Source organism: Cuculus canorus, chromosome 11 (genome assembly GCF_017976375.1).
Source record: "Cuculus canorus isolate bCucCan1 chromosome 11, bCucCan1.pri, whole genome shotgun sequence".
Lineage (NCBI taxonomy): Eukaryota > Metazoa > Chordata > Aves > Cuculiformes > Cuculidae > Cuculus > Cuculus canorus.
The window spans coordinates 12,396,537-12,623,793 of record NC_071411.1 but is presented as its reverse complement, the minus strand read 5'-3'; the positions used below and the strand labels follow the sequence as shown (position 1 = coordinate 12,623,793).

At 37.8% G+C, this 227,257-nt stretch overlaps 1 protein-coding gene and 1 long non-coding RNA gene across 2 annotated transcripts; one reads left to right on the top strand and one right to left on the bottom strand.

Moving 5' to 3' along the window:
• The first annotated feature begins 29,418 nt into the window (after positions 1 to 29,418).
• LOC104063580 (contactin-6) lies at positions 29,419 to 117,307 on the top strand. The gene is given in 22 exon segments (XM_009565802.2): positions 29,419 to 29,545; positions 36,227 to 36,402; positions 51,812 to 51,907; positions 61,190 to 61,393; positions 62,862 to 62,964; positions 70,999 to 71,183; positions 73,260 to 73,396; positions 76,854 to 76,983; positions 78,054 to 78,204; positions 92,120 to 92,247; positions 100,294 to 100,469; positions 100,810 to 100,927; positions 101,802 to 101,960; positions 102,070 to 102,219; positions 105,527 to 105,597; positions 108,289 to 108,523; positions 109,060 to 109,175; positions 110,822 to 111,008; positions 114,236 to 114,348; positions 115,904 to 116,072; positions 116,770 to 116,855; positions 116,857 to 117,307. Coding segments are annotated over 22 exon segments (2,979 nt in total). The 5' UTR covers positions 29,419 to 29,477; the 3' UTR covers positions 116,878 to 117,307.
• Positions 117,308 to 129,238: 11,931 nt separating this feature from the next.
• On the bottom strand, positions 129,239 to 138,545 carry LOC128853300 (uncharacterized). The gene is made up of 3 exons (XR_008451747.1): positions 138,331 to 138,545; positions 136,410 to 136,626; positions 129,239 to 129,870 (listed from the first exon to the last, which is right to left on the bottom strand). It is a non-coding gene; the product is annotated as an uncharacterized LOC128853300 (long non-coding RNA).
• Positions 138,546 to 227,257: the final 88,712 nt, after the last annotated feature.

The following is a 227,257-nucleotide window of genomic DNA, read 5'->3' as shown; positions in this document are numbered from 1 at the left end:
ACTTCTGCGCACTTTGTTTCCAACAATATTACCTAGACTATTAGAAATGAGAAGCAGATTCACTTCCAGGCAGCAGCTTAGCACTCTGCTGCATGCAGAGCCATAGCAGACCAGTGTATTTTCTCCAGACTTAGTTCAACCACTTTTTTTCCACCACAGTACTTCTATCTATGCATGGAATTATAAAAGCATAGAATGGTTTGGGTTGGAAGGGACCTTAAAGACCTTCCATTAGACCAGGTTGCTCAAAGGCTTATCTGACATGACCTTGAACACCTCCATGGATGAGGCATCTACAACTTCCCTGGACAACGCGTCCCAGTGTCTCACCACCCTCACAGTAAAAAATTTCTTTCTAATAGCTAAATCCACTCTCTTTCATCTTAAAACCATTACCCCTCATCCTATTGTTACACTCCCTGATCAGGAGCCACTCCCCAGCTTTCCCAGAGCCTTCTGTAAGTACTGGAAGGCTGCTATTAGGTCTTCCCAGAGCCTTCTTTTCCTTCTGCAGGCTGAACAACCTCAAATCTCTCAGCCTGTCATCATATGGGAATCTTTGTGGCCCTCCGGAAAAACTCCTTACTTTTTATTCCCCTCTCACCAAGTTACAGATGAGTCTTTTGAAGCCAAGAAGTGAGTACTTGTGCTGCTGCTGCCAACATCCAGAATATACACTCAAAACTCTCTGTATTCATATAAGGTATAGATCAGTCCTGAGAACTGTAATTCTCCTGCTTCTAAGATTGCAAGTTATGAGGCATTATTGTAAATATATATAGATACACACATTTCCTTTAAGTAACCCAACGTCCTTGCTTCACTCTGACAAACACAAGGGCCTAACTGGCAAGCAGGCACTTAATAATTTTTACAACGTCTTTCCTACAGCAGCTTCCATGGGATTATTTACTGTCAAACTAAATCAAGAATAAATGAAAAAACTGAAATATTTATAGCATAAGAAAAATCTGGTTCAGACTAGAAATCCCAAACAGGCATTAAATCAAGAAATGTAACAAGATAAATTGTGCCATCATACTCTTTGTTTTCTGGATGTAACGCTATCACTTATTCTAATTGTTATGCCACAGTTTGAACAGTCGTTCTAGATAGATAGATGGAAAACAAAGTATGTTAAATACAATCATGGGGGAAACATTGCATTTTCCCCTAAAAATACTTATTGCGTGTTCATTTGTCAACAGTATGTAATTTATACAAATGTGTTTGTTACAGAAGTAGTCAGCATAATTTTTTGTTGTTTTCCCACTAGAGAAAACAAGTCCATAGGAAAGGACTCAATCCTCAGATATTTTTTAGCCATTTTTCTTATTATGTGTGGGGGAAGGAAAGCTACCTATTCCTGAGATATCCAAAGGTGATGTGTGGGACATACAGGGGTAAATACAAGATGTCCTGAAGAGAAGGATTTGGGGTGTTGGTGGATTAGATACTCAACATGAGCTGGCAGTGCATGCTCGCAGCCCAGAACGCCAAGTGTGTCCACGTCAAAGAAGGTGATTTTTCCCCTCTTCCCCTCTTGCGAGACCTCACCTAGAGCCCTACACTCAATTCTGGCATCCTCAAGCAGTAACTTCAGCAAAAGACGACAACCCATAGACAAATACTGGTTGTTATCTGCTGATACTAACAGAGAACACTTGCATCCAACAAGATGCTTTGTCAGTAATGGGCAAACTGAGCCTCCTCACGCAGTTGTGTTGCTGGATGCACAGGTCAGGGTTGTTTGGGGAATCTTCCTGCAGGCAACAGATCCCTCCTGCTAAACTATAGTTAGAAAAGAGGGTAAAACTGAGACACAGGGGAAGGCGTGGATTCAAAGCCACAAACTTAATATAGGAGGAATTAACATGAAATCTTACTAAATAACTAAATTTCTAGCTTTTTGATCTGCATGGATCTGTTTAGGAAGGACAAGGAAGAAAGGTAAAGTTTTATTTTTGTCTTAAATATCACAGATGTGTACAATAGCTTTAAGACAAACATTGACAAACAAGAGAAAGGGTGTGAAATAAATATGCTGCAATTCAATAAGGAAAGGTACAAAGTTTCACTCAAGTAGAAATAATTAAGGCATACGTTCAGTATAGCATGGCAGTTTAAAGAAGGGGTGAGAGTAGAACCGAACTGACTGCAAATATATATTTTTATATATATATATATATAAAAATATATATAGCCACTCTCTTTTGGGAACATGTAAATAGAAAATGGCCATTTGTCATTGCTCTGCCTAAGCTGAAGGGCTGTGCCCAGCTTTGGTTTGCAGAATGGCAGCTATGCTAAAATAATCCAGAAGAGACAAAAATGAGAAGAAATAAAATTACTTAGGAAAACCAGAATGGGAAATCTGTAATATAAAATATAATAATATTCTTCAAACATGCAAGACTTACAAAGAGAAACATCCTTGTCCATTGATAGTAGACAAATAAAGGCATTTAGAGCTAATGTTAGGAATAACTTTTAAACCAACAACATTATCGATGTTTCCTGAGGAAATTATGGAAAGACTTATATCACCACAGGTCTTTGATGTATGATACTCAAATATTTATTTAGGATATTTTAGGTGCAGTTACTGTCTCTTGGGACAGGATTGATGTATAAATTTAACATCAGGCTCCTTTTTCTATTTTGACAGAATTATCCAAACTTCAATTTTCTTTTTTAAAGAGCTAAAGCCATTTATGCTTTTAAATGATGCTGAAGTGCTTCAGTAGGCCCCAGATGTGTGTGAAGTAGGACCTCACAAAAGATTAAAAGAAACTCTGCTTTTTTCATCCTTTTTTCCTTCAAAAACTTAGAGGCTTGTCAAGGTTTGATCATTTGTCACCTGAAATGGCAACTAGCAATGGTGCACAAGGTTTCTATGTGTCTCCCCTGAGACCACCTAGGTGAAGGTAGTAAAAATCTCCAAACAAAATTAGGTCCCTCGAATGACTTCCAAAAGCATCAAATTTCTTAATTTTCTAAAAAAAAAAAACCATTTCTTTTACTTGTAACAGTAATAAGTTTCAAAGCACCATGTATTATCAGAAGTCTTTTCACACTGGTATGAAAAATAAGGAAAGTGAAAAAAAGACTACAGATCTGTAAATGTGGATCATATGTGTAATTTCTCAAAAAAATTTTCAGTACTTAAAAGGTTTAAAAGGATTTTATGATTTTGTAAACCCATTTTATTAAGTGGTTTCAGCTCTTTTATGAACTGATTCTCAACAGTAAATTTTTAGTTTGCCCTTTGGGAGTATAGATCAAACAGGTACATTTTCCTGGTTTAATTCATCATATGTTGACTGAAATGTCAAAGGAAATTAAAGCAATTGTTACATAAAATCTTAGAGGTGAATTTTTCATTGCTGAAGAATAAGCCTTGAATAAAAATCTTTGTTCGTTTGTTTCACTCGGTGTATGTTTGACATTGTATTGTCCTCTCCTCCCATATGAGATCTACCACTTTACACCAATAACTGCTTATGTCACAATACATTCACACATTATTCACAATACATTCTAATCCCTTGTGGGATCCCTTCTGGGATCAGAAGCCAGACTGCTATAGGGCAAGAAACATCATAAAGTGGATCATCATTTAGCAGTCAAGAAGAGTACATTTTTTAAACCCTCTCTCTTCCAACCCAGCAATGATAGGCAAATGGACCACAGGCAGATTTTGCCTCTAACTTGGAGAAACTCACTCCTGTGCCACATGGAGTGGATGGACAGATGAATCTCAAACATTATGTAAGCTTTCCATTGATCATGTTACCAGATCTATGTCACTTAGGAATCAATTTTATGCTGGGATGATCCTATCTAGACCATTTATTGCAGTTTTAGTGTCTGAGTCTTCAAATGGCGCAGTAGAATATGATTTTGTACAGGGAAAATTGGGTATTTATTTCAAATCTGTACTTTAATTACCCAATATCTCTTCCTGTTTTTACAGAATATCAAGGTAGTCACAGGAAGACACGCTTTACTTTCCACTGATTGGATGGGAGGAATTTTTGACCTTGGAAAGTGGAGATGGTGTTGCTATGGAAACTAATAAGTCTGCTGCCATTCATGAGCTGCAGCACAGGTAAAACATTCTGCTATTAGTGTTTGTGATTGATAAATCTATATCAGTATCATAATTCTTCTAGAAAGGAGAAGCAATTACCAAAACTAACAATACTTATTCACTTGAACAAGTGACTAAGAAGTTTTTCATTAGGACATGCTTTAATTTTAAGCAACACAATGTGCTGCCTTTGAACCAGGAAAACACGTTTCAAGATCATAAGAAAGCTGTACTCCAGGTAATAACCTTAAAAATGTTCTAAACTGTAACACTGAGAAAATAGTACAATCGTTACTTGGCTAACAGCATGCACATGCAAGATGGTTCTTAACCACAGCACATCTAACTCCAAAGCCACCAAATGGAGCTGGATTGAAAACCAGAACAGTTTGTTGAGGTGTCTCGGAGTGTTGCATGCATGGTTTAGACTCCACACATACTTTCATACCTTTCAAATATCCACGCACTTGTAAAGTGTCTTTAAATCACATTCAACTCAAAGACAAATAAAAGCAGTTATTTATGAAGTCCAAAATAAATAAGAATCATAAGAACTACCAAAATATAAATACCAAAAATGAAAGAAAAACATGTTTAATGTCCAAAGCAAATGCAAATGTTCCTTCTTTGCTTTCAGTTGGCATGATGATAGACCTCCATGCAACCCACCCTGTCACTGCACCGAGTGCTAGGCATCCTGTGAGTCCTCAGGTTCTATTCGGAGGACAAAGTGTGGTTGGAAGAAGCAGGACTACCTACCCCCATTCTCCTTCTTGAGTATCATAGTATGATGGTACATTTAAGGTTGGAAGGGACCTTAAAAGTCATCTAGTTCCAACCCCCCTGCCATGGGCAGGGACACCTCCCACTAGATCAGGCTTCCCAAGGCCCCATCCAACCTGGTCTTGAACACCTCCAGGGATGGGACAGCCAAAATTTCCCTGAGCAACCTGTGCCAGTGCCTCACCACTCTCTTAGTGAAGAAATTCTTCCTAATGTCCAGTCTATCCTTTGTGCATATTTGAGATATCAACAGGTTGTTATCATATTCCAAAGTTAAATATTCTTTTCTGCCTGGCTGGGCATGGTTTGTGATGAGGGTTTGGTATTTTAGTTCATTCTGGTTTTTGAACTTTTCTTCTAATTCAAAGCATATAAATTGACAATCCTGCTTCATAAAACAATACAGATGAGATTAATTAATGTGACTTATTAAAGACTTGTCTAAAACTAGACTCAAAATGGTAACTGAACTTTTTAAGGTTATAAAAAATTTAGGGATGAACTGACTCTTCACATTTGTCTGTGATAAAACCCACGACAACTGACTTTTGTCTACAATTAATGTATTGAACTCTAAATAGCTGGGATGTTACTCATGCACATACAAGGAAATCACATTAAAGTAACCTCAAATGATACTTAAATTAATCATGTAGTGCATGAGTCAGCAGCTGTCTGAAATGAAGAAACAGCATCAGAGTACTGTAGTAGTAGTAGTTTAAAATATGATTTAAATTACAATAACTAATATTTTATCTAATAAATTCCAAGTAATGTAAATCTCAGGATCAGAGCTTCTGTTAAATCAATACTAATTGCCTATTTCAGTAACAAATAGCCAACATGTTAAGGGCTTCATATTAAAACTTTGTAGAGATTTCAAGCAAGCAGTTATTTGTTTAGACTCGGATATGCTGAACTAAATACAATCACAACCTCTTTCGGACCCAGGTCTTGCCTTTCATTAACCATTACATTGTCACAGCATCTACCAACCCTCTTGGGTACTTCTCATGGATCATTTCCATCTCTACCAGTTTAAGTAAAGGACATGTGCCAATCTTTTAGAATATAGTATTTTCCTATAATGTCTTGATTGCTTTTAGGAGTTGTGAAATGGATGGTGATTCTGGAATATTAATCACTCGAGGAGCCGTACCTCTTGGTGATGGACAAGATATTTTTACAACCATGTTTTATGTTTTCAAATATATATAAACTTTTCCTTCACTTACTTCATTTCTCAAGCTTTCAATTTTGAAACTTTTTTGTCATCTTCATCTTTTTTGCTCAAGGATCATCTTTTAATGAGACCAGTGTCCTGGGCTAACTGAGTTACAAGATATTAGGAGCTCACTTTAACAAAATCAGGTTTTTGAAGACTTAAGAAAACATAAAAATTTAAATGTTCCATATTCCCAAGCAGCAAGAGTAGATCACAACATCACCTTTGTCCTGGTCCTGCCGTCAATTAAAGGAACAGCAAAAGCTCCCACTGACTTCACTGAGATAAGCTAATTTATACCTAGGTATAAATTAACTTCATTGATTTCAGTGGAACCATGCTGATTTTCACTACATGGTATTCTTAATATGCTTGACGGTAATAGTCAAACCTGCAGTTATGAGCAAAACTTCTTTGATTTATTATGTAGATGGTTTGCAACAATTTAGCAGTAATAGAACTGAGTGGGAAAATGAGGAAGCAGTCACGATGCCGAGCAGAGCAGTCTTGTGAGCTGGGGCTTAAAAGGTATTTCAGGTTGTTAAACGACATTGGTCTTTCTTCCTTGTTTCTACCTCAGTTCTACTAGATGTGTAGAAGGAAAATGATATTGACCTACAAATGAATTTTAAATCTAAGGATTAAATGGCCTGTACAGCAGAGGTAGACATTATTAGCCCCCCCTTCCCAAAATGGTAATTCAATTATTTGAAAATCAAACTACCTTCTATATTCTGTCTATATGGAAAGATCATGGAAAGACTAATATTCCCTCCAAGTCCTGTTTTCCAACAGAGCTTTTTTATGTGACTCAGAATGGTCTTTGGGGTTTTCTTGCAAGTGCCTTAGGGGATAAAATAAAATAAAGTAATGTATGCATGCACAGTGACACAGAGAGGGAACAGATTAGATTTTTTTCATAACCCATTGCTATTTAAATGAGATAATCTGATCTAAGCAGAGCACCAGAGGCAAGAAGGGTGTTGAAGATAAACTCAGAGATCATTACATTAAATTCTCTGTACTTGTTATAAGGATGCATGACAACCATCTCCTTACACTATTGTTGAAATTTAAACATTGCTTGATATTAGTATGCCAGAAAAGAACATTAATTTCTGGATTAAAGGTCTAGACAAAATTTTGAGAAGCTGATCTGAACAGTAAAGTGTCCAAAATATTCAAGAAAGAAAATAATTGTTTCTTCATACTGAAACTGTCTCAAGTTTTCTTCCTATTGCTGCTCCTACCTCAAACTCCTTCCTCTGGAGCTATTGTGTGACTGGTTGCCAACGATATCATACTGATAGAGGAAGCTGTCTGAAACATCCATCAGATGCACTTCAGACTGCTATTTGGAAACGGGTGCCAGGTCTCCTTCCGCAGCAGGCTGCCCCTGCAACAACAGGCGCCCCATCTATCTCTCCGTCTGGTCCCTCCATTCTCTTCACTGTCAATATGGATTTATGGATTCTGTCCAATGCTGTAATGAATAATTTGATCATACATACATTACAAAATCCCTTCTCCCACCCTTTTCTGTTACCTAATTATGGAATACAGGATGAATACATGTTGCAGATCTTAGACAGGAAGAGAAACGTGCAGATTGATTTTTCCAATGTCTGACCTAAATACGTGATACTGGGGGAACAAACAAGTCTGTTGGTAGTTCCCTACCCAGTAGCTTATGTACAGTCCCACTTTGTCACCAGTTTTGCTGCAAATATCTGAGCTCCTCTGCTTCCTTCTTTCAACTCTCCAAGGCTATTTACATTTCAGGAAGAGGAGGAGAGTTATCTTATTATTTCTGCATTTTCTGTCTTCCTCCTGGACAGCTTATCCAAATTTTCAGTGCCCCTCTCGTTCCGAAAGGCTGACATGACATGTCTGATTACGAGTGGCTACTGACCTTCAAGTAAATAGATAAAGTCTTCCACTTAAAGATGGGCTTTGCAACTGTCCTATGCTCCACTGATGGTTTTGACTCCACCAAGGAAGCAAATGGATTTTCCAGGGTTGAAGATATGGATAAAGGAAGATGTCAGTAAAACCTATCAGGCACTTAACATTAGCTATAGACAATATAAATATTAAAAGCCAAACCAGCAAGTCTGATCCTTCATTTCGGAAATGAGATGTAACTCTATTTGTACACAGTCTTTTGCCTTGTTGGCTTAAATTCAATCGAAGATGCAACTGCAACCTCCTGGGCTGTATCTTGGCCCATCATTTTGAAACTGCTAAATTAGAGAGAGAAATTTCATGATGTAAAGTGTCCTGATACTCCTTTGGGTCACAGCATGATGAATATTGAATACATCACATCCCACAATCTGCCTGCAGACTCTTGCAGATTTATTGTTAGCATAACAACACCTTTAGGAATGGAACAGCAGACCATATATTTTAAGACAAGTGACATCTTTGCTATTTCTAACAGCTAACTGCGGAGATTAACTAGTCCAGCCTGGAAATATTAAGGCTTCTCTGAACAACCAGAGGCATTTGGAGACCAACAGATGAATCAGAGAATGATAATAATTAGGTCTCCCTTGGATGACATGGAAGTTTTCATGACTTTGGGAAAAAGTTACCCTGAAAGCTGTATTTCTGTAAATGACTTCTAAGCATCCAGCAGGAGAGGCTGGCTGGTAACAAAATGACCTTCTTAGGAGAGTGAAGAGTGACATTTAAAGAAAAATTTTTGTTTCCATTTTATGGAGTGCCATGCGGTTCAGCTCCTTCCCCAACATCAGTAAACTACCATCTCACTCCGGTATAACAAAGCCGTTTGAAGAGACCACCTAATGCCCCAAAGATGTAGCGCTGGGTTGGGTGAAAAAGTGGTGACAAGCCACAGAAAGGAGTGCAGCCCTTCCCCTGCCATTTCAGAGATGACAAATTCTTTAGCTAGTGGCAAGACACAGGAAGAGGGACTGCGACTATATTTAGAGAGGATGGGCTATGAAATTGTTTAGTTAATTTGATTTGTGTTAACAGGCTTTACTTCCTTTCTGTTTTTAGAAAGCCTTCATAAAGATCTTACTAATTGCACCACACCTTCGCTCTCCTTCATAGCCAGTTGAGGTGCTCTAGTGGATGCTGCTTTGACTGCCTCTGATTCTGAAAGAAGACACTGTCTGTGGGAGGTACTTTCCTTCTGGTACAAGCTGCTTCTCCAGCACCTAGAGGCCCTGGCACCAGTGTTGTGAGCAGTGAGAGATGAGGGAGGTCTCTCAGGTGTGAACTTCATTCTCATGTTCCTCTGGTACCGCATTTGCTTTTACCTTAAATGCAATGGACCGATTGTCCGGGTCTGACACGAGCCAGCAACACCCCAGCTAAAAGCTAGTACTCCAAGGACTGCCCCACGTATGTTTAAATACAAAACCAGGACCTAATACTTTTTGTATTAGCAGCAAAAATACTACTGTCAAAAAAGACATGAGAAATGTGCGAGATGAAAAGACATCATAGACAGGAAGGGAAAATATTTTTTTCTAATCCATCATCCAGTTTTGCAGACATCACACCTGGAAAACATTAACCCAAATATTGGGTGAGTCACAGAGAGTGAGCTGTTTGCCCTAGTTCTTTTCTGGAAGGGCTTATACAGAATTCATCTCTCTATATTTAATTTTAAGAATGAGAATGAGCAATTTCACTATTTCCATTTCCCATCTCTTATCAGAACCACAAACTGTTTCTAACTCAAGGCAAAAACCAGACAGAATAAACCAGTGTGTCAAAATTATGAATGTCTGTCCACAGTGCAAGGCAACATAAAGGGCGAATGCTCTTGGGATAAAGAGGAGCGGTGCTCAGGAAGCCTGTGAGCAATTTCTGCCTGTACCACTTGCTGGCTGCTTGAACAGGAGGATGTTACAAAGCACCATGGAGTTTAAGATAACTATTTCCTTTACTGCTCAGTTCAAAGAGGGATATATTCACACCAGTTTGTGGCTTTTGCTGGTAGGATAATGAAGCACATGTAGAAAGAAATGGCAATGCAGTAATGATAATAACTTCAATAAAGAAGCGACAACCTACATTAGTAGCAATTAGCTGATATGACAGTAAGAAGGACTCAACATTGCAATGTGAGTTTTATCACTTGCTTTGGAAAAGGAAGAATTAGGGCAAGGCTTAGATTTCTGAAAGCCTCACCTATTATATTTAGTGAATGTAAGGGATTTTGCAGCTTTACACTAAACAGACACATACCCATCTCAAAGCAGTTGTTATTCTGAGTGGGCAATGGAGTGTATCACTGTGATATTTCCAAAGTATATCACACAACATCAAACTGATCTGCTGGATACAGGGAATGACAATCATTTAATATTATATAACATAAGCTAGGCTCATATTATAGGCAACTCTTACTTGTTATAGTTAATTTCCAAGAAAAATATAATTTTTTAATTCTCTTGGGTGCATACACATATGGTGAAAAAGAGGTTAGAGCTCAGATGCTTCTCTGAGGGTGCACTTTCAAATTTTAGGTTGCATTGGTTTAACTGTCAAAAAGTTGTTATTTACAGTTCCTGAAGTTAAGTGGAGCGTGCTAGAATTCATGGAAGTCATTACTAGAGTTTTATGTTTCTTATATGGCTCCAGTGTACAAGTCTCTTCTACAGTCTGAAAGACCTAACCCATTTTTATAGCGGCTTAAATAATTATCATTTCCTAATCTTTTCAATTAGTTACTTTTTTTAAAAAGTGGTTTTTTTAATATACTGTGATTTTCACGTGGTTTCTTTCTGTTTCATATCAAGTCATTTCATCTCTCTGTATGAAAGGCTTATTAACTTTGTAAAATAACATCCTGGTAATTTTTTTTTTTCCATTTTTGGTTTGCAACAGCTTCAAAGAAAATTCAATTGCACTTTATTACCACTGCCAAGAAGCTGAAATCAGCAGATGATTAAACACTTAAAATATTTAGAGCATTTTCTGTTGGTAGCAACAGAAAAATTAAGTATAAAAAAATTAAACTTCTGATGCCACAATAATAGATCACTGAAATAGGTTACTGAAGGACACTGGTTTTAAGTGGAATGTAATTGAATACAAGTCTTTCATTTAATATAAACCTTGGGTGGAGACCCTACTTCCAATACTCCAGATCAGTTACATATGAGCATTAAGCAAGCTGAAACTGTCCATCTGCTGTGGCCTCCCACATTCAGTGAGATGTTCCCCTGGCTCTAGTGTCACTCATTGATTTCATTCACAGCTAGATACCTTCAGAAAGAAGCCCACAGCTTACGTTTGATCTCTCATTTCTGTAACAAGCTCATCTTTATGTTAACTTTTGAACTACATTGTTTTGCAGATGTCGCTATTACAGCAGGGTACTTTGTTTATGGATGTTAGACTAAAACCACTGGTATGGATTTTGGAATCCCCCATTTCAGAGCTGAGGCTGCTGCATCTTAGTCCGGCATTTTGTTAAAGTAATCAAATAGTTACCAACATGGATTCTATTTGAGTTTAACGGCCCAATCCATTCTCTTTTTATCTTCACAACCAATGCCTCAATTAAAGTATTGACATGTGAAATCTTACATTTTGTTTTGGTGAGAATGATGGACATGTCCTATGTGACATGGAGAGAAACTCAGCTGTAGTCTTTAACATTCCACTAAAAAAAAAAAGTGATGTAAGTAGACAGTAAAGAATGAGGAGGATCGAATTTGCTATCAGAAAACAGACCTTGGAAATGTAAAAAACTCTTAAGTCTGCTTTACTTATAAGCAGAGAGCCAGATCAAATTTCCAGGCAGTTTAATATTCCCATCCAGCAGACCTGCACACGCTGACATGGATGAAGACCTTGCCCACTAACTTTTAAGAGCTGAAACAATATCTGCTACTTCCACGTAATCACAGACTGATCATCCTTTCCATTGTTTGCAGAAGCTTGAAAACAAAATGTCTCTAGCTATCGATTTGCCACTTCTTTTTCATTTAGTGACTATTGATTGCTGTTTGTGTGTGCGCGTTTCTTGTTGAACAGAAATTAACATTGAAAACTTCTTGGAATTCACTGCATTCATACCTACTTGACATTCCTAGGAGAAGCTCGCTACTAGAATCACTGTAACTAGGGTTTTCAAAAATCCGTTTCGTTTTCTCCTCCAATCTCTTGGCATCAGAAAAAGATTCATATAGAAAATCTTTTTATTATTATCATCTTTGTTGGCGCTTGCTTGGGACAGAAAATGTCATTGTCTCAGAGTCTGAGCTCACAGAGTCATTTCAAACCACACCGTATTATTTAGGATGTGATTATTGTGCCTAGATTACAAAAATAAACCTCTCAGGAATGTGAGGCACTTTTTTCCTGAGTATCTCGAAGAGAAACTCTTGTGATTACCACTAAAATTGTTTGTTGATGTGTGCATGGGAAGCCAGCTCTGAGACACATGCTGATTCATAATTGGAGAAAAAATACGGATGGATTACTCTGGTGGGGACATGTGTGGGGGATGGATGAATGAAAATAAATGAGATAAAGATGAACCATTGTTTAATCAAAACTACTATATCTGTACCATCTGTAAAATAGTCCTCTCATTGGTCTTATCCTATTTAGATTCTATAGTTTTCCCAGTTTGTGTTTGTCACCTCCAATACAGTCAAAATCACAGGCCTAGTACACATTTTCCATCATACTAGATTGTACTCCTGAATCATCGAATAATAATGCAAATAGATTATTTTTATTTACCTTGTATTTGTTTTCCATCCTCCAGAACTCCTCTTTTCTGTATCCTTTCACTAAACTCCAGAGTTAGACTCTAACAAAAAAAAAAAAAAAATCAAAATTTAAAGCAATGTTTAATTCTCATGGAATTACACAGTTCCAGGAACCAGATAAAATACTCACACCTACCAATGTATGATAGTAACCACTCGAGCTGATGGCATAGTTATCACAATTAACATACACACAGAGATAAGGCTCTCCTAAGGTTTCTTCTGTAGGAATTAAGAGGGGAGCAAATAGAAGGGCAAATTTTGCACGTGGAGGTGACTTTGGACACACAAGAGCTCTGCAGCCCCCACTTCTCTGGGTTCCTCTGCTTCCCTCTTTCTGTGCAAGGTCCATCTGGATGCGACAATCCTTGTCCTAGTAGGGTTGCTTAAGAAAGCTGTCTAAAGTCCTATCAGCTTTGCAGTCAAAGATAAATTTATAGACTTTAATCCTGATCTTTATGCCTTTACTTTTATATCTTTGAGTTTTAGACCTTTTTAGAATTTTGGCAATAGGACTTTTTTCTCTCCTCTATGGCATAGTACCATGGTATTTTATCCTTTGTTCAATATTAATATATGCTTTATTGTTCTATTCTAATTACAATCTCATTATTAAAAGGGCACTATGTTTTCCTCTGACAGATATTGCACCTAATTGTTAGTGGATCTTGGTTATTCTGTGCTTATTGTTATTAATAATTTGTAGCAATTGAATTGGTATTAGAATATTACTCTGCTAAATCACTTTTGCTGCTAATTAAGGCAATATCCGTGACATTGTTTAGCTTCAAACATCGTGCTCCTGCTTTTCAACCTAGTATAATTACCTGTAAGTCATTCATTTCTACTTCTGTAAGTCAGGTCTTTCAATCAAGACTCCTGTGAGCTTTGCCACGGCGTAAGCTGCTATTGGTGAGAATTAAAAGTCTCATGGACAAAGATATTATTGTAACAACAAATACACCTTTCACTGGAGCCCTGGAAGTCCTTAAAAATAGAATAATTATACTTGATGGTTCCAAAAGAAGAAGGAGGGTTTTGAGGAAAAAGTGAAAGATTACTGAAGTAATCCAACTATTCATCAGCAAGAAAAGTCATCATAGCTTTAAAATGTTTTCCTCACAAAATACTGTTTGTAAGATCAGGTCTATCATACTAGTTCTTGGAATAATATTTTCTCTGAATAAGCAACATCACCTCATTATTTGCCTGGGAATACTACTCACTTTTGCTCTCAAAAAACCAGAAGACACAAAATGTTCATTCTTGAGTCATTAGTGAAAACTCCTGCTAATGGCTAGGGGGCTTATTGATCTGTGCTTCACACAGGTTCCAATTCTCTTTTAGCAATAGGATATCTGATGTATGTGGTATATTGTAAACATTTTACACAGATGCAATAAAATCAGAAACTGTTTATTTCTGTGCAATTCATCCCACAGACATTTTACTGGATTGTAAAAAGGTATTAAAAAGTAGTAGATATTTGCACTGAAATTGTCGTGCTGGAGCTGTTCTGCACATACACACGCGCACACAAATTACACGTGCACATCAGTCCCACAGTTACATAAAACTTGATTTCTATATCTTCATTAATTTATTTGCATTTCTAATTTAAGCAGACAAAACCAAGAAAGCTGCAGTCATCAATGGTGTTACAAGCATACTTGAACTGAAGTCCCATCTCATCTGCTGGAAATGACACCCCGAGTCCCTTGTTTTACAGTCAGTACTGCCCACCAAGAGGGATGCTCACGGTAGGGTAGGAGCAGAGGAAGGAAAGGAGGATTCAAAATCAAAGAATGGTGCTCTCTGTTGCCATTTTCACCTTTCTTTTATCTAAAAAACGTAGAAGATGCTCCCCTCTCCCCTCCCCTCCCAGTTTTATCAGCGATCTTATGGAGGAAGGCCTCTGAGACAGCCGGGGCCTCGGGCACTTCAGCATCGACTCAAAGCTTTGTTGCACAGTGGTTAGTTTTATGCCTAAAACTGGTGTATGTGTTTATTGTTTGCTGCTGGATTTCCTTAAACGCAGATGCAAAGCTCATTATCATTTGGAAGAATTATCCCAGGTAGTAGAGCCATGTTCTAAAATCACAGAACAAACACTGTCCCCTTCAGGACTTCCTTCCCTCTGAATTGCTGTGCGCTCTTGGACAGATTTTTGTTGATATTGTTTCACTGGCGCAGAAGACATCCGGGCTGCCATTCCTGCCAAACCACAGTGTATTCTCCAGCTCATACACCGTGCCCTGAACTCACCTTGGAAAAGGGTTTCGTAGTTCAGAGTAAAATCTATCCAAACTTTGACTCATGTGCTTAGATGGCCTTTCTACCAACAGGAAAGAGATTTATGGAATGCAATTTCTTCATCCTCTAATATTGTCTCACTTCATACGCTTATGCCAAATAGTTTGTTATGATTGATTACTTTTCCTACAGCTTATAAAAAAAATTGTACCAGTACAGAGAATGTGAAAAAAACTGCAGAGGTTAACCTCTAGTAACGTCCTGTTGAACATTAATCAGATTCACATTTGAGTCATCTTTATCTAAAGCTACTGAAATCACTGACGATATAACACAATTTAAATCAGAATATAATATTACACTTCCAACTACTCTTTCTAATTAGATTTGTTCTGCTTTACACTGAATGTAGTAGAAATAAAAAGAGTTTTCTATGCTCCTTTCTCATAAAAAATTGTAAAGTTTGCAAAACAGAAATAGTTTTTTCTAGGCCAGAGAATACGCAGTCATTTATGCAATAGATATTTAATTCATATTTGTCTGACAAGTGACCTTATCAGCTATAACTTGTTATCTTCTAATTAATCTACTTTTTTTTCACTAAACTAACCCCCAGCCTCTCCTGAAGATAAGTTGTCAGTGTACAAAACTGTGTGTGGTATTGTAATTAAAACTGGTGCACGTGTACTCCACAAATTTTCCTTCAAGACAGGTGTATTTCTTTAATGTCAAATCAATCTAATTGAAGTAGTTTTTATTCCCAATGATGCCACTCTTTTGCAAGGCTTACTGACTGGTAACAATGCCTTCTCTTTAGAGAGTCTAAGAAAAATCACATAACACTAAAAGTGCGCAGTGAGATCCAGGGACCACGAGTAACTCCATATTATTAAAACACATTTCAAAGTACAGAGAGCAAACAACAAACCCAGTTTTATTATTGTGTTTGGAAGTTTCCTTTTATAACAAATCATAAATAAGCTACCCTTATAAAATCTGAAGCCACTTAAAGTTTATCTGGATTCCAGGCTCATTTTTGTTTCCATATCTATTTTCAAGAGTTTCTATGATATAACGCTTAAATTGATAATATCTGGAGATGTACAGAAATACAAGGTTAGAAGCTCGGTAAGCTTTCATATAAATGACCTGTATGTCTATAGTTTTTTAACACCTCCAGGGGCTGAGAGCTGCAGATCAAAAGCTCTGAGGATTTGGATTTAATTCCTTCACAAGTTAAAGGCTCAGGCCCTTACATTCTTTAAAATGTTACTGTACTTTACAGATCAAGACTGACCCGAAAGGTAAGCAACTAACACTTGTATTGACAGAGTCCCATGAATAGAATCCAGCCTAATTTGCATTTTATGCCTTAAAATAACTTGGTTGCAGTTTTGGATAAATACTTAAGCCACGCGATTTGAAAAATCAACTGAAATTCATATATATTTTAGGGAAACCTTACCTGATTCAAGATTTTATGTCACAATCTTATGCATGTAAAGTACTGCAAGGTGCACATACATAACTAATTTATGGGGAGAAGTTGAAAAAACAGCACTTCTGTCAGCCCCAAAAGCTGGATGTTTGTTGTAAGCCAAAATAATAAAACAACAGCATGTTACATTGCCCTGACGCGTTACTAAAATGTCCATGTACTTTTCAAAGTGACAGAGATGTAAAAATACTAGCATGCAGAAAATAAATGCATTAAAAGAAGATGTATTGTGGATACAATTATTGAAGAGGGAAAACATGTACTTTCCTTTAAAATTCTGTGCTCTAAACCTACCCAAATTAGAGCAGCATCTATCATTGATTATGTCATTCCACAGAAATATGGTCTTCAGATGGTTTGTCGTAACCATACTGGTAATACTACACAGCACACACACTGAGTATCAGTCAAGATAATATCTTTTTCCACCTACTACAAGTCAAGGAGATATTTTCTCAGCCTTCTTGGGAAAACCTTTCCTGTAGATGGATGACACAAGACTGTGATGCATGGACAGAAACAAAGCAGTTAATCAAGGCTTTTATTATGTCTTTACCCCGGTTTTGATCAAGGACCTAGCACCTATGGGAAGAACAGGTACTTAAATACCTAAAGTCCATTGAAAATAGAGGACCAAGATCCTGAATTCAAGTAACCAGACTTCTGTCTTTATAGTCAAAAATTCTCCATCACCTCTGTCTCTCTTGATTTTCTTTTTAATATTATCAGCTTTACATTATTGAATATTTTCAGGGATTTGCCTTTGCATTTTATTTTATTTTGTCTTTGCATTTGTTACATTTTACTTATGTTATCCCAATAGCTGAAATACTCCCTGCCCCTTCTCAAGCCATCTATGATAAGAAGTATCTCCCACACTGAGTGCACTTTTTTCTTTGGCATATCACAGCACCAAATCTCTCTCTTGTCTTTAAAATCTGCCTCCAATTTCCCTCTATGCAGAGAGTTCTCTTGTAGATCTTTCTGCACTTTTTCCGTGAATAGTCATCATTTAATGCTCTGTTATCTTAGATGGCACTCATTTAGTGGTTTATTAAGCAGTAATCTAGCAGCCTACTAACAGTTCCTACAGTAGCTAGGAAAAATATGCAATCCAAGTATGCCAGATTTCTGAAAAATTGCAGCATTTTTGTGATTTTTGGATTAGCGAAAAATTACAGAAAAGTAATACATATGAAAAGTTTTACCTGCATTTCATTATTGTCCTGGTGTTAAAACTCCCATCAAAGTATTCAGAATACAGATTTTTTGTTCTTTCTATCCCAAACAGTGAAATTGTACAAAATTGCAGACAACTCGATGGACTGAGAGAAGCGTAAAGAGGTCCTAAGCCTGGACTCAGTTCTCCTCCCTGCACTCACAGTGTCTTTTCTGTAAGGTTTCCAGGAGGCAAGAAGGCAGAAGTCTTAGATTAGTTTCTGTGAGCTTCTTCAAAAATAGTGAGTTTAAATGAAATAATGGGTAAGGGTGGAAACCAAGTTGTGCCCTATACATTAAATACACTAGCACAGAGGCATCGGTGTAAATCCCAGCTGGAAAAATTGTTTCACAAAACAATTTTGATTAATACAAAAGCAAAGACTTGAATTGAAATTACACCTTTTAAGATCTGAGCGAAAATATTTTTTTTTAAACAAATAATTCCCATTTGTTAAAGTTGCCAGATTACAACAAATAACAAAGGGGAAAAAAAGAAGCAGCTAAGAGGGTAAAATAAGATGCTAGCCAACTAAACTGGCAATGGCAACTGAGCAGGTACCACAGATGCAGGATTTTTCATATTTGCCTATGAAAAGCATTTCTGTTTCTGGTTTCTCTTCAGAAATGTATGTAACAAGAGACGTAAGAGGACAAGTTGTACAAAATCTCCCCAAGTGGTACATCATCCCACACTCTACAGACTCTTCTCTGGAATAAGTGTCTCAAGAACAATTAAGAGGGATACCTAAAAAAACCCTGTAGTTTGGACTACTGCCATTTATATCAGTATAGCATTTAAATTATGTTAAATATCAACATTAGAAGGCAAAAAAATGACTGTCTTAAAGCCACCTTTCCAATATTCCCCAGTTTTTTCAGCCTACTAACACGGCCAGCAATGTTTCCACTTCACAAACACTTGGCTGCAAGCCCTGCTGCGCTCAGGTTAACCCTCCCTGCTGAACCCTTCCTATTCCATCTCTGCTCTGAAGTAGAATTTCAGTGAAGCCCTATCAGGTTTTTTTTTTATTATTATTATTCTTTGAGTTTGGTTTTGTTTCGCTATTTATGCTGTCATTTTTTTGAGAAGAGATCAGATAAAGGTCATTTTTTACTTGAATGGAAAAGAACAGTAATTTGACAGTGAGATATTCCCAGCTTGCCATACATCATAAATGTTGATATTAGCTCCTTCAAAACAGAGACTAGAAGCAAAAATTGCCTGAGCAACTCAATTGCTAGCAGTTATTTTCTGAAAAGGGAGCATTTAGAAAATTACGTTTGTGGCTTTTGCTAAATTTTAGGATGCCATGACTGAAGAGACTTACTTCATTTGTGTTTGCTCAGAAAAAGATCATTGTGAAGATATTAAATCGTTACAAAGGAAGATGGCTTCAAATAGTGTCTTTTGGCTGATCTATAATCATTTGCTTTGGCAATTTTATTCAAGAACATTAGCACTGATCACTTATGCTGTGTTCCTAATTATTTCTGAAACATTGTGCTGTTGCTCATGCTGAAATGCATAACGAGCAAAGCGGCAGGATAGTTTGAAATGCAATGTTCTAACTGGTTTTTAATCAATGAGTGATAATGATAGCTTGTGTTTTGACTTTCACTGTTTAATTGCCAGTAATAAAGCAGATCTTAGCTGATGATATTTAACAGAGCTCAGTTTCATTTGTCTCTGTTTATTCTATTTATTTTAGAAGTGCCTGGGAGCTTTCACTGCTTGACACAATAACAAAATATACAATGCTAATTATATTTTGGTTCCCTAATATTTTCCACCACAGAATATTATGATGCCCTTTCTTGGTGAGCTATTTCACCTCACTGTTTTCAGCAGGTTTTTGCAATGCAGCACGTGTCTAATTGTAAAGCCACGTTTCGTGACATCCCAACCAGATTTTTCTGAGATACAGACTGTTCAAATCACTATTCCTTTCTGCTCTTTATGATAGTCATAATATTTTTTGCCAGGATGCCAAAATAATAATTAAACATAAATGTTGTAAAGGTGAGACAGATCTGCAGGTGATGTTATACAAGGAAGCACATCTCATCAAAACAGCCATACTTGCTTAAAATAAAGGCGCATCCAACTGATTACATGACAGTCAGACAAAAGCAGACTAGAAGAGCATATATCTTGAATACTATACTGCATATTCCTCTGCTTTAGACTACGTGCAATGCCCAAAGCAAAGATGAACTGCGATGATTTTTCTGCTGAGGATAACAGACACAATTAAGCAAAATCCCCTGGGAGCAAAGAGGTGTGCCATACACCAGGCTGCAGATCTCTGTTTGCACAGCAATAGAATGAAAATGGAGGAACCTTTCTGCTTGACCCTTGAGTTTCTTCATTGGCTGATAGACAGCTTTGCAATGGACTGCACCTGATTTTTGGTCAAGAAAGACCATTTTATTCATTTAAGTTCCAAAATTAGTTTTCAGTCTACTAAACTGACATCAATACTCTGATGATAAGCATATGTAAATCAGTCACTCAATACAATAAATATCTCAAGAATATACTACCTGATTAATTTAATTTCAGTCAAGATCTGTCTTCAGTTTAAGATGTTATAAACATCTATTGCATTCCTCTTCAATTATATGTAAGAAAATAAAGACCTTTCTGATCTTGCCTGGTTTGATATTACCTTAATTGCTTAAGATGATTTATTTTCCAAGATTTTATTCCCAAGTTACCAATCATCTGAAAGCTAGAATAAGTGGCAGCCAGAAATTTCTATACGAGATCTTCCTGTGCCCTGAGGGATTTTGCACTGGTAGTAACGTGGACTACAAAAAAAAAATTCTCTCCATATGTTTTTCTTTTATCTTCATGATCTCTATTATTTCTAAGCAATATTCCAGAATACAAACCTTTCTAACTACATACCATTTCTGATGTCAAGTCCATATAGCTAGTTCCTGACTAAATTAATTCATGCCTGTTACTTAAGCCCTAGTGGGAAAAGCAAGCTTCTATGAAGCAGCCATTTCATTCCAGTTATTCAAAGTAAATAAGCAAAATTTAAATAGCACGTACACAGAGTTAAAACATCCACCTGTAATTTAATTCCCCCTGATAATGGTGATTTTATCTAGCTTTCTACAGTCTGGGACACATAACACTGCAAAACCCAAAATACTATTTCACATTACAACATGTTTCCCATTGAACACAAATGGGATTTACACAGTGTGCTGTCTGGAAAGAAAGAAGGAATCATTGTTTGCTTTATTATATTCAAATTATATTGCAAACTAGCCTTTTTAATCATTTCTTTTTCATACCAATGTGGCTGAATTTTTCCTGCTAAATGTCCATCAGAAAATAACGCAGCTGTCAAATATCCAGTAGCTGTTGTACAGTGAATTGGTACAGTTTTCAAATGCCAAAGTGTTTAGTAAACCAATTATCATTTATTGGATATTATGGAGTCAATGTAAATAGAAGAGTAAAGAGACATTTTTAGATCCTTTCTCTCTTTCGCTACAGTGTATGCAATAGCTTGAAAGGATGTGTATTCACTATACATTTATATACACACAAGTATAGGATAAACACGTTACATGTTTAACGTTTCACAAACAGAGAAGACTGCAGAAAAATGCAGTATCAGTTGCTTATACTTTATTCAGTAGAGACTGAGCCAATACTCATTGGAGTTTACAAAAGGCTTGCACTGAACTGAAAGCTCTTTGGGTTATACTGTCTACATAAAAAAAAAAGAAAATAAATGACAAAGGATGAAAAAAAAAAAAGGAAAAAAGAGAGACCTAGTAAATACAGTTGTATTTGATCGGTATTTTTCCAACAGAGTCTCCAATCCTTTCCAGCATGGGGCGGGAAAAAAGGTACCATGAAAGATGGTAAAGATTTTTGTAAATAAACTTGGAGATTAAAAGGCTTGATTGTTCCAGATATCTCAGGCTGGCCAAGAACAGCGGACAGGGGAAAAAGACATTTCAGTCTAACTCCTTGAAACCACTCAGGTGGTTTATCTTAACATAGAAAAAGAGAGAAAAGAGAGACAGAGCTATCCATTCCCTAGGCTTGCTCAGGCTCTAGAGAAAGAAAGCAATGGAGCAAGAGTCACCGTATGGGAGCGTAGGAATGTAAAGCAAGATACTTCATGTAAAAACACTGAAATTGGTCTGATATGGAGCTTAAAGCTTTTTTTTTTCCCCCCCCTCTGTTTTGCACACAAAAAGAACTGTAACTTGCCAAGTTGTTAAATACTTACTCAAGTTAACATTTCACACTTTCCCCTTTTCTGTAGAGCATCAATAATTGCAAGGGAGTTTTGGAGTCATTGCACTAAAATAGGTCTGAAGGCTGGCAGTAGCAAAAAGTAATCTGAGCTTAATAAATTATCATCCTCCTAAGACAGTAAAGCACAGTTATATTTTGCACCAAAATAAGTTACTGAGGAACAAACTGCTGGATTTATTTAACTGGCAGGATATTAAATGATATAGCTATTATCTTTTCCTGTAAGGTAAATTATTGAATTAGGCCTTCAGTCAGTTTGGCAACAGTACCAAATGAATATTATAACAGTACAATGCAACAAAGAATATCTGTCATGAAATCTAGGTTCGCATATAACTGAAATTACAATGAACAAAATGCTTGTGCAGTAGATTGGAAAAGGTTCGTTATTATTTATTCATCTTGCCTAGTAACACAAAAACTAATGAAATTTCATTGAGAAGAGTGCACGTCAGGATTACCATACATCATAAAGACACATCCCTCTAACTTCATTGTAGATATTTGTCTCCGTAATTAGATGCCTGTTCCACAATAATTCTGTATCTGAAGGACACGACCAAGTTCATGACATAAAACAAATCACTTGCACAAATTAAAGACTTCCTTTATCTTGTCTACATCTTGCACAAAAGTCTTAGAAAAAAATCTTTCAATAATGTCAAGGAAATCCTGCACAGTTCGTAATTCTAACATTATTACTCTTTTTTTAAAAAAATAAGAGATTATTAATGTAGTTCACACATTGGTGTATTTACAGCCCCTACACCTCCTCAGGCTACTGTACCTTTACACATCTCCACAATGCTTTGTTCACAAATCTGTGTTCACGTGTAGTCAAAAGTGTAAATTAGTGAAGCTCCACTGAATGCTATCCAGAATACATCAGTCTTGGGCAATTTCCCCTCACTGTGGCTTGAACTTCTGGATTGGAATCTTTCAGGAATACTTTGGGTTTGTATTGAATGCAGTTAGTGTCATGAAAACCTGAAGCAAGAGTTTGATTGCCATACATAGTATGATATTATGAGAAACATCATATTTTGACTTTTAGAGATCTATCATTAATTATTTTGGAATTAGAATGCATGTGTGTATCTGACCAAAACACAGATGAGCCATAAATTCACTGATGCCCAATTATATTCACAGAAGTTTAACTCAATTTGTTGAAGCAATACCAGTTATTAGAACAAAACTGTTAAAAAGAAAAAACGTTTGAAGGATCAGATTTTTACAAAGTCTTTTGCCGATACACATCTTTACTTGAAAAAACTTCAAGAATATGATGTTTTGCCTGATATTGTCTCAATTGTTACCTGTGATATATTACACTAACTTTATATGCTACATTCTGGCAATCCAGACAGTTGATTGTAGCAGTAATTAAAGTCACACTTTATACTTTTATTTTGTTATCACACCCAAGTACTTCAGGAAAATCTGCAATTCGTATATAACCTGAGGGAGTTGCTTACCACATTAGCCTCTGATCACCCTACATACACTGCCATGCGAGTTGCGTTTAAATATCAGGAAAAATATTGGAATATTTTAATAACATTTTTTGAGGAATAAAATTTAGGAGCTACAGAATTATTAGCACTGAATATATTTAAAATTTCAGTGCCATTTGCCAGGTTTGAAGGAGTCCTAACTTAAATCTTGTCCTTGGTTCTCTGGGTGAGTTGCAGGTGACCTCCGTGCATCACACAAAGAAAGTGGGGACAAAGTAAGGCAGGTGCTTGGGGTGACGCTCCACTCCTGCTGCTGGAAAATGGCAGGCTCACAGCTATATCTCCTCTCACCTGCTTACACTCACTGTTTTTCAGATCTGCAAGGAAGGGGGATCACTAGCTTACCGTTTCCTAGATGAAAGGGATGCGTTGCACTGTTGACTGTCATTTTATAGACAGCTTTGTATATAAAATCTGGGCTTGAGCACCAAGCTCCAATTCGCTACTGAGGGTTTCTCTGACTTCAGTAGGGCCAGGACTTCACCCTGCATGCTTCCTTGACGCATACCTTTCTCCCCACATCAGAGGGAGTGTCTTTCTAAGTGTCTTTCTGGTTTTGGTGTCTGATAACAGAGACAATGTGGAATTGCATCACTGCTCCCACTTTGACTTTTTTCAATAGAAGATGAAACTTGAAAGGAGACCCATTCTCTGGAGCTCTGTATCAGTGTCTGAAGGGAGAAAACTCATGCAAGTTGAAGGCCCTTAGGGAAAATGCTACAGGTTTTAGGTTGCTTCTGCCTGTTCAAACCTATGGCATTTTTTCTAATCTCCTTTTCTTTGCGCATAGGCCTTTTTCTTCACACTCTGATTGAGAGCTGAAGATCATTGAGAAGGAGAGAAGGGAAGCCTGTAGTACTGACAAGTTATTTTTCTTTTCCAGAATGCTTTCATGGCCCTTTTCTGCTGCCTCTTTTGTCATTTTCTCTTTCAGTATTAATATCTCATTCTTTGAACTGATGTGTGATACACTTTCCTGTTAGCAAACAGTGTCTTATCCATTACCTCTCATTTTGCATCTGTCACGCTCATTAGAGTCCTTGAGCTACCTGGTCCAAGCTTTTGATGAGGAAAATAATCATTCCATTCTTCTGACAAGATTCAATCAAAAATCCCAATGTTATTTGCAGGGAAAAGCTCAATCCCATTTAAAAACCCGTGGGCTGTACAAATTCCCCCTCTTCCAATTAAAACTTACTAATGTCTTCAGCTGTGAGGAAAATTAAACAGATTTTGAAGCCATTTGGATTTTTCATGTTTTTTCTACCCATGGTGTCATTACAGGGAAGAAATCCCTAAGTCACCTCCTCTATCCTTTTTGCTAGAACTGACAGGTGTTTTACTATGAAGCTGATTTAAAAGAGGCGTCTTAATCAGGTGTCAGCTTTGGCCCATAAAGTCATATTAATGTTTTGGATCAGATATGAAGCTCTATCTAAGGCACATTAAGAAAGATTCATTAGGAACTCACTACCCCTGGAATTTACAGCCTTCCTGGAACTTAATAGCCTGGATAAATTCCTCCTTATCTGGTTTGCTTATGTGAATTATAGCAGGTTTGTATTTAGAAGCTTCTCAGAGTACAGGTTTTACCATTATTCTGGCCTCTCTATTCTTACGATCTTCAGCAGGGATACACTAATATGCTACATATATACCTGATAGGCAGCAGCACAGCCCACCGCAGGAGTCCAAGCGAGGACAGAACAGCCCATCACTTCGTTGGGATTCCTCAGTGCAAGCCAAAACTTCAGCTGTGGTTCTTCAACTCACAGTACAAAGAACTCCTAATTTCTATGCACCTCCACAAAACATCATGGCAACAGAAATAATCACAAGAGCTGTGAATATTTTACCTTTCTGGTCCTTGAGCAAGGAATCCTCTTGAATTTGTCTACTTGGAGCAGATTCACACAGGCAAATTAAAAGCCTTCTGTGGTGTTTCTCTGCAAATGGAAATGTTTTCCAGGACATTTCCAGTTTCAAAAAACAGAATTTATGTGATATTACTGATCAGGTTGGGGTAAGAGTAATTAGAACTCCACTTTGGAATAAAAATCATAACAGAAATTGAGTATGGAAAGGAATGTAAACGAAAAACCACTGTTTTGCAGTGTTTGTCTACTCATCTATACACATGTTACAAACTGGATTTTGGCCAGCCTAAGTTGTTCTCAGGCTGCATTTCCCAGCATTTGTAGTTGAGCAGATACCTCAAAGAGTTAAACACAAAGCCAGGCAGAGTCAGATGACAGGAAAGAACAGGGAGCAGGATTTGGCTGGAAATTCATTTGATTAAGTGTGGGCTCCAGATTTGTATGTCATTCTTCTTGTCTGGATGAGACAGCGTGTAAACATTTAAATATTTATTGTGACTAACCAAAACCTCTTTTACTACATCTGACATGACTATCAGTCCAATATAACTAACTGTTGCCCACAACAATTAGAGGAAAGCACTGCGATATCCTCTGCTGATGCATAATTATGAAAAAAATAGGGTACCTCCTCTTCCACTGGCACTGTGTTAACCTCTGTATTGGCTGAACACAATATCATATAATGAATAAAGGAATGTCGATTCATTTCCATACTTTAGATTTGAATTCAGACTAACATAATTATGGTCTTTATGGAGATCAAAATGATTTGGTATCATAAAAAAAGTACATCTTAACATCTTGTAAAATGTTTCATAACACGAGTTTATATTTGCTTTCAAGCACCATGCTGAGGATTCGCACAAAAGTTATGTATAAAAATGATACATTTAATCAAATATTCATATTGCAATAGATTAGAAAATTATGAATTATTTAAATCTTAACAAAAGTAAACTATCCTACAAAGATTCATTTGTCATAAGTATCTCTGGAGAAATCATGGTGACTGCTATTGAATCTGGACAAGAAGGGAGAAACATACAGCAAATCTCTATACGAAACACAAAAGGATTTATCAGGAAATTAGAAATGACCAGCCTGACCTTTTCTATAAAGAAGAGATGGACTCATAGTTCACCACTGGTTCTGAAACTGCACATAATTTCTCACAAATTTGGTGTTCTCTGTTTCAGATCAGGCAGCAAGAAAAGGATATTAAAGAGAAAATAAAATGATAGCATGAAGCCACTTTTACTAAAATTCATGGACAATATATTTGTGATAGAGATCGACAGGCCTACTATAAAGGAGATGTGGGAGTCCTAATTCTACACTGCTGTATTAAGGTCACTGAAAGGGGATACGGACCCAAGATATTCAGAAGTTTGCAAACTACAAATTTGTCTAAGTTCCAGTAGAACTCATCAAGGGAATTTAATTCCAAATTTACCAAAATACCTACATCTTTATCAGCTAAACCAAGGAATTTTATGTACATCAGGTAGCTCACCACTTAACTTCAGTGATTTTGAAAATGGAATGACAATTCTCCAGGTCATTTTGATGCTTTAGGTAAGATTTTCACTGGTAGTACTGGGAAAATAATGAGAATGACTAACAGGGCAAGTATAATAGTTCCCTTCTGGGCTAATAAACTTTCCCATCAAAGAAAAGACAAGTCAAAAGATCAGTTGTAGAAACTGTAAAAAGAAAAAAAGTCTTAAGGTTTAGCAAGAGATTAAAAAGAAGAGCAACAGGAAAAGAAAAAGATATATAAGCCACCACCTCTGAAAGCCTCTCTGCCTTTTGCTGCATGGTTTGCTGAACAAATTGTCTTCTCCCCAACTACCCACAACAAGAAAGACTACCATGAGAAACAGAAATAGATCTGGTGTACTTTATAATCATTTGATTCTGAAAGTATGAAATAAAGGAAAAATTTGGGGTCTTAGGTCAAAATTGGGACACGTATAACCCTTCCAATCAGAAAGCTGGCACTAACATACAAGTTATTTTTCCTACAGCATCTTGCTCTATGAGTAAAGACCTCTGGGAGAAGCACAATATAAGAAGTAATAAAAGAAAAAACATTGATTTAAGCTCTGGACAGAGGTAAAGGCTGAAACACGTCCTTATTTTTAGGTATTTTCTTTTACTGGGCCTGTTAATATTTTCTGAGATTTTCACCTGTGTCCACTAGTTATGAATAGGTCATGAAATATTTGGAGTCTAAGTTCAGATAGTCTGCAAAGTTTAGGAGAATGAAGTTATTAAAACTCATACTTTGTGATTTATTACATTTTACGGTCTGTTATGTCACTTATAATATCACATATAATGTTCCGCCAAGTTTAATATTTTATCTTCAAACCACAAGTACATCTCAGCTTTTTACTGACCTGACTTACTTTATATCCTAAACTGAGAGGATATATTTTTCTAGTATACCTAAGCTATCTCCATTATAACATGAGATATTCTTAAAACAACTTGTGTCTACTCAAACAGTTGTTGTGGTATAAGACAAATCAATCTTTTTTGACTGCTACTTAGAGTTTCACTCCAATTCTTTTGAAGGCTATTTCTCACAGGTGTTGTTGATGAAAACAGGCTGGGCAGAATTTCCAAGTTCAGTGCATAGAGTACAAATCAGACTAACAGATGCATAGGAGTGGACATCTTGACTAAGATATAGAAAAAATGTTGAGGTTATCAGATGCCACCCTTAAAAAGGCTTCTGGTCATAAAAGATTAAGTATAAAATATCTCCTTTGTTCATTACTTTCTACAGTTTTCCAGATGTTCTTCGCTTTAGATCCAGTGAAATAGAAAAGTCTGACCACATTAATCAGTATAAAAAAATTATGGTTAGGAAGATGACATGGATAACTTTTCTGGTTTAGTTAAAAATATTTCAGATATTAAATAAATAGTAAAAATAAGCTATATTGTAAAAAATTGAGTATTACATTCACATTATGTCAAATAAGTAATTATTCATACAATTCCAGGATTACAGCTTAGAAAAACAGAAAGTGTAACAGATGAAACATGACAACCATGCTGATCTGGCTTTTTTTTTTTAAATTTAGAGGAAATATAATATACTGAAATGGTTGAAAAGGAAGGGAGATGAATATGTATACAGCTGATAGAGGACTTGCGTTTTGACACGTCCTCTGTACAGCTGCCTATGGCTCTGCAGAAGGCGCTCAGGTTGACGGGATGCCAGCGGTCAGAGCTGACCTGGCTGGAGTGATGAAGCTTGGGGAACTGCCTGGAGGTGAACACTGAATTAATGCATTGGGACAACTGATCATCTTTGGGGATGGAGGAGGAGGCTCTACTGGTGTCAACAGACCTCCTGCTACAGAGTTCATTTGCTGGTTTGCTAGTGGGCCTTGCTCTCCCTCTCCCATGCTATATGTGGTCATGGACAATATGGAAATACCTGTGTTGCTAGAGTTTGGCTGTAGTCAGCGAGCTGCCTGTGTTTCAAAAGAGTGACATGAAGCTGACACTTCCACTTCACAAGGTGAGCAGGGAAGCAGAAGCACCTTTCCTGCTTTTAGGCACCATCTAAAGCACAAGCACGAGGCGCATGGGGAAGATTTAACAGATGGACATATAGCTTCCATAGGAAATAAGCTAAGAAGGTAGTCTTCACTCTCACTAGCAAAATAAATCACCAGCACCTAGGATATGTGATTTTATTATCAATCAGACTTGAAATATTTCCTCCTTAGTAACCAAGTGTCTGGAGCTGGATGCTCTGCTGAATATAACAACACACCTTAACATCTGCCCAAAAGCAAAGAACAACAAAGGATGTTTTCACATGTAGGGACACACTAAAGTTGACTAATATTATCCTTTTTCTTTCACAGGGGAAGAAACCCTTCATGGTCCTATTTTAATCCAAGAGCCATATGATATCACTTATTCCATGAGCTCAGCAAATCCAGAAATCCTACTGAACTGTACAGCTAAAGGATACCCACTCCCATACTACAGGTGAAGTCAACTTCAGAAAAAATATTTTCTCATTGTAAATCGTTTGTGTTTTAATAAATAGTGCAGTCATACATATCTCAAAACATAGTGAGCACTCACAACAAGACTGGCCACAGCCAGAAAATGTGCCCCCACAGCCAGGCTCTGTTCCTTGCTTTTCTGTGTTTGGGAGTACAGCCTATGAAAAGACCCCAACTTTCTTTACTACCACGAGAGAGAGGATTTTTGGTTGGTGCATTTGATGCTTGTGCAGCACAAGGAAGGTCCTGGGGCTAAGGCTGCTTCAAGAACTACTTGTTTACACAATCACTGATTTTATTTAAAGAAAAAAGGGATATATTAATGTTTAAAGTATTTAATTTACATAGTAATGGTGTCACATGATTAGCAGCCTCCTTGTCAGAAGTCTGAGGGGAAAAAGGATGAATATAGTGGAGCGTTTAAAGTTGTGCAGGCACAGTAAATTTGAGGAATGAAGAAAAAATATTTTTGCTAGTCTGCTGTTAAGTAAAATTAACAAATGAAAATAAAGCACATTATTGAAAATTGTCCCCAAAGTATTTTAAAACATACAAAATTACTGCCGAATCCGCAGAACAGCTGTGAAAACTGAAAAAATGGAGATGCTGTGCACCTGTATTTGATATAACTTTCAACTTCATAAATGCTTGGAAGGCAAAAAAAAAAGTCACCAACATCCTTTCCAATTTCTAATTCTAACATTTCATGTATATATTTTTAGCATTTATGTAGAGAAAGAGACAGTCACAGCTCTGATATCCACCTTACAATACTCTGTACATTCAATAATACTTTGGTACATAGGATTCTTTATTCAGTAACTACGGACACATTTACACCAGCTTGTTGCACTAAGGACCTGGAAACATAAGTGCAATAAAAGGAAAAGCAGGAAATCTGGAAAAAAATGACTGTTTTCTTCAGAATAGAACTGGGAAAATAATGGTCTTAGAAAAGGAAAATTTTTTTTAGAAAAAATTATTCGTGCAAGATATGAAAGAAAATTGTGTCCTACTGAATACTCAGACAGAAATTGTTCAATAACTTTTAAATGCTCACAAGTTTCCTCTGTAAAGTACCACTACTAGTTGTCAACTTGACTTCTGTATTCCAGGTATTAATTTGTTTCCAGATATTTTGCTAGCAAGTGAATACTCATCTCCTTTTCATAGTGTAACTTCTCTTCCTATGAGTAGAATTCCTCACCCATTTCCCATCCCATTTGTTCTTCCTGGTTTTAAAATGAACGTCTAGTGGTTCATGTCATGAATTTCCAGTCTTTCCAGTTCACCCATCCATTTCCTTCCTATTCATTTATACAGGCAGCTTCCTTAGAGACTTATAAAACTTGACTCATATTCCAACCATGGAGTCCTCACACGCAGAAACAGTAGAGAGAGCAGGTTTAACTAGCCAGGATATCTATGAAGTCTCCTACTGTCCTATAACTGATATTCATATTTTCTCTTTCACTTTTTCCCTACCTATCAATTAATTAGATTATTTTCTTTGTACTATAAGGACGTTTTGCAAAGCCTCAGTTACTCTAGGTAAGACGTTTTGGGAGTGAACCATCTAGGTCAATTAGAAGTTATCAGACTATCACTGCGGCTGTCACAGTCTGGGAGCTTTTCACTGTGACCTGAAAGGAATGGGAAGCCTTCAGCTCTTTTCTTTGATTTTTGCTAGAGCTAATGCCAGTTTTATCAGATAAGGATCGAGCCCATATATTTAAAGTTCTAACAACTTTAGATAATTAAAGCACAGTATGAAATTGAAATCATATCCTTTGCTGGTGATGGAAAAGAACTGCAAGGACCACTGCAAGGTATTGCTTTGATTCAGAAATACAGAACTGCAAGAGGAATATAGCTATAGCCACACTAACTTGCCGTTTAGCACATTTTACATAACTAGTTATGCTGATTAATGCCTTTTAAGGAAAGAAGGCTTAGCATTTCCTAATTATCTTCTTTTATTATGTATTGTATTAGTCTTATAAGTCCAGTGAATATAGTAACTTTCTTGCAACTTCATATCAAAATCCTGTGTCTAACAACCATAATGCAAAAATTGCACAGAACTGAAGTAGGCATAAGAGCTAAGTAATATATATAAGACACTAAGTTCCTGTTGGACACTGTTGAAAGTAAGAGATCTAGTTACAATGGAAACTAAAATATGAATGGAAATATCACTAAATCAGCACACATATTAGGAAAACTATATAGATGTCCTGATAAATACCATTTTGCCTATTATACACACTTCTAGACAGTCAAATTTGTTTATAATACCGGGCATATTTCAGCTGTTTCCCTGTCTGATGTTGATGGTAAATAAAGAAACATTCAAATTTGATTTATAGTTTTCCGCACTTCAACTTTTCTGTTATAGTTGATTGAGGGATTATCAGCAATGATTTTTACTACTTTTTCTGCTTACAGCCTATCTTCTAACATATCAGTTCCACAGCTTTCTTCCATTAAGTCATTCAGTTCGGTACAACTAGCTTTCCTCCACACTGCGAAAAAAAAACCCCAAAAGTAGTCACCTAGAACCTCCTAACAAGTGTTTTCTGCAGTATTTTGAGTTTTCCCCTTTGGTCTCAGGTGCCTGATTCTAACTCTTTTTCTGAGCTTACATTCAATACCCAGAGGATTCACATAAACTAGCATTTCCATAAAAGTTTGAAACGGAGAGGGTTTTTTTCCTCAATAATTTTCACAGAAAGCAGTCAATAGACCAAATAAATCCATAACCACCATAAGCATTATCCACTGCAATATTTTAATATGTCAGCATAACTTAAAATGATGCAGTAAAATAAGATAAAGAGATTCAAATTTGATCCAAATCAAAGTACCACAGAGAATAACTAGCAGACAAGTAGAAGTGAGGGGAACAGAAGCATGAAAACTACAATAATTATAACCATATTTTATGTGATTTGCAATTATTGCAATAAATTTTAGAACCATTCCTAGTAACCTCCAAAACATGTTTATCTTATTTATAGCCCTGACAAATGAATTACAGCCCTACTGTAATGCACTTGTTCACTAAACTGTCCCTTGACTCACTGAAGCTACTACTTCAAAGGCAGAGAAAAATTAGAAATGCCTTCAAACTCTTCTCTCCTGTTCACAGACAGTAGTTTTTAAACTTTCTATTTTCTTCCTCTATGGAAATATTGTATACTAGGGGGTTTTGTAAGGTTTTTTCGCAGTTACAAGCGTCAGGTGACTTAGCAGGACATTTCCCTTTGAATGTAATTAGTCTAAGGAACACAGAACGCAGTGAAGACTTAAAAAAATACCTATTTTCATTGTAACAGTGCAACAAAAAGATAATCCATTAAATTATGTATACGTATATCTACACAGAAAGTAGTTCAAATTAAGGGCGGGGGTCCAGGCAGGCTCATCAGCGCTGCTGGATTTACTTGAACATGGGTCAGGCCGTAGGGAGGGGTGCTGGGATCATAGCATCAATAGATACATCACCCAGAAGAAACTCTAATCAGAGAGGATAAGGGAAGTCTAAACACCAGAGGAACCTGTGGGTATGCAGCTTAACAGTTAACCTGTGTATAATGAAACATTGACAATTCTCAAAGAAGCCCTAAGAATAATTGTAGTCTGCAAAGATCTCTAATGCCTCAACATATTTTTAAGTTTTATGTGCTGCTGTAGTCTTTGAAGATTTTTAGCTAGATCAATATTTTTTCAGTGTGAAAAGATGATAGAAATTCATTATATTATTTTCCACAATTCTTTTGTAAGTTATTACCCTAAGGACAGGTTGTATAATTTGCAGTTGCATTGTAAATACACATTACTCACACATTCATGTTCATTAATAAATTCTACTCCTCCTCATTTTTATTTGATTTGAGATAGAAACTATTTGAATAGCAAATCACAAGTATTGATCAAGTACTATAAATTTGAGCAAGTCATCATATACTACAAGTTTATCCTTGTATAGATGGAACTGAAATTATTCTTCAGTAGTGTACCTTAGAAGGAAGTTCACAATAAGTCCAGCATTAAAGATTTAACAAAACCACTGGCTTGGAAGAATACAGATATATTGTTATATTCAAATGTTATCATAAATCGTTAACAACTGAAGAAAAAAAGAAAAAGAGATAATAGAAAACCTTTCACTTGAGATCTTCAAATCAAGATGGGAATTGGGTAAGGTGCTACTTATTTACGTTCCCAAAGCCTTTAACTCAATGAAGAATTTATTTGGAACATTTCATAACTGGCGTTCTATAAAAGGTTAAATTATGAAGCAAATGGAATGTGATCATTTGTTCTATGAATTCATAACACATACAATAGGTTGGGTTTTTTAAGTTTACACATATCAATATGATTTGAAATGTCTTACATTCCAACGGAACTATTGAATTCAATATCAGAATATAAAACCCCTTGTAAAAGTTTAGGTTCTGAAAAAAATGGTCCAGGATGCATTTCCTATAATGGCTAAAAGTATTTTTTCAATGGTTGCATGAGGAAGTCTATGAAAATATGTAAGTAATCGCTGCCTCAACAAGCTTATATTAAAATTTTCCTAGTATGTCTTCAAATATTTCTGAATATAAGACAGGATACTGGAGAAAACACAAAGTCATTAAATCATCATCTAACACATGAATTCATTAATTTACTTGCTTGAGTGATGTAAGCATATTAATTAGGAAAAAGCCCACACCAGGAGATGAACCTCTGATCTATATGCAAAGTTTAATAATCATTGTACCACAGTGATTAGAATGATTACGGGGATACTGTGAAGAATTCATTTGCAGCAACTAAGCCAACAACTTTGGATTTGTTTTGAAAAACAATTACAGAGCTTAATTGGGAGCCATGTAATGATGACAGCAGTTATTTCAGTGATTGATTCTGAAATTAAAGAGAACTGGCAAACAAAATACCAGAATACCCTACATTAGAAAATGGAAGGATTTAGACAGCATATACCATATGTAAATCTTGAAATATGGCAAAATCCTAGCACTGCTACAGACTAATGCCCAAAAATAACAGGCTCATGGGTGGGCACCAGCTAAGATTTTCCTCATCTTGGGGCAGTCCAAACTCCCCCAAAACAGCGGCTAAAACCTAGATCAACTACAGCAAAACATAAAAAAGGGATAGAGTGGAGGTACAGAAGGGTCAAGAATCAGCTGTAACTTGAAGGAAGAAGTATTGAAGTGCACTGTCATGTCTAAATTTCTTAATGTTGATGTGTTTCTGAAAGAGAAGGCAGTGATTGTCAGACCTAGATAAATGTAATACTACTCAAATTTGTTCATAGAATTAAATCTATTTCATGTTTTAATCGGTCATTATTAATTTTTAAAATCAAGTGCTCACTTAAAAGGATCCTCACTTCTTCCATACATATTTGTCTAGATTTCCCTTGGAACACAGAATTAGATTCCACAGTGTAATTCAAAAATCTCTGCAAAAAAAACAACTACCTATCCAGTCTGATTATGTAGAGAAAGTTTGATGGGTGATGGAAGTAAAGTATTGCACTGTATATCCAGGTCAGATCTTCCAGTAAAATAGCTACAGCACAAGTGTGCTTCAGTTTAACAGTGAAAACTACCATCACTGTCACTAAGTCCATCTCTGCAAATAACAAGTAGCAGAAATGTTTTACGCTGTAATCCTTCAAATAGGGACAACGCTGCCCTTGTTTCAGGGACTGCCATAAAACCTTCTGCAAACCCAAAGTTTTCCATCAGTAACTCTCGTGTGGTCTTTGCATGCTATGGAGATATAGGCATCACACCCACACAAGTCAACAGAAGAGATACAAGCTGAAGAGACTGCTGTGGTGTAAAATTAGGAAAAACACAAATATGTGGTTATGTAGCTTTTAGAATTGCTCACAACGTAAAGTGTGGCATTAGAAGCCCAAGGTTTGCAAACATTAGTAACTGAGGTACTTTATTTTTCCTTTGGACCTCATGTGGATCAACCCTTATGCGGCTAATGGTAATACCACTAAAATTCCCTTCTTAAAACATAAAATATGTATTTTTGTCATTTGTAAATAGCTGCATAATGATTGCAGACAATCAATTTTCTATTTAGTGAACTAACAGAGACAAGCTATGTCTTAAAATAACAACTTTCTCATTAAATTATGTCTCAAACTTGCTTTATAAAATCTTCTCTCAGCTTTTGTCTGTCCTCTGAAATGCAATTCTTCCCAATCCATATCTCTAAATCATTTCTGTAGCCAAATTTATGGCATCATTTGCAAGGACTGCGAAGCACATTTAGGTGCCTTTTATATTGTACAAAGTAAGGTAGTAGTCATCGAGGTATGTACTATACTCCTGATTGGATGGATAACTTAGTTTGGACAAATAAGTTGTAATTACTTTTTGTAGACATTTGGATGAACACTGGTGACTAGCATAAAAACAGTAAAGATTTTTCAAGGAACATAATTATTGACATCATTAAGATTGATATAAGCAGCAGTCTGGTGTAAAAAATGATATAATGTTCTGATATTTAACTACATTTTTATCATTACAGGTGTGCTACAGCACACAATTTAAGATAAATATGAATAGGCTCTGTAAATTATAAGCATAATTTGATTTTTTTCCCCTCAAAGGTGGAAGCAAAATGGCACAGATATTGATCTTACCATGAGTTATCACTACAGGTTGGTTGGAGGCAGCCTGGCAATCAATAACCCTCATGAAAAACAGGATATTGGAACATACCAGTGTTTGGCCACAAATTCATTTGGAACAATTCTGAGCAGGAAGGCAAAGCTTCAATTTGCATGTAAGTTGGGAAGATCGTATTTATTAGAGCATTATTTTCTAATTAATGCTGTACATGAACTGTAATTTATTGGATAATTAAAGTATCAGTGATTCTTTTCAAAAGGTTTGGCTTACTTCAGCAGTGCTTATTCTTAAAAGTCATTCTTTCTAAATATTAATAACAAAATCAGACATATGATGGCTGCTAGCCCTCAGGAACAAGAATAACTTTCAGAGACTTGAAAGGTCAAGGAATACAAGTGCAATTATTTTCACTTAATAAAGGTGTTTCCACTTTAAGATGGGGCTTTCATTGCTGTATTACAGGTCATTACAATTAGAGGGGAGATGCTGCAGAAAGTTATGTTTTCCCACTTTTTGTTGCATAATGAGTTCTGAGTCATAAAAACACTGTACCCCTAATTGACACACAGATATTTTGTTACATTAACAGGATAAACATTCTTTCCTTACACAGTGTGGAAAGTGGTGAGCTGTTTCATATTTTATCTGAATTGGGTAAAACACATATGCTGTCTTTAAACAATTTAAAATTTATTTTAGGCTTTTTGCCCATTTCACTTCACAACCTCACAATCTTTTTCACATTTATATGTGGTGATCGACTTCTGTTAATACCCTGGGCAGGTGAGGAAACAGCAGCAACAACACGACACCACCACCCCCGCCCCCAGATATTAGCACCATTCTTCTTTCTTCAATATAAAGGTCTGAGCTGTCTGTTGCTGAGAAAAAGCAATTGTTTTCAAACTTCATTAATAAAACATGTGCCTAAAGCCAACCTTATGTCGCTATTTCAGACACCAGCAAACATATTAATTATTAATCTTGTTCCATTTCTCATAGCAAATCTCATGTCGCAGGGGTTATACAAAGGAGACAGAGGTCAGGATGATTCACAGACCCTTCTTAGTAGGGCTGATCAAATGGTACATCACTGGTATCTCATTCAATAATGTTTTACCCTGAATTTTTCCAAGAGCTTTTGATTCCAAGAGCTGGTCAAACAGAACTAAAATTTTTGATTCATTATTTTCCCACTTTTTCTGAAATATCTTAGCAAGCCACTCTTCCTGCATAGGAAATTATTTTAAGTTCCCAGATAAAAATTGTTTCGCAACAAAACAAATTCCATTTTAGAAAGAATCAAGAGTAGATGACCACCCCAAAGCCATCTTTGGAATCAGTAATCCCCAAGGAACCAGAATAGGCCAGGAATGGAGCTGGGGAAAGATCTAAAGAAAAGGAAAGCTTTCAAATGAAGGCATAAAGGAGGTATAAAAAAAAAAGGAGGGGAGGCAAAAGAAAAACAGGCAGCTCTGAAGAGCCTTCTGGCAATTGTCCTTTCCCAGGTACATCTGCAGGCCATGGGTCTGCACTCAGACATGCAAACTCGAAAAAAATCCTGTATGATTTCTGGTCCGAGGTAAAGCACATCTCATGTGCATCTCAGCCAATGCTACTTTGCAGCTAGAGGACCTGTTTGCCAGAAAACAGACTGTCATAGCATGAAGTATTTTCAGCCATTAAACACCAATTCTTTAATGCTCCATGCTGAGGAAGCATTCCCTCTGAAGCACTTCACTTATTAATAGTTTGAAGTTTCATGCCAATATAAGACAATCAAAATCAGCCAGATAAAGCATTTCCTCTCCATAGGCTCCATATTCCCATAAAGACACCTCTCAAAGTTACTGTGGGGAGAACAAAATTGGGTCTCCTTTATCCACAGCAGACAAACTCACAGCTACCATCCTGCTTTAAGCCACCAGTTCTTAACAGCATCCATATAATAAATACATTGCATATTCAAGCAGCCCATTACTTTTTCATTAGTTGTGACAGACATTTAAATCTTTTCCCATATGAAAGAGAGGGCAGACAAATTGAAGGTTGTCATTTAAATAGGCAAACACAAACATACAGGAAAATGGTTTAATTTAGCAGCATCACTGTGAAATGAAACTGTGAGTTTTAACTTGTCTTTCAACTGAAAAACACACAGTACATGGAAAAATGTTATAATGTCCTGAAGAGAATAGTGGAACAAATTGCCTTGAAACAGTTATTTCACAGTTAACATTTTCTTATTTCTTATTTTCATGTTGCCATCCAATTTACTTCTTTGTTTCAACCAATACATCAGGCTATATCATAAAGCCCAGGCAGGCATGCATGTTGATATTATGACACTTTCATTCAATACTTAAAAAACTGGGACTCTTCCCTAAATCAGGCTCCTTGGCATGTTATTGCAATCACTATGATAAATACTCATAGTTGAATCAAGCCTATTATCCAAGTGACAATTTATGCATATTTGCCTTTTTACTACAAGGTAACTAAGTTTGAATTAACAAAGCTTCTGGAAACCTATTGTACATCTCAACTTAAAATATGAAAAATTCTTTTTTTTCCCTCTGTTCAAGATAGTGAGCTCTAAGGGTAGGAAAATAAATGCAGTAAGAGATAAGAAATATGTCTTCAGCTTCAGCTGGAGTTTCATGCTTATCCTCTATTAAAAACAGAGCTGTCAAATGAAAGCTGCAGGAGGAATATTGTACAGAAGGAAGTGGCATAGATTATTAAAGTTACAAGCTAAAAATGAGAGACAGCACCAGTGAGAGTGAACAGAGCAAGAGCACATAAATGTGTTAGCAGGATGCATAGGGTGGCAGTCCTGTGTTATTTGTACTTCCTAGTGAAGGTTTGGTTTGCCATAAATAAAATTGAAGGCTCCCTGTAAATCCTGTGTGTCTCTTGCTACCCAGAAAGCAGTACATTTTGAAAAGCTAATGTGTGCTTCACAAGAGCTGAAGATCTGGATCTTCGATCTGGTTTAAAAGCATTGGTGTCAGATCCCAGCGTGCGTAGCCATAGCCTGCAACAGACACCAGGGTCCTCATACTGACTGGAGTTTTGAGGTTTGCTCCCAAGTCACAACCTGCCACCCACATGGTGTTTTCCTCCCTTCAAGCTCAGTGTTGACATCCAACACAGGGTCACCAGTAATGCTTCAGCTCTACATGAGGAGAAGTTCAAAGACTACTCTGTGGGTAGTTCATCTTTGTGAACTATGCAAGAAAGCCAGCTTGAAGGAAGAGATGGGGACGTGGAATATTTTTCTTCCGATTCTACACAACCTAGTCTCCAAACCAAAATGAAGATGCTGGTGCACAAGCTTCCCAAGTCACAGGCTTTGCTTCTCCTGCATGAGCATTGGAGCGGACACCTCTGATGAAGCAGCTGCCCTGAGCCTCACCACCCACAAAACCACCTCCCAAAGACACCACAGAACCTGACCAGACACAAACACAGCCATCACTTCTGAGCCTGAGATAATGCATCACAATCACAATCAAACTCAAAAAAGAGAAAAAAGCATCTTGGTTGAAAGTAATATTTTGATCAGTAAAATCAGAGTTTTCTATTGTGTGGTGACAAGAGACATTCACATGAGTATTAATGACGTGCTTTGCAAAACTTTTCATCAATGAAGAGCATCTAACTTGCATTTCATGCCCTAAAAAAGGCAAACAAAAAAACCTGTTGTAGAGAGCTGTTTAAATATGGCTTCAATGAGACTTCTATCCCATGTACGCAGGGGATTTGTTTTAATTATTTCATCAGTTTTAAGTAAAAGTAACTGTGTGTAAACAACTGATCTTGAGGGAAATCCCTATAAGTAGCTGCAGTAAAGCAGTCTGTCCAGGCTTATTACTAGCTCGTTTGGTTCTCATAGATGTTTATAACAGAGACATTAACAGATATGTAGGAGAAAGAAGAAGTGCAATTAAACAAACTAGGAAAAAAGTACTCTACCATGAAAAAGAATCATGCGTGAACGTAATTTATAACTATTCAGAACATAAATCCAGAAAATTTAGTATTAATTGAAAATATTAGTCACCTAGGGATCTTAAATGATCTTCTCAATCAAATTTTTCTACCATCAAAGATAGACAGTCACGAGGATTGCTACTTTCTCAGACCTCTGGCCCCCGTTATTAACCATGAATTCTGGGAAACAATGACAACAATTTAATTTTGCCAATAGGATTAGTCATTTTGTCCTGAACCACATGGAAGGGCACACAGTGGAGAGAGATATTAGATCATATATTTAAAAGCTCCACCAGTGGTACAGACTAACCATAAGGAAGGATTTGTCCATGGCATTTTGGGGCTGCAGCCACATCCCTGTCTTTTTCAAAGGGACAGTCAGGGTTTTTTTTTTCTTAGTGCTTATTCTCAATAGCATTTTTCTAAATATAAACATCCTCCCTCCTCTTGGCCAGTGCTGAGGTGCTCATAGCAGCGTGGATGAGTGCGGTAGTGCTGGAGCATCTCGGAAGCAATTCAGAGCCCCCAACTACTCTCACATACTTTGTCAGATAAACATAAAATGACAGTTTTCTCAAATAACAAAGATGCAATGATTCTTCCAGGACAGAGTTTCTCCATTCTGAAACATAAAATAAGTCTAGCATTATCATTTAACTGTTTCAGGGGAAATATATTATAAGCAATCAAGTCCTTTTAGTCTTTGCTAGATCATGACAGTCGGAGCATTTCCAAAGCCCTGTTAGAGTGACTGTCTGTGAGATGCTCAGCTAGCATGAAAACCCACTTTTCATCTGATTAATTCATCATGTTATTTACCTTTGACTGCACACAAATTACACAAACATCACAAAGCAATACAGCATGCCTCAAAGTGTCATAACCCTTTTTGCTTGTAGTATATGCTTTGAAATGGAAAAATCAATACATTTAGATCAGATTGTCTGAATTTGCAAAGTCTGAACGTGCATGAATTTTAGTTTAAACAGCAAAAACTTCTAGACCAGTTGTTTGTGTCCAGAAATCCCTCTGTAACAAATACATTTGATTAAAAGGTGTGCTAGATGTTGTACCTACCACCTTGCATAGAGGGCTCTGGGTCTTTAAGTTGATTGTTAATTCACCACTGCATGCAAGGGCTGGCATACTGATCAGGCTATCTAGCAGCTTATATTGAAAGAATGAATGCTGCAATTTCTTTTTCAAAAGGAGGTATATGCTTCTCAATTTAGCATTCGGTAGGCACTCAGGAATGGCCAACTAGTAACTGAAGAGTAAGAAGGAGGTGAAAAGACCTCAGCTTTCTAGTGGCAGAAGTATGTCACCATCAAAGATACATCTCCTGAAATTTACTTCATTTACTGCATTCCCTTCTCCTCTATAGGGACACCTCAGGTGAAGTCAGAGGCTTGCCTCCATTCACATCACTTTATAACCTACAAATGCAAAGTAATACATTAAGCCTACCTCCCAGTTTTTTCCAAAAGTGCTTCCTCATATATAATGCAGAAACATATCTCAACTTGCAAATACGTGGAGAATCGGACATAAAACCCTGTCCTTTCAGCCCTCCTGATGATTCTGGCAACACCTCAAAATCTGGATCTTCGCATGAGCAGGTGAGAAAAGATTGCAAGCTGCAGTAGCAATGCTCCCTGCAGATCGATCCTGTCTCGAGGATGGAAATACTACTGTCATCTCTCCTTATGTCACTGAATAGGCTTAGAGCTCAAGATTACCTTTTAGACTTTTAACCACAGCTAAAGAATCTAATATAACTACAGCAGCAGTATGTACATCTCCCTGTGTACGGGTAGGTGAAGTGCAGGCTTCTGAATAGAATGAGCTACAGTAAAATACACCAACACCACAGACTGTTGTTTGGAAATAAAGCCCATATTTTGTCAAAACTCTGCCTGAAGTAAAAAGAAACTGAACTCTCATTTATCAGATCTTATTGCTACGGACACTTTGTACCAGAGCTCGAACACTCTGCAGCAGTTCCCATGGTGGGAGTCAACATCAAGGTCTTTACTTAATGGATGCTCTCCATGGAGCAGACAGCAGCCTCAGGCATATTTTCTTTTTTCCCCTTCTCTTCTTCAAAATGTTTCCCCACAAAATTAAGAAAAACATTGTAAGAACCTGATATGCATTGCTATGAGGGGTCTGTACACTGCTCCAGCCACTCTGAAATGAGGCACTGCGTTTCCTTCAAGGCTACTTTAAGCAGAACATTTGCAGAGAGCAGACTATAAGCGATGCAGCTTATTCACTCAGAGACCAAAAACGCTGCAAGACGTCACTACATTCAGTTTGACTATGTATCTTGTTGAGCTTTCAAGTATTTATCTCTTTGCAGAAGTCTGCACACACAGAAGCTCTTACAGGCTTAAGGAAAAGCAGGAGCCATCAACAACCATTCAACAGTGATGAAACGGGATGCCTGGTAGGGTTCCACCTGCTTGCTGACAGGACAAGGCAGGGTGATAATAGCATTTCTATTTTAAAGCTCAGATGCTACAATAATAGGATTATGCAAATATTCAGGCATTCCCGAAGACAGAAAGAACAGCCTGGAATCTTAAAACCAAAATATAAGGATAATTCTGCATAATCAAGGTGTTTTACTTCCTCCACTGTTCCCTAGAGGTTTGAGTCTGCCCTGTGCCCTCAAAGCCCATCTAATATTTGGTGTCAATGGATGCAGTCATCGCCTCCTCTCTCTTGTTAACCATACCAGCTGAAGGTAACCACATTTCCCTTTAATATCATAGCAGACCAAGAGCAACAGAAACCCAACCCGCATTTTTTTTTTTCTCTCTCTCAAATAGTTTTAAACATCTCAGAGTACGTTCAAGGCTGTGCTGTATCAAAACACTGTTAAAGTCATTTTGTTCCTTTAGGCTAGTTGCTTAAACTTTCTTTTTTTAAAAAAGGAGTCTCTTACCCCTCTTATGTAGGGATTCTTTATCTATGAAATGAAGACATACATTACAGAGATGTAAGGAGTGTTACAGGCAGGGAGCTAGTCAGATAAAGTAGTAATAGTGAATGTGTAAGTATTTGAAGATTATCTTTTAGTTATATATTACTTACTATTCTGTAGTTCCTATGAAAGTGTTTATCCTAAATCTGCCCATTGCAAGTCGTATTGGAAAAGCACTATATGTGATTGAGATATGGTAGGTAAGAAAGCATCGACAGGTCCCAGAGCTGCTAGATTTCAATTGATAAATTTAATATTTCTGAAGGATAAGACCAGTCTATAGATGCAGTTTGGGTGATTTTCTTTTTATCCACTCTACTTTCATTACAGACAATATGAATTAGATTCCAATAAGTTGAGTGAAATATCCATAATATCCACATAAGCTTCTTCATTCTTTGGTATGACAAAAAGTAAAGTTACAGGTACAGTCTTGCAAGGGAAAAAAAATTAATTAAATTCTTTGGAATAAATGACTGTCTTTTTTGAACAAAACCAGCACAATTACTCAACTAGTTGTTTTTGCAGTGATGTTTAATCTCAATAAAAAGGTTTTAAGGTACAAGATAAACTTCTCTGTTCTGTAGCTTATGTTGAGAAAAAGAGAAACAGAGTATGTCTTTAATACTTCCCATGGTGCAAAGGACTAAGCCACAGGCATAGCTTTTCCCAACAGGTAAACCATATCTGGTACAGAGAATGCACTAAGCTACAAATACTCTTTTCTAAATGCTGCTGAAGGAGGAACAAATAGTGTCTAGTACACCTGAAATCCCACCTGAAGATTCACATTAAAAATTCCTTTACATCAGTCACTCAGGTAAATCTTGACATTTCCATTGGAACAAATCTTGCCTCCTCCCTGGAAATGTTCCAGGCCAGGCTGGATGGGGCTTTGAGCAGCCTGGTCTGGTAGGAGGTGTCCCTGCCCATGGCAGGGGGTTGGAACGGGATAATCTTTAATGTTCCTTCCAACCCAAACAATTCTATAATTCTGTGATCCTGTGAAGGAAGTCTTTGACAGCTTCGCAGCTGGAGTGAGCAAGGTGAAGTGGTGGTGTCTAGGGATTACCCAAAGTAATTCTGCAAGAAGTAATTCTGTGCTGGAGGAAGATATCCAAAGGGCTGGGCAGGTGTTTGGGAAGGGATAAGGTACACATGGACATCCTTGTTAAAGACTTTCAGCAGTACATGAGAGCCTTCTCTTCCTTGCCTTTTTTTTTTTGATTACTTGTTATGAGCATAGATTGTCTTATTGATAAAAGCATTATAAAAAGAAAATAATAGCCTGAAGTGGGGCTGTAGTTTGTTTAATAGGAGGAACCCAGAAGGACCCTGGACACGAAGGTAAAAAGAGCTCTTCGCATGACCAAGGGTATGGCTGTTCACTGCCAACAAGGAGGTCAAGGTCCAAGGGAAGGGATGAGTTCATGAACCATCTCCACACACTCTGGGAAACCAAATCTCTGCAGGAGCATGAGCAAATATAAAAGAAGTCAGTTTTGGGTAAGAGTTAACATCCCTGCCAAGAGGTGGTTTAACACATAGGGCCAGGGCAATCTTTGGTGTAAGTTAGTCAAACCACCACAGTTCTGGCAGGGATAAATCTCGCTCAAAAGATTTAGACTAGGGAGAGAAATCTGTTTTTAAGAGCACTCCAATCTGGAGAACACTCATGCAGATGGCAAAGTGACTCTGATGACATGTGACAAATGAACTCTGCTGTGACAGGTGAGAAAACTGTTCAGGAATATAAAATATTAAAAATACATTTCTTGTGTCGCCCTCCCTTTGAGAGGGTCAGATCCTTGAACATGCCTCTGGCCTACAGATGGGGTTTAGAGTAACAGCCCTAAGGCTGCATCAACACTACTTGGTGCAAGTCTCATGTTTGGTTCAGAAGACAGCTTTAATATTTTATGCCACTACTCTGTAAAAGTGGAAAAAATAACAAAAAACAGATGTAGACCAATGCTACAGTTTCACTGCATATGTTTCTTTGCATTTGGTTTCCTCAGTGTACGAATAAAAAAAGAAAAACAAGAGCAAGGCAGCTAAGGATTTCCCCCACACACTCTCTCCCTGTTTAATTTAATTGTGACCTTCCATTTTTTCCTCTAGAGAAGCTTGATATTACTTTGTAAAGGGCATTTTCACTCTTTAATTGAAAAAGACAATCAGGCTGTGGTAAAAATTATTGTTCCCCACCTTGAAAATTAGTGCCTGGATTGGCTATTCATACCATTTAAGCTGAATTGAAGACCTGGGGCCTCTGTGCATCCTAATGTTTAAATTACAGTTCCTTTCCCCTTACAAGCTCCAAAGCAATTTAACTAAATAAAGGAGCACTGATCAAGGTCCTTGTTTGATGATAAGGCTTTGGAGAAGAACAAGACCCAGCAATTGTGCTTTCCCCCTCCTTGGTTTTGCAGACTGCACCGTAGGGGCAGAGAGGAACATGGCAGGAAAAGGAGGCAACTTTGTCTTTTAACCAGAGTGGGATGCAGTGCTCACCTCAGATGGAAAACGAGAACAAAAAGTGAGAACTGCAGTTGATTTTTAGCCTGTCCTTGTGAAAAAGGACACTCAGGTGTTGCCCAGGCTTGTCCTGGTTGGATAAGCTTCAAGTCCTTTAGACCCCATGATCTTACAACACTGACAAAGTGGAGGCTCAAGCGTACTTCAGACAAAGGAAGAGGAGAACTCAGTAGGTATGTTTAGTGGAAAATGAAAGTATTTTAAAAAAATCAGGAAATGGGAAATGCTAAGCAGCTTTAAGACACCTTAATTAGAGATAACACCACTCAATCTCAGAATTGAATTCATAGAAAATCAATCAGAACATTTAAAAAAATTGAGATTAAATGGAAAAGATTAATGTATTGACATTATTATCAAGACAAAGAAACTGTGGGAGGGTTTAACAAGTTTACTACAGTTCTGACAGCTTAAAGAAGTTTACTTTCCAGTGCAAGTTGTAGGAAATGAGATTAGCCGTTCCTTTGGGAGATGTTTAGAGAATGAACGATATATGCATAACACACCCTATTGGTAACCAAGCTGCAAGAAACTGGTAATGCTGTCCTACAAGGTCCTTCGGTACAACAATACTAAGGAGAAGCAAGAGACTGCTAGATGCACAAGAGGTCTTCTGGAGTGGTCTAAACAGATAATCACAACCTTCCAGCAATAGGCACAGTCCACACCTACACTTGTTTTAGCCCAATGAAAGTTTGAGGCTCTTTCTATGTGAAAGGGGGGAAAAACAAACCCCAAATCTGGCTGAGTATGGGACTTCCCAGATTGAGATAATTTGAAAGATCCAATAAGTTCTAGTTTTCCTATTTGCAGCTATAACAGACCCAATTCTTCTGGATTAGGCATTGAGTCCAAATCCACACTTACCAATCCTCTAATTAGTTACAGTCAAGTGAAGGCAACTAATTGTCAACTCATAACACAGGTGTTAGAAATTTATTGCAAATCATAACCATGAGCTTCTTTTAAAAACTGCTGAGGCTGTAATTTTATCCCATTTTGCTGCAAGAGAATTTCTATTGTAATACATCACATCCAGTAACACCAATGGTATTGCAATATATCATAGCCAATAAGAAAAACACAAAAAGCTGGAACATGTGATCTATCACTGTTTGACACAGCCACATGGAAATGTGAAAAAAAATTGATTTGTCCTCAGAAGCATAGCTAATTTGTAAAGTGCTCTTACTAGTAATGCCTTAACATTCATTGCACATTTCAATAACAAGTAATTACAACTATAATATTTGTGATTATGTAATGACAAAACATTTATGGAAAAAATCAAAAGTTCAAGAAAGCATGAAATTACGCTAATTCAGATGAACTGTTAGTAATTATGCAAGGTGATAAATTGGACTTTCTCTAATTGCCTGTAACAATTTCATATATTAAAACACCCCAGTTTCCTTGTTTGCTACTGGGTAATACAGAGTTGCCCTATGCATATTCTTAAAATCAGCTGGTTCGGAAGTGCTGTGCCCATCCTTGAGCAGTTTCAGGAATTTCAAACACATGATTGGGAGGTTGAAACAAATGAGTTGCTACTTGCGATTAGGTTTTTTGTTCCTATCAGACATTTATGAAGCAGTTGCCTAATGTCCAAAAGGCTGACCCATGTCTTGACACATTCTATTGTGCAAGTTAAACCTACAACTCTAACACTTGCAAGGTTTTTTAATATTAAAAAAAACTCCACCCAGACGTATGGGCAAATTAGAAGAGCTATATTCATGATACAATTGGCAGTTATATTAATGCTTAGCCTTAAAATGCTAAAGAAATAATACTGCATGCCTGAACTTATTAACACAAGTACCTTAGCATGAAGTATTCGGGTATATCAGTTCTAATTAGTTTCTATCTGCATAGATCATCACTTCAGGCAAACACATCACTCACTCATCATTGTGGATTTACTCTCCTTGACTGAATGGCTGACTTACACCAGCTGAAAAAAAGCTCTGGCCTATTCCTTCTCCACATTCCTCCATTCAAACCTGGTAAGGAGCTGAAAGCCTCCTTCACCTCAAGTGCTCCCACTCACATCAGAGAAAGCCCCGTCATTCTCCAATTCAGTTTCCACAAAACACCATATGTTTTGCTTGTTCTGAGCACATAACTATCTTGCTTAGGTCTGCAAACGTTCCCAGCTGAAAATGATGACTTCTTGCCACACACAGCTGAGTCCAAGTATTTCCACTCTTCACTGTGAAGAATCACTTCACCTGAGCATTTTGCTTAGCCTACACGACCTCATTATCACATCCAACTGATTAATTGTGCTATACCAGTAGTAATCTGCCAACATACACAGTGCTGGAAAATAGCTGTTTTTTGATAAAAAAATCACAGCTGAGAGAGCAATGCAGTGTAAGGAAACTCTTTGTTCATAAAGTGAAATAAAACAGACAGAGAATGGCAGGAATTATGTAGGAACTAGGTGATAATTTATTTATAGGTCTCTGCAGAAACACTGAAGTTTGCAAATATACCATCTGTTAAATAGTCATACCATTCTTAAGTGCATATTAGCAATCTAAATGTGTACTTAACACCTGATCTGAGCAATCTTATTCGATACACTTTTTGACAAACAACATTACATTTTATCAGATTATGTCATGTTATCTTATAAAGCTGTGCTAGGTAACAGTAACTTGGAGAACAGTATTCAGTTGGTGTAAATACCTACTGAAAGCAAAGATGAGTGGTTTTGAGAAGTGGCCAGATCTTCTGAATAACAAAAGAGAATAGCTACATTTATATTCATATTCAGGGTTGTATTTTTTCTTTATATTTAACACATTTCAGGTTGCAAGTAATCATTGAAAATACATACAAAAATACATACAAAAATTTTTCACCCTAGAGGGGGTGAAAAAGTATGCAAAAACCTTTTGGGCAAAAATAATGCATCCAGTATGAAGAAACATTACTCGTGCTGTCCCACCTCATTCCTCCGTTTATCATCCTGGGCCACTTAAAGAGAATTTTATAACTCGCTTTTGAATCCCATCTGAATGAGGTGTCATAATATTTCAGAAGGAGACGGTGCCTGCCTTGAAAGAGGGTCCAATAGAGATGACAATAAAAGTAAGACTGACTCCCCTAATGTGTTTTTACTCATTTTGCTCTGTTTTGCTCTTTCAGAGTTTCTTTTCCTTAATATGCAATGATTCTTTATTACAGAAAGAAACACTGAAGAAATTCATTGTCTATAACTATCTATCATAATCAACTTTTGACCATTCCTGTTCAGGCCTATTAAATTTTGAGGGCTGGGGTTGCTAAGAGATACAGCATGATGAAGACTTCAGAGCCAAGCATTCGGATGGATTGTGTAGAGAAGGCTTGTGTCCCTAGAGATCTTTACAAATAGGTTAGAAAGAACATAGCGTATTTGTACCCGTCACAGGCCAGAAGAATAGATTAAATGACAATTTATGTGCCTCTATACCTACTTTTTCATACCTATGATCCACTAGAAAGCATGATGGGATGAAAGTCCCTTCAGCACTGGGAAAGGCTGAGCTGCTTTGTATAATAAACGTGCTATGCAAGAGTTAAGACTCTTGCATACAGATTTTGATACTCAGTTTAGGGTTGAAAAACATAGAATGAAAAGGCAAATTCAACTTTTACACCACATAATGAAAAGCATTCCTGCTAATTATAAAATAGTGGATCCCATAAAAGGTACTACTGGTTTTTTTGGTATTTTGGCTGGGGATACTTGTCATGGTTTTAGTGGAGAAACACAGGAAGGTAATACGGTTTCTAAAATTAGAGTAAAAAATTATACCTTTACATATGTCATTAAACTAAGACTTTCTACCAGCAATTTATTACTTAACAAAATCTGTTTCAATTTCAGAATAAAGTATTACATACTTAATTTTCAATTGCCATGAAAAGCTTTTTTCAAGTGCACTACACTTGCCCTTTTTTTTTCCTCCTTTCTTGGGTGTCTCATAACAAGGGAAATGTTGCCAGCAAAAAAATATTCCTGATTTACCATCTTATTTTTTTAGTTCCATCTTTAAGTAGAAACTGGACAGTATTCATTGTATTAACAGCTCAAGGAAAGTGACAGGAAAGGGAAATGCGACCATTTTTGTTGCTAGTGCCTGAGCCATAAGAGACCTGAATGTTTTATACCTTTCAAATCTATTTTTTTTTATTTGACATAATAAACAGGAGTATTCTAGGGTCTTTCTCCTCCACAGCCCCACACCTTCCCCCCCCAAGCTGGCCTCTTCTCCTGAGCCACAAAGCCTCAGGGGAGCCAACCCAAGCAAATCCCCATGTGATGTCTCAAGAGCTGGCCCAAAGGCCAGTTTCCCCACAGAAATATATTGTGCTGGCCTTTTCCTTCTCGGAAAGCTCTTAACCAGCAGGGAAAAAAAAAAAAAAAAGGAAAAATAGAAAGCTGATTAATTTTCTCAGGCTGAGTTTTCAGAAAAGGTAAATAAATAAATCCCCACATTCAGAGATTTGACCAGTAAGGATCATCTTTATGAATTCAATCTCTGGTTAGCCATATTACATCCATCCGCTGTTTTCCTCTCCAGTAAGCATTACACAATGGAATAAAACTAAATAAACAAACTTTCTTTTTGGCTTTTCTTGCCTTTTTTTTGTCCCCCTGGACTAACCAGGCTGCAAGGCAGAGATCTAGCCAGCAGGCAATTAAAAGAACATCAGAGTTTAAAAGGCTTTCGCAGTGTATTGACAGGTACCATCTATTGTGGCTATGACAGCACAAGGAGGTGCTACAGCTGACTAATTCAATTCAGTCACCTCTGAGCAGACAATGTCTTCATAGGATACCAATATAGAGGAGATGAAGAGGAGGAAAAGAAAAATTAACTGTGTAAAGTTCAACTAAGGGGGAGAAAATTGATATATTGACATAAATAGCTGAGCCTGTACAGGTAGTAATCGTTATTGCTTTGACCAACAAGAACTGTTTCTCTCTATCGAGCTCTGGAACAATTATTTGAAGCAACATTCTGTAGCAAGGTAAATAAAACAAGCTTAAAGCAAGCAGTATATGACACTATGGTATAAAGAGTTTTAAGTGGAAGCTCATATTATATTTTTTATTATATATTAAACATATTTAGAGGGTATTTCAAGCAATCATTTCCCAAAGTACTCTGACAAAAGCAGTAAACCTTCTCAATAGAATGAGAGCTGGATAAAAAAGTAAATAACCAGTTTAAAGTACATCTCGTGTGATGTTTTATAATTGAATTATTCAAAAAGAATGAAATTGGTAATTGGTATTTCCACATCTCAGCAAAATGTGAGAAGACAGTGAAGATTACTTACAACATTATTCAGTAAAAAAAAAATAAAATAGCCATGTATGGGAGATAGGCATAGACATATTTATACAAGAGGTTTCCCCAAACCTCCACACGATTCCCTACTCAAAGCATTCTCTTTCCCTTCCCCCCTCCCCTTACAACTAATGATAAATTTTGTTCCAGTCAATTAAAACTTGTCCACTTAATGCAGCCAGCTTTAGGACAGAGTAGACTCATTAAGGATATAACATACTTTGTCATCATTTAAACACACACTCTGTGGGAGACCTGATGATGTTTAATTATCACTTGTATATATATAGAACAGCACACCTGCATTTTATTTCTATAAAAAAGGGAAGCAATGCAAAATAGCACTTTTTTTCCTACTTAAGTAGATAAAAAGTCTCCAAAAAGAAATTATGCTAAAAATGTCATGAAATAATTACAGTAGCTTTGCAATTCAGAACCACGAATGCAAACTCACGGGTTTAGGGTGTAAGTGCTTTATGAACAGGTATTTCATGACTGCCAAGGGACTAGATACTAAGTTGGATGAGATTTTCACATACAATGTGGCAATTCACATAGAGATTGTATTACGCTATTGAACATGTGAATATGTTCCTGAGTTATACAAGCATTGCATAACTTGGGGTACAGTTTGGAATAAAACTGACAGATAATAACTGGGTCTTGTTTTCTCATTCTCTCTCAAGACCTTGAAAATTTTGAAATGAAAACAAGAAGCACAGTGTCAGTCAGAGAAGGACAAGGAGTGGTTCTGCTCTGTGGTCCTCCACCACATTTCGGAGGTATGATGAGTATGGTATGTTTTGTACAGCCTGAACATCAACAGGCTGTGCTTCAGAGAGTTGGTCTATGCAGTACCCTGCCTGTTTAGCACTAGACTTAATTTGTGTATGAGTCTACACTAAATTTTTATTCCATTTCTTTAAATGAAGTTTGTATTTCTTAAGGGGCCCTTTTTTATTATTCTATGGTTGCTTGGGGGATTGGAATGTCATCACTCATCAGGTGTTACACAAGCAAAGAAAGCATAAAGTTCTAAAAGACTCTCATGACATAATTGGTTATCTCAGCTCTTTCACACATATGGAATGGCAGAAGGGCAAACAGCAGCAATTCTTTCTACATTAAAACTGCTTCAGTTCTGAATAGAAAGATTATTTTGCATTTTGGTGCTTGCTACTTCAATACCATAATTTGAAGACTACATTTTACACATTAGATTTGTCACAAAAATTGGCATATGTTTTTGAATACCTGCTTCTCTCCTTTCCTGATAATCATAGAAAGATTTAGATTGGAAGGGACTTCTGAAGAGGTAAACTCTCTGATCAAAGGAATTACCATTAAATCAAGTTGCTTGATAAATTTCAATAACTCGGGTAAAAAACAAAAAAGGGTTTTTTTTTCACTGAGAATTAATCTGGGGATACCTTACATCTGTTACCATTGCCTACTACTGCTGATTCTTAACAATAAGGCTCTTTTTAAGGTCTTCCTTTCTGTGCGAAGTAAAGTCCAGGTGACACACAGGTGAACCAGTAATACATTTATCTTTATGTTTCAGACTTTCATCTGGACACCTCTCCCCCCCAAGTGTGAGGCATACTTTTCCTTTTATCCCCTCCAACATTAGCATGTACAGAGAAATACAAAGGCTTGGACATGTATGTACACTGGTGACTTTTTGTATCCAACAGAACTGAGGAGCTCTTGAGCAGTCTTTTGATATTTACTCCCCCTCCGCATAGTTTCTGACAAGTTTTGGGCTATATGCACTCACAAACCTCCTCCAGAGGTGCTAGAATCCAGATTAAAAACTGTTTTCGGATCTTCTGAAGTCTCGAGTAAGAACTATGGTTTCCTAACACATAGCAGAAGACGGTTGGAAGTTTTACTTGGGAAAAGAAAACACATATTTAAAAAAGAAAAAAGGGGGAGCATGAATAACAGTTACCAAATTGTCTTGTTCTGGACTAAAAGAATCAGCAGTTTTTAGATGACTCATGTCCTGCTTTCAGCAGGAGTGACCACACATCCACAGGAGCTGCAGTTACACTTGTGCTAGTGCCAAATTCCTGCTCTCAGCAATGTTTCCTCGATTTTTCTTAAAGAAACAGAGTTATAGCACAAATTCCCATAAGAATGTGAATAGTGATGTATACAGGGGATGCTGTATATCAGAGATGTAGAGAAACCCATCGATCAATTTAAAACCCGCAAGTCTTGAACAGAGAGGAAATGTCAGTTCACTTAGTGTTTACAGCCATATAAAAGTAGTATATATTCAAGGATATGAAGTGAAATCTGGTCCTTAAGGGCAGAAAAAGCTTGAAAGAGTTCCTGAAATGTATCAGTGGGACAGACAGAAAGACAACACATCCATCCTTGAGTCAGTAAGCTATGTATTTTCCTCTTGCTGTAGGGTAAAATTATGATTTGACAAATAGGAGTGAGTAGAATATTCAGAACAAATACATAGTTAACAAGTGAATTCACCCCAGATTAATTGAACTGACAAAATGGTATCAATGAATAAAGCTTTTGTCACACTGTTTCTTAAGCTTGAGATATATGCTGTTGACCAATAGCACTGGAAAATACATTATCTGAAATAATAAATCTCTACATAACAGAAAGTGAGTTCTTTTGTCATCTATAAACACTATTTGGGATCCAAAATTGTATGTCATGGGGATGAACTACATGGCGTTAACTATGATAAGTTGTATACTATCTCAGGATGCTTAGGAAATTGTTTCTTTTGAAAAAGATTGTATATTTAGTTCTTAAATTGAAACCCTTGCCTCTGACTCGCAATACCTACAGGAGAATGGATTACTAGCCTCGCATACAACTTCCATTACAAGTGTTACATACAGCATTTAAATGTAAGAAGAATTAGCTAGATGTCAAGGAATTTGGAAGATATACCATACCAGCAGAGAAGAGTTGCCTTTCCTGTAATGTTAGCACGAGTAAGACAGTACAAGCTGTATAGTATATCCTATACACCAAGAAACATTACTCTTAGAATTTCCCATCCAACTTACTAGATACAGCCTATAACCAACGCAGACCTTTTGATAGTACGAGCGTTTACACGGAGACTGAGGTTAAGAGTTTGGGGAGAAAACACCGACTGTGCACTCGGAAAGAGGTTACAAATGTCAATAATGAGACCCAAGGGAGCCAGAGCAGATGAATACAGCTCTTCAGGCACTCCTTCCTATAGGCCAACTACTTCTACCGTCAGGATGGGCCCGGACCTGGCCCAGCCATATGTTGCATTGAGGGAAGAGAAGCATGGTTCTGGCAGTTCTTAGCCTTGTTTTCTTTTAACTTAAAGGGAAATAGAGAACTCCCGTACAGCAGATATTTGAAACAACTACAATTAATATAGTTATTTCATAATAAAAGTATTTATATAGTCCATTCTATCTTCCTTCTAACCTGGAAGGTCTCCTTCTTCCTGCAACAGGAGTAACAGAAGGGCAAGAACTGCAAGGAGCTTTTATTAACTGAAGTTCCTTCTCATATAACTTTGAGAAATAGGAATATATAGATAGAATGAAAGCTCAAGAAATATTTCTACCATCTATGGTATCTAGAGAAATATTTCTACCTCTCACAGAAACAAACATTATCAAGCTCATCTAGCCCTATACCACAAACAGGCTTAAGTTAAGCTCTCTGTCAGGTTCACAGGAAAGAAAGCACTGCAAATATCATGAGACCATTTGAGTGTTCATCACATGCTATAAACACATTTCCACATTAAAAATACTTAAAACAAATTATGAGTTTAAAAGTGTTTAGTTTTCAGATATGGTTAATAAGAACAGCTGTACTACTGCTTTTTATACATATACTTCTTAAATGAGATTGTGCCAATCACATTTTTTTATTAAAGAGAAATAATTTATTTCACCCCAACAGTAGACATATTAAGTAGTTAAGCAATACGAAACAAGAAAAAAAAACCTCAGATTTCTCCAACAACTTTCACATAAGCTTGAAAACTTAACTAGTGCCAAGAGAACAGAAATCTTGCAATTACTGTTAGAATTATACTAAAATCTTTAACACCAGAAGAAAGCCTACTGTATGCTACCATAGATATCAGTACTTTCATACAAAAAACAAACATAAAGAAAAGAAGACCTACCTTTTAAAGCTAGAGTTAACATTTCAGACCAAACAAAACATTAAAAACTTACTATAATTAATGAACAAAAAAAACCCCACAGCCTGTAATTAACAAAAACCAACCAAAAAACCACCAGTAAACAAAAAAAACCCCACAGCAACAAACATTCCAATCTTACCTGACCCAACTGGAATCCTTCATTCCCTCCTTCTTGCTATTTATGTAGCAGCAGCTCTGGAGCCTTGGCTGTTGTTATTTATGAGGCTCATTAACACACCTGATAGAGTTCAGGTTTGTGAATTGCCTCTCGCTTGTTAGTGAGGCTCTGGAGCACAGGTGTGGGAAGACAAGTTGTATTTCTTTCTCTGGGAAGTGTCTCTTCTTTATCTTAAGTTCATTAGGTCAGCTGTTTTTTTCCCTATGTAATCAGCATGTAGTATTATTTTATTATTAAAAGTAGTGCTCTATATGGAGCTAGAAAGTAAAGAAAGGCACGTAGGGAGGGGGAAGTGTGTCTGAAGAGCCTTTCATTTTTGCAGTTATCTATAAGCTTGACCTGACTATGATTAAGAAGTTGGTGCCTAAACGGTAATACTTGACACAAGACTATGGGGTGGACTGTTATTCTTTTATTTTCTTAGAAGTGAAGTCTGATATAAGGCCTGTTTCTTCAAGCTGGTTCCCTGCAGAGCTTTAAGGAAGTTGCTAATCTTGTTAGGAGCAGCAGGATAACTCATGTATTTGCATTTACTTGTGCATAAGAGCTGCCAGGGTTGGAAGCTGGGATGCTGAGTCTGTAAGCTTTTCTCTATACTGACATTACTGTATGAAGGCTATATTTAAACAAACAAACAAACCCCAGACCACTCATAAGGAAGTAGGAGCCCTGTGAAGCTGCTTATTGGGGTAATATGCCAGATTCTCAGCCAGCAGAAGGGTGGGGAAGAAGGTGTATGTGGAAGCAGGCAATAGGAAACTGCATATGTGGAGAGGGTTGGATGAGATGAGCAATGCTTCCTTATGTAAAAGGGTCCTTAACTTCCGCTTCATGTTGGTTTTGCATTTTATATTAAACAATCTACTTGATAAAATGCATACCCTTAAACTGAAGCTTTGAAGTGTTTCTCCGCTTATAAAGTGAAGTGCCTGAGTCACAGCTTTGCAGCCCCTTTCTCTCTGCTCCTATTTCTCAATGCTCCTCTGAATCTTTAATCCTTTCCTGCCAGCTCTGACGGGGGAGAGTCTCTTCCCCGAGACCAGCCTGTAGCTGTTCTCCTGCAGAACAAGCAATATTGATTTGAATTTGCTTGGGCTGAGGAAAGAACTGAAATGTTATGTTCCCTAGTCTAGTGTATCAGGAGTGATTATCAGCTGCTCTTCTTTCCCAGCTGTGCTCTGAAAGAAAGTGTTCACCGCTGACAGTGGCCCAGGCAATGCTCTCCCCCTGCTTGGCCACGCTCAGGACTTGCCTGGGAAGCAGTCCTTGGCTGGGAGGTGAGCTGGAGTTAGCCTACTTTGAGGAACGTCTTGGATAAGAAAGGAGATTGATGCTACGTAGTCACCTGCTTTAAAAAAAAAAAAGCCCAAATGCCTTAGGACTGCAGCACTAATCAAACTGGCACACGCATAATGAAGTCTACATTGCTGTAATTATCCCTCCTCTGACAAGTGGCCCTTTTGAAGTAAAGGCAGTCCTATGCTCTCCGAGATGTCTTCTCACAGACTCAATAACAGCATTGGGATCAGTGTCTTTAGAGAGCAAATATCGTTTACCAGTGCTCAGTGCTCAAATATGTTAATTTGAACAGAGACCATTCAGCTGTACCTGTAAAAAGGAGCTATGCTGTGATATTTATGCCATAGCTAGATAGATTTAAAAAAAATTAATTACCTGAAAGTGATTAATGGTTTTGAAGCTTGTCTTGGAAAACACCTTGACACATATGTGTTAAATTAAAATCCAAGTGTATAAATTATATGAATAATATTTTATTATTAGCTTTTGTGAACTAAATGTTGAAATGCTCCTAGTGCCCTGAGTTTTATATTATCATTATTTGTAGGTCCAGATATCAGATGGATTCTTTTTTGCTATAAAGCTCTTTAAGGCTAACAGAATATTTTTCTAACCTAAATAGTTTCTCACTCTCTGTCTTTGGAACAAGCTCAACTTTTCCTGTAAGCAATTTTCTTCAAAGGTTTATGGAAAAAAAAAAGCCCCAAGCAATCTGGAAAAAAATTCTGCTTGTTTGGTCCTTGTCTAAAGCATCACTGAGCAAGGGCTCACTCAAAATTGCCCCAATTTTCTTCTCATCACACATGGTGGAACCCTATGATCAGTGAATGTGTCTGCAAGGGCTCCCTTCCACAGCTGCTTCTCTCCCTTATGCCACAATATGTACTTTTACCCCAAGTGTTTATTCCTCTGAAACATCACACATTAACTACAGTGAAAAGACCAATAAGAAAATTGGACTATTTCATCTGGTGTAGAAAAACCTCTATTCCTTTATTTCAGGTATGTTGATTCATCTTCAATATCATATGGAAAGTGATTACTCCAGAAGGAAAGTTATGGCAAAATAGGTCTATACACAAAAGAAAAAAATGAAATAGAGAAAAAGCCCACAAAAATCTTCAGTGCTTAAAATAGATAAGGCTTTTGTAAGACCTTTTACGCTGAATCTCTTTCATAGTGATCTCTGAAATTCAATAATTCTGAGACTGTCACGGGTATGTTGAAGTGAGATCCCAACTGCTCTGTTTCAGAAACCCTCTGCTTGAATGGACACCTCCCACCCCAAAATAAATAGTTGCAGCTTTATTTGTTCTTCCATAAAATAGCTGGCATCAGCAACTTTAAAGCCCATTTTAGCTAGTTCATTAGCAGGTTACTATCTCCTTATAATTTCCTTTCTATGCCTCTACTACCTTCCATTCAAGCATTACTTTTACCAGACTCTTCCCAGCTGCTGATTTGCTCATGCAAATGAATGTAACCCTAAAAGTGATGGCATGGGCCTTTTACCACTTTCCTTTGTTCCTTTCCTGGGTTTGCTAGCATCTGATTTATTCAGAGCAGCTCAAACAGGAAATGTTTAAGTAATAACAGCTTCTTTTATAATGCAGCATTAGGTTTTCTAGCGAACTATGTCTGTTGATTTTGTCACTTAAATTTCTGAGAAAAGATAAGGCAGTAGACTGCTGGTATTAAGCCTTAGAAGAGAAAGGAGTTTGATCTCCAAAGTTTGGCTCCTTTCTCTTGAGATTTCTTCCAGCTCCCATTGAAGTCAATTAAAATTAGGGTTTCTACAGAGTTTAGTGAAGCTGAACTGGGCTCTAGGCAAGTATGGCCTGCGGACTGGTGGTGATGAACCCGCAGTTAGGAGACAGCTAGTATTTATAATCCTCTAAAGGCGACAAGGGAGGGGGATTTAAATATGAAAAGGAGGAGCCTGTACTTGTTCACGGTTAGTGGGAAAATGTATCAATAGGCTCCAAGGCAATGGAGGAGTACAGGCAAGGAGAGAGTAACAGAACCTTCTAAGATAGTCAACTGGAACCTCCTGAGAACTGAAATCAGGACAGAGAAGGCCTGGCTCTCTTTTACTGATTAATTAATCCACAGATTGACCTCATGAAGAACATCTATGTAGCATAAAGTTGTTCTTAAGACTTTTATTAGGTTTTGCATACTTTATCTTACACAGAATTTAGCTGTATCACCAGTTCCTGCAGCAGCATTCTGGTTTTTGATTGCACGCTAGAAGATGATTTGAAGGCCCTTCAGGGGCACCTATTTAGAGTCTTAGCAGGAACGATGGTGTCCTTTTAGACTGGGTCAGTGCTTTCTTTAACCTTGTAATTGCTAGCTCCAGAATCAGACTATGGAAAGGAAGCCTAAAAATTATTTTTTTCTATTTATCTCATGTTTTCAACTCCGCCCATTTATAATTAGATACACTAATTTTTCATGAAAGTCTATATACCCAACTATGAGTGGTTTGACCCCAGAGCAATTTTATTGCACATGAGCCTATACGTGCCTTTGTGTAGGTATGTGTCAGGAGGAAGGCAGGAGTTCCAGTAGTCACAAGAGGAACATCAAGGCACCAGCCCTCAGGTGTTCTTGTGAAATCTGAGATTTCAGATGAAAGGCATTTCTTCCACAGAAATTTAAATTTATGGCATACTATTTAATTCTCATTGAACATAGATTAAAGTATCTACCCTGCAAATCTTCAGCATTTTCTTTACAGCCCCTGGCTTGCAGATGAGGGAACTCAAAAAAAAAGAAAAAAAAACTAAACAAAAAAAACCAACCAAACAAAACCCCACAGTTTTGCTCATACCAGTCACTTGGATCTGTTTCTCCAGCCACATTACAAGCATCAAACTTTGCTCCTGGGACATGAACATAGCTTGTATATAATATGCCTCTGGAAGTCATATTGGGTCATGGCTACATCAGTTATATTTATAGCCATAGGCTGAATTCTCCCTGTGCAAAACTCCACGCTCCACCAGATTGTCTTCTGTAAAATACATGTTTTAACTAGGTACCTAAAACTACGTGGGCATACAGATGTAAAAGCATGGTGCTTTTATCTTGTATGTAGGCACAAGTAGATGTACACACATGTGTTGTATTGCACTTAGGAATTGTTGCATCTTCTGGGTTTACTCTGCAGAAGAAAAGAAGTTTAGCATTAAGCTGTAATAAAACAGAGCCTATTGTAGGATTTAGCCAAGTATAGAAAGTGTCATTGATTGCTCCCTGGAGACGCATCATTTCTAATGAGAGTCCTAAAATATTAGAAGATGATAACATAAAACTCCACAAAACTACCGGAGTTTGCAGACTTATTACCATTCTGTAGCCATGTTGTAAGTGAGAGGAGGAAAGAAACGTAAATAATCTTTTTCAAATGGGAATGTTGATGGGGAAAGTGTGTAAAAATGAAGCTGTTGGCAGAACACTGTTAGCTTATGAATTATACATTTAATTAAGGAAAGCTAAACTGGTAGATTTGGAAACTTCTGATTTACTATGCCTTATTAAAGACAGAATTTCAGTCCTGCTCCCACAGTTGAGTGTCAGCAGCGATGAAGAGCAGCCACAAAGTGGGGCTGGCAGGACACCTCGGGTGAACTCGTGCTGCAGCACACTGAACCTGCTGGCTTCTGTACTGAGGGCAGAGTAATGAAACTTGGCCAGAAATACCTTCCAAAAAGCAGGGTCCTTGGATAGTACGCTCACATGGAGATCTGCCCTTCCAGGGTGGGCTAGTCAAATAAATGAGTTTTAAGTCACCTAGACTATAGACATACATTATTAAGGTATGCGTTATGAAACACAGTATGGAAAAAAGATGGTAGAAAAGGGTTAGGAAGTCAGACTAGGACAAGAAGCAGATGTAAGTATAGAAGATAAGGAGAAAGGTCAAATATGCAATAGGATCAAATATTAAATAATCTTGAAAATATTTGTGCACAGCTGACCTCCCCTTTCATGAGAAACTTCTGATAAAGCTTCATGCTACCAGTTTCTTTTTTCTGTATTCAGAATGAAGAAATAAACAATTTGTTCTCTGGATGTTCAGAAGGAAAGTATTATAAATAGAAATTACTTACTAAACCAGCTTTCTCGTGGCACTGTACCCCTGCCATTCCTACTGAAAATAGGCTGAGCAGGAAAATGAAAAGTAGCAGCAGACAAAAATTTTTGTGACCTTCTGAAGTGGTTTGAAATGAATTTAAAACTAAAGCAATTCTTACCTTATCTTTGCTAATTTGTGCATCCCCAGTCGCTTGCTCTTGTTTGACTTGTTCTTTCAACTGGCAGTATTGCACTTAAGCACTAAGAGAAGAAGATTATACTGGAAAGGATGCATGATATGTATCTGGTGTTTTCTAGGCTTGTCCTACACATGGATTTTCAACAATAACACCTTATATGTTCAGGAAGATAGTCGCCGCTTTGTTTCACAAGAAACGGGTAATCTGTACATTGCCAAAGTAGAACCAACAGATGTGGGCAATTACACCTGTGTTGTAACTAACTCTAAAGCAGAGCAAAGTGTGCAGGGACCACCCACTCCTCTCACTCTCCGCAGTGATGGTAAGTTATCTGGGCAAGCCTGAGAAATTGGTACTGCTATGCATCCTCATGGGGGTAAAATAACTCCTAGTAAAAAGTTGTGCAGTGGGACATGATCACAGTTTCTGCTGGATTGAAATTAGATTTGAACTGTCAGGACAGGGACTGTTAGACAAATATACGTAAAGAAAGCAGTGCTCGATATAATTGAAAAATAGCAAGAGAATGTCAGATGGTATGCTAATATTTCTCTTCTTAGGGATGCCTGCGTTGAGGTTTAAATCCAACGAAGCTTTCAAAATTTATAATCTAGGTATAGCTTGAATATCAAATCTAGTAAGCTGTTTCAAAGTGAGTTATTGAGGTGAGAAACTCACCCACACATATACAAATACCTTTCTGGCAATGCTTCTAATTAAATGTTCACAGAGAGAAATATATACCTGGCAAACCTTTACACAAAGTTGGCTTTGTAAGTTTGCTCACTTAAATTTCAATATACTTGTAGTGTTTGCAAAGCATTGGCAGCAATCAGTAGCAAAAGTCTGTATAGAGTTATGTTTCTAGGATAAATTAAACTCAACTGTGCATTATAGAAAAATACTTCCACTATGAGACTATGCTGCTTTATAGCATATTCAGTAGATCACCCAAAACACAGCTTAAAAATTAACAATGTGGTACGAAATGTTAGTGTAAATGCTTAAGATAATTTCTGATTATTTTTTTTCCTTTTCATGACTCTATTCCTTTTCTCAGACTTGTTCTGTCAGTCTCTCTTTATCTTCTCCCATTGACTTTGGTGGCTTCTGGCTTGGATCCTAAACAGGCAGCCTTCCAGACAACAGTGCAAACTGTATGTGTAATATTAGCCAGATCCCTGTTAAATATAAAGTAAGAATCAGTTCATTTTCGGTGTGGGATCTGCCCTAAACTGGTAATGGATTGTCTGTGGTTTATCAGATGTCCAGACAGATTTTCAAATGTGATCATTACATCTAATTACATCAGCCTTTCTCAAGCCTGTAGCTCATGTTAAGATATCTCAAAGAAGTTCTAAGTGTTTTACAAATATTTTGGAAACAGAATTCCATAATTCTTTCTTGAACCCAGAATCTATCCAGCATCCTAAGAAGTGACCAGTGCTAAAGGCATTGCTTGTTAACACCTGTTAAGAAGATGTGTAAACCCTAAATTAGGTCTAAAACCTTAACACACAGGTATAATATACTCGTGCAGGTAGAATGTGTATAAAATCATGCTCTTCAACTCTCAAATGCACAGAACTTACACATTTCCCATAAGCTTTCAGGGTAGGGTTGGATCTCCCCCAGCAGGCTGAGCCTGCTCCATAGACATCACATTTGATTGCCATGGATGGAACATAGGGCTCTAACATCAATGCCATCCTTTCTTTTACACCAAAATTCTGTTGTACTAGACAGGTCTGAGGCTCAACTGGAGTGCTAGCTGTTTTGATGTTCAACAGGTGTGATGGGGGAGTACGAACCAAAGATTGAAGTACGTTTTCCAGAAACAACATATGCAGCGAAGGGCTCATCTGTTACACTGGAATGCTTTGCTCTTGGAAAGTAAGATCTTTTATTTTTATTACAATAAGGGTTCTAACAGTGTTTTACAGTGAGAAACAATGGTTCTCTATAAATTGCACAGCAACTTTTTTTTTGTTCAGAATATGAATTTGTCTTGTCTTGGTTTGATTGTTTCTGCACAATGTTTCCAAGGAAACGAGAACGAAAACTATACCATAACTGAAGCTCAGTAAGTTGCCATTTGAAGCTGGGGAGGAAAGGGAAACCCACAGCAAAGACTATATTCCTTGACAGGAATTTTAACTTTAGAATGAGACCTAACTTCAGGTTGCAGCATTCAGTCTAGGTGTACATTCACATCTGATCTGCATCAAAACAGGAAAGTTTTCCTCTGTGGCGTCATTGTTAAGAATGCAACTTGGCCAAGCCAGCTGTGTTTCAAGAGCATTTAGACTGTCTAGAATGGATCTAACAGATTCACACGGCTCTTAGCATCATCTCCAAAGCAATTCTCAGGAGTCCTGAGAAGCCCCTAGCAGTAACCTTTCTTGCTGAAACAGATCTGTTAGTCGTGTGATAACCTGTGCTTTTCTTGGGTTGCTTACACTGTTGTATTCATTTACAGTAGCGGTGCATTTAAACAGCAAGGCATGCTCTGTATTCAAAGAACAGATGGTTAACTAAGTGTAACCAGACTACAAAAACTAGTCTTTCCAATGAGCATCCGTTTCCCTGGAAAAGCTACAATAACCTTAGACTGTTGACCTCTATTTAGTTTAAGTTCGCTTTGACAATCTGTTTTAAGGCTGCAAGCTTTTAAAGTGTTTCGAGCTTTCCCAGAGGTTAAAAGCCTGACTTACAGACAGAACAAATTAATCAAATGTTCCTCTGGAATCTACGCTGAGAAGTAGAAAAATAAAGCAAATAAAAAGTTAATAAGACGGGAAATGGCCTTCCCTTTCAAATGAGATTTTTATATAAACTAATCTTAGGGCTAATTTTTATTTAAGGATTAAGAATATTTCTACATAGCCATGTTCAAAGGCATGTGCATTTTTTTTGGCCCAAAATAATTACCAGACTGGAACGCTCCTACTAAAGCTGATTTTCCTTTCCAAATTCTGTCAAGCTACTTCTCTTTAAATACCTCCTTAATTGTGTGTGAGTCAGTAAAGGCTTTACATTTCAAGTTGTCATTTCATATTTCCATCTGTTGCATGGAAAGCACTTAACAATGATACATTTACTGCAGAAAAGCATTTAAAAAACAGAGTAAATGATATGTACAAAATGGTGCTATCTTACTGAAGAGGTGAGGATGGGTCATGACAGTGTAGCACACAGTTTTTACCATTTTAAGGAGAAAATCATAAAGGTGGACCAAAAGGATGTAACCGATAATGAAATCTCCCAGTGAGCCTGCCTAGAAAATAGAATGGCTGAAAGGGTTAATGCAGTTTTAATATACATCATCTCCTCCATATATAGGACTACAGCTAAAACCATCCCTGCTATGCTTTCCTGGAGTCACACTGAGTAAATACCAGGGACCCATGGGCACAAATCCTTCTTCACAACTCTTTTTTATCATATGGCTAATATGCATGTGTTCGAGAGATGCGATTTGATTAAAAGCTCTTTAGCGTTATTGTTGGAGAATTCTTGTCTCTCGATTTATTTTTTTTTTTTGATGGATTAGATGTTTCATGCTGAACAGTACTGTCTTTGGTCTGCTTTTTTTCACTCTGAACAGAGCTTTAAATCACATTTTCACTAACGTATCAGTCAGTGATAAAGCTTTATTTCAGAGCTGGCATTAATGAGTGAATAAAGCAAGAAAAACAGATTGCAGGTGAAATACTCTTAACTTGCTAGATAAGGCCAGATTTCTAAAGGTATGTAGGTGATTAGTAGCATTGTTAAAAGCTTGAAGTTTCCTACCTCCAGCTGTTTACAATTGTAGTTGGGCACATATAAATGCAGCAGTGTGACTATCTGCACCTTTAGATGCCAGAATTCCATTAAAACTCTAGTTTCTACTATTGTCTGTTTACGTTAAAATCAATTCAGCTCAACATTTGTTGAACTATACCTCTGATCTGCCACAAGCACTAACAGTTATTATCTCTCTTGGATTCCAGAACTGCTTTCCCATTATCCATAATTTTCTATATTCATACTGTTAGTCCACTGGTTCAGACAATGCTGTCAGCTGCTACTACCTCTGTGTTATGAATAAGAGAAATCTTTCACATCTAAGGCAGATTATAGGCAACCTGCTGTGGTTTTGGTCTCTAAAAGTCTTAAATGAAACTACTTTTGTGGTATTTAGAGAAATAGCATCTCTCTTCTGTATGGAACAGCAAATCATACCCATTGGACCTTGCTCAAAAAGCAATTACACATTTAAAATGCAAGCACAAGAGGCCAGACTTATGGCTGAGTTTTAAAGCGCCTTTTTACCTGGGGGGATCTTGAAGCTACTTAACTGAGAAGTATTCCTTCAGCCAGGCTATGGGCCATCCAAAGGTCCGTCCACATACCTTTGTTTCAAAGATTTCTTTTTGCATTCCACATGAAAATGTCATGACTAGCTTTCACAAATTGTCTTCTAGCCCAGTCATAAAACTTTGTTTAGAAGAAAAATAGAAGGGAGGCAAAGGGTCAGTATTAGTTACTGAGAGGAGGGTTTGGAAAGAAAAAAGTCCTTGGGCCAGCTCTCCACTCTGAATCCTGTTTTGCAGAAGAGAGACCATGAATACTAAGATATTATTGAAAAGTAAATTGGTCCTCCCTGTGGTGGAAATGCAGTGGGGCAAAAAGAACCATAAGTAGCTTACAACTGTCTGATGTCTGGGATGAGGAATCTAAACCAGCAACAAATGTACCTCAGACTTAGTTCTTTACTAGGGAAAACTGAAATATGAAATAGTAGCTGGAGTATTTCAAATGCTGCAGGCTGTGGCAATTTAATAGAAGAGATGAGACTTTGTGTTCTGCACTAATATCCATTATGGTGACAGTGTTTAATACTATACCGGTATTAAAAGTAGTGTTTTGGATCAAGCTATATTAATCATGCTACATATCTAAATTATTGTTCACTACATCTTTGAGCTGATTGAGTACTATGGAAAGAGTTATGTTCAGTTGGAGTTACTTTGTTTTTTTTCTCTAGGAATCTTCCAAAAATACTTTTTTTTCTGGAATGAAAATAAGCAAAATAGTTTCTATGTCTGGTACATGCATTTATTAAACTCTGTGGTTTATATTTTTCTTCATTCTATCTATAAGATAGTGAAATAATTTCTTCAGAATCCCTGCAGATGGGCCATTGCTGATTGAGGTTGTAAAAAAGTGTATGTGAATAATATAAACCAGGATTTCTTTCAACGGGGAGTATTCATTTTTCATGGAAGACCCCACATATTCTTGTAAATATATTGATGGAAGGGTTTTTCTAGAGGTTGTTGGTATAAGTAGATAATCTCACAGGTACAAGTGGGTTTGAAATAACCTTCTTTACTAAACTTACATAAAAATACCAGGCTTCATTTCCTCATTAGATGCCTGTTTTAGTCTATTCTCAAGGAGTTTATGTTGGAGGTTATAAAAAGATCAACTACAGGATTCTAAAATCATTTATATAAATCAGTTCTGCCACCACAAGTGAAGTTTGCTATTTTCAACCCATGTTCCTGATAGAGCCACTTAAGATTCATACCTTAAGGGGTGACTAAGCAGCTCTGGAAGACCCTCTCTCACATTAGTTAAGGTGAGTGGTTTGTGATCACAGGAGAATGAAACACAATATCAGGTCTCAGAAAACTTTGCTTCTTTGCTGTTTCCCAAGTAATACATCAGAATGATTAGAAGCCTGAGTGTTTTAATTACTTTACCACCTGGATCTTAATTCTTCCTCGTGTCAGCAGTTGATGCAGACGTGATAGCAGCTTTCAAACCTCAGCTTTGTCTCATTTGTTTAACTAGACATAGTCTTCATTATTGAAGACTGTAGATTTAATTTTATTATGAAGTGGCCTCAGATGCATGGGACGAAAGATGAGGCATAGATGCAATGTATCATCTGTCTGCTGAGTCTTTGCCTCAAAAAGGTGGAACCTTCATCTTTGTGGGGGCTGTAATGCTGCAGACAAATTAATTTCATGTTCAGTGCGACAAAACTTGTCACCAACCAAAAAATACTTTCCATCACCTTTTCTTTCTGAGTTAGTAACTTATGGTTTTGTGATTCTGCTGCCTGTATGGTACAATATAAATTAAATTATACTCCTAGATGCCATGAAGGTTTCAAATAAACTGCAGATTTATGTACAAAGACTCTCATATTCGTGCACTGTTTTCTTATTTACTCAGGTGAACGCAAGACTTTGTCTATGAAATGTAATAAATTTGAAAATTGTTCTCATCTTATTTTTTTATATATCCCAAAACTTTTTAGGCCCAAGCAGTTGTGTATTTTAATCTGGTTATTGGTAGTGACTAAATGCAAAAGATGACCCATCAGTTGCAGGATGACCCCAAACCTTCACAGGAAGATCCTAGTCCATGTAACATTGTCAGATGCTGGCCTTCAATAGAATGAAATTATACAACATAATCCTACAAAAATTTGCAAGGCTGTATTTATTAAACCAGGTTTTGTATACATTTACCTCTAACTAAGGACAGCTTTCTTAAAGCATCCACTTGCAAAATAAATAACTTGCTGCAAAAAGAAATTTCATTAAAGTAAATTTTAAAATGAAATTCAGGGTCTTTTTTACCTTGAAGAGTTTCATATGGCCTTTATTAGTTATTGCTGTTGAGATTTGGTTATAAAAATGTAAACTAACTTCAAAAGAAGGTGAAACCGTCAGACAAACTTTCCTTCTGCAAAATACAGTGCCTGAAGATGCTGGAAAGTCTATGACAATGAGGTGTCAGCAAAAACGATGAAGAAATGCACATCTTCTCAAGCTGCTGTGATAACGAAGGTCCTTTCTATGGATGATGGCACACAGCTGAGCTATGGATTCTCCCGCAGTCTGCTCATTTAACCTATAGCTCAGGCTGAGGAGGAACTGCTGTCCTGACAAATGACTGCTCTCCGCTGATAAAACTAGGGCACTTGTCACAGGATTCCCTGACAGGAGAACAAAATACGGTTAACTATTTGTAGCAATTACCTGTTTAAACACAGCAGAGGCGATGAACCAAACTCTGAGATTTTTATATCACTCTGCTATGGCTATCACTAAAGGGAGCGCATATTAAACACCCTTTTGTTTGGCCAAAACTGAGGAGAGTTTGCCTTGAAACATCCCCAAGGATGTCATTAGTATGTTGTGTGTATAACGAAAACAGGACAGCGTCTTCAGCTCAAACCTTAGTAAACTTGACTTGACAAGTTGACAGAAGGGGCCTTTTTCCATAGAGCCTCTGGCCTTGGTGTCAGTGTAGGCTTTCCTTATTCATGAATGATTGGTACTAAAAGAAAACATTGCTAATAGAATAGGAAATATTTAGTTGAAGCACTTTCACATAGCGGAGCATGAATGAATGCATCTAATTCTTGGTTTTCTTCTCCCATATGGCTGTTAGTTTCCTTTAACCTCTGTTGCAAAAACAAAAACAAAAAAAAAACCAAAAAAAAAAACCAAAAAACAATCCAGAACTGATGCCTTTAAAGTAAGTAGTTAAATTCTTCTGGTATTCAGTGCACTGCATGCTTCTGATCTACAGAAGCTATTCACCCACTGTTTAATATGCAATAGTATTTTAAAAGCCAGGCATGCTCTCCTTCATGTCGTCAACAGTCTGTATCAATCTACTGCAAGACTGCAAAACAACTCTGGCTGTTTTCCTGACTAGAGCATCGCAATTGTGGGACAGACTTATTCCACACAAGAGCTTTATTTCTTTTAAATGACTAAAAAGTAGCTTGGTGTACAGAAATTCTGCATGAATAATGTCATGCAAGGTTTGTGAAGAAGGAAGCACCTTTTAACAGACCAAACAGTGCCTTTGAGAAAGATAAACAAGTCCTTTGAAAGTTCCTAGTAAGGAATAATATTAAACAAATTTGCATCTGAAATAGGTTTTGGGCTTGTAGTGAAGAGCAATTAATAAATGTGATGATGACATCTGCTCCTGTCCAAAAAGATCTGCATTTTAAACAACTATATAGATCTTGAACCAAAATGAGAAATATAAGAATAAAATCTCAGTTGTTCTTTACAGCATTTTCACCGGTTGATGACATCTGACACATCCCATTGACTGTCATTCATAGTAAGTTGTTTAGCTATATTGGAGGGATCACGTGAGATGCAAAACTTGTGTGTGTGTGTAAATTGTGTGAATATTTATGTATGAGTTATTCATACATATACATCTCAGTGCAGAGCTACCTCTAAAATCTGAAGCAAATTGCATACGGTTCCAAACCATTTTCACAGGCAGTTCAGTTATGATTGATAATGTAAGCTAGTTAGAAAAATTATTATGCTGCGTAGATAGCTTTTAGAGATCCCTCAGTTAAATTTGTAATCTTGGGACTGTGATTTTTTCTGTTTTACGGAGCAGGAAGAAGGGCAGCTTGGAAGCTCCATTGCCCAGCTGAACGCCCACCACCATGAGGAAAACTTTTACAGACTTCCAGTGGACTCATTCTATCTCTCAGGCTTAAATGCAGAACTAAGCAAATGTATGGGGTTGCTACTCATTTTATGGTAGAGTGATCTAGAAGTAGATTGTCCTGTACATGGTCCATTTCTGTTGATTTTATGTTTGCAGTTACTCTTTTAACACCGGCCCAGCGGTTCAATCCATGTAGCGTGCCAAGTACTCACACTTATCCCAGATCCTGGTTCTTCTGGCTCTGGGAGAACCTGCGAAAATCATAGTCACACAAACTCAAAATGCAGATACTAGTCCTAAAAGTACTTGCCCTTTCTGTATTGGTGACCTGTTCTGTATTTCTGACCTGATTTCTTTAGTCAATACACAAAGATTTAAACCAGAAACCTAAATAATTCAAGTTGTGAGCAGCTATATCCTCTTGTAAATAGGAATAAATACTTTGTAAGTCAGCACTGGAGGCCAGAGACCTTGGGAGCTGACAGACAAGAGCAATGTGCACTTATAATTTCCATGAATGTTGCATTTTCAGCTTGGTACTGTTTGTTGTTGGTGTTAGTTCCAAAGGAAAAGAAGTCAGTGCTTAGCCAAGGCCTCTGTAAAAAGCTGCTCAAAATGCTACTGTTAGTCTGCTTAGAAAAAGCAGCTTACTTTAGTTTGCAGAAACAGAGAGCAACTGTGAAATCCAAGACTATTAATATTTCAAAGTGTTTCACTGACATAATACATCATAAAAGTGAGGTTTGCATGGTTTGTGACATTACCAGAAATCCAAGAAGTATATAGGCCACCTTCACACTTAACTGTTTTTTATTCTATGGAATATATTGATCCAAATATAAATTAAAATTATAGAAAGCTACAAAAACATGAAACAAGAAATATTCTCCTTCGTCTTTTTCTCCTCAGTGTCTCTTGCTTTCCACGTCCTCACTCAGCTGTCTTTCTGCCATCCTCTACCCTGTCTTCCATCCTTTATATCTCGGTGTATTGGTATTTTTAGGTCCTCTGAGTTCATGTCTAATATTTCCTATTTTTAGGTGTGAAAATACCTCTAAAGCTACAGGGAATTTGTTTACTCTGAAAACAGTCAATAATTCATGCTTCTATGGTATTTATTGGGACATCTAAAGGCATTTATTCAGTGTCATATTGTCTAAAGGCAGGATTAGGCCCTAATTAGAGTTACTGTGAGGAAAATTCAAATTGGCCTATGAAGCAATTGTAGACTTGATTGAGGGCTTCATCCCACTCTTGGACTAAGTAAGTTAGGTTATAAAATCTCAGTTTTATGAACTCTGTATATTTGGCTTAGAAAAAGAGGTGATGGCTTTTTCAAAATATTAATAATCCTTTGAAAGGTTTTCACATTATCTTTTTTCTGCTGTAATAAATGCATTCTATTTTTTCTAATGAAATATAATTATTTAGTCCTGTCCCTAGTATTAGCTGGAGGAGGTCTGATGGAAACTCATTGACAAAGAAAACTGAACACAACAAAATCAAAGGAATTCTTGAAATCCTAAATGTTCAACAAGAAGATGAAGGCTCTTATGAGTGTATTGCAGGAAATATTCGAGGAAGAAACATTGCAAGAGGTCAATTATTTGTCTATGGTAAGCAAATTGATTAATATCTTCATTTATGGGGCTTTATTTAGCAGACCATGGTGACGTTCAAATATATTTTGTAGATGAAGTCTATTAGCCCTTTACTGGAGGAACAAAATGTAGTTCAGGTTAGGCTGATTAAAAAATGATTGGAGGTTTGCAGTGACCTTCACTGAATTACATCCTCAGCAAATAAAGATATTTTGCATTAAAATAAGATTGAAAATGTGGGTTGTGCCATGATGAAGTTGTAAAGGTTAATACGAGGCAGAAAGAAATCCCTGGTACATTTACATAAAACATTAAGGGCAGGCACAAAGATTTACCCTCAATAGCTCACAGCAGCATAAAGCTGTGCTGCCCTAGATGCAGATCAGGGAAGGATTCATGAGGTTTTGGTTCACGTAAGTAAAAGTTTATTTTACTTCCTATCCTAGCTGAACTGTATTGCTCTATAAACAGACGAGGGCAAACCAGCAGAGACTTCTTCCACTGCCTCCCTCTTCTTCCTCCTTGTCTAAAAGTGGGGAATGATATCTCTGTGAAAGTGTTCACCCTTTCATCTTCCCTTCCCACATGTATTACTTTCCCGAGATCCAAGTCGCGCTTGATGGGCCCTCATAGCCAAGGTGAATTATATGCTTTTTAGTCCCATTGTTAATACTCCAGGGAAAAGCAACATTGACATGAATAAGAAGAGAGACATTTTCTTTAACACATAAATCTTTCAAAACAAAAGGAAAAAAATAAAATGTACATGTGAGAAAAAAATTACAGAAAGCTAGATTGAGCCCACAATTAACATCTGTTGAGAAGACCGTAGCAAGCATTTTTATTTACTTTTATTTTAAGTAAATCTCTTCTAATGAAAAGATGCAGACTTTGCTGATAAGCCACCAGTTTCCTGCAGGCATGGCTAGTATCAAGATTTATACCAGGAACAGAGCAGTGTGCTGCTGTTTTGAATATTTAATTATTTCCTTGCTTTCAGGAGGGTGTTTTTGTTCTCATTGCTCACTAATTTTTGCAGAACATCAATCAAGCAGTTCCATTGAAATTAAGTTCAGTAGATTACCTGGACATGATTGATAACAGCATAGGCAATTACAAAATTAGGATCAGTTAATACAATCTAAAACAATGTGCTTATTAAATGTGCCTTGTAAATTAATTAATAGCTGTTCATAGTGAAATATATAAACAGCATTTGTGAAGCTTTTGCACAAGTTGTTTTTTTTATCATATTAGCAGTGGGCTGGTATGTTATTTACCTAATTGACTTCCTCTTGCTTAATTTCTGTGCTGTTGTGTTTTTACTCTGTAGGCAGCTTGTTTGTAGGAAGTAGGACTTCTTTCCTGGACACTGTCTACTGCTGTGTGTATGACACCTACATCCCATTCCTTAGGCTCTGAGAACAATAAAAATGACATATAATTAGATTAGTCCTTGAGTACTTAGTTGGATGTTTATAGATCTCATATGTTATCCTTGCCAGTTCTGCTTTTATGCAGCAACGAATTCCATGTGCCAGAAGTATTCAGAAGGTCTTATTCTGATCTGAGTAGCCGCAATCTCTTTGAGCAGTATTTGTGTTGTAAATTACAACCAAAGAACCCATAGTATGAACCCACGGTCTCAGGCGTGTGAGTAAGACAGAGGAGTAGTAGTTACAATCCTTTATTTTTATTAGCTACTGACTAATGTTTGTGATATTTCTGGTTTCTGTACACAGATCCACGTACCTTGAGAGAAGGATTATTTTTCAGAAAGTAGAGGTCCAGTACTTTCAGAGAGCATGTCCAGAATTTCAAGCATCTAAAATCACTGCTGCTGCAAATTTTGGTGATAAACATCAATAATATCTAAACTGAAGCTCCTGTCTGCTAACCACTTGATCTCTAATATTTTCCCAAGTTAGTCCTGAACTTTAATGCGAGGGAATTTTGTGCACAACTCACTTGCAATATGATAAGAATGTGTTGGACAAATTAGTATTAACCTTGCTCAGTTAATTAATTGACACCATACCTCCAATGAAATATTTTTTCTCCTACTTAAAATGGTTTGCATATTCTTTTCAGCACTCCCTGAATGGGACAAAAAAATCCAAAATGCCTTTCTGTCTCTCTATGACAGTTTATTTTGGGAATGCAAGGCAAAAGGAAAACCAAGCCCTTCCTACAGTTGGTTAAAAAATGGCCAGCCACTCATATCAGAGGTAAGGTTCCTGGTGACTGGTTTGCTTTCTTGCTCTTTTTTTGTTGTTTTTGCATGATTTAGTCATGGTATTCATTTTACAGTGCATTACCCTTTGTTCCAGAAATATTATTAAAGATTAGTATATTGAAATAAGCATAAGAGTATTAGCACAAACTCTTTGCAACAAAACCCCTCATTTCTTGGTTTGTATCTTTACATAAAATGTGTGGTATTGCCAGTTTATATATATATATGTATGTATGCATATGTACACACATACATCTTGATTTCTTTATGTGATTTATCTTACAGAGCATCTAATTCCCTACAAGATATGGCAGTAGGTACGGACAGATTTAAAATAACAATTATATTTAGGGAAAGAAGGGCCTGTCCAGAAACACTAAAGCATTTATAGACATAATCTCTAATATGGGGAACTTGTTAGATGCAAATTGAGTGTTTGTGGAAGAATGTTTCAGAGCTGACATTTCAAACTGATCAGCCTGTTAACTTGCACTTCTGTTTCTGTTCTTAATCTGTAGGCTGGATGGATCTTCAGTCTCACGCAGTATGGCCATTCTTGTGCTATGTTAATCTTTTTACTGAATTAATCAGTCAGCTATAAAATTCAGCTAGTCTTGAGGTTAATACTTTTCTGGCACTAAGTAGAGGAATAATAGACTAAAAAATAATATGAAGTTATAAGGAAAAGGTGAAGAAGTGAAAAAACTCTTAAGGTAAAGGACCAAGTAGAAAGGAAAGTAGTGAAGTGGGAAGACTGCAGGAGGAGACACGAAATCAGTTGGAGCTCAAACATTTAAGAAACCTGATCAGATACTTATGTAGACAGGTCTTTGAGAGTCCAGCTTTGTTTCTTTCTAGCCAGTATAATTATACTTCTGTGGTGGTCAAGGTTTGGCACATCTGTCTTCCAGTCTCCAGTGCTTGGCAACCTCACTGAGAATGACTTCTGTGGCAAGAGACTGTTGCATTTGCATTCTGCCAAGGCCAAGTTTTCCCTTATTATTAAGCATCTATTCAGCATCTCTCAGGCATAAAATGGCATGGCTCATCTGTAATGCATTTTTACTTGGAAAAAAATAATACTGTGATTAATTTCAGTCTAGCAAGAACAATACAGAATAATTTCCAAAACATATGGGGCAAATTAGCACCTACTGGGTTGCAGAACCAGAACTTGCTTGACTTATTGTACTTACTTGTTTGTATTTATTTGAAGCAATCGGCAGGGGGGTGGAGTGTTGTCCAATCTTCCATATGAGTTTCTTAGTCCTAAAGAGAGCCCCAGTAGAATCTGAGAAGGCTAGCCAGAATTTACTTGTCTGAACCTGATCATTCCACTCATTGTCACCTCTTCCTAAGTGAGATTATGTATTTTCCCTGTCTTTTAAGACAGCAATATTTAGAATCTGTCACTTTTCAATTGCTTCGTTTCAAAAAAGAATAAAACACTCTACAGACAGATTTTCAACCAACATTTTCACAGTACTTATAGTGTACTGTAAATGGAATACTTCAGGCAACAAAATGCTGAATTTTATTGCTCAATGGACAAAATGGATAGTTTGGATGCGAAAGTACAAGAGAGGTGTAATAAAATATTCAGTCTGTCACAGCACCCTGCTTGTTGGAATTATTACAGGAAGAATACCTTCCAGACACTTTCCACCTTGGGTCTGATTCTAAGGATATTGTCTGCTCTCTGTCAAATCTTTCTCCCTGACCACCTAGTTGGTCATCCCTGCATTATTTCTGCTTGTGTACATGGTGTGCTTTATTCTTTCCTTTGTCTGAATAGCTCAAAAGAGCCAGCAGAGAATGGTGGTGAATTCAGTGTGTGTATGAAACACAAGTGTAACTACAGAAAGGGCTTTTATATTCAAAGGATATTTGTAAATATAGAATGCATCAAGAGGATAGCAAAGAGCCTGAAGGTAAAACTAAGTATGCAAAAAAGATATCGGTAGCAAAAGCCTCAAAAAGTCCCAGAACAGTGGATAAGTAATGTAATGTTGTTAATTAGTTTGCAGTATACCAGCCATACAACCGTAGGCTGTGCTCTCAACAAATTTCTGAGCTAAACAAGATTGGGCTGGGTCACTTCTTGGTTGGGAGACCTCCAAGGAAGAGCCAGAGTAGCGGAAAATAGATCTCCATGCCTCAATAGGTGGCACTCTCCTCTCTGCAAGCACCTCAAGAGAGGTCTCCCCAACAGGCAGTGCAACTGGCTTACCTGTGGCAACTCAGCAGGTTAGGTTATGTATGTTCTGCAGCTCACAGATATATTTCAGGTCCTTCTAGCTGTTTAGCAAAGACTGTACTGTATAGTCTGACAATCTATGCTTCCATTACTCCTTCAGAGGCATCAGAGCCAGACTAAAGGAGCAGCATAATAATAACAGCAGTACCTGATGTTTCAGTGTTACACTTGGTGATGGAATTCCTATTCCTCATTGTGGGTTTCTTCCACACTGACCTGTTTTGAGGAACGTATTCTCTCTTACTCAACGTTATGCTTCGTAGTGGAGCTATTATTGTCTCTGCAGGCTAGTAAAGGTAAAACCACAAAATATTTAGCTTTAATTTATGCTTGTAGCATGAAACAGGCTTTTTTACTTGCCAAAATAGAGCAAATAAGGTTCCTTTTAATACTTAAAAAAACAAACTCTGGTCCAAATTTACCTACTGTGCGGTTTCCTGTATTTTAGCAGAATTGCACTGAAGAAACTTAGCATGTATAGAAATTCAAGCCATGAGAAGCACGCTCTCCCTCTGATCTGAACACCTGCCTGGGGGTTTCTGATAGGAACTTAAAAGTGTTGGCTTTTCAGTAGAGTTTGTTTCAGCGGATCATTTTTATGTGACTTGTGATCTGATGACATTTGAAATTTTTCCATTATTTGACTACCTCTTCCTCCTGCGGAGCTTTTCTAATCACCTTAGATTATCATCATCAGATTCATCTAGTTATATGAGAGGAGCAGACCATGATTCACTGTGGCCCCAGACAGGGCTGCAGGTGCAGCTTCTCAGGAGCCATAGAGAAGATGCTCCAGGCTCCCGGTGTGGAGCAGCCATACCTGCCCTATGGTAGCTGCTTCTGCATCTGCTTCATGGTGAAGCAAATCTATAGATTCACAGTTCAGCAATGCAGAGAAACACATGCCACAGCTGGAACATCTGTGCTGGAACAAACCTGCCCAAGGCAATGATTCTGCTACACATGCCTGGATTTCTTGAAAAGTTTGAAGACCTGAGGTCTGAAAACATAACCACCATCACATGGCTGAGATGTATGTCATATTTCTGATGTAGTCACTCACATTTCTTCCAAGAAAATAATATTTCTGCTTCTAAATTATGAGCAGATGCATCAATGTGATAGTAAAAATCTTCGGGATCATACACTTATTGGCTCTGTCAATGTTTTTTGCTTGATTTTCTTTAATCAGGAAAGAATTCAAATAGAAAATGGAACTCTTATCATACCTATGCTGAATATGTCAGACTCTGGCATCTATCAATGTGTGGCAGAAAACAAATATGATACTATTTACGCCAATGCTGAGTTGCGGGTTATAGGTGAGTAAATGCCACTAAAATGAGCAGGTACTGAGTATAACAGGACATTCACTGAAAAATAAAAGAAATTAAATTGCTACATTAAATTCCACCTAGCAGTTCAAGCCTGTTGATATTTCTTTGCTGCTTGCTCTTCAACATCTTTGTGTGATTTTTTTTTATTATTATTTCATAGCTGGTTTGGAGGAAAATTATAATCCCATATGTGGTGGTTTTATCACATGCACACAATTTTAATGGATACTGTTTCTACTTTAGTGTTATGAGTTAATAATAGCTATTCTGCAATTTTAAAAGGTTAATTTCAGAAAGTGGGAAAAATAGTTATAACTATAAACAAAGAGCATATGGCAAATATATATATATATATATATATAAACAACATACAGCAAGTAATCTTATTAACAATTACCAGAGATGCACATTAAATGGAATTTGTTCATATATTATTAAAAGAATTCTGGTATAGATATCCAAATACAAAGTTTGTTCAACAGCCAAATACTGGTGAAACCAGAAAAACACAGACTTTATGAGCTCTTAACAGTTGTACAGGACTTGAGTTTTCTCCATCTCCGAGAATAGATTTTCACATAAATTACTGGAGAAATAAACACATTTTTGGAAAAGAGTCCTGGCTTATGAACAGAAAGCCACTGAAAAACTGTATTTGTAATTGAATACTGTAAGCTCTGCAGACAAATACAGGTTGCTGGGATCAGGAGTCTGACGTTCATCCTGCTGACATCACTCTGCTTAGGAACCTCGTTCTTCATTCCAGATAAATCCATTCTCCCAGCCTGCAGATAACCCTAAGGAAAGATTGTCAGAGCAGACAGTTTCTAGGTAGACAGTTTAGAAACAGCCTAAATAAGACACAATGGAATCCATTCTTTAGTACTTAAATAAATTTTTTATGTTTGATAGATCTACTTCTGCAGAAAACTCAAAAGCAAAGCAATTATTGGATTCATCTGCTATGTAACTTGAAGAGAAGAATTTAGCAAGTCCATTTAGTTACTTCTCAGCTGTCTACTATTCTGCTGTTCTTTCTTCTTCTCTATTTTTAGCTGCAGCACCTGAGTTTTCAAAAAATCCTGTGAAAAAAACATCTGTTGTTCAAGTTGGAGGTGAAGTTACAATTGGTTGTAAACCGAGTGCTTCTCCCAGAGCAGCTATTAACTGGAAAAAGGGCTCTGAGGTTCTGCGCCAGAACAAAAGGTACCGTCATAATCCAGTTTCTGGATTATTTGGTGTTCTCTGTTTTAATGTCATTTAAATATCACTGAAACACAGCTGACTTAGTATTACTTTTGACAGCTCAAAAACTTTGATGCCAGAGGCCCATTTGTCTTTAGCGGTGGCCATACATTTCTCCAGATATAAAGCTGATTGAGAACAAAGCCAAACCAAACACACACGGGTAATTGTACAATACGTACGTTTATGTTCATCGGCAGTTAATTCACTGCAATGCTGTCAGAGCTGACTGTTTACTGCACACAAAGCCGAAGTGAATCAGCTTCATGTAGGAGACATCAGTGGAGGCTTCAAGGAAGCGGAATATACCCCCAGGCTGCAGCATAATTGCTTAGCAGCTGTACAGGTTGTACAATAACCCACAGTTAAATCAGCCTCCATGTTCTGTCTCTTCTGTTTAGGCAGGATTTAGCCACTGAACCGGCATAGTGGTACCCTCCCTTGCCAACCGGTACGGAGCTGCATGGTCTTCGGCAGGGCTTTACTGATGTTTGGTCTGTTTTGGCTGATAACTTATTTGTGAGTTGTCACGAACTGTCTACATTATTACAAGCTAAAGTCAGTTAAATGGTAAAGCATTAAAATCAAAAGCAACTTATTGACTTGAGTAGGTTGTGACTAGGATACACAATATACAACTGTGATGATATTCCTATATATAAATACACAGAGATGGATTGAATGGGTGGCAGTGCCTAAGAATTGTCACCTTTCTCAGCATCTCATATAACAGCAACACTGTTTTATCACATTACTGTTTTCAAAGACTGAAAATCAAAACTGTGATTCATAAAGCTCTGGAAATTGAGCACCAGACTTTGTGCACAGGACCAGTTGCTCAAGAAGGTTAGTTTGGGTCACATAGGAATTAAAATAATTACAGTTCCATAAAGAAACATTATCCCAAACTGTGACACACAGAAATATTTTCCTGTCTCATACTGCAGTAATGTACAATGCAGATAAAAGTAAATCAGAGAAGTATTTGTGAAAGAAAGTGTGAATCTGAGTTCACACAGGTATTCAAAAAGAATTAGAAAAATTTGGGAAGCAATCCATGCTTCCCAAATGTAGGATGTAGAGAACTTTCCAATGATTTTTCCCTCCTTTCAGTAATGGCAATTTGATTTTCTGTTTAACCGCTCAGTGATTAATGAAAAATAATTTTCTAACTAGCGTTCTGTCAAATCTTTTCTGCATTTTGATTGTATAGTCTATTTAACAAAAATGCCTGTTTATTCCTGTTAGATGCAGCCTATCCCTAAAATATGTATAAAACATTCTCAGGTTACAGCTTGCCACTGGTAATCTCTGAATTTTCTGACATTGATTTGAACAGGAGCAAGGAGAGCACTGTTTAAAATTTACAATTTAAACTGTTGAATTAAGCCTAGATCTTGAGGTTCTAGTACCATGATATTCCTCATCTGACTTGGGGAAAAAAAATATTTACATACTGCACACAGTATTTACTTGTGCTTCTGTATTAATTTACTAACAATAATTATAAGCACGTTGTAATTTTTTAGCATCCCAGAAGGCCTTCTGTTGCTTAGCGGGAGTAAACAGAAGGAGCAGGATTTACACCGAGGTGCAGAGAGAGACTGTTTAAACTCTCCAAGTGCAAAACATTTATTACCAGTTTCCACTGTTGCAATGTAGAGTTTATTAGTCTTTTTGATGATTAAATGACAAAATAGCTAGTATCATTGTTTTAAAGAAGAGAAAGTAACTCATCTATACAGCATTTTTCCAAGGATCTTAGTGACAGAAAATAGAAAATTAAGTAAGGATTTGAATGGCTGCAATTAAAGTGCACAGCTAATTAAATTACTAATATTACATGTATCTTTTCTCATAAAAAACAGAAGGAATCTGCTCTACTTTTCTCTATATATATGATTAAACCCTGACATGTCACATACAGATTAGCTACTTTAGTTAAAGCTTTTCTTAAGTCTGCCCCCATATTATTGTGCAGTATTTATAATCTCTATGGACTCCTTTACTAGCTTGCTTTAAAAAAAAAAGTCTTGTTCTGTTCTAAATGCTGAAAAGAAGGGAAATACCAACTCCTTATGGTTCTGACAGCAAAACTGTAGTGGACATATTGCTAAATAAGTCAGATCACGTAGCTTCTTCGGAATGATTTAGACAAATTCAATCTTTTGTTACAGAAATAGCGCAATGAGACCTATTGCACCCTAAGGGGAAAAAAGATATGCTTTTTTTTTTCACCTTCTTTCTTTCAGTCATGATAGTAGTTTATTCCTGGTAATCATGCATGGTCATTGCTCTCTGATTATCTGAGCTCTTAATAAGACAAGATAGCACTGCATTGTATTAATGTTAGTTTGTAAGTATGTAAAGAGAAGCGTGCAAACTAGGAAGAGCTAATTAATACACTATTCATATTAGTAAAAGCACCACGAAATATTTTTTGTTTTATTTGCTCTGTGGGTTTTTTATCAAGCCTTTTCAAGTTTACAAAGCTGAAGTATTTGGGTCCCTGATATTTGAAAAATAACTTTTCCTGAGTCTGAAATGTAATCTTTTGAATCTCTTGCCACTGCCCTGCAGGAAAGGTTCTCAGCCCTCAGTCCTCTTTTCAGGGTACAGACAGTGTCCTCCAGCCCTGCTTGTCTCTCCCATCTTCCCTGTAAGTCAAACATATAGTTTCCGCATCTTCAACTCTTTGTATGCTCTGATTTATTTAGAATATTTATTGCATTCAAAGCAATATACATTTGGATATTGTACCCCCATTCATAAAACTCACCCTCTGAGTAGTGGACTTTATCTTTCGTTTATGCAGCTGGCCACCTTAGCGTATTCAGCGTTATCAGCTGTAGGAATCAAAGAGAAATTCCACAGTTGGCTGATCCTAGCTGTTTATACCTGCTTGCTCTTCAAGTGAACACCCAGTCACCTTCTCTGGATCATCTAGCAGTACAGCTTCAGTTTTTAATTTGGGCAATTAACTGTCCACTTAGCATCAAAGTCTTGAGAAATGGGCTTTCGGGAGCAATTCCTTTGTCCAATGGGTGATTGTTTGAAAAGATTTTGTTTGCCCTTTGCCAAATGCACAACTTTTTCCTGGCATGTGCAGTGGATTTTAGATCGATGTAGAAATGAAATGTAACAAAGAAAAAGAGCAAGCTTAATGTTCTGAACTCCCACCCTATGGAGCCTGACACAGATATGGGCTATTTTCATGTATGTCCTATATTCTTAGTAAGTGCAATGGGTGTTTTCCTCACCTCACTTCTATAATTCTGTGTGTCCACTGAATTATAGTGGACACACAGAATATAGAATATAGTGAATATAGAAAGGAACAATTTGTATATTAAATAAAGAAAATTTGCAAGTCTTGACACTGATCTCATCTCAAATGTGATCTGTCTTGTTATTGCCTTCACTGGATTCAGGATCAGGACCCTTATGGAAGATTTATTTCATAAAAATTCTTTTTGATTGAAGCATTTTAATAAATGGGAATTGGAACCCCCTTTGCTTTACCAGTGAGAGGTGCTATTCCCTCACCATGAGTTGAGGATCCACAAACACTGTAGTGAATGCATATAAACATATGTGATTCACTCCACTCGGGATTCAAATGAGGATAGCTAAGGTAAAACTGAGAAATGAGGTAGGCTGAAAGAATGCATTAGTCATATAGAGTACTTTCCATGCATTAATAATCAGTAATAAGCAAATATTCATAACTTAAATAGTTTTCTGGGGAATGGACAAGATGTATGTTTAGGGGTCAATAAAATATATTTAATATTTGTTGGCTCATAGACTTGCTTGTAGGACACAGTTCAGTCCCATCTCTGTGAAGGATGGTAATTGATTCTCTGCCAGAAACAAAGCTGCTGTATGTCGTAAATTCTCTCTCCCATACTGCATTTGGTTTTGGTGTTTTGCGCTCAAGTTATTGCTGTTTCTCAAAGGAAACATGGGAGAATGAGCACTGAAATGAAAAGCTGTCTTTCATCATCCTTACGCGAAGAAAACTGTGCAGATGTTGTGACTGGAAACTTCTAACACGATGGGTGAGGGGTATTATCTGGTGATTGCTGAGGTCTTACAGCTGCCCCTGGGAACCTCAATCTCGAGAAGATTCTCCTGCTCCCGTGTGAAACACAAGGACCCAGTGGATTTCATTAACTAAAGGGTTGGCTCCACTCGCAGCCACGTGCTGCATCTCAATTGCTCCACCAGTCTCCTGGGCAGGACCATTCTCCAACATCCTTTTGAGCACTCACAGCCACCATCTGCTTCTGCCTTTCTTCTGCTGCTCTACTGTTCAGAGTCAGATTCCAAACCCACAAACACTTCAACACATTTTAGAATTTTTGTTATTTGGGAAAAGAATTCTGTCTTCTGACTGCTGTTGGAATTAGAGAAATAGGGACTTAAACAAATAGACGCAATTAATTGGTAAACAGGAGAAGTCCTCAATCCACTGATCAAATACAACATACAAAACACATTGCACTTTGAAACAGCATTTCAGCTTGAACCAATTTTAGAAGGAATGTGTCAGGGCAGTTCAACAAACTTCAACGAAACATTTCAATTACCAGAATGTCAGCACTGTTTGTTTAGCTTTTACTGAAACCTTCAAAATATCCATTATCCTTTTTTTTTTCTTTTTTCTTTTTTTTCTTTTTTATTGTTTTAAATCTGCTTGGGGAGGAATCAAGACAAAATGGATTGAAAATTCCAAAATTTGCACTACTCTGCTAACAAAGGAGGAAATTGATGTCACTTAACTTTTATTTAGCTGAAGTCAATATGCAGTCTAAGCTAGTTATTTACTTTCTCTTGGCAGGCACTTCCATCTCAAATGAGTTGCCTAACTTTTAGATGAGCAAAGCTAGGGGAATGAAACCTCTCCACAGTGTCTGGACACCCTCCGCCCCACCATGCTGATGTCAGACCAGACGAGTAGCACAGGCAAATAGATGCTCTGCTTCTCTGTTGCTTAGTGACACAAACCACCCTGCTTTAAGCACCTGCTGTTTGCAGATGAAGGTAGTATAGACATTTGTATGCTGGTAGAAAGTTTCATATAAAACATTTTCTTATTCTATTCCAGCACTTACCATTCTATTCCCAGCTTTCCACAGCAATGTAGCTAGGTGGATAGCAATGAGATATTAATATTACTATTATTTTATTTTTAAGTCTGGTTTTTGAAGCCTGGATTAAGTGTATCTCCGTTTTTATCCTTCTTGCTTTTCTACCACGAGAAGCTTTGCATAGCTTTGATGATATGTATTAACCCTTCTATCTTATCAGTGTCTGAGTGCTTATAAAGAAGTTCATTTCCTATTTTAGTTTTTAAATAGAGCACTTGAAGTGTGGGCACCAGCAATCAGAGCAATTCCAGATATCTTAGACACCATCGTTTTAAGTCAACATGAATACAAATTAAACTTAGCTTTTGATGAAATTCTAATTTTGCTTAGGGAACCAATGGAATTGATTCGACATCTCCTAAATTTGATTAATCACTTCATTTCCATTCCTTGCTAACAACCTTTCCAACCTGGTGATTCTTGCTTCCTTCTGAATAATGTCATGAAATACAGGAGAAACATAAATCATTGCAATACTCACTGCAGAGTGAGTACACGCGAGCAGAAATATTTGGTGATCCAGGAAAATTAACGGTATTGGCACAAGAAAAGTTTTACACCAAAGAGATGGCAGAAAATGCCTCAGACTTACCTGAAATACCTTAAGACTTTCTTTGTGTTCTCCGTGTTTCCAGCTATTTCTGTCTTCTCCCCAAAGCTGAGGGTGAATGCAGGGGAGTGGAAAGCACATGAGTGAAAGAGAAGGAAGGGAAATACAAGGAGAAGGAAGAATGAGCACAGATGAGGGGAAGAAGCAGACAGTGTTTTATTTTTCTTCTTAATCTTATTTTGCTTTGTATTTTCCCTTTATTCTTCCCCTGTTATCTTTCCATTTGAAGTCAAACCACTGCAGAGTAATGAGAAGGCAGAAGGGGACCCCCATTGCTACTTGACCCAAAGAAACACTGACAAGCAGGAAACAGAGAATATTAGTGCAGCGGAAGACATGAGAAAAGGGCTTTTCCTTTCTTTTCTATCTCCTTAGAGAGTTTTATAACGGAACAAGCCAATAAAACTAATTTCATCATGTATTTCTGACTACTTAATGTGATAGTATTTAGCACATCAGATAGCATAAGCATCAAGTAAGCAAATGAGCCATATGTTCTCACGTATAAGAAAGAATGACAACCTCCGTGATGCTGTATTTATTACAATTTCCCTTCTGTATGACACCTCTCTAATACAATTTTAAATTGTTCCTACTCAGCTCCTGGGAGCCTTGTTACAGTGAGCCTTTCTGAGTGACTGTCCTACATACTGAGTTGTCCCAAGCAATCTGTCACTCTTCCATGTCATATGGAGTTGCAATAAACTAAACCCCACTGAATGTCAGTGTTGTACACTCTCTCCTTTTCAATTCGTGTTCTATCCCTGCTTCATGCACATATTCTTATTGATGTTCAGGATTTGATCCAAAGCCAGCTAATCTCATTGGAGTTTTTCCATTGACTTAAGCAGGCTTTGAATCAAGGTTCCTAATTAGGAGTTTGCACAAAATATAATGAGAGAATGCAACCTTCTGTGCTTCTCTTCTGGTCCAAGTTGTACTGCCATGTGCATCATTGCCATTGCACTCTGGTGTGTATTGCCATAGCATACAAAACTACTAGTATTGGATGAAAACCTTGGTATGAAAACACCAAATAAAAGAAAGCTCCTGATCCCAAAAGTTTTCAACCTGAGAAACATTAGAGATAACAGAAAGGTCAAGATATGTTGGGGAGGTTATGTAAAAAGAAGCAGTAAGACATTGATCAACATGACAGGCAAACGGACGGTTACCAGTCGTACTGTAGGCACAATGAACAGTCTTCTAGAGAGGAGTTTCTGTGGTCATTTTGAGTGTGAAGGGCTATGTGGGCAAAGGCACAGAAAAGTGTCTTTAGAATGTGGCTAGTGCTTGGCCAGCATGAAGAATTTGCAGGAGAATACTAATACCTCTAGTTTAGCCGTAAGTTTTAATTACAAAGAAATACTGCTATTTCATTGCTTCTTTTCTATGAGAACGGAATTTTTTTTTCAGTGAAAGGAAGATTCTGCTTAAGGGACACACACAAATAGTAGAGTATTACTCACACATTAAAAGGATGTAAAATGTATATACTATGTTTTCTTTTGGGTGAGGATGTAGGTCTAAGGCTTCAGTGAACCACTTGCAGTCCCTACCACTATCACACAAACTACGCTTAAATTCTATAGCCCTGTGAGGGTTGCTTCAGGGTTTCCTTCAAGCCAGCAAGAAAACAAAGAAGCTCCTCAGTGGAAGAAAATAATGATTTTTGTCCTTAATTTTTTACTGTCCCAGAAATTAGGACACCTGTCCTAGAAATTAGAAACCTGAGTTAGGAATTTTTAACTATTCATTCCAAAGGTCCTTCCCTGATTTGACTGTTAAAAGTTAATCAGTCCAATATCAGAACAAACCTACTGCGAGAGCATCTCCAATGCTGTGTATTTATTACGTGAGTGTGTGTAGACATGAATATGCTGTCCAGAGTTTCTGAAAGCAAGTCAGTACCATGCTGTGTACCTGGCGTTGGTTACTTGTTTTATATACAAAATAATTTAGAGTAAACAGCAGGGTTTATTGTGCTTTTATTTTTGAAATATGTTCTGGTAAGTAGATAGGGAAGAAGATTCTTGTAAGGGAATTCAACTCCCGTGCAGAGGGTAATTCAGGGCCTGCGTATTGTCTAAATTCTACTTAAGTCCCATATTAAGGGTTTTGTTTTGCAGATGGAGTGAATTTGGTTGTATGAACGGCTGTGTCTGAACTCCTAATAATACCTGAATCATAAAAATAATAATTTGATTGAATAGTAGTAGTGTAAGCATACCATCCTGTGCTGAAGGAACTTTTGTCTGAGGTACCAAAGTTATAGGGGTTTCGTAAAAACAGCAGAATTTGTTGGCAAATTAAAAAAAAATGGGAACCTTTTTCTTTGGCAATTTGGTTCATTTCGTACCTGGATTCTCACCACAGATTTTTGCAAAGTCTGCTAGCTAATCCTTTCCTTCTCATTGCTATTCTTTATCACTATGTTTTTTCTTTATAACTATATATGTTCACATTAATCAATGTATGGAAATAAAAGAACAGTGTTATAGTGTCGTCTTATATAATTGGTAATAGTATTCTTTTCTAAAGTATTTTAGTAAGACTATTCAGCTAGATTTTATACTTTTGTTTTGATCCAAACAGCTAACTAAGATTTTGAGTGTTTATTTTTTTTCCACTTAATTGTCAGTCAACTCTGCAGCTCATTTATATCAGCATAGAGATAAGGAAAATCTTCTTTTAAGCATAGTTTATTAAATGGCAATACCATTAGCATACAAATTACATTCAGAATAAGATAAACAGGTACAAAGATCATTAACATATAACACAGACAGTCAGATCTCAGATGGGACTCAGTGGGACCTTTTACAAAATACCAGAAATGTCATTAGCAGGTACAATTCATTCACTCGGTCAAACTTCACTCACATTTACATCTGCATAAATCAGTAGTAAATCTGGGTCACTTGAGAGCTGTGCTCATGTTTCTGACCCTCACTTACTGCCCCTTGCACGTTTTAATTCAGCCTCTCTCATGCTTCTCAGGCTTTGTAAAATTAGAAGTGTCAGTTATTGTCTCAATGTCTGCTACCATATCTGAAGACATTTATAAACAATATATCTTTTCATAGCCTATGAAAGCAAGAGTGCTTTTGCTCTTGAGCAGTAAAGTGAGACTGAGAAGCATGGTTTCAAATAGGATTTCTCAGATAATAAAAAATTACTTTGCCTCTGATTTCATCAGATCCAGCATACTCCCTTTTTATCTGCACAGTGCTGTGATGATGACTTCAATAACATTGTGAGGTGTCAGACACTTGATATTAGAGGCAGACAAGAGAAAAGAAGAAAGAATCTTTACATTAAGTATCAGAGTTACTTTATTTTGAAAGGCATTATTTTATGCCCTTGAAGAGATAGCTACCCTACTGGCAGTGCTGAAATCTGCAGAAGTAGGCTTGATTCACTCCCAGACTTACACTGTTGCAGCTCGACGAATTTTGATGGGGATTTCAAAGACATGTGCTGTATTGAATTAATGCAGTTCACATCCATGAATTAAAATCACACCTCTCTCTAAAACAGATTGGCTGAGCAGTACGACAGTACACAAAAACTACCTCTGCTGCACTTTAAAATCTAATGAGTTGACACCTCTTTCCTTTCTCTTATTTTATTTTTCTATCAGCCTTGTTAAATGCATATTATTCTTTCATGGTCTTAAGATCAAAGCAAATAGCCATCAACAATCTTTTGTTCACATGAGACAACACTTTCAGAGATGGTTTGTTTGGCCTGGTTAATTAAAAACTGTATCTATCATCCCTGCTTGATTTCTCAAGTTCTTTACTTAAAAAGTATGTGTGACAATTTTAATGAGCTCTTATTTCTTCCCAGTCTCATGTCTTCTGCAGAACTCTTCTTTTTGAACATTACATAGATTTGACTCCAGCAGATCTTCGTTAGGCTGTTTGTTTTCCCCTTCTGTGTGTAATTCTTATCTTGTATACTAATGGAGCCACTCAGAGAGGACAAGGACGTGGATCAATCAAATTGAATAAGTAGATTAGAAACAAACAAAAGGACATCACTTGTACTATGCTTAAGTAAACTGGGGGAAAAAAAATCACAAACTTTTGTGGGGCTAAAGATTTGCAGAGGCCCAAAGGGCTTTGTTCATGCAGATAGATTTTTATTCTATTTAGGAAAGCATTCTCTGTAGATCAGGGTCCTGGGTTACAGGACACTCGATGCTGGGAAGGGACTGTCGTACCTGCTGCTGCATGCTTACTCTGCCCTTGCCCTCTACCACGGGCATCCTGCAGGCAGAGAATTGGTTAGACATCTTCCTGAACTGGGTTTTAAGTCTTGTGGTCCCATAATCCACACAAAATGAACTCCATCCAAATTATTCATCTTTTTGCAGGGTAAGTTTCCAGGTTTCTTACTTATGGAATGATATTTCTGGCTATTTCTAATTAGCCCTTGTGTGCAGTAACTTTGTATGAGTTTATATAACTAGATTTTCATCTCTTCTGTTCCTCATGGCAACTTTGTTTAATTTACACAGAAGTAGCACCTATGCAATTCAGACAGGAACATGGGTGTTAGCATTATTCTGATAAGAATTTAAGCATTTTGTAAGTCAGAGATCTGAGTTTAGAGTTAGGCTTATGCTTAAGCAATCCCTTGCAGCAATACAGCTTTAAAACAGCTGTATCCCAAATAGCAAATTTCAATCTTCCTTCCCTGTTTTCCTGGCAGGCAAAATATTCCACTTGCATTATATTCGACAAGTTGAACTTTTGTCTTGTTGCAGTACTTGGAATTACCTAGTCTTCTGAGGCAAAAGCTAAGAATTATTATCTGTAGCCTTCATTCAGTCTAAAATGTTGTGAACGGTAAAGGTTTTCAGCAGGCCTTTCAGCAGGTGAGACAGATTCTCTTTAAATCATGTTAGAACTTGATCCAAAGCACATTAAAGGAAATATTCCCATTGCCTTCAGAATCACAGTTGCATTATTTGAAAGACAAATGGAAGAGGATAAAGTGCAGCCCCTGTGAACACACCCACCATGTAAAGTGGCTCTGAGGTAGTTTATGGCAAGTTTTTTGTTCGTGGCTGCTGGGTTGGTACTTTGCATTACTTTTTTTTCTTGCATTTCAAATGCATCACCTTGATTTTCTGCTGTGCTCTGCTTTCTCATTGGTCTCCTGACACGGGCCTTGGTACAATCAGAAACTGCTCACTTTTTTTTTTCTTTAATTCTTTAATTCCTTTCCCTGATAACTAATTGCTCTGAAGTCTGTTGTACTTCCAGATAAATTCTGTTGGAGTATTTTATTTACTGATAGCTCCCTAATTGTCTTTAGGTAGCATGACCTGTGTTTCAAACAACTCTGAAGTTTTTATTATCTCACAGCTTCTCTTTGGTAAGCTCCGTTTTGATCTATTCAAAGAGCCATTTCATCCTCAGCCTGCCCAGTTGCTGAAATGTTCTTTCAGAACAGCTTTTTCTTCAGAACAAATTTTACCTTGTCAGCTCTTGAGCGGGTGCAAACCGCTCTTAGTGGAGGAACCAGGAATCTGGGAATTATTCAGGTCTTAAAAAAGAACACAGGGAAAAAAAATTGAGGTAGACATTACCAAACTTGAGAGAAAAAGCCCTAGCAAGATATCCATAGAAAGCTTGTGTATTCAAGGATTCTCCATTTATTATTCTCTATTTTTACAAACCATTTTTCTTGTGTATCTACCTACATTAGAAGCATCTGGGGACTGGGATTGTCCTTTTTTGGCTCATGCCATCTACTCCAATTTGTACCTAGACCTTTTAGGTACAACTGCAGTAAAAATAACAGGGCATTAATATCTGACGGTGACACTACAATAACTTATTATAACTTATTATTCAGGTATCCAATTTATGAACATTTGCTGATTCACACTTGAATCTCTTTTGATACTGTTTGATGAAGCCACCATATGTTAGCTAAGCAGTCAATTGAATCAACTGTTTTATTATAAGCAGTTTCTAATGAGGGTGTTTTCGTGTGGCTGTTGAAAACTGATCCGCAGATATGCATCATTAATGGATGGAAAACTGCAGAGGCAGAAGTGAAATATTTGAAAATGTTTCTTATTTAAACCTGCCTATGTAATCAGGTGCGTCCCCATACTGAGAAGAAAAGGCACTTATGGTCTCATTTTGATGCACAATGTTGTTAAGCCAGCAGAAAGGCTCAGTTCTTTCATGCTTCTTCATCCTTCCTTATCTGAAAAATGTCATTTGGTTGATACATCTTTACATTGAAGAGTATAGTTTGTTGCTTCATAGTTTACTCCTCTCCAATTTAATATGGATAAATGATGGATTATTAAGCCCAAACTTATATTCTGATTGTACTATAAATTTCATGCAAATAACTGCTGCAGTACCTGGCGATTATTGCCAAGGTAACAAAGATTTTTTTCATTCAAGTCTAAATCCCCTCCACTGTCAGCTCCACATCCCGATGAGAGAGTGCAGGGACACCACCGCTTTTCTCAGCTGCTCAAGGGCAAATCTTTTGGCAGGGTAAGGTCAGATGAGAAGACACGAAACTGGGGGTATGTAAGTGAAAAAAAGCACCAGAAATCCAAGTCTAGTGCTTCTCTCCATCAACTGAGGATCTGGGAACGTGTAACAGGAAGCAGAACAAGGTCTAACATGTGTTACAGATATAGCTACAAGGTATGAATACCAGAGTGGAATGCAGCAAGACACTATGAAGTTTTTGTGTGTTTAATGGCTATGATATTGCTGCCAGCTTCAACTTCAGCTCTTGTTATTGTTCGTTTCCTTTAATAATTCATTACATCATCCAATCTTATGTTGTTAGTAATAAATATTAAATACCCAAGCTGTGATGCATGAATTAGATATTTTCTTTTTATGAAAGGATTCTTCTACGAGATTTAAATGTCAATTAAAAGAGGAATATGAAAGAATAATGCAGTGCTTCTGTGAGTGTTGGAATGAATGAAGCCTGGTTTCTTGTGGATTTGTGACACACAGCTGGATCTTGTCAGATGTAGGAAAGTGTGGTGTTTGAGTGCAGTTCTTCCCTGGTTAGGTACAGATTCTCTGATGCCTACTAAGGACTGTGCCCATACAGTGACTGCAGCAGCAACAAGAGTTGTACATAGAGACCCTGAGCCCATTTTCATGAAATTTTCAGGAACGTCACTGTCTTCCAAACTTGGGAAAGAAATGGTCAAGAGCTTTAACAACCAGATGGAAGAACAGGTCCAAAATTAACAAAAAAATACAAGATAATATTATTTGCTGTCCCAAAATTCATTACTTACTTTGAAATTATCTATGACAGATACATACTCTACATACTTCTGAAGAAAATCCCAAAATTCTGACGTGCTGTCCTTGTCTGTAAAAGCAAAAAGAAGGCAGTCATGCAGTGAAAGCCTACCTGAGGAAAACATATGTCGAACTCTGCACTGACTTACATCCTAAAGTATCTCATTGACATGATGAAGCATATGAACAAGCTTAGAAATTAATTTTGTCCGTAAAACCCAGGAGTGGTCCTGAAATTACTATTAAATGCAATTTACCCAACACTCTACAAACTGGTGTAAACAACATAGTGAATAATAAAGTGATTTGAGGGCCCTATGAGACAGCGATGTATTTCATTTGGCTCCTTGGTTTGTGAGATGGCATTTCAGCATCTCAGCTAGTCTGCTAATATCTTTTAATAATCCTGACAAAATTGCACAGGCAGCTGGGCTCAGGCACAGCATTAGTATGGCATAGAGACCTAGGATCAAAGAAAAAAAAGAGCTCCTTGTGGTTAAATATAGCACAATTACGTAACATGTTGGATCTTCCTTCTTTCTCTTGAGACTTCAAATTTTACAGCAAGAAAGTCAGCTAGTTAAGCTAATGGTCAACTCTAATGTGTCAATATAACATTCTGAATATAGAAATCAATAACAGAGGCAGAAATTTGTTGATATCTATTCAGCTTGCTGTAGAAGACAAAAAGTATAATGGAGGCATTTAAATAAGAAAAGTAGCACTGCTTTTCTATTACAGCTACAATAACATAAATCTTTTTGTTTTCATCTTCTTTGTTTGTTAATTTTTTCCCCCAGGGTCATCTTACAAGAGGATGGCAGTCTTAGGCTCTATAACATCACCAGATCAGATGCCGGGGTTTACACTTGCATAGCAACAAATCAGTTTGGAGTTGCCAGAAGTTCAGGGAACCTGATTGTAAAAGGTACTTTAGTATATTCTTTTGTGCTTTGTGAATAATAGAAAGTGCATGTTTTTTTCATTGGGAAGCCCAAGACTGTGCCAATCAGTGATAGTATTGTCAGGTTTTTACTTGCAGTTTAAAGTTAAAACTGAGCTCTCCACTGCCTGCAGCAAAGAAAACCTCATGACCGCACCACTCCAATGATCAATTTGTTTATCGGGGTGATCTCCCAAGATATCCACAGAAACAGGGAGTAACATTAATAACGATATTTGCACTGCAGTACTATTTATATATCACGGGTATGGGCTGCAGTGCTGCAGGCATTGGACAGCCAGAGCTGGAAACGCCACCGTGGCAGCGAGGAGGTGCGGTGTATCAACTCCGCAGTGTGCTTGGGTGAGTTTATTCAACTCCTTTACAATTTACATCTCATGTGAAACAGCAGAAGAGACTTTAAAGCTGTGGTGCCAAAAAGAATTAAAATGTTACGAAGTAAGCCGAAAATAAGGTTGGTTTGTTTTCTTCAGCATGGGCCAGATGTGTTGTGTAGTTTGCATTCCTGCAGATCTTGAAACCTACTCCTTCTGTGCATCCCAGCTTGGTGAATATCTCCAAATCAAATTAAAGCCAAGCAAAACCTTTTCTTTGGCCTTTTACATGACTAATTATTCTGAATAATGAAATGACCATGATCCACAGTCCTCCCACAGTCTAATTGCTACATTAATAATAAAAGAAGGGATCTATTAGGATATATTTTATGCTTTCAGAGTGTTTTGTTTCCCTGCATATTAATACTAAGGGACCTCATTTCACAGGACACCTCACCAGCTGAATGCATTTGATTTTTTTGCTTATGTTTTCTTATGTTTGATTTTTCCTTCAATTAAAAACACTTCAACAGTTAGCTACAGGGTAATGTAACTGAACAGATCTTTTTTTTCTGAAGAGAGGATGAGGAACATCCTCCTCTCACATTACCATTATTTTCTTCTCCCTAATTCCTATGAGCTCAAATATTAATTCTGTCCTTAAAAGGAAAGGAACACACCTCTTTGAGAGTCATCACTACAAACTTTTCCCATCAGGATCATTATTAGAAGCCACATCCTAAGTCCTCTAAGACAAAATGACTGACAGGACCTGATGAAATCTGCCATAGCGCAAGTACCAGTTTATGCGTGATGTTCCCCAAACTGTGCATGGATGTCAGCAAGGACTGGCCTGACTACACAGTGCAAATCATGCTTTCTTCTTTATTTCCTTTATTTTCCCACCTTGATTTTGAGTAAGACACTAAATGCAGGTAATTGTCTACCAGTCACATTTTGTAGCACTTGCATATAGAACAGAAATAACCTTTAGGACTGGAAAGACAAGTTTTCTTCTTCTATCCTTTCCCTTCCTCTGTCTTCACCGTACGCCCTCACTGTAGGGGGAAACAAGTTTCCCCCAGGCTGCTGCTTTCATTGCTTTCAGCTCTTCTCCAGCTGGAGTGGACTTGTACAGTACAAGTCATGGCTGAGCAAATCCAGAGACACAGCATTCACTACCCTTAGACGGGGATGATTTGACCCTGGGCCTCCTCTTCTTTACATGAGCGTAGTAACAACGAGACTGCAATCATTAGTGCAAAAGGTGGACAGCCCCCAGGTCACTGTTGTTTTGAGGAGTGCGCTGCTTGCTCGGGAAGGTGTGTACTCACAGAAAGAGACCTTTAGTGCAAGGTCCCACATGGGTGACAGTCCTTACTGTCAGCCGAAGCAGGCACAGCCAACAACCAGGCACGTGGCTCTGCTTAGCTTCCCCTGTTGATCCAGGCAATTTATTGAGCAGCCTGTGCTGCTTCTGGATGGACGTCTAGGTCCTTCCACTGAAAACACCTGCAAGTTCAACACCTAGTTCAGCTTTTCAGACCATTTTGGTGAGGCCAGGGGTTTTATTTGTTGATGTGATTATCTAGTTATAAGTGTATAAATAACTTCCCTAACAGCCATCCTGTGATTATCGATTTAAACATCCAGAAAATTATGTTACCAGGTAGGAGACATCATACTAAGTAGTCACATCTGCTGTTATTCTCCTTCCTTCCAAAGCTGTAGCTTTGCACCAGGGCTGAGCTTCTGGTGTAACTACACACTCTGGTTCTGATCTTAATCCAGCGATGCTCTGCAGGGGAGTGCCTTCCCTACAGTATTTTCCACCCGTCTTTGAATCACAGTTAAATACAGTGTAGAACAGATCAAAGCACATTATGTCCAAAGCAGTCTTCTGTTTCAGGTTATGCTGTGCTGAAGGATGGTCTGTCTCCATTAGTAAAAAGCATTTGTACACACTTACCACTTTGGTGGACTAGTCCAGATCTGGAGGACATGAAAAGAGATATTGTTTACATAGATTATATAGATTCCTATAAGCAGCATCTGATATGACTGTGCTCTGATTTTTGATCACTGACTGAAAAAAAAGAAGAAAATAAAAGAAGAAAAATGAAGCAAGGTTAGTATTTTTTTCTCTTTGCTGCTACATGATCTTTTCAATACAGACATGTACAGGCATTTGTATTTGTTGATTTTAAATGAGGAAAACAAATTAAAAAGTGAAATTTCTTAGATTATAGTAAGCGTATTTCTCAGTTTTGCAAAGCAGCTAACAATAATATCTGTATTTAGGCAAAGAGCACATTATTAAATATAGTTTGTAACTCTTCTTTCTTAATATTCTTGTTTTCGATGACTCCAGAATGGTTACCCTAGCCTGCAGGGCTGACCTCCTTCTTAAGTCATTACAGCTGGGAAAATCTTTATCATACCCATATTATGAAAGAGCAATTAGCATTGATGCAGTGCAATGTGTAATCTGAGATGATGTTACAGCATAGCTAGCAATGAATAAACCAAGGAGTTCACGTTTTAGGCAGCTCTGGCCTCATTAAGGTTATATACTATTTCACGTATCACATACATACATCCTAATGGAGCAATATGGAAAAATCACATTAAAACATGAAAAAAAAAATTTTGTTTGGCGTTTATGAAGTTTATTAAAACACTGAGTAACAACATGGTATAAAAATGATCTTGTTTGCAGGAACATTTGTTTTTGTTTCCCCTCTGGAGAAGTTTTGGCTGTTCAATTATAGGCCTCATTGCTTCAGCATTATTTTCAACTGAAATGTCAGAACTTGGAAAAGCATATCTAATGTGCAAATTAAGTTTATTGCTGCTCATTGAGTTGTTTATTCTTTGTGGGAGAAGTCTTTATTATACCTCCAGCATTCACAACATCTTATCTATTTTCTCCTCTGGAATGGGATTTGCCATATAATGCATGTCTGCAGTTGCTAAGCAAGATAGATAGATAATGCGAAACCAAGAGCTTTTAAGAAGCTTTTAAAAGTATTTTAGGTGGAAGTCTTTAAGACAACTCCATAAAAGAAGCAGAAAAAATCACACAAGTGAGCCACTCTACATCAGTGGGTGAGCAGGCTGAAACAGGAGATACAAGAGGGTAATAATATGATAATAAAATGGATTTTTTTGCTAACACTGCTAAAAAGACACAGCTAACACACAAACTCAGTATAACTCACAAAATGGAAGGTTTCAACATCTATTTGGTGGAGGAAAATAGGTTCATGCCAATAAGAAAATAGACTTATTTTAATACTAGCAGCATATTGCATTTTGAATTTGCTGTGTTATAACAAGAAATCTTTATGTTCTGATATTCCAAAATACTGGTTCACTAAGGAGTTCAATAGAATGTGGGGTTTTTTTCAAGTTAGATAAATGATCTCTGTAATTTCTATTCCATCTACTAACATCCTATAACAGGATTACAGCTGTTTTATTTCTGATTCTTCTGAATGTGTGACCAAATAATAACACAAGAAATTACATGACAGACCTAATGAGGCAACCATAACATTATTGGAACCTTCTGATGAAGAAAAGTTTCAAAAAATTCCCAGCCGGCTTCATTACAGACAGGTGGGCATAATGCTCCCTTCCTGTACAACAGAACACTGACATTGATGGAGGCTTAAAGATTTTACAAAAAAAAAAAAAATATCATTTTCTATCTATATTCTCTGGGTTTTAGAATGTAACTATTGAATCTTATTACAAATTCTATGCAATCCTTTTTCTATCAGCCTTGCTTAGTCTTACTTTGACCTTTCCATAGAAATAGAATTATTTTATTATAGTATTTTACTTATTTATAGAATGCTGTAGCTGCAGACAGTGCATTTCAAGAGAGTGAAAATGCACCGATCCTGGTGACCAACAATCCAACACAGCGAAGCAGGAGTTACAAAACGAGGAGTCATTAAGTCCTGTGGCAGAAGAGGTGATGTGGGTCTTCTAAACATGTGATGGGTTGATGCTGGCTGATCCAAAGCTGGTCTGTCACTTCCTCTCCTCAGCTGGGCAGGAGGGAGAAGATATAATGAGGGAGAGATCACTTGCCGGTTACCAGCATGGGCAAAACAGACTTGGCTTGGGGAAATTAATTTAATTTGCCAGTCAAATCAGAAAAGGATAATGAGAAATAAAAGTAAACCTCAAAAACACCTTCCCCTGGTCCACCAGGGACTTCCATGGGCTGCAGGGGAACAGCCCGCCTCACCATAGGGTGCACCACAGGCTGCAGGGGAATCTCCGCTCTGGCACCTGGAGCAGCCCCTCCTTCTTCACTGACCTTGAGGTCTGCAGAATTTTTTCTCTCGCATAGTCTCACTTCTCTCTTCTGCTGCAAATGCTGTTGCACATTCCCCCTCTTTCCCTCCCTTCTTAAATATGTTTCCCCAGAGGTGCTGACACCATCACTGATAGATTCATAGAATCATAGAATCACCAGGTTGGAAATGACCCATTGGATCATCGAGTCCAACCATTCCTAACACTCCCTTAAACAATGTCCCCAAGCACTTCATCCACCCATTCTTTAAACACCTCCAGGGAAGGCGACTCGACCACCTCCCTGGGCAGCCTGTTCCAGTGCCCGATAGATTCATCTCTGGCCAGTAGCAGGTCCATCTTGGAGCCAACTACCATTGGCTCTTTTGGACATAGGGGAAGCTTCTAGCAGCTTCTCACAGAAGCCACCTCTGTAGCTCCCCCACTACCAAAACCTTGCCATGCAAACCCAACACAGAAGGGTAGGTATTTTAAGGAGAAATCTGAAGGACGGGAAGTACTTCACTCATGGAAGATTCAGTAGTGCCACAAAGCTTAATTAATGCCGAATGAACTAAAGAAGAAAAGGTGAATTTCATCCCTGGTATAAATGCCTTTATATGGACTTTCAGCAGAAGACCCAGTTCAAAGGATATTTTCAGACTGTCATCACAGCAGTGCCAAACGGGTACATCCAAGTCAGCTTTAAGCAAGACAGATAAAATACCAGCAGCAGTTTGTACATGGCAGCAAGGAGCTCACCTTAGGCTTTGGAGTCTACCTGAGAACATTGGGAAGCTGATCTCTGTAGCCACAGTCAACTCATATCCAGATACTGAGCTTACCAATGAAAGGCTCAGGAAACGTGCTGTTGCTCATCTGATTGATTGAAACCGTACATGATCCGTGTTGAGGCCAGCGCTCTCTATTCTTAGGGACGTGTTACACTCTACAGGAGACGGGAGCTGTGGAGGTGACCCTCTGCAGTAATTTTAGTGGAACTGATTCCCACCTCCTTGTTCTCCCAGCTACACTGCACAGGCCAGACCCGAGGACTACAGGAGATGTGTGACAGCCTAGGTTGATTTGTCAGACCCTTCAATATCCTCTTGTAAATCAGGTGTAATCTTTTGCATCATTTATGAGAGAATATGTGTGGAGACATCTCTCCTGCAGAGCTAAAGGCAGAGCAAACAAAACTCAAGTGGAATCTAGGAGAAAGCATACCATAAATCTTCAGAGTAGTATAGAATTTCCACTTTGAAGCTGATCATGGTGTTCTGGGGAAGACTTTGTTTCTTCAATGCCATTATTACTGGCTTTAAAAGCTCAGTGTAGAGATGCACACAGTTTATAGGCAGCAGGAGAGAGAAAGTCTTACAGGATGTGTTTGAAGGAAGAGATTACAAGTTTGGAGAACCATATCAAACCAGTAGATCATGCCTTTCCACCTGCTAGTGGCAAAAAGCAATAATGGCTGTCATGAAAGCAAATTTCCAATTTTAGCCTATATCAGGGTATATTTTCTTTTTTCTTCTTTTAATATATACAGCAATGTTGCAAGTAATATTTTTTTTCTGCTCAAAGTGCTACTAATGCAGTTCTATTTCAGCTGTGAAAATAAGAAGTATGGAAGAAAAAGCAAGGAAAGAAAACTTTGTGGACGTTCTCCGTAGTTCCCAGATTCTTTTTAACATTATTCTATAAAAGTACTTCACAATGGAATTACTTCATCTGAAATTTATGGAGCCACGTTCTTAGCCAGCATGTGCTGAAATCAGTGGAGTTGTGCCAACAAAGGATATGGCTCTTGAATCATCTGGAATTTATTGCATCTGACACAGTGCTTCCAGGGAGAAGAGGTTTTTCTAACCTGATTGAGTATCTTCAAGACAGTCATCTGAGGCCTTCACAGTTCTGCAGTCCTTCACTTCAGACAAACTGATGACGCTGCCATAATTACAGCTTTACATGGCTGTGAAGAGCAATCAGACTACACAGAGAAATCTGAGAAAGCGTATCCTAAGTCTGAGCTCTAACTCACAACAAGAACCTCTGACACTCTTTTAACGATACTAGAAAAACTCAATTAATCTGTAACAATAAAAATCAGACAAATTCATTCTTTGTTTTCCTTGGAAAACAGTACCCGCCCACAGCAGGTATGTCACTGAAACTAGTGAGACCACTAGTTCTATTTTAAGTGAACTTAAAATAGAGAGATCCAGTTCTATTTTAAAAGGCTAGCAGAAAATGCAACATTCTACCTTGTTTCTCCTTGAACACTGCCGTAACAGTCACTCATCCAGAACATCTTAGATGCCGGGAAGAAGCCTTTCAATTTTCAGCCCACATTATCTGTCTGTACCTATATATTAATCAGTTGCTGCAATGATGGTGACAGTCTGAATAAAGAAGTACTTGGAAGTAAGGGGTTGAATCCCCTATTATGGAACAACCCCTTGGAACAGAAGTCTTGGTGAAACCAAAATCCTGAATTTTCAAGTACATTTCTAATATGTTATGCTGGAATGAATGCTGAATACAGCTAGTGTAAATTTTTGACTCCTCTCACATTATTTTCAGAACATATTAATATTGCCAAACTCTGTTCTCATTTTATTCATGTGCCTCTAAGCTCTCACCATTTTATAACACTTTCATGCACAAAGGCTTTATTGAAGGGAACTGCTTACAACAAAGTGATTGTTGTCTCTAATCTATCTGCCATTCATATCAACAAAAGTGAAGTCATATAAACCTATTTCTCTCTTATTCAGTGAGCTACTACTTCACTTAATAACAGACACAAGTTTGCTTCTCAGTGTAAAGGGTTAAAAAAGGTTACATAAATAGTTTTCCTGTCTGTGAAGATAGATTCTTTGAAGATGTAATATAAGCAACACTGTGCAGTAAACTGCCACTAACGTTAATATAGATTAAGGATCTCAATGTATAAAGTAAGCGGAGATGAACAGCAATTTTGCTTTTGCCGCAGTTTTTCTATAAGGAGAATTTTCCAAATCTGAAGAACCGTGGGCATGTTTTTAACAGTCTTAATAATGAATTCTGCACTTTTTGAGCCGAAATCATTTCTATTGACTATAGGCTTTACAAAGTAACATATGACTAATTTAGCATGTTGCCTCTGACATCTGCTCGCTCTGAGAGGCACACAGAGTGCTCATTGTATTGATACTGCAAAAGTAATAGGCTATGCACTGGTAAGAGTGTTCCGAAATCATCACTATTAGAGATAATTTTCTGTATTATGGAACATTTGGGCCAATTTTAAATCATTTCACAAATGGTACAAAACTTACTCAAGATCTACTATTTTTATCAGCATGTTAATAAAAAGGGACTTTTTTTGTCTCCACAGAAAGGACTGTAATTACTATTCCCCCATCTAATATGGATGTAACAGTTGGAGAAAGCATAGTCCTTCCATGCCAAGTGTCTCATGACCCCTCCGTTGATGTGGTGTTCACATGGTCATTCAATGACAATAAAATTGATTTTAATAGAGGAATGCATCATTTTGAAAGAATTGGAAGAGTAAGTATTTTAAACTCCTTAGTGCTTAATGAAAATATTTCCCACAGTGTTTAGACAACAAAAATATTTATCATAGTTCCTCCATCTCTATTTATATGCATGGCAAATCACTTTTTCTTCACAAGTGCTGTAGCCATTTATTTTTCTTTCTTAAATTTCATAAAGGCACTTGAGTTATTTGTGTAGCCATAATAAAAATGTCCACATGAAAGGAACTGATGATAGCTATGAATATTTTAATTTAAAAGCTGAATTTTTTATTAATATTGAGCAATTTATAAAAATGTCCAGTATGGAAAGCTTGTTGTAAGTGATTAGTTTACTTTCTTTGTATCTCCAGGAATCTGTTGGGGATCTGATGATAAGAAATATTCAGCTACATCATTCTGGGAAATATGTGTGCATGGTACAAACAACTTTAGACAATCAATCTGCAACGGTGGACATAATTGTAAGAGGTATGTCTGTTACACGTAGACACATATACCTTCTGGAGGAATTAAACATTTTTAACATCAACTGTTGTTTGAATGGTTCCTATCAATTCAACATTTCAATAGTGAAATACTATATATACCTTATAACACTGGCCCCTAGATTGGGTTGAGATTCTGGCCAGCAATATCTTTATGTGTCGCTAAACCAGGGAGGTCTGTGCAATAGTGCTACAACCTCTTTGGAAGGTAAACCATTCTGGCCACACCGATCAGTATGGCAGGGCATAGAGAAGTCCTCTGCTTTCAGTAGACTGCTGTCACCTGCTCCTCGATGGGCATCTCTGGGCCACTGTGGAAGCCAGAAAAAAAAAAGACACCTGGTTCCTTTCCACTATTTGGACATAATGTGAGATGTTTTTTTCCCATGGTCAACTATCTAATCTTTTTACTGCCAGTAGCAAGATAAATTCTGTGATGGGGGCAGATCCTCTAAACTCTAGCAGAATTCAGAAATCTGTACCATGTATCATGCATCATCTTGCATTCATTTTAAATCTCAGTTTTGATTAAATTCAATCAGGATTCTGAAGCTTTTGGATTGTTCAACAAATGACACATTGGTAACTTTCTTTGTAAGACAAAAAAAAATCATTCTCTTGTTTGTAGTTTTTGTATTAGTAACATAAACACATTCATTTTCCTAACTTAAAATCCTTCATTAATTAGAAAAATGTAGAACAGGCACAAAGCCATCATTTAGAGATTGTGCTGCTTTTATGAAACTGCAACTTCATGAATAATTGCACTGACTTGAGAAAGTCAGAGTTGCCCAATCCATTTCATCAGTGAATCTTCTTTACCTAATACCTTAAACTTAAAATGCTAATGCTATTAGGCCCTCCAGGTCCACCAGAAGAAGTTAAAGTTGAAGATATTTCTAGCACTACTGCTATTTTATCCTGGAAGTCTGGAACAGATAATAATAGTCCAGTCCAGATCTACAACATTCAGACAAGGACTCCTTTCTCAGTCGGATGGCAGGCAGTTTCAACAAGTGAGCAGTTTGAAAGTTACTTTCTATTTTTTGCATATACCATTAATTTGCATGTAACATCAATTACTCCAAAAATACATTGTCATTGACATCTTTATTTTGCCTTTAGTTCCTGAAGTCGTTAATGGTAAGACACACAAGGCAACAGTGGTTGACTTAAGTCCTTGGGTTGAGTACAAGTTTCGTGTGGTTGCCAGCAATAGTGTTGGGATTGGGGAGCCAAGCAAACCATCAGCCTTGCTGAAAACTAAAGCAGCAGGTAAGTCCCTAGTTTCTGTTAGTTTTTTTCCACACAGACATGTTGCCAGCTCCAGAGTGTGAGAATTCCACTGCAGCAGAGCCACTCGCTCCCACAGGGTTACTTACACACCTGTCTGACATTTTAGTCTGTGGCTGCAATGGATTCATGACAAACAGACCTGTACTACGGGTGCAAGCGACGCTTGGGCATGGTTGAGGTACCAGACAGTTTGCTCTCTGTTTTGGAGATCACTTGGGTCATTAATAAAGGCTGAGGCTGGCTCATGCTTCCTCCCTTTTATATGTTCCAAAATGTATCTAATTCCCATGCCTGAACACAAGCTTTCATTCAAGCAACTGGAGAACAGCATTTGATTTCTTGCAATTATAACCACACTTGTCCCCTGCTCAGGGACTTCCCCAGAAGATTATAAAGGCAGCTATCTGGCATATCTTAGCACAAGCATGTAATGCCTTTGCTGCAGAGCATGCTTGATATCTGAGCGCCAGTGAGGACAGGATATTGGCTTTAACCGGAGGAAATAAATTACAGCATCCAAAGCCCAGTGAAACTAATAGCTTCCACTGACTCCAGGGCAGGAGCCTTACTCTGGCTAACCTTTACACATTTATCTTCTGTGACTTGGAACCTCATAGGAAGAAGACTCATTCTTGGATGACCGACATTGTCATTCCTTTGACCTACTCAGTTTGATATAACTTATTTGAAGCCCAAGCTGTTGGTTTGTTCTGTTTCTCTCATCCTCTTGCTTATCAACTCTTCCCCACCTATACAATCAGTATTTATAGGATGGAAAGTAGTAAAATGGAAGTAGCTTTTAAAATTCACTTTCTCTTCTCTGTTTATCTCATCTGCCAAACTCTGAGCCTGAGAACTTTCATCTTGGAAAGATGCACAGATCCTGCCTGGACTCAGGTGACTGGAGGATGCGTATCTGAGTGATATATGAGCCCTTCCTCCAGCAGAAGAACCACAGGAAGCTTTCAGACACAAGGAGTGAGGGACAATGTGAAAAGGGAAGGCTAAAGAAAAGCTGGAGGGGGGAAGAGGCCAGATTTTCTAAATTTCACAGCAGAGTATCACAGATACATGTTCTTCATTACATGTTTGATCATGAAGTCAAAATCAGTCTTGCGAAGGTCTTTCTTGCTGTTGCTACCTTGGGGCTTGTAAAGTGTGATATTCAAAACAACCTATACAGTCAGTAAAAGGCTTCATCTTTTATAGCGTTTTTTATTAGACAGGTTCACTAGGTTAATGCTGGAAAGAGAAAGAAACAATAAAATTAATATTATTTATCTTGGCAATAACACAAGGAACATTATTTCCTTATAGTGTACCCCCATCTGAAGCTTACAAAAAGGAATAGAAACATTTACCTCAGGTTTTAGTTGCTTAACCTCTTCACTGTTGTAAATCATTGTGTCTCAAAACATTGCTGTGCAATGGGAGAAGTAACCACTTACTATTTTTTATCAGCACAGGAAACTGAAAACAGTATCACAGTGTGGACAGGAGACCACTGGCCATGAAAGGGTGAATTTGAACTTCACTGCTATAATAGCTATTTTGCCAGCTGAAATCTGAGCATTAGTAGATTTGTGGTTGCAAATGAGCCACTCTTCATTTCATTAAAATGGAGCTGAGAATTAATTGAGCCTCTGTTGGTGCACTCAGCTGTAAATTTTCATCTGTTTCTCAACTATGACCCAGTTGAGGCTCTGCTGAGCAGTAGTACAAATTTTTTTCCCATGCAAATGTAGTAAGTACTGAACACATTTAACACATGAACTAATTAAGCATCAACCGGTTCATGAAACAGGGAAACACTAGGCTTGAGAGTCTGTTCTTTTTTTTTCCTTTTTTTTCCTTTAATGCTGGTTTTTTCGGTCTTAGATTGCTTGCCTCTGATGTACACAGAGACATTGATTGTGAGTGACAAAACTTAATACCTATACCAAACTCTCCAAAACAAACTGGTCAATTTGCATTTGCACTCACTTTTATGACAACACAACAAAATTATGATGAAATTTCTACATTTCTAGAGAGGATTAAATCAGATAAAGATTTATATATGGACTGGAATCTAGAAGTGATAAATTTGACATAAATTTGATAAAAATTGACATAAATTTCTGTGAACTTAAAAGGGCATTTCCTTTATTGCTGCTCCTGAACCTGGGCTAACACTGGGTGGAAGGAAGGAGAAGGACAGGCAGGCATGGCAAAACTTGCCAAAATCTCTGAAAAAGCTTCTCGGATGTAACTGTCTCACCTATTTCTGATCTTGTCTTCAGCCTTGTGTCAACACATCCAATTTTCAGACAGCAAGCGCTGAATGAGGGGAACAACAAAATTATCTTGAAATTACTAAAAATAGTACCAAGGGTTTGGAGATGGCAAATGGTACAAATGCCCTCTTATAAGAAGTTCCTGTCTCAGTCAGTTCCAGGGTTGTGGGTTTTTTTTATACTCTCCAGCAGCTGAAAAGGAACATGATAGCATCCTTGCAAGTAGATCTATAGCAAACTATACAATAAGAACAGGGCTATTCTGTCTAAATTCCATCCATTACATCACAATCCAGGTCCTCCAAACTGTCAATAATCATAGGCTAATGGGGTGGGCATGTTAATAGAAATATAGAACAAAAGGCAAGAAATACTGATACGTTCTTTGCCTATCCATCAAGACCCATTTGAGTTAAAAGAAGCCCTTTTGTCCTGGAACATCAGCAAATTGCTTGACCTCAACCCTGTACATATGGTCCCATACACCTGGAGCAACACTGGGGAAATCAAGCTCTAATCAATGAATTTTTGGACATTTACATTGCTGGGAGAAGGAGAAAAGCAAATGAAGAGTTTTGGATTTCTTAAGAAAAGCACACAGCCAATTAAAAAAATTAATATATTGCTCCAACAACATGTTTACTGAACAAATGCATAATTAGTAAATCAGCAGTGTTGCAGCTACAGTCTGAATGGAACACCATTTTACCAATTAGCTGCTGAGGCATAATAGTGTCAGCTACTTGATGCTACTAGCTTCTTTAATTAATTTTTTGAACCAGGGTACTCATGTATCAAATACACCTGTGGTTTCAGCCTTAGAAACTTGAAATGTGTAAACATAATTTCAGATCATTTAAAAGGTACTGTTCTTTAATATAGTCCCTGGTCTAGGTGTCGAATGGCAGAATAGCTGCATGTGAGCCAGGAACAGCTCTTATCACGCAGTTGACAAGACTCTCAGCAGCAGCGGTGAGTAGTTGCAAGCACCAATGTCTTTTCTTCTCCAGTTCCTGTTGTGGCACCCACAAACATCAGTGGAGGAGGAGGCAGCCGTTCTGAGCTGGTCATCACATGGGAGGTAATTGTTAGCTCAATTAATCTAAGCTGTGTAATGAGGAATAGTCCACGGATAGAATCACAAGCCTGCTGAAATCCAAAGGCTTTTGGTCATTGGCTTTGGTTAAGCCTGGATTTCACCCTGCATCTGCAGAGAAAATAGCCTGTAAGATATACAGCAAGTTTTCTGTGTTATAGCGAACAATTTATAAAAATAAACAGTTTAAGAGGCGTGTTATAAAGATGTTTAGAAGTCTGTATAACCCTCTTATCTCCATTGTACAGGAGGTGCTTAACACACTAATCTGCTTGGCCATTTTCTGCATTAACATTTTTCATACTTTTGTTTACGTGTTTTTCATTCTGGAACACTGTGCTGACAAGACATATCCTATTATGCGTTAAAGGAGATGAGCCCTTTAATTCTCCGACACTCCAGTGAGAGGAGAGAATATACATTTTCAGAACAGCTAATACTGTACTACAAGTTGCAATGGGTGAGCACAGGTCATTTCAGAGAGCAGAAAGTAAGCACTGTGGGAAGGAGCCCTCCTTCTCCAGCCACCCAGCAGCCTTCCCATGGGAACTGTGATGAAGGCAGGCAGGCTTTTCTAAAGCCCATGAAGGAAAGGGGCAGGTGCTTGGTCAGGTCTCCAGCCCCTATGGAAAATCTTCCCAAAACAAAGCTCCTATCCTCTGCTTTTTCATTGCCACTGAAAAATACATATGAAGTAAATGTGATTAACTAGTTCAATCTCTCCCTTGGCTTTGAGGACATTTGACTAAAGTGCAGTGCTTGCCATGGATCTTACTCTCAGGCGCGACTGTCTCAGAGGCTGTGCAAGAAGGCCTCTGTTTAGTTCCTGATTTGGGATGAAGCCTCGAAAAGCACTGTGCTCCCTTTGGAAGTCATGGAAGACATTTCTTCATGAAAAAAAAAAACCAAAAAGGCTTCTAGTTCACCTTAAGCAATAAAAGAAATTTTCTCTCTCCCCTGACTCCATTCTTTTTCCAAAGAAATAACCGAGCTCATGAATACAGTTTGAGAGAAAGAAAAAGAAATTGAATTAAACTCAAAGTGATGCTATCCAAATACTGAGTATGTTACATGTGTTCTCCTCTGCGCTAAAACCTGTGGCATTTAACCAGCCTTTTAGGGGAGGAAGGGGAGTGATACACAAAAAATGAGGTCAAAACTACAAAATCTCCACTAGATGAATAGTATTGTCAATGCTTCCCCCTCTCCATGCTCCAAACAGAGTGAAACTTCACTTTTACCAAACTAAGTTTACTTCCTTTCACTGTTTTGTTTCATTTTCTCCTCTACTGATCTACTCTTTGGGAGCAGAAGAACATGAAAATTGAAAACAGCCTGAGCGATCTCAATCAAATTATCCTGTCGGACTCCATAGTGTGTCCTGAAAAACAGTCAGAAGAAATACTAATTATGCCAAGCTAACAACACTGAACATGACTCTCCAGCTTTCTGTGACGAGCTCACTAAACATCTTGATTAAATCTCAGGTCAAAGAAGCCTCAAAAACAAATTAAATGCTCTAGAAAGTAGCTTGAACTCTTATAAATCCCCAGTGCACCACCATCACTCACACTTAACTCTCTCAGAACTGGATAAGAGCTAGAAATAGGAATGCTGGGGAATCAGTGTTCGTAAAACACTTAAGGAAAGACACATTTGTTATATATGACAAGACAGGATGCTAATTAGAATTAGAGAGAAATTGTGAAGACAAGAATAAAATAAGTGCCCTAATATCTTCTGATGTAATTACTGATTTTTTTCTCCCATTTTCTCACACTGTTAGTGCTTCCAGGAGTTTCTCTGCAGGAGAGGATCTTGGAACCTGGAACAATCACAACTGCTGCAGTTGTGTCCCTATGTTTTCCTCTTTCTTTTTGCATCATTTTTCACAGCTGCTTTTCCAAGCACTTTACTTAGATGCAAGTACCTAGAATAGATGAAGTTCTGCTGAGAAACACTTCCTTCCTTCATGTACCACTGAGCTTTTCTTGTTTCATAAGCGTTCTCTTCCTTTGAGAAGCCAATGTAGAAGTATTTTTCTCCCAAGAAAACAAAAAAGTTCATGCTGGATATGGTGTCGATGTAATTGCCTGTTCAATGAGTCATTAATATGTATCTTGACATGAGATTAATAGAAACACTATTTTTTCCATGTTAACTTATAATAACATTTCCTTTCTAAACAAATTTAAATAAAAAAATGTTTACTCACTTGACTTTGACTTGTTCTAAACAAAATATGTAAGTATTGTACACATATGCTGGCAATTATACAGCTGACCCACACTTCTGAGTATAGATTAGCTTCTTTCCTGAATCTTTTTTTCCTTTAAAAGTTATTTCTTTAACATTAGCACACCTATATCCCTTGGGGAAAAACATCAACTACAACCTGTGCTGTGAAATGCTTTTAATTTTGAAAACTTCGTACCTGAAAGAGAACAATTTGAATGGAGCTGATTAGATCTTTTGTTTCTAAATTGATTGCCTCAATAGATTTATTATTTTGATTTTTATTTCAATATTACATTGACTGATGGAGCAAACATTATTATCTTCACTAAGGCACAGTCAGCTAAATCAATGGCACTAAAATATACTCAGACAAGGAAGATTCAATTAAAACAGTATATAGTTGCAAATGCTTATTGACTGACTGCCTTGTCACTACAGCCAGTTCCAGAAGAACTACAAAATGGAGAAGGTTTTGGCTACATCGTTATGTTTCGTCCTCTTGGCTCAACAACCTGGACAAAAGCAGTGGTGGCTTCAGTGGAGGCAAGCAAATATGTTTACAGGAACGAAAGCATTACACCTCTCTCTCCTTTTGAAGTGAAAGTTGGTGTCTACAACAACGAAGGAGAAGGGACCCTGAGTTCCATATCCATTGTCTACTCAGGAGAAGATGGTAACGTCTTACTCTTACTAGTAATGGTTGTGTAGCATCAATGGGTCACAGATATGATCAGACAGATCTCCACAGGGATATTGAGGAGATTGTTCAAAACTGCTCATTGAAGATTGACAAGAGACACAGGACAGAAGTTAAACAAAAACGAGGGGCAGGTTTTCAGAACTGCTTTAAGTAGACAGCGTCTTTATTTGTCCCCAAGGAGCTTTGAGTGGTCTGAGAAAAATCAGGAGATATTCAAAACAGTGTAGCTCTCAGAGGGTGAAGCTTTTCAAGTCACTCAGTGCAGTTATGTCATCTGAGAATCTCTCCCAACTTATGGGCAATAACCAATTTTGAAAAACTAGAGTTTTGCTGATTTTCCACAATAAGTGGGCAGCAAATCTAGGGATTCACACCAAGTTTCCTATATTTCTGCCTGCTGCTTCTTCCCATAATCTCTTCCTCTGTTCTTGAATCTCTCTCAACTGCTAACATAACACACTTTTGATAATACAAATGTTCCACCAGCTGTGTTTTCTCCCATCACCCAGAGCCACAGATAGCACCAGCAGGGCCTTCAGCACTGAGTATTTCAGCGGCGGAGGTGGAGGTCTCCTGGCAGCCCATCGCGTGGAACAGGCACACGGGCAGGGTGCTAGGCTACGAGGTGAGGCAACTGCTGTTGGTGTCTGACAAATTATAGGTGTCCTTCCAACCACGTTTTTATTCTGGGTTCTCCTGAATTCTCCTGTCCTTCTCCCAACCACGTTTGAATTCTGGGTTCTGTTCTCCACAGACAAGGGAGCTCTTCACCCGACTCTCATTAGCAACACTTCACCTGAGATAATCACAAGCATTTACAGACCAGGACTGCATCTCTGTCCCAGACTTTTTGTAATGTAAATTAAAATCTCAAGATTAATCACTTGTGATGGCTACTCTGAAAGGATTTGTGCACAAAGCAAAGCTGGTCCTCCTCTTCTTACACAGCTGTAACTGTCTGAGCAGGATGGGGTACTTGATAATTTGAGGGAAAGCACATGACGCGTACCATTGCTTACAGAACAAACTAAGATAAATGCACTTCGCTGCTATGCAAAGCTTGTGCTGCAGTGTATTTGAAAGGTTTTTAGCTTTTAACCCCTCTTAGAATCACAAAATCATAGAATCACATTATCATTGAATCACTTAGATTGCAAGAGATCTTAAAGATCACTGAGTCCAACCATAAATCAAAGGCTGAGAAGTCCACCACTAAATTATGTCCCTAAGCACCCCATCCACACTTCTTTTAACTATCTCCAGGGGTGGTGACTCAAGCATTTGGAGCCTGTTCCAGTGCTCAATAATCCTTTCAGTGAAGGACTTTTTCCTAATGTCCAATCTGAACCTTCCCTGGCCCAACTTGAGGCTCTTCATAGTTATTTACTAATAACTAACGTTTTTTGCTCTGTGTTCTGATGTGCGTTACTGGTCTCCCACCATCAGCTCCAGGGCTGGATCCCAGGCAAACATTTCAAGGTCTGGACAGAGGGAGCTGCAAGAATGCATGGATGCGGCCAGACCCGGGTGGCACTCAGCCAGCTGTGCTGCTTCTGGCTTCACCCTGGTGTCCAGCACCCAGTGGGAGCAGAAACCCTGTGTCAGCTTCATCTGACAGCCAAAGCACAGACCAGCAGTGCCCCCCACAGAACTGGGGGGAGGAGCTGATTTTGTGTTAGTAACTGGGCTATTTCAAAGTAACCTCAGATATGATTCCTGGGCATTTTACTTGCACAGTGAAACAATTATATTTTTTTTGGTCATTAAGATAAATAAATTATAAGGCAAGTCAGAAATACTTATTATTACAAATGTATAGGAATCATGAACAGTACAAAAAACTTCCTAAATCAATTAAAAAAAAATCCAGTCTAAATAATTGTCACTGAAACAAAACTTGAGGCAGGAAACAAAATAATTCAAAACCCTCTCAGATGACTGAGATAAATGGTTCTTTGTTTCTTTTAAAGTATTCTTCAAATGTTTTCAAACCATAAATCCAAACAAGCTTTTAAAATTTCTCACCTTGTCAAAGGTATTCTTTTGGTCACTAAAAGCTAAGGATTTAATTTGCTTCCTTAATTGGTATTCAGTCTCTGAAATTTTATTTATTCTCTATAAATATTCATGCTTGGTTTTATTTCCTGCTACTTTTTAATATGAAATATCCTGTATTCCTTGAAATCTTCACTGTCAGCATGTCTGTTTCCCAGCCAAATGTGTAATTGATAAAAGACAATGAATTGCCTGTTCTTCATTCTCACCTTTCAGGTTTTATATTGGACTGATGATCCCAAGGAAAGCACGACTGGGAAAGTCAGAGTCAATGGGAATGTAACAGCCAAAAATATCACAGGACTAAAAGCTAATACAGTGTATTTTGCAACAGTTCGGGCTTACAACACTGCAGGAACGGGGCCCTCTAGCACCCCGGTAAATGTCACCACTAAAAAATCACGTGAGTATTTAATTTCATACAACAAATGTTGCAAACTCCCAAGTGTGATAGTGACATTTCATCTTACCATGACCCATCTCTGCTAAATGTTACGATAGCGAAGAAAACTGGTTCCCAAATTTCTTCAGAAAATTAAGCAAAAAAAATCTGTGACTACAAAACTTCTCTCTCTCTTCCTTGACAGTATTTTTGTGGTCACTATCAAGACTTTGGTATTTAAGACATTTATATAATACTTAGCTTGGATTTCAGTTCTACCTCAATGAAAGCCAAAATTCTCATCAACTTATATCAGACCTGGGAAAGTTTTTCATTTATCCTGTTCTATATATATGTAAAGTGCTTTTTTGAAACCTCTAAACATTGCACTACAGAGTGTAGCATATGGGATACATTCAATAAATACTATTTAGTCATTATTTTTAAAAAAAAACTTTCTGTAACTGTAGAAGGAAAACCATTTGCTATTCTGTTTGTGAGAAGCAGCTTCATGAAACCAGTGCTTTCCTGGACCCATCTTCCAAGGTAACAAGGAAGCCTGAATGCCATTCTACAGGATTAAAACTCATTAAGTAAATGGTCACTAAGAGCAACATAGTTGTAAAGCAGGAAATCTCAGTAACTTGCTATGTACCCAGGTGCCTCAGGTTCATTACTATTTAAGAGTTCCATATTCTATACTTTCCTTGGACTGTGTTTTCCCAGTAAACAATTGATCGGCCCTTTTGCACAAAAAGGGAAATATTTCTTCTGTCTTTCACAAATTGTCCTCTTGTCTATGTGTTGTTCCATGCTATTGCTTAAATGCAAGACAGGAACCAACTTGCAAAATGAGTTCATGATAAAAATTACTATTTAATGTGAATAACATAAATCAAAATGATGCCAGCGAGGGTATTTCTTAAGGACTCAAACGAGACTCTTCTAACAGGACATTTCTTAATGGAAAATAGACTCATTTCTGGAAACAATTCTCTATATTCCTATGTGCATATGTAAGAAAGACAAGTTAAAGACTCAGGTGACAAGACATATAAGGAATAAATTTTCCTTTTTTTAACATCGACTTTATCTTCTGTCAAATTCAGGGTTGTACTAAAGGTTCATTTAAAAAATAAACTCAAAATAACCCTTTTAATATTTAAAAACATATTAAAATTTTAAACTCTTGTCTCTGAAAGATGCAGGCACTTTCAATATAAGTAGAGATAATATGTCAAGAGAATATAAACAATGTACATCTACAGCAGCAGCTTTAGCTTCAAGGTAATAGCTCTCTTCCTACCCATTGTCCAGGATTCCTGCAATGTTCTGTGCATGCCATTATTGTAGCGACTAAGCAAAACTAAAATGGTTCTTCTGACAAATAAGTGCTCTTCAGATTGAAACATACTTATCTAAGATCAATTTAAGTTCTAAGTTAATATCCTAGTTTAAGTTTAAACTGCATAGGAAAGTGGAAATGATGCACTTCTTCCATGAACATACTCCTCATTAGGATCTGTTGTGAGGCTCATGTATTCCACTTCTTTATTTTCTTTAAAAGGATTGTTCTGGTTTTTCTTTTTTCTTTACAAATCCATACATCAACAGATATAAATATTAGAAATATTTTGCAAAGGTAAAACCTCAACTTAGTACAGCAACAAAGCCAAGTGATACCTAAAACATGAAAGCAATGCCTTTAATTTAATACACTTGAGTATACACTTGGGCCTTCTATTATTCTTGACAATGTTGATCACCATAAGTTAGTTGTGGAAATGATTTGTTAATCTTAGAGCTGAAAAACTATTTGCAGTGGTTTTGTTTGTTGGTATTACTATGGATTTGGGGTGTGCTGCATTACCACCTGTTCTGGTCCCTGGGTGTATTGCAAAATCAGATAATTTTGTTTTTAAAATCATCCTGTGATCAGCTCAAATCAGCCCAATGACTACAAATTAAGATGGTTTTAAATGTTATGTTAAGAAGTTTTTAATAAGGCAGTATTCCATTTTTGAATGTTGCCAAGACTTTTCAGAGTATACAGTCAATTAAATATTTGACATGCTTTGCCTCTTGGGAGATTTGTTTTACTAAATTCCTTATATAAAACAAAAAAACCACTATGAGTTTTCAAACAACAGTTAAGTAAATTTGCAGTTTATGTATTTTTATGTATAGAAATGCCTTAAAAAATAAAAGAAATCTTTCTCCAGCACTGACAGTATGGCTCGTGGAAGGACATTTGCTTATATTCACCTGGGTGGTCTACCTCCAATCCCTTCTGGCTGGATGAATTAAATTTCAGATAGATCTGAAGTAACAGGCACCACCACTTTATTCTATCACCATAAGAAGTGAAACAAATTGTTAAATATTACCAAATCAACAATACCTTCCAAGCTGCATACATTAATCATCAATATATAGGAACTGTAGGGAGAAAAGAAGGATCCCAGAAGTTAAGATTTTTAAAGTCAGGTCTATGACACACAGTCTATTGCTCCAAATCTCTTCTTCTTTTCTTAATTCTGTTTACAATCTCATTTCCTCTAACACTCCCAGCATGGTCCCCTCAGTCAGAGTTTGGGAGGATGCACCATGGAGAAGGAGATAATGTGTTGTTCTAAATCTGAAATACAGTTCAAAGGCTTTTAAGTTTCAATTTCTCATGTTCACACAGCGTTCGATTTCAGTCACTTGTAGGCAAATTTTCAAAGTCCTGGCATTTAGGCATAAAAAGCCTTTGAAAGTCTACTTTCAGACCATTGTGCTGAGAATTTATAAAATCCTACAATGTTTCATGATGGATCACATGGAGACTTCAATGTGTAGTTCTTTGTAACCTGTCCTCATGCCCGATGAAAATCTTTTCTTTTATATTCTGCTCTTAAATTTAGCTTTTTCTGAAATCCGTACAGAAGAACATTCTCTAGTATACTGAACTACAGATACGAGCACCCTAGTACTTAAATAAAATCTATCAAATATAACTTGAACTGTCAGACACTGACAGACTTTTCCTAATTTAGAAAATGAACTCTCACAGTAAGTGGTTTAGCACTATAAATGGGTCTTTATTGTGACTAATACAAGAGCAATGATGAACTGGAAAGTATTTTTCACTCTTAGATTTAAATCACCCATGCATTTGTTACTTCTATGTCAGCAGGTCATTCAATTACACTGGGCAAATTAATATTCAATTGTATCTTGTGATGATCTTCATCTGTTTTTCAAAGCACCAAGTCAACCCCCAGCAAACATCGCCTGGAAGCTGACAGATTCCAAAATCTGCTTGAACTGGGAACACGTGAAAACAATGGAGAATGAATCAGAGGTGCTAGGTTACAAAGTAAGTAGTTTCTTTATCTCATTAATCAGACATATTGTTTATAATAGAGGTACAAATAGTGACTTGTTGAAAGGCAACTGCTCATTACCTGCAAACCATTGACTTTTCTGGAGTTATTGGGGTGATTGGCTGGCATTAATACACATGTAAGAACAGCTGTGTTCATTCAGAGTAGGACCTCTTTATCCCAACACAGAGATTTTCTGTCCTTACTCTGGATCTCTCTTGTGCCATTTCCCTTGTAATCATGTAAGATTCTCACAGGTGTATCTTCTTTGGAAAGGAGTTTCACATATATATAAAAGAACAGGTGAACAGTCTCCTAAGCATTAAAGATAGGCACAAATCATGTTTAAAAGTTCTGGCTCACTGGCAATTCATAAATGTACCTTTGAAAATAGATGGAAAGATATGTAAAGATCAATGTGAGTAAAGTAAAAAGTACTTCCACAAATGTATTTTTTAAGGAAAGGAAAACTTAATTTTAGTTTGTTTGCAGTAGCTCTGACCCCAAAAGGCTTATAGAAAGATCTTTTTACTCCTGAAGGACTATAAAAATGGAGGTGGAGAGTACTTATACGCAAGAAGTTTATCAGGACCAAGATCCTGATGTTGCCAGGCATTTTAGTGTCTGCGCAGTTATTTATGCCTATGGAGGAAAAGGACACACAAACATTCTCCCTACACCTTGCAATCTTTCTTAAGATCATATTCTTGTACACCCTACTGAGTGTGTTTGAGTAGCTCTACATGCTGGGGGAAAAGGTAGAACTAGGCTGTTAAGCTTTCTTCTTTTGTGACTAACCTACCTGTTTCTAGTCTACAACTGCTTATTACATTTTGATGTGGAAAGAGTGCTTTAAGTACTTGTATTTATTGTATGATCCTTGTTCCTTCTTCTGCTTTGCTCTTCAGTTGCTCCTTTTAGCATAAATATGTCAAAAGATTGTCAAGCGAAAGGAGTCAAACACTGTCATTGCTGTGCTTGCAAGGAAGAAAGGCTTCTTGGAGGAAAAAAAGCTGATCAAAGTCTGTGGGATTCCTGTCTAGACTCCCCAAGCTGCTCTGCACCTTGGTCCAATGATTCATTAGCAAAAAGACCTAGATGCAAGCTGGCACTTAATTCATCACATTCAGTTGTAAAATGTGCTTCCTAAGTGGAAACACAAAAACTACTATCCAAATTTCTGTCCTTTCTTGAAGTCCTTGAAGTCCATACCACTATGCAACATCATATGTTTTCATTTGCAGTGGTAATGTTACCCAGAAGTCAATGTGACTATTTCTATTTGACTATAAATGCTCACTGCAAACAGGTTTGGGGTTTTTTTAAATTAAAAAAAAAAAACCACAAACCTGAAAACCTCCGTTCCTGAAGCACCAGGTGAGTTCTGAGTATAAAAGATGTTACAGATTGAAGTCTTGTGCAAAGGCATGTCTAACTTCCACATTTACAGAAGAGCCTAAATGTATTGGATGAGCATTTCATAACCCTACTTTCAAGCTTAAAAAAAAACCCTAAATAATGCTTATTTTCTAATCCCTTTTTACTTAGATTTTGTATAGACAAAACAGACATAGCAAAGCACATATACTGGAGACAAACAACACATCAGCTGAACTGCTGGTACCATTTGAAGAAGATTATCTCATAGAAATAAGAACAGTCAGTGATGGTGGTGATGGCAGTAGCAGTGAGGAAATTAGGATTCCAAAAATATCAAGTATGTGAGATTTTATTTTCTCTGAATGTTATGACATAATAAGTAATTTATGTGCCTCTAAGAAATACAATAGATTAGCAGTGTTTCCATTACTGTAGGTGGCCTCCCTTCAAATGCTTTGTGATGCTGGGCACATGTAGTGTAGTCTCTGACAATATCATATCCATTAGCAGCTAAAGTCTTTTGCACAACACCTAGATGCAACCTATTTTTTAGCCTAGATCTCCATCTGCCATGGCCTATAATACTTTGGGGAGGACAGAGAAATAAGCTTCCCCACCAGAGTCAAAGCTGGAGCTCTTATGTGTAATGGAGTTCTTAATCTGCTCTGGTGCTGCTGCTGAGACAGAGACTCTTGGTCCTTCTCCACAGCTGGATAGAGGTTGCCCAGAGTCCAGTCTCTGCCCTCATAAATACCTTATTATTAATGCAAAAATGGACCATAATGCTACACCAAACTAGCCATAACCCTCCTAAAAGCAGATATTCACAGAGAGAGTGAGAAGCTGATTCAAAACCATACTCCCTGTAATTTCTGCTACAACTTAGAAAATAAATAGAAATAACACTTGCGGACAGTGTTTCATTTTGAAAACAAAACAAAGATTGCTATTATGTTAGAATACATAGATTTTTATTGTTTTTCCTACACAAATTTGCTTTTGTCAGAAAACTTTGTGTGCTTGTATTTCTACAGGTTTAAGCTCTGGAAGAATAAAATTGCCCCAAATGGTATACCATATATTGACATCTGGGATCCTGCTGTTGAGTTCTGTTCTTATATACTCTTTTCCTTGATGATTAAAGTAATGTTCAGCCGTGTACTTTTAAAAATAAACTATATGTAGATTTGATTTTAACACTTTACCATAACTGACATTCCTGTTAAAGGAAAATAATGGGGAAGGGTGAAGGAGGTGGAAGTGGTATAGTAGTAAGACAACATTAAGTATCTATATTACATTAATTTTTTAAAATAAGCTATGAAAATACTGGATAAACGTATATGCATTAATTAAATACAGTGGTGCCAAACATAACTTGAGACTGTAAGGTGAGTGGTCTCAAATTTTTTACATGTAGTAATTGTTGTTGAAAATCCAGTGTAATGGCATGTCAAACATGAAAGATCTGTACCAGACTCTTACAACTGAGAGAAGAGATTTGCAGTTGCTTTTGATGTGGATATTGTTCACCTCACATTCTTCAATGCCTGTAGAAAAAAAACCAAACCCTAAACACTTTCAATTAAATAAAAGCTATTTGTTTACTTCTTGCACTCGTTTAAATTACAGTATCATGCAATGCAGTGTGTAGAGTGTACTAACACAATATCCCTTTAAAGGGGGAAAGTAAAAGAAACTCTGTGTACCAATCCAAGGCCCATTGAATTCAATAGAAAGACTTTCAGAAGCAACAAACCTTAAACCAGACCTGAACGAGACCATACCTTTTATGATATGCGATACTTTACATATTCTCAAATACATTTTAAAGGACTTTCTCATGCAAAGACTATTCTGATCAATAAAACTAGCAGTGATGCTGAATACCTTTTTAGAAGGGAGATTGAAATATATCTGTCTTCGAGGGGCTTCATTTACACTCGCACCCTGGTATTGTTATTCTTTGCTGCAGATTGAAAGTGTATAGCTTTATATTTGGCTGAGTACGAAGGGAAATGAGAAGAACATTGATTTCCATCATCTTGAGATATAAATAAAAGCATCTAGTTAAGCCCTTCAATCTGTTGAATTATTAGAATGAGAAATTAAACACCATAGTGAGCATGGCTTTCAAGTCAGTAGATAGAGCCCAAAATGTGAAGTTACACTTGTGTCAACATTAACAGCTTCTAATAAAAAGGTACTTTTTTGTCTCATATCATTACTGGGGGACCTTTTCTCCCTTCCCACTTTATTCTGAAGCTTATTTTCTTTAAACATTGACAAATATGTGTTGTGTCATCTCTACAAACTTTTATAACTACCAACTACTCAAATCCTCACCTCCATAATTTTAAAAAGAAAAAGGTCTAAATGAGGGTGGAGATGTGTAAGCACAAGAATGAGCAAAAGGATAATTTATCTGTGCTTGATAATTCTTCAAACAGCAAATTAAACTGGTTTACTTATCCATAGGTATCAGAGATCAAATTGGCAGCAAGAATCTAAGTTCATATAGGAAGGTACGGAAGTTTTCACAGAAAACCCATGTGCTGGATTCTCAAGGAAGAACTCTCCACACACTGACAGAAAATAAAACCATAAATTATAAAAGTATTGCAAAAGTATGCATTACAGATGGATGTCCAATTTTGATTTAAGGACTCAGAGGATGAAAAGAGTATTACATCTCTAGGACAAGGTGTTTGACTTTGAGTTACACTCATCATTAAACATTTGCATCCTGTGTTGACTCTACCAAAGCCAAAAGAGCCTGTGATCCCTGTTCTCAAAGCTGTGAGACCTTTTCAGCCTCACTAAAATGTGACTGTAGAAACTTGGGCTTTTTTCTTTACTGTGGATGAGCAAATATCACACCTGGTGATGTTTAGTAATCCCCCCACTGAATTCAACAAGTTGTTTGACAGAATAGACCACCATTTAGTGCAGCTCTGAGAAAGCATTTTACAGCATCACTTCTTAGTACCTCTCCAGCAGAAATTGCCACCTGCCAAGGCACCTCATTTGCAGACCTTCTTGTGTCCATTACTTTTTTTCCCAGTTAAATCGAGTCTACAATTCATATATTTTACAACATAAATGCAATCCTTCTGCTAAGTTTAAACAAAGCAGCTCTTTTTATTTAAGTGAAGAGAGATTTTCTGCACAGCGCTTATTTACAACTGAATAGAAGGCCTGATAGACTCTTAATTACAGGGAGGCTCTAGAAACATAATGTCACTTTTAGAAGTCTGTCCTCAGGGATTTCTACAAAGATACTAATAGCAGAAGTTAATAGAAAGAGGTTTAACATAGCTTTCAAAAGAAGAGTTTAGAAAGAAGTGGATATGGTATTAAAAATCTTGATAATAGCCTAATGAAGTAAAACCATTTTTCTTTGCAGTGAAACTAAATAATGGCTCATTTCTTCAGATTTGTTTTCACTTCTGTATGCATTACTGCTGTTCTTGGCAAGGTGCTCCTCTCACTGTAGAAGATACTTTTCAAAATGAGACTCTTTGTATCTCCAGTGTTGAACTTCACAATCTCTCCATTAATCCTGTTTCATCATTCCCATGGGATTAGCCCTTTATAAAGTAAGGCACAACCTAAGACGACTGCTAACATAAATAAAGCTGTTCTTTTGCTGAACTACCTTAGGGCTGGAACACAAGTGGATTTCCAAGTGACTATTCTGCAGAATTTCTAGGCAGTCTTAGGGAGAATATCTTTAAATATAGACATGATAACCTCCCCATGCTTCCAAAATCAGTGTAGTCCTCTAACTTGTGCAGGTTTCATATTCTTCACTTTGGCTCACAAATTTCTTTTTGGTGTTTCACCAGGATGAACTGATGTCTGAGCTGCCCAAAGCAGTGAAAGACCAGCTCTCCTTTTTATGGGAAAATGTTATTAAAGCACCTGATGCTGAAATAGAAAGAGTTCAGATGACTGGCAGCTTTCGTTAAAAGAAAAAAGAGTAAAATAAAATAGTTTTTGCCACTCACAGCTGCTGGGTAGCACTTGAAAATCAGAACAGTATAAATCCCTAAAACCAGAAGTCAAAAAGAAAACAATGGAAAAAGGAAACCAAAAGACTCTGCAATGCTCCTGATTTTTAGCAGCTGAGGAACCTGAATTTAAAACCCCACTTAAAGATGTACAATACAGGGTACTTTAGGTCCAGGTTTATCAGATTTTAGAGGCACCAGATCAAATTACAAACCACTCAAAGTTTTCATTTAACTAGAAGAGTAATACCTATTTTATTTTGATAACCAAAGCAAAGTACCAAAAAAAAAAAGAAAAATATTCAGTCAGAGATTTTCCTTTTAAATTTAACACATCAACAAAATATTTCAAAAACCAATTTTGAGTCTATGCAAATGTTTCCGTTCACTCTAAATGCAATGTTTCTTAGTGATTAAAGAGCATTCAAACTTTCTTTAAAGCATTATCCTTTCTTTATAGGGCAATTTTTGAATACAAATGTCAAGAAACTAAATAAACTAGCCCATGTGTGCTATTGTACCAGCCTCTAAATCAACATTATCCTGAAGTGCAGAAACACCCTGTGTTTTCTGCAGATCATTGGAATGCAGTCCTGGTGATGACTTGACACAGAGCTCTAAATCACGCTTACTTATAAATATGTTGTAAAAGCAGAAAAAGATTTTATTAATATCTGACTGTACTGCAGTCACAGAGAGTTTCCCTCAATGATTTGCAGAGTCTGTGTGGCAGAGAGAATTAATCTGCTTAGAAAGGTTTTGGGATGCACTGGGCTGCCATGAGCTGGTATCTGGGGATCCTCCTTCTCTCCCTACACCCCTCCACAGCCTTTTGGCTTTCCAAGGTGCACGAGTCCAGCCACTTGCCGCCTTTCCTTGGGTAAAAGCTAGCGGAGAACTTGTCATTCTTTGAATAAACCTATACTTTTCATACCCTTTGGCTCTGACATTTCCAGATACACCAGAGAGTTGTTGCACCTCAATTCTCCAGAATATTTGGTGCAGCCATAATACGGCCTTTGGGTGAACGTGGATGGAGGTAGGATGATACTAGCAGCAGACTATTGAACTGTTGCTACAAGGATGATGAGCTCTTCAATGCACAGGTAGTGTGGGAATGTGCATCGCCTCACAGTCTTTACATTATTTATGCCAAGGAAAGATCCAGACTACTTCAGCCATTGAGATGAGGTAAGATCTATAGGCTGCCTTCCGCTACTGAGTGTGAATTAGTGGAGAGACACCACTAACAGGGTTTTTATGGACTGAAAATGTAAAAGAATGACAAATGATGCATTCAGAAATATCTGTCTGTCTAAAACTTTAAGCAGGATTGTAGGAACTTAGTATACATGTAACGCCCGAAATGATATTCAAAATTTATTTAAGGATCTGACATTTCTCTTGCTTTGACCATTATCTAATCCAAAAACTATGGAGGGGTGGGAATCAGTACGATTATAATAGCTTACATAAAACATTTCTTGGAGAAATTTACTCTGCAGAAAAAGTCAGTTGGGCATTTTGACAGTGTAAAGGCAGTAAAGGCCTCTAAATAGCTTCAATCATTCAGGCTTCCTTTAACATGAACTTCTTTTTATCAATTCTTAGCACTTAGTACTTGAAAATATGTCTTGTATCAATTAAAATGTCATATTAATAATACTGTTATGTATAATTCTTTTTACTTAACATATTCTCTATATGCCAATGTATTTCAGTACTGAAAAACTGCTACAAATATTTCCCATCCTTAGAGAATGAATTGGAATAATTCTGAAACACAATAGGATACCAGAAGACCCCCTCATAATGTGCAAGTTTTTTCATAATATGCATTCAAATCTTTAGAATTTTTGCACTTGAGTAAATACAGCTTTCTACAAATGTTGTAGGACATGGGCCAAGTTAATTAAGGTACTGGATTGGACACTGTCATGCATGGCTCTGGTTTCTGCTCTGCCAGAAAAGGCTGGTATGACAAGAAACTGCTCAGCATAACTCTATTAAGTATTATGCTAAAATACCCACCACCTGTGCGCATCCCTTCTGCATTCCTACTAATGCTGTGTATAGCTTCCTGGCTACCCTCGCATCCTAATAAATTCCTTTTCAGACACATTCAGACCCACAGTGAAAAGCCCAATACAAATTTTCAAAAATTATATTCATGTTTGTCTCCTTCTTCTTAACTGCCAGCCACGAAACACAGGGCAGAGCAGCTGGAGCAGAGAGACAACCTGCTGGAAGCCACACCGCTGTCACGAGCCCAGTTTCCTCAGGCAAAACCCAGTTTTTCCCTTACAAGCAGTGTGTCTGTAGCCTCTGCCTGTGGTCTTGCATGGGACTGCTATTATGATAATACTAAAATAAAAAATGAGAAGCTTATGTTCAGGGTTCTGTAGAAAATGGAGGTGCCTAGAGGGGCAAAACCTCTTACAGCTGTTGGGGCTGTAAAATAACCAGACTGCAGCTCAGCCTTCCCTTCTCTGTTCATCCCTTCCTATTCAGTCCGGCCTTCCCTCCTAAGATATCACACTATGCCAGAAGCCCTCTGGTGCTGGCAGATTTGAGTTAAGGGATATTTTCTGGGGCTATCATTGAAGTAGACTTTGTGTGTGAAGAGGGCAAGCACTGTTAACATGACTTAATTACATTATTCTGCAGCAGAGATTTTAAAGAGAAGCAGCACAAATCTTTCACGTGTCCCACTGCCCTCAGTAGATTTAAAGCCTATGCAGTTTGAGGGGCTTTAGAATTTATTTGAAAGCCTTCTTATACTGGTACAATTTATCCACAGAGATCAGCAGTTTGCATCGTATTGATTAATGTGGCTATTGATTTATTCTGCGATTGTACCGGCCAGGTATATACAGTACTGCAAAGTGCTGTTTTCCAGGAGTGATTGACTTATTTCTTTATTGACTAAAATGAGCTGATAAAAATCATCCACTGGCTGAGCTAGAAATACTTTTCTATTCCTGCTTCTAGCAGAGAAAAATAGGAGAAAAACGCTGATGTAGAGCAGAGGAAAGAAGTTAGAAGGCTTAACCTTTACGATATTATCCTGGTTGGGTTAAATCCAACCTACAATCTTAGCAAGGTAACAAGCTGAAAGCCTCGGATGGTAAAAAGACAGGCAGGCATTTGAATTTTGAAGGAGAGGATTAAACTGCTGCTCATTCTTCAGAAGCTGAACACATTCTTTGGAGTTTGTTGCTGTTTCTAATGCTGCTATCTCTGTCCCCTTCGTTCAGCAAGCGATTGGGAACTTCAGATGGGCTCTGATGGAGGGAAGGCTTGAAGCATCCCAAGGTCCCCCTGAAAGGATGAAATAATGCTCTTTTTCCTGATGTATTAGGAAACGCTATCTGCAGTAAACAAAGTTGCGGCACCTAAGAGGTGTTTGTAGCACCTCTGGTAGCCAGCTCTGCCATGCCGACCTTGCTTCACAGTGCTTTAAAGCGAATATCATTGCTGTTTATCACAACTGTTCTGAAGTTTTTCCCAAACTGAGGTGAGAAGGATGCTGTGCTCCCAACACACCTGACGGATTACACCACAGGAGCCGTTAGCCCCTCTCCCAGCAGAGCTCTTCTCTCAGGCCACCCTACCTGAGGGAATTTCACCTGCAAATAAGCCCCTGAGTCACCTCCCAGGCTCCACCCCACACCCATTCAGAGAATCCCGAGTTCCTGTAATTTCTCTATTTCATTAGGAGCTTGGAAAATTTAATTAACTTCAAAGACAGATATTCTCATGAGCAAATTTTCTCTGTTATTAAGCTCTCCATCAAACCAGGTTTGAAATCTATCCTGCAGAACTTCTGAAAAAAAGATTTAAAACCAAAAAACAAAACAAAGAAAAGAAACCCCTACATCTAATACTGCAGCTTTCCCCCGCACCCCACTGAGGATTCAACGCTATTTCTATTATAACGAATTTTAAATGGAATTAATGCTCCTGGAGAATCTTGCACAGCTCAAAGGAACTGTAGTATGGGGGGGAAATAGTCCACAAAAGGCCAGATGAAGAACTATGGAAACAAATAAGAAAAGATAAAGAGAAAACTTTGTCTCAAACTGCACTAAAGGACACAGTATGATGCTTGTAGGCCTTCTTCTCCCACACCAGTCACCAAGGAATGCCAAGGCCAGTTTCTCTTCAATTTTAAATGAGCCCTCAAAGCCAGAAGCTACTTCAGATAAAAGTATGCCGATGCGGCTAAATTACAGCAAGCGTACAGAAACATCAGTGGGACAGATCAATTGTTACAGCCCTGGGAAAAGAGAAAAAGAGTACGGTGGTCAGTGGCAGAAAAGTTCTACTCTAACTGGCAGTTTTTCCTGCTTGCTTTAAAAAAATAAATAAAGAAATAAATAAAAAAGACTAAAATAAAATGGGAAAGCAGTCATCGGCTCTGAGCATCCAGAAATCTGGCAGTTCAATCATTATTTGAGTTTATGAGCTTGTCTGAAGAAACACCATTTTACTGAGTGGGGTTTCATAACAACGTCTTTGCTTACTCAGGGTCAGGAGAGGGGCAGAGGAACAGGAGGGCTATTGTCCCATTAGTGGAAATGTCTCTCACCTCCACTTATCTGACTCAAAGACTTCTATTAAAGAGACCGTTTTCCTGCACACTGCTTGAACTGAAGCTAAAATAAAATATATTCTTCACTTTCCCCCGCTATGACAATTGGCAGTATTTGTGCTAAAAGTGGTTGGAAAATATCTCCGGAAATGGTTTCCCGTCAGAAAACACTGTTTCTCAGAGTAAAACATTAACTAGAACATGCTGATTTTTGGTGTTTTCAGGAGGTATTTTTTCCAGTGACTCAGAATTAAAGTACTTGTTTAAAAGTCTCTGATTCTCCGACTTTGTTTTGGGGGTTTGGGAGGGTGTTATTATGTGTGTTTGGGGGGGGGGGTTATGATGCATGCAATTCTTTGCTTTACAGAAACATTTTACTTTGTAGATTTGCTAAGTTTTTAATGTATGATGTATCCGGTTTACTACCCCCCACCCCGGTCACTCCAGCTTGTACAGATGTGCACAAGAACAGACACAAACAGGTTTTCATTACGTTAGAAAATAATAACATTTCTCCAACATTACTGGAAGTAAAGAGGACTTTCTAATGTTTTCAAAAAGAATATATCAAAATAAATTTTTGAGCCTTTCCATATTTTGTTTCCATTTACAGTGGTAAGAAATTTCAGACTTGTCTAGAGCATGGAACATTTTTACTCTTATTTCATGCAATCTGTTCTGCTCACACTTTACAAGTCATTATTACTGTATTTATTTTTAATACGTATATTTATTTATGTATTTGTATACATGCATTATCTAGCGAAACATATAAAGTAAAATTATTATAGATTGAGGAATAGCTTCTATAGGGAAAGTCTGTGAACACCCACGCTGTTGCAGTTCAGGGATACTCCCTAAGAGAGAAATTCTGCCAGGTGACTGAGTCATATAAAGCTTTTGAAAATTTCTCCTAAAATCTAAACCATAAATCAATTATTTTTCTTCTGTTTAATATAAACACACGTCTTTCGCCGTATCTGTCACAATTATCACTTACAAGAGAGTTACTGTATTCTGTGCCTACTGTACGGGTTGGCAAAAGATGAAGATTATTTCATTAAGTGAAGGATTTTATGCAGAGAATAGTTTGTTATTATGGATTTATATTAGGTTTCGCTCTTTTCCTCCGCACGAATTTCTGTCTCCAAAGAATGAATACATAGCTCCAAAATCATTGTGGGCTGGGCTGTCCCAGCAGTACCCAGCGTGGGGGCAGCAGGTGGGCACAAGCGCCTCTTGGAGCTACGCACACACTCCCTTGGCACGCACAGAGTGCACTCAGCAAAAACAAAATCAGAAAGAAAAATTAGTAACTAAGCGAGCTTTCATATATACGTATACACGCACACGCGTAAGGAGTAGAAAATAGAGAGCTGCGTAATGTAAAGAGTAATTCATTTTTTATTTTCCCTCTTTCCCTGAGAAGGAAAATCATAAGGGTGGTTCTGCAGTAGTAGGCAGTGTATAGCAGCAGGCATTGGTATCTAGGGCCAGTAATAATATGTCTAATTTAGCTATGACACTGCATTCATAAGTATGAGCTCCTGATCATTTCTCTACATTAGGACACGTATGTGCCTCCTCCACTACCCTCCCCCCTCAATTTCTGGAAGTTATCTGCTATGAATACATTCTGCTATAAATACAACGCTGGCTCTCCCGCTTGTTAGTTGTTGTGAGGACATAAATTATAACGCGCCTTGCGCTTTAAAACTTTGTTTATAAAACATCTTCATAAAAGCACTAAAAGCCATACATGAAATAAAATCCCGGCCATTGCTTACCATCATGCCAGCTCTACAAATTGATTCTTTTTTTTCAAAATTAAAGACATCAACTATAGTACAGCCACTTTGTGGCAGCTCATGACTTTAAGTAAAATAAGCCTGCCAGCATTTATTAATTCACAAGCACTCCAGGCTATGCTGGTACATACCTTGGCATTTAATAAAATTAAATAGCCCAGGCCAAATGATGCCATCGGTTTTTAATCAGTACAATAGCCTCTGTTTAATAAGTCTTTCATCACCATTCTTGGTGAGCAGGATGCTCCCAGCTTATCTGTGAGCCTCTCTCAGCCAAGCAGGCACTGGCAGAAAGACATCTCCCCTCTGCGGATGGGCAATTTCAGTTTGAGAAACATGTCATGTAGTGCTTTATCAAAGACACTAGATTTTTATGACATTTCTTTTGAGGTCTAAATACAGGAAAGCATCTACATATTTTCCCAGCAAATTAGTCATTAAAGCAATTTACTAGTAACCAAAAAAACTGCAAGAGGTTAACTGAGGCTCTCAAACAGAAATGTGGATGCTTTCATGTTTTTAAAAAGCTGCCAAAAATGTAATTTCTTGTTGGGACTGCAAAGATATGGGGTTTTAGTGCTTTTTAGTGCTTCCCAGTTTCCCTTTTTTTTTATTTCTTTTTTTTCTGCTTGGGAAAAAAGCTAAACTTTTCTAATTTTTTAGCAAGCATTTGCTTAATGCAAAATACGAGTTTAAAAACAAAATTGAGAATATTTCTTTAGTTGGATACTAAAATATGGGGCATTTTTTTCAGTCAGTAACACATTTTCTTCTGCTTTATTCTTATGATACAACTCTATTTTTGCAGGCAGCAGGCACTGCCAAATCCTTCTAACCAGATTTTCCTCGATCTGTGTTCACTAGAGCAGTTAAAGCCAAGAGAGGCAGCAAAATGCTCTCGGTGTTTTTCTGCAATAGTTCTTGGCCCCTGCGGGAGTTTCATGGGTTGGACTCATCCCCTGGAGGGGGTCGGGAGAAGACAGCAGTCAGCCCCACTCCAACACAACATTTGTTCTGTGAGCCGCACTTTGGCTTCTTACCCTGAGTTTTTGTTTCTACCCTCTACATGACAAGTGTTGAGTGGAAATAATTTTAAACCGCAGAATGAAATTACCAAAACACAGTTAGAAAAATATCCACAAATATCTCCTCTACATATTTTTCTTCTGCAAAGATTAATGTATGAGAAGAAGTGATTAATTCAAGCTTTATTTTGCAGATGACCTCTCGGGCCTAACAGAGTACATACACAGTCAATATTTTGAAAATGTTTTAATTAATAAATCTTTATATAGCCCACTGCAATTTTGTAGATTTAAATTGATGCTTGCAATATTTGGAAAGCATACTGATTTTCCCTGTGTGGTTTCCTGACTCAGGCTAGTTAGCCCAAAGAAAAGAAAACAAAATAAGTGGTGTTGCACACAAAACCTTTTACATTCACCACAGAAAGACTTTGAGTTATAAAAACCTTTAGAGGTGGCGGTGTTCTCAGCAGAAGAAGGTACCGCCACCACCCCAGGCTGACACCCTCCCCTCCAGCCCAGTCTGCCCCAGCATCATCCTGGGATTGACCCTATCTCTGGGTCAACCATGCGGAGCATCAGCTGCTCCCGGACCAAACTGACCAGCAGGTGCTCAGCATCGCTTTCATCCCCTTTCACTGTATTTACAAAATACAAACCAAGAACCAACAACCCTCTAACATCACCCCTTGCTAAGGGCCTGGCTCCAGGGAGGAGGACAGCCCTTGAGCACCCACACGGATGGGACAGATTTCTATGCAATCTTGCACAACAAAGACGTTCATTTTAATGCTGGAGAAGTTCATTCTTTGTTATTTGCTTTGAATTTTCTTTAATGCCATGAGTACCGTGATTCATCTCTGGTTTCTAAGGGTTTTAAAATAACCTTTGAGTACAAAGGGCCCATCTGAGTCCCCGAAAGGCTGAGCTCGCTGTGTAAGGAACCAGGCTACCAACTCCACTTCCTTCACCAGTTTTGCACAGGGTCAACAGCACACCACCACGCTTGGACAACTTTGTTGAATGTAGCCATCAGAGCTACATTTAGTTGAACACCATTACAGTCTGACTATTGCAGGAAAATTCTGTTGTTAATAAACTTGGTCTGAGTGACTCAAAGGACAGTGAAAGTCTTGTGGGATGCCTCTGTTGGGGAGAGAAATCAAGCAATATATCCATTTAGCAATACCGTATCACTTAAGGGGGAAACCACCTCAATATAAAAAGCAGTGATGTTTTCTGACACAAAAGGGTCAAACACCGGAAGCCACTTTTTCTCACACTTCATATGTAGCTCGCATAGTCTCTGATTTTCTTCATTTCTTTTTCTTCTTGTTTCTTGGCATTTCTGCAAACATATATACAGATCCATACAAACTCTCTGTCTACAACCAAAGAAACTTCTGCTCTGGGACAAGTCAGTGCCAACGACTCTTGAACAGCAGGATATTTACATTGATCTGCCATGGAGTTTCATTGTAAATCCCTACTATTTCCTTTTTTCATAGAAGACTTCCATTTTAAGACTTTAACAACCTTACTCCATCTATCCAAATTGAAGTTTAAATGTCACATCCAGTGACTTTTCTGAGATTGTACCTTATTCTGCATCTTGGTTATACCAGTACAATAGCACCATAATTCTATGTTTAATGCATCGCCAAAAGAACAAAGTACACTTAGACTATAGTGATACTGCAAAAGATGTATTTTTAATAAACAAGTCACCAGAAGAACACTTAAGTACCAGACAGAAAACTCAATATAATTTTTTAACAGTAATGGAGTTTATTAATGAGAAAAGTGTGGACCTCAGCATTCTAACAGATATTATCATTGCTTGGATTTCACATTTTTACTGATTTTGTATTCAGCATACCACAACCATTAATTCAGATATAGTCTGCAGCTGAATAAGCCAGATTGCTTAAGAAAATAAACGTCTCTATTACTTTTTATAGTGTTGAAATTAATTTACAGTTCCAGATTGTGATAACTAAAATTGAGAATTAAAACTATATTTGCTACCTGAGATTTCCCAGAGATTAGTATGCACAAGGCTGTAAAAATATTAACTACTTTAAATAATGCTTGCAATATTTCTAGGGTTATAAAGTGTCTTCCCTTAGCTCATTTTAATTTATTTAGCATCTATCTCTTTAAGCCTTCCTTTAGCATATTCATACTACTGGAATATCAGATGGAGATTATTGCATTAAGAGAAATGTTATTTACAGCTATGGCTTGTACTACAATAAGTATTTCCAGAGGCATTGAAAAGCATGGAAATAAAAATTTTAGTGATGTCTTTAAGGGCTCTTAGGTTGCCTTTGTGCTACAAGAAAAGTTGAAGTTGAGTAGAATTTCTGAAGCAGAAGAGAATGAAGTCAAAAGTAGAGTAGATAAAAACTTTATAGGAAAAGGGGAACTCCATAAAAACACACAATAAGGCAATGTTATTTCTGGATTAATCTCTGAGAATCATAAGAAGCACAGAAGAGAGAGAAGGGGGAATCAGGGAGCTGGAGTCTTCAAACTAAGGCAGTGGACACTGTGAAATCCTTCACGATTCTCTTACAGTTGTTTCAGTCTCCTTGGATAACCACTCCGTGCCTTCAGCTGTCAGTGGGGTAGGGTCCTCATCTCTACTACTCTCCTCTGCAGCTCCACCTTCACTGAATGTATCCGGTTATTCCTGGGTGAATGCATTAAAATAATTACAAGTGCTACCCAAAGTGCACAGTAATTTTAACATTTATATATGTAGGGCTCTTTGTACCCTTTAATGTGTACCCAAGCGCACAATCCTCCTGTCAGAAAAACATCTCTTGATATGAATGAAAGGCTGAGCTCCTTATACAGGTGGTTGATAGAAGCAGCTGAGGCTTAGAGAAAAACCATCAAATTTCATAAGAAAATTGGATGATTTGGACATAGTGTCAATAACATCTGATCTAATATATCATTTGTAGAAAGAGGAAAATAGGATTTAAATTTAAATCTATAGGTTCAACAAGAAGTAAAGTAGAAGACTCACAGCTAGCAAGGTGCAATACTTCCTTAGAGGTTTTGGCAAACTCTTACCTGATTTTGTATTTAATGATTTAACGAAGAACCTGCTTAATTGTATCTGTCTGAAAAAAAGTTCAGAACCGAATAACCATGTAGCAGAACAGAATAACCATGTAGCAGCTGATCTAACCTTTTGCTGGATTTTTTAAACCTTAATTTTGATTTGAGTGGCCTAGATGCAGTAATTGGAAGGTTATTTTGTTGAAGGAGCTGCTACAAAGAGCTCTGAAGTACTGTTAGAACTATGCGTGGTGAATTGTTTTGAAGATCTACTACAAAAACAATTTTTTTAAAGCAGTTCATTGCTTGACCATCCTTCCACACAGACACCATTTCCTTTGGGTACAAGTGGAAAAGGAATCATGTTTCCAAAGGCTTTTACTTTGCTTACATTAATACTAATTTTTATTATCTCAAATTGGAAGGTTTTCTATAAGGGTTTTTAGGATGATAGCATCTCAAGCTGAGATTTGAACAGCTGAGTTCATACTCTGAAACCACAGAAATAGCACTGCCTCAAGTTTTCATTCTTTTAAAAGAAGAAAATATACTGTTCTTAATTCTGAAGGCTAGAACCTAAATGCATGAGTGTCATTTTATGAAAATTGCTCTTACATCATGAGTGAGTCTCCAGTGTTCCATGTCTGTGCCTTTGCAATAATGGTTTAAAATGGAAACATTTATTTTTCCCCAGTTTTTAGTAGCTACAGAAGAAGCAGGGGGTTAATTACCAGTACTGAGCTGCAAGGGTCAGATTGAGAGGAAAAAATGAAACTAAATGTTTCAGAAAATAGGTGAAGGATCCTGCTGTGGCAAATTTAGATGATTTAGCCTAGTGTTGTGGGATTTTTTTTTTTTCCTGTAATATGTAAGCTACAGTGGAGGTGGTGGTTTTAGATTATTGAGGTGAAACTAGCAACTCTACACAAAAAGACATAATCAGAACTGGACAGAACAAGTTATTAAAAGATTGAAAGGGCTTTTTCCCATTAAAAACAATACATATTTTAATTTAAATATGTATAAAATAAGAAGCTGAGAATACAGATATACATTCACAATAGTAATACACTTCAGTTATTGAGCAGCAGTAATGCATCTTCAATTCCTATTGCTCTTTTAATGCAGGTAGAATATCTGCTTAAACAGAAATGTCCTAAAGAGATGATTGATAGAGGAAAGGACCGAATTTAAAATTATTTCCTTAGTAAGTTGTGCTTCCATGTCATCTTAAGATCCTGGCAGCGGAAAATATGTGGGACTCTTGCAGGTCTTTTGAAGATGACCTCATTATCAAGTTATTGTCTGGTACAGGGGAGCAAAATGAAACAAAAAAAAAAAAAAAGCATAAATCTTTGTGTTAGCCAGAACAGTGACCCCTTGGGCTTTAAAAACATAGGTATAAAATCATTCAAAAGCACCATGGGGCTGGTCAATCTGCCTTATGAGTTTGAGAATGCCTGGTGCTGCTCCCCATCGGCTCTATCCTGGTCTGCTCCTCCAAAACCTCTTGTATTGCAGCTGGTGGAAAGGTGCCTCCTGTAGACCTGAACCAAATATCCTGAATTGCCTGATTCGATCTATTTTGACAGAGCCTAGAGCAGTAGTAGAAGACCAGCACAGGCATTGCAGGACATCCGAAGGTCTGGTTACCCTCATCATGCAATGCAGCCCTGTAGGACTGTGAGAGCAGATGGCATTTGGCTCCAACTCTCAAGTAGGAGCCCTTAGTCTGCCAACATACGCTGAAGACTCTGGCGCACAGAAAGCTTGTCAGAAATGTGTGGGTATTGCTTTAGTTATGTCATCTAGCAGAAAGCTTTAGAATCCTTCCAGACTCAAAATTAAATAGTTAAGACCATGTGGGAGCACCTTCTTTCCTCCTTGTTAGGGAATTGTGCTTTTTTAATGGATGTCAGATTTGTTTAATCAGATACCAGAAAGCAACGGGCAATTACGTAAACAAGATTAAACACCCACTCATATCAACAAACTTAAAGCAAATGGAAAAGTGGGGGGAATCAGTCCTCAGGGCACACTGGAATCTGGGTTATTTTTTGTTTTTCCTTCTGCCTTTCCAGAAAACACTGAGTAAAAGGTCCCCCTCATTATGATCAGTTTGAATGTAGAGTCTCACTGCAGTCATAGCAAAGCAGGCACTAAGAAGTTCTCAGAAGAAATAAAGAAGTTGAGAAAATCATTTTATTGCCTGACAGAAGGGGAGGCTGCCTTAATTTTGTTGTCACTGGGAGTCTAAATGTATAAGGACAGCTGCTGTGCTCAAGCAACAATGCAATCAGTTAATGCTTTCAGCAGGGAGACATTAGCCGTTTCTCCCTCCTGCCAGGCAGGGAGAAACAAAGTTTACCAAAAAAAAGGAAAAAAAGGAAACTTTTAGACTATTTTTTCTTTTTTTTTTTTTTCTTTTTTCCTGTGCTCCTTTGAGCAGAGGGACAACAAGCAGCACAACAGAACACGGAACGCCTTCCACAATGTTCTCATTACCGCATTTTGGTGGTATTATTCTGATGTGCACACTGGTCATGGCACATTTTCCGAGACAATTGCAGTAAAGGCACATAATGACAACTATTAAATAGTATGCAGTAAGGAACAGATAGATTGTTACCAAAGCTACTTTAATTATTGACCAAAAAGATCAAAGAGTAAAACGTTGAATAAGATATAAAATAAAGCCATGAAACCAGGAAGAATTTTGCCCTACATAGTGATGAAATTAGCATAAACAAAATGAAGACATTTGCTATTTTTACATTCCCAATTTGAAAGGAAGGTAAAGCAGAACAAACAAGCAACTAAAACTGCATGTAAACTCTACAATGTGTTTCTGCCTCAGAGCTGTAATAATGAAGGCTTCTAAAGATACAACCTTCAGTATATACATATGTTTTATCTTTAAAAAGTTTTGAAGTGATAAAAAGGAGACTCAGAGGAGCTTTATCTTGGCATTATTATTTATTTTCAGGCATTTTTTGAAGAACTAGAACAAACACACTAGGACAACAGGAGAAAGGAAGACTGGAAAGAGAAGAGAGAAAAAAGATGAAATCCATTCACGTTAGACACAACCACTCGTCCATTTCAAATTAGGGACATAGAATCATAGCATCTTTTAGGTTGGAAAAGACCCTTAAGACTATGAAGTTCAACTGTAAACCTAACACTACCATGTCCATGGGCTGGCTTAAGAGAGGGATGCACGAGAATTTTGAGGACCTCAGTTATATTTGCAGGTCTGCAACAGAATTTGCTGTTTTTTCACAATCATTTCAGATCATTCACAATCATTTTCAGAAATGCAAGTTTCATCCTGCCATCTACATTGGTCCAGGTATTATCAGCACCATAGTGTGAGGGTACCATCAGTATCATCAGAGATGTCACTTTCTTCCAACTCCTGCACTAGTTTCACACCCTGATGGGCAGGAGGAACAACTGCCGACTACTCACTGCATGAACAGTATGAAAGGGATGGGATTCCGTCTCCAAAATGTCTTCATTCCCCAAAGCATGTAACATGGGAATTAGGGTTACCTAACAGGGAATTCCCATGTAGGGTAACATGGGAATTAGGAATCAGAGTGTGTGGTAGATGGGGAAAGAGGAGATCATCTTCCTTAAATCATTGCACTCTTTTGTTCCATTTTTGCTTCTGTAGGCATTTTAATGATGATGTGCTCATTAATGAAAAAAAAAAAGAAAATAATAAACTCCCAGCTGTGGGAGGTGTGCCCGAGCAGAAGACCTCCTCCACTTAGTGACAGAGCTCTAGGAGGAAGTGAGTGGGTTGAGTATTATCAGGCAGTGTGAGACCTCTGTGGTTATCCCACCTTCCCTGGTGCCCCTGCACAACAGTCATGAGGCTAAGCAGCTGGAAGAAGTCTCACAATTACCACACTGAAAGGGTTGTCAAGAACTGAAACAGGCTGCTCAGGGAGTCACTGTCCCTGGAGATATTTAAAAGAGACACAGATGTGGTGCTTAGGGACATGGTTTAGTGGTGGACTTGGCAGTGTTAGGCTTACAGTTCGACTCAATGACCTTAAAGTTTTTTTGCAACTTAAATAATTCTATGACTTGATGAGTAAACATCCCAGAACTAAAATATATATTAACATCCCCTATAAGATGTCTGAATTCAAGAATCACAAGGAGAAAATTACCATTTCTTATAGTTACAGACCATTATAGCCAGTCTTAAGGAAGTTAAAAATTGTCAGAAAAAGTGGTGAAATGAAAAAGGAATAACAGTGACAGTAGGAAGCTTTTTTTTTATTTTGACACATTAAAATATGTTTAAAAGATTAGGATTTGAGAAGCAGTTACGATAGATACTTCAGCTCTTCCTCTGATCACTGTTGTTCAACCTTTCCTCACATTCAGTAAACAGCCTTTTTAATAATTTTGTTAGGGAAGCATGTGTGGGGCTTGCAGTTAGGTCACAGCTTCTATCCTCTGTTCAACTAAGGAGCCAAAAGGCCTGAGGTTACTTCTAAACCCAGATCTCATAAAAAAAAAAGGACCCTAAAGAACAATGCTTCATAGGCAAATTGACTGTAGAAAAATTAGATCTTTTAGTCAGCAAATATGGAAAGTTTTAAGAACATTTAAAAAAAGATAGATTTCAGTATAAAGGGGCACCACCAATATCACCTCAAAGGAAACAAATGAATGTTGATTTTGTAGCTTTGATGCTTTCAGGTTGTCACCAGCTGAAATGAAAGAATTTTCCTTAAGTTGCTCTAAGCTCCAATCTTGATCTTATTCATCATTATTAAATGTTGAAAGTTTAAATATCTCATATAGACGAGACGAAAAGATTGCAAGAGAAACTGAATAATCTCCACAGGCTTTAGAAAGCACAGAGACCCAATGTAAAAGGTAATGAACACTAAAACTACATTGTTGATTAAATCCTTTATTTATAACATTTGTCTTAATTTCAAAGATTTATTGAAAAAGAATTTAAAGAAAATGCATTAGTCTTAAGAAATGACAGACTAATCCTTTCTTTGGAACAAGAGATTATATGAAGGTGCATTGAAAACAGCAGAGAGAATGCTAGGTACTCTTGCTGGACAGATACTACAGTTCAGTTTAGACATTAATCTCCAAAAGTGGATTAGGAAAGTCTGATGGTTAGACATTTTCACAAGGGTTTTATTCAGTCTGGGCAACAACGGAAGAATACATGAGTGTATGAGTCTCTCTCAGAGAGACCACCAGGGAAGGAAGATTGAAAACAGATCACAATTCATTTGAAACAATTAAACACTGCCATAAAGTGATCTAATTAGTCAGATTCTTTGTTCTTCTTGGGACAATACATGGCTGTGAGTAAACCAGAAAAGGTCACTGCACAGATCAAATGAAGCCTGATATAAGATGACTCATTTTTAAAACCTCTTGCTAATTAAAAGACAAAAAATGGAGCCTGGTCATTTTTCCAGTCAAAACAAAGGCGGCTTTACAGTCATTTCAGTGGCCACCAGATCAGGTTTCTGATAATATTGATCAAACATCAAATGCAAGGGGCAAGATGGTAAATATGAGAGTCAGAAGGAGAGTAAACAGTGAGGACACGAAGCAAAAACATATTCTTTGGACGTTGGTATGCTAATATGATTCAGTAAATTAATTAAGGGTGATCTTTGGAACCTTCTCATTCTTAAATGAAACAGAACTTGAGTTTATCGATGATATAATAACAACGGATGTTTCTATGAAAATCAGGAAAATATGTCAGAAACAGAAAGAAAATTAAGTATGACCAAGCAGAAAATACAGTCACTTGCTGTGAATAGCAGATATTAAATCTGAAGGAAAAATAATCTGTACAATTCTCTTTTCTCCTGAGTAAAGCTGACATACCATTTTGTGTGATAATCTGCTTTCCCGTGATGCAGTGGTATTGTAAATCAGATAATATAATCACTTCATCCTATTTGAAATTATTGTGTCATGTTGCTGTGAACAGTTCAGGAGATGCCACCAAACAGGCAAGTGCAAACATGTCAATGGCAAATGAAAGGGCATCAATATATTTAATTTAATTAATTAATTAAAGATTTTGTTATTTTTTTAGTTCAATATAATATAATAATATAAGATTATGTTCTAAGCAGAAATGACCAGACATACCTCTTGTAGAGTGTTTGTAGTCTTGGTGTTGCAGGTTCTATTTTTCAGTGGGTAATAAATATTTTTCAATAAGCGCATAGCCTTTTTTGCAGTATTTGTTCCTAAACAAAGCCCTGAAGAAAAGCAGTAGAATCCCAGAGAAAGTGTCTGTTCTGAGTGAGTCATGGTGAAGGAGACTGCAGAACGTGCTTTCTGACTTCTGTTCCAGAAATGTTATCTGTATATAAGAGAGCAAGTTGAAACCAGGATTTTTAATAGACCATTGGTGAGGCTGAAGATGTTTAACCATTAAATTCTGCCTTTAACCTGGATTTACAATTCCATTTGCCTTACTGACATCTAGGTCCGGTTCTGAAACAAAGCAAAGGCTCGATTGATTTCAGCAGGTGATAGAATAATTCGTCATATCTTCAGAGTTGATTTAAATTTTTGGCAATTTCCATCTCTGTTTTTCTGTCTATACAAAATAACAAGATTTCTTCTTCTTTCAAATAAGAGCTAAAGAATATACAAATGAGAAGCTATGCCAACTTTGGTTTCTCTGAGGTTCTTTGAAATTATTTCCCTTGAACTTTCATCTTTAAAAAAGCAGATGACTTTAAAAAACCCTTAGAACTCCATAGAGGCATCTGTAAAATGTTTTCTCCCAGGCAATCAAAGGCAGGAGACTTTTGTTTCTCAAATCCTATGATAAATAAAGAACCCTGACTTAAAATATATCTATATAAACATAGAAATCATGTTAAAATCTTGTCATCTTGCAGAAAGCTGCACTTGACTTAGAGTTTGGAAAGACTTTCAGGGCATACTTCAAAAGCCTGTTTATTTTCCCAGGCTTGTCCAGAAAACAAGGCTCTGAAGCAAGCTTTTGTATACAGGAGAAGAGCATTTTACAGGGGTTATTTGAGTGTTGAAGGCTACAAGCTTCTAAGATGTTGATATGGTGCTGGCTGCTGACACCTATAGCCGTAATAACTGCTCTTGGGTAATTGTCCCAAGGAAGTGAATGGATCATCCACTGCTAGTTTAAGATATCAATCAGCCTTAAAGCAGTAGCTAGATCTTGGTCTTGGTTTGAAAATATTTTGGGAACCCTCTTTTAGTGTTCACTGGCATTGCTAAAGAGCTGACCTTAAAATTAATTTAAATAGGAGTTTCTAGCAAAGAATTTGTGGGTGGCTGCATCACACCACATTTGAGAAAACTAGCAGGTAGAGAACAAGCAATTTAGAACTCCTAAACCAGCATCAACCAGATTATTAAAAGGGACAAGTAGGATAACTGTGCTCTATCTTCATAGAAGAATTAAAATTGCTCGTAGATTTATGTTTTGTTTATCCCTCACCCTTGGTAAGAATCCTTGCCTGCATTAAAAACTAAATGAATGCTACTTAAAGTTTAGCCTTATTGATTTGCATTTTATATGAGACACTAAATTAAATTTATGCTAATATGATACATATATTCTTCCCTGAACCATTAAAGGGGAGGTGGGGCTACACAGTGCAGTAGTTTAAATAATTTTGGCTGTCACTCATAATAATTCAAACTGTTGTGCTGATAAGAGATCTTAAAATCTTAGATATAAGACCCTGAAAGTACCCCAGAAGCACCTTGGAATATCAGAAGAATCTAAAAGTAGAATCTTTTAGTTTTAAATGGCTTTGATAGATTTGCATTATTTTCATACTTTTCTAAAAACATGCAGCATGGAACTAGAAATGACAGAATATTGCTTTCATTTCATCCTCCTGTAATCAAGATCACGTAAAATCATACATTATTATCCAGGAAAACTTTGTGAAATAACGACACTTTCTCTATGAGCACAAAGACCTATGAGTAAACCTCAGGAAAGTCCTGAATACTCAGAGAAACAGACACCCTGGAAAGTGGTTAGCAAAGGAAATCTGTCAAATACCTCATCCCGAGAAATCTTTCTGATAAAAAAGCTGCTCCAGCTGCCTTGAGGCCTGCAATGAAGATCTCCACTTGCGTGTTTCCAGGAGGGAGCCCAGCTTCATATCTTTCCTATGAGTCTTTCAAACTAGAGGAACATCCGACAGAAGCAAAAGGCTCCAGCATATCTTCTCCTCAACCCGCGAGCCTCTCCGCAGAGATGCTGTCAGTTCATGACACTTGTAATGACAGTTCTGTGATGGGAACAGGTCTCTATCAAGCACAGAGTAAAGCAGCCAGCTCATTTCACAATGAGCACTGAACATCTGATTAGCAATGCTTCTCTGTCGTTTCCAGGCTTGACTGTATACATTTTATGTACATGCATGCATAAAAATATACATGGATACATATATATAAAATCAAGTGACCTACAAGGATTCCACAGCACATTACTGAACTGGGTAGTATCTAGTTCACTTATATTTTCACTCAAATTCAGTTGAAAAATCAATATTTTTTGGTATTAATAAAATAGCGTATCTGGTATAGGTGCCATTATATTTAAAACCATGTGGCTCCGAGAATGACGTGACAGACCCTTTGAAATGCAAATCTAAGATCAAGTTATTAAATCTCTTTTTTTTTTTTTTGGTATCACTATTTTGAGCCTGTGCTTGCCTTCAATTGCCAGCACCGAAGTAACAATATGGGCATAACAATAGAGGTCACAGGAAAGAACAGACAAAAATCAGGTCTTAAACTGTACACAGGCAGATACCCTCGTTCACAATTCATCAATCCAAAATAGTGACCTCTAGAGAGTGAGAGGGAGAGACATCTGCATTCTAATCCCTCCATACCATTCACTGCTGGGACGATAGGTCTGTGATGACAATCACCTGTATGAATAAGGAGTCTTTCAGCTCTGTTCTCAGACTAAACTTCTTGTGCGTTAAAGGCAAGCTGCAGTAAAGATTTCTGTAGTACTTTGCACCATTACAGTAATGCATGAATTTTAAAAATTAGCAAGGGACAGGGAATGGAAACGGGATTGATGCCAGCAGAGAATTCCCAGCTCTGAAGCGCTTCCAGCCAGTGCCTCTGCTCTTTCCTTAGGCTGCTCTAATGACAGTCTGGGTAGCCAAAAGCAGCTTTAAGCCAAACTTTTAGTCTGAATCCATTCAAGGATAATGGGCTAATGTAAAAGGAGAGAATATTGTGATATGGACATGAGTAGATATACTTCCAGTTGATGGAGAAGACTAAACAATGGTCTGCAAAACACCACTTTTACACTATGATGCAGACCTACAATACTGCTAAAAGAGATCGCAGCACCCTAAAAGATATATTGAAGCTTTGGAGGAGAATGAGGAAGTAATAAGGTGTCTGGGTATAATATCACAGACTTTGTTACATTTTAACCAAGACTCTGAACTCCACAGTGTACACATTTTGCATGTCAGCTCTCTAAATTGCATCTAAATCTTTGTTCTGTGACATTTAGCATCACTCTGTTTTAGCAAAGGTTGTTGATTTTTTCTCCCAATGCCTTTCTGACCTGTCTTTAAAGTCAGCACTCCCATCAGTCTCAGATGACATACAGAAAATAGTGACATATTGACTTTTACAAGAGGTGACACAACATGAATAGATGAAAACTCGGCACTGGATTTTCCATATGAAAGGAAGTGTCAACCAAACAAACAAATGTCCCCACATTTCATCCAGTTAATGAATTGCCATTGTCTGTGTACATGCATATATTCAGTGCTCCGTGGAACACATCTCCTGAGAAAAACAGATGAACCTTAAAAAAAAATTAAAACTTTTAAACCAAAACCTGAACTTTTATTAATATAAAAGTTCATTTCCTCAAAATATGAAGGATTAAGTTAATTGATTTGAGTTGCATGCTGCTTTGGAAGGGGAGAGTTGAGCTGAAGAGACACAACAACTTGCATTTTGTTTAAGACTTAATACAGTATTTTTTCTTAAACTTTCAAAATGTCATAAATTATCTCTCTCCTCCCACCTTCTTAGGATCATAGGCCGGACTGGACCTCAGGATGTCTCTAGTCCAACCTTGGGCTCAAAGAGCTAAAAGCTCAGCTCAGAACTTCGATGAAGTTACCCCATACTCCCTTGCACGGCATTTTGTTCTCACAAAAATGAGGCCTTTTTTGTTGTTATTGCCCCATTATCCATAAGTAGGACTTCCTTCATGTTACTCAGTAGCACCCAGGCTTAGTCTGTACCCATTGACAATAGATGAGGAGACCAAAAGCGCATTGAGGCAAAGGTGGTTTGAGAGTACTGTAGTGGTCCCACTTTCATCTACTTGGTGATCCCTTACCCAGCAGGTTACCATTGACTGAAAAACTAAAGACAACCATTATGAGGATAAAGCACAATTACTGCACAATTGATATCTGACCTCTGGGAACAGAGGTTTCTTGTGGCACTCATAGACAAATTTTCATAACAGCACACTTCCTTTCAACAGCCCATACTAGCCATACCACATGCATGTTATTGCCTTTCAAGTTATCATTGATAGAATTATTTATCATTGTACAGAAATGTTATTATGAAATAACTGTTGCCTCGATGCCCTAAAGCTGTAGGGTCATTTAAACGCAACCGTCAGATTAAATGAAAAGCTACATGCTGCTTATAAAACTGCAGGACTTGGGAGATCAACATTTCAGTCTTCTGAACTAAGTAAGTAGATTTGAGAAATGAATCCAATACAGAAAATTGGATGGTGAGAATAGCATAGTTGAGTTTTTATGAAATATCATTTTCCTCTTAGAAGATAGACACTTACAGCTGAATGTTTACTTTTTTATTCCATTTCAGAGGATGGGTTTGACACCAAGTACAGCAGAAGTGCTGCAGCTTAGAGTCCTGGTGGCAGTGGGAAAGCAAAGCTTTGAGGCATTTCCTTACTGTATCACCATTGCACTGCAGCAACAGAAACTGAGGCCTGCAGCCAGGCTCAAACAACTTGATTTTTATGACTAGGTTTGCAAACACTCATCAAACTTTTTATCATTGCTTCCTGGAAGGATGGTGACCAATTGCTCCTGCAGTTCACTGGTGATTATGATTGCAGTTGCACACCCACATGGGTTATGCCAAGGAAACAGAGGGAGAGTGAGGACACCTCACCTCTAAACACGTTTAGCTTTTTTTAGCTCTCCCTTCACAATGTTCTCTTATTTGCTTATTTGTTGTCAGCACAGAGGATGAACAGAGATAACATTTGGCCCCCAGAAGTTATCACTGAAACTAGATTTTGTCATTTATCTGCCTTCCAATTTTAATGAATCACTGTAGTTAAAAGTGCAACAGAAAGGGGAAAAAAGAAGCCCTCAACATCAACCTGTCTATTGTTCTTTTGATTAGCCTGGCCCTTTAGGCTCATTGACATGGATTTGTTTCCTACAAGATCAATAGCAAAGTCACATATTCTGAAAAAAACCCTTTTCCCTTTGCTCAGAGCAGGAGGCCATCGAGGCAAGGGCTGGGGAGGCACACTCTGCCTTTAAGTGTATACCACAGAGCAAAGCTGGCTCCGCTGGCTCCAGTACAAATCTAACAGCTAAAAGAAGAATGTTAACTGTTTAATATTTGAAGACTTGTTTGAAATTTTAGACAGTAAAATTCTTCCTGCTGCTAAAACCAATATTGAAGTAAGATGGAAACTACCTGCCAGGATTCTTCATCAAAGATCCTGATAGGAAAAAAAAATCATGTAACTGGTCTAAGCAGCTATACTGTAGGTTGTCAAGGGCAGCGTGGATAATGTGCCCCTGCAATGATGCTGTGTGTCACTGAAGTTTTCCATCAGAGGCTTTTTATATCTTTCATTTATTAGTGAGCACTATCCTGTGAGCACAGCCAGCTACAAAAACAGTAGTTACCTTCTATTGTGCTCCTCCTCCATCTCAGGATGCTTGTTTATACTTAGTGTTGAAAGATTCCTGTGATACCAATATGGAGATGAAAATAATTCCTCTGGCTTTTTCCAGTTAAATAATATCTGCACATGTTTTCATGAAGAAGAATTAAGGTTAGTGTTAAAGATTCTGTTTAAACTGATTTGGGTCTTGGAAATGAGCACAGCTACATTCAGGTGGGAACCAAGGACAGGAAAACTCTTACATCCTACACCAGCAACACATTCTGTTATTGCTAATTCTCTTCAATGTTATATCATCTTCCAATATTCAAACAAAGAGTCTTTCTAATTTCTCTTTCAGACTTTTCTGCAATTTCCTTTCCTGTTGAACATTGTTTTATGCTGCGTGACCCTATCCCAAGGCTACAGCAATACCTTGACAGCTAACATATACCCACTGTGAATGCCTTGGAGAACCCGGCCTTTTCTGGTTACAAACCAGCCCAACTGAACAGGGACTACAGTATTTCACATCAGCACAGGACATAGTTCTTCATGCTTTCATCCTATTACATTCTTCTCTGGGCTGGCATCGGGGTCCATTTCACTTCTCCATTTACAATCTTCAGAAGAAATATGGATTTGAAAGTGAGTACATACAGCAAATTATTCACAAACTGTTCATTCATCTTTAATTCAGTTAGCTTTTAAGTCTCTGGACTTATTAATTGATGAGAAAAGTAAAAAAAATTTGTGAAAGAAAACTGATCTCAACTTCTTTTCCAGTAGCTTGTGATAGTCAAGTCAGTTGTGTGTCTATATGTACTGAAATTAATTCTGCTTCTGCACTTAAATACAATTGCTTATTTCTGCTTCTTGGGCTCCACATAGGATTAGAGTTATCTGTGAAAACCTCATTTTTAATTTTACTTTTCTCTTGTGGACATTTTTTAATAATTTCACATACTGGGAAAGATACTGCATGTTGTGAAGGTTTAAAACCTGTTTGGTTGCAGATGTCCCATGATGAAAAGCAATTATATTTCCTGAAGGATTTAGTTCCCTTAATTCAAAATACACCTATAGCTCCTACGGTGGGTGCAGTACACAATGTTCCACAACAACAGCCTGTGCCTCATCTCTACAGCCTGAAAAGCATGTGTGGCCCAGGAGCCAATGGGAAAGATGCAGTAACACATCCATATGGACAGTGGAGATCCACCAATTTTAATTCAGGAAAAAAAGTGTTCCTGGGTGTCAGAAGTTAGAGAAATGCTGTTACAGGTTAAAAAAGGAGTTTATAGCAACCAGTTCACAAGTTACTTGTGGTGCTATAATTATATGCCTGAAGGTAGTGTCATTAAGCCTAGTCCAAATTCTTGGAAACGCTAACATGTCTACAGCTTACTTTCTCTCGTAACCCCAAGCAGTGACGGCTAAGAATAAGTCACAATTCATCTTTCTATTTGGAGTTGGAGGGGAAACAAAAAAGAAAAATAATGGTTTTGTTTCATGGGCAAAAAATCATTTGAAAATGTCTCATTATCCCCTACCATTACAGTTCAAAGGAAACCTGTTAACTACTTGCATCTTTCATTTCTTTGTACAAATGCAAAATGGAAACAGCAGTAAATGGTTTTGTGTTAATAAACAAATATACAAGACAAGATCAATTAGTCAAAATGAGGTGACTCATTTGTCATTTACACAGCACCGCAGAGAAACTCACCCACACTAGGATTCTGTTCATCATCCAAAGATTTGGCCTTGTTCTGCTCACAGCTCTTCAAAAGATATGTTTAAAATCAAACAACTCGATGATCTATGCATCCACTAAGTCCTGTTAGAATGAATCAAGAGTAAGGTTGCTTGCTCTCTACTGGATGTATTTTCTTACATTTGAAATAACTGTATTCGTCATCTTCACAATGTCCAGAACCCTGTGAGTGAAATACTGACTTGTCCTTCAGTGAATCTATTCTGTCTGATCTCTCTGGTACCTTTAGAAGCAGCAAAGTGATGAAAATAAAAACCTTGAAGCAGAGAGTGAACAATTGATATTCAGGTATCTAAACTAAACTGCATCCTCAAAGTTATGAGTCAGTACAGTTTAGTCTAATTAATCTATGCTAATCAGCAAAATCTCTTCTTGGGTTGTCTTCCTAATACCTGCAATAAAAGCAGGTGCCATAATGCCATGCTTTTTTCAGTTGCTCAGAGAAGCTGTTTGTTTGCCTTAGAGTAACAAACCTGAAAGCCAGTTTGTTTCAGTCTTGCTGTAACACGTATGTTCTTTTCCAGCAGTGGCTTTGAAAACTTAAATCAATGTGATCATTTTCAAAAGTGCAGAGGTGGCCAAATTCTTTCTGAAACTTTCCTGTTCATTCAAAAAAAACCAAGCTTGCTCCTCCCTTAACTACACCGCAGTCATCTGATTCACCTCCAGACTAGCTCTTTGGTGTTATCCCACCACACTCTTCTGTAGATTCAGCTACTTCCTTTAGCTTCATTTCTATACAAACATAGAACAAGAACAGAAGTAAGCTATTTAGCTTAACAAACAGATACATAAGGAATGTTCAATTAGTCTAAGTAGTATGATTCACTTGTCATTACCACACAAGGGTTTTGTTCATCATCTGAATATTTATTTAATCACACAAGGTTTGCTCAGCATTAGACCTGTGACCCACAAGCAGTGGTCTAAATCAGGGACTCGAGGTACCAGCAGCATCCACTGCATCTATTTCTGCTGAAAGTGGTTTAAATTTATAATAATGAAGCACAGAAAGAGCAAAAAACAGATCAGGAGGCTGGTCCAGTGGGTGTGGAAGCTCTGAAAAGAGAACAAATTCATTTCTTGAAATGCATGGCAGCATAGTCACAGATTTCACAAAGAACCTTGGCAAAACTATCACAATTGTCCTCCGCATCTGCTTGGTGATTTTACATGGAATAGTATGGGGAAACTGCAGGTGTGCATATTTGTCTGTTTGTTTGGGGTTTTTTTATTCCTGAGGTATTAACCTGTTTTTTCAATCCTGCCAAGTTATAGAGTTCAAACACATCCATTTTCACTTTCTAGTCTGTCTCCCAAGACTAGAAGCAGAACAGAAATTTCATTCCCAAAAATTGAGAACTTTATATACTGGAAAATATGACACATTTTTTTCCAGAAATCTTTGTGGATACCCTAAATCCTGCAGAAAACCTTAAATGCACAGAAACCCCATGTGCACGGATTTCTGTTGCCGCAGGCTATAGCTCTGAAATGTCATTAAAACACAGAATCACAACATGCCTTGCAAAGGAGACTCAGCATCTAGCAAACCAGTCCCTTAAAGCCTAGAAACTAAATGCCATTCACCTGGAGGCTCACTGCTAATTGAGAGAGTAGGATTGCAAATATGGTGAGGATCAAGGGAAAGGGAGTCTTCTTGGAGACTGATTCCTCCAAAGTTTCCAGAGCTTTCCTGAAAACCCAAGCAGAAAATCATCTTTTCGTAGGAGCACATATCTGTTTTCATCCCCTCAGTGCAGATGAAAACGTCTTGTCAATAGCAATGCGGGGGGGTTATTTTACGAGGCTGCATGCTGTGAAGCACGGTGTGCTAACTGGGATGGGGTGGGGTGTAAGAGACATTACTCACTGTTTGTAGGATATCTGTTACCTTTTCTTACATCCACACGAACCACAACTATTTTTATTATACCAGCAGTCAGAAGACAAAGGCACGCAAATTGCAAGCTCACGCTTTAAAAGGCATAATGATACCTCGTCCTTAGTATATATCTCAAACAAGAAAATATTGGATAATGTTGTAAGAATGTGTTTTAAGTTACCTTTAAGCATGGTATCACCTACATTCCCCTATACACATCTACAGACCACTTTGCCAGCCCTGTTTCAGTCATTCACTGAAGCTGTTCAGTTTAAACTACACGTTCTGCTGTTTGAGGAGATCAGTGGAGACTTTGAAGCACAGGTGTTTGGCCCTGGCTTTGGTGCAGAGACCTGGGAGCATGGCCATCTGCCTTTCTGGCCCAAAGATATTGTAACCCCAGAGGTAATGACCGGCAAAGCCCTCCTGGGTATTGATAATTTTACCAGGCATTGTTGCATAAACCACCACAAGTGCCTAAACCTCTCCTAGACTGGGCATAGTAAAAGTCAGCAGCTCCTAAGAATGAGCTTCCCAACAATCGTGGACAGATACATGTCATCTCATACCAGGTAGGAGCATTTAAATCTGCCCAGCTGATACCTCTTGGAAATAAAATCACAGTCATGTTACTGTGGAGTTAAGAGAAAAATCTTATGCTGGTGTTTATGGACGAAAGTAGGAGCAGAAAATAACTATAGACTACAGCCTGACTAAGGGCATTATATAATAAGGGAAAGACATTTATATAGAACATCTTATTACTATTCCAACAATAAGAAAAAGAACATGATTGATAGAGAAAATTTAAAAGGCCAGAAAATGCTTTAGGAAGATGGGAAAAACAAGCGAAAAATCAATACTCTAAAATGTCCTCTGTTCCACTTCCTTTACGCTCTCAGAACAACACAAACAAGGCTCTCTTGCTTTGACATCTAGTGCAGAGATGACAGCAAACAAGGCAAAAAACTACAATACTCTTTGGGACCTACCTTGAATTACAGTACTAATAAAAAAAGTCATTCTGACTATCTCCCTAGCAACACACTTACCAACTGCATTGAGCCATTAATTGCATAATTGTTCAACAACCACGGTCTATTTTACTGGCTTTGAGACTATCAAAGGAAGAATAAGAAACCCTGCTAACAGCATCATATAGTGTTAGTGTAATTAAAAATAAATGCAAGGAGACAAACATAGCTGATACCATACAGAGTAAGCTGTTGGGATATTATATTTGTTACGATTATTCCCATTCCCCTTTTAGTCAGTGATGTGTCTGGATTAATATTCCAGGTACACGTACTTGTCAGAGAAATTTCTGACCTTATCTAGCAAAGTTTTAACCTCTTTCCTGATAACACAGAGCCATTTTCTAGGGTCAGACAATTTGTAAATAAAGAAGAAATGATCAATCAGCAATTAGGACAGGATTATACATTCCAGTTATTCTATATAGTGGGTAACAGCCTAGAGGAAAATGAAAAAAAAACAACACACTGTGGTACAAAGAAGATAATTAGGTTATTATCCATTATATTAATATTTTTGTATCCTTTTACTACAATCAAATTAATTTAGCAAGGTTTGGAAGAGCTCTGCTGTCTGCTGGAAGTGATGGCTTTGTGACTATGTCAGAAGATATAGAAATGGGTTGTGTCCTTGGTCTTATTGGAGGTTCACTTTGTGGCCCTGGACTAACCTCTGCAGGCTAGATCCCATCAGAAATGCCTGCTTCTCCACTGCTTTCAGAAGCACAAGGAATCACCAAAAGAGCCTTCCTGCTGTCACCCCCCAGTTTTCTGCTACAAAGAGCAGAAGAGCTACAGCTTAGTGCTGCTCTTCCATTAATTTATTTGAATTCTGTGCCTGGCTTTCTGTCTCTTTGAAAATATTCTATTACTAATGCTCTATTACTACTAACTGTTACTTACAAGTAAACTTATTATTTTACCCTTATATCTGCAGGTATCCCATCTGGTCTCCATGGCCTGATAAACCACCAGGCAATCCAGCTCTGTGAGTAAGACAGGCTCCAAAACCCAGAGACCGTGATGTACTACTTTTAGGGCCCAGCATTTCTCCTTCTCTAATGTACCCCCATGTTGATAGACACATCTCTGCTAAGGTTCAACAATTTAGGGGTTCATCATGTAGAAAGCCTATAAAAGGCTTGTCATGTGGCATTACCTGGAAAAGCATGTTTTCATACTCCAGAATAGTAAGAAAACTAACTGAGCCTCAGGAGTTTTCAGGGAAATGTCCTATGTACTGCATTGCAAAGCATTTAACTGTCAATCTAAAATTCTATCAAATATTCTCCCATGGGACAGCAGTGGTCTAATAATCAGATAACTAAAACTGGCAACCTGCTGCTCTCGCCTCAGAGAATCTTTCTTCTTTCTCTGTGCTTTTATCCCCTTTGTAAAAGTGAGGAAACAACGTTTCCTTCTAACTCTTTACTGTTAGTGTGGGTTGCACACACCTCATGCCACCCAATTGGTTGTGCTGTGCGCTCCTACAGGGCATGGAGCTAAGGGCTGGGTCTCTGCCAGACCCTGCAGATTCTCCAGTGAGTAACGTCAAGATCTCCATTTGGGGATAAGTACAGGAGGGACCACCTCCATTGCAGCCAAAGGATGCTCTGCATCCAGTGTCATCACCGCATCCCCACAAACTCCTGTCAGTTCATGAGTGAAACCTATGCTCATATTCCAGGCACATGCGCCAGAGCTGCGAGGCTGAGCCCCAACCCCAGAGGTGAACGTGGCTTTAGCAATGCATGAAAAGGGATGAAGAACAACAGCAAGGACTGGACTGGTTTTACCACCCAAAGGTGAGTTCATAAACCCCTTGCACCCATCTGAGAAGCTGTGAGATCTTTTTGGGTTTTCCCTGTAGATTCTGGACTACATTCTTGCTTGTGATGATGAGGGGGATGCATCATTTCACCTATGTAGCGCCTTAGCTTGTCCCTCTTTTGGATAATTTGTCCTATAGGGAGATAAGTTTTTCCAGGATAGGATTTATTCCATCTCTGTTTGTATAGCACCGCCTGCAATAGAGCTATGATTGCTGCCGGGTTTCTTACAGTATTGCAACACCACTATAGAAGTAGTAATAGCAAAGTGAATTAAAAGACCATCTGTCCAAGTGTAATTCATTCCCCTGCCCACTCAGTTCCACAGTCTGTCAAAATCATCCAGGTTGAAAAAGGAAACCAAAATCCTCTACTATTAAAAGTCTTCAAATTAACTGGATCTTTTTGACAGAATTGGGTTGAGGAACGACTACAACTACAGCTGCAGTGTGGAAGATCTGGAGGGACAAAAACTTCTGACAAAGTGGTAGTGATGGACACCCAAGATGATGGGGAACAAGGGCAAGTTCTTCACTGTTTAAGTTGGTGTTACAACAGTCCTAGTACTGGTGCTGGGGAGGCTCCCAGCACCCCTGAGATCTGGGAAGAGACAACCACTTTGGTTAAGAATTGAGGCAGTGAAAATTCTCCTGCATTTGCCCAATGTCTCCATCTTCATGTTCCATAGCAGGAAAAAAAAAAAAACATGTTATACAGCTGTAGATTCAAAACTGTACAGGCATTCTTCTTACTTTAATATCTGAATTTAAAAAAAAAATTCTCTTCCTCACCCAATATTTAAAGAGATAATAGATCTTAAAAGGAAAACAAAGCAATGAAACAGACAAATCCATCAACAGGGAGCCCAGAGCAAACAGGTCTTCAAGCCAGCTCACCATTTATGGTTTTGAGAACAAATATCCTGGACTTTCAACATTTTTTACCATAATGGGTATTCTCCTCATGCTTTTTTTCCCTTGTTAGGTACATACAGTTTTCTTTCAGGTTTTGTTTCCAAATTTATTAAAAAAAAAATTCCCCTTTTCTGTTTAACAATGTCAATAGGTTTTACAGTGGACAGGTCAGTTCTGCTACCTTGCTTTCCTACACAGCTATAGGATTTCCAGAAGCGTCAAAGCCCCACAGAGTTCCCAGTAGTAAAGTTTGATCTGCCGAGATATCTGGAACAGTAACTTATTCAGAGCTATTTGAAACAATCCTCCACTGGTTTTGAATAAACTGGAAACAGAAGAATCCAAGACATCTAAAGTTGTTTTTCTCCTGCGTGCCATGTGACAGGATTCCCTGAAAAGGATACTTTCATAATTTCTGGTTAAATATAGGCTATGGTGCTCAGCACTGGTGGCCACAGCTCCACACTCCAAATCCTTCAGCTGATGCAGCACTGGGAAAGGTCCTCTGTCCTGACATGGGTTGCTGCTTCCACAGGGGTAGAAGTTTGAGTCTAAGAATCATTGTATTCCAATATACAATGCATTTAAAAGGCAGACTCAGTCTAAAGACATATTATTTGAGGACTTTACTCACCTCAGGATTATATAAACTCACACGCACAAAAGAGTATTATTCCTAATATCTATGTCATAGCTGAAGAAAGATTTTCGGCGACACCAAGCAAGCTAATACAAACCCATTGAAGACAGAAGAGCATTTTCTCAGGCTGAAGCATCTGAGGTCTTGGCTCTTTCTCCTCCTCTGTTTCGCTTGGTTCCTCACTCTCATCATAATGCAAGGGCTGTGCTGTAAATTGGATCAGCAGATGATCCAAGTTAAAAAAATATAACCTGAAGGTTTGTTGTGCTTTGAGTTTCTTAATCCGGATAATTACATCTGTCCTGCTTTACAGCACAGCCCACAAAACAAGTGCGATCTGCACCATGGAGACTGCAAGCTGCAACAGAAGGGTGGGCAGGGAAGACGCCAACGGGAAAGGCTTAAAGCAGCTTTGCTAATGGAGAGAAGTGTTTGTGCAACTTCACCCTGAATTTTGAAGCTAGGTTAAAGCCTTATGATCAGTGCACTTCTTAATTATTTGCTCTTCAGTGCATTATGCATATAAACTCATCAGCACTTGAGACACTTCTGTCATCTGCTCACTTGTAAATTTGAGATTTTTGAAAGTGAAGTGGTCTCTCACACTGAACTCAGTGACTTGTTGACAAGGGGAAGATTTAGTCTCCTCCTAAGGAAACCAATTGCTATGAACATTTCTGCAAGTTAGCTATTTGTTAGTCGCAAGCTACTTTAAAGCTGCTCAATTCAAGTACCCTTCTGCTCATGGGGAGCTTTTCTTTATTTTTAAAAAAACAACACAGGCACCACTAAAAAATAATAATTCTTAGCAGCCCATGGCATTTCATCAGTAAAATACGCTCCTGGGAATAAGACTTCAGGGAAAGGCAAAAGACTCCCATGATCCCGAAGCCCAGTTTTTATCCGCATAGAAATTTCAGCTGCCACACAGACAGCTCAAGTACACTTTCCCCACTGAATTCTATCCCACAACAACAATAGTTGATAAAACATGCTCTCCACCATGGCATCTCTTGCTGCAGATGGCCTTGCCCCTTTTCCACTTAAAATAAGGACAAATGCACCACAAAGATGAGCCTCTGGCCCCTTCTGCAAAGTCTAACACTGCAGGGAAGGGATGGAGCCTGCTGAAGAAGCAACTCCATCTCACAGGGTAAAGTGTGATTATGAACCACATGAAAGTGAGATCTTCTAGGGTTTCTGCTAATAGTAGTGCCTAGAATCTTGCAAGACTTCCACCTACACTGTATTTTTTTTTAAAGCCTTTTTTTGAGTACACATATTGAGGGAGAAATGAGCAAATATTGGTTTAAATCTGTGATCATAAAGATCACTTTTTATCCCAATTCAAGCAATTTCCACCAAATAAGAGCTTTCCCAACAGCATACAGGAAGAGCCTTTTTCAGTAAACATCACTTAAATATAGCTAAATACAAAACAAAATCTGTCTTAATGGTGACCCACCAGTACTGATCTGTTGTATGACATGTAAGGTAAGTTGCTTTGTATGAGGAATTATTTGCAATTCAAAATTTAAAAAAATAAAAAAAACAAGTCCCATCCTGTGCTGTGCTTGCCTCTCTCATTTAACTTGTAATTGCTTTTATTGACAATTTCTTCTTACTTCCCTGGAGTAGAGAGGTTATTAAGCAAATCTGTCTTTTTTTTGTACAAAATGATAATTTAACTGATTAAAACAGTTTCACTGCCAATACACTTTCGTATGAGATTCTAATCCCACATACCACAATGGGATTTTTTTTCATCTGAAGTCACCTTAGACTGTGTAATGACAAATCGGGCACCGCTGCCTTTTTTGCTTTCTCAGGTTTTGCAGGCATCTCTTTAGATAATTACAGCTGTTGTCATTAAAAATGCAATACATCTCCCTACAATAACTGCTGTCACAATATTAATTTTTCTAAGCAGGTATTATCAGTTTTACAGCATTGCTTGCAGATTACACAAACACTTAGTGGCATATACAGATGGTTTAAGATCTACCTCAAGCTCTGTATTTAGGGTTTTCCACCAGCTGTCTGGGAACACTCAGAGGCACCACTCCAACAAGGTAACACTTCATGCAGGGACTTCAGCCTTCTGATTTCAACTTACCCAAGAGTCTTACACCAAAGAGTTATAGTAGTAAGAAATACATACAGAAGTGTGATGGTTTTCCTAAAGCCATACAACAGCAGAGCAGCAAGCAGTCACAGTGAGCTCTACACTGTATAACTGCCCTAATGATGGATAGCAGGGAAAAAAACATGGTTTATGGAACTCACTCCATCATCTTTCTTAATTTTATCGTGCCTCAACAGCTGCCAACATTTCGCCCTACCAAATGAGGTTGTTCCCCAAGATCTAGTGTGTCACTCAAGGTTTGCAATGTTAATTGCCAACGTGATTAAATAGGGCAATGTCAATTCCAAAGCCCTGTTCAGTGCCTAACAGTAGTGCTCCTGCCTGCTTGAATTTTGTTCACACTAAGATGAATACTCATATCACCATGTCTGCATTACTGCTGAAGTTTCAAACTGACCCTTCAGTAAGCAATCAAACCTGACCGACCAAGGGCTGCTTGGTCTTTGATGAACCACAGCATTTAGAAGCAGTACCAGGAGAGCTTTACATACCCCCCTAGAATAACCAGCCAACCACCTTAAGGTTTTCTTCTGTATAGCACAGGTTGCTATAGCTTTCTACAAACGGAGACTAAGCCGTATGCACTAGTCCTATTTGGAACTTTCAGTAGTTTCATGACGTCTTTCCAAATGCTGGGAAGTTTTCAGGAGTTTACATTTCATTATCTTAGAAATGGTTTCTCCCTTGAAGCTGCAGGGGACACAGCTGGATGCTAGTTATTGCAGGTACAAAACTCAGTTTCCTTTACGTTTTCTGATTTACACAAGACACTAAGAGAGCACCAGGTCTCTGATGGTCTTTTTAACACAGGCTAAAAAAAAAAGAGAGTTTTCAAGCAATTCTGTTGTCAGCTTGCAATAGCAAGTCCTACATATTCTGAAGATACCTAAAGAGAAGCTGCTTCACACTCAATTCAAACCTGCAATTGCTTTTTCTCCTTTTGTGCTGCACTCACAACTAATATGTAAGCTCAGATTGAAAGATTTTGGGGTAAGCTAGAGGAAAATCTTACCTGTATAATGATAATATCAGGTTTCCAGAGCAGCAGCCACCATAGAGCCATCCTTCACACTGTGCCTCTGTCAGTAGCACCCATTTTTTCAGAACACCATCTGCTTCTTATATCTCGTTACATTTGACCATCGGTACCTGGAGCCCTGCAGTCCTCTCCTCACAGCCCTCTTTTTTTCTGCGGATGTGAAGTACTTCTCAGCTTTGCTACCTTTTTTGCCCACATTTTTGTTTTCTGTATTTCTAAAAGAATAGTATGTTATTACTTAATTTTCTTTTTCCTTCTCCTCTGTTTATAGTCTAATAAAAGAAAGAAGTTACTCTTCTGTTTTTTCACAAAATATTTAAAGAAGGGAGGGGGTGAGCTCATATTCAGTTACTCCAAGAGTTCTAGCAAAGCTCTCAAACAAGCAGAAGGCTTATTAGGTATGCTAAATGAGTTTCATTTCAAATTGAAAACATTTTATGTATTGTTGTTTTAACTCAGGTAATTAGCTTTCTGTGAAGTACCTGAATCTAATTTAGTTACAGTTTCCTGAACTTCTGAAGTATTTTTAAACACACTTTCAAACTCCTCTTTCTTTATCTAAGTGTATCTCATGTTCCATTTGTAATGGTCCACTGTTTTCATTTGATACTGGGAACCATCTGTTAAAAATTTGCCCAGAACAAATGCAGTTTGAAAAAGATAAGGATGCATAACTGTGACTTTCTCTGAGCTAATAGCTATTTTTTTTTTTGCAAAAGGGTATGGATCAGATGCACTTGAGATTTTCACCTTATTTTGAGAAGACAGAAACATTGGTTAATTAAAATAAGAAGATATTTCCTTAGTCTCCAAAGAATATTTATAAATCACACATGAAATTGGAAGTAATTTATCACTGATGCTCTACGAAATTCAGCTGTATATCCATCTGGCCATGGTGCTTTGGTAGGTAATATTGCTTGCAGGGCACTTTTTATTGCTTATCTCTCGTGGGGATTATCTAAGTATTGCCTCGATAATGCTGGCAGCTCTATTTCATCCATAAAATAATAAATGGATCACCTCTTTTTCTGCTGTAGGTAATTCAGGATGAGGAAAAAAAAATCTTTATTCATTTGTTTCGTTTAACTTTTTGCATGTAACCTCTTGCAAGCTGAAATCTACTGATTTTGTTATCCTTTACAGGAGCAAATGGCTGTGGAGGGGTGCTGGATGGTGGTGATGTAGGCTCTGGGATATACACCTGCATTTTTTGCAGAGCTAAAACAGAATAACGGAGGGTTGGGGTTAACTTAAAAAAGGAGTCAGACAAATTTTTTGGTCTAATACAACCTCGTGCTTCATTTCTTAAGCTCAAATTTGAATTAAAGTATTGATTTGGGATATATTGATTATAGTATATTCAAATGTATTCAAGAATAGAGGCTACAATTAGTGTTGTCGATGAACACAAGTCTATGACCCAGAAATATTTAAGCCTGAATTTAAAAAAAAATAGACATCTAATCAGATAAGTTTGAAGTCCAATTAGTGGTTGTACAGAGGTGATAGTTTAGATAGATATCAGTTTTTAAATTAAGCATCACTGAAAGTCTGAAAAGTCTGAAAGCAATTAAGCATTTAGCAAAAGGGTATGGACACGCAGCTTTGCTACGAGTAGCTCAGTTTTACCCAATATTCTGTCCCTCCATTTTAGTCCTATTTTACCTAGGACATGTACTGTAGAAAATGTAATAAAGGCAGAACTGGATAGTAATAGACCATCTTGATAAGAGATACCAACAGAAAAACACTGTTGTGGTATGTGCTCATATTTATTGAAGTGTATATCGCATCCACAGTAACACTCTTTTGGGTCTGGCCCTTCAATACACCTCAGCGTCAGGAGCTGTATGGATCTGGGCTCAGTGATTCGGAAAGATGCAGCCATGGTATTTGCCTGAACTTATCAGTTTCCATAGAAAACTTGCTTTGATAAGTAGCTCAGATAAAGATTTTTTCCCGTCTGCTGTTCAAGGGAAGGAATTGTTCCCAGAGGTCCTGAATGCTGTTTACTGTTTTTCCTGCTTTTCGATTAGATGTGTGTGACAACTTCAGTTGCTAGCATTTTATGCCAGTATGAGCCAGATACCATAGTTATTCATTGACGGTATAAAACATATTTTCCAGAACCAACCTCTGACCCACTGTTGTCAATGAGAACTTCTGGAAAACCTCAGAAAAATCCACTCTTGGTTTTGAGGGAACATATTTGATTTTTTATTTCCAGCAACTTTCAAATATTGCTATAATAATTACTCACTTGCTTCCCTACCACTTCCCAAAAGAGGAAAACAAATCCCAGTCAAATCTGTTTTTTCAAGTATTAACACAGTGTACCTGTACTGAAGTTCCAAAACAATCAGAGGAGAAAATATCAGCAGACCTGAGGTCAGATTTGCTTCTTCCAGGCCATTCACTTCCAGCTCAGTGCTGTAGTATCAGACAAAAATAGATGTGCAGTTTTTTAGTTCAACTTAAAATAAATACAGGGGTGTGATGGAACCTGAAAATCTAGAGGCCAGATACAGTGACACTGATTAACACCAGCAGCGCAAATGAGTGAGGAAGAGCTCAGGAATGAGCTTAACAGTGAGGTGGGAACAGTGGGATTGTTGGTGGGAGTTGGTCTGTTCATACTGGGATAAGGCTTGGAGAAAGTGATATTACTTTAGCAAAAGTCACAGACCAGTAAATCAGAGAATTAGAGGTATTCACTTAGGACTCAGTCTTTCCTTTGGATGCACACAAGCACATATAGGCAGTAAGTAATATTACAACAGACTTTACACACTGAAGAAGCCTCAAATAATTTCTTAATGTAGCTCTTTGGCTGCTGCAAATTCCTAGGACATTCCTTCAAATTCCAGAGATCAATTTGCTTTTCAAGTTCTTTAACCATTTGATATTTGTAAACATTTTTTTGAATAATGTTTTGTACGTATCTGAGGTGTGGGTGTTCTTCCTTCGTATATCTCTATTCCCATGTAAACAAGTTACTGTTTAGTTATTTTTCAATGGTGTCTGCCATCAGACAACAAGAACAATACAGGTCACCAGTTCCACATCGTAAATAGTGAATATTTGATAACTAATGGCTGCAAATAGCCATATGCAGAGAGCAGTCTATCCCCATCTCTTCATTGAACTGCTGTTAATAATAAATACATCTGCAATGCATCGGCATACATTGCATCAGCAACCCTGATCAGATCACAGCAATTCAGGATCATAAAAAGAGCTTAGTTACCTGAGTAATTTATTTCCAAAGATGCAATCACAAGAGTTTATAATTTAGATAAGAGAAGAAAAAGAAGATTTGGGCTTTGAATGGATTCAGTGGGTTCAAATATTATTTTATCAAAAGATTTCCGTGGACCACGAAACAGTATCCACTACTGTAATGTTACCAGAGCTTTAATGGTTTCCAGTGCTTTTTTTCTTTAAAGTTGAAATGTTATTTTTTCATGTAAAGAAAAGAAAAATTGCAATGTAAAGTGGGAGAAATCTAATCTAGAAAACCAGAAAGCAAATCAAAAGAATCAAGAATGTATTGCTTTTTAAAAATGAGATTTATTAGCCAATCTCAAGATGATGTTATGCTGGATGGAGAGAAGTAGGATTATTATGTTTTGCAGTACTGTACAGGAATGCTTGAAATCTACAGCTATGCAGAAATGGAAAAGCATGGAGGAATAGTGACTTGAAATAATTCAGTGGAATGGGAAAGAACTTGATCTCACAGGAGTTTCATGTAATCAGCTGTTCTGGGAATGGATTGGTTTTCCTGCAGAATACAAAAAAAAGACCAAGGAAAGGCTTGAATTGTATCTTCACTTTCTGTTTATTATGATTTACAGATGTCTCTCCACATTTCATGTACTGTGCAGTTTGCTGGGTGAGGGCGAAAACAGACACCAAAGTGTCCACTGATTCCTGTGTCAGACTGCATATGGACTGTGCTCCTCAAGCAGCACATGGTACTTGTTGAGGTAAATATACTGCAACAGAAGAGTCAGCTAACAAGATTATAAAGAAATCTTTCAGCAAAAATATTTAGACGGAATAGTTTCTCATACAAACAGCCTGTGTGCTGACAGATCCCATTAAATTAATTAATATGGTCTTGGCATAATGTGAGCACCAAAACACTCTCATTGCTGTAAATGCAGGTTTCTATTCAGATCTGCTCTAGCTGCATGTTTTAAAAAGAAAATTAAAAATGCATCTGGGTAAGTGTTCCTGTATTACAGTTCCTCCAGGCTTTAAGAAAACTGAAATAATATCTCCTGAGCACTGGCTTTTCAGAAAATGTTGTGTTAACTTTAGAGTATGACTAAATACTAATGACTCTGTTGATCACTCATAATGTTCTTTGGGCTATTTCACTTCTTTCCAACACAATTTAAACATCCTAAATGATTGCTTTTGTGTGTGACACTTTCACCTACTGTAAGCAGATTTAGCTACATACAATGTTGATGAAGATAAAATTGTCCATCTCAGACAGGCATGCCAGAGCTCAGTTCTCCAAGAAATATATCAGATCCATGCTGTATAAATGTGTTTATCTTCCTAGAGTGAGAATCTGGGCAATTGGAAAGAATGCTCCATGAAATAAAACTGCACTGAAAAGGACTCTCAGGTCAAGGAATAGCCAAAAAGCAACTGAACTGGAGAAGCACGTGATGCTGTGTGTGATATAAAGTCCTCAGAGAACACTTCTGCCTAAGCTGAATGTGAAAGTGTGGAATTACTACAAAACAGCCTCCACAGAGATCAGAGGTATCAAAAAGGCTTTGGGCAGAGTCACAGATGGGTTAGAACTGGAATATTCTTCTTGATAAAAAATTTTAAGAAGGCATCCAGGAGAGCAATGCTGTCCGGCCAAGTGAGCCAACGGCAGGCCCTGAGGTGATGTGAAAGATGCCAATGTGATTATGGAGATGTCTGCCAGAGAAGCAGAGCTGCTGGAGCAGGAACTCATGCCGAAGCTGGACATCTGTATTCAGCAGGCACTGCTGAAAGGGGTGAATGGAGTTCAGTGAGTAAAATTGCACTGTGGCAAGAGAATATGAAGGCTCTTCAATCTCCAGTGGATACTTCAGTGATGAGCAAGGGAAATAATTTTTCACCCTAAAGGCTATTAAGACATTAACAAAAACTTCTCTCCAGTTTTCCTTATATTGTTTTTGGCACAACTTTAGACTGAGAAAACACAGAACACTGCAGCTTGATTTCCTTCCCATCACTTGGTCCAGGAGACCTGTTTTCCTGTGGAAAGACCAGGAAACATATATCCTGGGGCTATCAAGAAATCCATTCAGAAATACCAGCTATTGCAACCTGTAGTAAGAGAAGAAGAAAAATAATTGTGCTTTGGGCTCCTTGCCAGGGCAGAGGTACCTGTCCACTGAGAAGGATGATAATGGGTAGAAACAGTATACCTCTAATTCCAGTTTTCTCAGTGGACCACATAACTCAGGCCTTGAAGCAAGGTAGAAAGTCCTAATGAAGCTCCAGGTAGGCATTAGTGAACCAGTTTCTTCTACCCCTTGCCACAAGCGACCCTTTTCTTCGTTAAGAGTGAACAAGGCAAATGTGTGCACCAAAATTGCAAGCAGTGATCTGCATGCCTCCTACAGACATATTTCATTTCATTCCAAATGATTGTTCATGCAAAACTGGAGTATTAAATTACAAATGGAAGATTTAATTAAAATGTTACTTTTTCTAAGATAAATAATCCTGGCAAAATAGTTTTACTTTCCATTGATGTATCTGGTTTTCCCCTCATTTAAAGCAAACTGTGAACTGCACTTTCTAATATATTTCTTCCAAAATGCAAAAGCAAATTGCACCTTCAGGCAGCCTTTGATTCATCTTACATGTTACATGGAATAATTTAACAGATGTATTAGAATACAGCACAAAATAGCATAATTAGGCACAGTTTCATGTCCTCAATTTTGGAAGGACAGAAGAAACTTTTTTTAGCACTTATAATTTAGTAAAATTCAAGCACCATCAAAAGATTGTATCTTGATCTATGTGAAGCTTGTCCTTCTCAGTAGAGCTCACTTTTTATAAAGTAATTTCTAATTTATGTTTTGTGTTAACATTAAGAAATGAAATAGTAAATACAGAAACAATTCTACATAATAAGGTGGAAAAAATGCAGTGAACTCTGTCAAATAGTTTTAATCATAAGACTTGTGCTACCTGAGTACTATATTCTCTGCACAGAAACTTGCAGTATTGCAGCATTTTATTTATTTAAATTCTGTTAACAGTGTATCACATGATTTTTTTTTTAATCTCAGGATTATTAAAAAAATTTCAAATTAATTTTGTAGTGGTTATGAATCTTAACTAGGAATGTTTTTATTTCTCCAGTACTGTGCAAGTTTAGACCTGAACTATGACCACTCTGGCACTTAAAGTCCACTAATAAGATTCTAGTTTTATGGAAGTTCATAGTGAAAGTCTGTCAATTTATATAAGGAAGATTTCATCTACAAAATCTGCCAGATACTTCTTACATTTTTCAATATTTGTGATACTTCTTTATGAAAAGTGTTACATACTTAATGCATGAGAGTATTTCTCATTCTGAGAGTAAAGAAAAGGGCTAGAAATTATGTTTATCATACATAACTCTTTCAGTCAGTGTTCCTGCAGTGATTATTCTTCGTATTTGCCTTTGGGAAGTGTGAAGGTAGGGCTTGGGCATCTGCTCAAGATAGGAGAAAGTGTTGCTGTTCTCATCAGAATTGTGAATACATGAAGCATGAGGAGTGTCCGGGCTTCACTGCATTTGAATTGGGCTTCATAAATTTGAAACTTGCAACTCAGTTTTACACTGTGCCACACTATGAGAGTTTACTCTTCAGGTTACAACTTGGGCCCATCATTCTTCATGTGGTTTGCAAACCTGTGCTGTTGTTCTGATTTATGCACCTAACGAATCATAATTTTCAAAAGGTAGCATGCATTCTGAAAAGCTGAATTTATTCAAAAGGCATTACAAAGATCTACCATCAAAATGTTTCCATTAACTACAAAGCTGATGCAGTTTGCTTCATTCTCTTCTTTAAAACTCTGATGCATAAAAGAGAAGATAAAGGTGAGTAGCACAACAAGCTACCATTGCAAGTCTCCACACTGTTACTTTAATGATGCACAATCTGTTAGCTATCTGAAGACTGTAAACAGACTAATATTTCGAGAAGTATGGGATAAATCACCCATTTAGAAGCAGTGAAGAGAAAATGATGAAGCTCCAAGTGAGTTGTGAAGCAGTGAATAAGGATGTATTACACCACAGGAAACCATCAATATTTGTTTATTATGTCAGTATGACAAATAAATCTGTTAGCTAATTTGTATTCTCTTCAGTTAATTCCACTATTTCAGCCTGAGTTTTTGTGTTTCGGTTTGAGTGCTACACAGCTGCTTAATGGTCCTATCAAGTATTCTGAAGTCATGGTCTCCTGGAGATAGACACTGCAATGCATCATATGATTCCAGAGATTATGAAATAGCATGTCTTTAGGTGCCACTCCAACACTTTGTTCCTCTTTGTCTTCCTACAAATGGTTTTTATCTTATACTGTCAAGATTCTTGACTCATTATGGGCCAACCTCTTTACAAACCAATCCCAGAATTTAGTTATGCTGCAGTTAACAAAATGGTTTAATTCATGTCTAACGGGGCTTGTTTGCAGTGCATCCTTTCATTGAACTGTTGTTTTGACTCATGATGACTGACATTTTCAAAACTGTACACTGATTAAAGCTAAATGAACTTGTTCTACAGACATACAAAATTACCACAAATCATTTGTCTGATGGAGATGCAGCTACTCAGGATCAGTAAAAGTGATCCCTCTGGCATTGAGACAATGGTTTGTTGTTGCTTTTTGGTCCTTTTATTTTTCCTTCTGTATGCATTGTTTTTTTCCTTGGTGAGATTTCCATTTCCATTTTTGATCTACTAAGCTGATCTGCATAAAAGCTGTTGGCTCATGTTCTGTTGGCTACTAGAAGTCAAAATCTAGACGGCCATGTGCTTGCAATAAAACAAAGGGGAAGAGAAAAGGTAGCATTTTGTTCTTTAGAAGACATATAACTCTTGCTACTGAACGAATTAAAAATTAAATGTTGTTACAAGTTTTCATGCACCTAACCTGAATTCAGTTCGATTCGTTACCTGAAGGTTGTCTCGGAGAACAGAGTGAATTTTTCTGCTGGTTGTTCAGGCCAGCTGACCATTTTATGAAAACTGGATCAGGAATCAGATAGCTCATTTAGTTTTCTGCTTCTCTCAAATTCTTCTGCCAACAAATATTATCTGAATTGTTTGTTCATCAAGATTTTGTAAAGGTCTTTTTAAAAAACTCATTTCAAAATCCTGCTGTAAAGGGCTGTAAATGTTATAAGGATTTGCTTTCACTCCCACTATCATTGCTTCATTGATCACCTAATTTTTGCTATTTAATAAATCTCTGTATAACTGCAAGACCGAAGTTGGATTGATTCTAATCACCTAGGACTGAAGGTATTTCAGCAAATCACATAAAACAAACATTGGTATGACATGAAATAAACATGGAAGGAATATTAATCTACATAAAAACATGTTCTGGAAGTACATGGAATAAATGGGGGGGAAACCCATTTTCCTGGGTAAATAAAAGGATTTTGTTGTATTAGGTATTTTTTAAATGGAAAATTTCTTGGTTAATAACATTCAGCTGTGGAAAAGGCTTCCAAATTCATATTCAAAATCCTCTCAGATAGAAGCTGCAAAACACTCCCCTTTGAGTTCACAGATAATTAAATAGGGTATGGAAAAGTGAAGAATTATGAGTAAATTTAATTAATTAGTGGATAGATATTTCTACACTTCAGTCAAAAATTCAATGCAGCATGAAGTTACTCTGTTCAAACGGACGATTGATAGACACTGAGATTTGGGCTGAACTTTAAATGATGCCTGTTTCAGAGAAGGGAACAAACAAGAAATTCTTAAACATGGAGCTGGCTCTTGGGAGCCGTCACATATAAAAAGCTAACCCAAATAAACACTCACATAGTCTGTCCATTGTAGACTATTTTCTGCAAATATTTCTTTGCCTAATACACAGCCTTCACCATTTGAACTTACTGATTATGCTATCATAATTTCATAAATATTTCTGAATCCCTTGAAGAAGTATATTTTAAAACCATGACTTTTTTTCCTAATTAAAGAGACTGTGGCATTTGTTTTTCATAAATACTGTATTTGTACAATTGTGAAATCAAATCCATTAGAAACCCAATATTTTCAAATTTAAATTCTCCTCTTAAAGGACTATAAGTCTCCTCAAAAATATCTCCTAATAAGGTCTGCATTCTAGTTTAATTTTGGTTTGGTGGACAGTGCCCAACCTCTTTTGTAAAGAACAGATAGTTAGATATACAGTTTTGGTCTAAACCCTGTTCCTAGTGACCTACAGTACAAACATAGTGGCTTGCTCCTGCAATTTAGAAATTTAAATGTTCCTTCATTTTAGAAAAGCTAAGTAAAGTGCTGAGTAAAATGAAATAGCTAAGACGTTTGTCTTTTCTAAGACATTCAGAGGGGACACTGGTGACCTTCTTACCAGGCAGTGCAGCCGACACAGCATGGCATGGTCTGAATCGCACACGCTTTGCACAGAAAACTGACAACAGCTCCTCTTATCCTCTGGCCTTCTGCACTCCAAAGACACACCAAGGATGCTTCCTTTGCAGTATTGCCCTGAGACCATAAGAAACAGTATATGAACCACTCCCCAGGTTTCTTGGCTACCAGCTTTTTATTTCCATCTCAGCAGGGAAGAGCAGCGCTGTCACAAGGATTGCACATTCTTCAAGGAGATTTGTATTGTGCTGAAATGAGCTTGTTCATACCACTGGGGCTACACAATGTAACATGAACAGACATCTCTGCTCCTCTAATTTCCATACTGCACTAAGAGTCAGTGTATTGAATCATAACAGTTAAAATGGCAAAGACCTCTTTTTTTTAATTGTATTGCAGCATGAAAGAAAAAAAATCAAACCCTCACTTAGCTCTTCAGAACTCAGAATATGCTTGACCTCTAGATGTCTTTCCAAGTAAAATCATTTCAAATTTCATTACTTGTTCTCAGATTATCAAGTGCATTATGCTTTCATTGGCTCATTTAAACCTCTGCACATACCACAGAATCATTTTAATGTCAGTTGATTTACTAGCAGTTAAATGTTAAATAAAGAGAGGAAGACAAAGGCAGCTATGTTTGCTAAACATTCAATACTAAAGTATAAAATCTTAGGGATGTTAGAAAATAATTCAAAATTATGTCTAAACAGACAAAAGCAAATTCTCAAGCTCTTATCCTCAACTCAGGAAAATCTCTAAAGTGCTTAGTAAGAAATATGAAGCAGGAGTATACAAGAGGTGAACAATGAAACAAAAGGCACATAACAGCGGTTTAAGGAGGAAATTGTCATCGTAGCATAGCCTGCAAATAAAGGGATTAGAACACTGACAAGAAAATATGTGATTTTTATCAAATATCTTTCAGTGACATGTCTGTTGGAAAGAAAACCCTGTATACAGTAAAAGCAAATAATTCCATTCCAAATTCAACTAGTTCAAATGAAAATACTCAGATGACTCTGTCTCATAATCTATTAATCACGTTCCACAGTTAACAAATTATGAGGAAGAATGGCTACAAATACTCTTTATCCCCAGTTACTCTTGGGATATATTAATGTAATCCTTTTAGGATGGATAGGATAGAAGGAAATAAATCCTGATCCCTCTTCCACAAGTGCAGGAAAGGCCATGGTAAAAAAGCAGGCAGTTCTTCACAAGTGCTAATACATGGACTAGGATATTCCCAACTGATAACGAAACAGATCTCAATAGATATTTGTAGACCCAGCACACCCTTGAGAGAACCAAGTATGAGAGGTATTGATTGGGAGCCTGTCTGTAAACTTATACTGGGGAAAATAAAAACTCAGTTAAAAGTAATCAGTTACCTTGATTCTTTCTCAATACCACATCACCAGGAAAACTTCCAGTACCTTGAAAAAATGTTAGCATTATTTGCAAAAGAAAATTCTATGGAATTGTATAGCTGCACTTCTGTAATATTTCCTTTTAATCTGATTTAATTGATGTAATCATAGAATCCTAGAATGACTAGGTTGGAAAGGACCCATTGGATCATCGAGTCCAACCATTCCTAACAATCCCTAAACCATGTCCCTCAGCACCTCATCCACCCGTCCCTCCAGCCTGTTCAGGTCCCTTTGCAGACCTCCCTACCCTCCAGCAGATTCAGCTTCCACCCAGCTTACTGTCATCCGCAAACTTGCTGAGGGTGCACTCAATGCCTTCATCCAGGTCATTGATAAACACATTGAACAGGGCTGGACCCAGTACCGAGCCCTGGGGAACCCCACTTGTAACTGGCCTCCAGCTGGAGTTAACTCCATTTACCGCCACTCTCTGGGCCCGATCACCCAACCAGTTTTCAACCCAGGAGACCATGCGCCTGTCCAGGCCAGAGGCTGACAGTTTCTGAAGCAGAATGCTGTGAGACACCATGTCAAAGGCTTTACTGAAGTCCAAGAAGACTACACCCACAGCCTTTCCCTCATCCAGTAGTCAAGTCACTTTGTCATAGAAGGCAATCAGGTTAGTTTGGCAAGATCTGCCTTTCATGAACGCATGTTGACTGGGCCTGGTCACCCGGTTCTCTTGCATGTGCTTCATGATAGCACTCAAGATCATCTGTTCCATGACTTTCCCCAGCACTGAGGTCAGACTGACAGCCCTGTAGTTCCCTGGATCCTCCCTGCAACCCTTCTTGTAAATGGGCACAACATCAGCCAGCCTCCAGTCCAGTGGAACTTCCCCAGTCAGCCAGGACTGCTGGAAGATGATGGAAAGGGGTTTGGAAAGGACATCCGCCAGCTCCTTTAATACTCTTGCGTGGATAATCAAAACACTAACTCCATATTTTTGATGCTTTCTGCGAAGTATCAATTTTATTTGGCACCTACTGAAGCGGAATGTAGGTCTTTCATATTTCTGATGCAGGATTAGTCCCAAACAGTCTAACACAGGCAGTTATTTATGGAAGTAGAGGAGACCAGGTTCATAGCGGTAGACACCTGAGCTAGAAAATGTGGGCATTAGGTCTTTAGACCTAATCAGAGAACCAAGAGAGAATCCTGAGGAGACAACTACATTATGGATCTGAGGAACTGCTCTGTGGGTTCACTCATTGAGGCTTATCTGACTGCTGGCTGAAAGTAAATCTTGAGTAAAGAAAGATTTGGAAGGAAGGTGAGCAAATATCAAAGAACTATGTGCACCAGTTCCATAATCTTTTAACATTGATCTTTGAGGCATACATCATACAAAGAAGCTGCCTTCTAGCTAAAATTCAGTCCCAACATGTTATTTTAAAAGAATCTATTGATGAGTTACTTAGACCATTCTCTTCAAATTGGTAGAAAAAGTGTACACCTGTAGTTTGACACACAGCACGGATACTTTTTCTACCCTTAGCCATTTTTAATCAATATTAACAAATCATTCATTCTTTTACTGAGTGTGCATTGAAACCAATCTTGAGTGTGGTAATCCTGACTTGCATCATACCGTGAACAAAGCACTGCGCTGGAGTTTGATGGGCAGTTAGGAGAGAGTTCAGAAAAATTAAAAGTAGTGTATCTCTAAGGGAATCATCACTGAGATAGGTGGCTTTGCAATTTCTCTTTATGTAGGGACAATCGGTTTTTAAAGATTGGATAGCCAAACGTTATTTCCACATGCTTCAATATTGTGTGTATCAAAGCTCTATTTGGAGAGAATGTTTTTTATTTGATCTCACATAAAAACCAGCCTTGAAGTGCATTCAGCCGCAGTATTTCAACAAGAATCTTTGCACCTAAAATCTGCAAAGCTGTTGTGTGCTCCCATCTATTTTTCTGTATTGTATTAAATATGTCCTTAAAGGCTGCTCAGTAACAGTGGGATCCTCACACCATCTCATGGAGATGCCTTTTCAGAATCAACAGTAGAGAAAAATAATGTGAGAACAATATATCTGCCTAAGTATATGTAATTATGTTTCCTCATAGGTGTTCAATGTGGTGACTGTTACAATTTACCACTTGGCTAGAGAGTATTCTTTAAGACCGAAAATATAAAGGCTTATCTACTTATAACTGATGTTCAGTTCTGTTTAAATGCATCCATTCTCCTCCTATCTTTGTGTAACAAAAGCCTTTCTCCTTTCCATAATAACAGCTGCAATTATGTGGATTTTTAGTCTCAGGATAACCTTGTACATAGAGGATAACTGTTGGACTGAGTGTAACAGCTTTCTTATTGCAGCTAAAGAAGTTTCTGTAAGCATTTTTTTACACCATTGGTTTCTCTCTTGATGTTGATGGTTGTAGGTTTGTTTGCAGTACATACCTCTGGTGTTCACGAATGCAAAATTAAGTATTTCTTATATGTATGTAGTGATCTATTTTTCTAAAAATACTGACCATATCTCCAAGCTCACTGAAGGTTCAATCTTGCTGACATTGGGTTTTGGGGAGATGAGTTTTGTTTCGGTTTTTTAGGAGTTTGCAAAACAGAAAGATAAGAAAGTGCACAGAATAATCTTTGTGGGTGTTCTGCTTTGAACTAAAGCTGAACCAATTCTCTAACTTTACAGCTAAGCCTCTCCTAAGTAACTTCAGTTTCTGATGATTAACAACGTTCTTCAGACAGTTTCTGCCTCTAGAAGTGATAGCCCGATGTTTATCACCAAGGTAACAGGGCATTGGTATGCAAAACGGCTATTGCTTATTCTTATTCCTATAAAGGCCATCCTAGAGCTCGTAGAACCGCCCTAGGTCGAAGGCAAAAAAGGGAGTCACAACTGTAGGGAGGAGCCCACAGGACAGTTGACCCAAAACTGGCCAAGGAAGTATTCTATTCCATGTAAGCAGTACTGAATATAAACCTTAGGGATCACGAATGTCGAGTGCTCTTCTGCGATGGCCAATCATAGAATCATAGAGTCACCAGGTTGGAAAGGACCCACTGGATCATCGAGTCCAACCATTCCTAACATTCCCTTAAACCATGTCCCTAAGCACTGCATCCACCCGTCCCTTAAATACCTCCAGGGAAGGCGACTCGCCACCTCCCTGGGCAGCCTGTTCCAGTGCCCGATGACTCTTTCCGAGAAGAATTTTTTTTCTGATATCCAGCCTGAACCTCCCCTGGTGGAGCTTGAGGCCATTTCCCTTGTCCTGTCAGTCACTTGGGAGAAGAGCCCAGCTTCCTCCTCTCCACAACCTCCTTTCAGGCAGTTGTAGAGAGCAATAAGGTCTCCCCTCAGCCTCCTCTTCTCCAGGCTAAACAACCCCAGCTCTCTCAGCTGCTCCACATAGGACTTGTTCTCCAGCCCCCTCACCAGCTTCGTTGCTCTTCTCTGGACATGTTCCAGAGCCTCAACATCCTTCTTGTGGTGAGGGGCCCAGAACTGAACACAGGATTCGAGGTGCGGTCTCACCAGTGCCGAGTACAGAGGGAGAATCACCTCCCTGGACCTGCTGGCCACACCATTTCTGATACAAGCCAAGATGCCATTGGCCTTCTTGGCCACCTGGGCACACTGCTGGCTCATGTTCAGTCGCTGTCAACCAACACCCCCAGGTCCTTCTCCTCTAGGCAGCTTTCTAGCCAGACTTCTCCTAGTTTGTATCACTGCATAAGGTTGTTGTGCCCCAAGTGCAGGACCCGGCATTTGGCCTTGTTGAACCTCATGCCATTGGTCTCAGCCCAGCGCTCCAGCCTGTTCAGATCCCTTTGCAGAGCCTCCCTACCCTCCAGCAGATCAACACTTCCACCCAGCTTAGTGTCATCTGCAAACTTGCTAAGGGTGCACTCAATGCCTTCATCCAGGTCATTGATAAAGACAATAAGGCCCACAAAATGTGAAAAACAGGGAAGAAAGGTTGGTGATACAAGTGATACAACTCCTAAAGACCCTCATGATGGACTGTGATGGGGGAAAGATAAAACACTAATGATTGTTTAAAATTTAGTGGATTGTTCATGTTTTAATTCAGATATGGGATTGGTTCAATTTAGGTATAGAAAAAAAGGTGGAAAGAAAAGTAAGTTAAAAGTTCCAACCTCAAGTCAAAAATTAGATCAAATATTAAGGGAATAAACAGGCTATTGACATTTTTGGCTTGAGCGGGAGAGGAGATACAAAATGTCTTTCCTTGGTGACGCCATTTTGCCTGCGGTGCGGGGCTCAGCCGAGGGGCAGTGCTCCCCGCCGCTCGCCCCCCTTCTCCCCCCCTTCCTCTGCCCATCGGAGCGAGCACCCTAACACGCGCTGATGGGGGGACGATGGGCCTTTTTGTTCTGATGGGAAGGGAGCGGATGGGCCTTAGTGTTAAGGGCTTTCTCGCCAAAATGTAACGCTTTTCAGGAGATGTCTAAAAGGGGCTGGAGCCGGGCCCGGGGGCGCCTCCGGCTGACCGGACCGAGCCTCGGCCGCGGGTCCGGCGCTGCCGCCTTGCTTTGCGAAATGGAATACCTCGTAATCAAATTTCATAATAAACTTTTGTATGATTGCATAAAAAGATTTTGCATTGTCCGTTTATGACAGCCAACACTCAATAAGGACCTTGTCTGTCTACTCTTGATCTCAATATGTGTGTTCCCGAATCCAGTTGCTGAGCCCACTTCCCACCTGCCACTGGATCTAAAGGCACCTCTCCCCGTGCCTGCCCTGCAGCGTTAGCAGTGAGCTATAGTCATCCGGGAAAGTTGATTTGTGTTTATATATTTGCGTATATTACTATTATCTTGCTTATTATTGTTTCATTAGAGCCGGTGAGGGAGCTGGAGAACAAGTCTTAGAAGGAGCGGCTGAGAGAGCTGGGGTTGTTTAGCCTGGAGAAGAGGAGGCTGAGGGGAGACCTTATTGCTCTCTACAACTACCGGAAAGGAGATTGTGGAGAGGAGGGAGCTGGGCTCTTCTCCCAAGTGACAGGGGACAGGACAAGGGGGAATGGCCTCAATCTCCACCAGGGGAGGTTCAGGCTGGACATCAGGAAAACATTTTTCACGGAAAGGTTCATTGGGCACTGGCAGAGGCTGCCCAGGGAGGGGGTCGAGTCACCATCCTTGGAGGTGTTTAAGGGACGGATGAAGTGCTGAGGGGCATGGCTTAGGGAATATTAGGAATGGTTGGACTCGATGATCCAATGGGTCCTTTCCAACCTAGTCATTCTATGATTCTAGTTTCCACCCCACAAGTCTCTCTCTCTCTCGTTACCCTTCATGAGGGGAATTGGTATACATCTGCCCAGTTTAGCTGCTGGCCTGGCTAGGGGAGACTAAACTGGGACAGCGGACCAAATCGCAAACTCTTTTTCGTTGGTATGAATTGAGAACAACTGCAAGAGGCGTTTTTGTTTTAATGTTTTTTCATCCCTCTTGTTTCAACCACACTGAATCTTGAGCCTGTCTTGCTTTCTTTTACGTTCTGTGTTTTGTTCAGGGCAGAAACATTGCTTACTCTCACTCTGAGTAGGTCATGTTGCACTGAGACAAATACCTCCTTTTCCCTGTAGTGAAGCTGAGAATATCTTAAGCTTCTTTATTTTTTATGAAACAGAAGTTCAAAAGTTCACCTTGTATAGACTTCAGCTGTGGTGAGAAAGAAAGGGGAAAATCCTCAGAAGATAAACAGTATGACAATGAGGTACTCAAAGAGAGCCTCATTTAAAGGATGACTTCTTTTAATTAGGCCGAGATTAAAGTTTTCTTGTCTCTGTCTTTGGAGGTGTGGGCATGCAAGCTTTTTGAGTAATGTTCTTTAAAATCTGATAATGGAGGAGACAGGTCTGAAGTCTGTACATCTTGTAAGGAAGAGAATTTGGGAAATTAATTTCAGCCCAAATAGTAACAAAATTTGTGGTGTAAAATTACATTTTTTGTTGCTTATAGAAACCTTAAATATATCTCAGAAAATACGATTTGAAATCAACAGGGAAGAAAAACTTTGTGTTCGGTTCAACTATACTGCAAAATTTCTTTTTCTTTTATATTAATTGTCTTTCTGTTTGGAGTCATCTTTGAATCTAGGCATCTGTTATAAGGTGCAGCACTTGATCTTTTCTGAAGAACTTAGAGCTCTAATTGCATGAAAAGCTCTAGGGCTCCTATTGATTATCTCAACAAGTTTGTATTGCTAAGGTAAAAACAAGCTCCATGAGGTTTTGGCCTCACCTGTTTCCCATATGCACTTATCCTTCATTCACAGTGTTCCTCCTGTGACAGAAACTTTATGGCCCTTCTTTGTTATTTTCCAGCTTCTGTTCTCTGAACTCTTTTCCTACCACAAACACTGATCACTTAAAACCGGAATGAAACACAATGATGATGATCTAAACGAGCAAAACTATGTTCTTTTCTCAGAAGGAAGTGTTTGCCTTTGTTCAATGAAGGGTCAGATTAGGTGATGATAATAAACTCTTCTGTCCCAAAAATCTCTAAATTAAGCCATGTACTTACTGCTAGAGCAGCATGCTGTGCTGTGAGACCCTGTAATTGAGAACTGTTCCTTAAATAACAGATGAAATAAATTACCATGGAGAACGAAAAGCCACTCATTTAGGCAGCCAATGAGAACCCTCACTTATTTTATATGATATTTATAGTCCTCTTTTTGGTTGTTACACTTAAGAAAGGTGCGATATATGGATGATGATTATATATAATTGAACCATTTCCTGTAATAACCTTGTATTGTTGACAAATCCTGACACTGGCAGAGCAGATAATTCTGCTTGCCCATACACAATTAATACGGCTCTTTCTGGTTTCATTTTGACCCTGTCTGCACAGTAGAACTGTGTGTTCTGTCTAATTTACCTGAACTGTTTAACCTAGATTCATTCAGACTAAGTTCTAAAGATTAAAATCTGGGACTTAATAATTCTTGTTGACTGTAAACTCAATAGAAAAAGCTTTTGTATTTAGGATAGATGTGTTACATCTCTTTATGTGTCACATCTTCAGTGTTGGTAGAATATAGTGAACATACATGCATCATTAGATTACAAATAAAGTAATATTTTTTACATACGACTAACTATAGAATGTTGGTCAGCAATGATCCTCCTCTATAAGCTTATGCCCACAGCTGACAATTCTGCAGATGAAATAATAGGGGTTTTACACATATCAAAAGTGGATATTTTACCTTGGTTGTATTAAGAAGTACACAGCAAGAAAGTTCATATTTCTTCCATACATGTCCCACTAAGTTGCATAATTTTAAAAGAGTAGTTCACAAAGCACTACAATTTTTTTTTTGCATACAATGGTTATTATCTCAATCATTTCCTTATTCTGTAGCTCATAAAGCTCTAATGATAACATTAATGTTCACTGGTTACAGTGCAGAAATATAGTTTGAACTGTGTTCTGATCACACAGACACATCACATAAAAATTTTTGTGCTAAAAAATTAGTTATGTTGGAAACAATCCCAAGAGTATCATTGAAACTACCCTTGCAATTTCCTGTAACGGAAAGAGGGAGACAGTGGTAATAGAGTTCATTAGAAAGAATGCTTCTGTATTGAGAAAAGACTACAAGTAAGGCTTTTATTTACCCTTTACTTCATTTTTAAACAGAGGTGCAATCTATTTGTCATTACCCACTTGGCTGTTTATAGTGTAATTCATATCAACTAATGCCTAATTCCTTTTTTCTTGAGAATGTCAGATTTCCTTTTTCGACTGAAACCCCACAATTTTCACAAGTAAATTAGTAATCAGAAGAGACTGGTGAATCCAGTCTCAGTGATGGGCCATGTAATTCCAATATGTTATTTTGGAGCCTTCTGTAATTATAGTAATTAGCTTCTCTCTTTCCTCTCAGCAGGTGTCATTGTTTGGCACTTCTTGCTCTTCTGTATCCCCCGTTGTCTACTACTTCTATCCAAAATGAGTTGTGGCGAAATTCATCCTCAGTCACATCAGAATGGTTTTCTTCCATCATGGTTTTAAAGGTGATGCTATTGTAGAGGGAAAAGGATCTAGTCCTAAACTACGTGTCTTTTGTTGGCCAATATTTATAATGTGTAAATATCTGAGGGCAATGGAACAAGTGAAAGGAATATTATTAAAACTAGAAGATTTAGGCTTGAAATGGAAATTTGTGTAGAAAATGAGGAAAGGAAGGGAACGATCTGTTTGTAGGGAGAGAGGGTTTGTTGTTCTTTTTTTTACCCAATTTTAAAGCAATCCTTTGTAGGCATTGTTTGTGCTGTATATCTTATCTCATTATATTCAGCTTTGTTTGTCTAATATCTGCTCAGCAACTGACTGACTTTATTTATCTTTATTCCCCTATATAGTCTCTGTAATAATCCTTTGATATTATTTATCTTTGTTTGTCTTACATTTCCTTAGCAGTTTTCCTCTGACATTGTTCATCTTCATTCCCTAAATATCCACTAAGCAGTACATGTCTGACATTGCTCAGCCAGGATCTCCTCACTCGAAGTCAGCAATAGTTGCCTGAAGCCATTCTTCTTCATTTGCCTACCACCCAACCAGCCATCTCTTAGCATCGTTTATGTACATTAGAAACGATCATCTAGTGGAGTTCTACTTCTTTTCACTTCCTAATACATCTAACAGCCATCATCTGGCACTATTTCATTCAGTCCTCTGGAGTACTCCAGGATTATTTGTCTTTATCCTGGATCCTTCAGCAGACAATCACAGACAGCCTTGCCTCAGGCTGCCCTGCCAGATGGGAGATATTCCTGCTCTAGGTTTGCCACCTTGGGTTTCCACCTCTCCTGAATTATCTGCTGTGAAACCTACAGGCCTGATTCTGTTAGTTGGGCTCTTGGAAATATGCATTATCCTTTCAAAAAAAAAAAAAAAACCAAAACCCTACATGTGGAATAAAGCATGAGGCTCCTACAAAACAAAATTACTTCAAACGTTAACCATCATTCACAAATGCCTGTATGAAACAACTGAAGGATTTGCAAGAAAATGTATGACACAATGAGGAGACGGTGGATCTTCGTTACATTTCTCACATAGTTTGAACATGACTAAAAGGAAAATAGATGTAAATCTCTCCAGCCTCAAAACAGATCTGACCACATGGCTGCAAAAGTTTGTGAGATCTTTTGAGGAAAAGTTCTACCATGGAGCTGAGCACCAGGCCGTGGCCAAAAACTCATAGAAACTTAAGGAAACTATGTAATTGGCTTCACTGTGTTATGAGCCTCTCTCGGCTTCTTCCCAGAGCTGTTTCCACTCATAGAGGATTTGCAAGTTCTTCCAAAATATTTCAAGCTAAGTTTTTTGTTAGGTCCAAGGTGTCATAGATTTACGAAATAAAATAGGAAAAAGTGTCTTTAAAATAGATAGCCTGTAATTATGAGCATAAAATTTTAACATTTGGTTCCATTTATCATGAGAAACATGAAATGCTTAAACTGCACAACGAGTTTTTAACAATAAGAAATCGCAAATTGTCGGATTTTAAAACTCAAGGATGAAGAATTATTTTCAAATACTATTTTTCCTTTAAAGAAAAACATTTTGGAGAGGTGTCATAAACAGATGTGTTGTTAATGAGATCCCACATCATAAGGTTTAAATATTTACTTTTCTGGGTGTTTTTAATATTCATTGCTCTTTTTCAACTCAGACTAAGAATCAAACTTTACTACATACAGTTTGTAGATTTAAAACTTGAATTGCTCTTGAAGTTTACCTTAAATATTCTGCAAATCTAGCAGTAGTATGTACCTTATTACAAAACCCCCACATTTTTATAATTCATAACTTTAAAAGCAGATTAATGTTTTTAATAGGGAAATGGAACCTTTCTGAAAAACAGATGTTATCCTTTGCTTCATACAACAAAAAGCAATATTTTCTGTCTAAGTCTCTGGTAGCTCTGTTTGGACTAATGTGACTAAAAGTCTATACATCTTTTTGAAAATTTTAAATTTTATGTCCTATTTTAGCCAAGAACACAATTTCACTTACTGAAGTTTTCTAAGTCTAAATCTTTTTTCCCTTCTTCTTCTGTTTCTAAATTAAACACAGTCTTGGGAAAAGAGAAGTTTTATCAAATGCTAATAAAAGGTGACTGTAAGTTGGAGAATGTGTAGAGACATGCCAATGCTCTTTGCAAAATTACACAGGGCATCTGTGAAACTTCTGAAATGATGGAGGTGACAAATCAGCCAGAGGTCACCCTGGGCAAAGGAGGGTGAGCGTTCCCTTGGCCACAGTTTGTGGATACCTGCACTGCATGCTGTATTTGTTGCCTCTTTCCAGCTCAGGGAAGCAGTTTCCCTAGCTGTAGTCTTGTAGCAGGAAGGATTTAACAAATACGTGTGTCAGAGACAGGAAAGAAATCATGGTCTTTATTAAATGATGGGAAAAGTGCTAAAATGAAAGCCTGCAAATAGCCACTTGAATCTGTGCATGTAACACTGCGTGCTTTCACAATAAGAGAGATCAAGGTAAAGTGTTGGGTTTTCTCTTTCTCTCTTTTTTTTTTTTTCTTAATGAGAACAGTGCTTAAAAGGATCTAAGCTGAACTGAGTCTTGAAGTCTGTTACATCAACAAGGAGATAGCAGGCTGAAATTGTTTTGATATTCAGAGAAATATCACAAATAAATTTATAGAAAATAACAACTCCATTTGAAAACAGACCTGAAACCCAAATTTCATGAAAAGCTTGTGTCCTGAGGAGGATGCTTAAGTTTAAATCAAATTCAAATCAAACTTTGAATCCAGACTTTGTAAACGTTTTGCTTTTTACATAGCACAAACTGTACTGTCTATGTTGAGCAATTTTCGCAATGGGAAATGATGCAGAGTAGCGTGCAATCTACTCTCATGCAAGAAGAATAAGGTTTCAGTCTTGTTCATACAGTTCTTTGAAGAATTGTGCCTCTTAATTAGTTGTATAGAAATACTATACAAGTGCCACGTGTCAAACACCATGTTAATCAAAATTTAAAAGGAGGGATTTTAAGCCTATTACTAGCTACAAATAATCAATGAAGATAGTAACACAGGTCATGAGACTGGGAAGGCCTTTGCAGGACTGTGCCTCCTACAACAGTCAATTATGTATAACACAGTCCTCTGAATAAATATCTAACATTTGCCGGTAGGGGGGTTTGTTGTTACTGAGGTCATTGCAGAAGGTCTTTACATATTTAATGACTACTGGACTGTTTTTTTCCTCACTTCTGAGGCGCTGAATTGTAAATGACTTTAAGTATCACTGGCATTGCTCCTGAAGGAATGCCACTCCCACCGAAGTGTTACTGTTATGTTTTTTGTTCTTATCTCTATGTTTCCACTGGACCATGAAAAACTGGTACATTGTTATCCCTACTTGCCCTTAATAAGGGTTACTCCTCGGCTAGGACAAACCAGCAAAAATACATTAAACTCTTTTTTCAAATAATTTTATAAATGAGTAAATAAGTTTTAAAGGAGAAAATAAGAAGTTTGCACATGTGCTCATTGAGACTCTGCTCAAATGAATGCACTCCTACTGGCAGAAATAAATGTATTACTGAATTTCAACACTAAAATAAGACTAGGCATTTCAAGACCACCATCATTTACTAAATGCTGGCTGTATGTCCCACCGTGTTTCTGTAAGCTTTTTATTTGATGGGAATGTTTGTAAATATTTAACCAGAAATACTTATGTATGAAATGGCTGAGCTCTCTTCTTATGGGGTACTGTAACACAGTAGGTCTGCATTTATGGCAGCCCAAAAAGTGCTTTTTTGCAAGAGTCTCCTTTTGAGACTATTTTGTTTTTTAATGCCTTATATTGCACCACAATTACATGTATTCAAATATATTTTATTAAAGCTACCAAAAATTCCTATAACTTTTTATGTGCTGCATAAATACAGCATGCATGATGGTCTTCAATATATCACCTGCTTTTATTTTAACATAAAAATATCCATAGAAGGTCTCAAAAGTTTTTCAGTTGCGCAGCACGCAGTACATGATGCAATGCGGCATCAGGGACAGCATCTGAGGGTACAGCTCCACAAGAGCAGACAGTGCTAGCCAGGAGACTTAAAACTCTTCTAAGGAGTTGTGAAGCTAAAAGTAGATGGTGCCAGATGGAAAATGAGGGCGACTCCATGCCCCCCTCCATCTGCTTCTAGTCATCTCTAGGACAACATGGCAAAACTGCCTATTGATGGCTGAATCTAAGAGACGTAGACTGGTAAAAAAAAATCTGTAGTTCTTCTGTAGAGAACTAAACTACATGCCTTCAGGTAGTTTTGAAGATAGAAATGTGATATATGGTTTATCGATGTCTCTGGCTCATCCAGGTGTGTAGCACTAGGAGAGCATAACTGCAGGTGATGGCTCCATGCAGCCCGTTCAGAGCCAGAGCTGACAGCAGACCTTTGTAAGACTGGCTGCCCCATTGCTATTTCATGCCCTGGAACTATGTGTGCCATCAAGAGAAAGCTAACAGCTGCCTTTCCATCCAGGCATGAAAAGCCCCAAGGGGTGAGCTGTGGGGTCCAGTTGCTCACAGGAGAGGAAAGATCCATAGGAGTCGGGTCTATGCAATGAGCTGTTTCTCTGGACTAACCAGAGGTCGGTGGTTTGGCTTCACTTCTAAATAGCTTTTACAGAAAGGCAGCTTTAGACATAAATGAAACATAAAAATTACAGGAAAAAAAAACCCTAATCAAAACAAACCAAACCAAAAAGGACCTTGTAGCCCCGAAGGCCTATATGTAAATAGCTGCTCTGTGGCCAATGTCTTCATGAAATCCTGCCATGTCTGTGCTCTGATATGAGTTTGACGACCTGGGATAAAACTGCCAGTGCTGCTTTTACTGTGCAGGTTGATTAGTACCTTATGGGCATTCATAAACTAAGGACAGTGGGCATCCACATTCTTCCTACTATTTAGATATCCTTATGTGTTGCCCATGTACTCGTGCAGTGGGTAAAACAAAGAAAGATCTCAGCTACCACCTTTTCACCTGCACCATCTGCCAGTGATTTCCCGTTCTCCTTAAAGTAGATGGGACATGATGTGCCCATTTACATGCAAGGCTTGAATCTGAGTTCTGAAAATAGATTTCCCTTTACTTTCTCACGCTTGTGTATCCATCAAAGAAGCAAAGGCGCAGGGCCTGTGCCGATCAGAGTGGGCACAAAGGAGCTCAGGTCAATAAGGAGCAAGCAATGTTCTTGGACTGCTCCATTACATTTATCTATGTGCATTTCTTACCCATTCCTGTTTCCCAGGGACTTTTCTGGCAAGTTTTATTTTGCAGGCTTTACTTTATTTTATTTCTCTTAAGAAAAAGCCAGGGTAAGAGGTCACCTGCTGGTATCTTTTGAAAAGATGCTCCCCAAACTGTGAGTGCCTTGACAATGATTCTCAGAATTTTTTCTGCAGTTCTTTATACTAAGAAAATTATTAGTGCTGGAAATATTTGAAATATAAATAAGAGTGTATTTTAAATACAGACAAGAGTTTGCTTTTTTCAATGGTCTGTTTTATTATGATAAATATTCTTTAGTCCTTGTTGAAGGAGCACATCATTATCTAAAATTTTCTATTTTAGTGTTTCCATCTGTGAATTTCAACATTTCAAAACACTATTTAGCATTCAGAAGACAAATTTCTATTCCTTGCATTCTGCTGACCTCCACGGAGTGGTGATTTAGCAGGTGGAGGACCTGCTGGAAAATACTCCCCTGGAAATCCTTACCTTTCCTGCCTGCCTCCCACTGCTCACTGCACTCACACTGAAGGTAGCTCCCTGCAGAATGACAAATATATACCACACTTTCTGCAAAATCTTTAACAAATACATAATGACCCTGCCAATAAGAGCAAGTTGCAGCTAGAGGTTTGAGGACCAGCTGAGCCACCTCTGTGCTGGTTCATGGGCTCTTATCCAGTGGGTTTCCATGGATTGGGCAGTCAAATCCCTCAGCAGCTCACCCAGGTGTCAGGCAAAACGAGGGACATTCTCATTCCCTGGATTTCTATATCTTTCTTGGTGAGGGACCTATTTTCATCCTGGAGTCCAGCATTCGTTCTTTTGTCTTCTGTTGTGTTTATTCTTTCTGCAGTTGATCAAACGTTCTGCTCTCAATTAAGTATTTTTACATATGTCTAGAAATCTCATCAAACTCTGAGATCTAATAACGGGTGCCATGACTGCCAGCCATACTCTAAGGCTTTCATGATTTTTCTTATAGAACAGATTGAGAATTTGCCAACACTGTTGTTTTTAAATAGAAGTGCCAGTTCATCAAAAATCTCTGTAGGGTAAAAAAGACATGAGAAAATCTCTCTGTTCTGGGAAAAAAATGGTTTTGAAGTTGTTGAAACATCCAAGTCTACAGTCTAAGTAAAATGTCTGGTTTTTCTATTTAAAATTGCCTTTTCTTTTGAAATTTGAAATTACCAGATGAGTAAAGAAAACTTAAGATGAATGACGACCATGTGTATGACATGATCCAATTTTGTTTCAGGCCATTAATTGAGTAAAAGTTGCTTTTGCCACAATCTAGTACAGAAAAAAACCCCCACCAAAACAAAACCTAAATGACAGTTCTTTCCATCCAGCTCCAAGTTCACATATGATGAATATTGATCACTGTGCTTATTTGATCTGGGTCCATATGAACCCACAGGTATTCAAAAGCTAAGTCCAATGTCACAGCCTGTCATATTCAAAGAAAATCTTATTTCACTGATTTTTAAAAGTCTAGAAAAACACACTATGTGTCAGTTATTTGTTTGCTACTGTATTTGTTTTGATTTTGTAAAGTTTAGCTTCCTATTTCTATGTCTCTTGCCATTTGTCGCTCTGCTGAAGGCAGTAACTGCTGCTTCCTCCAGTTTAGAGGAAAGCACTGTAAAATGGCATCTGCTTAAAATTTTTCTGACTCTGTGGTTTCACACTTTAGACACATACTCCCAGGATATGCCTTTGGTAATGTCTTTATGAAAACCTGAACATTTGGTCCTCGCAAACCCCAGGGCAATTCATGCTTTTGAAGAATTTGCAAAACTCACTGAAGCCTGACCTTTCTTTTCCGAAATCATGTTGACTGTGTTTAATTCTGTAGAATTTCCTCTTCTTTTTTTTCTATTTGATCTACAAAAAACTTTTGGTAACTTTCTCTGGGAAATGATGCTTAGTTTCCCAGCTACTTTCCAGTTTGCAGGGAGTTATTTCTTTAGTGAATCTATATATTTGACCGCCTACCATTTGTTTTTGCTTAATGCTTGATTTTCACCTTTTAAGTTACTCATTTTTATAGAAGCTCCTAGGCGGAACTTAAGCTTCAATGGTTTCACACACCCTTCTGAGAAGTACTGAGTTGCATTGGCTGCTCTCTGCTTTACAGAGACATTGGTGAATGTCCATGTTCTTCATTCAGGATAGCAGATGCAATACACCACTGGACTGTGCGTGTGGTTTTGTATCATTTTATTTTAAAGAAGCCAAACAGAAATTGTTTCTTTAGTTAGAGCTCTAGCAAACAAGTAGTAATAATGCTTATCTTCCTGGACTAGGGAGAAAGGGTACCTTAAGAGATACTTTTTTTATATATCTCATGCCAAAGCTGCATGACTGCTACAAGAAGTAACACACCTCTTCATTCAGATGGTCTGGAAACTGAGCCTTGGTTCCTTTCTGCATTGAAAAAAGGCCTGTTTCTGGCATTTTTTTGACAGTTTGAGTACTGAGACAGCTCTTGACTTTTCCTGGGAACAAATATCTTCTTTGAAAACACCCCATTTCATTTCATAAGTGTCAAAATAATTGAAATCCTCACCAGTCAACATTCAAGGGTTTTTTTTTTTCCAATCCTGCATCTGCTTTCGCAGCCTGTCCCAGAGGTCTGTCAAAGTTCCCACTATAAAATCACTCGTGTATGTGTGTCTACATGAATATGCATTTGCCAACATTTCTTCTTTCACCAAGCCACCCACATCATGGTAGCCTCCGCATAAAATTGCTTTGCTTTCTTTTAAGTGTAGACTATTTTGCTAGATTGTGGGGCATAGACATGATGGTCTCTCCATTGCTTTTGAGAAGATATTTTTATTAAGTTCTCATCTATGCTGCCTCTCGCACATCTTTCTCAATTTGCATTTTTTTGATTGACAGGAGCAGGAATACATTATAAATTATGCTGCTGGGCACAGGTATGCCTATATCATATATTTTACTTTTTATTATTTTTCTCCCTATATACTACTTTTTCATGGAGTTTCTGGAATGGAGGAAATGAGTGCTCAAAGGTGCTGATTAACTGCTGCTCAGGGAGGAAAGAGAAAGGAGAAAAAAAGAGGAAAGAATGATTGAAAAGTGAATTTGAAACAACAGTATTTTACTTCAACTCACAATATCACTTTTTTATTTTGTCCTTCCTTTTGGCTTGTTGGGTTTACACTTGAACTTGCCAAAGCAGGATCTGCTGCTTATGCATCTTGCAGGACTGGGAACATTTATTGTAGAGAAAACCTGCTTAGATGAGGCTCAGCAGCACCTATAAAATCTAAGTTAGCACTAATAATGACATATTCAATGTGATTAGACAACTTCAATAAATGTCAATTCAATGGCATTTATTAGCATTCCTAAAACATATTTACACTCATAAACCAGTCTCATCTGTTGTCATGTACGATCTGAAACGTGATACGATAGGATGGGCTGTTGAGGTAGAAGGTGACCTTTTGCACATTTGTGTTTTGTGGCGCCTTATTAGCTGAACTTCTTACCATGGTTTTCCCTGCCAGACTGCTCAGTCAGGAAAAGTATTTGTAGGTAGACAGACACAGCAGCAGGAGATGCAGATGGGTAGGAGACAAGAAAGTGATTCCTGTGTCACAATGTCGGGCACCTGAACCAAGTTACTCTAAGTAGATGTGGCACCACTCAGGAGTGTGAGTACACTGGGTGTCCAGGAATGATCTGGAACTGAATGAGTAGAGAATGCTGTGCTACAGCATCTCCCATGGCAAGAGCCCTGCTTCACTTCCCACTGCTTGTTCTGGTACTGGACAACCTCTTCATTAAGGGAGTATGTTTGGGCTCTAGAAATACTCTGGATTTGTGATTACTTTTTTTTTTCTTGATCAGGGTATCTTTAGTTTGCTCCCTGAAATGTGATTGTTTCTCCTGAACACAATACCAGATGTCACAGGGCCTCACTGGACCATATGGAAGGGCAAGAGAGTACTGCCATCAGAGGATGTGTGTGACCATGCCCTTGGACACACTGCAATTCACCTGTCCCAAAGTTTCAGCTGTGTGACTTCCACAGGACTAGAATAATGCCATGAAAATGCACGGCAAAATCCGATGTTTTCATTTAATAGAAATTTATGTCCAGTCCTTCACTAGGCAAAATCTACCCTAAAACTCAGTACAAGGCATACACGCTGCTCTGACCTCATAAATCCCGGCTCATCTGTTCGCATCCGGTCTTGGTGAAAGCAAAGATTTTTCATAATTCTTGCAGTGGAATTAATCATTTTGTTGCGGTATACTGCCTAGCATTTTCCTTTTTCCTTTCTCCACCACCTCCCTGCTGTTGGGTGCTGCTGCTGCTGTGGTGAGCTCTCCATCTGGACATGACAGCCCTTTCCAGAACAGCAAAGGATCTTCACACACACCTATGGCAGGACATTCCTAGGACATCACACAGAAATGATGTCAAAAGTGGGCCTTGGTCCCTGGGTGGTGGCTGCAGTCGCGGCTGTGATCCCTCGTGGTGGTGGACTGCTTCTGCTCAGCAGCTGCTCCACGGGAGGGAGCAGTTCCCATTAATTTCTCAGCAATTTCCATGAATTTCAAAAGTATTGAATCTTTACAGCCCTGAGCCACAGCTGTCTGTGTTTGTATGGAGGAAGAGAGAGTCAGGAATTAAAAAACATTTCATCCATGAGTTTGCCACTGATTTTTTTTTTTGTCTGTGTTCACTAATGTATTTGGATAATTGAAGAGAAGCCTAAGAGAACAGAAAAGAGACAAACACTCCTTTTCGCAGTGTAGTGTTACATAAATTTCTCTGTTTTGTCTGATACCAATGTTAAAGAAGGCGGCGTCTTTATAAAACCAGAACCCGGTTTTCTTTCCTGCTTAAGCCTCCTTTTCTTTCTGAGCATCTTTGCTGAATTTTGCAGGCTTCATGAATTTAAGGCATGAAACTAATCCCTGATATCTTTGCATGGATATGGTGAAATAACGCACTCTCGGTTCTCAGAACCCCACAGAGAGCTTAGAGAAAAGAGGTAATATTGACAATTCCATTATTCTTTTTTTTTCTCTCCAAATTAAGTCTATTCCACACAATGTCTTCATAGGTAGGCATGAACATGCCACTCCCCAGATGGAGTCCAATGTGCAGCATAAAGTTAAACATGAAAGGATTCAAGTCATTGTAGAGTAGATTTCAAAAATCAACCTGGAATTCATAAGTGATATTTGGACTGATTTCTCAAATTGTCATGACATACTGCAGCTCGGATATAATTTAGTGGCTTGATGAAAAAATTGCTGGGTGCAGTTCTGCAACCTGTGCTTCTCCTGAAGCCAGACTAGGTTACCAAAATGGCCCCTTCAGATCTCAAAATCAGTCAGAGGAGAATTCTGCAGGATTTGAGAAGCCCTAATCACAGACTCCACGTGCTTCATTAGTATTCTGCACCCTTCTTCTCTTTGCTGAAAGGATGAAATTGAAAATTTCAGTCTCAGCAGAAAACCCAGAACATTTCCAGGCTTCACCGTAGATAGGAGAGGCATATGGAGAGCAGTGGTTTTATGTCACATCTCAGCAGTTTATGCAGTGTCATTTCCTTTTTAAGGCAATATGTCACCAGTACTATTCACATCCCTCTACCTGGCAGAAAGGGAGTTTCTGTGTCTAAATACCTGTTAACGCTGCATGTCTTTTTCCTCATTAATCATCATCTCTTATATCACGTTTCTTTCCATCTGGTTGGATGTCAGGTGTGGTACCAAATGGCTACAGTACATTAATTTCCAACTGGTGGCTACTAGTGGTTGGCAAATTAGGTTACTTTGTGACTATTTATTAGCTGCGTTAATTGCTTGATGGGTCATTATTGACTACCATCCCAGAGATGGCAGTTGGCCAATAAAAGACAAAATGTAGCTTGCCATCTTTTTGTGGCATCTTGATGGGTGTTAGACTTTTTAAAAAATACCTTTGCATTGTATAATATATTCTATCATCAGTTACATGAAAATGGGATAGTTATGCAGGAAGGCCTGAGCTATATCTGTAGGTCTGTATAAACGAAAATGTAAACACATCTGCCTTGATACTCTACTGCAAAGTCCTTCTACAACCAATGACCAAAACCATTGCAAAACTGGTAGATTTCTTTTTTAGTGAAAAAAATATCAAGAAATATTAAAAAAGTCATGATGACCAACCCATTGGCTGAGAAATTTGTCACTAAAGTTTTCTTTTTTTTTGGTTGAACAGAAATTTTCTTCAATGTGAAATGCAGTTTCTGTAAGCATTAGATTTTCTCCTGGAACATTTCTGGATGCCAGCAGTGATCATTTTGCCACAGTTGAAACCAAAATGAAACATTGCCTTGTGTCATACTACGCCAGACCATCGGTCACTCCCTGTCCTCAGATGAAGTTTAAAGTGAGTAAAGCTTGCCTCCATTTATCCCAGAGGAGATCCATGATGAGATTAACCTTCTTAATCTAACAGAGACATTCGGAAACCCCTGTTCTGCTGTTGTCTGCAGCTGCCCTTCAGAGGTGCCACCACGTCTGATTTTTTTCAGTTTGCTGAGTCACCTGGAGTGGCACTTCACATGCCTACATTCTTTTCCAATTTTTGCCATGGCTTAGCTTCTCAGCAGCTAGATTATGACTAAGCCTGATAAATGTGTGGAAAGTTGCTAATTCTCCACCCACTTCCTCCAACTCTCCTGCTGAGTCATTCTTTGTTGAGCTTTTGACATTTATTTTGAGTTTCTTTGCTGTCACATAGCTCTCATGATACCACATGCTGCTGAGGCATCAAAACCATCAAGGTACCACAGAAATGCACAAAGGGCATCTCTTTGGGGAGATATGGGAGGCTTAGATTTCAGTCTGAAAAATAACAGTTTCTGTGCACTGAAGCGCCTGTGCATCGGGAACCACTGAAAGCACCAGATAGCAGGTTTTGGCGTGGGAACTTCCACAGTCACTGGATCTGAGTTTCTCACTTAAAGCATGTGCATAGAGATAGCCAGCAGCTGGCCAGAAAAACAGTTATTTTCCTCTCTTACCAGGCAACATAATGTACAGAAGGGAGAAAAAGAATATGAATTGCTGCTGCTTTAAACAAGGAAAAAACTTCTGCTAGCCCATGTCCCACATCAGGGAGGTGTGTCACACTATGTGCCTTAAGTATAAGACCTTCTTCACTACCTTCTTGCTGAGAGCTGTGCCAAAATTCATGCTGGATTCCCAAAGGAACTGCAGCTATGAGTGTCCATTGCTGGATAAGCAGTTCCTCAATAGTGGAAAATTAGGTATATTCCCAGCAGAGCTGGCCTCTAAGATGCTGTGGCATGTTCTTGGAAGAGGCTTGCATACTTGGAGATCATGGACAGTAGCCACCTGATCGATGAAATAATCACCCACGCCGTTATCCAGCAGCCAAGATATATAATGATGCAGTGATAATTGCTGTGAAAGACTGTAATTTGAAATGGATGAAGTGAGGTAAATGCTAAACTATTTCAAACAATGGCTCCTTAGCAGACTTATAAGCAATCGCTGAAAAAGTAGATCTTGCTGCTGAATGGCAGGGGTTCGTTATCCATCTGGTGAAATGTTTCTATCAAATTTAACAGGAATACCACTGAGATGGTATTTTCTTCTCTCAGTACACGCTGACTCTTGAATTATGTGGACCTTGTATGCCGTGTCAATGGCACCTTTCCTTTTCAGTTATTTCTGTGGGCTCAATGCAACCATATTAGCTTTGGCCTGCATTTTCCTTCATTCAGTGTGTTTTCCATTACATATCAAGCTGCTCATCTGACAGTGTTTGTCTTCCATAGACTTGGTGCCCTGTATCACAGGCTTATATGTTCTTTACTCAGGTTTTTGCTATTCCTATTTTGACTTCTTTGCACCTCTAAAAATACAAGCACTTAACTCTGTCAGGACTGTATAAAGACCATGGAGTAGCAAGGGCAGTTGTTGAAAATGTGGATGAAGACAATTTGAAATATCAGCAATACTATGTAGAACTTGCCCATCTTTTTTCTCTAGATTTAAAATTGAAAGAGAGACAATGGTATTAACTTATGCTGGACTGTTGAGGAGGGAAGCTGCATAAGGAGTCTGCTGTAGCAGAAATTCATCATATAGAATATTTTCATTCCTATATTTTAGTTATTATCATGACTGGCACAGTATTGTTTAAAATGTAGCTTGATTAAATTCAGTCATAGGAGAAGCACTGTTCTAAATCAGATGGCACTTTGTATACACTGAGTTGTATCCGTCATGCATTACTACGATTGCAACAAAAGTCAAGACTAATAGTTTCATTTTAGATGTTACTTATTTACATACACGTTATAATAAGATATCAAATGATCTCTACAACTAGTTGCCTTTATCATGAAAATCCTTTCAGACTGTACATAAATCTCTGTGCTTTTCTTTTTCAATCTAAGAAGAATAACTTGAAAATACAATGAGTGCACTTATTCATTAATTAGTGACTGGGACAATTCGACCAATGCAATTAACTACATTTGTTCTATTAATAATCAAGCATGCCAAAAATGCTTCTGCACTCAGGTGTTAATCAGGACACCATGTAGCTCTGTGTAACTTCCCTTTAAAGTGCTAAAGGAAATGCAGATTAATGGGGAATCAATGTGAGATATGGAAGTGTGATATGTACTTGTCAATAAAATTCAGCTTTTTCCAGAAGACATCAAGATGACGCAGCTGTACAAAAGGCAACTGAATTTTATAGACACCTTTGCAGACCTGCCTGTTTAATCAACCCAGAAATACTTTAATAGGAAGTGGAGGAATAATCTTAGCTGCTGCCTGCTCAATAGCTTGTGTTTAGTAGATACTTCCAGAAATGCATCTAGGTTATTACCTAACTCCTCCCAACATCTCATTTTTATTTCTCTAAAAGGCCTAGTGCTGAAAAGGCTCAGAGGCAAGTTTAAGTATCTCCTAGATGTTATGGTCTCTCTGATGTTAACAGTTGCGTGCTCAGGGTATCGTACAACCCAGCCACTTATTCCAAGATTTGTCTTGCAGAGCTAGGGAAAGCATGGGTGCAGCTTAATGAATGCTCTGTGGCACACCCATCAGCAAATTAAGGCCCCACAAACTAACAAGCTTGGGTCTGCTTCACTGAACAGGTTTTCCCTATCTGTCATGAAAATGGTGGTTTTGATCTGCTACGAAGCCAATCATTTTTATTCTCCTAGTGGCATATGCCAGGACAAGTTGAGGTAATAAACTCAGGGGAGTAAAATGGCTGAAAAAATGATATATTTGAAAAAATATTTCCGAGTAACATATCAAATGTTTTCCTGTTTTCAGTTAAACACCCCATACAAACTCTACCAGACGTTTGTTCAGATTGTAAACACCAGCAGTGAGGAAGCTGACTCTTAAAACTCGGTGTGAGGTCCTGCATGGTAAATGTCTTCATGGTTCAACACAGAGGTAACAGAAGGGGCCTAGGACTTTACACAGTGCCTGGCAGTCTGGAAAATGCTTTTGGCTTCTCTCAAAAAGCTTTTGGCTTCTCCCAAAAGGATGAGGGCCCTTCAAGTGTTTAGGGTCAGGCATGACTTAATGTGCTATTTCATATTTTCATGTCCTTGCCCATAGCAGGGTGTTGGAACTGGATGATCTTTAAGGTCCCTTCCAACCCAAACCATTCTATGATTCTATAAAGTCTCCCACAAAGTATACACCCCTGTTCTATAAATCTGTTAATCAGAACTCTCCTCTTCTCCAACCACAAACTAACTCACTGATTTCAGTGCTAATAAAACTGTCAGTTAAAGCAATCAACAACTATCTTCCGCATAGATAGTTCAACATCTACATACCTATTTTGTCTCACCACTTGTGCAGGATTGCAGGAAATGCAGTGGATACACCACTGTCAATGCTGCCTTCAGCCCACCCATGGGTAATAGCGCTGTGGTCAGCTGCCTTGTTAAGGAACTTAAGTCTCTGAGGTGCTCATCACCCTGTTTCTGTACACTTACATATTAATAAGAGAACTGATCGCATTTGTAGGGTCACATAACACATATATACATTTTTTCAAGTGTATTGGTTTCAAGGCATTGTGCCATTTAAGGAGTTATTTATGCGGGAGACTCATGGGTATAGGAAGCTCATCTTCAGGCATCTTTAGGGCTGTCAAAAAGCAGCTGTTTGCAGAGGTGTACTGCATGACAGGGTGGCATAGAAAAAAGCAACATTATTATACCATTAAAAGTTACAGAAGAGATTTGGCCACTCTTGGATTAGAAAGATTTTTCTTCTGCTAGCACTTGTGGTCTTATACAACCAATGTCCCTGTGCCTGCAGTAGCTATTCACACAATTTAATAGTTTAGCAAGAAAGCCACAAGCTATGATGTGATCTTTTCAGAAACAACTAATTCTAAGTTGCACTTAACCTTAGCTGAAAGGATTAAATGCAAAATTCTATAGTGACATTATCTATTTCTGCTTTTGATGGACTTTGTTGCATGTAGTGTATTTTCTCTCTTCTGGCATAATCCTTTTATTATCATGGAACTATTTATTTAAAGGAATAGATTAATTTGGCCTTTTATATGAAATTTAACTAACTTGTATTTTGGCAGACTATTTTAGATGGCTGCATTTACCAAAAAAAAAAAAAACCAAAAAAAAAGTGTATTTCCTACTTTATAGCCCATTACACTCTAATGATTTCAGGGAAACATCAAATTAAAAAACTGACAAAAACATACATAGAATCTGGCAATCCCCTCCAGAGTTTTAGAGCTTATGATCACATGGAGCTTGCCAGAGAAGTTTTTATCTCCCCCAAATCACTGAACCATTACAAAGCATTATGTAATTATGTAATTAGGTGATATGTCATCTGTATTAAAAATGCTTATGAAAATTTGTGTGATGTGTGAACTGCATATGAACAGAGGCTCATTTTGAACTGTGGGATATAGGCTGCTTTAATGATCTATGTTCTTGTTTTGTCAGTATCTGTTTATTCTCTGACTTTCACCCTCGTTAGTCATCAACACAAATGGAAAAAATATGGTCTATGTAATAAAATGTACATTTGGTCTGAGGCCAAGCCATGAAGAAAGATTTCAGAGTACTTGAATCTGTATTTAGACAGTTCTCTAGTCAAATAAAATAAAATTCTAAAAGAAATTCTGGGTTGCTTACTTTCCATCACATTTCATTCCCACCTGGCAAATCTAAAAGAAAGCACTCACACAACCTGTGAACATGAACTTTTGCAGGTGTATGTGGTCCTTGCAGCCATCCTTAGGCCCAGACCTTGCAACCAGGAAGCCTAACGTGTATTCACAACATCTAGTTGGCCTCAGCATTGGAGAGAAGGTGTCTAAAGGGAAAAGGGATGATAGGCATAGTCATTGAGTGGCATGTGGGGACCCCTTTATCCCTGACAAAATGGAGCTTGTCTATTCTGATGTTAAGTCCTTTGTTGGGTGCAATAGCTGAGGACGTTCTGTGTATGGGACTGTGGATTGTTCTTCATGGACACTCACCTCTACATTGCCACCGGGACCCTTGCCTGCCCCACCACCCCACTTTCTCCTTCTGATCCACCAATGCTGGTGTCCAGTAATCCATTTCCTACCTACCGTTTTAGCCATGTCATGTCAGCTTGATCAAAATAGATCTTGAAGGGCTCATACAGGTATTTTGGCCAGAACATGAAGAGCTAGTAACTTCTGAACAGGGTGGTGAAGAGCAGTGAGGAGCTCTGTGGACAGTAGCCTGCATGAGCCAAATCAGCAACCTTCTAGTACGTGGATTAGCAAAACTAGCAGAGTTTTCAGGCAGAAAAGTAAGACAGATGTATTTATAAATGTTGTTTTGTTTTCTTGGAGGCAACCTTTGGACTGCATTGATTTTCCTCTTATTTAATACTCAGGCAGCTTCCTACTTTTCCACACAGCAGTATCCTCTGGTTATTCCACTTTTCCTTCTCCACAGAGTCACATAACCAGAGATGCAGTAAATAGCACACAAACCTGCACTTAAGTCACAACAGCAAGCTCACTAATTCTGCAAATTTTGCGTTCCTTCTTTTTTTTTCTTGCTCAGTAGGAAAATGGAAAGATTACTGTATTTGTAATACACTATTTTCTGTCATCCAGTATCAGAGAAAAGAGTCATATAAAGAAAAATACACTCTTACGGGCAATATCGCTATGAAATAAGAGGGGGGGGGGGAGTGTAGAGACAATTCAAAGCAAGTGTCCTCCTTTTATCTGATCCCTGCTGTTCTTTTTACAGCCATGCAGCCAGTAATGTTACCTCTGGGCTTTTAAAGAAGCCAGGAAAAGTAACATTGACTCTTAAGGAAATCCAGTTTTTCTTTTGAACCATCTTTGTTCCCTTCTCAAAATAAGTCGGTGCACCAATGAGTAGCACAGAAGCTCCCAGTCAGGTCAAAGGAAAGTGATTCCACAGTAAGGTGTATTGGCTCTTCACTTCTATGTCATCAAAACTTGTTTCCTATACAGCAGAGATTTTCATCTCTTATAGGATGCTCTCATGCAGATATGTCTATAAATCTGGGACCCTTTCTTTCCTCCAAAATATCTGTCTTTGGGTTCATATTAAGCACAGAGTATTCTTAACTGTACTAGCCTATCAGTGTCTGCTTGACCCCTGCAGCCACAACTCAGAACTCAGGATGTTTTTCATTACTGGAATCAAAAAAAAGAGTGGTCTGTGTCTGCTTTAAGGCCTCCATTTGACCCAGGTGTCAAATCAACCACTTTCAATATCAAATGATGAATAATAAATGCTTAAAGGAATACTCATAGTGGGTAGTTAAAAAAAAATACTTGAGCTGAAGCTGGCTAGTATGAAATATTCATTGAAGAACAGTCAATAGCAAGTGTATTAATAAACTGAGCCAAAAAAATATCTATTTTATTTTTGGACAGTTTTCAAACAATTAAGAGGGCAAAATTTCATAAAGCAAATTGGTTGTTGTGGATTCTTCAGCCGAACTAGAAAGGCTCTATAGTAATGTTTTCCTACTGCTTCTCAAGACCCTTTGTGACATTTAAATGCACCTAGTAATGCGGCTAATCACAGATACTCCCAACAAGCAAAGACGGAGAACTTCTCATTGTTATTGAGCAATGATACCTCACAGTTTGTAGAAAACAGCTAATGGCTGTGTGCAGTATAGACTTACACTCTATTGCCAGTAGAAATCTATTTAGCACAACAATTTTAATTGATAGAACATCACCAGGTTTGATAACTCAGAATCACCTTTCTACTCATGTGATCAGGAGTTAGAAACACAAAACCATAGCCTTTCTCTTGAGATTTTCATCGAGTTTTTTTTTCTGTACATTGGCACCTTGACAAATTACTCAAAACAGTGTGTGGCTCACTTTGCATCTGGTGGTTTTCTGCACAGCACATGTGGGAGGTAGCAGCATATGAGCATCACATCATAGAGAAAGAGAAGGTAATTCTGGCTTCGTGAGGGAGCTGTTCCATACCTCCACAATCATCTGTTAAACCTTTCAATTTTTGGATACTATTGTCAGCCCACCCAGATCCAGGAACTCTGACTTGTGAAAGTATATTGAGTATCCTGATGGGAAACAGAAGACGTGTATTTCACATCCAAAAAGAGTCTCCCATGGGGAATAAAGCACTTGTCTGCTTTTCTTTCAGCTATATCAGCTGATCTAATAAAAACTTCTGTCTTTGCTAAACTTGCTCTACTTATATCCTTAGAGTATTGCAGCTACTGATAGCACAGGGTTTGCACTGGTGCACCAATAGAACATGACACTGATGATGAAATAGCCAGCTTACCAGTGCTGCAGATGAAGGCAACTGGAGACTATGCAGGGCTTCATGTGTGTCTACACTAACATTTCAGTTGGGATCAGAAGTGGGTGTCCGAGGCAAATCCCCTGACCATCCCTGTTCGTCACCCAGCTGACACCTGGCATCACTGTGCATGCAAGAACAAACCATTTGGGCAGTGCCCGATGGGACAATGCACAGCGGGAGCACAGCTTGTAACAGCCCAGTCCAGCCACAAGGGACCATTCAGTCCATGGGGCCAAACCAGAATAGGTATGAAAACAAACCTCTGAAGCATGTGCAGAGCAGGCATCAGGTTCTCACCTCCATGTGTTTTTCCTTTACACTTTGTAGATTCATAGAGTTGTTTGGGTTGGAAAGCATGGGCATTGTTATCTAGTTCCAACCCCCTGCCATGGCCAGGGACACCTTCCACTAGACCAGACTGTTCAAAGCCTTGTCCAACCTAGCCTTGGACACCTCCAGGGATGGGGCATCCACAGCTTCTCTGGGCAACCTGTGCCAGGGCCTCACCACCCTCACAATAAAAAATTTCTTCCTAATATCTAATCTAGATTTCCACTCTTTCAGCTTAAAACTGTTGTCCCTCATCCTATCACTGCAATCCCTGATAAAGAGCCCCTCTCCAGCTTTCCTGTAGGCTTCCTTCAGGTATTGGAAGGTCGCTATAAGGTTTCCCTGGAGCCTTCTCTTCTCTAGGCTGAACAATCCCAGCTCTCTCAACCTGTCCTGGTACAGGAGGTGCTCCAGCCCTCTGATCATCTTTGTTGCAGCCTTGTGGGCCACAGGTAGGACCCAAACTATTGAGATTAGGAAAGAGAAACTGGCAATTCCAGTATGAACCCATATCACAGCACCGCCAGATGATCAGCGCATGTAGGGCATGGTCAAGGGACGTAGATACACTTATTACATCACCTCATCTCCTTATAGAAATCTTACTACACATGAGTGAGAGTCACAGCCATTACCTTAGTAAGTAAGTATTTCACTCTTTCATTTTGCTTCTCTAAACACCTCTGGAGCCCAGGGTGGCTATTCCAGCCCCCAGGAATGGGTTGAAACCTCAGTAAGATTACTACATTGACACACTTCAGGACTGAGGGAACAATGGGGTTTCCATTGAGCACACTGGCATTTATGAGTGGCAGAAAAATGAAGGGAAAGAAAAGGCACTCACTGAGAAGGATGATTAGTCTCCTACTTTTGAAGAAAATTGTTTTACTCAAGACCTTACATTTCAGTAAAGCTCTTTTTGTTCTGATTTTAAAGCTATAGATTAATCTTTCTGATTTAGGCAGAAAAGAAAACATTAGTCTAGCTAGCTCTAACAAATGTCTCTAATGTAATAATTTTCAAATATACTCTCATTTCCCACATATTTCCACTTATCCAGGCTATAAAAGTTAGTTTATGTATGGCATTGCGGAAGCACATTTAGACAAAAACATAAAGACAGATTTATTTTCAGCATGAAGGATTTAGCTATGGTTCAGTTGTCAAAATTGTTCGACTGAAACTAATTTAAAAAAGGAAACTGTATTTTTGATTAATCAGAAATTTCCACAAAGAACATCTGCTTTCTGTAGAAAATGTTGACATGTCAAAGAAACAAATTTCATGAGCACATTCCAGCCAAACATAAACATATTTTAAGCTCATGAATTTTAGAATCTTTCCTTTCAACTTCTTTTAGTTGAAATGAATTTCTCAAACAGTTCTGCTTCTCTTTAAACTCATTAACATGAAATAGCAATTTCTTGAGCAGTGCTGGGTCTCCAGAGAGGAAGCCCACGGAGACCATCACTTTGTGATGCAGAGAAGTGCAGGGTGTTGATGGCGAACCACCAGCATCTCCCACAGGGCTCGCAGATGTTGGCAGCTCTCATTGTGTTGCCTGGGTGGTGAGGCGAAAAGTAAGGAGAAGTGAAGCTGATCCGGGCTGCTTGGAGAACTACATCTTACCTGCATGTGTCCAGGCACACAAAACAAAATGTGAAGCAGTTAGTGTGAGCTGGAGACTCTGTATGATCTGATTCGTTGTCTCCTGGATCAAAGGAGTCTCAGCTGAACAAATGAATTGGGAAAAAATAAGATGTCCTGCTTTTGAATATGACAGTCTGTTTGCAGTTTAAAAAAAAAAAAAGAATAAGAAGTATTATTTTTTTTTACTTTATCTGATGCAAACTGTACATAATAGACGGTAGGACTAATATTGCCTTCCTTTATAAGTCACATGTTAGAGGCATACCATCTGAATACTCCTTCTGCTTCTATTATAATTTATTTTGTTCATAGCTTTTGGTGAACCATGTGGGCTGAGACATTATGGCTTTTCAATAGCTCACTAAATATATTTAGAATGCTTAATTGAAGCTTAACCTTTATTTTGTTCAATAAATGTGTTCTCCATCTAACAGCTCCAAACAAGAGAATAACTTTGTTGAGGTTTTACATTTTGCCAGCATTGTTTCTCTCTAAAGATAAAGAAAATGAAGCCTCTGCAATAAATTAATGGAACAGGGAATCAACAGAGTAAAAAATAATTTTGATGATTTCTTCTTTGCTCTGCAATTATATCCAGTACACTTGACAATGAAATAAACAAATAGTACAAATGAAGCCATTAATTTCCTTCCTATCTACACAATTTTAATTAGAATCATTTAATTAGTCTTGGCTACAATTTCTCAAGAAGATTGCACAACACGTATTCGAGCTACTCTCCTGCAAGAAGATATATTTATCATTGTTTATTAAGTACAACAAATAGCTACAACAGAACTAGGTAGCCCATGATAAACGCTGTTGTCAAAAATAATTTTTTATCACTGGATTTATTTGAAAGTAAAGTTCTCCCCAGGTTCATTAGTTATTAAGCTTTTGCTATTTTAATTGTTACAATAAATACAATGACGTATTTAATATATTCACTACCTTTTTACAACATGTCGGTTTTTGCAGCTAGCAATAAATACCCGAGACTTCAAATAATTTTCCCGGTTTGGTTTCCCAGAGTTTTTGATCTAGAAAAGAAAACTTGTTCAAGGTGCAACCTGAAATCACATAAAATTGCCCTGAAAAGCATTTCAGGTTCATCTTCAGAGGTCACCAAATTTGTTCAGTTTTCCCCACCTTACTACTGCTAATAGCTTTTGTTGTAGAACCATTTCTAAAAGCCTCCTCTTCTGAAGGTTTTAAAAGCTCCATATGCTTCTCTCATGATTAACTAGTCTTACACTGAGAAAAAAAATAATCCTTTTGTCTTACTTAAATCTTCCTTTCAGTTTGAGCTAATTATTCCACATGCTATTCTGGTAGACATGGAGAAGATATCAGTCCTTCCCCCAACACAAAGCCTGTTTCAGTGTCTCCCTTTATTTTTCTCCAGCCCCCACAGACTACTTTGTTTTTCAGCTCTTCCTCTCAAAGTGAGATATGTCAGATTTTGCAAGTTCTTCAAAATGCAATAATTCTCAAATGGAAAGACTGTTGGGATGGGAGACCATTACACCACTGGAAATAATAAGCCATGAAATTATTCCAACATATCTAACTGAACCATTGTCACAATCTGAGAAAATGTTAAAACAATCAATTTTTTTGTATTGCCAGTTACCAGTAGAACTGGAAAAACAGTCACAACACATAATTTGTCAGATTAAATCTTGTCTTTCATTCTTAGCACAAACTGTCCAAAAATCTGGCAGTTTTCTCAGCTGTATTTTCTTAGTGTTACCTATTGAAAATATTTGGTTAATGGTACCCAGCTTGTAACTCACTCGCAGGCACTTTTCCCAAGTCTTCATTATTCAGGTATCTAACAAGCTAATATCTAAGTCAAAGAAAGCCAGATCCTACAAATAGGTTTGCCAAGGATGTGGGGCACTGGTGCCCACAAAAAGCCATACGGCTTTGAGAAATGATAAGAGCTGGCAGTTGCAGTCAAGGCTTGCTGATTTTAAAGAATATTTAACTGATGAATGTAAATCCCAAAATTTGCTTTCTTAAAGCAATATTTTGTTGTAATAAGTAAAAAAAATCCTCTTCCTTGACGTATTCTTTGATGTCTTCTTATCCTGCCATATAGGCCTAATGCTATTATTGTATGACAAATCTGATGATGCACAGTGCAAGGCAGTCATAACAGATGATCCAAACTTGGGGTATGAGTGACTCAACATAAGATGGTCGTAAGTGCCAAAGAATCAGAAAAATTTGCATAGGCATGTAGGAAGAGAAAAAAAATAGTATGTCTAGATTAAAAATTCAAGTGATAAATAGCATTTTTTGAGAAGTCAGTGAGCTGATTGGTTAACAGGGCAAAAATGTACCTCTGTGGAAGTTGTAAAATGAAATCAGATATTAAATGCTCATATACAAACATCTGAAGTCGAAAAGAAAAGTGAAAATACTCAGGATAACCTCACTCATAACAACTGAGAAAAATAAGATGTAATTACAATTTTTTTTCTATGAAAGAAATCCTGTTGATGTTCGAGGTTTATTACTTCACAATAGTGGTGATAAGGTTGCTTATAAGGATGCAGAGAAATGAGAACTGCTCCATAAATATCTGTATCTGCCACTATAAAAAGAAATATGAGCATAACTATTTAAGAGTCATTTAGTAACTCATGAGGATGCTAAACAACACATATAAGTACAAATATTCTAGAACTGACAGCTCTGATGTCTTCTACGTGGGGTCACCTTTGAAGCCAATTGAGGTCATCTTAGCAGAATGTTTTATTTTCGATACATCATAGAATACTAGACAAATTCTAACAGATTAGAAGAGTATTGATGTTGTGTCAGTACTTCAGGTATATAGTCAGGGCAACCTTGGTACCTCTAAGTCACTTAGCGTGACCTCAGTCCTGGGCAAATAACAGAATGAAAACTGATAAAAAATTGAGGTGGTGAAGAATTGAAGATGAAAATGTGATTGTACATGGGTTTGTGAAACAGGTCATGTCAAACAAACCACCTTGATTTTGTTTCACTGATAACATTACAAATGCAGTTGCTGTGCAGATCTTAAACACTCTGATTTTTTTATGGTATTTGACTCAGCCCTGGGGATATTTTGATTAAAAATGAGAATTATTCAATACCAATAAAACACAGGTTAAATCTATTAAAAATGGACACACTAATGGATCTGAAACATAGTCATCAGAGGGAAATCATAATTAAGTGCAGTGCTGGTATTTTGCTTGTATCTGCTTACTGCTATTAATCTTTTTTCAGTAATGATTGGCCTATAAAAGTTTCAGATGACATGAAGATTGATGTGAAGGTAAATAGTTATGAGTGCAGGGAAATAATAAAGAGCATTCTGGATCCCTCACTAAACATCTTCCTTCAAAACGAGAATATTTAATACAGTCAGATTCAAAAATATGTTTAGAAAACATGAGGCCACATATGCTAAATTTGGGTTGGTACCTTGAAAATTATCCCAATGAAAAGGATTTGGCTTTCCACACAGCAAAGGAACAACAGCTCTGAGTGGATGCATCAGTAAAAAGAGTTGTATACTCCTGACAGACACCGACAGGAGTACACAGAGATGTCCAGCTCTCGCCTTATACAGCAGTGCTGGCGAAAAGAACTTGGAAAAACCTCACAAATTTCTCAGGGAAGGAAAATATCTCCCCACAGAAAATCAAAGGTTTGATTTGTTTTGTCTTGTGCTAGAAGGGGACTCCATTAAAAGAGATCTCATTGAAGAACCTGCAATCCCTTCATGAGCAGCTCAGGCAGAACCCATAGGACCTGTTCTCCACCTCAGAGGACAACCCCCCTCCTGCAGGTGATGCCTGAGCAGCCCTCATCTGCCGGGCAGCCCTCACAAGGGCCAGTTGTACTGGGAACTGAAATGTTCCGTAACAAAAAGGCATCAGAAGAAGTGGAAGTTGAAGACAGATCTATTAAAACAAGAAATAAGACAATAAGACAAATAGATTTTAGAATGAAGCTCTTCCCTTTTGGGAACATAATGGGAGGACTGTCCTTCACCATCTACTGATGCTTTTGAATGCCTTTTTGGAATTACTCTTTGACCAGAAATATGTATTACAAGGGATTATTTTAGGGGAAAGTTTGGTGCAATAAGAATAGTTAGAAGTGATGCCAAAGCTTTCTGAACTAAATCTTTATGAACCTACATTGATCACTCCAGTTGTAGCATCACTTTAATACAGTTACAACCAAGAATTCCAGTCATATGCAAAGGTTTATTGTGTTGACTCATATGAAAACAAATATGAACAACTGAGACCATGATCCAAACACAATGGCATTGGGTTTAAAAGTCTGCAAAAGATGGAGTTGTACCAACTGCTGTCTCATTATAAGGATATTTTTTCATTTCATGAAGTGCCTTTCTAATCTTCCCCTTTTCATTAAATTTATGACTCTAAAGTATCTCCTTTCTGTTCCCTATTCTGTAGCTATCCACATGTTGTCTTTCTCTATCTGAATGTAATTCCAGCTTTTTTCATGAATTGGTGTATCTTAGTGAGTCTAGACATTTTTCTTACTATATTCTACGTGAAATCATGCCAAAGAGAAATTCTTCTTACCACTTTTGTGATTTTTCTCCATTTGTGACCCTAAATTTTGCAGCCAAAGTTTGCTGCAAAAAAAAGAAAAAGTCTGCATTTCCATATTATTGGTTGTCAGGGTTTTTTAGGTTGAAAATGTTAAATAATATCAAATTCATTTTATTGTTGGTGAAGCTCATAAAATTCTTTGTGGTTTAACAAGTAGTTTTTTATCATTGTATGTAATTAGTTATCTTTTAATCCACACTACAGAACTAATATTTCTATCCAAAACAACTGGAGTGAATGCTCAAAATATGATTTTTCATGGAAAAAATAAAGTTTTTTGGTAGTATCAAAATATGTTCATTGCACTCTTTCATGTTCTAATTTTTTATCTGAAATGCAAATAAATCTAAATACAAATTAAAATAAAAAATCAAGTTCACCTAGCAAGCTTCTATATTCTCACCTGTTCAGTTATTATTGTCCAGTTATGGCCAGTAAGTTAGTTATGGTTTCATCTTATAATCTTGTAGGCTTTTAAGCATACTAGTCCTCCAAATATGAGCTTGAATTCACTGCATTTATGAACAATGTTAAGTGTGAAGAAGATCATACTTTATATCTCTTCTCTATGCTCTTATTCATGACTACCTTTAACTCAACAAAGCCAACTAAAGAATTTTGCTGGAGCTACTCACATGACTAAACACACACTTGAATAAGAGCCTGCAGCATCTGCGTGAACTACTTAAATGAAGAAGCTTTTATGGAGAACAATAGCAATTTGGTGTGATTTATGAATGGAAGTGGACTTCAGAATCTATTCCCTGGCAATACAAATATCAGTTGTAGGATGCACAGACTTTTCCCCCTTAGCTACTGTAGCATCAAATAAGTTCTGCTATATGTCTTGATTTACCACTAAAGTTAAGTGTCAGATTTTAGGCAAATAAAAATGATTAAAATATGACAGCTGGCAAATTATGCTAACACCTGGTAACAAATCATTCTTGACAGTTCAACGGTACACTTCTTAAAGCACAGCTATTAATATTACAAACAGTGAAGTGCAAAAATTGTAATACTTGACTAACATATTCAGTTTATCTTAATGTGGAAATATGTCATTCTCTTGTTCTCTAGGATGGAAGAAAATTGAAGATGAATAACTGCAAAGACACAAATACTTCTAAGTAACATTAGCGTGGTAGTTCAGAACTAGTAAAACACAAAATGTTAAACATAGGATGACATTCAGGCTATTTCTGGCTATTCCTTGTGTTGTTGATTCAGTTAAAGTTCCCATGTATTGTTGAAAATTCTCTTATATACAAGTATTTAGGCAGTATTTGATACTAATTCCATCAAATCCTTTGTGATCTGCTATGAAGTCATGACGTGTTGGATTATTTTGAATAAACAGGAGTGGTGCACTTAATTATACTTGTTTTTGGAAGGTCATATTCCTTATTCATATCCTAATGGAGTCTATGCAGATGGGTCCATATTAATACATTGAATCACTTAGCGTTTTAAGCCTTCTCTCTCATTTAATTGGTCTAATAATGGCACAGTCCTATACTCCTGTTTAAAAGTACCTTCAAAGGCTTTCCAAACTTGGATTTCATGCTGAGTTGGCTAATTACTTAATAAGAGAATCGTGATTATTTGAAGACGATGGAAATTTGTCTACAGACGTAGAGGCACCCAATGCCACCTCCTCTGGCTTTCTCCTACCTGTTCTGTTGTTTCTTTTGTCTCTTGCCAGCCCCATTTTCAACAACCTCTAAGGCAAGATGCATCTTGCACCGTGCATAAGTCAAGAATGCCTGTTGACAGTCAGCGATAGCATACCTGGGACAGTAAGGGAATATGCAGAAGGAGGCAGCAGATCAACTCTTTCAACAACACAAATCAGCACTGGAAGCCCAAGTTGTATCTGTGGGAGGTTCATCCTGCAGATAGTAAAGGACTAGAGAAAAGGGAAAGAACAATTCTACCTTCTAGCTACCTACCTTTCTCTCTAACCTACTTCCTAGGTTTTTAAGTTGAACTTTAGTTGAGCATAAAATTCAGTAGTCAACTCTGTCCCAAATTTTATGAAGGATGGATGAAGTACCATACATGCATCCATCCTATCCCTTGAAATATGAGGGAAATCTTCAGAGGAATATTAAAACGTGAAAATATATGAGGTAGACTCACATAATCTCTCTACATGATGAAGGAGGCTGATTAATATAACATCGAGTAATATGCTTTCCAAGATGCCATCAGGCAGAAATTTCACAATTTCACAAATGAAATTCATTTTATTTTTTACTTTTAATCTTGTTTTTCTGATTTTATTTCACCGTGTTTCAGTGCTATAATTACTTCTGTATTATACATGTTGCTGTGCACAGTTTGAGGAACTAAAAATAAACTATGGCTTTACTGGTACATTTTTTGACTGATACATTTTTTGACTTTGTCATAGATAATTTATGGAATAATTTTACACTTCTGCAACACCCAGCTCACAATTCACATTCCAATACATGAGGTGTCATTTGCAATTTGCGATGGATTCTTAATGAAATTCCTTGGATCTTACCTTCTAAATGTTTCATTTTATGCTTGGCCAGAAGAGTGAAAGTGTGTTCATATACATTTATACATTGTAAATGGAAATAAAGCTATGATCTGGCTCGTCTTTCTAATCTATTTATCCTCCCAACTCCCCCAGTGCTACAAGAATATTATCATCTGCATTACATGGGTAGAGAAGTAAGAAACAAGAAGCTAATGTGACTTGTTCAAGGTCACAAAATGAATGTGTGGGAAGTAGGGAGCTGAATCTATGTCTTTCAGGTTTGAGGCTTACACCCTCACAGCTGTGCTGGGCTCATTCCTCACTGGATCATTCTTGTCTCCTTCTAGTTTAAATTAACTCATTAAATTAACTTACTAACTGGGACATAATGTTGAAGTTTACTTAAATTCAGTATAAGTTACCTGGAGAGTCTGTCTTGGGAGCAGTCACCAAAAAACATGTTGTGATCACAACAGATAATGGCTGAACACATGGTGTCTCGAACATATCTCAGCCAAAACAGATAGGAGTTCTTCAGATACAGCAAAGGGAGGCATTTTAATTACTAGCAGATTATCCTGCTGTTTCAGTGCTATGTCCCTTTCTATTGGCTACTGCCCAAGAAGGATGCTGATAAATTGGAATGGGATCAGATATGTACCACTGAACGATGAAAGGATTGGAAACATGCCCTCAAGTGCAGATACAGAGAGCTAATTGAGCTGTTGGTTTTTTTTCTTAGTAAAGCAAAGATCAAGGGCTAAACTTAGAGTCTGCAAGCGTCTATCTGGAGAAGGAAATTTCTAAATAATGGATTGTCAGTCCAGCCAATGCGTAACTAGGTAAAATAGCTGGAAGTTCAAGCTAAACATTTTATGATTTACAATAAGTCTTTATGCAAGTTTCAAGGCACTCTGGTAAGTTCTCCATCCCTAGAAATTTAGACACTTTAGATCTCAATAATAACTTTGATAAATTAATTGGTTTTCATTTTAAAACTCTTCCTTTATTTTGAAATGTGTTGTGTATAAAAGGAAAGAAAATAAATTAAAAAATTCAGTGTGTCAAAATTATGAATGCAAATTAGTGGATTAGAATTTGTTCAGTGTAATTACAGAACGATGTAAATTTTTTTTAACCCCACCTTGGGATGCAAAACCCAATTAATATAAAAGTGAACATATTTTACAGTTTTTCCTACCATCTGTGCTACAGGTGTCTCTTCCAGCAGACGTCTGCTCAGACAGCTGTTTGTAGCACATCCAGTGGAGTGTCCTCCAGGACTGGTCCAGGGCTTTACCTCAGCTGAGGTCATGGGGAGTCACGGCCGGTGCAGCCCACAGCTGCCCGTTGACCACAGAGAGGGCACACCTTTTGGCTCTGATTGACTTATAGCTCTCATTTGAACCACACAAACCCTCTTCTCCTTTCAGAGTTTGGCTGTGTTTGAGTGATGCATTAGATCTTGCTTGGGTTTGGGTAATTTAGGTCCCTCGCACATTGTGTGTAATGCCTTCCCAGCCAAGCAGAGCTGAGAAGCACGTTATTCGATAAAGAAGCTTTTACGATGAAATCTGTTTCCATGTTGGTCTGATTAAGCTTACATTTGTTGACCTTCAGGTCTTGGTTCAAAGCTCAAGTGGATTTTAGCTTTCAGTTAGAGAGTCCTTCACTGTAAAGAGCTGTTGAATCTACAAGAAGACTCCTCTGGGGGCTGATTTCTGTCAATTCATTATCTGAAATATGATGATTTATGAATACCTGATATTGTGCTGCTGGATGGAAATGTTTAGTAAACTGCAAGTGAAAATAGTGCAGCCTCCTTGGGATCAAATAGATGGAGAAAAAAAAACTTCATGATGATGAAAAAGGTGGAGAAAATAGTACTTTCTTCACGATCTGTACCGTGCAGATGCATATTGCAACATACAACCTGCTCCCACAGATACTAGGGAGATTAAATATGTGTTTATAATGGTGTATGTTTATAGTTAAAACCATTTCTATAGAATGCATAAATGTACACAAACAATATGAAGGAAGATGTGGAACTCTGTATTGGAGAAAAAAAGACTTTCATAATATTTTGCATGCCTGAACTGTATGTATTTTTATAGTAATTAATTTTATCCCCTGTGTTTTGAACATTGAGCTGAATTCTGGGGTGCTTTGTTTTATAAATTTGCAGTGAAACTTTCAGTAAATTGTCTGAAGAAGACCATAAAATTGGACCCTTTGGATTGTTGTGTGAGTGGATCAATGTTCTATTTTCTAGTGTTATGATAATGAGTTAATTTTAAAGATGTATTGAGTGATTTGTTGTTAATTCTGGCATTAATATTTACCTCATGTCTGGACAACAGTGTAGTTTGCTACAGTGCTTAAGAGAAAATGTACAGAGTTGAAAATGGGATTTCTTGGAGTGGAATTTAGCTCACCTACTTAAGCCTAAAAATTAAAAATTTTGAGCAGGTCATCTCTGCCCTAATTGCCCTAAAACAATTAGTGCTCCTAGGACTAATGCCCCCCGAGGCAGCAGGGCAGACACTCTTGAGTGGTCCGTGGGGCTTGGGGGGAGCATTACTCCACAACATCTTCTGCCTCCTCCACTTCTATTGACAGCTCCTCTGCCTGCTCACTCTTGAGACCTGTGGAAAGAAATAAAAAAGATACCTCCACATGATTTCAATAAAGACAATACTTTATAAGACCAAAAGGAAATGGTGCACCTCCTTCATGTTGCTCAAACAAGCTGGGGGACAGGACAGACCTCACTGAGGCTGCTGGCACCATGTCTGCTTCTTCTTGTGTCTCAAATCCACAGATGACTTCCTCTAAAGAACAGAAAGTTAAAATGGGTAATTCCCTTCAGAAGGCTTCTCCTCTTCATCTAAAGAATGTCTACTCTATACCAAGGAGGAGACCAAGGATGATTAAAAACAATTGCATGAAAATGGAATATAAAAGTATTTGAGACAGATCTTTTTTCCAAGGCAGTTTGGCACAGAAATTGGGTGGTAGGTATGGGGAAAACCAGCTCAAAGTCACCCCTGAAAAGCTATGAGATGTACATGGTCCTTTCCTAGCACTGTGCACCCAACTCTAAACATCTGAAGCCAAAGCTGCAGGGTCCCAAGGGGCAGGAGGGTGTTAGCAGGGTCTCACCATTGCCATCATTGTGAAATTTTCCTCTCTCTGCCTTCCATACCATAAAAAAGACATACCCAACAGTCAAGGTAGTTGTGGCAGTGGAAAAACACTTCAGTCTAAGACATAACAGAGTGCTTTTCAATTGCAGAGCAAAAAGCCAGCTTTGTTCCCAGCACAACTTAGAGTATACCGAAGCACTCTCGGTTCTATTGCTTGTATATGCTGGTACTAAAGGTCACACAATAAAAAGCATTATGTTTCCAAATTCAAAGCAGCCAAAGTGGGAAATCAAGTGAATTGCATTCTGACATATATATTTGACCCTCACATGACTCTTTTTCATCTTATTACTCCTGGGACGTCAAGTTGAAAACAAATAAAAATATAGGTTACAGTTTACATGGCACTGCATTGTCCTCCCTTGAATATTGGAGTGAAGGTAATTTTCCCTCCTATAGAGGGAAAGGAAAGCCAGGAGATAGCAATGACGGGTACCTGTCACTGATAACCAGAGGAAAGTAATGTACTATAAGCATTCATAGTCCTCCTGCCTTGTGAACCAAAAACCTCGTATAGAAAAGAGATTGGTTCATTAACCCTGTTCTGTATTACCTGTATCATTTCCCAGTGGCCTTGGTTGCCAATTACTAAGGCAGTAGTAGCATTATCAAGGCCATAAAAACTTATTTTTCCACATAATCTGAGACAAAGGACAAAGGTGTGGTATGTGAGGGAGAAACTACATTTCTTTAGACTTTACTCTTATTGTGTATCACCGTACCAGTGACAGCTGGAATATGTGCGAGTTCCTGAAACATGCCAAGTTTGGACATGTTTCCACAATGCTTCTGGGAAGATTGGTGGTCCTGGGATCTCAAAGTGGAAACCGATGTTCCTAGATGCAGCTCTAACTGTTAGTGAGTGGCTAAAACTAGTCAAATAATCTAGGTGGGATTACTCCATGTTTAAATTACATGTACTTTTAAATATCTTGTAAATCAGGCCTTAAAATCTGTCTTTTCATCCTAAGCTAAAAGTTGTAGAGAATATTTGCTTTCTTGCCATTTTTTTTCCCTGTTTTTCTGAGATTCTTCAAAAAGAAAGATTCCATTTTACAGTATGTTTAAAACCCCCTTTTTGGGTAGGGTCAGTAGAGACAATAATTAGAGCAAGGATCTACTCTATTTTGGATAAGCTGTTTTAATGATTATACCCAGGTCTTTCAAACTGCTGAAAAAAAAATGATAATTTGTAAACATCTGTCTGATATAATTGGGTAATATTAATGTGTTTTATAATTTATGCTGACATTTTCATGCAATAGTTGTACACTCTGGCGTGGGGATTATGGACAATGAAGAGCTATTTAGTGCTCTTAGTTTGTGGAGGGTATTTTTACACCACTTCCATCTGAACTATTTAAAAGTTAAGATATAAAATTGTCTAATTGAATGCCTTGATTAGACCAAGATGGAGTTTGATTTCATATTGACATAAATCTGAGAAAGCCCTCCCAATATCACTAGGAATAAATATGCACAAGACTAAAGGGAGAGCAGAATCAGACTCTTTTAATTCTTATCCAATGAAATCTCAGCAAACTATAAGCATGTTGTTTTTCCACTGGCTTCAAGGGCAACCAGAATTTTAGGTCTTTAAGGGAAAGGTATCTCACTATGTTGCTTTGACTACTCCTTTGTCCAAAGCATCACATGGCAGCTCAATGGCTCTGACTCCTGCCAGGTTCGCCATCACCTGATACATGCTTTTGTGATAACTTGAGTTCACACAGTATGATTTTGTCCTTAGATTTAGTTTTTTAACTGGCCTCCAATATTAATTGTGAAATGTATTTATTATTAACTAGTCATGAAATAACTCTGTCAAACATCCTAAGGCGTAAAACCTGGATTTCTTCTTACTCCTGCAGCCAGGCTTGGCTGTTTATATTCATTTATTTAGCATTTTTGAGTGTTTCTTACCCACAAAGGAACAGGATATGATCATATCTCAATCTGTATTTTTATATGTGTATGGATGGATAATTAAATAGTAAAAACTATTCAGTATATTGCTTATTATTATTATTATTATTACTACTACTACTACTACTACATTTTAACAAAACTATTAAGTACAAAAATATTTTCTTTAAACATAGGGTCTGGATTAGTACTTTCTGGATGTTAACTTTTTTCTATCTGTAGTAGGAGTATGTAAACCCCACATGTAACGCAGGCTTGTCTCTTCCCTGCCTAGCAGCAAAGCTCTTGATGTCAGTCTTAGGGCAGCTGCCTAACCCACAGAGTGCCTCTGAGCCCAAAGCTGTGCCTCAGTGGCCGTTTGCAGACAGATGCAAACTTGTTGTGGTGGCACTTGGAGCCAACCCAAAGCCCTGTGGCTGCAGTTGGCGTGGCAGCAACCCCCAGAGAGCAGCCGTGTATTCACTCGGGTACCGCTGCTTCCAGTGGTGCTGCTTCCAATGGTGTTCTAGCCCATGAAATCCATGAGCAAAATGCTGTCTAAAATTGCCGTAAGAAATGCTTCCAGATTAGAAGTCTAACACTGGATCAAGGCTTTTTATTCTTTTTTTTTTTTTCTTCTTTTCCTCCCTTTCCCCACCCCAAAATAAGGAAGAGACATTTAAATAAATCTTAACGGCTTTTGTAGAAAAGCTGTTTGTTAAAGGTCATTGCAGAAAGCTCTTACTCAGGTGGGCAAGCTGATGGAGTGAGTTTTGTGAGCTTAAGCAGCAGTGTACCAAAACAGTCATGTGTGCACCGTTTTGACACGTGAGATTATATGAAAAGATCACCATAATTGCTGAAAGAGCAGCAATGCAGGAGCAACAGCCAAGCCGCAGTTCTGCCTGGTTTTACCCACGCTGAATAGTACCTATCTTTCTGCTCACGTTAAGAATTACTGATATATGATTATTGTTGCTGTTACCTGTTGGTAGCTGTGCTGTATGTATCAGCCAAAACCTGCAAAAGAAACAGACATGACAAACATCCTTCAAAGTGCTGAAATTTCTTCCTTTTTTTTTTTTTTAATTACATGTTTTGGCAGAATTTAAAGTAATTAATAGTAGTAATAGCCCACCCCACTCTCTCATAGACAGCAGATGCAAGTGTGACCAATAAGGTAATTAAGCAAACCACAGCAAAAAAGGAAATCTGAACAAAACCCCAACATTTCTTAATAGCTTCAGATCAAGTTATAATCACTGAGTTGTCTTAAAACTATAGAGAGTTATGGAGGATCCAAAGTACTCATCTTTGATTTGCAGGTTTTAAAAATGCTGTATATCAGTGAGAGCTGCCTCATAGAAAGGCTACGTATATACTATATATCACATTTAATTTTATTGATGGTGATTACCATTCTGCTGTCTCTAATCTGACCTTTTTTCATCCAACCTGTCTCAAGGTTACCAAAACTAATACTTTTAAGCACATCTTTTGAGGCTGTTCATTACGTGTTGAAACCTTGCAGTGTGTGGTGGCAGGGGTCACACTGCCAGTGAATAGCCTGACATTTTCATACTCAAAGTTATTTGCCTTTCTGTAATTTTAGTTGTTCTAATGAGTCTGGACTTGCTAGGTGAGGCTGAAACAAAATCAATATGACCCAGTCATCCTTTGCTATTTTTCTTTTAAGGGCTGGATCAAAACACAGTGGATATACTTTAATTTATTTAAGAGGATCAGGCACTAAAGCTCTGTTGTGCGTAAAAGGATGACTGGGGCTGTAATAAAAAGAGTGTTTTACTGAAAGTAAAACATAACCACAGAATAAAAGTCAAAACATAATGCAATCGAAGGATCTCAACTGCCTGGCCAAGAAGGTAGAAATAGCTCATTCCGAAGTTTTCAGACTTACTGAACTCCAATAACTGAAGAAATGTCTGGTATATCTTAGATATTAATCTTGCAATAGAGTCATTTTAAATGTAGCTTTACAAAAGATTTGGAGTGCAGTTTAATTCTGAATTGACATTTACTAAGTTTTTTTATCAGCGAAATAGGAATGTGCTTCTATGAGCCCAGAGCCCACCTGAGTTCCAGTCCTATTTTCACAGCCCAGCACAGAAAGAACAGTCACATCCTAGGCATAGAAACTGGGGAATCACAAATGGAGATAATTTCAAACATATTTGCATATGAAATTGTTCTGCTTTGGTTTTCTGTATCAAAAATCAAAAAGGTTTGCAATCTCATCCATGTGGTATTTGGTATTAGAAATTATCTGCTACAGAGCTGCCCCACTTTCCCACTGGCCTTCATTTGCTTTTACCATAGGGATGGGTGGAGTCATAGATACAGAAGTTTTCCTCCCTCCAGTTGACATGGCCTCGTGGAGGAGGTGGGTTGGAAGATCAAGTAGTCTTTGGGAGCTGTAGGAGCCAGTGCTGCCAAGTGCCCTAATGGGTATACTTTGCCTAAGGAAATCAATACTTTTAACATTCACTGTACTTAAATATGCTATAATCAAATTCACGTAAAAGTCAAGCCTGGACAACTGTTTGGGAGCTGCTATGAAGGATCTCAGCTTGCTGTCAGGAGGACACCACCAGTCCCACAGGCACTAAGATGCCCCAGGCTTGAGCAGTGGGTGAAGTTTCCCTCCCCCACTGATCAGGGCAGCTAAGGATGCAGCACGGTGGCTTGCTCAGAGGTTTCAAAGTGTCAATTCATGCTGGTTGCATGTGACCTGAGTAAAAGACTTTAAAAAAAAAAAAAATCACAATTCAGGGTTTTTCTTTCCTTTTGACTTTCAAATGTTAAACACTTTGGATGAGTTGTTGGCTTCACTCCTAGTCCTCTTCCCCCATGTTGAGTAAAACTACCAGCCAGTGGCTGCCCACATGCGGCACTCACCCTGTGCGTCTCCCACCCTAAACTGATCCACAGCAAATCGAGGTGTTCATGCACTGGATTTGCAGCCAACAGGGGAAAGAATATAGCTGTATTGCCCAGCACCTTTAAACGGAGAGGCTGGGGCTGTAATATTCCCCTGCAAACACACAGATCCCACTGGTCCCACAAATGACAGCTGAGATGATCTTTTCCTGCAACATTGGTTTCTGGGAGACAGCATCTCTGCTGAAGCACATGGGCCATCCCCACCTGTACACACCATCCCGCAGCCCTGTCCCAGTTAAGTTCCCCCCTTACACAAAGAGTTCTTGTGCTGCCGCCCGATACACAATAAATCAAAGCAATGCCCAAGATTAAAGAAACAGTAGTAGAACAGGACATGGTGTAAAACTTCGATAAAGGTATTTGAATTTTATAGGGCACCTGATATCAGAATCTTATATGACATGACATTTTTTTCTAGTTTTTTAGCATTCTGCCTTACTCATCATTAGCATTTTCTTTACTGGCGGTCTTTCTTACATGTGTAGCTACCTAGTTAGTACACATAAATACCTGGAATCATTACCCAATTTTCAGGATATTTTTGTTTGATCTTTAATGTTTTACTTCTCTTCTCCCTGTGCACACTCTCACAAGTTTTTCTAGTTAACCCAGGAGAGTTTTCACAGCACACTTATGCTTTTTATGCTTTCATCTTTTCTGTTAATCTGGTTTATCTATATTCCTCTTCCATTAGTCTTGTTATTTAGATTTCACAGTCTTATTATTTACTTCGGGGATAAGTCATCCCTGTTTGTTTGATTTTTTTCTAGGAAACATACTTGCCTTTTATTAAAAAAAAAAAATCTTGTCAAAGGTTGTGATACCATAACTTAGAGAAACCAAGATCTTTCCATTTCAAATAAAGCCTACATTTTAATTAGATCATGTATTCTTTTTCTTTTTATATTGTCAGAGAATAAAGTTTAATACAATATTCTTCAATACTTTATGTTTCAATAAATAATTTATATCGAGGTATATCCTAAGCTACATTGGATGCTTACTTTAGAAGGGCAAGGACGCTGTAGAAGGAGAACAGTATCCATAAATATTCTAAAAAGATGCATTTAAAGGAAACAAATACAAAGGAAGCTATTAGAAGCAGAACTTTGGAAAACAGACTGCAAAAACTGTATGATAATTTTGATCACTGCCAGACTTGAAGCAGATATCTGGGTCATGTTTACAACAGCATTTTCTCTCTGTAGACTTAAGTTCTAGGAAAAAAAAAGCCGTGAAAAACTGGATTGGGATAGAAAATATAAATTTCCCTGGCGGTTTTCCCTAGCAGGTGCAAAGGGTATGGGCTGGGCTTTGTTAGAGAAATAAAGAAGCATGTGCAGACAACCGCATATATCCAAAATTTGCCTGTACTTCTTTGAATATACTAATTTTCAAATCTTTTTAAAAGACTTTTTATATATATTCTGAACTTACTAATGTCATCTGTTAATGTAGAATTATTTAAGGCCTAAGTTTATGCTTAATAGCAGTGGAAAAATAATAAAACAGTTAGGTAAAAGTAACAAGCTACTACAGAGTGTTCTACCCCATTCATGGATTAACAATTCCCCTTCCTGTTTAGATATGCAACATTTTTAAGCAAATGTTTTGACCTAGTTTTTGCATACTGCTTATGCGACCTCTGATGCTGAACTGAAATACCTGTGTTTGATGTTTAGTGAATGAAGTAGTCATCATTTCCTTTACAAGATTTATTTAACATTAGGAAAATACTCTTTTTATTTTTTTTGCTGCGGTAAATATTCAATATTCATTATATTGCTTGCCAGAGAGATTCTAAATATTGCCTTATATTTGTATTAATAATTACTGTATTTTTAAAAATTACTGTCTAGTTACAGCCCCTATAAACCCCATCCTCTGTAGAACACCTTCACCACACCAGTATGAGCACTATGCGCACACTTTGAATGTGCATCTGTTACTTCTTTTTCTCCGAGACAGTTCTTCTTCAAAGAATATGCAGATTTGCTGTCTTTCCACATTGGTTTAGGAGTGTGCTTGTTTCCAGTTTAAATTTTTTGATTCAGTAGTTTGTCATAACCACATGCGATTAGAAGAAAAATAAATCCTTCAGGCTGAACAAAGGCTGACTGGCTGTGCAGGAACTGTGCGCTTAGCAGGTGATGAAGATGGTGCTATCAAGTGTCATTTGCCTTTGATTTGTACTACAAATTGAAGGATGACTGGAAATATCATTTAAAAGATAGATAGATAGATAGATAGATAGATAGATAGATAGACAGATAGATAGATAGATAGATAGATAAATCACCTTGATTCCTAAGAGAAGTTGCAATCCAAACCCAAAGGTTTTGCATATACACACAAAGAGACAGCCTCAATATGAACTGAATGGGGACTGGATCTTCTTTCCCATGAACCTACCTACAAAAGAGTACAATATCTGGCATTCTTCTGTAATTGGTAATCCAAATCTTTGAGTCCTTATCCAGCTTTATCCTTGCAAAACATCTGTTGATCTCCAGAGTTTTTTCATAGTAAGGATGTCAGAATTTTATTAAAAAATTAAGTGGTCTGCTCCTTCCCTAAGGAAAGATAGAGGCCTACCTATGTGGCTAAAATATGCCACAGGAACAGCAGCAGCATAGTAAAGTCTAGAAAGTTGTCATTTTATTTCAACCAGCTTCATATTTCATGAGAACCTGTTGGAGGGGACAGTGTTCTTTGGGGTTTTAACCTATAAGTCAATTTAAATCTCTTCTTCCACCCTAGCTCCGGAAATTCTTGCATGAGATTCAGGAATTACTTGAAGCAATCCATTAATACAAAGGGATGAAGAAATCAAAACATACATACCCTTAGTGGCATGCAGTCAGCATAGGAACTGTTGCTTTGATCCACCTGTAAAGACTATTAAGGAGAGTTTTCCTACATGTTTGCCCTATCGCTCCTTTCCAGCCCTTCTCCAGACGTGGCTACTGGGTGCTCCTGTGAGCTATAGGACTCTGAATTTCTGGTTTTTTTGCATCAGTTCCCCATGTTCCATAACACTGGAAAGCAGTATCATCACCTAAAATCACAGAGAAACATTAAATAACTGCTCCATGTCCTGGATATAAAAACGGTACCTACCACACATGCAATGTGTGATTAGTGCTCCTTTAAATAGAAGTATGCTCTGCTGCAGTATGGAGTAGATAATGGGAAAGCTTTGCCAGCTTATTCGTGCCGGTGCCGGTGTGGCGGACTAAGCTAACAACCTGAACTGCAGTTCAATCAACCCAGACTTGTGCTGGTGTTGTAAACATGTGTCATCCCTTACACTATCTGTTTGCTCATTCTCCATGAAACGCAGTTACACACTGAATGGCCAATTAAAATGTTTTGTAGTTTTGCCTGGGTAGCAGTGCTCATTTGCATAGCAGCACATCACTCGTATTTTACTAACTGGGCTGTTTATTTGTATTATGCAAGTGCATAATCCTTGAAATGCAATTGAAAAAGAAGTTTATGCCAGTCATATCCTCCTGCAATATTAAGAGTGTAATAGAAAAATTTTAGAGATGCTAAGATCACATTTCTCCTTGATTTTCATCAAATCAGTAATACACATATAAGTGCATGTGAATTTTTGCAAGGGTGATATTACTTTTCCTGGTGACTTTGCTTTTATTGATGTACATTTGCTCCCGGACTTCGCAGAGCATTTTGGCTCATATTTCAGGCTTCTGTCTTCAAATAACAACAAAAAATAAGTGTCTTGTAAGTACTGCATATTAGCTTTGTTTCCTTGGGTCATCTTCTGGACACAAACTCTGCGGCTTCAAAAAAGAACTAGAAGAAATATATCCTCCTAGGGTGCAGAATCATTCTGCCTATATTAGATATCACTTCTCTCCATTTGTGTGCTACCAACTGACGGATGACATGATGAATGGGATTTTTCTTAGCTAAAACTAAATACTGTTCAGTGAGGAGAGGTTTGAATACTGCAGATGTGATATGTATACACTTAAACATCCCATGAATCTGCAATCCTCTCACAGTTGAAATCACCACAGTCTAGAGCTCTGCAAGACCAATTTCAGGCAGAGCAAAGTTTACACTATAATTTTATTTCCTGATTTTAGCTCATTAAGAAGTAAGACTAGCAAGACTTTACACATAGAATGGTTATCAGAAGTAAATCCCTTAAGTTTTGCCCACTGCTGAAAAACATGGATCCTTTTTATTAGTTAAATCATATGTTCAATTAGAGCTTTATAGCTGTTATTAGCATGATGTGTAAACAGATGAAGCCCCATAAAGCATGTGGTTAAGAATCTTGACACAAATAAAAGAAAGGACACGTTACACTTCTTTTTAAGTGGCAGTTCTAGTGTACCGTAACTAAATGGTAAGGTACTGAATGCAATGTGATGAATAATATGGGAAATGCACTGCAGTGCAAATAAACTGTTATGAGTTACATTCCATTTTAATTAGGCATTCTGTACATATTCTTCCACATTTTGAATAGACCAAGCAAATAAAAACATGGCATAGTGCTTTCTATACAGGTCATGCAGAGCTCAATATACAGTCCAATTTCCATGTATTTTTATGATAAGTATGTAAGCAGTTTGATAATCATAGTATATTTATATTGATGATTGTCACTTGGAGGAGAAAATTCAAATTTTATTGCTCAATGGAAAAAGCTGTCGGAACGAAGCAGGTTACTACACCAGGGAACTTCTACAAGGGAGAGAATGAAATAGATCTTCTATAATATCATTTACATTCTCCACACCATGAATTGTTAGTAGACAATCATCTTTGATATTGTCACGATCTGCAGACCACGAAGCTAAGTGCCAAACTAACAGTAGCAGCCTTTGCACTCCTTCAGAGTTCAAAGATCAGAATCAGGTGCAGACTCTTTTTAGAAGAGAATTTATGCTGCTCTTCCAGATGGTTGGTACTTCGAAATGACCAGTGCTTCTGTGGCACCAACGCTATGCAGTCCGACACAAAATAAATAAGACTCTGCCTGTAGTTCTTTTTATTTAACAAGTTAAGAAAATTAGCTATGATCACCTTCAAAACAGTTCCCTTCTGACCCACAGCTGCGTATGATTCTGCCAATGTTCAAAGCTTTTCTGTAGATCATTTTCTGAAAGGCTGTTGAGAATCTCCATCATTTTTGCTTTCACATCTTCTACCAACAAAAAATGGATTCCTTTGATCTTTGTGATTTTTTCACTGTAAGCCTCAGTCAATAATTGAAAAGTTTCCATTGCTGATTTCTTGTTTCACAAGAAACTTGACGTTGACTTGCTGTTCACTCTTGCACACTGACATTTTCTGACCAAGGCTAAAAAACATCTATATTTGAACACACATCCACTTGTACTGAGTGTAGCGATTGAGTTGAGCCTTGCCTCACTGTGACAGGTTAGAACATATTCTATAACCACCTCTTTGTCTCTCCATTTCCACTCTTAGTTCCTGAGCTGTAGGGTTAGTCTCTCTTTTTTTGTCAGACTTTGCATACCTCAGATCCATGGAGATGCTTAGGTAATGGCATTATAAACTTCATTGCCTCACCTGCAGCCAAAGAGGGTTTTTTGGTGAAAAGAAAAATTCTTGGAGGCAACTATATTGGGGGTAAACAGAAGCAGCAGCTTTGAGTACAAATCTTACTTTTGCAAAACAGTGTATCATGCTTTAAGCAATAGTACGCCAATAATTCAAACCAACCATAATTGCAGCCCGAGTCCTAGCTTATATTCTCAAGATCTTGTATGCAATAGAGCTACATACTCTGTTCATGGTAGTGAGACCTATCCTCTAGGCACTGGATCAATATCACAGATCATTCTACACAGTTTATTAGTCCTACAGTCAATGGTCACAGCTTTTGATCTGATCTGCTCTCCAATGACAGACTGAGAATGTGAGAGATGTGAAATAAGCTCCATGTACCATTACCAGATAATGCATTTTCAATCAGGTTCGTGCAGCTACAATACAGAATTTATATCTAACATTCAGGGATTTAAAAAGTGTATCGTTAATGTTACTTGAACGTAAAGAACCATGAAGAACATGGCAAGCCTTAGAAATCACCATTAAGTCTAATGGATGGCCCTTAGCAAAGTGGATGGGAGGTATTTGTAAGCAATGAGTTAATCAAGTGATCAGAAGGAACGACAAGTACTCATTTGACTTTCACTGTAAAGCTGAGTGCTGGAAAAAAGATCATATTATGCAAACATAAATATATATAATTGTTACATATGTTTATATGCATATATACATAATACAGTAGACATATATATACACACATATATAAAAATATACCTTTGTATACATATGTATGTATCTCAGACTTTTTCAGACCTGCAGGCAATCGCGTGCCATTAACCTTTGTGTGTCTATAATTATCTATACTCTCAATTACAACATTATACATTTTACTTTCATCTTACTGGTAGAAATCCAGAGTGATTTTGATTCCCCTCAATTTTGTCAGATCTCATTGAACCTGTGGGCTAAACCTATTGCTATCTATTTAAGGGGAGCGCATTTGCTCTCTTGGCTACCCAGGTTAAAGAAGCCGGAGCAGCATGTTGTGTCTGACCTGGGAAGCACTTGGAATGCATGATAGGCAGAGAGTTTTGTGAACATTTCATGTACCGGTTAGTGGAGTCTTGACCAGACACAGGCTTTCTGCAGAGTGAATACAAGTCCAGATGTAATAGAGAAGAGGGAGAGAGTAGTGGATATGATGTGTTTTGCTTATTTTCTGTTGCAGTTATGAAAACCTGATGGAACAGCCTGGGTAAAAAGGCTGCGCTATAGAGCTCTGCTTTCTTGGTTTTTTTTTTTCTTTCTAAAAGCAAACCCATGAAGGTACAAAGTTTAATTATTCAAAGTATTTCATCTTCACTGTGGGTCACAGCTATAAGCTATTGACATCAGGGAAGTTCTCGTGCATTTGCAATTAAGAAAAGAGATTTTTCTAGTTGTGCTTAAGCTTTCAAGATTCCTGGAAACTGTAGAGAAGACTTGATTGAAAGGATTAGTACATATTTCATGCAGAGTAAATGCTTTTTTTTTCTTTTTGCAGGGTCTGCATTTTATGCAGACATCATTATGACATCTAAGTGGTGTTAATAAATTTCTGTATTCTTAATCTTCAAATATTTGAATTCAATTGACCAGTTCATTTTAAATGGGGTCAATGCTGCATTTTTTTTTTCTAGTGTGCAGTGATTGGTTGATTTCCCTGTGGCACCACTTAATTGCCATAGTAAAATGGAGTTCAAAATCCCCTGAAAAAAGCATATACTGTTACATTTGACCCTATGAATAGGGTTAAAATAGGACAAATTACACTTGCAAATAACCTCTTCCCTGAGCATGAGGTATAGAGACGAACTCCAAAGATCAGAAAATGACTGTTTCTACTTCTGCTACTACGTTAACATACTTAATAAAAAGCCCAATATAAAAGACACTTTTTTCATGATTTTATATATTTCTTTCACACAGCTATTCAGTGACTTTGCCAAAATGAAGAAGAGGGGGAGATGAAGTCTTTCTCAGCCTGTTTTTTCAAAGTCTCTTGTAATCCACATCACCTCTCCGAACTGTACATTGTCAACACAGCTGCAAATTTTCTATGGAAGTGCAAGAAAATATCAATATTTATTGTAACCACTAAAAGCCATCCAGCAGATAGTGTTATTTACATCCTCGCAGATAAGGAGCATTGACAAATACTTGTACGGTTACTATTTCTTCTTGTTTCTTGCAGGCTTTCACAGCCCTGTGAAGATAGGAATGGGATGAAAGGGTTAATTTAGGGCATGCTTGGGTCACTACGAAGTTACTGTCTCCCAAGGAAGTCAGAAGTGGTGTGGAGCATTCTGCTAATCTGAGCAGATTCAAATTGGTTGCAAATTACATGCCATCTGGTCTGCCAATTACCCGGTAAAACTGAGTGGTCTTAACCTGTTTTTATCTCTCTTGACTAGATGACAGTTATTCAAATTCTTCTCAAGGCTAATCATTGGGAAAGTGTAATCACTGACTTCTTACCTTTTACTTCATCTCACTTGTCAGCTGCTCACATCATCATCGGGACTTCAGAGACTTTTAAAACTTTTTTATTTTTTCTTGTGTTTCACTTTTTTAAGTGAAAAAATTGTTTTCACTTTTTCAGTGAGATCTGCCTAGATTTGGTCTTCCACCTGTAAACTCTTCTGCTTTGGGATAGACCTCCACAGTCTCCAGATATTGTTCTGCTCCATATGTGGCATGGATATCACTACTGCAACACTGAAAACGCTGGTGAACAGAAGCAGCATACTGTTCCGACATTTAACTTAAAAATACCACCGGTTATTCTCAGAAAAAGCAATCACCTGCAGCTACTATCACTGCAATAAAATGTGGATTATAAATTTCCAGGAACACCAGAAAATAAATATTCCATATGATCCATCCAGACTCTAATTTTAAAATGTACAAGTAGTGAGTTACAGAAACAGAAAAGAAATGTAAGAATTAGATATCCAAACAGAAATCAAGAAGGATCACTTCGCACAGTGTAATGAAAAGAAATAGTAAGTCAGTCAAAGCAAAGGGCTTCCAACAAATCAAACACCCAAGAACCGGAACCAGATAATTTAGACCATCTCACAATGGCACTAAAAAGAAGCCTCTCCCTTCTTGGTCAAAAAATTGTCCAGAGCTCAAACTACTTAACTATGTTGATGGAAGATGCTTTAAATCACACTTTATTAGTTTTCAAGCAAACAAAAAACCCCTTGTTTTCCTAACCCAGAAGTCAGAAACACTTTTCAGCAGTGAGAAAGATGCCGCTGTATTAGTTGGTGTTGATTGGTGAAGTGGATCTTAATATTGCTGAAGGAATAGGAGTAGTTTGAGAATTATTAGACTAGCAATGTAATTTGATAATAATTAAATTGAACAAACAAATTTAGTGTTGTTACAGCTTTATGGACTTTCAGAATATGTGCTGCTAACACTTGGAAGAAACTTCTTTTGTAATTTAGTCCATGTAGTTGTTTTCAGTTGATAAAACCACAACAGAGCCCTTTTATCACAGTAGGAAACTTCCCTTTCCCCTCAGATTTTAAGCAATAACAATTCTGTGGGGTAATAATTATTCCAGATGCACTGTACCATGTAAATTAATCTGTTGCTTTGGTAGTACTACTCCAAAAGCAGTGCTGATGGTGTATGCTCAGAATGAGCAAATTAATTAGCCAAACTGTGAAATCAAATAAATCTCACAGCAGTGACCTCTATGTCACTGAATAAAGAAAGACATTAAGTTGATGTGTAGCTGCTTTAGTTGAAGTAAAACCAGAACTTAAAAGGGCTAAATGTTCTCATTATTCTGACTTAAAATAGATGTTCAGGCTGGCAACACATTGCTGACAATGAAAGACGGATATTTGATGTCCATTTAGCTCTTTGGATCTACTGAGAACGGGCATATAAAGCAAATGCCACAAACCAGAATGTTTCATTGGAAAGCTGCATCAGGCATAAAAATGAAAACCTATAGATTTCCTATTCATAACGGTTTGCATTGTACAGTATCTCTGCCATACACCGGAGCTCACTGGAACTCACATCTAATTGGCTCTGTGTAGCACTTGGCCTCTCAGCTGCTGAACTTGGAAATACCCTTCAGTGTGGATACCTTTATCTCATCGTCTCTGGGGGGTACATTTCCCAAAGCTCTGAGGAGCATTCATGATTTTGGATAACAGTGGTTCACTGTTCTCTTCCTTCTTTCCATACTAACGCAAAAAATAAAGCCTGATTTTTGTGGCTTTTTACAGAACAAAGAAAGGAAATCTATGAGTGCAGCATCAGGTTTGTACAGCAGCATATACTCTACAGGCTTGCAGGGGTTATCAGCCATGGCATTATCAATATATGCTGATGGAACAGGAATTGAATGATGTCTTACGAAAAAATGATTACAGATAGCTCAAAATCTTGTAGGTTTTCATGCTGTCATCTATCATGGAATTACTGTAAGATTAATAGGTATTTTTCATCCAAGGGAAAAAGTAATATAGTCTTTACTGCATTTATATAGAAAAGATCAGAATGATATGTGAAAAAGGTCATTAGGTCATTCTATCCCAAATTTGATATCCAACAGTCAGTAAGTGTGTATGGTTAACTGCTGAGGACATATGTAAGGAGCAAAAGGGCATTTGCTTGAGTGAGGCATCAGTGGCAGGAGGAGTTTCTCACTAGGAAACCTGTCTCAGGAGAGGAGGATTTGTGGGGTTCAATGGTCACCCATCCAGGAAGCCCCATCAGAGCCAATTGCCTTCCAATGCTCTCAGTCTGCAAAGTCACCCTTTAGTTATTGGATGGTTTGTTTCCCCTGTTAGTAAACTCCATCCCCATCCTAGCGGTGACCTAAGTAATTCATGCTGGAAAGGGTTGAGGGGGAGTGTACAGTACAAACTGGAGTGTTAATAGTTCTTTCTTCACCCACTAATTTTTGGCTAGGCCATAGCAAGGATCATAGATCACCAAAGCTTATTAGTTATCTAATGCCCACCGTTTTCAAAGGAGAAAAGATGCCTCAGTAGGAATTCAGCACCTAAAATCTTGGATAATCGAAACCGTAATAAGATTTTTTAATGTATAATCAGTAAAATGAGCAAGAATGTTTCATTCAGCTATGGATATGTTGTTTCCGTGGGGTAAAATCTTTAAAAATCAGTGCGCTGTCACTAAGGAAGAATATATGTATATAATGCTGATGCTTACAAGATAGATGTACTGTGTATGAATTGCAATATTCCTGTCCAGAGTACTCAGTATTAATCCCTCTGCTCAGGAACGATCACAAATTCAATTCCTCTGAGACTGGTATCTGTAGTATCGATAGTGAATGTATTTGTCTGACAGTTACTTCTGTCTATCTACCTTGAAAAATAAATTAATAAATGAAAAATATTTTTCTGTCTCAGGTGAGACACAAAACCTCTGTATCTGGGTATCCATACATAAGGATATATTATAAGGATATACAAAGCAATTCCTAATCTAAATCTTGAAAGACTTGGTAATAGTTTATATATATACATATATATATATGTATCTTTTACTGAGGGAGTAGTGCTTTTTGGATGTTTTTCGTTTTACAACAGATGATTAACAGTAAGACTTTTAATGTCATAAAAACTGTGGATCTTTCAAAAGCAAAATTTTCAGTACATACAGCTGCTGTTTCCTGTCGTGCACCACACAGAATGTTGGTGTCGCTTGTAATTCAGTGTGGGATTTAGATGAAGTGCAAAGACAAAGACCAATAGCAAGCCCAGTGGGAGACCAGCACTTCATTCTCCATGTCCCATTAGGTTTTTAATATGGATACTTTAAGCACCGAGAGTTTTTCCATTAAAGGAACAATATTCCTTTTTAAGGAACCTGTTGGTGATAATTTTCCTTCAGAGACTTAATTTGCACCATGCTTTCTCTAGAAAATAGCTAACTTAATTTTTTTGTGAAGTTTTATTTAATCCTCCTGAAGATGCACCTTTCTCCAGCACCTTTGCCTTGGCTGCAGCCTTGGCTGTCCGCAGGCTGGAATCAGTTGTTGATAAGATGATAATGACAAAAATATCTCGCATCCAATATTGGTTTGTTAAGCCAATTTGCAGTGGTTTCCCATAGCTGCTCACTTTCATTCTTTAATTCCCATTTCAAACCACTTCCCCAATTCTTGGTTTCAAATCTACCCACAAGATTCTCTGAAGATGACATCTCTGGGACTTTCCTTTCAGGTCAAACTTGTAAGAGGAAGCTATTACAACTAATAAATTATTTTGTTTAAATAAATCTGATCCAATTCTTCTTCTGACCTTACTGCTGTAACTTCATTGAAAAATTCCTGACTTACATCGGTATCGCTGAAAGGAAAATTAAGCTGGAATCTGGCTGGAAACTTGCATAGGAGATTATGATCTGGAAAATGTGGGAAAAATACTCAAAAACTTAATTCAGCAAATTATTTTATTTCAGTTATACTAGAATTCCATTATTTTGAAGTGATTAAAATTTTATTTTTGGTACTATTTTGATACATCTTAGTCTTTCACAGTTTATGAATTATGTAATATTGTATATACTAATACATTATTCAAACCAATATTTTAATATAAATGAATTGGAATAAATCAAAACAAACATTTTTATTTTATGCTAAAAATACATTTGACACTGCTAAACCAAATCAGGAAATTATGCATTTCTTGCTTGAAAACCTTCAAAAACTCTCATCTGCAACTAGCTGCTAAGCTGCCCTTTTTGACCAGAACACAAGTCTTCAAATACCCGTAGACCAATTCCAATTTTAATATTTCCTATTCAGAACGAAAATATATTTCAGGTACCAATCCCAGATGAGATGAATATACTATTGTTTACAGTTATGATAACCCTAAGATCCTGAAAATACCTTAAAAAAGCTAATTACATGCTTTTATTTGCTGTTAGTAAAACCAGAAGAATAACAACCCAACTCATTTCATCCCTACTGCGATTTCCTCTGGGCTAATTAAAGTGTACTCAGCTGATATCTTAACTGTGCGGCTATAGGCAATCAAAATATTTAAAGGGACAAATACCATCTTAGCGCTGTGCTCTCTGTAATGAGTTGTGCTGCCAAACAGGACTGAGGGTATATTTATGGGTAGTGTTCCGATGAACTGCACTGGAGAAAGAGTCTGTGCTGGACTGTCCTACCAATATTTGCACCGGGGGCTCAAATCACCCAGCGTTAACTGGTGAAAATACCAAGGGTGGCCCTGCTCCAGGCACATGCAGGACTGTCAGTAAGGCCTCCTATTCCTCCTTCTTCATCCTCTTGTTCCAATACTGGTACCACAAACGCTCATTGAAAACAACTCACAGGTGTAAACCCATTGGGGTAAGCCAGCACCGCTCTGCCCACATCACGCCCAGGCAAGCACTCCCCTGGAGGTCTGCGGAGGCAGTAAGGGAAATAGGATGCTGGAGCCTGAGCTACTGATAAACACATTGCCCAAGGGGAATGTTGCTCTCTATAGGAGCTCGCAACACCAGCCTCTCTTCACTTTTGGGGAGGATGGACTCCTTGCCACCAACCTCTTCTAAAAAGAACAGATGTTGTGCTTCAGTATATCTGCAGCTTAGGAAGAGGAACTATGAAAATAATTACATTCAAAGATCATAAAAGGTTTTACACACAAACATATAGTACTAGTATATGTAATAAGTATTTTGAATGAAAAGGAGGTGCCACGCAGGTAAAAAAGAGGCTAATTAAAAAGAAATCAGCCTCTTATTGAACAATTTCCCCTTTATGCCTCGCTGCAAATGGACAGATTTTCATAAGTAATGGCTAGATTAATGCTTTTGAATGTCTGGCTAATGCATTGTGATGCTGATGAAAGAATGAGCTCTTAAGAAAACTTGATTCTTTACAAGCAACTGCCATTGACTTTTTTGACATTGACATTTACATTTATAAGTGGCAAGAATGGACTATTCTTCACCTTCAAACACACATGATATTTTTCTTTCCTATTTCTAGATGCTGCAGCTTGCTGATGAGTCTTTAATGCCAAGTTTCAGTGTGTATTAATTTTTACAGCTGTTAAGAAAGAGATATGCCAGAACGGAAATGCTAAGTCTTCAGCCCTTCCCTATCATATTATACTATTGTGTGCTGAGGGAATAAGTAACAGTGATTCATTCAGAGTATGTAAACCTCTCCATCAAAATACTCAGTAGGCTAAAGAGACCATCAGTGGTCTCCTGTGGCTTTTGTTTTCTTTAAATGTTAATATTTAGCTCATCTTATTTTCTATCTACACTAAACAGTATTCTTTCCTACTACTTCTGAGGCAGAAATGGGTATAAGTCTTATATTTGGGGGCATTCAGCCCACAGGGGATGCCTGAAGCCATTAGCAGAAACGGTTTTACTTGCTTTTACAATATGAATACTAATCATGTCCTAACTTCTCTTGCAGATTTTTATTATTATTGAAAAATGAATCTTTCTCCTTCCATGTGGATTTGCTCTACTGTGATTTTCCTCCAGATCTTTGTCCCCTCCAAATATATTGTAGCTTAGCACATGAATTTCCAAGAGAAAGCTGCTGGTTTTTGGTTTTTTTCTTTATTCCCCTTACAGTTGATTTTAATCCCATGGATTCACCACTTTTTATCCTACATCTTTAAAACACATTTCATTGTTCTTGTTGGTCCAAACAAGAACTGAAAAGACTTTTAAAAAACCAACTTTTTGTTTTGTTTCAGGCTAAGACCTGAAATTGCTGGAAAAATAAAATAGTACCATTTTCAGAGAGAAGCTTTGCTATACGAGTGAGATTTAGAATCATGGAATCACAGAATAGTTTAGGTTGGGAGGGACCTTAAAGAACATCTAGTTCCAACCCCCCTGTCATGGGCAGGGACACCTCCCATCCAACCTGGCCTTGAACACCTCCAGGGATGGGGCAGCCACAACCTCCTTGGGCAGCCTGTGCCAGTGTCTCACCACTCTCGTAGTAGTATTGAAGTAGTATATATAAAATGTGATCCAACATTTAAGTGCTTAACCTGAAATAGTTCAATTTCATCCATCAACCAAACACGTAAAATAGCTTTCTTCAAGCATTAAGTGAAAATACTTCCTTCCGTCTTTACCAGAAGCCCCAGTCGGTGCCCAGTATGTCAGTCAAGGTCTGGCTGTAATGTTACCACCGAGTAGAGCGAAGACCACCAGGGCTTTGTAGTACAGTGAAATCTCTCCTGAAGGGCCCTTTTCCTTTGCAAGTCCTAATTGCAGAGGATTATGGTTATTATTTCTTACAGTGAATATAACAATTTATATCCACTGAAGTTGACAGATGACAGGAATTTATTAAACATCAATCGAGTATCAGAACTGGCCTCAAAGAGATGACCCATTTTGTCTCTTGTGTTTTACAAGTTTGTAGTTTAATGACTCACAGAATTTCTGCAGTCATTTGCCTTGTCCTTGAACTTTCCATGTTTCATGTGCAGGAAGAGAAAGAGACATGCTACTAATAGGGAAAATTATCGGGCCAGTCTCCTTTTTGTTTTTGTTTTGTGTTGATAGTAAGAGTACTGAGCATTCAAGGTAACTTGCCACTTCCCAGGGTAATGCATCCGTTGTTTAACGATGAAAAGTAGCGTAAGATATATGGCAAGAGATGACTGGGACAGAAAATCTGTCCTTGGCATGTGTGTATTGTCTCTCACATGCTCTTTCCATCTTTTTAAACAAACACTAGCAGCACAGTAAGAGTGCTGAATTGGAGTTATACATTTTCAAGGACAATACAGTATTATTAGAATAACAGACACATAGCTGACCCAGAAAAAAAGAACTGAGGGTTTAAAATGCTAGAATGTAGAATTTGCCAGAAGATTGGGTAAAATAAAAGAGAAGAAGTGATAGAACTGATAAGGGATTATACAGGATCTGCAATAAAAAAAAATCATATTTTGGCACACAAAGCAGACGAATTTTGATAGACTGTCAGGGCAACCAAGTTACTTGTAGCTATTGTTTTCTTTACTTCAGTTTGATTTAAATTTCCCCTTGTGAATATACTTTACAGTTCTTATTACAACTGAGGAAAAAATCAAGTGTCAGGCTCTCCCCTAAAAAAGATTACTCCATCCATAGTGTGCAGGCTATGTAGTCCTGGATCTGTGCAATTGCAATAAGATTTATGCAGTTGACATCTAAGATTTCACATCCCCAAATTTCATGATAGCTTAACCTTTTCCCACTACTAATACATCAGCCAGAGAAAAAGGGAGCTTCTAAAAGGCAATTGAAAAAGCTTTTTTTTTTTTTATCAGGGATTTCTCTTTCTCCAGAAGAATATCGGATGGTTGATTTGGCCAAATATATAACTCTTCAGTATGACACTTCCAAACAAAAACAATGATTATTTGACATAAAGTTGGAAATCTTGTGTTTTATGTATGCCATACATTTAACCAGCTTGCTACAATTACCTCACCTGTGCAGACATTAGTAACTTTTGCTGTAAGAAAGCAGTTAACCAGAAACATCATGCCGTATCGCTCCTTCCAATTGCATTCCCACACAACAGAAGTATTTTCGGAAGTCATGACACTGCTGCTAAGATAGAAAATGTTAATACAACCGCTGAAATGTTAATTGAAAGAATATTTATTCTTCGGTAGTCTAATGACAGAGTACAGAGTCTATTTAATTGCAAGTAAGGAAAAGGAAGACCTACCAAACTTGGGGACCAGCTTCAGTGAACAAAACATGTTTATAGAAAGACTGGGTTTAAATATCTGCACAGGATTTAGTATCGTGAAAACCATCAGTGTTTAAGTGCAATTTTTACAAAATGTCAGCAAATAATCTACCACGTTCAAGAAAATAATACCTGGATCAATTTTACTGGTAATTTCCTAGGTGCTGTTTTACACAGCTGTATCTGCGCACAGATCAGACACACAGTGTCCTGGAAGGCTTTGAGGACAACCATTCTGCAAATGATAGTAGAGCAAAATAGACTACTTCGAGTGAACAAATTAAAATTAGCTGGGAAAAAAAAATGCATGAATGCAGTTTGTGGAATTGCAGTGATATGCCCAGCTTCCTCTACAGCCTCTGACTGATGAGAAGGGAATTTAAGTGATCTACAGTGTGACACCACTGCCATGATCTCCATAGCTATGCATGCTCTGTCTCGCGTAGAGAAGACTCAGCTTTATATAGAAAACATTATTCAGCTTTCATTACAGTTCTATGATTGTAGACCACTCTCATCCTTTCTCAGCATAGGTAAAGAACTGCCATTTAGAAAACCCTGTGAATTTTCAGCTATGTAAATAAAAGCAGATTTGCTCCCACTGAGATGCTAAAAGACTCATCTATAGTCAATTAATTTCCTTATTAGAACAGGGAGAAATGGGCTAGTGAGATCAAAATTAGACATTCTTTATTTGCAAATTACATTTATCTTATTTTGTTCTCTGTAGCAGTTTTTTTTTGTTTAAGTCTTTGATGTCAAACTCAAAGTATAGGATTTCAAATACAATCAAACCTTGTTCTTAAGAAAATTCCCTGCCATTACTGATTACAGCTGCACATTGCAGTTGTCTTTTCTGCATTAGAGTCTTTGTTTTGTTGTGAAACTTTTAAAGTAAAACTCATTACCACATCTGAATAACGAATACAGGTTATAAAAGAGAGTACGCATGCTGTATTAAGGGCTGTATAAAGGAAAAAATAGCATGGCTCTGCAACTAATTTAGAAAGCTTTACATTGTCAATGATAAAAAATACATTGTTCTTAGTTTGTTCAGACTTTTTTGTGTGCACTTAAATAATCCTTACACAAATTTGAGCTCAGTGGGGAATCCCACAGACAAAGAGAAAGCTTCTCAGCTGATTGCTTCATAAGGTTTATGGACAGGTACTAGAACGTAGTAGACTTCAACCAACTCTTTTCCACTGCACATCTAGAACCATGAAACAGCTTCACCCGTGTGCCTTTGCAGACATCAAGTGAAATTTTTGCCCTTTGAAATCAAGACTTCTCATTGATTCAGCTGTTGCAGAACAGAGTAGCACTTTGCTAATGAATGATTCAAAAGAAATCAAATATTCAGGGAGTAACATACTTGAGTACATTGAGAAAAAAACCTACTTTGTGCTGTGCATGCAACACCTACAAACTCTGTACTAAAGAGGAGAATGAATGGACTACCAGTACTACTACTGCAAATGAAGAGTATCTCTGTGAATTCAGAATAATTGGAAAGAGAGAACACAGTGTTTTTTTCAAAGACAACATGTGAATTCATATGCTTTTTACAATGCCAACTCAGTGAAGCTATTAATCTTCACCAACAGAAAGGAGATGAGTAGCTGGTGAATTAAGTCCTGGTACAGACCTATTGCAATTTTTGAGCTCCGGTGTTACTGGAAATAGATTCATTATTTACTGAAATAATTGAAAAAAAATCTGTTGAAGAAAAAAAGTCAGTTTGTTCTTGGCTTTGACACTTTTTAGGCTAAGCTTTCAGTATTCAAAATGATTCTACATTGAGTTTAATTGTAAGCTTCATTTTCATTTGAAAAAGATTGGTTCCCTTTAATCAAAACAGTTGGCCAGAGGATGACCACTCTTTTGGAGAAGCAGTATTTTTTATT